At 42.6% G+C, this 288,358-nt stretch overlaps 1 protein-coding gene and 1 pseudogene across 1 annotated transcript; one reads left to right on the top strand and one right to left on the bottom strand.

Moving 5' to 3' along the window:
- Positions 1–103,086: 103,086 nt before the first annotated feature.
- Positions 103,087–235,442, top strand: FAT4 (FAT atypical cadherin 4). The gene is made up of 17 exons (XM_054633494.2): positions 103,087–108,744; positions 175,080–175,211; positions 177,888–178,149; positions 179,794–180,144; positions 184,206–185,128; positions 185,839–186,013; positions 199,797–199,977; positions 203,277–203,527; positions 205,872–210,221; positions 215,228–215,332; positions 216,902–217,209; positions 221,227–221,312; positions 222,319–222,498; positions 223,470–223,594; positions 224,685–224,890; positions 229,572–229,833; positions 231,878–235,442. The coding sequence occupies exons 1-17, from the start codon at positions 103,462–103,464 to the stop codon at positions 233,755–233,757; spliced, it is 15,060 nt and encodes a 5,019-aa protein (XP_054489469.2). The 5' UTR covers positions 103,087–103,461; the 3' UTR covers positions 233,758–235,442.
- A 1,259-nt stretch (positions 235,443–236,701) lies between these two features.
- Positions 236,702–238,769, bottom strand: LOC129120763 (cyclin-A1 pseudogene; annotated as a pseudogene).
- Positions 238,770–288,358: the final 49,589 nt, after the last annotated feature.

Below are 288,358 nucleotides of genomic sequence, written 5' to 3' on the forward strand. Positions count from 1 at the left end.
TGAGAGGCATCCACTACCAGCACTCAGGTGTGGTATTTTTGGGGTCCCTCATGGCAGGAAGGAAATGAATCTGACTCTATGTTCTTAGAAGGCAAATTTATCATTTTATGATATATATTATATTAAAGAATACCATATTAAACTGTACTAAAACTCTGCTAAAGACTAGTGAAAGGGTACGTACAGAAGACTTACCAAGATACTAATGAATTTTGTGACTCTCTCCAGAGTCCCAACACAGCTGGACCATGATTGGTCATTAAGTCAAAACAATTTACATGTTGGATAAACAATCTTTAAACTACATTCTAAAGCAGCAAAACACAGGAGAAGTAAATTAGACAATTATTGTTTTCATTTTTTCTCTGAGGCTTCTCAGCTTCCCAGGAGAGAAATCCTGGGCAAAGAGGATTTTTCAGAAAATATGACAGTGACACTCAGGTGAAAAGGTAATTATCTCCACCTAACACTATGGTAGAATCTAGCCCTTATATTCACATTTAAAAACTAGCAATGAACAAATCTCTCTGCTTAATGACTCACATGCAATTTGAAATGGAAATAGAATAATATGTTTGAAGTCTGTATTATGCATTTAAATAGATTAAAGAGAGACTAAACAGTTAGTGATAATATGTGTGTGCATTAATGCAGGAGAGAATCAAGTCTTTCAAGTCTTTTAGATTGCTGAGAGGCCTCCCTGATTTAAAACTGGGAGGAGAGCTGGCTCACTAAAGGATTAAAATGCATTATCCTACAGGGTAAATTCATATTTCTAATGCACCAGGATATTTTTGATCCTCAGATGAAAGTTTTGCAGGCCGAGATAAGTAGATTGTTTTGGATATCTGAAGAATTAAAAGAGATTTGTCCTCCAAAACAGAAAATGAAGCAGGAGGATGTGCTGATTAACACCAGAGGTAGTGTTTCACTCTCATACAGGCACTGGTGGTGGTATCAGGGATGGGGCAGGTGTCTCCAGAGCTGCAGTAACTCTGGAGCACACAACTGGGATGTGCGGGATGGCTTCTTCCCACCCTGAAGTGGTGGCAGGAACAAACTCTGCCTGGCTTGCATCAGAGAAGTCCTGACTGAAGCAATATGGTAATTATTTACTGTACAGAGCTCTTCAGCAAGGGTTCTGCTATAAATATTTAGTTGTAACACTGCTGATTCTTTCCCTGGCTACAGCGCTGCAAACTGTAGTTAAATCTTTTGTTATTATATTTCCCCTCTCCTGAGAGCTGCCCAGAATAACTCAAAGCAGGTCTTTGCAAAGAAATGCTTGTTCCACTACCTAAGAGGAATACCATAACATTTATGCTGAGTGGATGAGGAAGTCAGGTTCTGAAAATCAACCTGAGGGCTGCAGGAATGAGAAAACACACACTTTTCAGCTTTGGGAAATGAGTAAGTTGAACTTGCAAAGGCCTGATCTTTCTCAAACTGCAAAAAATACACAAAAACCACCTTCATTTTAAGAACTCTGCTTGAACTTCAGCTCAATATTTTTAAGATGTCTGCACCCATACCTCAGTGAAATGAGACTTCAGGGTGCCAGTGGCAGACCCCTGGGGTGCCCTAAGAGTTTAGCTGAGCAGATGTTGGTGCTGGAAGACTTGGAAGAGCTGGATTGCTTGGGAGGGTGGCTAAGCAACAGCTTGGTTTCTGCAGCTGTCATGTCACACAGCAAGTGGGTTTTCCTTCCAGAAGATTTTTAGGCAGTGGGATCAGGCCATTTCTGGCTAACTGGTAATGCACTCTGCTCAACAGTGTCAAAACCTGGAGAAATGTTTTCAAAAATAGGATGAGTTTCACAGGCTGAGGAAGCTGCTATAAAGAAGGGCAAACACCCAAGGAAGGAGCTTCTCCCATGTGCTAATTTAAAACCCTTCTGTAAATGGATGATAATTTCTACATTAAATATACATGTACCTACTGTTAATCTGTTTGATAAATAATTTAGTGCTATAATGCTGTTGAAAAAAAACCCAGGGCACTAAGCATGGATTTGGTAGTGCACTGTATATTGTGTACACCTTCACCCCTCTGTGTACACCAAACCATCTTTCTTTTCTATTTTGCACCTTTTAATTTTCCTTTTTTTAAAAGGAAGGAAGAGTGAAGGTAAGGTCAGGTTGGATGGGGCTTTGAGCATTCTGGTCTCATGGAAGGTGCCCCTGCCCATTGCAGGGAGGTTGCAATGAGATGATCTTACAAGGCCCCTTCCAACACAAACCGTTCTGGTGACAAGGGCAAAATGGAATTTCTCTGCCAGTGGTTTGGGGCAGGAGAAATCGTGATGCAAATCAGACTTTATTGTCCTGTATCAAACATCCTTTTTTATGGGAGAGCTCATTCTGCTGAGGAACTAAATCATCACATGATGAGGATGAGGGCAGTGTCAATGTTAGTCTATGTTTTTAAGCCAAATTGAGCTACAATCCTCATTCAGGAGAGAGGTCTGTTGGAAACCACCTTTCTGAGGATGGGGATCACTGTTTATTGAAGTGTCCTGCTCTGAAAGAGGGTTACATAAACCAGGGCAGGTTCCAGAAGACTTTTAAGTACATTTAATAGCTTGGCTTTCACCCTGGCACAAAGAGATTTACCTCTTGTCCTAGACATGGCAAATTTCAAGTGGTAGCAGCCAGAGATGCTGCGCTAGAATTTGGTCAGGCCTGTAAACACCCAGCCCTCAAAAAACTGCCTGAAATTGATAGAATTGGACCAGGCATGTTTTGACATCAGAGAGCTGACCCTGGGTGCTGTTTGCAGATGGAGGATGTTGACCTTTTGATGAACAGCTTTGATACTGAGTCCATGAAGAGCAACATCCCCTTTTAGATCTGTCCTAAACCCAGTGCTTGGCCTTACTTCTCACTGAACAAAATTGCACTTGAACAAGCAGAAAAAGGGCAAAGCCCTCCTATGAAGAGAACCTTGATTTATGATTATGTTCACAAATTAAAATTTTGAGTGATTCAGGCATGTTGCCATTTCTCTGTGAGGACTCTAATCACGAGGGGTTTGTGAAACCTGAATGTTTCACGGATTGCACGATGAGTTATTATCAGTCCAACGGTTCTGATCAGAAATTGTAATTTATAATCAGAGCTCTGTGCTCCTTCTTCAGATGCTTCAATCATCCAGGTGGGAGAGAAACCACCCATGAGGTCAATGGCTAATCACAGAGCCACCTATGAGGCAATCCTTTGTCACTGGAGCGTTATTCACCCCAACCATTGTGAGCATCTTTATTAAAGAATACATGCTATCATGATCAGCTCGGTAATGACTCCCTTCCAGTCTGAATAATTTTCAGAAGAAGGGGAAAGGACAGTGGAAGAATCATAATTGCAGCACGATGAGAATACCTCCCGCCTTCCCCTCCCTCGCCACTACAGGAGCTCAAAGGGGTAATTGGAAATTCAGAGAGGACTAGGCTGAGCAGCTCAATCACTGCACACAGCAGCAGAATGCTCTGCCTTTTGTTCACAGCAAACTTGAGGCGACTGTTGCAAAGGCAATCATTTCCAAAATGGCTTTTTTTTTTTTTTTTTTTTTTTTCCTGAAAAGGCACCACAGTTACTGAGATGCTTCAGAAATACTGAGAAAAGAAGGATGATCTGCACAGGATGTGCCAGTGCAAGGGATATTTGTCTATGCACAGCAATTGGGATGCTAAATTATGTAGCAGAAGCAGGTGACAAGAGACACATGGAACTAGAATTTACCTCTGGCATTATCATCAGTATGAACTATGGAGACATTTTGTTGCCACAGGACTTAGCAGACCCTCTCAAACACACAAGTTACTCAAAGGCTGAGCAATTACCCCAAAGATTACATGGCTTTTCTCTCAGCCCTTTATTTCTGAATGCATTTTTGACTCAAAAAGTTGACTGTTTCCTTTGTACAACGTCAAATGTTTAAGTGGATCCCATTGTATGCAGCATGTTGAGAGTACTGCAAATATTTATTTCAGTAGTAAATTATAATTTCCTGTTTTTTCACAGTGATTAAGGGAAAAGGCACATCAATTTTACAAAATTGTTGTCATGGTACCAGGATGATTTTTGTTGTCTGTGCCTGCATTTCTTTTTTTTTTTTTTTTTTTCTTTTTGTTTTGCAGGTTTTGTGTGGTCATTCCCAGAATTTTCTAATATGCCTATTTTTCTTCCTGGAAGATACCTCTACCTCAGTGCATTGAGTTGTATGAAAATATCCTGAATTGAGGATCTGCTCAGTAACAGAAACAAGTATTTTCTCTGACCAGTAATAGGTAGAAATAATTTGCACTAAAATGCACCACAGAAAATCAATCGAAGCAACAAAGCTGGAAAGAAGAAAAGGCTGAATTGAGCAAGATGCTTGTTTCTGTGTGCCCCTCTTTTCCTTTTTAAGTCTGACAACCCTGAAAAATTTGTTTCTGGCTCTAAGCACCAGCCAGGTACAATGAAATAGGCAGCACCTGGCAACAATTCTGAACCTGGAGCTGAAATGACAACTGCAAAAGGACCAGAAGGGAAGTGCGGTTTCTCCAGGAGATTCCTGTCATCCCTATTAATGAATGTCCCGTGGCACCAGGCAGAGCTGAAGCTCCCAGGTCATTTGGACAAGCTATGCCAGAGGTTATGGGTCTGTAATATGCAATTTGGGATGGTATCACCAGCCCTGGAAAACATACAAGGAGGGTGGACAAAAAAAACCAAAACCAAAACAACAAACCACTAAGGAAAAAAAAAAGATGTTGGAAGACAAGAGAAGAGAAAAGCCAAAGCACACAGCTGTAAGAGGTAACAAGAAACACGTGAAAATGAAAACCAGCTCCATGTATGTCAATATTTGCCATCCCCAGCAGTATGACCCGCAGAACAAAGGCGACGGGTCCCCCGCTGCCTAGTGACAGAAAGGAAAACAAACACTTCCTCCAGCCCGGCTGCAGGGCCCGCCGGTAATCTCGTATTTATGTATTCGGCTCCGAGGATAACCTTAGCTCCAGAAACGCCCGGCATTTGGGCAGAACAAGCCCCTCTTTGGGAGGCTCTCAATGGGCGGGCGGTGCTCCCCGCTGCGGGCTGCAGGAAGGGCTGGCGCTGCCCCGCTCGCCGTGCCGGCCTTGATGGGGGAATTGCTGCTCATTCATGGAAACAAAGGAAGGAACAGAGCCCATATGTTCCCACCTTTCTCCCCCCCCTGCCTCGGTGTATTTAGCGATTGCCGTGAGATCCCACGCTGAAGGCAGGGTGTGGGGGGGGATGACTTCTCGCCTTCGTTGTCCTATAAAAAATGCGTTCGCAGGATCATTCCCAGCCAATTAGTCAAATCAATGACGCAGCTGTCATTAGAGAGAACGGAACACAAAATCTCATTGCTTTTCACATTGCCTCACCCCCCAGAAAGAATTGATTGAAATGGTACAAGAGGATGAGGCCTGGTGGCGCTTCATGCCGACCTTTATCCGCCACCCCACAGTCCCTCCCTTCCCTACCTCAGGAGCCCTCATGCCGCAGGCAGCTCAGACGCCACAAATCACTTGTGTCTTTCCTTGGAAAAGATCAGGTTTTGGCTCGTCTGACTCCTAGTTTGGCTAGTTTGGCTTTAACCTATCTTAAACCAGCCATGGGAGCTGTGAGGGAGCAGGGCTGAGGGGCAGAGGAGAGCAGCAGTGTCCCTGCCGTGCTGCAGGCAGCATGGCCTCAGCGTGGTGGCAATGCGGAAACGCGAGATGCGGGAAGAAAACCAGCGTCTGCCAGCACTGTCCCAGCCGAACTTTTCATTTGGGATCAGCTCAGACATCCCACATCGGTTTTCTTGTCACCCCGTCATACCTTGCCAAGGGGCTGGTGCTGTCCCGGCAGGACCGTGCTGCCGGTCCTGTCTCCTTCTGCTCCCTTTGAAGTGGAAGGGGGGGAGTGTGGGAAGATGGATTCATTTGCAAATGTAAATAGTGGCTGTCAGAGAGGGCAAGGGATTAGCTTTACATAAGAAGGGAGAGGTGGCACTGCATGCTGTCAGGCTCATTAGGGAAGCAGGAACCGTGTAGCTGGGCTGTTTGGTAATGATCTACCCACTCCAGCCTTCCTTTGTTTCTTTAACAACCCCTCCAGCTCAGGCCAGGCTCCCCGGGCTCCCACAATTTCCCTTTAAAACACTATAGCCCTGAAACATTTTAAGGCAGGTCAAGAAATCGAATGCACGTGCAAAAAAGTGTCTGTACAATCTGTATTATTTTTACTGTAAACCTACATCGTGTTCAAGCTATTGAAACATGGAAAGAAAAGTAAAACTGGGAATGGTGCTTACCATGAACACGTCCCAGCCAGCATCCACCAAGAATCATCCAGTGGTGGATACACTGACACACGAATTAGATTTAGATTGGATATTAGGAAAAAATTATTTCCAGAGGTGGTTGTTGGCATTGGAACAGTCTGCCCAGAGAAGTGACGGAGTCACTGTCCCCAGAGGGATTTAAAGGGCACTTGGGGACTTGGTTTAGTGGTGGACTTGGCAGTGCCAGTATTGATCTTGGAGGTCTTTTCCAACCTAAATGGTTCTGTAATTCTCAAACCCCTCAGCTAGGTCCAAGCTCTGATGAAAAGTCATCCAGACAGCAGGTGAGGGAGCCCTAAAGGCAGCTTCAAAGCTCAAGCAATCAGAGATTGCTGCTGCTGGAGGAGGCCCCCCACTCTCCTCTCCGACCCTGGCTGTGTACCTGTCCATCAGCAGCCTTGTCTCAGTGCACGATGATGTGGAAAATGGGATCAGCTCACAAACCCAGCCGAAAGCCAGCCCTGTAGGAGAAGAGTGGATTTTAGCAGGGTCAACATACCGACTGTGCTCAGTGCACAGCCACCTGATGGAACACAAAATACCCAGTGTGGAGGTGCAGCTGAAGCTGGGAGAGTGCAGGTGGGGAAGAATGGAGAGTATGAGCTCAGCAAAAACTAAATTACCTTGACAGGAACTCAGATCGTGCTACCCATTTTGGGCCCAACAGGTGCTTCAGGCCAGAACAGATGTGCTGCAGAAATACACCTGGGAATTTCACCATCCAGCTCCTGAATCAAGCCCACAACTTTGGCTAAAACCCAATATTTTTTTAAAACATCTTATTCATTACCACTACAGCTGTGGATTGCTGGCTTTTGAAAGCATCCCCCTACCCGGCAGTTCTTTTCTCATTGAACCCTCTTACTTCTCTGCAGGCATTTATACCCATGTAAAAGCAAAATTCACTTTAAGACTTCTGTAAAAAACAGCTGAAAATTGATCCAAATTCAATACTTTTAAAGCTTTTAGGAGGGGTTTTTCTAGGCAGAGAAGTAGGTGCTGGATGGTTTTCTGTTCTTTCTTTCATACTTAATGGGAGGAAAGTACATTCTGAATTTATTTTTTTCACAGGGACTAAGCTCCTCGTAGTGTGAAGGTGGGGAGGGGAGTTAAAATAAATTTTCTAGTCCTCCAATAAATGCATGTGGAAGATTTTCTATTAAAAGTCCCTTTTCACATTCACACAAAGGAATTTGCATTTACATGCCTCCACGCTCAGGGAGCCTCTGGCTTCATCACCTTGTCTTCCCAACTGTGAGAGCTGAGGTCATGATGCCCAGGTTTAACTAACCAGAGATTCTCATCCTCTAGGAGATAGGATTTTGTTATTTTTTGCTAACAACTGCACATTTGCTTGCAAATGCCACATTCAGGTGCAAACAATAGCATGTAGAAGAATATAAATTTTCTATAACAAGTCATACAAACAAGGCATCATTCGCATCACATCTCAGGCAGGAATACATTAAAATATATGCAAAGCAGCCAAATGAACTGCAGATTGCTGTATTGATGGGTTTATTTTATTTATTATTCCTTCAGCTCTGGCTTTGAGCTAATAAAGCTTTATTATGCACCTCTCTGCACTGACAGAGACAATAATTATATTTACTTGGAGAGAAAAATACTATAATATATCCCAGACCACCTAAGACATTTTCTTATTTCTGGGGGGGGGGTCTATAAAGGCACTTTATATCACCTTGAAAATATATTAATGCAAACATGGATAAAAATTCTCATGCTTGTACCTGATGACTTGCCAAAAAAAAAAAAAAGGAAGCTCTACCTGTGTTCTCTGAAGACTGCACAGTTCAATTGTTTCTTGAGAGGAGACTAGCAGTAAAAAGGTCAGAACAGTATGAAAAGAAGAGAGTACAAAATAAACAGAAAGCATAGCAAGTCAAGGTTTAATGCAATTTTCATTTAGTTTCTCCTAGAAATGGTGAGAGTTTCAAAGTGCAATGGATTTTTGCCCAGGACTTGAATTCATGTAATTTTTTAAAGTGTATGATTATGTTGTCTTAATGCAATGACTTCTTGCTTTTACACCCTTCTGTTCTTCTGGTCCCTGGTGTTCTGCATGCTCCATTACCACTGAGGAAATGCAGAAACAGGACGTATGAGAAACATAATTAAATTGAAAATCTACTTAGAAATCTGTGCAATCTACTCTTGCAAGCTAAAACTTGTTTAAAACTGTGTTGATAATTTTTTGGATCCATATCTGAAATGGACAACACCATTTTCTTCTTCCCTTTTATGATCTGCTGAATTTTTTTCTCCCTTTTCCAATCTTTCTTTCCTGGAAGAGCATCTAGGCTCTTCATTACTGAAGAAGTTGATTTTTTTGGCCTGTAAAGTGCAGCCTAGGTTCGGTTTCATTTTGAATTTCCTGTAAAAGTGTTTCACTCAATTGAAGAGAAAATGAGAATTCATCCAGCATCCTTCCTCTTAAATTCTAAAGTGTATAACCTCAGCTAAGAGATAAGTTACTGTGGGTGAGCCCTATTTCCTGGAAAATGAGGCACAGTTTTGTTTTGTTTTGGTTGGGTGTGTCTTTGTAAGTGGTAACTTTGCTGGGTTTTGGCTGTCTCCCACATCCCATTCCCGCGCTCTCCCGAGCCGTAGCCGCTCTTTCGGCTCTCCCTACGGAGGTATGTAAAAGCAAGGCATAGTTTTCAAGCTTTGAACTTTAATTAAATAGGTGTGGGCTACACAGTGCAAATATTTCCTTTCACCCAGGAAAGTGCAAGATGACACCAGGTGTTATTTGTGTTCTACTTCCTGCACCCCTCGTCCCACTCTCTCTCTCTTTCTGCTATCCATATGCAATCCTTCAAGACTAAAGATGAAACCATTTGCTCTGGGAAGGTTGGCAGACTTGATAGATAAACAGACTGATTTAGTGAAATTAATGTTTGCTAAATATCAAACTGCTGTAGGGCTGTATGATCATGAAATCTTAATAAAAGCATGGATTGCCGTCCATAAGCACAGAATCATGGAATCGTTATGGCTGGAAAAGGCCTCCAAGACCCTCAAGTCCAACCCTTGCCAACTGAACCAGAGCATTAAATGCCATGTCCAGTTGTTTCTTGAAAACTTCCAGGCATCACTGGTGAATCCACCACCTCCCTGGGCTGTCCATTCCAATGCTTGGTGGCCCTGATGCAAAAATATCTCTGGGGAATCCTCTGAACCGATGTGTGTTGATAGGCATCCAAAGCCAAAAATGATCAGATTTAATGGCTAATTAGACTTACATTTCACATTCATTTCACTGAAAAAAAAATAAAGATGCTTCCATGGAGGGTACCTGGGCTAGCACACTATCACCTGGTGAGATCCACATTGTTAATACATGGCTCAGTCTGAGGCAAAGAGACACCTTGACACCTACCTGACCTTGCCCAGGTACTAACCCAGGCTAGTTTTACTCAGGTTTTATACCTCAGTAAAACCGACCTGCAGATCTCTGCTGCCACCAGGTCAAACTCAGTGCCAGACCCTCAAGAGGAATAAATATTTCAACAGAAATTAAGTTTCTACACCTCTTAATAAGGGCTTTATTTCTGTTCTTATACCTTCCTGCTCTTACAGTTTTAAAGGGTGCCAAGGGGCAGAAAGATTTTTTTTTTTATGTTAAACAGTGGCAAACTTTATAATTTTTTTGTAATCTGTGATAATGCTAGATAGGAAAAGAGAGAACTGTATGTGTCTGCTCATATATGATGATGATGTCACTCTGCAGCACTGAAAGGATGCAGGCTCCCTCATACAAATAGTCTTTGAAAGGAGCTGTAGAAGAGTCATGGCTTTGTGTTGTAAGGGACCTTAAAGACCATCTAGTTTCACCCTCCCTGCCTTAGGCAAGGAAGAACAAACTCTACTTGAATTAAAAATAAGATAGTTAGACAAGTCTGGGAATCCAAGACCATTCAGCTTTTCTCAAAAGCCCCAGTACTGATTTAAAAATCCCATTTAAAAATTTTGTTTGCCTTTTCAAGCAAAAAAGTTTCCTTATTCACCAGTTTTCAAAAGAAAGAACTTTAAACATATTTCCTGTTAACCAGAAGTTAATCCTAGACAAACAATAAAGACTTGGCTGTGAAAGTGGGTTTTGCCCTGCTTATGAGGCTCCTGGAGAAAAAAATGCAATATAAACGCATCAAAAACCCAGCTCAAGAGTCTAAGTTTGCAAATTCTTGCACCTGCACTTATATGTGGAAAGTAAGATCCCAGCTCAGTGAAAATCAGTGGGATTTCTGCCCTCGGCTCCAACAAGGTCACTGTTTCTCCCTGTGAACAGTCAGATTAAATGAGAAGGACTGTGCTTAATCAGCTACTCTGCAAGTAAAACTACTTGCAATGGATTGTGCCCCTGTTTTTAATTCCCTCCTAAATTAAAGAGTAATTATTTCCGAGTGTCAATTTTATTATCTTGGTAATTTGTCCGTGCATGAATCACTGTGCCAGCTGGGCAGGCAATAATGCGAGTTCCACTCGTCTTAAAGAAGGGGTTCAACCAAGCAAATTGCTGAACATCCTTTGCAGATATTCTGTTCTTTGGAAGGAGCAGAGCAGGCTCTGCATGGCTGTGGATCCCCAGCTGTTGCCAGCACAGAGCTGAAGAAGAAATCTGCTGGTGTGAAATTCTGAGCAAGCTTCTGGCTGGAAACATTAAGAGAAAGAGGAAGAGGATATACTGCAAAGGTTTTTCCAGTTTACACTGGAAGAGGAATTTTTAATAAGCAGGTAATAAATAGTTTTCAGAGCAAAGAGGGGAAATCACAAGCTGTCTGCTTTCTTTGCATGAAGTCCAAGTTACATTTCCACCCACATCTTTATCATTACACACCATGTCAGAAAATAAGAGTGGTTATTGACTTAAGCACATGAAGCATTAAAAGCCAGAACTGGAAACCAGTGCCATTCTGTCATGCTTTGTTGGAAGCTGCCAGAAATGTCATACCTTCAGCTTCAGATGAGCTCTGAAACGTGGACCTGAAGAAGCTTTATGGGAACTATCATCGTTCCTGTTTGTGGCAGAAGCATTGAGCAGCCTGGCAAAACGAACCTTAATTTAGACAGATTGGATCCAACCTGGCTTTAAGAAGGAGAAAAACTAGATTCATGACAGATTATTTATTTTAAGCCATTGCCAGGCCACATCTCAGGATTTTCCTTAAACCTTTCATATCAGATGATGTGTCATGTGCTGCACTTCACCAGCAGCTGCAGCTTCCCTGTAAATATTTTATATGGCTTTGATTAAACATCTGTTTTGCTGGCACATGACAGCCCGTGCTTGACCTTGACTCCTGTCAGGATAACTCTCACCTCAGGGCATGTCAGTGTCTGGAAGTGCATTTGAATCAATCCCCAGCTTCAATAAACTGGGACATCTCACCACTGTGTGTCCATGTGAGATGGATCTTCTCCAGGAAGAACAGTCTGGTGGAGCAAGGCTTCCCCTCACACGTACTGCTGTTCAGCTCCAAGCAAACATGTGCAGCACAGACGATGGCAATATGCAGGAACAGAAGGTGTCCATCTTCTGGAGGAAGCAAGGCCTGAGTGGGAACTGGCTGCTGCAGGTTTCTTCCAAAGAAAATCCAAACAAGGACTAGAATGTGAGAGCTTCAGAAATAGCATCGTGCTGCTGCTCAGCGGGGAGTGAAGTTATTCACTGCCCCAATGAAAATTACCTTGTGCTCTCACTGTAATGGTTTTGATATCTCTGTGTCCAGGTGAAGATAAAATTGATTTTTTCTTCCTTCCTGAGTTTGATTTAGTGCAAGGCAAAATATTTTATAGGGGCTGCGCTCATGCTGTTTGTATCAAAGTACAAGTAGAGAAAGAAGCTACAAGCTCTATTACAGGGCAAACAAAACTAATAGGAGAACTGGGAAAATAAAGAGAAATAAATAAGATGCAGACCTAGTTTGCTGCACTACACGAATCAAGCTGCCTGTTCAAGGCCAGTCTGGATGGGGCTTTGAGCAGTCTGCTTGTGTGGAAGGTGTTCCTGTCCATGGCAGGGGGTTGAAATAAGATAGTCTTAAGGTTCCTTCCAACCCAAACTGTTCTATGATTGTCTACAGCTTTAATTATTCACATTTATCAGACTTGAGTTTTTCCAAGAACTCAAAATAAGGCTCTGGATTCTTATTTCAGCTTTTCCTTATCTGAACAAAATACTCTGCTAGTTCAGCAGAGAAGATGGAGAGTGTCCGTCAAGGATCAGAGGTGGCCCTGCACGTGTCCCAGAAGTGCCTGGCACAGCAGACACACTTTAAGAGCTGGTTTCACACAGCAGCAGACAAGTTGCAAAGAATCAGGTGCCAAGAATTGAAAATCTGTAAACTGCAGAAGATAATCACATGCCTAACAGCAATCCTAAACATACTTATAAATAGCTCTTTCTGTGACCTGGAAGCTGCTGAGCACCAACAGTTTCTGTCACTCGGAACCTTCCAAATGGATTTCCAGTTAAAGCTGCTGTTAGCAGCAATGCAAGACAAGCTCTGGCTTTCCGTAGTGAACCAAAAACACCAGTGGACCAAACATACCAGCTTGTCAGCTTTCTCAACCTCTACCTCTGCTTTTTTTGTGGGGCAAGGAAAAGAGGTTGTGCATCTCATTCCCACTCTGTTAATGGATACAACCGTGGTCAAGTCTCCCCCAAATCCTCAGGCAATTACAGGGCACATTCTTCAGCTATCAAATAGCAGGTTTGAGATTTTTCAAATGCTGCCATTCCTACTTGCTATAATGTTGAAAGCTGTAAGGTCATGAGCAGACAAGTATTTCCACAGTGAGTCCTCAGCACTTGTTGCAGCTTCAAATTCACCACAACAGCAGGGGCTTTATAAGCAGAACAGCTATCCGTGCTTCAGGTGGTGAAAGGAGAGATGTGTGTGCTTGCCCCTCGTGTTATATGGCTGTGCACACTCTTGCTAAGAAAGCTGGACCCGTTAGCAGATTTATGGCTTGCTTTGCAGCTCTGTAGGTGACTCAGAGAACAGCACAGTAGCTTCCTGTGCTGGTAGTTTAAAGCAGGTTTTCTGTTACTGCCGATCACAGGAGCCGTCTGTAAGCTGAGATTTTTCCAGGGCTTAATTCTCGATATGAGGGCTCAGAGGGAACTCTGCCTTCAAGGGGGAGTGGGGGTAAAAATAAAGTCAGCATAAGCTGTTTGTCCTTGAGCAACTACAATGGTTTCAATTTCCTGACAGAAAATTTTGTCCATGACAGAAATGACAATTGCCTACAATTCAGTGAGGAAATGGTTCCTCCATGCTTCCAGTAAGATTTGAGTACCTGTGCCCTACATTCTTGCAGGGTTCAATATTCCACTTCAGGGATGCTCTTGCTAATCAGTGGGTGGCTGCAAGTACAAGTGCTTTCACCTGGCATCTTGGAAAACATAATTTAGATGTGAAACGCAGACCGAGTTTATATCCTAGAAATGCATTTGTGCCTTCAAACGTACCTCTTCAAAGAAAAAACAAGAGAGAGAGAGGTTGAGAATGAAACTTAATATAAAACTTTGATGAATATTTTCAGGTTCTGGTAAACTCTTTTACAAACACACAAAACAATGGCAGAAAGAACTATGAAGACAGGGTCCATGGGAATCTGTGCATCTAAGTGTTCATCCCCATGGGATTTTTTTGGTGGCAGAGCCTACATTTCCAAGGTAGGAAATTAAGTCTTTTCTCAAGGCTGCTTGAGTATAGGCCCACGTATTCCTCAGATCCAAAATCAGTTCCTCCTAATCACCTGCCTCTGTCCTTTGCTTAAGACAGGACAAACGGACATTCCCAGTTCCTACATATCCCATTTTATAGGGGATTATGATGAGAAAAGCTTATTAATCTTGTCAAGTTGTTCAGAACAGTGCTCAAAGGATTATTTAACAGCAGGTTCTCCTTTTTTTTTCACCCCTCTTATCCATTTTATGCCTTTTCTGTTTGCTCAGCAGTTTATAACCTTAGTCATGGTACACTGCCTCTCCCATAGAAATGACAGTGCTTTCAGTGACAGGCATTTGACATGCTACAAGGAGCAAACATAGGGAAAGGTAGGGCTAACAGGATACCAGGCAAAAACAGGGACAGCTTTGCCTTTCTTCGCATGCTAGAAAAGTGGAATTTTAATTATCTAAAGGGAATTTTAATTACCCAAAGTTTTTTTGCAAACAAGATTAGTTTGGGGCAGTTTATTAAGATAAGCATTTTTCTTTTTTTTTCTTTGTAGTCTGTGTATGTGTCTTTCGTCATGTTTCTGTTCTTTCCCTATTCTTTGGCTGTCCTATGTGCCTTAAGAGTAATTAATCTTTCCTCTTTCAAAAACACTCTCCATCTGGACCTTCTCTCAAACTACTTCTGGTCTGTCATGGGAATTGTGTCCAATAATTTCTCACCATTTTAATGTGCTGGTTTGGGAGAGTTCATTTATCATAAAGCTGGTTTCCACAAGAAAAGAAAAAGAGATGGCAGGTTCATATATCCAAAAGGAAACAACACTGACTGTGATGGACCTGAGATATATTAAAAACAACTGGAATCTGTAGCCACACTCAGTTATGATCGATGAGGATCCAGAACACTTTTTAGCAGCAATAAAACATATGTCCTGTAGATGAGCTGCATGAAAGTTAGAAGTAGTTGAATATCTGAGTGTTAATTTCACTGTTTTATTAATTAAAGACTAACTGCTGTCACCCTGTGTTCACTAAGTTTCTTTTATCTACCTGTATGTCTGGGATATGAAAGCAAAATGATAAATGGCATTTAACACAGCTGGTAGAAAGGTTTTACAGTAAAAGACTACAAAACTATTAAAGGAATAATTTGTGTTTCTTTTCTGGGCTGTTCTGAAATAATATTTTATCTTGGGAGATGTACCACAATGTAGAAAGAATAAGTACAACTGAGCCATAGAAGAGCCTAGGAAGGGACCTTAAAGATCACTTCATTGCAAGCCCCTGCCGTGGGCAGGGACACTTCCCACTTGACCAGGTTGCTCCAAGCCCCATCCAACCTGGCCTTGAACACTTGCAGGGCTGGAGCAGCCAACCTGTGCCAGGGGCTCACCACCCTCACAGGGAGGAATTCCTTCTTAATGACTGATCTCTGCCTGCCCTCTTTCAGTTTTTTTAGGTGGTTCACCCTGCTCTTGTCAGGCAGCTTCTTCTGAGATCACCCCACTGCCTCCAAGCCAAAACTGCCTGAAGCTCCCCAAAGTACTGAACTTAAATGTAGCGAGAAAATAAATCCCAGCTTCACAAGACACCGAGTTTCTGATCACTGAGAGCAGTTTTTCCTATATCTCCTCTATGGAAAGGAAAGAGCAAAAAAAAAAATAAATAAAATAGCTGCAGATTATTTTGGCCTCAAGAAATAAATCTGATGTTTTATAGATTTTCATGAGGTCTCTCATTGTTCTCTTTTTGCAAATCGCTTTCTGCTTTCTCCAGAGCTATACATACATTTTTCCCTTAAGATAGCCAGCTTTTTCTTTAGTGGAACTAAGGGGTCATAACTCTAGCTCTGTGGCAAAGAAGCAGACATGTATCTGAAGTTCCCTGATTAATACACATATATCCCTGAGTTTCAGGCCAGAGTGAGTGTTAGTTAAAATTACAAGCCTCCAGCTTAAAGAATTGCTAACAGAAATGCTGACAGAAACTAAAGCTGCTCTAGCAGCAAGCAACTGCAAACAACTGAACGTTTTTATGCCCTTGAACTATTAATTATTCTGCCTTGAAAGGATTAGAAAGGACTTCTGAGTGACCCAAGTTCTCCTTTGAAAACAGAGGGAGAAAAATACAGCATTCCCTGAGTCCCCGACTCAAGTTTAAGGGCTTATTTGTTAAATTTAAGGCCTGCCAAAACCAAGCTATTATTTTCTAGCTGCTTTGTATCCAGCAGCCTCTTATAAGAAGTGACTTATGGAACGTTTCAGGGCTTTTATACCAGCAACAATAACCAGCATAAAACTTGTGGGATAGGATACTAACCTGAAATATCCACAGTATATATTCACATACAACATTTTATGTAACAGCAGAAAACCTGTGAGGGGTTTCAACATAATTAACAATGCCATTAAAATTGTGGAATACCATTTAATTTAATTGACATGCTGTGAATAGAAATAACCTAATTTAGCTTTTTTTGTAAGGTCAAGTATTATTTAGAGAACTTGTGTGGACTTTCCTGGTAACACAAGGACTGGGTTTAACAACTTCAACATCAGTATTAGACTTCTCTTCATCTTCAAAACAGATAAAATACTTAATTTACTAGCTCATTTTGACTAGGACAATTCCAGTCAAATTCCAGGTTTTAATCTAAACCTAGTTTTCATTTGGCTCTGAACAGAAATGTAGCAATTTCCACTCAGGAAAAAATAGCAATAATAATTGATATGAATCGATTTATCAGTACCAGTGAAAAGAGGTCTAAATCTGAGCCTTCTGGTTTTTTGAATCCTGTCACTTTGATGCAAGATTTCTGAGATTTCAGAGGAGCCAGTCTGGAGCTTAATCCAGATAAAGAGACTTTGTTTTTATTTACTGTTACACAGGAGCTCCTTTTTAGAGAGGAGTACAGATTTTTACAAATATTTAGCCCAGGCAAACATTTCATGACAATTAGTAAGAAGGAAATATTTTCTGAGAAATAATTTTCCCTCTCCAGGGGAGGAAAGAAAAGAGAAATTATTTCTCAGAAATAAATTTCCCTTTATTTTTGTGGGAAATAGTTGAAACATGAGACAAAAGTGTTTTGTAAAGATCTCAGAAGCGTGGTGTTTTATAACTTTTGGTGGTGCTTTCCAGCTCCACCGCTCACGTTTCAGCACACCCAGCCTTACCCAACATGATGTTCATGCATCTTCAGCGCCTTATGCAATGTGAAATTCCCAAGGAAAAGGATGGGATGACTCAGCCTTGTGGGACGCAGCTGCATGGACGGCCAGGAGGAGAGAAGCTCTTCTGTTCCAAAGACAGTAGTGCACTGTCACCCTCCTCACGAGCACTGAGGGGTGAAGCCCAGGGGATGGACAGTGGCTTTGTCTCCCCATGAAACGCCTGCATTAACACCTCCCTGGAATTCCTGAGGAGAGTGGCACAGAGCTTAGAGCTTTCAATGCCAGCTGCTGAGCTGAGCCATCAGTCCTGACCCCTCATCTCTGCAGCAGCCAAGGCTCCAAGGAGAATTCCCACGTCCCATTATTTATGGGTCAGCCATGACCTTTCCCTTCGTGTCCCAACGTTGGTTGCTCCATGGTTATCTCCAGCTGGAGAGGACTTCTCCATATTTTGCCTCATCCTGCTGTGGTAGGAGTAGAAAATGCAAGCTGCAGCCACAGAGTAATGTCTGATGATGTGGTGGAAACGGGGCCTACTCTGTGATTTTCTTTTTTATTGGCATTCCAGTTCCAGCACAGAATCTGACTTGTTAAGGTTGATTTTCCTAAAACATTTGTTAATGATTGATGTTCCTTCTTCAGTATTAATTTTAAAGGGCTGAGAGAGGTTTGGACCATTACATTAAATTTATTAACATGTAGTTTTGAGAGTATTTCTGGGCATGCATGCTAAATTTGAAAACGCAATGTACTCGCAAAATTGCAAGGATAAATCAAATAACAACCAAAGTATTTCCTCAGACCAATGGGTTTAAGTGCTCTCAACAGCTGGAAAAAGTGCAGACTCTTTGCTGTGCAAAATTGGCACGTATGGATTTGGAGCACAGACAGAGCTTTGCTAAACTACAATGATCTGTCATGTTTAAATGTGTTTGTTGTTAGCAGGGCACAGGCAAAACTCCATTACCGTGGTGTGCTGAGAAAAAGAAAACTATGCTCATATTGGGAAAAGCAGGGAGAAAAAGCTTTTAGGAGCCAGGTTGAGGTAGAAGGGGGAGTTGTAGTTGTATCTCTATACCATTTTCTATTTTAACTTTTTAGAGGGGATTTTTTGGCAAGAAATGGAAAATAAATTACCAGAACACAAGAATTTATCACAGCACATGACCCTCAGAGTCTGTACCACATGAAATCACGTATTTTAGAATTATGTATATAGTCCATAAAGAATCTTAGCTATTAAAAATAGCTCCTTAAGTTTTCAATTTGAATTCTGCTGCTGCATGGTCTAATGGAACAATCAAACACCAAAGCATGAGCAATTCTCTTCTTTTCTTTATGTTAATGATGTTTCTAAAATTCCTTAACTTCTACATGCATTCATCAAACTTGGGGAAATAAAAGAAAAAGAAAAATGAGATAGCATGCAGAATCCAAGTAATATCTTCATTTTCTAATAAATTTTCTTTCCTCTGAACACTATCAGTCCTTTGTTTGCCTTTCCAAGATGCAGCTGTAAACCACTTTATCAGATACAAATAAAAGTTTCTTAAATTCACCAGCAGAGAATAATGATTTGGTTTTATGGGCCCATAAAACAACCCAAGTCTGTGGGCATTTTGATATAATGCTGTCAATTAGGATCTGTAATGTATTCTGGGAGATATCATAACAAAAGTGGCAGCAAACTCATTTTTCCCTTTCAAAATGATCACCTGCAATATGCAATAAAATGCAAGGATGTACTCATAAAAGAGCCATTGCTGTATCCTCCCTAATATATATGCAAATATTTCTTCACTTTTAAACTTTGAGGCATACGAGAAAGCTGCTGGAAATTAATATCAACTTCCAGTTGCTGTATAAATCAGAGCAACAGCTCTTCCCTGAATAAAGTACCTGCTTAAGGGAGTAGGCTGCTTTGATTAAATGGTGATGGGAATTGGCCCTGCTCAGCATCATTGCCCATCAGAGGCAGAGCCTGGCTCTCCTCCTTCCTTGCAAATCCCAGGATGGCTGCTGGTGTGCCTTGTGTTTTCCCCTTGTTACCATCACCTCTGCAAGGGGAGAACTTCTGCAGTTTAAAGCACATTTTAGTCTCATTTGGCCACTGTGTCAAACAGATTACATTGTTCTGAGGGAATCCCAGAAGTTGATAGGGCATGAAAATACCCTGGTTAAGGATGGCTGAAAACAACTTGGTTGAATGCCTGGAAATTATGCAGGCTTTCATCTGAAAGCCTCCTCTGAAATCATTGGTGTTCTCTGCTTTTTGTACCAAAAAAAGCACAACAGGAGGAGGCTTCACCCTTCGTAGCAGCAGGAGGCAGCAAGATGCTTAACCACACTGATCCATTCCTGGTAGAAAGCAGCCTGAAGGAGGTGATCAGCATTCTCCAAAGTTTGGAAAAAAAAGACATATTGCTCTCGGGGACTGAGTGGTCACAACAAAAAAAAAGATCATTTTATCTCTTAAGGAAGATGGTAGAGGAGAAATAATTTGTTCACGATCGATGTGGAGGTACAGGGAAACGCGACATTTATTTTAATGGGCAGCAAGGACCAACAAATAGAGATAGTGCATCAAAGTCACTCTCACTTGTTCTCCTGGGTATGCACACTTTGCTGTCCAAAATCAGCCTTTTTATCCATCCCTGCCAGAGGAACACTGAAAACAAAATCTGGTGCTCAGAACTCAAGCAGCTCAAGCCAGCTAATTAACAAAGTGGTTCATTAATGTTGTTCTATTTCTAGAGGTCCATACTACTGTTGTTGTCAGATTTCTAAAGTCCATACCTTCTTGGTGTATTCTCATGGCTGCAGATCTTCACAGCACAGACTCCTTCTTCTGCATGTTGCTCTCTCTCAGTTCAGGACACCTCCAAGGCTCTCCCTGACTGGCTAACCTGCTCCCTTTTATCCCAGTTATCTTCATTGGTCACAGCTGCAGCCCATCAAGGACAACCTCCTGGGGCAGAGCCTCTAGACAGATATTCAAGTAGAATACATTTCCTCTACTATATTTCCCCCTTTTCTTTTACTTACAGAACCAGGTTTTACATACAATGCTTCAAGTACAACACACACATATTTCCCCATGACTCACAGGCCATGTACAACACACATAGCACTCTGTTCAAAGGCCATACTCTTTCCCAGCTCCTTGACCCAAATGTTCTCTCACAGCTCTCAGCTGTCTTATCGTCTACCAGCTATCACATTGGGGTCACCAATTGTTCTTGTTCTATTTCTAGAGTCCCATACTACTGTTATCAGATTTCTAAACTCCCACATTGTTGTTCTATCAGATTTCTAAAGTCCATACCTCCTCAGTGTATTCTCATGGCTGCAGATCTTCACAGCACAGACTCCTTCTGCTGCATGCTGTTCTCTCTCAGGTCAGGGCTCCTTCAAGGCTCTCCCTGCCTGGCTAACCCATGCCCCCTTTTATCCCAGTTATCTCCATTGGTCACAGCTGCAGCCCAATTAAGGACATCACAGCTGCAGCTCATCAAGGACAACCGGGACCTCTGGGGCAAAGCCTCTATACAGATAATCAAATACAATATATTTCCTCTACTATACATTAGTACTTGCAACCAAGTGTATTCTCTTTGTAGACTAACCCTGAGTGTGTCAAGTAGTGATGCTCTGGTGGAAGTTTATTTCACAGGACAATTGATTTCTGTGTCAGAAACAGTCCTGAGAAAATAATTCATGGCAAATAATGCATTCCATGAATAAAGTTTCTTCCCTTTCCCATGCTCATCCTCCAGATAAGGAGTCCCTTGACTGCAGTCAGCCTTTGGAATGTTTGGAACACTGGCTTGCCAGCAGGCAGACAGCCACTTGTTGCAGGTGTGTTCTTCCAGGGCTGTTTTGGCTGCTAATTCACAACATTTCCTTGCTGGATGCAAAAATCATATTCAGAAATAGAAGTTTGATATCTTTTGTTTTTCTTCCCTTTTGTTAGACAGGTATCAACTATTCAGTGAAAGATTTTTGAGTAGACGTGTTCTTGTTTTGCACACCAGGGATTGTGCTAGCACAACACATTAAGTAAAAGAAAGAGAAAATGGATTCCTTCCATGGCATTTTCTCATTCTAACAGTTCCCAGAATTTCATGATACTTTTTAATGCTGTTGCTGGTAAAAGACACTACTTTGGATTGACAGAATCACTCCTTTCCCTTCACATAAAGGCCACCAAGTCCTTGACAGGACAAGATACTGAATCCCAGTACAACATTACTGCCCTGCATTGATGTCAGTGAGGTTTTACTACGGCTGGAGCTCAGTAGCAGTCCCAAAAGGATCTGTGAGTGTGGGGTTCTGTACCTGTGCCCTTTTGCAGCCTGCACAGGCAAAACTCCCCCTTTGAAGACCCAGTGTGTAAAACTCTCCGGTAGCTCTGGCAGTCAGTGGGAGCGCTGAGCTGTGCGCAGGAAGCCAGCTCCTCCCCTGGCTCTCAGGGGTAAGTATCTGCTCATCTCACCTAATGGGGGGCTGAACAGCGGAGTTTAGAGGGTATGTTTGGAGAAGCACATAGAGCTCAAGCCAGCTCCCGAGCCAGCAAGAGATTGCGCTTCCAGTCTTGCTGAAAAAAATTCTCAACCGCCTTTGGGCTGGTTGTATTTTCCTCAACAACGCATTTTTGTCCAAAAACTCTCTAAACAAATAAAGTTGCTAACGTTTGCAGCAAGTCTAAATCAAGCTCAACTTCTGAAAATCACTAGAGCTGTAGTTTGGCTTTTACCACCTCACTGGTAATCAGTAAAATCTGACTAAATACACAGAATTCTTCAGTGTTACCTGCTGTGCTTGCTGCTGCTGCCCTGCCTTGAATATGAAATACTTTTTCCATTGTGGTGGATCTAAACAGTTAAGGCAATGGGAAGAAGCAGTCTGTTAATGTGGTACCCATGGCACTGAAAATAAACAAGTGCCTGACAAAAAAATCAAAATATGGAAAACGTAATATTTGTTAATTTCAGGAAGCACACTGCTGAGGGAAATAACTCCAGGAGAGGCATAAAAGCATATCAGTTTTAGAGACATGAAATCTGCTACAAGGTTTTGTTTGAATGGCACTGAGCAACCCTTCTTTTTAGCTGATGCCTAGGAATACAAATTGTCTAGCAAATATCTGCAGCTGCAGTCTGCTCTGCTGTTTAAGTGTCTGTTGAATGTCACTGCTGCTTGCTTTGCACAGCAGAGCGAAGGGGGAAGGCTTCAGAGGGAGACAAAAGCCACAGGAGCAGTGCTCAGACCTTTGTATTGAGCCTGTGGTTTTTAATGTTTCCCCCTTTCAGTTCCTCCTGGTTCTCGTGGTTTGTTTGGTAAGAGGCAGCACGAGGATGACTGAGCAGCCTGGGCTTGGTCTTGGTGTTCTCTTTGAAATAATTATTTACTACTTGTAAAACAGTAGGATCTGCAAGCCCTGGCCATGGCCCAAGTTCTTTTTCAAGGGACAAATGCAGACTAAAGGGAATGTTGGCTTTTAAAGGGCTGAGGGTTTATTGATTTGGTTGGGAATGGCTGTTGTATGCAAAGCGTGTTGCACAGTGCAGCAGGTCCCGTTATAAATAACACACAAATGGCACTGGCAGCCAGGCCGAGTGCAGAGCACAGCTTCAGCAACTGCTGGAAAAGAGTCACAGCCTGCACAAAGAGCACTCTGAGCCTCGAGGTACAGAACTCAGGCAACCCTCTGGGACATGCATCCTTCACCTTCAAATGTCAGTGAGTAGCAACAGCAGGAAAAGAAGCCACAGGAAGGTAATATCCCATTCCCAAAGTCAGAGCTTTCTTTCAAGTCCTTCTTATCTCTAATTCATGACTGCTGGGAAACCAAAATCACTTCTCTTTTATTTCTATTTTTTTTTTCTTTTTCTTTTCTTTATAGACTGAATCTGTCATAATACAGTGCTAGACCACAAGACAGAGATCAAATGGTCACATTTTTAGGATTTCAATGTAGCAATTTAAAATAAAATCTCCATGTTGGGTCATGCAGAGGAATGCTCTGATTCTGTGATATGTGTATGTGGAAACCTCAAAGTACAGGATGATCCTCTTCATCTCTGAATTCCTTCATTTAATATCACATTAATATCACATTATCATATTAATATCACACTATCACTACTGTTCAGCCATGAAGTACTTCAAGAAATAGAGACAGACATGCAGTACTTTAAATAATTTCAGCTACTTGTATTTATCAGAAGAAAACCCCTTAAATAACAAACTTACTTAAGGTGTAGTTAACAAAAATCTCTCCAATTCAAGGTATTCCTTAGTCATGCTTTAAATTCCAGACATTATACTACTCAGACACACTTGGGATAATCTTGGTTGTGTTTTGAATAGCTAATCAACTAAATGATCATTCTTGAAGCTTATAAATTTAACTTAGATTCTCCAGCATATATACCCCACTTGCATCGTGCTTGTGTAACACTTCAAATTGGGGATTTTATGATTGATCACAGGTCTGAAAGAGGATTTCCTTTATTTCCCATAGTAAATATATTATTGAAATGTGGTTACTCAGAGCTGTGCAACATATGCTACATGTAGTAGCATGAGTACAGATTTTTGTGACAAAATATGACAGCTGAAGTGCTAATGAGCGACAGAAATGTGCTGTTCCATGAAAATATCTGAGTTTTTTCAGACTCTCACATTTCCCACCAGGAGAGAAATGGGAGTGATTGAACCATGTACAGCAACACATTGAAATGAAACCCCATTTTCTGCAGACTTTTCAGGCTTGGATGAGTATTTGTGGGTATATTAGAACCAGTCATATCTATGGATGGCCTACATTTTGAGAGCAGTTACTGGTGTGCAACTCAGGGTTCTGTGCCCACATATGTCTGAAAACCATCTTTAGCCACCCAAAATTTGGATGTGCAGCTATAGGCACCTCTGTGAGATTTATTTTTAATCAAGTGAAAGAGGCAGATGCCTCTAAAGGCCAATGGAGTGTATAAAATATGCCCATAAATGTAACATCAAAGGTACTTACCTCTGTCCATGACCCCAGAGAAAGCTGGGACACTGGTGACAGAGAGCCCAGATAGCTGACTTGGCTTAAATGTTTATTTTTTTTAGTGTTTTTAGCGCTAGAGATAGGTGAGGATTCACCATATGTTCATTTATTCTGAGGTGGTATAAAAGGTGATATGGCTGGAATGATAGTTCTGCTTTCCCGTTTCTGTAAGTGGAGATTTGCACTTAGACTTACCTATTCCATTACTTTTAGTGTTTTATTTTCTGTATAATCACACATGGCTTGTATCAGACAGGTACTAAGCATTTTATTAAACTGCAGATGGAAACAGCTCAAAGTTTTTAGAGGTGATGCACTGAAATTGATTTAATTTCCCACAGCTACAGGAAAGCAAAGCAATTGCCACTATAACTATTGAATGTTTGAACATTAGTGTGTTCTCAAAAACATATTGCTGGTTTATGGGGTCACTGCCTGTCTCAGAAAGATAATTCTCCTCACAGTTCGGTGATTAGGAGTTGCTGAAAAGAAATGAAAATCTGAGCTAAGAAATAACTCCACAGAAAATATTTGTAACGATAACACTGGGTCATTTCACTTAAATTAAAAATATTTAAGAATGTGTAATTCATTCTGACCCATATATTGTATCTACATTTTAAAAATATTTTATCAGTGAATGGAAAAACTCCAGTGAATGGAAAATCTCACAGCATAACTGAAAGACAAGGCAGATAATTAAACCTGGGAGAAATTGTTCAGTCTGAATGTATAAACACCATTGATATTACTGATAAATGCAGCAAAGGTGCTTTTCAACCAAAAATAATAGTTTTATTCAAGGAGTGAATGTTCTGATAAAGCTTCAAAATCCCTTTGTTCCATAGAATTTTTTGACATTCTGGTGCTGCCTCCCCCCAGGCCCCACTGCTGCTCTCCCCCTCACCTGCCCCTCCAGTGCTGAGGCATAAATCCATTGGCTCAATCTGCTTTTTCAAGCTGGGTTTCCTTCTCTTTGCCACTTTTCCTGCAGGTGCTTTTCCCTGGTATTGTGAGAGCTCCCATTTATTTCCCTTTTGGATTTTAAACCAGCGCTTTGGAGCAGTTCCCACACTGTTTGCTCCCCCAGTTGGCTACACAAAGCTGTTGGAGACTTTTTATTCAGTAGAGGCAGCTGGCTAGGCAAAGGCAACATTAACTACTATCATAGCTATAAAAATAAAACAGAGTTTAAGACCATAACTGTAGCAATAACCTTGCCCTAAGAGTATAAAACAAAATGGGACCCATTATGGATATTTTTTTTTTTATTGCCATCTGTCACGATTTCCATTTTGGACGATTCTGGAACAGTTTAATATTCTCTTCACACTAAAGAAGCTTGGAATAAAATGCAAGTTAGAAGGAAACAAGATAGCATTAAATCAGCTGGTATGTGCAAACATTGCCATCATCATCCTGATTTATTCCTTCCTGGCTTTTAGGATGATGGCATGTGGTCTCCATTCCAGTGAGAACATCCAAGTTGGGAAGCAGGGAGAAGCACAGAAGTTCAGAGCACTTCTGTTTGAGTAAATCTCCTAGAAATCACACAGAAAACAGAAGGGACGCAGAAAGTAAAGCCTCTTACCTCTGTCAATGGGCATTTCTATTGAGTTTTGGGTTATTCTTCTTGTTCCCAGCTTGTCTCATTTCCCCAGTGTTTACTGATCACCAAAGACCTTCCCTGAGTGGAAATCTCTGATCCCTTCTCCCCTCTATGCCACTGACCACCTTTTCCAGGCTTTCCATGGAGAGGAGGTCCATCAGGAAGGACAGGGCTCAGCAAGAAGGTGTCTAAAACTGACCAAAACTACTCTTTGTGCCACTGTGAAAGTCACAGCAGAGAATCTGAGATCCTCTATGGGCAGCTAGGGGAGGGGATCTGACAAGAGGGTAAGCAGTGGTATAAAAAAACTTCATGCCAGAAGAGAATCAAAGAATCACAGAATGGTTTGGGTTGGAAGGGACCTTAAAGATCATCTGTCATGGACATCTGTCAAGATCATCCTAAATATCCCTGTCATGGACAGGGGCTAGAGCTCTGCATGTTTTACAAGAGATAGTGAGAAGGGATAGGGTAAAAAGACCACAATATGAAAACCAATACTCCTTCCCTTTGAAAATGTCAAAACTGTTCTTAGGAATGAGGTGAAAACTGGTGAAAGGACCATTATAAACAGAAGTAATGCACTGAGGGATAAATATGACTTACTGGGAAGGAGCCAGCCTAACTTGTGCAAATGACAAGTGTGGGCCATATGTCCACCCAGGTTTTGGAGAAGGGGGGAGTGACAGTGTCACTGGGTATTTTGAGATTAATGATCTGGCTGGAGGAAAAGCAAGGGGACATCTTCCAGAGCAGGGGAAAACACACTGCTGTATCCTCATTGCAAACCCCAGCCCTGCATCATTCTGGCTGCACCCAAAACCCACTGCCTGCACCCAAAAAACAGCTCTCTGCACCCAAAATCTGCCATCTGCACCTGCTCTGTGCAGCAGTCCAGATCTCACCAGAGGGACAGACAGCACCTCTTCATTACCCACTGCTTTGTCAGCCTTTGGGCCACCTGGAAGCTAGCTTTGCCATGATTGTAAGGCTTGCTGGCCAGGGCACTGCTGAGCATCGCACAGCCAAAATTTCTGGCTGTGCCCTGGCTGCTCAGTGCAAAAAATATCCACAGGAAATGCTGCCAGCAGCAATGAGTCCCCATTTGTAATTAAAGAGCGGTGCTGGAGCTGTCAATACCGACCCCACTTAAGCCAGGGTTGCTGGATAAACCTCTGCCATCAAATCTGTGCCCATTCCAGGCATGCAAAGCTGGGGCCTGTGATTTACACCAGCTGAAGAGCCCAGCCTAGATGGAGTTACACTGTCACTGTACACAGATCTCATTTTAATTCAATCCCACTTCTACCTACAAGACACTACAGGCTGCTCTGGGAAGATGGAAGAACTTAACTGCAAATACAATCAGCAGTTTTTGATAGCATGGATGTGTAGACCCAACTATGCTAGAATTATTTTTATGGAGTCTAGGTACAGAAAGGGTCACACAGCAGGTGAAAACAGTCCTTATCAACACCCAAAATATGAAACTAAAGGATTTTAAGGGTAGAACTTGTCACCATATTAATATTTCCTCATCTGGATTGGTACATGCAGTATTTTTATATTTCAGGTGAAATGATTTTAACTTTACAAGGTTTGTTTATGAGAAAATGCTTTAAGTCCAAGGTTTTTTAGTCACCAGCAAACCGGTATATAGTTACAAATTCTTACATACACTTCTAATTTTTTGATTTCACTGACTCTTCTTTCCCAACAAGAGGAATTAATGTAATGTAGCTGCAGAGAATTTCCATTACTTTATCCCCTTCTTTTTTCAGGAAATCAATCTGAATTTGAGAATTTATTATTACCAGGACAAATTTTCAGTGCCACTAAATTTAGGAGTGAAACAAAGCACTTGGGCAGAGATCCCTGGAACAAAGTGAAGCAGCTGCTGACCTGTCAGTATAAAATATCCTACAAATGCATAAATGTGTGACATATGTTCACTGGAATATTTTGGACACAATTTTGGCTCAACATACTGTGTATATCTTTCCCTAAATGCTATATATAAACTCTTGTTTAATATTCACAGAATTGTGTACCATTTCCCAAAAGCATAAATTACAGAGATAATATTTCTCTGTCATTAAATGTTTATGTCCTGAAATAAAAATTCAAGGTTAAAATCATCTCCCAATGCCTCACTAAAAAGGAAACCTCACAGAAAATACACGTGCAAGTGTATTTTCAATTCACTTCTTCCTGCAGCAAAACTCGATCATTGAATAATTCATCCCCTCTTCTCCAAGCTCCAGTTTGCCCTCTCCAAACAGAAAAATGCTCCCAAAAACCAGAGGTTTCCCCCAGCAATCTTCTTCTTCCAAAGGTGTTGACCAGGTCACAGCCATCCCCAAAGAAACACAAAGATTTCCCAAAGTATGAGGCAGCCTGCAAATTCCCCAGCTCATATTGTCACCTCTGGCTTGGCTTTGACCACAGTTTAGTGCCACAAACATCTTTCCCCTGCTGGTGTTTCCAAAGAGGTTCCTCTGTGAGGAAAACATCATATCATGGAATGGTTTGGGAAGGCGCCTTAAGGATCATCTCATTCCAACCCCCTGCCTTGATGTGGGACACCTTCCACTGGACCAGGCTGCTCAAAGTCCCATCCAGCCGGGCCTTGAGCTCTTCCAGGCAGCCACAGCTTCTCTGGGCAGCCTGTGCCAGGGCCTCACCACTCCCAGAGTCAAGATTTTCTTCTTCATATCTAATCTAAACCAGATAGTCTCAGTTTGAAGCCATTCCCCCATGTCCTATCCCTTCATGTCACTCTAAGTCCTCTCTGTCTCTCTTGCCCTTTCTGATGGGGCATAAATAATGGAATATTACAAAGGGGGAAAATTGTTTGCATGTTGCATGCCAGACTTTATGTGTTCACCTTTCCAGGGTCAAACTGAGTTTTCAGCATCCAGTTCCCTTGGCACTAGGCAGACGTGTCAGAAAAGTAGCAGGATACAAAATGTGAGTTTTCAGAGGGAAGAAATGTAAATTTTCCTCATCATTTTTTATGTTCTAAAGATCTTAATGTTTTACTAAGTAATAAGTTCCATACTATTAATTTTATATGATCTACATACTGGTGAATGAGTCTATGCCCAAAAACTATTTCCCATTCTGCTGCTATTTATCTAATATAATGTTATTTCAGTCAGGAGCAAAGCTGCTACAGTCAACCATTGTCATCAGTGAGTTGAATCAATATGTTTCCAGGTCTTATTTCAGTCACTGTCATTCCCATTGCGATTTTTGTGGGTGTTCTGGTGCAAATCCCACGTGCAGAAGCAGCAGCACAAATTGTGAGAGCCCAGTGTCTGGATCCATGCTGTGGGTTTGGGTTTTTGTGCTTACAAAGGAATGAAACCCTTAATTCTAACAATAACTGTCTTTTTAAATCAGGCCACACAATTACTTTTGTAATTTAATATGATACCTTTGCAATGTTCTCCCGTCATTTGTTGGTTATGGAACATTGAAAAATGTCCAGAATGAGAAAGAGACAGAAAATTGCTTGCAACTAGTGGAAACACCATTTCAGTGTGTATTGGTATAGGATGTATGTGTCATTCAGTGCCCATGAAAAATTGTATGTCTTTTCTTTTTACGATCATTATTAAGGCAAGTCAGAGAAGAGACATTACTCACCAAGTCTCATCAGCTCAGGCTGCTGCTGCTGCTGCTGGTATGTGCTATATGCTGGAAGCAGTTGCAAATTCATTTCCCAGTTTCCATAATACCTAGAATTGTACATATTATGTTATACAGCTGACTACTAATAGTAAAAAAGTAACTAAAATCTCCTAGTGTGAGCAGAGGGCTAAAACTAATAAGACAACAGAAATACAGAGCTCAGGGTAAAAGAAAAAAGAGCAGATGAGGGTCAACGAATGGCTTAAAGTAGGTATGGTCTCTACCTTACTGCAAAAGGAACAAGAAAAATTCTGATTTTTGAAGATTGCCTAAATATCTATGAAGGTCTCTCCATTCCTAATGTTTACTTTTATAGATAAACCTGCTTTTCAGGAAAAGGGCTTGTTGCAGAAATTATGGGGCGGAAGCAGATGGCCCATGTTATGTAGTTGGGCACCTTTGGTGGTCATCATGGTCCTTTCTAACGCTAAAAGAAAGCATTTAAATGTTCTCAGACTTACTGAGTAGTTTGTGAAACTCTGTGACAGCCTTGTGTAGCAAAAGCTGTAATTAAGATTATTTGTTAATGTCTTAACAGGGAGGGACAGTGATGTGGCCAGATCCACACTGAGAGCTGAGATCAGCATTAATGACTGTCCTTGGGCTTCTTTTGCCTTTTGCCTTCTCAGTCCTCAGCATTTCTCCTTCTCATCCAGAAATCATCCCTGAAAAATTCAAGGCCAAGGGCAACCATGTCCTAATTGAAAACAAAGCCCTGTTGAGTAAGAGGATCAGTGCATTTTACTCAATTGGAGTCTGTGTCTGACACCATGAGCCATAATTTATCTGGGAAAATTCTGCCTGTAGTTATACAGCAGCCCTTCAGACTGACCTACATCCTTGGGGAATGAGGTTTGTTCTCACATTGCTTTGAACCTGTGTCTGCTGATGGCTCCAAGGAGAGGTTTGGGAATTGCATCTCCTTTCACTGGGCTCACTGTTGTCTGTTGTTTGCAGCTGCAAACCGAGCAGGGGAACAGAGCACAGCAGTAACTGGTAACAAGTTGACTTCTCAGCCTCTGTGGGCAATAAGGTCAATTCAACAGAGAAAAGGGGATCAGCAAAGCATTCCACAGTGCCTAAATTTACACTTGCTGTTTGGGTTCAGTTCTTTGTCAAAGCACCTCTTTGTTAAGCCACCACTTAATCCTTTTACTGATGGGGCCTTCAGGACTTCTTCTGAGTTGTTACTTTCTCTGGTCTCTCTCTTTAAAGCATTTAACACTTATAAATCTCTACAAAAGGACACTTATGATTATCTGCTATTTTCCTATCAGTATTCTGCCTCTTTGGGTGCTTGGAACTGGACACATTTGGGTATCTGGATTCGATAGTACTGGTTGTATCAGTCACCTGTGCCTGACACTGGCTTACAGTTCACACAGTGACACCTCTACAAGAAGAGCTGTAAAGCTCCTTGGTACCGGAGGGACATCACCTATGACACTGGTACAGGAGCCAAATATATCAGTCTTTCCTCTTAGCAGCAGAATTAAAGGCACTTCACCAGTAAAATGACAACAGAGTGTGGACAGAAGTTTCAGGATCAGTACTGAAGAAAAGATTGTCCTCAAGGTGCTGGTAAATGGCAGAATAAATGTAAATGGTTACTGGAAAGACATGGTAGGGAGAGAAACGTTTTTGCTTTGTAGAGAAATTTTAAAGGCTCTTTAGTGTCTCACATCCCTTGTTTCTGGTTTCTCCCCCCTCTAACTACCTTTTTTTAGATGAGGGTTGTGTTCTGCTCTTTAGCTGAGCCATTACTCCTGTTGATGTCAAACTTATCAGGAAGGAACAGTGTATTTAGGAGTTAGGCATCTGAGCTAACTGTTGCTCCCATATCCTTCCTGTGTGTTGGCCACCTCCACACCCATACATCATTTTCCCCTTCCCTGTACCTTTTCCGCTCCCTCTTCCTTTCTCCTCGGTTTTCCTGTTTGATTCCCTTTATTGCCACATTTGCCAGCTCTCTCTGCCTCACTCTTAGATCATTTTGTCTCAGTGAATAGGAAAAAAAACCCATTTGCTCCTTACACAATCACCTTCAGAGAATCCCTTGCCATTGGAGGAGAGAGTGAATTTGTGTAAGGAAACCAGGTAACCAAACCAGCTCTCAGCTCACACGGCCACTGCCTTGTACCAGGGCAGATTCCAACTTATTTTTGAATGAAATGTTTGCTTTGTGTGGATCACTGGACACCAAGAAAAAACTCTTCACTGGAAGGGTCATCAAGCATTTTATCAGACTGCCCAGGGCAGTGGTGGAGTCACCATTTGGAAACTTCCCATATATAATGAAACCTTTGCACAGGTTTATTCCCAGCCATGGGGATTGCTCTCCTGCTGTCCTTGCTGCACCTCCCAGAGCAAGTCGTGCAGAGCTACAGAGAACTTCACATTTTAACAATCCTCTTTTCCCATTGTACAGCTGGGAGGGACTTCCTACATTTCATGTAATCAGCATGCAAATTTGAGAGCTGCCCATAAAATCCTGCAGTAAACAGGATATGTTTGCTCTAAACAGATTTCATCCAGTAACAATTCACTATAAATTCAGTTACCATCAACAGGATCCTATTTTCCCTCCCGCTTCTCTAATGTCTTTTTTCTTGGTGTAGAACAACAGGGGAAAATTGCTGCTATTTGTCCCCAAATTGAGGTTTTTAAATAAAGGTGAAGACACTACCAGTGATGGTGATAGTCTGAGAGTCGACTGCATTCCTTTTCAGTGTACATGGAATTATGATTGGAATCAATTGGATTCAGTAAAAGTAGTTCATAGGTACTTCAGAAAACTGAAATGGGGATAGGTTATTAGACATTTAATACCTGAGATAAAAAGCAATTTTGCAGAAGCTCTGTTTACTGAAGTGCACTAACAAAACAGGCTTTTAGCATGTTATTTAATCAATTGTCCCTAAAATTGACTCTACCACTCTGTTAGAAAGAAAAAATAAGTCAAAGGGGAAATTCCAGTCCTACATACGCTGAAATTCCTACCTGATAGTTTTTGATGCTACAGATATGGATAACAACACATTAAGAAATCCTTAAAAAACAGTAAGGAAAAACTTCACTCTGTGGATTCAATGCTGTATGAGGCTGGGACGTGGCAATGAGTCTCACTAGCCACTTACAAAGTGTGGGTTAAAATGTACTCTCTTGATTCATAAGCGGATGTTTTGAGATAAAGGCTCTCAGAAATGTGGGGTTTTTTGGTTTTAAGTAGTCTTATTAAGGGCTAAATGCACAAAGAAAGTAGATGCTCCGAGACAAACCTCAACAGCAACTTGGGCACCAAGCTGGCGCTGCATTAAAATGATTCAAGGCTGCTGGCAGAGCAATGAGAGGGTGACAAAATGGGCTGATTTATTTTAAAGGGAACCTAAACATTGTGTTAATGGTGACAGTCGACAGTGAAAACACTGCTGAAATTGAGTGTGAGACAGAGGTTTTTCTCGATAGCCACAGGATGTCCTTGGAACAGAGTCTGCATCTCAATGAGCTGGGTGCCACTCACAGTACATTAGAAAGAAATTAGTTAGGGTTGAGCATAATTATAATGTCAGGGTAGTTTCCAGCCTGAGATCCATCGTTCTGCCTGGGAACCATGTCATATTGAGCAAAAATTAGCTTGCTTACAAATACACAGCAGATTATTTCCAGACCTAGCATGATGCTTCTCTCCACCTTTCTCCTTCCTCCCACTGTTTCCTTTTGTTTAAAGCGCGGCTATGAGACTCACATCCCATCTCAGCTGCTTTTGTCAGGACAGCTAATGAGCTGGGGTGGGATGGGAAAAAAAAACCACTGTGGAAATGGGGTCATGGAGAGGTTAAACTTCATGAATTTATTCATTGGGATTCAGCTCATGCCCTCCTGAAATGAGATGTCATCATTAAAATTGTGGATGACACTGTTGCATAACGATGCTAGAAGGACCTGGAGGAAATAGGATTTGTTTCGACTTTAATATATGACTGGGATGGGAAAACAAGCCCAAATTGTACCAACCATGTCAGAAACATACTGAAAACAATCTGTGTAAGGTGTTTGTAAGGGAGAAATGCTCCAATTTAATTTAAAAAAACCCCAACAGCAACAACAACAAAAAAAGCGAGCAGTGATATCAACATTCTTTTCTGCTTTTCTGGAATTACAGTTGTGAGACGTGAACAGCATGAGTATCTTGGGAATAAAATTATTGTTTATTCTATCACAGTACTTTTGATGTAGCAGAAATATTGACTGTGCTTTTAACAGAGGAAAATTGTTTGAAAAGGGAAGAAAGCAGAGTTACAATAGATTGTGATGGAGCCTGGGATGGCCAAACTAATTGGAGGTGTGACCTGGAGCTGAGCAAGGACTCACAGGGGTGGAAGGTGATCCAAAAGGTCAATTTTGGAAATTTGGTCAACTTTGGGAAATCCTTCCCCCTGACCCAAGGCAGAAATCAGCCATACCTGGGGCAGATCTGACAGGTGACATTCTGGCTTCTTCATAAAGGCTTGGAATCCTCTGCCAAAATATTTGGTTTAGAGCATTATCATCTCCTAGTCTTAGGTGCTTTTCAAGTGGCTAAAAGAAGTCTTCCTTGCTGCAACATTGATGAGTACAGTAGTTTGTGCTTCATCCACAATTAACCCTTTTCTCTTTGCCCTCTATGTATTAAAAAATGTCATCTTATCCCACCCTCAGTTTTCTGTCCCTTTATCTTGCAACACCCCTTCCCTCATGCACCTCATTCAGGGTGTTCCTGGCTCCCCTTTCCCTCTGAATCCCCCCTTGGCTCCCATCACTTAAAACATCTCCAGCCCTTCCTGGCTCATTGCAGGATGCAAATCTAATAAGCCAACTCTCAATTCGTACATCCAGCTCATTATATCTGCAAGTCTCTGTTATGAATGGTATTTTCCCAACCATCCTTGAGGCTGCCTTAATTTTTGAGAATTTATGGGGCTCTGAAGGTAAGTGAGTTGCCCACAGAAAGGTTGCTGGCTCATCAGTGAGATTTACAGCCCACTAATGACTCTGTAATAAAGTAAATACAGAATTGCTGGGCCATTGAGGAGCTGTCACAGGAGAAAACTGACAACAGGTTCTGTTCCTTTCCAAAGCCTCTCTTGCTCCTGATGTGAAAACAAAACAAAGCAAAAAACCCCAAACAAACCTAAAAAATCAACCCAACTTGGTCTGTGTTTCAAGAAGAGACTTGAGTTATAACAAAATAGAATCTTTCCAGTTCAAGATAAACCCCAAGCTTCTGGTGCTCTGCTTTAAACATCATTGATGAGAGGAAGCCAGGCCTGAATAAATACTGTGGAATGCTAAACAGGATTTCTACCAAACAATAACTAAATGCCCTGCAGAAAAAAGCCTGCTGGCTGATTATCCTCCAGTGCTGTGTAATTGCCACCCATTGTATCCTGACTCTCCCGTTTGGAGCAGCCTGGGTTTTACAACCGAGGAAGCAACATATAGGAGGCAACGTCCCAGGAGATGCCAATTGTATTGGCAGGGAAGGGAAATGTGCACACATCCAGTAGATAAACCAGGCTGTAAATTGATTTTAATGGAATTGAGATTTCCTAGGAAACAAAAGCCCTTATAATTTTCCAACGGTGCCTATGGTGCTTTCTCTGCTCTGCATTGGTGATGCCTGCTTGGATTTTGTATTGATCTGGGAGAGATTGACTTTCTGGAGTGCCCTTATCACCACACTTCATTGGTTTTGTACTCCTGAGCTTTCAAAGGCCTTGCTGTACCCCTACTGCTGGAGCCTTCCTCTTCTAATCAGCTACCCTAGGAAAGAGAGAGGCTGTAAATCGATTTTTCTTTTCTCTTCTTCAAGTCAAAACATTATAAGATGAAGAGAATACCATATTTCTAGGTGATATTAGCTAATAAGTGATAATGCATCTGCAGAGCTCCAATGCTGAGAAGTGCCAAGCACCTGAAAGGCAAACCCTGCCTTTGAGAAAAGCCCCTCACACACTGAAAAGAAGCTATTTTCCACTTGTCTCGGTGCATTTTAGGACTGCAACTGCATAACCTTAAGCAAGACAGCCGCAAAACACAGGTTCTTTTAGTGGCACTTTGGCTTGGGTGACTTTTTCAGAATACTGTATGAGCTGATGTTTTTTTTTGTTTTTTTTTTTTAAGCTCAAGTAAATAGATGAAAACATTTGGTGCAGAGAGGCAGAATAAAAAATCTGACCTGGAAAATATCACATAAATGGAACTGCAAACACCGATCTTAGTAAAAACCCGGAGGAAAATGCCAGCCAGAATTACACTTTACCCCGAAAAGAACAAAGCTCTTTTTCCTAGAGCTACTGAAGCTGCTATTCTACCTCTACAGGAACATGGTATGTTTTACATTCCAGGCATCCTCAGCTCACTCACTTCACTCCTTGAGACATTCAATCTGGAATTTGTTCCGTGCAAATTGTCCGTACATGGTGGACAAGCAGCAGAATTCTGCAGATTGTGACAAATTAGTCCATTTGCTTTCATTTGCTGTCAAGTATTACTTGGAGATGGAGGAGGTTGGAAAGTGGAACAGCAAAGATTTTCCAAGGAAATGGCAAAAATTTGCAGACATAAGCACATGAAAGCTGAACTGTAAGGTGGTGGTGGGGTACAAACTGCTGTCCAAACTACAGACTAGGGCAAGGAAAATCTGCGTCAAAGAAGGAAATTTGGGGAAAAATTAGGGCTGAGATACTCCTGTAAGACCTAATTCTGCCAAGGGGCTGTTTGAAGTGGGCAGCTGGTAAGTAGGGCTTGGAGCAAGGTACAGAAATATCATAAAAACTACTTCTTTATTTTGAATGATTGCCCTTTTCCCACAAAGAATTATGATGCTGTTTCAGGAACTCCTTACAAGCCAGAACAGAGCAAGCCAAAATCAGCAAGGCCCATACGCCACTTCCTTTGAGGAAGGTGAGATATGGCATTTCAAAGCCTCAATCTTCTGGGCTCTCTGAAGGCACTGCTTTTTCCTTCAGCCTTTGAAATCCTATTTGAAAGCCATATTAAATCATTTAAGCTGAAGGATGATAGATTTAGAGTAGATATTAGGAGGAAATTCTTCACTGTGAGGGTGGTGAGGCCCTGGCACAGATAACCCAGAGAAGCTGTGGATGCCCCATCCCTGGAAGTGTTGAAGGCCAGGTTGGATGGGGCTCTGAGCAACCTGGTCTGGTGGAAGGTGTCCCTGACCATGGCAAGGGAGGAGAACTGGATGATATTAAACATTCTTTCAAACCAATCTGTGATTCTGTGATGGTTCTATGATGATTCTATTCCCATTCCAGGCCCAGCCCGTAGGGACAGAAGGAAGGTGGCTGAGCCACGTGGCCATGGAATGGTGCCAAGGTGCTGCTTGATCATTCAGTCCCTCACTTGAGGGCACTGATACCAGGGACAGAACATGTGCATTGCCTGTGAAGTGTTTCACAATGATGCCTTTCATGCACAGGTAGAAATTACATCTGTGCTAAAGCTCCTGACCCCAATCCATTATCTCCATCTGAGCTTCCTCCAAGAAGGAAAAAAAAATAATGTTGGCATAATAAAGTTATGCATGACCTCAGATCTTAATACAGAGAGACAAGACTCAGAAGGCAGAGCTCTGGAATGACAAGAATACCTCATATTCTCATTTCTGGCAACGTTTCTGCTGGAGACCTGAGGGAGTCATTGTGTCCCTGTGTGCCCTGCTTTCTCCGTGTAAACAGAGGCAGCAGTGCTTACCCTCACAAAGGTATTTTGAGGTCTGTCACCAAAGATTGCTGTGGGCATTTAGAAATGCCTGGGAAAGTTTGTGGTTCTTGTTTCCTAGAGAATAACCAGGATGTGCAGCCTCTACACAGCTTTGAGATGTTTACACGTGTCTGTTCAGCTCAGCCCATTGCCAATACAAAGTTCATGAGGACTTTGGGAACCTCCACGTATTTATTGTCCCTTGACATGCACGATAACCAGGCTGCAAACACAGCAATTTTGGATCTCCTGGCACTGTTTCTCTCTTACAGGAAGTTTCTACCCCAGCTGCCCTGTTGCACTTGGTGGAGAAGGAAGATGAGGGAAAGAGATCTGAGCAAAGACACAATTCCTGACAACCCTGCTCCATCTCTCTGGGAACTGAGACATTTGGACAAACCCTTTTCTCCATGCCCAGCTGTCCTAAAGGGGGTCCAAGACCTTGGCTGGCTGAATGGTGCCTCTCCATGATGTCACCCTGGTACAGGCTTGCTGTCACCTGCTCTTCAGCCCAGCCTTGCTCTCTGCTGCATGAATTTGACCTTTTTAGCTCAAAGAAAATCCCACATGTCTGTATCCACAGGGATATTGTTCTCCTAGAGGAGAAGTTGGCTGAGTAATTTTGGGAGATCCGTTTCCTAGGCCTCCTTACTCAGTCTGCTCCTTAGGTCTCCCTTTTACAACAAGGCAGATCCCCTCTTCCTAAATTTGCAGTGCCTCTCATCACACAGGGCACAGACATTTCAAGTCCATTTGAGAGCTCCAGATCTTTGTTGCTGGGGAGAAAAAGAGAGGAAAATAAAATAGGAGAAAAAAACTCCTTGGGGAGATGTGACCAACCTGTTTTAGTGTCCCTGTGCATGACAGGGGCTTGGAAATAAATGATATTTAGGGCCCTTTCCAACTCAAACCATTCAATAAGTCTGTGAAATTCAAGGACCAGAAATGCTATGCAGAAGCTCCTGGTTGTTGCTCCAAAGAGCTGTTTCTAAAGGCTCAGAGATAAAAGATGAAAATACAAACACTTTATTCCCAATCTAACCCTCCTTTAACTCAATCATTTTTCTAGTTTCAAAAGTTCAGGCAATAGTCTCTTGTTTTATGTAGGTGATTAGGTGGTGTTTTTAGTGCACTGTAATTGTGTGATTTGATACAGATTTATATGTGAAAAAGCTGTACTTTGCCTTTGTGTGAAAGCTTGGCGCAGAATCATTTACCTCCAGAAGGCTGCACTGATCTGACAAGTGCACACTGACAAAAAATTCGTTGCACTTGATTTTCAGGACAGTCAGATTATTACACGTATTTTTCCTTCTTGGTTTGGCTTTACTCTGCTTCTTTTCCCCCTTAGTTTTGTTCATTAATCTTATCCTTTCCATCCTCTTTCCTTGTCCTACATGCCATCCTCTCAGATTTCCTGTCTGATGGTTGAAATAAAACAGGGAACAGCTACTTTTACTGCTACCTCTGACAGTACAAGTGGAAGCAAAATGCTGATGAGGCTTCAAATAACTGCCACAGGTGCCTGCAAGTTGATTTTTAGCTTTTCTTTCATTTTTCTTGATTTGGAATTAAAGGGAAATCAAACAACCCAACGCCTCTTAGGTGATCTTTAAGGTTCCTTTCAACACAAATCATTCAGCCATTCTGTGATACTGTGGGGAGACAGCTGGTGCTCACCAGCTCCACAAGTTTCTTCCTGTGAGGCATGTCTCTTAGCAATATCATTTCTTCTGCTGTGGAACCCAATTATTATCACTCCTGCTTCTCAGATTTGAATGGACTTGCACTGAAAGTTTTAAAGCAGCAAATGGCAGAGCTCATACGCTACCCAATAATTAAAAAAAAAAGGGGAAAGATAGAGCATTTAAAAGGGTTTCCCACTGTGACAAATCCCATGGATTATAACATTTTCATACTGCTCTAAAACACTGCCACATTGGCAGTAAATTCTCCAGCAAGGGTAGGGAGTTGAAGGAGAGTTTGCCTTTCATTTGTTTTGTGGTCCAATGCCCAATCCCCTCTGCAAATAAAAGCACGATGCTTTGTGATCAATTGATCCAAAATATATCTTGAAGGAGCAGCTCTGCTCCCCCTCCAGTGCCTAATTTCAGTTGCCTAATTAAAGCAATATCATTTGCATTTCTGAGGTATGTGGCTTTTGCTCTGCCACAAATAAACACCATGTCTGTGATTTAATTCCCCTCTCTTTTCCTCTAGCAGCTCAGTTTTCATATCTTTCTGTACATTGGCTTCAGTTTATTTATTTATATTATCTTTATTTTTAACTGAGTGTCACAAGCACTCCCATCCCTCCTTCCACAATAATTTTTTGTGGCAGGGACCAACTTTTTTCATTTTTCCTTATCTGCCAGCAGTCTCTTAGCACAAAACCCTAGGTAAAGCCCACTTCACAGTAGATAGCACTCAGATCTCCATGGGCTCAACATTTACATTCCATTTACATCTTTGTTAACCTCAGAATAAACCAAGTTCCCAAGCTTATTTTTTTTTTTTTGGTCTAAATTCTAATGAAAGGCACCACTCCTCCCATCCTCCCATTTCCTCCTGAGATTAATTGAAATGCAGCCATCTAAACCCCTACTAATTTGTTTTGAAGCCAGCTATTTCCTCAAACAGTTGCAGAAGATGAAAGTTGTTGATAGGAGCTGCAAAGGGCTTTTTTTTTTTCCATGTTCCATTGCTGCATGCCACTTAAATCCCTGGCTTTGCTCCCATATCTCCTGACACATGTATCTGAGCTCCCATGGATAAACCCCACAGGGCTCACACAGTCCTTGGCCTGACCTGCCTGGGCTTTGGGTTGCTTTCTGCTGAGCACTGTGGTAACAGGCTGTGAGTGTGGCAGCAGAGGAGGTGGGAGCAGGGTTTGTAGCGTTGAGGGTTATCATTTCACATGCCACTCCAGGGGTCACATTTTTCCACCCTTTCCCAGCCTGAGCAGCTGCTGAGCCAGCTCTGGAGGAGCCCTGTGTGCAAGGCAGGGAGGATGGAGGGCTTTCTGCTTCAGCTTGTAAAAATTACCAATGACAAGGCCCATTTACTGACTATGGGAATCCAAGGTATCACCAACTCAAGGGAATAATATTATTGTGGCAGGGAAAGGAAAGAAAATTATGTGGAAAGGAAGAAAATTATTGTGATGAGGGTGGTGAGACACTGACACAGGTTGCCCTGAGAGAGGCAGGGGATGCTGCATCCCCAGAAACATTCCAGGCCAGCTTGGATGGGGCTTTGAACAACCTGCTCTAGTGGAAGGTGTCCCAACAAGATGATCTGCAAAATCCCCTCCAACCCAACCCATTCTGCCATTCTGCGATTTTACAATTTTACCAAGTCATTCATTGAAAGGTTAAACCCTGCCTTTGATATTTGCATGGTTGTACTATTGCATCAATAGCTATTCTCTTCCTGAAGGCTGCATGTGACCAGATTTCTGGAGGAAAGCTCCTGTTACTTTTTGTTGTCCCTGCAGTTAGCTTGATTTCATCGGAGTCATTCCCATTCTTCGCATGCCATGCTCTGCATACGCTCCCTGCCAAATACACATCCTACGCTGGCTGTGTCAAAACCTTTGCACAATTATTTTCTTTCCCCCTTCTCAAATTTAGATGTTTTCTTTCTGGGACTGAATCCTAACTTCCTTCTGTTTGTTGCTGTCCTTAGTTTTCAGCATGTTTGGGGTGGTCAGTCCTGTTGGTGTTGGGAAGCTGCTATGTTTCTGTTCTGTCAGCTTTCCACACAACCAACCATAAAATTAATCCTGCATTCCTAAAACCTTTCAGAGCACTGTAAAAGCTACACACTATGTCCATTTACTTGCTGTACAGGCTTGTGGGGTTTTTTATTATTTTATTCCATTTTTTTTTTCTGTTTTGGTCTAGTACTTTGCATCTCAATGCCCCCATTGGAGAAAGATAAAAGGGGCATCTAAGGGCCACATAAGCAGGGAGACATGTAACCAGTGGGCTCTGAATCATGTGTTTTTTTCCCCTGCTTTTGTTTCCACTGGCATTGGCAGTGTTCATAACCCAATAGAATCTGTTAGAAAATGGTCTTCAAAGTGCAATTCTGTTGCTGCTTGACTGGATTTGTCTGTGGGTTTTTTGGCCGTCACTGAAGCGTCAGCTTGAAAATCACTGAAAACCAACAATTTCTAATGAGTAAGACTTTACCAAGAAGGTATTTAAACACAGAACAACAAAGTCCACTTTTCTCTCCACCCCAGCTGCTTTTGATCCCATTGAATACTGTCAAATGGGTTGGAGTCATGCGTGAAGTTTGTCACTTCTGAGGAGCTGCTGACAGTACCTACCTCAACGTGCAACGCGCCGTGAATTCTAAACGGTTTTATTGAAATTTATTGAAGTATTGCCATCTGCCATGTAGCACTATTCTTCCCAAAGGCAACTGGGAGAAACAGGGCAAAGTGGCTGCATCTTGTGATTAGAAATTTTCATTTCTGGGAAGTGTGAGTATTCCAGTTGCTCAATAAAAGTAGTCGCTGTGCCATATTCAGCTCATCTGTTCCATCACAAGTGTGGCACTGAAATGCCATTTCCCACTGAGGGCCTGCTGTGGTTCTACATACATAAATAGGCAAGAGGAATAAATTTCCTTCAGTTTCATAGTTTTATAAAGACTTCATAGCTGATAAAACCGGCCTTCTTGTCTTCCAGGCTTGTGAAGGACACCCTCACTGTTTCCCAGCATGTTTCCATCAATACTGAAGGACCATGCACAGTGACTGCTGCCCATCATGGACCCATCCATGATTTCACACATCAGGAGGTATAACATCTCATTTACAGATTCCTTCAGATTCCAAAATATTACTTACTCAAGTCTAGTGTTGCACCGAAGACTTTTCCCAAGATATCGAAGTAATAGTTTGGGTTGGATGAAACCTTAAAGAACATGAAGTTCCAACCCTCCTATTTTGGGCAGGGACACCTTCCACTAGACCAGGTTCCTCAAAGAACCATCCAGCTTTATCACAGAGGAGAATAATCAAGCAGAAGAATAGATGTCTCAGCAAAACATAAGTTTTTTATCAGAAATATGTTTACCATTTACCAAAGAACACCTATTAGAAAATAACCATGCCAAGCACCACAGTATCACTACTTCATTATGTGCTTTAGACCATTTTTCCCAAGGTAATGTAAGGATGTATACTCATTGGGAATGGCATCCTTGTGGTAAGATATTAAATGGAGGGTTTTCTTTTGTTTTGTTTTAACCTTCAAACCCACTACAAATTATGGTATCATTTTAAGTGGTGAAATGGAGAAGGTCCTTTTTAATTCAGTCTCTCTGCCTGTTCCACACTAGAAAGAAGAGTTATTTTCTTTGGAGACTAATGTTTTGATAAGATCTGTCTGTATCTAACTATCTGATAAGCTGGGAACTCGAGATCCAATGTCACCTTTCATTTTACTTACTCCTTTATCTGTCCGTGGTGCAGGGATCTGGGGATACAGTTACTCCAAAGTTTTCAGAATATTTTCTTAGCCATAATTTAAAAATCAAATCCCCAAAGAATTATCTTTTTTTTTTTTTAATCAAAAATGAAATAAGATTTCCTAAAAATAAAAAAAAAAAAAAAAGCTTTTAAAGGACTAAAAGCTGTAAATCATATCTCCTAGGGATGTCTCTTGACATTTAGAGTCAAAAAGGATGAAGTTTTGCCACTGTTACTCAGTGGCCACATATGTTGTAGTGGCCTGAGATTTTGACTAGAAAAGTAAGAAATTTGTTAGTTTGGTAAAACATTAACCAGGCCAACAAGCTGTTCTTGGCTCCACATAAGTCAATATCTACCTTTTCATTTTGTAGCAAATTTTTTTGCAAAATGCCTTGGACTAGGATTTTGATAGGCACCTGTTCCCAGTGTTGTATTTTGATCTGACCACCTGACTCTAATTTAATGTTTAATGCTCTGTTTTGAAATTCAGGCTTGCTGCTTCAAAAGAAAATGGCCTGGAAAGAGGATTTAAATAAATAATGATCAGTCAGTTATTATTATTCAAGAGAGGCTGCAACATGATGTATATTTTAACACCAGCGGGGTTTATCTAATGAAATTATTGGACTAGCAATGCAATTACTAAAAATTACAAAACAAAACCCAGTTTGGGGCTACTTATTTATTTATTTTTGTTACCGTGTCTGTATCTGAAGCAAGGCTTTTCACAGATCCTCTGTGCGGCATTTTTTATGTTCTGATTTGACCATATCTTGCCTTCCCTGATTAACTCGCATAGATTTGCAGCCCTGCCTCCTCTATTTAAGCTTTGAGATTAAAAAGGGTTTGCCTAGCATGTCCCTGGGCATGCCCACTCCATCTCCTTTTATCAGACAAAGTCATCAGGAAGGAGGAATCGCAGGAATCTCACTCTGGGCTCCTGCAGCCATTAAAGCTTGACCTGTGACTCTGGCATTCCTCAGTCTCCTGTGCAGTCATTCCTTTGGTGCCACAGAAATTCCCAGGTACTGCTGGCAGCCCGGCCAGCTGCTTTGATCAGCTGCCTTGCAGGGCGCGCTTCCTGTGGAAGAAAATTACGGACACTCTTCCACCTCTCCAGCTGCAAAAGCAAAACTCAGTGGTTTCCCCAGCTTCTTCCTGAGTCAATAGGTGGTAAAATAAAAATACAAAAAGTTTAGGCATTATTTTTGACTATTTATGTCTGCTCAGTGAGGAAGATGCTCACCTGATAGGATTGCTTTAGAGGCATGATAAAAAAAAAGACCATTCCACGTTGCTGGGGGTTCCCTGCACTAGGTGACCATGGGAAAGGTGGCTTTTATCTTTTTTTTCCTTAAACACTGAAAACAAAAAACTGTATTTCCATTCCTGACCTACCACCTTCTCATGGATATTTCAATTCAAAGGCCTATCCCTAAGCTTAGTCCCTGTCTTACACTAGATTTTCACATGCTGCTGCTTCATACTTCTCATATCCTTTATATAGCTGCATGGATATTTACATAACCATATGATGATTTATATTTTCAGATGTCTTTTGTTTTCATTAATTTTTTAGAAACGTTGTTCTGGTGCTTTGTTTCACGAACACAACCTCACAAATGCTACTGAGAAATAAATCAAAACAAATTACATAAGGAACACAGCCTGAGCAGTGCCAAGGTTTTCTTTTTTGCACTGCACATGCAAAGTTTGTCTAGTTAATTAAGAACAAACACAGCACAACTAGCTCCTACAACAGGAATTTAATTTCCTTGAAGCTAAATAAAGACCAAACAAAACCCTTCTTGTTACAATTCCCATCTTCAAAGGAGTTTATTTATTTCCTTTATAGTTCTGGACAGCCTTGAGCTCTCTGTGTTTAGATTAAATCAGCTCCAGAATCCTCCTGTCCCTCTTAGCTGTAAACAATGCTGAAGTGGGAATGATACCTCAGGATTGTAGCTGAAGTCAGTGGGATTAAGTGGAAAATGTTGCCAAGAAGCTGGAATAGCCCTGGCCTGGAATCCCACGGTCTTGAGCCCCAGCAGGTCTCCAGCCCTGGGGAGCAGCTGAGAGCAGCACCACAGTTCCCTGTTTATTTGCTGGAAGGGGAATCTGTTCCAAGCACAGCAAAGCAGCACAGTGGAAACAGCACTTTGAAGCACATGAATGTTGGTCAATCTGTGTGATGCTCTCAATGACCTTCTTCATTTTCTCTTTTTTTTCAGTGGTAAAACTGACAGCTGCACCTCCAAGTTACAAAATTTAAACTACTTTTGTCCACTACATTCTTATTTGCAAAGGGTTCACATCCTTCACAGATTACTAAAATAAATCCCAGCATCAAGTCTAAATTTTTGACTAGCCACAAATATTCCAAATTTTTTCTTCACAGTATTAAAAAATAAAAATATTCTAAGCTGCCTGTGAGGAAACCAAATTGTCCCTTTTTTCTCTGCAAGCTGTTGATGGTGTAGCTCGGTGGAGGAAATGAATCCAGCCCAGGAGTGATGAGTGCTGGAGGTCTGGTGAGGACCCCAGGGGCAGCACAGGGAGAGGAAAACACAGCCTAAGAGGTCACCTGGCCTGCACTTCTTGTTTGAGCACACCTTGGGATGCTTTGGCATGCAGACACTTTGCCTCTGATGGGACAGGGGAGGCCAGGGATTGATTTGTGTGAAATCTACAGTGGAGGAGGGTGGGAAAATTGATTTCAGAGGATGATATCTTCCTGTTGTCTGCTGGGCTTATGTGATCATTTTTGATTGTTTTAAAAATAGTGTGGTATGTGAAAAGTTCAGTTTTCATCACAAGGTATGGCCTGTACAGAATGTACTTCAGCTCAGAAAGAGGGTCCCTGAAAGTTAATAGCCTTGGATCTCCATCTTGTAGCTCCTGGAGCCTAAACTTTTCCAGCCCACTACTAACCTAGTTTAAATAATTCTGTGATAGAACACAGGTCGTGCTTGGCATCCTTTCATCAAACTGCTTTTTATGCCATTAAAGTAAATAAATAATAGACAAATTGGATTGCTAGTAATAAGCAGAGAGTAAAACAGTGTTTATCAAGAAAATGATGATGAATTATCCTCTGAACTCTGCTTAGGATGAAGAAACCCATGAAGAAGAAAAAGTAAAGACAAGATTGCCTGCATTAACTTCAAATGGATAACCTTTCAATTATTAGAATAGAAATTACAATTACAAGATGAAACAAGGTGAAAACATGCTAGACATAAACTGTGTGTAGAGCCCCACAAGATTATTCTCCTCCTTGAGCAGGGAACTCTTCCTGTCACTGCTCTGTGGCCAGAAGAAACAGAAAGCTCACACCAGGCCAGTGCCATGCTGAGAGTGCTGCACTTGGAAGAACCACTTTCAATTCCATTTTTTATCATTATTGTTACAAATATCTGATTATTTTTAGTTTTTAAAAGCCAGAAAAGGTGTCTATCTCTATCAAGCTTGTCACTAAATTCTATCACCATACTGGGCATGTTTTGCAGGTTGTCTGCTTCTTAATCTCTTCTTATAATTGCAGAAATAATTGCATGTACCCTCATTTGCACAGTACTTTCAGATCCAGGGGGGAATATACTATAAAAGCATTAAGTGTTATCTTACTGGTGACAAGTATATTAAAAATTACTTCAAATCTTGCATGGGGAAAATGTTGCCAGACCTGAAAGCAATTTTTATTGCATCCTTTTTGTATTACACAGGCAATAATATATCTGTCATAAAGCTTTAACACATGCCCCCTTTTTTTTTTTTAATTAGATGTAATTTTGCAATTAGTTCCACAGTACAGCTCAGGAGACAAATGAGACCGATAAAAGCATTTAGCTGTTTCATCTGGAGCATGCATGATGGTTCAAACATTACCAAACTGAATTTCCAACCCTCCTCTGGGATTGCAGGCTGGCCATGAGCTGCTGGGGAGCTGCACCTTGCCTGGAGAAGTCATTCCTGTGCTCTGAGCTGTCCCACCATCATCACCCTCATCACCCTCGTCACCATCATCTGTCCCACTCTGGGGTCTGGGAAAGCCACATAGCCCACCACTGAAATGGCCTGCTTGTTTTTCCAGTGAAGAAAAGCAGGAAAAGTCAGATTTGGATGGGAAACATTTCCAAAAGACAGAGTTAGTCACAAAGAAGGCTTTGGCACGATAATGCTGGAGAGGAAATCCTATCAGTGTGAGCAAGAGCTAGAATAAGTCACTACAAATACTTCTTTCCCCTTTAATAAATATTTGACTGAGGTCATCAGCCTTGCCTGAACTGGACCTGTGTTTGATAACACAGACCATTCCTCCCTCTTACAGCTGAAAAGCGGGTTTGCTTGTTTTAGAAATCACAGCTTGCAAATCTGTTTGCACCCAAAATCTGTTTTCTGCCCTGTACATCAGCAAACAACCAACAGCTGCTAGAACTCAGGTATACTGTAAAAATCCAATTACACGCTCTCTATTCTTGTTAATCAAAGGTACTTAGTGAATATTTATTCTCTATCCCAGCCCACAAATCCAATTTTTTTCCTGAAAAGTCATGATGCTCACAGAGCCATGTGCCTGTGAGGTGCAGACAACCCAAACTTTAGCAGTTCACAGCCACATCATTGTGCCATGCACATCACTGATGATGCAGAAGAGATCAGGGGACATGGATCTCCACTTTATTTGTCTCAATGACATTCTTTGGTTTATAGGGAAGAAATAATTCAAGTATTCCTCTGATCCAAATTGTTTTCCTTTTGTTTCAATACATTCAGTTTTAAAGGTACAGGGAGTGAAGGATGGGAGCAAACCCATGAAGGTCTGAAATTGGTTATGGCCAATTGCAGCATGTTTCACATCTCCTTTGCTTCATTCCCTTTCACCTCTGCTTTCTGAATTTTCTGCCTAATTTTTTACCCCAACCTGGGTTTCAGAAACTTTCTGGACAGCAGAAAGAGCTGGGGACTTTCCAACCAGCCTTTGGCTCTTTTGAATGTTTTCACAGCTATCTGTATGTGAAGATGTTTTGGCATCTGCTGCAAGACCATTTCCTTGCACCACATGTCTGTAAGTACGTGGTCTCTTGTTCAAATGCATGAGATATCAAATAATCAGAGTCCGAAAGGGACAGAAGCCATCCTGTATGAGTCTGGGGGAAGATCTGTGTGATCCCACAAGCAAGTGTGGCAATTTTTCCTCAGATCCTGCAAGGTTTGCACAGGACACAGGATGTGCTCTGCTCCACTCTCTAAAGCACAGCACAGATGATAACTCCCAAGGAAACTGCACGGATTCCTGGTAACCAGAAACCACAACAACCTCATTTTCCTTACACTGATGCTGCTGGAGCAGCAACTTGTAAAGATGTCATGCTTCTATGTGTAATGCAGTGTTTCACATAGCCAGAAATCCACAGGAAATACAGCAAAGCTGTTGAAGCTCTATGGGAGAGACTTGGCAAAATACATTATGTCCTAAAAACCAAAGTAAAACACAGCCCAAATTGCCAGGCTTTCTGAGAGCCAAGGTGTTTGGTAATTTTTTAATCTCAAACTGTGTCCTATAAGTTTGGTACAGAAAAGACTCAGAGATTTTCAGATTAAAATACCACCACCATTTATTTTAGCTGAGGAAAGGGCATTATGGGCTGGTGCTCCCTAAGGAACCCCACAGGGAGGGAAATCCTCAGACCCCAAAAATTTTGTGCTTGCCATCACATCTGCTGCCATACCACATCAAGTCCCCCTCCCACAGGCCATGGTATAGATATTGAAGAGGAGGAAAATTTCTCAAGCATTTTTCCACTGCTCTATTTCTCCTAATATTATTTTAATCAGTCTCTCAGTGTATTCTCAGCAGATCCAAAGAGTGAGCAAAGTCTCTCTGTGGCTAATCTACTGACCATAAATTCTCAGACAGTAGTGAAAGCTTGTGTGACCTCATGGATAAAGTGTTTGCTTCATATTTTGAAGGTCATAAATTCAAATCCTGTTAATAGTCTCCTTTTATTAAATGTCTCATAGCTGATTTTCAGCGGTATAATTACACACTAGGTCAGTTAATTATCACTGAATTCCTCCAGCAACAGCAAAAAGGGCAAACCGCCCGCTAAAAACAACTTAGAAAGTAATACTTACAAAATGATTAGCAATTTAAACAGTCCTATTAAATGAGACAATTAAGTTTAAGTAGTTTTCTCATTAGAGTGATTTTCTGTACTCATAAGTGTACAGAAGCCTTACAAGGCTTTGTGGGAACTGGGGAGCTGGATGCATTTCCATGACTGCAAGTGTTCCATGACTGGGGCTCATGTGTGTGTAGCTGATGAAAGGATTTGGGCTGGGGGAATTTATAAACAGGCACATGGGAGAAGTCAGTCAGAGAGAGAGAGAGATCTATTTTCTATAATAGACTCTCATTTACCTTGCTGAAAGAGCTACCACAGGCCTTTCCTGGGTTTTTTGGGAAGGGCAGCCTTACCCAATGCAGTAAGAGCAAATAATGCCTTGTTGTGAGCCCTTATTTCTTGGAGACATGAGGACATAACCCAAATTAAACCTCTTTTCTGTAGGCCTTCTTGGTCTTGTTGCTTCCTTAAGTAGCTATAACACTTTGGGTGGAAACACCTCGATTTTCCCAACTTACACCTTATTTTCCCAACTTGGAGGAACATATATTTGTTTCTCAGGGCTCAGTGCCAGTGCTTTGGCTTACACTAAATAATGCTTAAAAGAATAGATAATAAGCCATAAGACATGAGAACATAACCCAAATAAAACCTCTTTTCTGTAGGCCTTCTTGGTCCTGTTGCTTCCTTAACTAGCTATAACACTTTGGGTGGAAACACCTTGATTTTCCCAACTTGGGGGAACATATATTTGTTTCTCAGAGCTCAGTGCCAATGCTTTGGCTTACACTAAATAATGCTTAAAAAAAATAGATAAGAGGCCATGAAAAATGTATATGTATGAATAGATAAAGTATAGCTACATGCTAGAAAGCCAGCTTGTGTCCTTCAGTCATGTTTTAGGGTGTTTAAGAGATTTCTGATTGCCAATTGTGTTTCATTTCCCAACAGCCTCTTTCTTTACAAGTGTTGGGTGAATGCAGTGATGCCAGGCAGCATGGAAATGACAAATGATTTGAGTGGCCCCCTGGGCAAGCTCAGGCAAGCCCAGCCTGGCTGTGACTCCTGGGAGAGGCCATTAGGGCTCTGTGCTCACCATCAGGTGTTTGCCAAGAGAGGGGCATGGAGCTGGGGAGAAGAATTTGTCCTTGCCCTGGAGGACTGCGGCTCTGCCAGCAAGTTAGATGAAGAGAGCCTTCAAGAGCTGCCAAAGCCTAAAGCAAACCAGCCCTGAAGGGTTTTTATACCTGTGTAAAAGTGTACAGCTTTGTATTTATAGAGTAGGGCTTTTTTGTGACAATTTTATCTTAACGTGTCAGAATTTAAAAAGAAATGAGTGGCATGAATAGGGAAACAAATGCATTCTTTCCAGAGGTGACTTTCAAACTAAAGCCAGGACCATTTGTCTTGAAGCTCATTTCACATTAGGATGTGTTTCTCACAATATGTTAAGCCCTAAGGGGAATGCTAAGATGAAAAATGTGTTTTAATTATTTTGTATGGGTTAAACAAAGAGACTTGAAACTTTATCTCTTCTTTCTACAGCCATCCATGCATGAAATTAAGGGAATTCTATAATGCACACAGCAGAGAAAAAGAGTAGCAAGAATACAATGAGGTTGAAATCCAGCACAAACTCCACACTGCATAAAGAGGGGAGCAACTTCTCTGTGTGGAAGTGATCCCACAAAATTCCCTTGTAAGGTTTGTGCACGAGCCAGTTGTGTGTCCCTGCAGTTATTTTGCCTTGTATTAAAGGTTGAATTAATTGTCAGTGGCAGAGAGGAATCTATCAGAGCAAACTGGAGTTCTCACTAGTAAAACACAGTGATATTGATAATTTCACAGGTGAGGATCTACTTTTGCTTTCTATGATACAGTGTGGAAACAGCTATCCCAAAGATGTGGGACATAATGTCTGGGGCAGGAAAAGAGTTGCTATGAGGTAACCTCATCTCTGCTTTCCTTCTCTGGGGTAAAAATCACTGACTCACAGAATGGTGTGGGTTGGAAGGGACCTTGGAGATCATCTGGTTGCAATCCCCTACCATGGGCAGGGACACCTTCCCCTATTCCAGATGAATCACTCTTGTGGTCTCTGCTCACCCTCCAAGCCGCATGGCTGAAGCCAAAAAAGTCAATATTCCCTTCTCCCAGCCCTCAGGCTGGTTTGGCAGCCAGGGCTGAGCTTAGGCAGCAGCAGAGGATGAAATAACACTCAAAAAGTGCTCAGTGATCGTGCTGAGCTCTGCTACAGCGACTCTGAGGTCCTGACTCGAGGTGCAGGGACAATAGGAATGAAATACTGATGAGCTGAGGGTAGCAAATGACGTTTTGGAGTGCTCTCTGGGGAGAGATGAGCAATTTTCAGACACCTCTATACTGCCCTACACAAATGTGCAATCAGGAGAGGCAAACCTTAATGTTATGTTTTCACTGGGAATTTAAAACACCTGTTATATCCCAGAGGAATTGGGCACAGCCTGTGTGTTTGATGAAGATTGCTTTGGCTTGTGCACTAGCACACTTTTTGATCATTTCTCCCTAATTAAAATGTAGCTCCACCAATGACTAACTGTTTCAAAAAAATCTACTGTCACAAATTTTAATTTATAAGATGTTACTTGTCAAAGAAATTTTCTATGTTGCTTACATGATTGAGTGCCAAGTGATAGCTCTTTTGTTTCCAGAAGACTTTTTTTTTTAATGGAAAAAAAAATTAGAGAAGGTATTAGAATAGCTAAATAGGGTTCATGAGTAACAAGAAAGCAGAACTATGTATTAGAATACAAGCTGGGCAAATCATTCATTTGACATTCAATTAAGAAAACTATATGATAATTTAATTTTTTTCCTACATTTCATTTCTCATTTATTAACTTTTTTGTTCCCTAAATCATAACTCAAAAAGGCCTGAAAGAAAGAAAATGCAGTAGAACTGGTATACAGGAGTGTTATATACACAGAAACTCCTTAAAAATCAACTGGGTTTCTTTAGTCTTGGCTTGGATGATCTTTACTGGGCTTGTAGACTATCCAACCCACTGCCAAGAAAGAATGCTACAAAGTGTAAACTGAGAAAAGGCTATTCTTTCCCTCCCCCAAAAAACCCAAATAAAATCTAGAGCAGCCATATTCTGTTACAAAGCAAATGTCTGAATATCAGAGCTATCAAAATCCATGACTGGGCTCCTCTGTCAAATTGTGGCCACAATTATGACTTCCTGAGAATAAATTCATTTGCAGTTTTGCCCAATCTGTGTTTATATTTTTAGTTTTGTTTGAATTCCATTACTTATTTCATAGCAATGAAACAGTAAGGAAAAGTTAATTAGCCCAAGCAGTGGAGAGGAGCAATTAGCCCTCTGTGGCTCCTTGCAAAAAAGACAGAGCATCTTTGGAAAGCACAGGAAAAGAGCAGGAAATTGGGAAGGGGGTGGGGAATGTGTCACTATATTTACCAGATAAGGAAAGAAAACATTCTAAAAACAATGCTGCAGTGCAAAGAATCACTGCATTAGGCTTTCAAGTGGTACCTCTTCCTCACTGTGGATGTCTGTCCTTTATTCTGTACCCACTGCTGCTTTCCCAGCCATAATCAGATGCAGAGATCAAAGGTAGCAGGCTGATGTGGGATGCAGTGGATGGGAGCAAAGAAAAGAAACACACAAGGAGAGCAGGAGGCTTTGCTGTTTCTGCATTAATAGAGTCAGACACACACGTGTCTGCAGGCTCAGAATCAGATCCAAACAAAACGGGGAAGGGAAGGAACACAAGGAGTTAACAGAGCCAATCACTGTGCACTGAGTAGCTTTGCTGAGTGGGTTTGCTCAGGAGACACAGTTCATAGATTCTGGGTATTTGAAAACCCTCAGAAATGCCTGCCTGCCATCAGTTGTCTGTCTTTTTAGGTGCTGTGTGTATTTGAACTGTTTATTTGGATTGCCTTTTGTTTACTTCCTCTGGTTTGCTCCTGTGCCGCCCACAGAAATCTCTTGGCTTCTGTCCCCAAAAGACAAATAGTGCAGCAAAATAAATATGTAACATGAGAGAGGAAAAAATAAAAGTGGGAGAGGCCACAGATGTATTTGATATGACAAAAAAGGGGGATCATGAGCTCAGTTTCAGTTCAGCAAGAGAGCTGCTTGCCTGGTAATTGCCTCTGCTCTCCTACATTGGATTTCCAGTCTGAAAGCTGCCACCTTTCAGATGAACCAATCCCAAAACCTACTGCTGAGTAATCATGCAGTGCAAAAGTGAACCACACGAGCAAATGGAAAAATTTGGTCTCAAGGCACAGATGAAAATGTGGACAGAAGTGTGCAAACCAAATGGGAGGTGTGCAGAAATTATTGATGGTGATGATGTGTGCAGTGAGCCAGGGCTGTGTGCTGGACTCTGGAAACTGAAGGTGAAGGTTTCAGGAACAGCCTGAGAAATCCTTCTGGAAGGATTTGTACTGTGCTAGTGAAGGTTCCCCACACAGATGACTGCTCCTCAAACCCTGCCACTCTCAAAACTCCCAACAGTTTCTATAGAAAAAAAACCACAAAATCATTTAGTTGGGAAAGACCTTAAAGATCACTGAGCCCAACCATTAACCCAACAGTGCCAGGGCCACCACTAAGCCATGTCCCTAAATGCCACACCTACACATCTTAAATGCCTGCAGGGATGGTGACTGACCCACTTCCCTGGGCAGCCTGTTCCAGCACTCAGTGAGGCTTTTGGGGAAGAAATTTTTTCTAGCACTCAATCTGAATCTCCTCTGGCACAATTGAGGCTGTTTCCTCAACCTGTCACTGGTTGCATAGGAGAAGAGGCTGACTCCACTTGGCTATAGCCTTCTTTTAGGGGGTTGTGGAGAGTGATGAGGTTTCCCTTGAGCCTCCTTTTCTCCAGGCTCCCAGCTCCCTCAGCCACTCCTCTGGGGATTTCTGCTTCAGACCTTTCACCAGTTTTGTTGCCCAATGTTTCAACCTTAAGATGGCCCAACAGCAAGGATAAGCAGGATGAGCTCCTTGGGAGAAACCTTAATTCACAAGAAAAGGTTTCAGGAAAGCCAAAATGGATGGGTTTTTTGCTGAGCCTCAGAAGGAGAGTGAGGTGTGCATTTTTGTTGTTCTATTTCTAGAGACCCATACTGTTGTTATCAGATTTCTAAAGTCCATACCTCCTTGGTGTGTTCTTATGGCTGCAGATCCTCACAGCACAAACTCCTTCTTCTGCATGTTGTTCCCTCTCAGCTCAGGGCTCCTCCAAGGCTCTCCCTGACTGGCTAACCTGCCCCCTTTTATCCCAGTCATCTCCATTGGTCACAGCTGCAGCCCAATTAAGGAGATCACAGCTGCAGCCCATCAAGGACAACTGGGACCTCCCGGGGCAAAGCCTCTATACAGATATTCAAGTATAATACATTTCCTCTACTATATTTCCCCCTTTTCTTTTACTTACAGAACCAGGTTGTACATACAATACTTTAAGTACAACACACATATTTCACCATGACTCAGAGGCCATACTCTTTCACAGCTCCTTGACCCAAAGGCTATGTTCTGTCATAGCTCTTGGCTGTCTTATCTCCTACCAAATATCACCGCAGCTCTTGGCTGTCTCATCTTTTACAAAATATCACATCAGGGTCACCAATTGTTGTTGTTCTATTTCTAGAGTCCCATATTGTTGTTCTATCAGATTTCTAAAGTTCATACCTCCTCGGTGCATCCTTACAGCTGCAGATCTTCACAGCACAGATTTCTTCTTCTTCTGCATGCTGTTCTCACTCAGTTCAGGCGTCCTCCAAGGCTCTCCCTGCCTGGCTAACCCACCCCCTTTTATCCCAGTTATCTTCATTGATCACAGCTGCAGCCCATCAAAGGCAACCAAGACCTCCCAGGGCAAAGCCTCTATACAGATATTCAAGTACAATACATCTCCTCTACTATATTTCCCCCTTTTCTTTTACTTACAGAACCAGGTTTTACATCCAATACTTCAAGTCCAACACACATATTTCCCCATGACTCACAGGCCATGTACAACCCACATAGCTCCTTGCTCAAAGGCCGTACTCTTTCACGGCTCCTTGACCCAAAGGCTACATTCTCTCACAGATCTTGGCTGCCTCATCTTCTACCAAATATCACCACAGCTCTTGGCTGTCTCATCTTCTGCTAACTATCACATCAGGGTCACCAATTGTCATTGCTCTATTTCTAGACTCCCATATTGTTGTTGTCAGATTTCTAAAGTCCATACCTCCTTGGTGTATTCTCATGGCTGCAGATCTTCACAGCACAGACTCCTTCTGCTGCATGCTGTTCTCTCTCAGCTCAGGGCTCCTCCAAGGCTCTCCCTGACTGGCCATCCCGCCCCCTTTTATCCCAGTTATCTCCATTGGTCACAGCTGCAGCCCAATTAAGGACATCGCAGCTGCAGCCCATCAAGGGCAATCGGGACCTCTGGGGCAAAGCCTCTATACAGATATTCAAGTACAGATATTCAAGTACAATACATTTCCTCTACTATACATTTTGGTAGAAAAGAAACCAAGGAGGCAAAGCAGTCACATCAGTGAGCCCCCATAATAGGATTTATTACCTTCCTGCTGAAATCAGTGGGCACAGGGTCACCAACTGCCCTTTGGATACCACTCTGCTACTTCAGCAAGGGGCTTCAATCCACCTATGGAAATAAAGAATGGCTTTCAGTTATACTGGTTTTCCATGGACTATTTATAAAAATAAGTAATTTCAGATGGTTTTAGTTAATGCCATTCATAACCAGCATGTCCCAGAGCTCCCTGGAAACTCACAGTCCTGAGCTATTTAAATCAACAGGACCCTTTGATGGCAGCAGCGTTCTCCACTACTTCCAAGTAGGGAAGATGGAAGCTTGCAGCAGAAAACAGTATAGTGTAGTCCACATTAAAGCATTCAGTAATGGGCAAACAGGAGAAGTGAGGGTAAACAAAGCAGTGTGTTTTCATGGAGGTAGGCATGATGTGCCTCAGGGGTGCTGTGAGCACAGAAATGAAGTCCAAGTGACTCAGCATCCAAGACAAGCACATTTATCTTTGGGACATGTTCATTGTTCTGCCTGCATAATGGCACATTATATTCTATTAAGAACAGAGCATTATGGCAGAAGTATTTACACATCTCTAATGCATACAGCCCTTTTGTACAATAAATGTTCCATTGTTTTCCCATCGATGGCAAATTCAGTTGCTCTGCTCGTGTATTTATTTTTCTCTGCGCTGATCTGTAATTCTGCTCAGAGTTTCAGTGTGTGTCTCATACACCAGAGCAGCCAGAAGTATAACCAAGTCCTTTATGACTCCCAAATTAACTTTTCACCTTCAGTTTCCTATTTCCTATGAATAAATACCAGCTCCATGGCCACTGGTATGCAATAGTCCTGGAACCCTTTGGTGTGCACAGGAAAGAGGAAACAGGACTTCAACTCCTTGAGACCTGAGTCATCACCAGCCTTTGGAAGTGTGAGCAGTGGGAAGCATATTCAGAAAGCAGAAATGGACAAAACAAGTCTGTGGAGACAGAGGAGTCAATACTGCAAAGGAGTGAGCCCACTCCAGAGATGAGAGAGCTCCCCTGTCTGAAGGTGGTGTTAAAACAACAGCATTAATGAGGGCATAGGAAAGGCAAACCAAAACAAACCAATCAAACACAGTGTTTTATGTTTTGACCTCCCTTTAAGCCAGCAACATAACAATTATGGTAAAATTGTTTTTAAAAGATTGCTTTACTCAGGAAAACTTTAAAACCTGATGTGCTCTGATAAGAAATATTCTTTTAAAGTAAACCTGAACTAGGGGCTTAGAGGTAAATAATAGAGGCCTGAATTAAAATCCTGGAAAGCTTTTGGGTTAGGTCAATGAGCTTACTGGCACCTAGAAAATAAGTGCTGCTTTCTGATATCTGTTGCAAGAGAAGAAGCACAACCATAGCTTCTGACAGGATATTCCCTTATCAGTTTGAAAAATAGGCTCCCAGACCCTCTTCCACAAGATTCCAGATGTTTTATTTAGTGATGATTCCTTGCAGTGTGAGTGAAAAATCCTATGAAGAAACAGCTTATCTCCTCTGAGGGCTGGGACTTAGATACTAACACACAAAATCATTTTCCTGTTTGCTTCCTTTCCTGATGTCCTGGGAATAGAGCAAGAGAAGGGGTTGCTGTTGCTATTAGGGTGTTCTCTTTCTGAGACCTGCTTTGACAGGAGGACTAGCACTCTGAAGTGTTTCAAGCTTTCTCCCAGTGTCCTGCTTCTTTACATCAGCCTAGAAGTCTAGGGAAAGTTTGGAGAGGGACTGGAACCCATGTTTGTGGTGAGGGATACTCTAAATACGGCATCCAAACGAGTACCTGCAGGTACCAGGGGATGCTCCAGGTCCCCACTGCCCTGTTCCTGCAGGTTCACTCTGCCCCAGAGCTCAGCTGTAGCTGAAACCCAAAATGCTGATCTGCACCACAAACAGCCCTCTACAACAGCCCTGTTTTGATTTTGTCTGTTGTTGGTTTTTGTTCTTGTTTTCAAGTATCCAGAAAATTATTAAGCATAACTAAGAGAGATTAATTTTCTCAGAAACCAGACTGTCAAATGCTAAGAATCAGTATAACCCCACTATGTGAAAGATTCCTCCACTGTCACTAACAAGAAAAAAAATTAAAAAAACCAAAACCACAAACAAACCCACCCACACCACACTCCCCCAAAACCCCTCAAACCAACCAAAAAACCACAAGCCCAAACTAAAAGCCTTTTCTGCCTTGAATGCTCCTTTTATGGATTTTAACTTCTCTGGGCTGCACCCACCATGCCAGGTGAGGGACATGGGTTCTGCAGGCAAGGCATTGGAGCAGTGAGGGATAAATTTGTATCCATACAAACCTTGGACAAAGAGTTAAAAAGGCAGTTTTTATGTCTGGGGGTGAGCTCTTAGCAGAAAGAGCCAATATGCTTGTCAGACTGGTCAGAAGGAATAAGGTGAGCCTGTTTTCATTTAGTTAGAAAGCAAGTGAAAATAGGGAATATGTCAAGTTATTTCTTGTAAACTACTTTTTCTTGTAGGTGTGAGTTGTAGTCCTAGAAGAAGAGGGATTTTATCTTTCTTGATGCAATATAGCAATGAGTGTTTAGTGAATGACTGAAGGATAGACATTTCTATCCTTGAGAAATGTCTCCTGTGACTGCATAGGAGGGAAAAGAAAGAAGATAAAAGGCATAGTGATGGTAGAAGAAGGGTGAGAGATAATTCATGTAACTCCCCAATGTTTCATTCAGGGGTGTGGGACGTGCAGACCCCTTCAATGTCTCTATCCACCACAATGGTTCTCAGAGTGGGTGATAATTTTTAAGGTTGCAGTTAAAATGTGAAAAGGTTAAATCCAGGATTTCACTGACAAAGGAAAGGTGTACTGCTGCTTTGTTCTCTTGCTACTGACTACAAGGCCTCTTGACTAAATGATATTAAGCCATGAAACAGTTTTAGTAAACCAGCCTATAGAATTAAAAAATACAACAGAGCCTTATTGCAAATATAAATTTCCAAGGCCTATGTTCTGTACTTAATTTGTATTTTTTTAATGAAGCAAAAGATGTATAAAAATAAAAGATAATTATGGGAAGGGATTTGGCTGTTAAAGCCATATTTCTGCAATAAATTGCTTGCAGAAACATGATAGTAATTCTGTTGAGTTCAAATACAGTATGATCATGAAAAGTGTAATTAAATTACAATTTAAAATATGTGAACCATCTGCACTGCAGTGTGAATCGTAGTGCTACACAGGGAATATTGATGATGAGTTCTGTATTGTGTAGTCAAATAAAATCTACTGAAGCTCTGCCTATTTTCCAGTCCCTTCAACATTTGTTATTAGTAGAGCATTCCCCTTGGCCTTGTCTAACTTACTAGTGTTACACTTCCATGCCTCCATAATTGCTTCCAAGACTTTGCAAAAGCTGAACTTAATATGATTTTTCCTTGTATATGCTTCCTCCGAGATCTTAGTCAAAGTAAAAGGAATAGAGATGAACTTTCAGGAGAAGTTCTTGCTGGACTGTGCTAATGCTAGTGCCAAATATATGAAAGGGCAGCAGCTGAACTGTCACTGTCATATTTTCTGAAAAACCCCTTCGCCAGGATTTCTTCTCCTGAGAAGCCTCAGAGAAAAATGAAAATGATATTATCTAATTGCTTCTCCTGTGTTTTGCTGCTTTGGAGATTTTGGAGATTGTTTATCAACAGGTGGTTGTTTCATTGGTTTCTTGTGAATTGTTTTAACTTAATGACCAAACACTGTCAGGCCGTGTCAGACTCTGAGGACAGAGTCACAATTTTTTCATTATTCTTCTTTTAGCCTTCTGTCTGTATCTTTTCTCTATCCTTTAATATAATATGAGATCATAAAATAATAAATTAGCCTTCTAGGAACACGGAGTCAGATTCATAATTTTCCTCCCTTTGTCTGGGAGACCCTGACAATACCACACTGAGCTTGCTTTAGAGTTCTGCTGGAGACATGGGGTTATCTCTAATATTGCTGGTGGGTTTTTTTTGACCTTGAGAGAAAGCCACAAGAAACACACCAGGAAAAGAGCTGAGCTGCTAAGCCAGGAGGTATTTTTCAGCTATCAAAACATGCTTCCTTGGTTTGATGTAATTGTTGATTAAAAGCAACACCCTGGAAAGCTTTTGCTGCTCCCAGTTCCAAGACTGAAGAGCAGCTGGACTGTGAGTGGATGTCTGGAGGCTGTGGTGTGTGTGCTGCACACACTCCCTCCTCCTGCTGGGCTGGAGCAAAGTGGCACTGGCCCCCTGTGAATGAGCCCCAGGTTCCCCAGCCCTTCCACAGCTGTACTGAGCACTCCTGCAAGAGAGAGGTGGCACCCAGGACCTGCTGCCCTGCACTAATGGGCTGCACATCCTGCCCAGGAGGTGAAGGACCTTTCTGTGCTTTGCTGCCCAGGTGGCTATTAGTTAATAGCAGCTTTTCCTCCCCAGCTCTGCCTGGGAGCTGGGATGGAGAGCTAGGATAGGGTGGGATGGAGCTCCCACAGCATGTCACCAGGCAATGCTGTACAGGAGCCTCCAGCTCCCACTTAGTCCTGCTGCACTTCCTATAGCTGGTGGCTTCCAGCAGGATCTCAAGCTCATTCCAGGAGGATGGTGTAGAGGGCAGGCAAACAACAGGGCTTTTAAGGGCTCTGGTGGAGAGGGAGGAGATACACAGCTTGTAGTAATTTGTGGTAATGTGGTAAATGGGCCACAGCTGTGAGCAGCAGGTGAGCAGCATTGAAGGTAAGGAGTGCCCAGGGGCACTGACCAAAGGGAGCAGAGGGCACACAGGTGCAGGGCATCAGCAGGAGGGGATAAAAGGCTGGGCTGAAGGGCAAGAAGGTGTTTGCAGCTTTCTGAAGTGGTGCTACTCTGTTTGGGCAGATGTCTGAAACCTTCTGATGGGGTAAGGTGTGATGCTTTTTGGGAGAATGCTTAAAGCTTTCTGTAATTGTATGGTGATGCTCTGTGTGTCATGGTAGTCTTAATGCAGTATGTGCTGTGATAAGGAGGAATTAATGGGAGCACTCTCTGAAAGGAATGAATAAAAGCAGTGGGGAATGGCTTACATATTCCAAGAGGTCATCCAAGGAGACTGGGCTATGCAGTTGGGCATCCTGTTGGATCAGAAGTGCAAACTGAGCTGGTACTTTGTAGGATGGTTCCATGCAAGTTCTCTCTCATGCATTTTCTGTTTAAGAACAATGATGGGAATGTTTTGCTGCTTTGCTGACTGAGGTATAGGGAGTAAAGCTTTTTGTGCATTGTGGTGAGTTGGTGATGTCCCAGACTGTGACACGAACTACTTCTCTACTTTAGTGGTAATTCCTGAAAATCTGAGTACATTTAGGACTGAGTTTACCACCTCATGCTCTTGCTGACTTAAACAATGGGAAGAATTAAAAGTAGAGAGGAAGGGGGAAGGACAACTGGTTTTCAATATTGGTTTGTTTTGGGTTTTTTTCAAGTGGTTTTGAGAAAGATAAAAGATTTTCTAAGGAAAAAGAAAAGCAAGATTGAAGACGGCTTCAGACAACGTATTTCACTTATGACTATTATATAAAATGATAAACAAGAGGGATTAATTTAAAAGAGGAAACAACCAACCACCATTGGGAGCTGGTGCAGAATTGATGCTGCATCAGGTATCCCTATATGTTATGCATTAAGGTCACAGGGGAGTATGGATAAATTCAATGGATAATGGATTTTTCCATTTCTGGATAAATCCAGAGATGTAACCCCAAAGCTGTGTCCAGCAGTTTGGGGTGACTGAGTCTCCAAGCTACAGAGACTGCATCTTCTGCAGGATTTATTTTTGCATAGGTTTTGAATTGAAATTAATGAAGTATTAGGCAACTCCCAGTAAATTTTGGAGTACACTGGGTAAAATCAGTCATGAGTAGAATCCCACTACAGCAAAAAATAAATACTGTAGGTCTATAAAATCCATTGGTAGAGAGTCTTTTCTATTCTAGTTTGGGCAGGACACTACTTATAATTAGCAACTGTGAGGGGATTCCTGGTTTCTGTATTAGCTGAGGGCTGTGGAGCTCCTCATGCTAAGGGGAGACTGTTTCTGTAAAACAAAACCACCTTGTGCCCTATAGAAAGAGTCAGAAATGCAGTTGTATTGAAAATTCTAGCTAAATATCTTTTTTTTTTTGAGTAATCAAGATATGTTATGTAGAAAATTCTAAGTGGCTAAAAGGAATGTAAAAATTATTGATTCTGACTTACGACTTCCTGGTTACGACTTCCTGGTTACGACTTCCTGGTTACGACTTCCTGGTTACGACTTCCTGGTTACGACTTCCTGGTTACGACTTACTTCCTACTTCCTGTAGAGTAGTGTGAGGGTGTGTGCTCCTGGTTGGTGTTTTTATTAATTGTATGTGGTGTTGCTTATGCATTTAGAAATATTTCTAAGTGATGGTTTCCTTACACCTAAATGACCCTAATTTGATTGAATAAATATCATCTCCTAGGACTAGGAGTACAAGTAATGCCCATTGGATTTTTTTTTTTGTTTTTTTTGTTTGTTTTTGTTGTATCAAACCTAGATTTGCATTTTTATCTGTTCTTAAAGATAGGTCCCAGGCTATTTTATTATTCTTAAGATCACTTAAGAAGTCCCCCACTAAACCATTGAACTGACTGTTCTATACTGAATGTTTCCATTTTATATAAAGAATAAGAAAACTTAATGTTTTTCTTCAGGGTGAAATATGGCCATATTAGACCAGTTTTTAAGCAAATTTATTGTTTGTCCAGAACAATTATACTTAGCTCATTAAGATCATTATGCCTGATTTGCATGTCTAATAAATAATGCATATTCCAGCTAGTCCCTGGAACCCCCAGAACAAAGACAAGCTCCCAGGGGGCTTCTGGCAGATAGAAATTTAACATAAAATATATATAAATGTCCTTATAACTTAGCACTTAGAGATTTCATTGGGATCTCTGAACCAGGCCCCTGCCTGCTGTGCTGCTTCCTATTGTTCAGGACTTGGCCTTGCAGCAGCTCTCTGAGCTATAGAGGCTTTACTTGACTGTGCTAGTTTGGGAATATGGTAACTGTCTGGTTTTATGTGCAATATTTAACATTGTGTGATGAAAATTATTAATAATTGGATGAAGGCAAAACTGGATGTCAGGGGAAGGGAACTGGCAAGGGATGTTCTTATGAGCTGGTGTCTTTCAGCTGCCCCATGAACCCCCAAAGAGCAGCAAGGAGCAGACCACTGTCACTACCTGGCCTCCTGGGTAGGTCTATGAGTGTTTTCCATGCCCTGGGTGGGTTTTCATGTGCCCCTTGCTGCCCATGCCATCCTGCAGAGGCCAGTCAGAGCTGGGACATTCAGCTGCAATGCAGGGCTCTGGCACCAGGCCTTTGGCCAAGGCTGTTGTTGCACCTGCACGGGGAGGCTGCAACATCAAAGGCAACACATGAAAGGGAGAAAAACCCCAGTAAATTTAGGGATTTGATTATTTGTGTAAATCACCATAGATAGGCCATCTTTCTTTGATGTAGCCAGCGCAGCAGAAGGTTGGGAGGTCATACTTGAATGTAAACTGCTTTCCAGCCCCAGCATTCATCCTCCTCCAGAGCAAGGCTGTGCTGCAGTGCTTTCCCCCTCTCATTCCTCCCTGCCTTTCAGAGCTTCCTTTCTGCTCATTCCTTACTTTTTACAGAAAATACATTCATGTATTTCATGCCTCTGCTGGAGAGAGCAGTACCAAGAGATGCTGATGAATACCCCAGTCTCTCTTTTGGCATTCTCAGGCCTTCAAACTAACCCTCCAAGTATGATTTATAAGGATATTTCAATGAAGCTTCAATGTGCATGCTGAAATCTCTTGGGAGTTGAGCTAGAGGCACCACAATGAAGTGATGGTTTTTGCAAAATCAGGTTCCTGCTGGAGACAGGGGCCCTGAACCTGGGAGATGCAGACTGGGCTCCTCTCAGTGCTGACAGGCAGCCCAATGCTGCATGTCACTCTGATCTCAAATCTCACCCAGATCGGAGTGAGCATATTGGTTTTGAACCAGTAAATGGTAAATTAAAAAGCTTACTTAGTGTTCAGAGCCTTTTATAAGAAGTATCTGCTGTTTTAATCATACTTGATCAAGATAACTGTGGCTCATTTGCTTAAGCTAATTAGCTGGGGTGCTGTTGTCAGTGTCTGACAAATAATGTGGAGTTTCATCCAGGAGAAGTCTGCATTGAAGGAACTGGGTAAAATCCTGCATTGCTGGTCCCTGGCAAAATTTACCACCACAGGCTTGGTGCAACTGTTTAAATGAGCTGCAATTCTTCTCTTTGCTGCCCTGCATGGCTTGGAATCCACAGGGCAGGCTTGAAGCAGGAGCCCTGGTGAGCACAGAGTCTGAATTGCAGCTCAGGCTTACTCTGGCCTCACTCCTTCAAGCTCCTAATCATGAGAGAAATCATGGTGAAGGCTGGGTTGTCTTAATGGAACAAGATATTTTTAAGGTCTGATTTTGTTCTTGTATTTCTTATGCCACAAGACCTCTGTCTTCCTGTGCTTTTAACTGAGAAGCATCTTTCAAATACAGAATTCCAAGGCCATTTTTCTCCTCATTGTAATGGGGGAAATGTTTTAGGGCTGTGAACTTGAAGGAATAGAGATGTTCCTGAAGTGGAACTCTTTAGTCCCTTCTGTCGTTATCATTCTGTGGCTATGGGTGAATTATCAATAAGCACTTTGGAGAGGCAGGATCTCCAAGTCCAATTGTTTCTGTGGATTGGGCAGACAACTGGAGAAAAGCAGAGATGTACTGACAAATCACCCATGGGATATTATAGTGATCTGTCCCATGGGGCTGTTGAGTGGATTAATTAGTGATGCTTGGTAAAAGAGTCACAATTAATGTATTTTATTAGTCTGCTTTTTTTTTCGCCTCTTTTATTTCCCCTCTCCATGAAATTGCCTGTGAGAAGCCTATGGACTTTTAAAAATGCATGTAATTGGGATAAGAGTCTGGATTTCAAATGCTCAGGCAGCAAAGCAACCTTCCTGTCTGCAGGTCACAGTCCCAAAATGATGCTGCAAATGTTTTCCCTCGTTTCCCCACCTGCCCTCTGAAGTGCATAAGGAAGGAGCTGGCTCTCACCTCTCTGGCACTGTAACACTCCAGTTCTGCCCAGCTCTAGGACACACACACACACACACAGAGTGGCACTCACTGTGAGAAGGGCTGGCTGTTCACCCAACCTACAGTCTGTGCTCCACTCTGACATTTTTGCCATCAGGCAGCAGCAGCAGCATCCTTCAATAGCTTGTGCATCAGTGGGTGAGTTTTGCCTTTAATAGCAGTGATGAGCTGCTGCAGGCAGTGACCTACCCTCTTAAATCAATGAAGATGGTTTGGAGGAAAGAAAAAAAGCCAGTGGTGATGAGTTTAGAAAATGAAAAGCACATTGTTGGGGTAGTATTTGAGCCTGTACTATTGAGGGGAAACAGATGATCTTTCAGATCAGGCTAGCAGCGACTTAAAGATACTGTAGCATTTCAATCCTGAATTCCAGACAGCTCTGAGAGAGGAAACTGCCATTTCCTATCCCATAATAATGCATAATTACTTTAAAAATACTTCAAATGCATCCTGAGGCACAGAAAAATATCCTACATCTTGAATACAGATTATGCACAGAGTACACAGGATGAAGCAGGAAAAGTGTTCTTTGAAAAGCATGCCTCATATACATTTGTTTGGCTGAAAAAAAAATTTTGGCTCTTCTAAATTAATTTTAATTGTGCAGTCAATTCATGCTGGAGTGGAAGTCTCTAGTGAGGTAGAGAAAAATACATTATATTTTCTTTACATGCAAGTGGCATTTTAAAGCATCACACAAAGAAAGAAAATTACATCTGCATCATAGATTTTGTATTTCATAGCAAAAAAATTGCACTTTAAATCTCATGTTTTGAAGCAATGGATTAAATAATATGCATGAAAAGAGACCAGTCACTATCATTTTGGAGAAATTATCCCTTCCTGGTTTCAGAAGGAACCAGGCACTTTATGGTGTGCTGTGTCAGGGAGGGGAATTAAAATTCTCAGGAGTTAATTGCTTGGGATTAACTTTTAAATTCCCTGAAAGATACATCCAGGAAAAGTGTTTGTCTATTTTTATTTCTGGCAAAGCTGTTTCTTCTCATGTGAACATCTCACTGAAGGTAAAATCCAGGTGCAATTTCCAGAGGATTGAAATGAAACTCATTCTCTCCACAGATGCTCCTCCTCAGCCCTCATAAACAGTGATGGGGCAGTGAGTGCACACATTTGAAGTCCTTCTGGCTTTTATCCCATCTGATTAGATTAATCATGGGGTGAAGGAAACATCTTAGGAAAGGCTGCACTGTTGTGGTGTTGTGAGGGTCCCCAGGATGAGGTGAGAAATGAGAATTGACTCCAAGTTTTCAGAAGGTTGATTTATTATTTTATGATATTACATGATATTAAAAGAAATTATATAGGTAAAACATACTGAAGAAAGAGAAAGGAGACATCAGAAGGCTGGAAAGAAATGATTAATAAAAACCTGTGACTGACCAGAGAGCCCAACACAGCTGGACTGAGACTGGTCATTGAGTAAAAACAATTCAAATGGAACCAATCAAAGATGTGCCCTCCAAACCACATTCCAAGCAATCAGATAATTGTTTACATTTCTTTTCTCAGGCTTCTCAGGAGAAGAACCCTGGTGAAGGGATTTTTCCTAAAATACCATGGTGGCACTGCAGCCTTTTGGTGTCATGACAGGCTTTCTCTGAACATGTGTGTGCATAGCCAGGGTGCTGTTCCTCAGCAGCCTTCTCTAAGGAGAGGGGAGCAAACCACTCTGGGACTGCATCCCTGGCCTTGATTCCAGCACAGACTTTGCTCTGCTGCCCAGGGATCCTTTGTATCCCAGAATGACCAAAGCTAGCAGTGTAAATTGTGACAACATGGCCAAACCTTGGAGGGAGGATGTGGGGGGAGAGGGCAGGAGACAGAGACCACTCACCCCTGAGTTCATGTGGCTACAGAGAAACTTTATTTTATTATTATTAACTTATTTCCCACGCCCTCCCTTATATAGGGCATTTGAAAGGCCTGGTCTGGATACTCTCATTGGTTTGAACTCCAGACCCCTTCAGGTTCTGGCCAGTCACATGGCTGCAGCCTTGGGAGGGATTTGGTTGGCCAAGACTCTTCTCAATCAAGGTAACAGGAGGATGCTGCTCCAAGTGCTGCTGGACAAAGCTGTGGCCTTGAGCCTGCTGGTCTGCTGTGTCCTGCTGCACACTGCTGGCACTGATTGGTCCTGAATTGCTGTGGATGTGGTGTTAGACACCAGCGTGCCCAAAGTGAGCCTTGCACTCCCCCCCCACGGATGTCATTATCCCTGTCCTCTCTCTGGCAGTGTTTAGAGGGACAGGAGAAGGCAGAGCTGGAGGCTCAGCCCTCACCAGCCAGTGCACTTGGAGCTGCTGCTGTTCAAATCTGAGGGGGCTGGCAACATCAAAGTATTGGAAATTACATTAACAGTGCTCCAGGTAGCAGTTTGTGTAATAGCCAGTGACTGATGCATATGAATGACTAAACCCATTAGCTTTTCCTGCTAATATTTCCACTAATGATTTCCAATTGGTTTCTCTAACAAGGGGAGCAAAACCAAAACCATTTGGTCTGTGCTAAGTAAAGCTGCAGAAAATGGTAGAGTTTTAATAATTGGATCTTTTCTCCTTGCCTTTCTTTCCCTGAAAGCATACAGGAAAACTGATAATTGCCTTTGTGTCAGTGTTCTGTAGGAGGTACTGAAGGGACAAAGGCCTGGGGTGAGCTGCAGGGATATGCAGCCAGGCCACACTGTCTGTGCCTTCAGCCAACCAAACCTTCTACTTATGCCTTTTGTATTTTTATGTACAATGAAGATGCATCAAATTCCTTTCTCAAGCATGTAAAAAACTCAACTAGGATTTCATCTGCCCAGTGCAAGGGCCTGCTTTCTGAGATAGCTGGCATCAAGTTATTTTTAAGAGACTGCAGTTTTCTCTTGCAACTTGCATTTTGCCCCAGGAGAAGCCTGGGTTGTGCTGGGTCAGTGCTGCTGCTGCCACCTCAGACCCAGGTGCTGTCAGGTCACCCAGGTGCTTGCTCTGTGCTTGTGTCTCTCTTCCCAGCTTGCTTTGCCAGGGGACCCTCTACTCTCATCAAAAATGCAGAAAGTGGGATGCCTGACTGTGTTTCTGCTGTTCCTGAAGGTGCTGTGCAGTGCTCAGGTCAGCCATCACTGGGACAAAGGAGGTTGAGCACTGACCTTACCCAGGTTCTTTGCTGCTGGTGCTGCTCTTACTTCAGGGAAAATGGTGCTGGATAACTACAAAATTATTATTTACACATCTGTGTAATTGGTTTATTTACCAGAGTTTGCCACTGGACTGAGTTGAGGGAAGTTGTTTTAAAATTGCAGCCCCTGTACCCTGGAATGAGCCACCTCCCAGTGCTCAGGTTACCCTATTTATGGTTATGTCTCAGAGCCCTAATTAAAAAAAAAAAAACCCAAAAAGCCAACAAACCTCAAGTAGACATATCCAGTTAATCTGATAAAATGTCAGAATACTTCTATGTACAAGATAATCATCTGCAGACTTCCTATGAGTGCTCTCTGGGAATAATGGCAGCCTTGTTCAGGGAAAATACCTGGAGAAAACAGCACCTTTTGGGGCAGGTAATCATTGTGATAAAACAACCTGCATCAGAAATCAGCTGTAGCTTTTGCTGTAGAACTCCTCCCAAATAAATAGCTGCACCCCAATGTCACTAAAATGAAGTGAACTTCCATCTGCCGTATGTAAAAGTGGGAGTAGGCCCTGGTCCCCAGTGCAGTCCCCTCTAAACCAGTGAGGCTGTGAACTGATGTACTCAGAAGCTGTGTGGAGAGGCAGCTCCAGGCAGGGCAGAAAATGATGGCTGGTGCCTGGACTGACTCTTCTTCCACTTCCAAGTAGCCTCTGTGCTTGTGGTTTTCAATTCTACAAATACCAAACATAAATAACAAGCTGGAATTTTCCTTGTTAGAAGTCAGCTTTGAGGTGGGTTTATTTACTGCTTATTCCAGAAAGAGTTTTATTAATTCTGAACAGGAGAAAATAGAGTATTTTTCCTTATTAAATAATTCTGGTGGTCCTCCTAATATTATTAGCAGTTGGGTTTTCTTGGTTTTTTTGTTGTTTTTTTTTCCCTAACTGTTCTCATTTTGAGGCAGCACATTTATATGTGGGAAGGGAATGGTCTCAGTAAAAGAGTTCCTGACATGGTACACTTTTGTCTTACAAATGGTATTACTTCATTTCCATTCAGCTTCTCTTTTCTTGTTTCATCCTCTTCTGGACAAAGAGACACCAGGAAAGATGGCATGTAATAATCATAAGTTGGAAATAACTCCTTTCTGTAAGGCACAGCTTCCAGCATGACTGTCTCCATTTCAGATAAGGTTTTCAGCCCCCTTCTTTCCTATGCAGATTGTTAACAGTGGAACAATAAGAAGGATTAAAAAATTATATATATGTGAAAGCAAAGTTTCAATGCAATGAGTATTTTGCTTCAGGAAATCCCTCTAAATCAGAGGCTGCCTTGAAGGCATTTTGTAATTGCCTGGTTTAGATTTTCCTACACCTCTGTCTCCCATCAGAGCCAGGGTACAATTGATCAGAAGCAGGAGGATGACTGTATTAACTTCATTTTGAAGCTCATTTTGAGTTGAAATTGGAAAATCGAGACAATCTTTGCTCTTGAGAAACTAAGAGTTGCTTTATAAAACTGTGAATTGAATTTAAATTCTGGTCTTTTCTTTCTTAAGTTGTCATTTTTTTTTCCCAGTCCCTCCTCATTTTCATGAACAAAAGCTTGTGAGGTGATCACTTTTAGTACATTCTAATGGTTCTTGCAGGGAGATATTTCACTGTCAAATGTACCACTCAGAGGCATGAAGAACACTCCAGTGAAGAAGCTTATTTTCAAATTAAAACCAATTCTTTTCCTGCTTGGGGAGCAGTGTTTCAGTCCTTCACCCTGGAGAGCAGCATCCAACTGGTGTTTTAGGGGTATTTATTAACAATAGATTGCAAGTCTAAATCCTGTGTGATGAGCTCAGCAGGCTGGGGCATGGTGCTGACAGCACCAAGGTTTTGGGTTTGATCCCCCCTATGGGCCATTCCCTTAAGAGCTGGACTTGATCCTGGTGGGTCCCTTCCAGCTCAGAATATTCTGTGGTTTAAATGATTCTCACATTTGTGCCACTAAAGATGAAATGCCTCAGACCAGAGGCAGCAAATGAGGACAATTTTATAAAAATTTCATGTGCGCAGGAAGTTTCAGATAGTCTGGCTCAGATAGAATTTATTCCTTTTCTTTGGAAAAAAAGAGCTTTCAGCTAATGCCTAAGGGGGAAAAAAAGTGTTACATCTTTCTCATGTTGTTTTGGATTCTTTTTGTTTCCTTTTCATTACCACAGTCTCCTAATTACTCCCTGTCCATGTGTGTTTCCTCTTCACCCCCCCCATCATCTCTGCTGCATCCTTTCTGGGCTTCCCCTTCCATTTGTTTTCAGCTTCAGCCCCACTTCTGGGCTTACTGATCCCTATGTCCTTGTCCTAATTTCTTTTCCAGACTGAACTCATTTCCTTTCTTGGCCATATTTCTCCTGACCCAGTCCAAGCTTCCTTTACACCTGCCCAGAGCTGTTTTCCTGCCAGACCCCAAATAGAGGAGTTGTGCTATGCAAGTCCTTTAGAAAGGCCAAACATTGGAAGAGAAAATGATTTTGTTTGCTGTGTTGCTCTGAATTGAGACAACCTGTGGTGATCCAGGTGTGGGTGCCAGTGAGGATTGCATCAGATCTTGGGTAGCTTCTACCCTGAAAACATTCCTGAGCACAAAGAGACAGATGCAAAATTTCAGTAAATTAGTGTAGCTCAGTTGTGATAATCAAATTATATCTTCCACCAGATGTGGATTTGATCCCTGGAGGAGGAGGACAGCAGAGATTATGAAATAAAGCACATTGTGTTTGCTGGTTTGTTTGTTTTCAGTGCAATAAACTTCCAGAGCTTTGTTTTGCATTATGATGACATTGCTGGCACGTCTGTACTTTGTCCCACGGAAAAAATTCTGTTCTGCTCTGAGCACAAACTTCTCCATTTACACTGCCCTTTCTGCTTTCCTGTCTTGCACTTGGAACTTTGGTTTCTTTGCTCACTCTAATTTAAAAGTCCCTTAAAGGCTGGTCAAGCACAGAGCATTAGCCCTGCTGAGATCTTAGTTTAACCAGAATTTGTGAAGTTTAATTCCTTGCAGCCCCCCTTGCTTTAGGATTAGTTGGTGCAGTGTTTCCTACATTAGCCCTATGTAAAAAGCATCATAGGAAACAACCTGGAGGCTCATGGCATTCAGATTGGAGAAGGAATCTGCAGTCAAAAATCAGCTTTTGTTTTAAACCAAAAGGATTCAGAGGATAGCCCTCTGCACTCCTACTTTTATAGTTTGTGTGTGTGTGTGTCACCTAAGGAGGGTCACAGAGTTGCAGCTATGGTGTCTCAGGCTGTGATCTTGCCACATCTTAAAGGAATGAGGCTTTCAGGGCTGGTCTGCCTTTGGGAAGCTTCCAAAGAAAAGCTAAGTAAGTGCTAAAATGAGCGACTTTGGTGATTTAAGAGGTGGAGCTTCCGTTTCTGTACTAATCTCCAGCCAATGCCCAGCATGGTGCTAAGGAGAATTATGTTTATAGGGGTTATGTTTCTGAGGAAAGGAAAAATGGGGATCTGTTGGCTCATGCCTTTGTTTTCTGTCATTCTAGGACATACCATAAAGAAGTGGTCTTCCTTAAAAGCAGAGGAGAACAATTATTCTGGGGACAGTTAAATTTCTGCCATAATTTGTTTTAAAAGTTCTGAGGTCTTTGAAATGCATCAGTGCAGCATTATATTCTTATGATAGGTCAGGCATGGTAAATGTGTCCACATTGGCCACTGCTTCTTAATGGTCCTTAATGAAACAGGGAGCAGAATCCAGAGAATAATTTGCAGAAGGCAGCTTGGTCTGTAGCCAAGTGTTTTTGCTAACCCTTTCTACAACAAGCTGAAACTTCAAACCCTGGTTCTTGTATAATTGTTTTGAGGTGTTTTTGTATGCATATTCAAATACTCCTGAGCTCAGATAAGTGGTACTTTGTGCAAATTTTTATTTTGATTTGATGCACTTAAATGGCCTTGCAAGATGCATCTGATGGCTCTTTCTGGGAATGCATCCTAGCATGCTGTGGGTATGCAGGGACAGATTAAAAAAATAGCTGAGGGAAACTCACTGGCATAAGGAGCCTAATAACTTGTCTTGGTATCTGTAAGATATAAATGTGGAGAACAGCAAGAGGTCCTAGATGGTTTGGGTAGAGGGAAACTGGCAGCAGGAGAAATAGAGGTAGTTACAGGCCAAATATTGTTTTTCCCCATTTGAAAGAACAGCTGTACTACTGAAAAAAGCCAAATGTCAAAGTCAGGTAAACACTGATTTCACACTTATTTCCTGCTGGTTCACGAAGCCCAGACAGGGTCATGTCTGCAATGCTCTCCTTTAGCAGATGCAGGCTGAATTTGATAGAATATCTCCTGCTGGAATACACAGTGTCCAGTGCATTCCCTGTGCTCCATCAGCACCTCTGTGATGGAGATCAGCTGCACCACTTCCCAGATGGCTACAGAGCATCTCACAAAACTCATCCTTCTTCTTGCCTCTTGAGGCTCAGGGGATGTTTTTGGAGTTGGAGGGAGTTTCTCTACCTCTGAATACAAATGGCCATTTCAATTCCAGCCTTTGGAAGTCATTGTTTCCTCTGGGGTGCAAGTCCAGAATGCTCTAGTGACAAAAACCTTAAGGTATAAAACCACTGTGGAACCAGGGGATTTGTTTGCTTCCTTTTGCAGAGACTTCACCCAGCATCAGGGTTTTGCTGGCTGATGGGCTGCAGGCACAGAGCAAGGCAGGTCAGAACTTACAGAGGCAGCTGCAAGGCTTAAAAAAAATGAAAAAAAAAAGAAAGAAGCAGAGCTTTAGCAAAGCCTAATTCATCACCAGGCAGCAATCACACCAGTTATATATAAATGCAGTCTGTGCAAAATGGAGCCATGGTAATTAAGCTTGTGACTTCTTTTTTTGTTTGTCTTTTTTTTAGTGTGGCTGGAGAAGAGGTTTTAAATGGTGGTGTTTAAAAAAGCCCACCCTCCTTCTGTTTTTAACATCCATTCCGAATGGTTTACTGCTTCTTCCAAAATGAATTTGCCTCCATATGTCATAGCCATTCCAAGGAGAGGTGTCTGATAGTATTAAAGCCAAATACATAAAACACTTGGGCTGTGATACCCATTCTGAATATTGTGGGGCTTAATGCCCTCAGTGACTACACACAACTCTGATATTTGGAGATGTGTGTCTACAGTGCGAGATGGAAATGCAGGGTAAAAACTTCAGGCTGTCAGACTAATCTGATGGAAGCTGGACAGGCCACTTTTAGATGCTAAAAGAGATACAGAATGTGTTGTACTTAATAACTGGGAATTCTAGGGCTTCTTTTTGCCTTGCTGCTTTAGTCTCTTAGTTCACAAAAGGCTTTAAAAAATCAGCATGCTGAGTTCCAACCAGATCAAATAGCAACATTAATGGTTATTGTAAACCAAAATGTGATATAAAAAGCTTTATTGCTTCCAAGATAACATAATAGCTCTACTTATAATAGGAAAAACATTTAAAAAAGGGATGAGAATCCTACTTATAAATCCATGGCTAAACCTAAGAAAGTTCTTGTTTGCTGTTGAGGCAATTCCAGATATTCACATGCCAACCTACATTATCCTGTTTCTTAGGCTGTAGGAAATTCCACTTACATCATTGACTTCCTGCTGCTGTGGAAAATAGGTTTTGGTAATGGTTCAGAGTTAGAATTATCCCTCACCTGCCTTGTGCTTCACTTCTCCACCATGCCAGTTTAATTACCCAGAAATTATTAGTGTAGTCTTTTTCTTTCTCCTCCTTTCATTGCCCAGCATTTTCCTTCCTATTTAACGAAATCAAGGTTTTGCAAACCAGACCAAATGTGGGATTTAAAGCTGCTAAGAGAAAAAAAAAAAAGAAAAAAAAAATCTGTGTCTAGAAGCTATACTGGCCACAGAGAATTCCTAAACTGGGGAGGAAAATGTTGATTTCTACCACTGAGAAGGGCTGTGATGCCCCTTTGCAGAGCTTTAGAGGCCAGTTACAATGCCTGCACTGCCTGGGCAGAGCAGGGGGAGAAACATTTCTCATGATTTCATCCAAAATGCTGCCATGAGCTGCTAGATTAGCACGTCAGAGGTGCCTGATAGGAGCTGCCCTTTCTGCTGCTGACATTCTCCAGAGGTATCAGGCAGCTGATACAGCAGTCTCAGCCCTTGAGGGATGTGGCAATGACCTTCAGTGAACCAGCTGGGGTGAGATCTTTACTTTTTGGTTTGGTCCTGGCTGAAGAAGGGTGGATTAATATGGGTGGGTTTATGCCTTGTGCTTCATCTCCTCAGTCTCACTGTGGGCAAGGTGTGTTTGTTGGTTGTGTCTGGCAAGCAGAAGGAGCAGATGAGAGAGCAAATAAGAAGCAATATCCACAGAGGAAAAGAGAAGATCCTGATGGTGCTGGCAGCAATTTGTGCTTTTTGCTCTAGTTCATATATTTGGAGTATTATCAAGGATTTCTTAAGGCAACACAACAGTAAGGCCAGCTGATCCTCCTACCCCTTTGCCTGCTGAGAAGGGATGCAGAGCCTAAAATGGCACCATTATCTTTCCTTGAGAGTAAGTGGTTTTGCATTCACACACCCAACAATGTATTTCAGGAAGGTGATCCTTACCTTAGCTCTGGAATAAATATTTATGGGTGTTTATGGTGAGCATTTTGCAACTCCTGCATTCCCAAGCAAAGGCACTTGCACATGAGCAGGAGGTGCCATACTCATCCATTCCCACCCCCCTTTTTTTGGGTTTGCTTTACATCTGATGTGCTTGACAGAACCTCCTTCCAAGGGCAGAGATTTCCAGCCCAGGAAATATTCCTGTTTACTCAGATTATTTTGCTGAGAAAAAAATGCCCTGCTGTGATATCAAATGAGAAGAAAACAAAGCAGGAGATGTGATTAATGAGCTGCCTGTTGACGTGGGGATGAGTGGGCAAAATTAACCTGCTAAATCTGGGTGCAGAGAGGGTTTCTCAAAGTGATAAGGTGTTTGCATGTGCTTCATTCTCGAGCTGCTGTCATAGCTCAGGATCTTGGATGCTGCTTATTAATAGTGAAACTGGGAGGCTTTGCCATTTGCCAGCCTACATGGGTAGTAATTAGCCATTGGAGTCTGTTGTTTTTTTTTTTGTAATTAACTTTGTGTCAAAATTTCTTCATTATCTGTGGAGAACACTCACAAAACAATCAACATCCATTTTACTAGGTACTGTTCAATGACCTAATTTTCTTCAAGATATTCCCTTCTGGTATTACCCCAAATTCCCTTACTGCTTGCTATCTGCTTCCCTTGAATGTGCTTTGGAGGGACTGAATGAGGATGGCATGAGGGCTTTTTTAATATAATTTATTTATAGCATGTGTATGAACATGCTGGAATATTTGAGAAATCTCATGCAGAGTAAGTAGATAATACATAATTTTAGTGTTTGTGTTTATAGTCATATCCAGAGGCTTAATGCGGTCTGTTAGAAAGGATTAGCAGAGACAAATATTTATGGCAGGAATATTTCTCCTTCCAGTGAACCCCTTTAATCACCCCCATGGATCACATAGTTATTACACCATTTCAAGAACTCAAAAACCAGCAGAACCTCCCTGTTTCCCTAATCTTATTCTTTCCACTTCCCTCTCCCCAGCTGGAAATAGGTGGATTGCTAGCTTAGATGTCTGTGTGGTAGAAAAATTACCCACCTCTGCAAATGCAGGCAGGGTCACCCTGTCATAGCACCAGACAAGCCACTCCTCTGAGGGACCACTTTGCTGCTGGAAATGTCACCAGAAAAGGAACTTAGGGCATTTCTGCTTTGTTCATCACTAAGGGAATTAAGCCTAATTGACCTACAGGACATTCTTCTTCTGCCAAATCCAAATGGAAACCTCCATGAGGAGTTGTGTGCCTTTCTCATCCCTCTGTGCTTCCATGCACAGAGCTGAGATTTACAGTGTTTGTAAACCTTCCCCTGCTTATCCTTAGGCAGTGCTTGGAGAAAAAGCATTTGTAGGGGTAATGAGTATTTGTAAGAGCTCCACCCACAAGCTCAAGGTATCCTCCAAGGTTTCTCACTCTGAAGGCACCTACAAAGGAAGAGCATCGAGGTCCCTCCAGCACCTGGCCCTGGCTCCTGCTCTTTCTGTCCCCACCCTCCCAAGTCACCTGCTCAGCCCAGCACTGGTGTCCAAATGCTGGCATAGGAAGGCTCTCCATGGGGAAGCTCAGAGCTGCTGCTGTGCAGAGCACAGCTTAGCTGAGCCTTGTCCCAGATTCTCAGCTCTTTCCTTCATTTCCCTTTTAACCTTAAAGCAATTGAAAAAGGTGGAATATAGGGAATTCTTTTGTTTCAGGCAAATAAACCACCTCTTTAAGAAATCAAACCAGATTTCTAACAGAGCTCACCTGCCTCCATTTAAACAACAGGCAGCCACCAGGTAGAGCATTGCTGCTCTCTGTAATTGTAAAGGAGCTTGGATAGTATAACACAAATTGGCTCCCAGGAGTCAAACAGACTAAACATAACAGTCCATCAGCTCTAATTTTCTTTAAAAGTGGTTGCTAGGAACTGCATTATAGAAGGATGTTAAGAATTGTGCATTACAGAAGCTGCTTGCTTGAACTGCTCTCCCAAAGGACATTTTTTTTTCCTAGGTATGCACTCTTAATTGCAACAGCTCCCTTTTGTACCTATTTTCTTAGGTAGGGGAATGTTTTTTTCCCTACAGTTGTGATTTTTCTTTTGACTTAAAAAACCCCCTATTTTTTAAAGTCATGCTCAACTTTCCAAAATGTCTCAGGGCAAGTTCCACCATTCAGTAAGTGAACGTGTGTTTTCCTTAAAAGATGGCAAGCAGAAACCCCCTGTCCACTGAATGGCCCCTGCCTTTTCTGAAAGTGAGGAGGTTTAGATTAGAAACTGGGGAAAATTCTTTACTGGGAGGGTGGTGAGGCCCTGGCACAGATTGCCCAGAGGAGTTTTGGCTGCCCTTGCCCTATCCCTGGCAGTGTTCAAGGCCAGGCTGGATGGAGCTCTGAGAGGTCTGGTGAAGATGTCCCTAACCGGGGCAGAGGGGTTGGAAGTCAATGATCTTCAAGGATCTTTCCAACCCAAACCATTCTATGATTATTTTTGTGTTTGTAAGAATGGCAAGCCTAGCTCGCCTCCTTTATTTCCTCCTTTATTCTGCTTTGTTGCATGTTTACTTTCAGTCATCTCCTCCATAAAGGGAGGGGCTCAGTCACTCAGAGCAGTCATCCCTGCCCCTGTGTGCTCACAAAAGGGCTTTTTGTGGGCTGGCCTGAAGGCACTCATCCTGCTGCAAGGTGCATTCCCCTCTCCTTGTGCCCCAAAAATACAGCAATTATTCTGAAACGAGAGTATCACATTTGCTTGCTTCAAAGCAGCAGCCTCTTGGCTTTCTCCTTCCCAGCCAGCCTGACTTCTGAAAGGAGGAGAATCACTTCACTCTAATGGTGGATTTTTGAGGTGAGCAGTGTATAGGGTACTTTGTGACATAGCACAGAAGACCATAAAGCTTTAGAAAAAAGGTTTCCTATTTATTGCAGAACACCTTGTTTTCCTGTGAGACTAAAAGCCACAAAGACCTCCTTTCCCTCTAATCAGGTTACAGCATCACAATATGGCTCTCTTTATAAGGGGCCATTAGATCTTTTCTTTGGGGGAGAGAGGGTTCTTGCCATAGCTTTGATGAATTCACTCTTTTGTCTGCACCAGAAGGTGCTTCCCTCAAGCAAGCTTTTTCAGGCTCCACAAAACAATCTCAACTGCCTGAAAGTTGCATGTTTATTTTACTCCCTTTGTTTGCAGAGATAGTTACTTGCTTTCTGAAGGAAACACCACACCAATTTCACACTACGTCGAGTGGCTTTCTTTACCTGCTGCCTTTTTTTTTTTTTTTTTTTTTTATGCCACTAGATCTCTGGAGAAACCCAGAAAAACTATCACAATACTCTAACAGTGTAAAACTTTTCAGGAAGGCTGTTAGTGAAGACACTGCTCACTACCCAACCTGAATTCTGGACAGCAAAGGCAGCGTGTTGGAATTTTTATCCACCAATGGATCCATTTTAAGAAGGAATCCTTTTCAAACTAAATATTTGTCTTTGTTTAGTTGAGTAGTGTGTGTATGGCTTAGCATCCTATGAGTTTGTTCCTGATTTGCAGCTTCTCTTCTATTTAGACTTAAGCTCTAAATAAAGAGAAACAGATATGAAGAGGTTAGAACAGCCCGTTGCTACAGCTTTCCATTAAGGAAAGTCATAACAGAAAGTTATTGTTACCAGGTAGCTTTTTACATCTGAGCTTTTTACATCTTCTGCCAGAACCATTGAAAAATGCTAAATGTTCTTCTGAGCTGAGATTTGCCCATCTGCCTGAATTGATGGTCAGAAATAAAAACCCTCTGTGCTTTTTATCATGGGACTCTTCCATTACTGGAATGCCGTTTCCCTGTGAAGCCAAGGAGCCACAATGAAGCAACTCCTTTCTGAAAAGAGGGTAAAAAAATGGTGTAACTGAGTAGGCAGAGATGTTTTGAGGGAGCTGCAGTGACCTTGGCTGAAGCAGCATTTTCCAGGAGGGAAGCAACCCTGCCACCTTGCAAGCATGTGAATATACAACAAGTGACAGGTTTTGCTGTAGCCCCAGATGATATCTACAGAATGAATAATATCTCATTGTGTTGTACCCAAGGAGTTTAAAAACTAGCCCATGCCATTCATGGATGCTCACTGCAGCAAACAGGGAGAGCTCCAAGCTCCTGGGTTCTGTGCCTGTGCTCTGCTGCTGCAGGATTTGTGGGCACGGAGCATCCAGGCTGGATGGGCTCAGAGGGCTTTTCAGGCCTCAATCATTCACTGGCTGCAGATGCTGAGGAAAACACATGCTGGGTGGGATGAGGGTGAAGGAAATCAGCCTCTTGGCCACCCTGCTGACCCCTGGCTCCTGAGGACAGTGGCCCAGTTTATCCAGTGTTGGAAATAAAGGGATCATTGCTAGCGAGCATGATTCTCTTCATTTCCCTCCTGTTCTCTGCTCTGTCTGGCAGGAAACCTTTCTGCTGGCAGTGCCTGCACCTTACCTGCTGTCCTGTGCCTGTTCCAAAAGTACCAGCACTCTTCCTGCTGTGAAAGGCTGAATTAGATTGGAAAATGTCAGTCAAAAATCTGTTGACTCCTGTTGTGTACTCTAAACTAGTCAGTGGATGGTAAAATAAGGGGTTAAATATGTCCAAAATGAGATTGGAAGGAACATTTGAGGACACCGCCTAATTGTGTATTATTTTTAAGGAAAAAATTTTTAAAAAAAGGCATTAAATTTGTGCTTTAAATTTTTTTTTTTAAATTCAATTATTAAAAATTATTAAGAAGTAATTAAAATTATTGAAGTATTTTAAATTATCTATTATTTAAAATGAAAAGTTATTTAATTATTTTAACTTCAGTGCTTTCTGTAAAGCCAAAATAAGATGATGGCCTCTGGGCAAAGGCTGAAAAAATCTGTGTTTTCAGTCACGAAATCACATCATGAAATCACAGATGTCCATGGTGCACTGCCATGTGTGAGACTCCCTCTGACTACAGCCCACACAGGATCTGCAGAAGATCCTACCTACAGCTGCCAGCCTGGGCAGGTTAAGTTTTGCAACCCCCAGCACTCCTTTAGGTAATTTGAGGTTTATCTGGCTCTGCTGGTTTATTTTTGTTAGACTTTCTTTTTAAATGCAGCTTTGCAAGTTGTTCAACGTTCTGCATCTGTATCAAAATGATTTGGAATTTAGAAGAAGAATAATTAGTGTCTCAAGGATCCTCTATTTTGCTTGGCACAAGTTAAAATGTTACCTTTCTTTCCATCTCATTCTTTTGTTCATAGATATATATCTAACACATGACCATTTTTTTTTGCAAAATTTTAATAATACTTTGAAAAATTGAACAATAGCACAAATTATATGTTGCTCCCAAATTACTTCTGAGACAGAATAAGATTGCAAACATGTTTTACCCTCCTGAAAAGCATTGGCTGCTGCTCAGTGTTCTGCTCAGCTTTGTTATCACAAGCAGAAATGCATGGTTTCTCTTCCTTGAAGCCACTCTAATTCTCCTTGCGTGTTATAAGGTCTCCTTCCTTCAGGAAATGAATCTTTGTTCCACTTGTAAAGGAAATGTTCTCCTTCCTAGATCATACTGAAAGAATTTTAGTGGTTTTTAGAGAATTTAAGGCTCCCGTCACTGCACTTTAAGTCGAATTCCAGCAATTCTATGGGCTTTCCTCATTTTGTTCTAGGGCTATAATGGCTTTTCTTGTTTGTGGCTCTTTTTTTCTTTTTTCTTTTTTTTTTGTAGCTGGTTTAATTGAAATCTTGAAAACTTTCTTTAAGGATCACCAGAAGAGCCTTTTTGTTATTTTCTTTTACCTTCAAGAGCACATACCTTCAGTACAGGTCTGATTATTTCCTTTACTCTTCTAGATTGCTGAGCTCCTTCAGCCTTAATTATCTTGTTCCATTTGATTTATTTCCCCACATACCTAAATTTGCTAAATAGCCTGCATAGCCTTGTCTTAATGAACAGCTTCTGGGCCAAGCAGTCATATAATTTAATTTATTATTCTTTGCACTTCAGAACTTTTAGTCCTGCCTTTGTGTGACTTCTGAGCTGTGACTCTGCTGTCCTACTTGAAAATTGGGATAAGGATGCTCTCGGGGTTGCATTAAGGGTAAAGACATTCAGAAAACTCCAGCTGAAGCTGGGGCCCATTTCAGGCATTTCTCACTCTCTCTGAGGTGTCTTCTGTGAAAACTAAGCAGAAAAATCAGATGTGGGCACAGTGGTCAGTAGAGGGGATGTGATCAGGCTCTGCTATCATCTCTGCAAGGAAGATGATGCTGTTCTCCAGGGTTCTGATTTCTTATTATCTTTTTGATCCCACTTCCTCCTAATGATGTGTTTTGTTAGCAAGCAATAGTAATTATTATGGCATAGAGTTGAATGACCCAAACCAAGCAGATCAAGTGCAGCCTGGTGGCAGAAAATAAACAAGAAAGCCATGGCAGCACAACTGAAAAAGTCGTGGGCTGCTCTTCAAAAGTCTTTTCAAAACTGATATTGCCATGCTGCATTCATTCAGCAACCTAAAGGACAATCCTTTTTAGCCAAATATTATTCTGGCAGGAAAACCTAAGGAGTAAGTTAATAAATCTAGCAATGTCTAAGAGCCTTTTGAAGAATATTTGCTTCCACTCATGACTCATTGTTATTTCTCTTGATTTCCCCTCCTGGATTCTGTTTGTCCCACATAATGAGCAGTGGGGTTAAGCAGTAGGAGGCCAGTAGTCAGAGCCTGGTAGGGCACCAGGATGGTGTGAGATGCCAGTTCCCACATCTGCAGGGGGATGCCCCACTCAGCTGCTGGCAGCCCATCAGAGCTGTGTGTCCCCTCTTTGGTGTGGCTGTGGCAGCCCTGAAGCACACAAAACAGGGATGCTTTGATCCCTCCTGTGCCCTTCAGCACAGTCACCACTGGGGTTTTCCATCCGTGCAGACGGAGCTGTCTCATTGTCTCATTTACTCGTGTCACATTTGATACATCCAAATTTGTCAAACTCCAGCCACTGCCTTTGGAGTCATCCAAGGACTCTGACTCGAGCTTATGACTGAGCATGCAACAAATCAAGCAGCGGAGATGGTGAGGGCTCATTCTGGCTTCTCAATGAGGTCAGCCCAACCTGATTTATTAATATTTTCCATTCATAAAGCTGCTGGTCTTCACTACAGCTGCAGACACTGAGATGTGCTGCTAATCTTTGGGAAGTGAATAACAATAATTGAATAGATGCAACTGCCTCAACAAAATCCAGCTTTAAAGCTGGTTTTGGACTGGCAGATGTGTGACCTATGTTTGCCCTGATGTTAATGGGAATACCCACAAGTGAGGGCTGTCAGCAACAGGGACAAGGAGTGTGCCTATTGGGGAGATAGCAGTTGTAAAGGCAGGAATGCAGGTGGATGTTTCTGGATCTGATGGAGAGGGGAAGGTGAGGAGGAGGCCTCTGCCTGGCTCACCCACCCTGGGTGTCATTTTTGCACCAGTGCTATTGAAGAGCACCCAGCTGAGCAGACTTGCTCTCACCCCCATTCTGGGTGATGGCCGCTGTATTTTATGCTCAGCAATTTCATACTGTAGTTATTTGAAACAGAAATGATCTCAAGATTGACAGGTCTCCTTTTCACAGTTGTAATTATTCTAGAATCTTCATGAAGGCACAGAAAAACACTATCATATTCTACTTCTTAACAGGGAAAAAAAAAATTTAAACCAAAGAGAAATGAACGCTTTTTACCTTCACAGCTGCTGCTCTCTTTTTCAGTGAGACAGCTTTGCTGTTCCAGTCTGTTGGGTTTATTGTATTTACTTTTTCCCTCAGATTCATTCATTACCACAGAAAACTTCAGCTTTACCTCTTAATGATCTCAAAACAAGTTGGCAGAATACCTGGGGAAAAGGAATGCTCTGAAATTACAGTGCTGCTGGTGAAATTGTTGCTGGTGGTGTCTTTACTATTTTGACTATTACTGTAGTGATAGATTTTGACTTCTCTCCATCTGTCGCCTTTTAAACCAACTAATGCACGCCATAAAGCCAAAGAGTGGGGCAGAGCTCACTTTTTGTGCTGACTTAATATCTTCTGTCCTACCTTTGACCCCAGCTAAAACACTTAGGAAGGAAGAAATTCATCATCACCACCACATCAAAACTTCTGGCTCTGTAATATGCACTGGCAGTGTTTATTTTTCTATGCTACTCATCTTTATAAATCAGTCTTACTGTGATTTTTTTTTCCCCTTCCTTCTTTCCCAGGCCTACAAGCAGTTAATTTTCTATTACAGAAAGTGGTGAACCTAATTATGAGAGAATAGCTGTAGCTACAAAAATTATAATTTCCGATAATGACTTCTTCATTATCTTGTTTTCTGCAGCAGGAATACAAGACCCATAGCTTCTGTTGCAATTAGAGAGGTGTTTGTTGATAGGCAAAGAAAAGAATATCCTTAGCCTGGAAGTAATAAAATCTAGGGCAATTCAACTAAACATTACACTGACAACAGACAAATAATTGATGCTTTGTCTATGACTTGCAGAATAGAACAGTTGTATTAAAATAAGAAAAAGAAGAGCTGTATTTATTCAGATGCTTTTGTTTTTCACATGTTCCTTCAATATTTGAAGCCACATCCTTAAAGGAAAAAAAAAAAAGCAAATTGGAAAGCTGTAAGCTTGCCAGCAACTTTGCAGACCTCAACCTTCAAATCATCTCTCTGCAACTAGGTGACAAATAATTTATTGTCTTACTGGATTATGCAGATGTTGAAAATAACATGAGGTTTTCTTGGTTGCACTGTGTCCTGCTAGGCAGCTTGGGCTCGCCTCCACACTACTGGGATTTGGCTGGCCTGGCTCTCTTGGATTCTTTGATGTTCATATGCTCTGCTGGACTTCCTGGGATTTGCTCCTTCCTGATTAGAAAAAAAAAAAAAAATAAGCACTTTCCCAAGCCCATCAGTTCCTGGCACTTCTCTGAGCCATGAGTCACAGGAGGCTAATTGAATCAGTGGTGCTCAATTCCCTCCATCCCCAGACCTGTCTCTGGCAGCCCACACCAACCTCAGGGAATTGCAGCTGAGAGCTGCTGATATGCTGGATATATATAGGAGAAAGCAAGGAAGAAGGAGGGTTTTGTGTGAAAAGGAGTGCAATGGTGACAGTTAAGTGACACCTGAGTAAATGTGGGTTTGCCACCACGTTTGTGAGGTCTACTCTTTGGGATTTTTTTCAGCCTGAGACAGATTTCACACCTCCCTGATTATTTATTCTTTGCCTGAGCTTGCTGTGTTGCTGTGCCTTGCCCTGTCATCCCTTGTTTCAAACCAGAGAGACAGGTTCAGCCATGCTCCACCTCAGAGTCCAGCCAGAGCAGCCTCAGAGGGACCTTTGGGAAGCATGGCCAGAGGATTCTTCCAATTCCAGAGATGCTCAGGGCTGTGAAAGGCAGGCTAGCTAGGTAATGCTCCCAAAAAATGAGTCATCAGCATCTTTCCACAGCAGCCTCTTTCCCCAGCTCCTGTGGTAGCTGTTACACTTGTGAGAAAGGAAGGAGAAAAGGCTCAGTCTGGAGCCTGGGAGATGGAGGTGAGGCCACAAGTCTCCACCTGCCAGGCAGTGCTGCAGCCATGGAGCAGGCAGTCGTGTTCCTTCTTGCAGGCTTCCATTGAGGCAGATTTTGCAACACCTTTGATTGCAGTTCCTGAGGTTTTCAGAGCAGCCAAACCACACAAATTATACAAAAGAATGAAAGGAGTTGAATCTTCGTGTTTAGCTTGAATTTCCACTGGAGTCTGGAAAGAAAATGAGACCTGCAAGAGGGTTTTGCTGGGATGTGACCCTTTAGCACGTCCTCCTCCTGGTGGAAGGACAGAAGTGCAGGCACTTATTAGTTCTCAGGTAGTGACACGTTTTTTTTTTAATGCCAGAAAGAGCCTAGAGGAGAAAAACCTGCCAGCTGTGACGATCTTAAAGAAAAGCCCTATTGATTTACATTTAAATGCAGCTGTCACTGGCTGGTTATAGCCAGCAAAGCAGAGGCAACAGGGCACAGTAGTAAAACACTGCAGGAGTCTCGTGTGCTCACAAATCACCTCCCTCTGCTGCCATCCCAATAGCACAAGGTGCCAGGGAGAAAATGGGATGCAGTGAATGCCAATACATGGTGTTGGTGAGGGGCACAAGCAAAGCCCAGCCAGCTCTAGGGGTGGCTTGGGGACTCCATTTGTGTGCACAGGGCTGCAGAGCAGAGAGGGTGGGTGGAATTGGGCTGGACAGCAGGAGCTGCAGCTGCTCTCCTGCTGGCTGCCTCTCCCCGTGTCCTGTGTCAGCCCCTGCATGCATAAAGCACTATTGTTCCAGCCCAGGAATTGTCAGGGGAGTGCTGGACAGTATCCCACCTCAGAGCAGTGGGAAGCCCATGTGTTCCCTCTCACACCCACACAGGCACAGATGCAAGCAGTCAGTGCCAGGGTCCCACCAGGAGAGCTCCCAGAAACAGCCACTGGCTCCAGGCTGTCCCTCAGGGAACTCGTGGGGAGTGCTTGGAAGGGTGGGAATGGATGGACATCCCCACTGGAGGTGAGCTCAGGAGCTCCAGTCTGGCACAGTGATGGTGAGGAAAACCTGTGTAATGACTGAATGAATAGCTGGTAGCAACTTGAGTTAATTCATTGCTTTTTTGTTCCTCACTTGGGATGGAATATTTGGCTTTTACACGCGATTCTGGGGTTTCTTGAGCCCTCTGAAACACTTGTGAGTGTAGAGTGACATGTACCAGTGATAAAAGGGACCACTTCCCCAGCACTAGGTTTTAATTCTGCATATAACAAACACTTCTTTCTTCAGTATTTCTTTCAACTCCACTTTTGAAGTTGATTTATATCTGCCTCCTGTTTTGCTCCAGTTTCAATCTCCTGGCGGCGTTCCTTGCCAAGCCAGCCTAATGCCCACATGAGCCCCATTAAGCCACATGCTTCTGGATAGGCAGCAGTACATGTTTTTTCTGGGCTGCTCTCTTTTTCAGTGAGAGAGCTTTGTTTGCCAAATCTGGGCCTGTATTCACAGATAATGACTTCCTTTTTGTCTCCTTCTCCTTCTGTGTGCTTTTTTTTTCCCCCCACACGCAGCCTTTTCAAAATGTAATGTGACCCTCATACATCATTTTTATCTGCCTTATAAACCCAGTGTAATACAGCATATGATGTATGTAAATTCATGCACCTAAAGGCAGCGAGGAATAAATATTCTAGTCCTCTGTCAGGAACAGAGGATACCTAGATGTCATTCAGAATCAAGGTTTTTTCCTACCTGAAACTATTAGCTACAACAGTCCTATATTTAGAATAAAAAAGTAGAAATACCTTCTTTTCAAGATGTCACAAGTCATTTTTTTCAGATGGCTTCAGATGATTCTTTTCATTTTGAAGTGTACTTTTATGCTGTATTGAAAGGGATTTATACAATAAACCCCTTTAAGTCAAAATTTAAAAAAAAAAGGGACCGAACAAATAAAATTTTGCAACATTATTTCACAAAATGCCTGGGAGCTTTAACCTGTTTTTCTCACTGATGAGAAAATATTCTGGGGAGATGCACAAAGATACTTTGAGCCTGGTATTCAACACAGCCATATTTGCAGAGTTGCATCTGCATGCTGGATACAGGATGGTTACCAACGGGGCCTGGGCGGATGGGCCTTGGCCACAGCATCACGGGAAGTTTTGGGGTTGGAAGGGGCCTTACAGACTGCCAAGAACCTGATGGCTTCTGAAGGCTGACCTAGAACAGAGGCTAGGTAGAGTTAAAGAAAAAAGTAGGGATTTGGAGCCCTCAATGGATGCACCTTGGGCAGCACAAGAGCCCAGCCAGGGCTGCACCCCAGGTGAATCCACAATGGGCACAAAATGGACAACCGGTCATGGGGTCTCACACTTTTATGAGTTCTGGTCCATTTGCATGTTGGAGTTAATTGTCCAATTACAGCTTTAGCTTATGAGGTCCCACCCTTCTTGTTTTTCTCTCTTCAGCCCACATTGTTTATGCTCTTAGGCCTGAGATTTGGATCATTTGTCCTTGGTCCATATCTAGAGAAGGAATTGTTTTGTCCACCTACTCTGTGAGGAGAGATCACCATCCCCTCATATGAAGCTCAGAGCTACACACTAAAGCAGAATCTGAAAAATATAAAAGCTAAAACCTGAGGCATCTTAACCCATCTTTGCCACGGTAACCAAGCACAGTTTGGAGCTGGAAACTCGCCTTTCAAGGGCAGAGTTAATTTAGTTTGGGAATGCCGGGGAAGCTTTGCCACAGGGAAAGGCCTTGGTATGACCGCGGCTGGTGCTGCACAGAGGGGAGCTCGGCCTCACAGAGGCACAGGGGCTATGAGGTTTCACTTTGTCACACTATACCCCTGGCTGTGAGGCTCCCTGATAGCATCTGGGATTTCTGAGCACTGCAGGGACTTCTTGTAAATGGAGCCGCCTCATGATGTTTGTCCTGGACTGAATGCGCTGGGGCAGACAACTGATAAGGGACCTACAAGCTTGACATCAATACACAGTTGTGCTGTCATAACAATACAGCCTCAGCCTCTAGGTTACAGCTTCTCAGAAATCAGGAATGCTCATTAGGGGCACAGATAATTGGGAGTGGTTTCCTCGAAAGGAAAGCCACTCCAGGTACTGCAGTGTGGAGGGCAGGCCTTCACAATGGTGGCATTGTTTAGAAGTCATTGGCATCTGCAAACAAAAATCTATTTAACTCACTGTAACAGTCTAAGGGGGAAAAAAACCAAAACAAATCAGGAATCTGTTATCAACAGAGTCAGCAAATCTCCCTGCCTCTGCAGGTAGAACAGGGTGATGGTTCTGAAGGTGTTAATATGAGTGTCAGAGATTCCCTTTGAGGTATCTCATCTCCTCTGGTAGATGTGTGATCAGGCTCTCTTGGCAAATACCAGCACTCATGGGAGCAGAGCCGTAGGAATATTTTTTAGCAACTACTGTAATGCAGAATACTGTGGTGCACTTTCACTTCAAAATATTTATATTTAGGCTTAAATGCAAACGTTCCTTTGAAATCTTCTAGTCACCCGATATGTCTCAAGTTCTTTAAAATGTACAAGCACAAAATAAAGCCATTAAAAAAAAAATCAACCTACAACTGGATTAAAAGTGTCGTACAGACAAGTGCCTTCAATATACAGACACACAGATAGTCAGTCTCTACCCTAGAGCTTTTTATGTTGAATCTTATAAGCAGAGTTTGAAAGACCTGCTAGCCAAGCTAAAATATCTCGTATCCTTCAGTTTTATCAATAATTATCAAGTGCTACAGTTGAGACTACACCCACATTCTTTGGGCTATATCCTGCCCTTGCCTAATATCCAGTGTTATGTCCATATTTGTTCTAATTCCTTTTCCACCCTCTTTCTCTCCCTTGCCATCAAGAGCCCTCTCCCTGAATCCCTCCCCCTCCGTGATATGCACCCATGGGCACATGTTATGGCCAAAAATGAGAAGAAAATGAAATGAAAATGAAGGAATTCACAGGAAGCTTCTTCAAGTGTCAAATTGTGGGATGAGGACAGTTCATTGCCTCTGTGGAACCAAAATAATTTTCAGTTTTAAAATTATAAAATTTGCAGGCATGCATATGTTTCCTTGTCATAAATAAATAAATTAATGAAGACATGGCTGGGGAAAACATCCTTGCTAGCCACCAGTTGCACCTCAGTAGCTCCAGTTCGCTTGACACTTGACAAACAGAGAGATAGAAGTGAGTTATATGTTGCTATGGTTTTATGACCAAAAAAATAAGTCAAGGAGAACAGGTATTATAACATTTAGACATTTCTTTCCTCTCTGTCCCTGAGGGATTTTTTCAATGGCAGTTTCTGCACTGAGAAACAGCAAAAAGAGAAAAGAGAGAGAAAATCCTTTAATCGCATCCTTTACTTTTAATCCGATCCCTGGGACACAGAATGCATTATTTAGAGGAGAGGTTTGTAGCTGAGATGGAACCTTTCAGCTCCTGGCTGGTGAGTGGCACAGCCTGTGCTGACCAGGGTGGACATTTCCCTCTGCAGTGACAGAGCACACCCTGTGTCCCTGCCTCGCCAAGGCAGCCAGAGGGGCCAAACTGGATAGCTACAGCTATCTCTGGAAAAAAGCATAGTTTTTTTTCATCCTTGCAGCTTCTATTCTATTATTATGGAGCTTTATGAACTGCTGCAGATGAATTGAGCCCCTTTTTTGTTGAAAACTCAGCTTTTATCATCTTTTATTCCTTCTTAGGGAGTGTTAATGGGTCCGAAATGGAAGGCTTGCTGTGACAGTGATGCCACACTGGGAAGCCCTCGCAGCAGAGGTTCCTGAGCCAATTTGGATGTTAAAGCAGCCCCTCTCTGCTGCTCTTTCCATCCTGACAGAATTATGATGTGCTCCTCAGCCTACCATACATTATTGAAGAGTTCTCTGGGTAAACACATGCTACTGCAGTCTCTGGCTGTAGGAGAGACATTACCCAGCTGAAACCGCTGTGACAGCAGCCAGCTCCTTGCATTTCCACTACCAACTCTTCCTGAATCCAAAATGTGCCCCACCATTGCTGCTATGGACACAGAGAATGAACCCTGAAGACTCAGGAGAGGATTTTGTCAGGCCCAGAGTTTCCCAAATAGCCTCCAGCTGTGCCAGGGGAGGTTTAGATTAGATTATAGGAGCAATTTCTTCCCTGAAAGGGTGCTCAGGCATTGGAACAGGCTACCCAGGGAGGTGATGAAATCACCATCCCTGGAATTGTTCAAAAGGAGTCTGGATGAGGCCCTTGGGGACATGATTTAGTGGTGCACGTGGTGGTGATGGGCTAATGGTTGAACTCAAAGATCTTAGAGGTCTTTCCCAACCTTAATGGTTCTATGATTCTGTGCTCTTTAATGACAGGCTTTTGCCTGTCTTCACTGGCCATAAATAAATTTAATGCATCAGTCTCTGCAAGACTGATAAAACTGGCTTAATTTTATCCTTATCTCTCACTAACTCATCATGGACAGTGTGGAAATCATCACTGAAGGTTTTAGATGACATGGACAGCTCAAAGGATCAGGGCAACTCTGATTACAAGTGCTTGATCCCATCCAAAGATAGTTCTGTCCTTCAGTGCCCCTGCTGAGGAGGTGGAGCAAGACACACTCCAGGCTACATCCCATTTCTACCTATGGCATATGAACTAAAGTACTGCAAATTTTGTCCAGTGTTTGCATGAAATAGGGTAAAGCATCCTTCTTGCTGATTAATTAGCAAGGAAATTTAATACTAGCTGATTTATTGGCTTACAAATATGTTTTGGCCATTAGAAGGAGCTACTGGACACACTTGCAAGGTGAAATCCTGGGAATTTTTCCAATAATTCAAATCAAGCCAAGATTGACTTTGATCCAGTAGACGTGAGATGAACATTTTATCTCCTTAGGCATCTTTCAGTCTGTTGAAACTCTTGCATGTATATTTCACATATGAATGTATACAGCATTTTATGGTAAGCTTCTGGCTTGATAAATCCTATCTATATATTTTTATTCTCACTTACAATATTGGATACATGGGAAATGCTTGGAAACAGATGAATTTGCATAAAATCAGATTTTCTCCACCTAAAAAATGATAGGAAAATATGCCAGTGAAATTCATGCTCAAATAATCCCTGGTATTCCACTAAATTTTAAAAAAATGGAACACTCAGATTCTTCTTTGTTCACAGCACAGACATGGATTTTATTTTGCCCTTACCTCCTCTATTACCAAGTATAATTTGTGTTCCAAGTTCAGGTACCGGATGCTATTATCTTGAAAAGCACTTGATATTCCTAAGGGTGTAAGAGCCAATTCTATAAAATTTTTCACAGGTTCCCATGTTTCCATGCAGCACTGACAACATCTTGTTAATTAGGAAAATCAGGTTTGCCCAAGGAGGGAGAAAACACTGTCAGTATAAACAATGGTGAGATCTTTCTCTCACCATCTGAATCACACATTTTGTAATAGGAAGGTAAAATGTGATGTTCTTTGGAGGATAGAAAGAAATTTAGTTTTGCCAGGAATCCACTGAGCAAGGATAGAGAGATGCTCTCCAGGCTATGATGAGCAAAGTGTTGTCTGAAGTGGACATGCAGCAAGCTTTCAGACATCATTTTAGGCTCTAGGAGGAATGATGACAAAGCTCTGCTCTAAAACACTGGGTAACTCTGAGCCAGCAGTGAATAGAACAGGGCGTTTCATTTTTGTGGTGCAGAATTCCAAAGAGTAACAGGATCCAAGATGAAATTTGCCTCAATAGTGTTAACCTTGAATGGGAAAGCAATGCACTGATGTCCAGTTAGCAGAAACAGAGGGAAGAGAGCTCTGTAAAAGAATGAAAGTGTGGCTGCACTGCAGGCACTGAAGTGAAGCTGGGAAGGACAGGGCACGTGAGCAGGGTGCTGCTCTGCACATCCAACACACAGTCCACAGGACATGTAGTGGTCACTGATGTCTGGTTTTTGAAAGAGCAGCCTTATCAGGTGACATTAGCAAGGTTCTAAGAAAACACACCAGCCTGGCAAACTGAAAGAAATTGAGATGTATTGAGGGTGCTGAGCACAAACACCACAGGAAATGAGTGAACAGCGCAGGTGGAGGATAAACAGGAGGCACCTCGGTGAAAGCAATTTATAGAGCATTTGCTCAGTAGCATGAACTGATTTTGTAATCAATGCTGATAACAGAGCAAGGATCTGGGCTGCTTTTACCTTGAGGCTCCTTTGTTCAGGAACAAAGGGATGCAGGAGCAGCCAGGCAGCATGGGCTCCCAGCGGTACCTCCCGTGAGAGCAGGGCAGGATAAGCCTCGGCAGCATTCCTGAAAATATGGGCACCTGCTTCAGTGCAGGGGGTGGCTTGTCCACCTCATGCACCCAAACCCACCTGCAGCAACCATCCCAGAGCAAAATACCAGCTCCATTTGCAGCATTTCATGTTTATGCCATAGATTTATTTGGGGAGGAAGAAATGCACGTGGAATAAGGCAGCAATTCCTTGTGAAAAAAGAGTCAGTTTGCTCTACCTCAAACTGCTATAATCCAAAGATAATGGGATGATCCTAATCAAGGATTGTAACTATTGTTCTAGGAATCAGTTATGAATTATTATTTTTCTACATTTAGTCAGCATATCCTCCAGAATATCCCATCTGACAGTGGTCAGAAAGCCGGTGTGCCTGGAATTTGCTGCAGAATTTAATTGTGCCTTATGGGGATTCCCTTCTGCCAATGATTTGTTGGATATTGATCCAAATAACTGGAGGACCTTTTCCTTTTTTTTTTTAAATAATTGATCTCTAAACAGGCATTTGAAAGAAAACAGACTAGCCAAGGAGAGCTAACATTCCTTCTGCTGTTAAAAATCCTACTAATAATCGATCGCTATCTCGGATCATGTCCTTTGCTGATGGAAAAAATTGAATATTATTTTAGGGAGCCATCTTTTAGGGTTTTTTTTTATTATTTCATAAGACATCCTATTATTTTTGTGGTGCACAACAGGTGCAGGGAAGATTATTCAGCCAAGGGCAGAAAGACCTAAGCACACGGCTGCTGTTTAGACAGTGCCACCTTGATTATCCAAGCATCATGGGGACACTGAATATGTTTGCATAATTAAGGCCTTGGCTAATGGCAGTGCTTTTAAATGCAATTAATAGCTTTCTGGGGATGCAATTATTTTGAAAAACAAGGAGATTGTGGTAAATGAGCTTCAGATAACTGTGGTAGAACTAACAAGAGTGTTCATTTTTGACACGATCAAAACATAATAGCAGATGACTTCCAATCACAATATGTATTAAATTTAAGAGAAAGCATGAAAGCAAAATTATGTTTATAAAGTGTTGAAAATTAAATTTAAAAAAATGTGTTAAGTAGGATGAATTGAGAGAATAATTTCATTAGCAGTTTTCATTCTTACTCATTTGAGAGATGGTCATTCTCACTTTGTTCAAGGTACTCTCATGCATGCGTAACAGAAATAAGATACTTCCTCACAGTACAATTTGCACTTTTTAAAAATGATCAGTCATAGAGCAGTTTGGTTTGGAAGGGGCCTAAAAGACCTTCTAGCTCCAAACCCTTTGGGCAGGAACACTTCCCACTATCCCAGGCTGCTCAGAGCCCCATCCAGCCTGGCCTCGAACACTTCCAGGGGTGGGACATACATAACTTCTCTTAGAACAGACATGCAAATATCATGCAAATCCACCTAATGCAGCCCCCTCTTAGAGCAGGGAGACTACACCTGCACGAAGGCAAAGCATCCCAGAGCTGTTTCCAGCATCCCCAGGCACAGGGCTGGGGGTCAGGGGCAGCCCTGGGGCTGGGCTGGGCAGGGCAGGCAGGATGGGGGACATGGGGGACACAGAAGGCTGGCTTTGTGTCCAGAGCTGCTTGGAAATATAGTCCATCTTTTCATATGCTCAGAGACAGCCAAAAGGGATAGACATAGATGCTCCAAGAAAATACTTAGCGTATTAGTTTTCGCAAAATCTTTAACTTTTTTTTCTTCCCCCTTTTAAAAAATAACAGAGAGCTACTGTACCCTGCTGAGACCAACATCTGTGCAGACAATTAAACCCTTTGAGACTCTGAGCAGGGGGGAAACTCAGAGGAACTGGCCCTTTTCTACTACATCCTCTGAAGGATTACAGATAAAGAAAAGATTTTGCAAATAGCTAGGCACATACATAATTACAAAGAGATCCCGCTGATTTGTTTTTAAATAAATTTGGTTAACAATGAAGTTTTATTTTCTGAAAAATACTGATATTGGCACTTGGATCTGAAATACAGCACTAACATCTTTGTTGTAAACCTCTTTTGGTAGGAAGCCAGATCTAAGACAACAGAATAAGAAGCTGAATAAGTCCTTGGGTTTTATTCTTCAAATTTCACAGGAAATGATGTATAAAACTTGATTCACAATGATATGACCCCAAGAGCTCCTTATAAAAAATTCTGGTTTCTTCTTTTTTTCTGTTGTTTAGCTAGAGTTGGACAAGTGGGGCAGAATATTTTTTCAAGGTATTTTCACTATTTTTTTTTTTTTTACCCAGGATTTTACTTAAGAAAAGGACTTCCAGCATGGAGGGATGCCACTGTGGTATGGGTGGTTCAAATGTGGAGTGAGTTCAGTCCCTGCTCTTCATGGCTCAAGATCTCAATGAACAAGGTAAGCACTGAGAGAGGAAAGATAAAGGAAGATGAATTAAAAAGATTCAATTGCAGGCACCTTTTTGTGAGAACTTTCTGTTGAAAAAAAAAAAAATCTTTCTGTTGAAATTATTCTGACCCAGGGCTGTGTATTAATAGCTCTTAGTGCTAATTGCTGTATGTGCTTCCTTGTGCACACATCATTCCACAGAAACAGACATCCATACATCTATTAAATTACTTTTATTTCCCTGGGAAATGCCCACCAACAATTTGAGGTTTCCAGGCAAACAGAAAGATTAGCTCTGGTTCTCCTTCCCTGCATCCATGCTGTGCCTGCCTGTGCCCTCCCTTGTGCTGCAGGAGGGAGTGCCAAAGAGCTGGTGGGTGTTTTTCACACAGGGATATTGGCAGTGCTTTGGAAAGCTGTGATGAGTAGAGGTAACACTAAGGAAAAGTGTGCTGTGGGAAATATGTACCACCTTCAATTTGAGATGCTGGTGTGTGACGCTTCCTGCCACAGAGAAAAATCTGACCTGCCAAGATGTAACCCCTTGGCATGTACTTTAAGAAAGGAACAAAAAAAGCACAATATTAGGAAATGATTTGACAACATTTCTTAACTGTCAAACCCAGTACAACTCTCTACATACAAGTCCAGGTTTGCAACAGCCTGAGAAAGTCCGTGGGCACAGACTGCAGCCAAGACCAGTTCTCCTGTGAGCAGGGATGTGCCAAAGTCATTTACCCTAAACATAAACACAGCAGCTCCCTCTGACACCACCCCAGCACAATTACTGCTGCACACTCCTGATGGAGCATGGAAAAGGACAGACATTAGGAGAAGTCAAGTCAGTTTTAGTGAATTTTAAGGAAACATGACCTGCAGCAGGAAGAGTTCAATGCTGAGAAACTGCAGGGCAAGGAAGGGAATTATCTCATTACCATGGCTCTGCTGCTGGTTCTCTGCCCCAGCAGACTTCCATCTCTCTCCCCAACACCCACATTTCCATGTAGAGAAACCTGGTCAAGGCTTGGCTCATGCTGCAGCAAGGCCACCAGGTCTGCAGCATTCTGGTCTCCTCCTTGGCAAGGACCAGGAAACTGCTAAACCAAAAGCTTCTCTGCCTTCACAGGTCTTCTGCATCCCTTCCAGGTTTTGCCTCCTATTTTAAGGTCAGTGCTCTGTCAGGGGAATTATAAAGGACAATTTTAGGTAGAAGATAAGTCAGTTAATGTTTGGATGTGTTCCCCTTGCTGGGGTACCAACCTTGTCTGCAAACCTGAGCTGGGCTGGCAGGGGCACCCCCAGCAGAACAGAAATCCAGATAGGGAGAAAGGTTTGGTTATAAACACACAGATAAAGCTGCCTTTCTGAAAGCCTAATGATGCTTCTGATTTAAACATAAACCTTCAAACCAATCTGGTTCACAATAACACTGGGATATAAACATGATGGTTTCAAAAGACACCAAAACTGGAGCAATGCAAATGTTTATTTCAGTGTGAAAATACGAGGCTTCCTAATATTTAGTGTCTTTTTAAATATTTGCTTCAAAATGTGGCTTGGATTATAAAGACAAGAATTTTAAGAGCAAATAACTGTTTAGTTAAGGTTGCACACTGGATTAACTTCATAACAGAATTTATAGAACAGATTATTAGGAGAGTTTGGCTAATAAATGCTCTCAAGGTGAAAGAACACTCCTGTCAGAGCAGAAATAGAATAGAAATTGTCTGAAATAATCAGTTTTAGAAACCTGCAGTGCCTCCTCATGGCCAAGTAGATGCTCTCCTGCTCTGGGGTCTCTGCATTCAGTGCATTTTGTGTGAAGGAATTAGTTATGGTAGTTTGTAGAGTTATATTGGTTATTTTTATTACCATGAAGCAGCTGAAACCTGTTGTGCCCCTTTCCTGCCATGCCCTGGAATGGTGACTAGGGAGCAGCTTTCAGCTTTTCATTAGGGTCACAAAACCAGAAACATTGACAGAAACATTTCAAGTGGGGAGGCAGGGTGGTAAATCCTTGTTACCTCCAAATGAAATGGAAGCAGTCAGCTGTAAAACAGAGGAATGGGTCAAATGGAATGGACAGTGGCTTTTCCATAGGGATAGTGACTCCTCAAGAAAGTGAAGCAGCTTAGTCTCAAATGAGGCTTGTATAAAAATAAATAAATAAATATATATATAAATACCCCCTCATCCTTTGCTAATATAAGTGATTGTGTACTACAGCAAAAATTTCCAGACAGAATTTATTGACCCCAATGATCCTGCTGGACCCTTCCAACTCAGCATATTCAAGGACTCTATTCTGAAATAATGCAGAGCATACACTGCAGTCTGTAAATGAGGCATTCTCTAAGGAAAATCATGGCAGAAATTTTAGTGGTTCCCAGTCAAAGACCATTTCAAATATTGAAGAGGTGTAAAAGAACTTTCTCTTCAAATTTGTTTTGGTGGTGGTTAGAGGGCTGGAGCAACCTGGGTCAAATACAGCAACAGTATTGGGTTCATTCTCCCTTTTCTTTCTCTCTTCCTATTGCTATTTCATTCCCAGACAGACACACACACACAAATATCTATGTGAAATTATGCATACCAAAGAGGTTTATTATTAAAGTTTCTAGCAACCTGAAACCTGGGACATCAAAGAGTTTTGGAGGAACTTTGCTCTCTGTTCTGGGGAGGGTTCAACTCTTGCTGTATTTGACCCAGGTTGCTCCAGCCCTCTAACCACCACCAAAAAAAATTTCAAGAGAAAGTTCTTTTTTGGCCCATCTCTGGGTTAACCTTTAATTTTGGTATTTATATATAAATTTTTATATCTATATTTATAAATATTATTTATATTTATATTAAAAATATTGATGTGTAAATATTTTATATTTGGTTCTTTTGCTGAGGACTTAGCCTCCCCAGCACAGGGCATTCCAGCCATAAGTAATCATTCCTCATTTATTGTCACCTGATGTGAGCCCCAGCTCTCGCTGACAATTCTCATTCAGCACTTACTGTGCTATATTTCACCTCAGAGTAATGAAAGTACTTTTCAGGATGACATTAAGTAGTGATATAAAGTGACTGTGACTTACCCTTGGGGTCCCTTCATAATGTGTTGGAATTTTTACATTACTGGCAATTTTTGTAAAAATAAAGTTCTACCTTAGTTCCTTAATCAGTGAAAGACTAAAAGTTTAATTAACATAAAACATTATGTATTTCACCTTCTGCACAGCCTAAAGGCTCCAAGGTTTTTCCTTGGTATATCAAAAAGTCTTCCTAATAAATCACCATATGCTAGTAAAAGTAATGACATAATAAACTTGTTCTGTGGTATTCTGAGACTGATTTAAATGTGAGATCTCTTTTCTTAAATCAGTCATGAAATATAATAATTTTCTTTAAGGTTATGTAGTATAAGGCCTACTTACATCTCCACTGCTCAGTACAGTGTGTGCTGTTTGTCCTTGAATGCTTCATAATTTTTCTTCATATTTTTTAAAAGACTTGAGGGAGGTTGTTGAGCTTTTTTCCCCCTATAGAGAGTGCACATTTCTGAATATTATGCAGATACTGTCTCTTACTTAAATTCTTTCTAAGTAGACCTTACCTTAGCTTTTCTTCCTTTATCCTCTAATCTATCCATGCTGAAGTAAGCTGCCATTGTAACCATGTTCATACCAAAATTTTATTATTCTGAGAGCCAAGTAATTTGGACATTCATGGCCTTACTTATTCAAAAACTGCATTTGAGATGTTATAGGTACTTTGTCTCTTCCTTGAGCAACTGGCATCATGACAAGAGAGTCGGTAAAGCCCCACTTAGCATCAGGGTGACTACCAGTAAAGCTGTTGGGCTGCAATGAACAGATTTAACTTCCAGATTTGTAGATTTGCTGAGCTGTTTTACTGGATAATAGCTGGTATTTCTGATTTAGAGACTTTAAGAGGTTTAGGTTTTAGAGATTTTAGCTTGCTTGGTTTAATGAAGTTTGAGTAAGTGCCCAGCAGCTTCACAGTGACTGTGTGTAGTTGCATGATGATGTGTTTCAGATTTTCTGGATTCCAGACAAATAGTTTATTTTCCCAGTGTCTTGCTGTCAGTAATTGCATCCCATTACTAAACTCCATCAAGAGTATGGAATACAGATGCTTGAAGGAGTAATGAGGTGCATTCCTTCAAACAGAAAACAAAGACTAAGCCAGAAAAGAAAAGCTTTCCAAATGTTTAAACAGATTACGAAAAAAAAAAAGGTCAAAATCGTTTGAGTTTCTGGGACATAGCAAAATTGGCACTTTTAACTAGTTAGTAACTATGAGCTCATGGTCCAGGCAAAAGAGTCAGGCTAGTTTCTCTCCTCAGCTGAACTCTACCATCTTGTGGGCTCCGAGGAAATTACAGTCTCAGTCTTAAAAATTATCTTAATAAACCAGCTAAAATAGCTGACAGCACTGCTTTTGGTTTTTTTAATGACTAAGTAGCATATTATAGACAAAATACTATTAAAGCATTAAAGCTTTTTTTAAAAAATTTATTTACTCTTTCAATTTGTGGCTTTCCAAGCCATAACAATATGTGTGCATTCCACATATTTCAGTATTTCCCAGTTACTTTGCAAACGCTTGATTTGATCAGTGGAAGTTTTACTGTGACAATAGAAAAGAGAATTATACAAGCAAGCCCTTTGTTGCAATTTAGGATTTTGCATCTTGTGACAGGGAAATCAGAGCACTTAAAACAAAATGAACCAAAATCAAGCACTTGTTTTGAGATTCTCTTTCTTTCTCCTGGTCATTTAAGTTATCCTGAAGTGCCAGAGATCAGTACAGTTTTGGCTTTGAACTGCAGGATTTCCACTTTTTATGTGCTAGGGATTTTTACAGGAACTTTTAACTTTCTTTTTCTGTTCAGGAGTGATGGGTTTTGTTCATTCATTTGATGGGAATCTGACTTGGAGTCAAATAATGCTGAATTTAACACTTGAACTGTAGAGGATATTTTTCAAAACCTTTTAAAATGTAGTAGCTGCTGAGTTCAGCAGGGTTTTACCAGCAGCCAGGCCGTGAGCTATTAAAAAAACCCCAAACCTTAATTAAAAAAGAAAAAAGCCACAATATGCAGTTAAAAGCACTGTGGGGTGCTCTAGCTGTTAAAGGAAAAAGAAAACATGGTGTTGCAGAGCAGGTGTTGAAAAATTAAACTACTGAGTTCGGACCAGTACATTTCTAGGCTATAAAACATGGCTGGAAAAACACTTTAATGTTCTTTTTCCAAGCACAGTGAGTCTATTAAGTAATAAATATCAAAAGGCCAATTCAGCTCTCATTAGTGTGACTGGGATGGGAACTGAGACTTGAATCAGGCTCTAAAAGTCAGATGCTGCTGTCCCTGTCTGGGAGGATGTGATGCTCAGTGACACATTCTGACTACCCCGATCTGAATTGTTTAGTGTCAGAGCAAGTGAAACTTGACTGATATGCCATGTTCAGTCCTCAAAACAACAGCAGGACTCATGGTGTGTTGTCTATCTAATAATGAAAAGGTAGGGTTCAACACCTATTGATGTAAATCAACATTTTTCTGCCTCAAGTACTGCTAAACTGCATCCTGAGAAAAATGTTACAGTAATGCTTTTGCTCCTGGAGCAGCACAGGAGAAACTGTGGAACAAATGTGTTTTCTACTCTATCCGTCCCTGGCTGAAATACAAAGTGGTGTTAAAAATTCAAATGCAGTTAGTAAGAGGAACCAACAGAGAAAAAGTTCAGTAAGAGAACCAAAGAAAAACAAATTTACTCATTCAACAAACACACCCTGCACCCTTCTATGAAAGAAATGTCTCACATCAATGAAGACTTCAATGAAGTTGGGGTCTGTAGATGATCACGGAATCATTTGGGTTGGAAAAGACCTTTAAGATCATTGACTAAACTGCAATGATGCAAGTGTGGGCAGGACTCCAGCTGCCTCCAAGGAGTAATGAGAATGCCCAGTGCCCAGTCTTGCATCACTCAGGAGCATGGTGCATCAGACAGAGCCTTTGTGCTCTTACCTTCAGCTCATCAGATAGAAAACACAGAAACCTACCTGCCAGATCTGCTGAATTCATAACCAGTTCCTGTTCTGGCTGCAGAATAAAATTCTCTCCCTGTTGTGATATCCAATTGCAACCCTGAGACCTCAGAGGGCTGTGTGAGATAATAGCTATGCGTTCAATTTTCATTAGACTTACCCTAAACAAAAATTGCTTAGAAACTTTTTCTTCCCTACAATGCTTTTCACTTCATCCATCAGCCCTCTGCTTCTGTGCTGTCTGTGCCTTCCAGCACAACATTTCAGCAGCATCATGGCCCACTTTAGGCCAAAGCAGCGCTGGAAGCACATTAAATGTGACAGCCAGATGTGTTGATCTGTTGACAATGGACACTGAGGTCGTTATTAAGAGTTTGCAGTGGAGCATGAGCTGGACAGTGTTGGGATTAGATTGCTTCTCCCATATCTGGAGGTGAAAAGCTGATGAAGTGTTGGGAGGTGTTATCAGCAGAGCTGGAGGCAAGACAAAAAGCGCAAAAATGACCTATTCTTCACTTTATTTCCATTCCTGCAAGTTAAGAGTGGTGGAGTGCTTCTTAGCACAGTCTTAACTCTGTTGAAATGAATTTGTGTTAATCTAAAAGGGGTCAAAACTCAAGCCACACTTATGCTGATGAACCACCAGAGTAATTCCACTGACATCCACAGACTTTATAATAAAGGTATTGCTTAACACCTCCCAAAGCTGCTTCAGTTTTAATGGGGTTTTTCTTAGCCATTAAAATAACTTTTAAAAAAGCACAGTTGGTTTTAAAACGTCTTCTAAGTTTGACTACATTTGAGACAGCTCACAGTTAAAATACAGTTGTAATGAGAAAATAATTTTTAAAAAATTGCCTCCAATTATTTTTGTAACTGAAAATTGTCTGTAAAATTTTGTATAACTTTTCATAAACATTTGGACTTCAGAAAGTTACTTTTTTAATCCTAAGGAATGGAATTGATATATTGAAGCACTTCAGGAATTTAAAGGGTGTTCTTTTTTCTTTTGTGAATGACTCATCTAGAAAAACAGTTTTACATCTACAGGTACAAAAGGCTTAAGTGAATTATGCTTTTGAAGAAATTCTGAGATACTTAACATCTATCATAACAGATCATTGATATAAGTGCAAATATTAAATTACAGGGCCTGTAAACTGGCAAATAGATTTTGTTTGATTCGTTCTCATGTGTTGCAAAACTTTGCAATGTATAATTTTATTTTAATATAATGCAAGGGGAACAGATGATATTTCTGGGATCGAATATTGACAGACATTACTTATGAGTCTCTAGAATAGCAAAAAATGGTGCTTTAAAACCTGTTGTGTAGATATTCTCCTGTTTTCTGGATATTCTTTCTTGCCCAGAATTTTAGCCATTTTGCTTACCTCTGATGTACAATATTTAAAATGCTGATGTTTTGCTTTCATATATTTGAATTTCCACACTTTTGCAGCAGCATTTCTTATTTTGACATTTGAGAGAAGTACCCAGAGGGAAGCACAAAAACTTATGGGCACAGAAGAGCTTGAACAATGTCAGGACAAGATTATGCCTGTTCCACATGAAATATAGGTGGTTAGTAATTCTAATCAGAACTGGGGAAAGAACCAATGCCCCTTTCAGGGGCAGAATGTTTCTCCGTGCTGTGTTTTGGACTTGGAGGTCAAAAATTCCATGTAGTGAGGAAAAAACTCCAGTGATTGGGACGTGATGAATGCTTGAAGACTTGTTCTAGTGAAGATGCTATCCTATGTTCTCAATGCTATCTTATGTTGGTAATCATCCCCCTCCAACCCATAGAATCTTATTTCTTTGTGAATCACTGTTGGATTTTTCTGCCTCATAAGACGCGGGCATTTTTGTGACAGAGAAAAGCACCTTTCGAGAGCACCCAGCGAGCTGCTGGCTGCAGGCGAGGGTCGATGCAGGCCTGTAGGTGGAGTTAAATATCAAAGAACCGGAGCAGAGCGCGGCAGGCAGCGCTGCGGATCCCGGCAGCGGGATGAGCCCTGCTCAGCTGTCCCATGGATTTATCCCCCAGCTCCCCGCAGGTGAGGAGGAGGTGTTCACACCAAGAACAGGCCGCGGATGACTCACCTCCCCCTGAACTAGTGCAGCTAGGAAAGGCAGAGCGCTGCGAGGCACCAAAGCCCTTCTCCAGGCCGGTAGCAGACGCTGAGAAATGAAAAGCGAAATACAGGCAGAGCACAGCAGTGCCATGCAGGGAGAGGCGCTGTGTCCACGGGGTCGGGGCTGATCGCGGGTGTGAGGATCCATCCCTAGAGGGATTTGCAGGAATTACTGGCCCGAGGTAGCTCTTCGTGTTAGATGACAATACAGAACAAGAACCACCCGTTCTTTCTTACTGTTTCCAGTCAAGATTGCTGCTAATGGTCATCTGACCTCCCTTTCTTTAATCATATCCAGGGTACTAGCGGGGAACAAACTGCCTTTGGCACCACGTCCTTCTACACTCCCCTAGTTTTTTTTTCCCATTTCTTTTCTCACTTTTCCGACTTTTCCATGCTGGAAAATACACTACCAGGTTCTTTAACTCACAGGGATAAATAAACTCTGCAATTTGCTGATCCCTTATGCGGCTATGCTGGATTTACCCTGTCACTCTAATTGCTAAATTTACCTTTGAGACTTTAATTGCCATCTATAGATTTGCGTTTACGACAGCTGCTTGCATTTAAAGAACTCACACAAAATTAAAACTTTTGCTGCCTGCGCCGCCGCAGGAAAAAGGATGCTCCTCGGGTTTTTTGCAGACTTTTTGGGGTGGAGGAAGGATTTGGGCTTTTCGGTGGGCACCGAGGTTCCCGTGGGATGCTCCGGCATCCCGGTGATGCTGCCGGGAGCCGCGCCGGGCGGAGCGGCAGAGGGCGCTGCCGGCCCGCGGGAGGCGCTGCCAGCGCCGCATCTTCCCGGGATAACGGGACCCGCAAGTTCCCTCCAGAGCTGCCTCCCAAGTGCGCGGCGCCCGCCGCAGCCCGGTCCCCGGTTCGCGGGGCAGCCCGACCCGCTCCGCTCCGCCCGGCTCCCCGTTCGCTGCCCGCTCCGGGCGGGAGCGTCCCGGGGGGTCCGCGCCCCGCTCCCGGGAGCTCCCCCCGCTCCGCGCCCGTCCCGCTCCCGCCGGGGCGGCCCCTCAGGTGCGGGGGGCGGGCCGAGGCGGGGCGGCGCGGCCCGGCGGCCAATGGGCGGCCGTGGGGGGAGCCGGCCCGGCCGTCAAGAGGGCCGGGATCCATGAGCGCCGGGCAAAGTTGGGTCCGGGCGTTCGCGGATCACGGACCGGCTCGGCCGCCGTGCGCCCGGGCATGCCGGCGGGGCGGCGGGCACCGCGCGGGAGCGGCGGGCCGCGGGGGCCCCGGCGGTAGCGGCTGCGGCTGCTGAGCGGCGATGAGGCGCGGCGCCCCCGGCCGCCCCTCAGCCCCGGAGCGGCGGCGGGAGGAGCGGCGGCACAGGCAGAGCCGGAGCCCGAGCGTCCCGTGAGGGCGGCGCGCCGCCCGCTCCTCTGCCGTCCGCGTCCGGAGCGCAGCGTCCGCGGGTGCCGTGAGGGGCAGCGGGAGCGGGAACGGGGCAAGCGGCGGCGCCGGGCCGCCCCCTCAGGGCGCTGCGCCCCCGGGTCGCCATGGGCCGCCCCCCCGCCGCCCGCGGGCCGCCGCCGCCGCTGCTGCTGTCGCTGCTGCTGCCGCTGCTGCCGCCGCTGGGGAGCGCCGCCGCCGCGGAGCCGCGCCAGGTGTTCCGGGTGCTGGAGGAGCAGCCGCCCGGCACTTGGGTGGGCACCATCGCCACCCGGCCCGGCTTCACCTACCGCCTGAGCGAGCACCACGAGCTCTTCGCCATCAACGCCACCTCGGGCGCCCTGCACACCCGCGCCACCATCGACCGCGAGAGCCTGGCCAGCGACGTGGTGGACCTGGTGGTGCTCTCCAGCCAGCCCACCTACCCCAGCGAGGTGCGCGTCCTGGTGCTCGACCTCAACGACAACGCGCCCGTCTTCCCCGACCCCTCCATCGTGGTGACTTTCAAGGAGGACACGGGCAGCGGGCGCCAGCTCATCCTGGACACTGCCACCGACGCCGACAGTGGCACCAATGGCGTGGACCATGGCTCCTATCGGATCGTGGCCGGCAACGAGGAGGGTCGCTTCCGCCTGAACATCACCCTCAACCCCAGCGGTGAGGGCGCCTTCCTGCATCTGGTTTCCCGCGGAGGGCTGGACCGGGAGGCCACCCCCACCTACCAGCTGTTGGTGCAGGTGGAGGACAAGGGCGAGCCCCGTCGGCGAGGGTACCTTCAGGTCAATGTCACCGTCCAGGATATCAATGACAACCCCCCCATCTTCAGCCAGACTCTTTACCAGGCACGAGTGCCTGAGGACGCGCCCGTCGGGGCCAGCGTTCTCCAGGTGACTGCGGCCGATGCCGACGAGGGCACCAACGCTGACATCCGCTACCGCCTGGAAGGAGGCGATGGCAGCGGGGCTGGGGACGGGGCTGGCAGCCTCCCCTTCGAGGTGGATCCCGAGAGCGGGGTGATCCGCATCCGTGAGCGCTTGGACTACGAGGTGCGGCAGCAGTACTCGCTGACGGTGCAGGCCATGGACCGCGGGGTGCCGGCGCTGAGTGGCCGGGCCGAGGCCCTCATCCGCCTGCTCGACGTCAACGACAACGAGCCCCGGGTCAAGTTCCGCTACTTCCCGGCCACCTCCCGGTTCGCCTCCGTGGATGAGAACGCGGCCCCCGGCACGGTGGTGGCCCTGCTGACGGTGAGCGATGCCGACTCTCCGGCGGCCAACGGGAACATCTCCGTGTCCATCCTGGCGGGAAACGAGCAGCGGCATTTCGAGGTGCACAGCAGCAAGGTACCCAACCTCAGCCTCATCAAGGTAGCGGCTGCGCTGGACCGGGAGCGCATCCCGGCCTATAACCTTACCGTGGCGGTGGCGGATAACTACGGGGCCCCACCGCCACCTCCAGGCTCCCCCACGTCTGTCTTCTCCCCCGAGGGAGCGGTGGCAGCTCCCGTGAGCCGCTCCTCGGTGGCCAGCCTGGTGATCTTTGTGAACGACATCAACGACCACCCACCCGTGTTTGGGCAGTCGGTGTACAGCGTGAACATCAGCGAGGATGTGCCCCCGGGCAGCTACGTGCGGGGCCTCAGCGCCACGGACCGTGACTCGGGCCTCAACGCCAACCTCAAGTACAGCATCGTCTCAGGCAACGAGCTGGGCTGGTTCTGCATCAGTGAGCACAGCGGGCTGGTCACCACGGCTGCCCCCGAGGGTGGCGCTGTCACAGGCACATCCAGCTCCAGCAGGCTGGACCGGGAGACTGCTTCTCAGGTGGTGCTCAACATCAGCGCCCGTGACCAGGGTGTGCAGCCCAAATTCTCCTATGCACAGCTGGTGGTGACCGTCCTGGATGTCAATGACAACAAGCCTCGCTTCAGTCAGCCTGAGGGTTACCAGGTGTCCCTGGCTGAAAACTCCCCGTCAGGAACTGAGCTGCTTGTCCTGAGTGCCACTGATGGGGACCTGGGGGACAATGGGACTGTCCGCTTCTCCCTGCAGGAAGCTGAGCCAGCACTGGCAGCAGTTGGCCCCTCCTCCGTAACCCCTCGCCAGATGTTTCGCCTGGACCCGGTTTCAGGCAAGCTCAGCACCGTCTCACAGCTGGACCGGGAGGAGCAGTCTCACTTCTCCTTGCAGATCTTGGCCATTGATTTGGGCTCTCCTCCCCTTTCTTCTATAGCCCGAGTTAACGTGACCATCCTGGATGTGAATGACAATAGCCCCGTGTTTTACCCCATTCAGTATTTTGCCCACATCCAAGAGAATGAGCCAGCTGGAACCTATGTGACCACCGTGTCTGCCACGGACCCCGATCTGGGCCCCAATGGGACAGTCAAGTACAGCATCTCAGCTGGAGATACCTCCAGGTTTCAGGTCCATGGGCAGACGGGGGTCATCACAACAAAAATAGCCCTGGACAGGGAAGAGAAAACTGCTTACCAGTTGCAGATTGTGGCCACTGACGGTGGCCATCTTCAGTCTCAGAACCAAGCCATTGTCACCATCACTGTCTTGGACACCCAGGACAACCCCCCTGTTTTCAGCCAGGGCACGTACAGTTTTGTTGTCTTTGAAAACGTTGCCCTGGGTTACCATGTAGGTACTGTTTTTGCTTCCACCATGGACCTCAACACCAACATCAGTTACCTCATTACCACGGGTGACCAGAGGGGCGTGTTTGCCATCAACAGGGTGACTGGGCAGATCACCACAGCCAGTATCATTGACAGGGAGGAGCAAGCATTTTACCAGCTGAAGGTGGTTGCTAGGGGTGGAGCGATAACTGGCGATGCCGTGGTCAATATAACTGTCAAAGACTTAAACGACAATTCCCCACACTTCATTCAAGTGGTGGAAAGTGTAAATGTTGTTGAGAACTGGAAAGCTGGGCATACCATATTCCAGGCCAAAGCCCTTGATCCTGATGAAGGTGTTAATGGCATGGTCCTTTACAGCCTTAAGCAAAACCCAAAGGGCTTGTTCTCAATCAATGAACAAACTGGTGCTATAAGCTTAACGGGGCCGCTTGACATAAATGCTGGGTCTTACCAGGTCGAAATCCTGGCCTCGGATATGGGGGTGCCTCAGCTGTCTTCCACCTTTATCCTGACTGTCTCTGTCCATGATGTGAATGATAACCCGCCTGTGTTTGACCAGCTTTCCTATGAAATTACTATTTTGGAGTCAGAGCCTGTGAATTCCAGGTTCTTTAAGGTACAGGCTTCTGACAAAGACTCGGGAGTGAACGGTGAAATAGCTTACAGTATAATTGAAGGAAATGCTGGGGATGCCTTTGGCATATTCCCAGATGGCCAGCTGTATATAAAAAGTGAACTGGACCGTGAGCTTCAGGAAAGATATGTTTTACTGGTTGTTGCCTCTGATAGAGCAGTAGAACCACTCAATGCTACTGTGAATGTTACTGTGATTCTGGAGGATGTAAATGATAACAGGCCCCTGTTCAACAGTACCAACTATGTGTTTTATTTTGAAGAGGAACAGAGAGGTGGGTCGTACGTGGGTAAAATAAATGCTGTAGATAAAGACTTTGGGCCGAACGGTGAGGTCAGGTATTCATTTGAACATATGCAGCCAGATTTTGAGCTGAACACAGTAACTGGGGAAATCAGGAGCACTCATCAGTTTGACAGAGAAGCTCTCATGAGGCAGAGGGGAGCTGCAGTATTTAGCCTTACAGTAATAGCCACAGATCAGGGGTTGCCAAAGCCCCTGAAAGATCAGGCAACTGTACAGATCTACATGAAAGACATCAATGATAACGCCCCCAAGTTTTTGAAAGATCTTTACCAAGCTACTATATCAGAATTGGCAGCAAATCTGACACAAGTGCTGCGAGTTTCTGCCTCAGATGTTGATGAAGGGGTTAATGGATTGATTCAGTATTCTGTAATCAAGGGAAATGAAGAAAATCACTTTGTAATAGACAGCAGCACAGGCCAAGTGACCTTAGTAGGCAGACTAGATTACGAGGCTACTGCGTCGTATTCCCTTGTCATCCAAGCAGTAGACTCTGGAGCTGTTCCCCTAAGTTCAACTTGCATGTTGAGCATTGATGTGTTGGATGAAAATGACAACAGCCCTTCCTTCCCTAAATCAACCCTGTTAGTGGATGTCTTGGAAAATATGAGGGTTGGTGAGCTTGTGTCGTCTGTCACTGCCACTGATTCTGATTCAGGTGACAATGCTGACCTCCACTACAGCATTACAGGGACAAACAATCACGGGACCTTTAGCATCAGTCCCAACACCGGGAGTATTTTCCTTGCCAAGAAACTGGACTTTGAGACACAATCTCTGTATAAGCTAAACATAACAGCAAAAGACCAAGGGAGGCCCCCGCGATCCTCTACCATGTCAGTGGTCATACACGTCAGGGATTTCAATGATAACCCTCCTCATTTTCCTCCGGGAGACATATTTAAGTCAATTGTTGAGAATGTTCCCGTGGGCAGCTCTGTCCTTTCTGTGACTGCTCACGATCCAGACGCGGATATTAATGGGCAGCTAACGTATGCAATCATCCAGCAGATGCCGAGGGGCAATCACTTCCGTATCGATGAGGTGAGAGGGACGATATTTACCAACGCTGAAATCGATCGGGAGTTTGCCAATCTCTTTGAGCTGACGGTCAAAGCCACCGACCAGGCCGTTCCCGTGGAGTCCAGGCGCTTTGCCCTCAAGAACGTGACCATCCTGGTGACGGATCAGAACGACAACGTGCCCGTGTTTGTGTCGCAGAACGCCCTCGCAGCCGACCCCTCGGTGGTGATCGGCTCCATCCTGACCACCATTATCGCTGCAGATCCTGACGAGGGTGCCAATGGGGAGGTGGAGTATGAGATAGTCAATGGAGACACCGAAACCTTCATCGTGGACCGCTACAGCGGAGATTTGAGAGTGGCCTCAGCCTTGGTGCCTTCTCAGCTCATCTACAACCTCATCGTTTCTGCCACCGACCTGGGCCCCGAAAGGAGAAAATCCACCACTGAGATGACTATAATTCTGCAGGGGGTTGATGGGCCTGTTTTCACTCAGCCAAAATACATCACCATCCTGAAGGAGGGCGAGCCCATCGGGACGAACGTGATCTCCCTGGAGGCGGCGAGCCCGCGGGGCGCGGAGGCGCAGGTGGAATATTACATCGTGTCTGTTCGGTGCGAGGACAGGAGCCTCGGGCGCCTCTTCACCATCGGGCGCCACACCGGCGTCATCCAGACCGCCGCCATCCTGGACAGGGAGCAAGGAGCACGGCTCTACCTGGTGGATGTTTATGCCATTGAGAAGTCGTCAGTTTTGCCCCGCACGCAGCGAGCTGAGGTAAAGGTTTATTCAGTAATTATTTGTCTTGTTATTCCTGTCTAATTCCAGGATTATGGTTGGTTTTTCACTGAAGTTGTGGTGCCAGTGTGGGGCATGAGCATGGGCTCTGAGCAGCTCATGTCATGGATGTTCTTGCCATCCCTGCCTGGCTAAGTCCCTCAGATGACAGGTCTCCTCACACACCTCCAATTTTGGTTGCTTTTCTACCTAACTCACTGATGAGTACGAAAATGGTTTTGTTTCTCTTCCTGGATGTGACAGGTGGTAAAAATGTAACATTTTAGTTGGAAACTTCCCTATCACAAAGCCATTTGCCTTGACTGAAGAGTCTTTAAAGGTTTTCTGCCTGACTAGCTTGAAAAGCAATGGGTGGAAACCAGGTTTGGAACATCATCTGTGAAGTACAAGTGTTGTATTTGCTCTGTTTTCAGTCACAGAGCTGATCATTCACACTGCTCCTGCTGTGTTCTGTGGTAATACTGAGAAATCAGGTGTGAGAATGAGTCTTGTGTTTGCTTTAAGTTGCAGCATCTCCTAGAGCTGCCTTCTGCACTTCTCCATGGCCTTTGACTTGCCATTCCTGGGAATTTGGGGCTGGCACTGCTGAGTGGGTCAGCCAGGAGAGGATGGTGGTGTGTAGTGGTTTAACCATTTCCCTCTCTGGCTGAACATACCCCTCAGTGCTGCCCAGCCCTACAGATCCCCCAGCCACACTTCCTCCTGGGAATTAAGTGTTAGTTTTGATACTGTGGTGGTTTGCAGGTTTGGGGGGTTTTTTTTGTTTGATCTTAGCAAAAGTGGTATTTCCAATTCTTACTTGACAGCTGTGGATTTTTTTCTCCTCATAGCTGCTTTGGTTGTTTCTTCTGCAGGTTAAGTATATCTGTGTGTGATGTTGCTCCCCTATACTGGCAGTGACAGATCCTCTCTGAAGTGGTTGTCAGGGATTTTGAGCACTGTTCCATCTCAGAGGTGTGATCCCATCCTGCCGTGTGTGCAATGTGCTACTGATGGTCATGTTTTGACCAACAGTAGAGTACTGGAAAAAGACCTGTTTAGCAATGCTGCTGGTTTAAGTAATTCATGCTGTTTTTATGAGAATATTCCTCATGTGCAGGGCTTTGCACCCCTGCTAACAATTTGTAAAAGATACACCTTTATGATTTTTTCGTTACCATTGTGTCACATTTTGTCTCGATGGACAGTTGTTTTGAGGATCAGGCTGTTGTCAGTGGGCATTTGGATCATGACCCTTCAGCTCTGAGTTTGAGCAAAGAGTTGGCTGGGGAAGGACTCATAGGAGACCCAGTCCTTTGGCTGCAGTATTCTTACATGTTGTAAAAGCATTTAACATGAGTATTTGCTGAGCAGGGAAGAGAACAACCATTGAGACTTCAAACAAGTTTACATTGTTGAATGCAAACCACTTCTGAAATCACAAGCAAATGTTTTATTCTGTAAAGAACACTGAGAGGCATAATTGGGAGTTAGAATGTCCTATTACTGCTTGTATCTTTATAGCCTCTAAAATGTGCCTTCTCCCAAATGTATTTAGCTTACTGTGCTTCTTTATAAATGTATTATAAATTGTAATCAGCTTTCAGCTTTCAAAACCATAACCATATGCAGTCTTCCTCTTAACTGATGGAATTTCTCTGGAAGGCTTTTGCTGTCCAGCACAAGAACTGCTACACTGACATTCTGGGTGCAAGCTGACTGTCAGTGGGTGCTTAATAAGCAACACAACTTTTGTTTCATATATTTATATATTTTTTTCTATTTGATTTTGTTTGTTGGTTTTGGTTTGGATTTTTTTTTTTGGGGGGGGGAAAAAACATGAGTATATTGTGTATTTTCTTTCTTCTCTTATGAAGAGTGTTGGGTTTTGTGTCTCGGTATGGTTAAAGAAAAGGGAAAACCAGTAATAGGATAGTCTTAACAATGTCTATGTGATTATTCTTCATTGCCTGCCATGCTCTCTGCCCTGATGACAGAAATCATCTTAATTGCAGTGTGGCATGTGAGAGAACCACTGAGCACGGGGAGCTGCCCAGTGCTAAACGCGCTGAGTGAGATTGGCGAGGAGAGCAGCGGGAGTAAGGAAGTTAATGGATCTTTTGTCTAATACAGACTGCAGCAGTGGGTTTGGGTGACAGGCACCTGGTGTGAAATAGAGATATTTACAGTTTTGAGACAGTGACTCAGCTTTGTCTGGCCAGCAGGCAGTATAAAAGAAGAGCAGGCTTGCGTGAAACCACTTGCTTGAGAAGTGAATTAATCCTTGTCCTTGGGAAGTGGTTTGATTCCCCCCCCCCCCACATTCTGTCACTAATTTATTTACCTTCTAAAATAATATCAAATATATGGAAAAGATCCACCTAGTGCCCTAACTGAAGAAGGAAGTATCTTTTCAGTATTTCTCATCCATCCCCTGTAGGTGCTTTGTGAACAGAGTGTCCAAGGGCAGAACTTTGCAATGGCAGGGCTGTGGGGAATCCTTGCTGAAGCCAGCGCAGCTGACATGCCTTGAAACAGAAGGGTTCTGTTAATTTCAGTAAAGTAACAACAAAAGTTTAGGAAACAAAATGTTTGTTTACAATTTGTGGTTTATGTTTTCATCACTAGCTTTTTATCTTGTGTATGTTTCCGTGTTTGTTACTGTATGGAAAGAAAAGTGCTGGTGGGGTGTGTGTCAGGAAAATGCAAGTAGTGAGGTAAAGCTTTCTTCAAATACCAAATATTTGAGATTCTAAAGAAAACTCAAGTGCTCAAGTGCTTCTTCCAGTGTATTTTACAGCTAGGTGATGTAATTTTGGATGGCAGTTGTTGAATCTGAAAGGTTGTTTTACATTTTATTTTGGATTTTTATCCTCTTTGTAATCTACAGTGACAGACCAGATGATTTGACATTGTGTGAATGTGTTTGGTCACCAGTCTCAGCTTTTCCCCCTGTTAATCATTAGGTTAATATAATCATCACTGTTGATCTCAGGTGAAAAAGAATAATGTAGGTGTCTTGAAGGGGTCCCTTCAGTTTGCCATTCCATACCTATTTTAATGTTTCCACTGGGGAAAAAACCGTTCAGCAGCTGCTAAACTCCTTTCTCTTGGTTTTCCAACATAAATAAATCCTCTTTTAACCTTTTGGGCAGGGCTGAGGGTTTCACCACCATGATTTTGTATTTAATATAGAAGGGCTAATGCCTGCTGGCATCCCTTGCACACCTCATGACTCCCCTCAGCCCTGCCTCCCCAAACAAGCACTGCATGCTGTGGGATATTTTGGGTGGCCCTGTGTTGTACCCTGCTTTGTGTCTGGCAGCAATAATAGGAACCCAGGGACAATACCTCATCTTCTGTGCTGTGTAACCAGGGATTAAGAGGAATTAGACAGGATCTGCAGTTTGTGTGTTTAACCCTTCAGTGTGTGGCTTCCTTGAAGGGAGTTGTGACCCTATGTGTATAATTTATAGGGATTTATGGATCATCTGTGCCAGTTGAGAGGGGGTAACACTTTGGGAGCTGAACTCCTCACCATCTTTCATGTACTTTAAAAAGAAGGGCAGATCCTTGCAGCCTTCTGAAGTGATGTGGTGTTACTCTGTGTGGGCAGGCACCAGAAGCCTTCTGATGAGGAAAGGTGTTCCTGTGGATTGGAAAATGCTTAAAACCTTCTGCAATTGTGTGGTGGAACTCTGTGTGTTGTGGCTGTCTCACGTGTGCCATGTGCTGTGACAAGCAGCCATGTCCAGGTTCTGAGGCAGTGGAACATTCCAGGATTGGAGTGGGTGACCATGGCAGGATTTGAGAAGGTTGGTGCCCTTTAGGCACTGAGAGGGGCTATGATGGCTCCCTGGAGCCTTCTCTTCTCCAGGCTGAACAAGCCCAGGTCTCTCAGCCCATCTCCATAGCAGAAGATGCAGCCCTTGGATCATTGCTGTGACCCTTCTCTGGAGTCACTCCAGTGGCTCCATGTTCTTATGCTGGGGACCCCAGATAGGAGTGCAGAATTCCCTTTGGGTTCAAGTGGGTGTTTATTCATCACAGTTCCAGCCCCAGGCCAGCTCAGGTGGGAGCAGAGGTGCCTCCATCCTGTTCCCATCCCACCTTCAGCCCATTCCATGGTGTTTTTTTCTGCTGCTTCCCATGAGCTGTTGGCCCTTGCCTTGCCCTGGCCTGTGGACACCACCCAGAGATCTGTTGCCAGCTCTCTGGAATTTGAAGGAAAACCCAAACTAATCTCTGAATCAAAGTAAAGGTGTCTTGCAAACAACCTAATCCTTTGTAAAGCTGTATTAATGCCCAATAAAATTCAAATCTATCTGTTCATTTACCTCTTAGGCTTTATTCCTTGTTTGAGAGAGCTCTAGTGATGAGTCATTTAGGACTTGTGGTACCTTGGTTCCCTTTTTAGAATGGTGCAAATATTGGAGTGTTACAGCCAATTTTCTTTAAATACTGTGAGTTTTCATTCCCTTTTCATTTCAAATACTTCCACAATTTAATATTAAATGCTGGGTAACAAAACCCAGTAGCACTTCCAGTTGGAAAAAATATGTTGTGTGTAACTCAGAGGAGGAATTCTGCTTGCAAAGTGATGTCTTTCCACTGAGGTGCATCAAGCAGGTGCTCAGTTGGATGCTGGTGCTGAAGCACTTTTCTTGTGGCTTGAGTGTCTGATGGCAACAGCCTGAGATTTTAATAGCAGAAAGAAGGGATTTCCTACTAATTTTCCTCTGAGAACTTGTACAGTCTTTTCCAGCCTCACGCAGTCTGACCTGTATCTTCTCCAAAGCCTGTTTAATTTTTTTATACTTTTTAAACTTTTTGTCCCATTTGCAGAGGACAGGAGGGTGCTGCCTATTTTTTTTCAGATGCTGTGTATTTTTACTGAGGAGGGGCTGGGCTTAGTTTTGCCTTCTCAGCATGAGCTGTACTAGCCCAGTTACTCTCCAGGCTGGTACGTGCAACCTCAGTGGCAGCAATGGTAGATTGAAATGTGCCTGGGCTGGGTTGGGAGAAGAATAATCCTGATGCATCCATGATTTTCCCTCCTGGGCACCTGCAGCAGGTAGAGCTGTGCCCTCCCGCTTGAGGCCGCCTGAGCCAGGAATGCTTGCAAAATCTCCTTGGCCCTTTTGCAGCGTTCTGTTTTTCCCCTGGCAGCAGCAGGGCCGGTATCTCCAGGCCATGGGACATGGTGACACTGGGTGTTGCCGTGGGACGGCTTGGGTGTTTGAGGGCACACACGTGCTGCAGTGTCTCACTGAGCTGAGGCCCCTGTGTGGACATCAGCTGCAGATGACTGGAAAAAGGAATGTGGAATCTCCCAGTTGAAACAAAGAGAAAACTTTATTTTTAGGGGTGACGGGGGTGAGCACCAGGGGTTGGTGCTTGTCTGGTCCGGCTCTGGTTTTCGGGCCGACTGTAGGGCTTCTTGTCTCGCCGCTGCTGCTGCCAGATCTGCCTGGTACGAATCGGCCCCGCCTGGGAGCGGGGCAAGATCCAGGGTGGGATGTAGAGAAGTGCTTGGCTCCTGGGTGGCGGAGTGTCCTGGAGCAGCTGCACTGCCACCTGGCTGCTGGTGCCAGCGCTCTGGGCTGCCACATGGTCCATCCTGCGGCGCTTTGCCAGCGGGCTCTCGGGTGCCTGCGGCTCTCTGGCTCCCTGTGGGCGGCCGCGCTTCAGGGCCCGCTTTTGGCAGGGGAAGCTGCGGCCGCGGCTGCTGCTGCTGACCAGCGCCATGGCCCGGGACAGCCCCATGGCCCGGGCCAGCCTTGGCACCTCCTTAGTGGTGGTGCTGGGGCTGGGGCGGCTGATGGCAGCACGCAGCAGGGGCACACGGTTGAGCCGGATGGGTTTTCCCATCTGGCTGCCCGAGTCTTGGGCCCGCTGTGTCCATGAGCGGCGGCGGGTCTGCTCCGGCCTGGGCTGTACGGAGAGGCGGCCGCTTCTCTTTGCGTCTGCCTCTGCCCGGTGACACAGAGTGCGTTGGGGAGAGAGAGAGAGAGAGGGGAGGTGGTGTGAGCACCTCACAGGACTCGGGAAATGTCCCTGCAGCATTGTCCCCAAGGCCCTGCTGGGTTGCCTGAAGGGCCTGGAAGTGCCAGAGGCCACAGCCCAGCCTGGCCCGTCAGAGGAGGGCCTCCAGTCTGGGGTGATTCTGCAGAGCTCCTGCTTCCCCTTTCTGCTGCTCTTGGCTGCTGCCCCTCTGCCAGCCATGGGGAGCTGTGGGGAGGGAGACTTGGCTCTCACCTCGCTCCCTCCCAGGAGGACGCTTCTCAGCAGCTCTCTGCTGCACCATGGTGGCTATGGAGGAATGCCTGGTGGATGTGTGCCGCAGCACTGCAGGCCTTTATCCTCCTGACAAAATGTACCGATCCTGCCTTGAGTGAAGAGAGACGCCTGTGAACTGCCTCAGAGGCACCAAAACTGGCTCAGTAGCCTTGGGCAAGCTCCTTCTCAGCGATCCACTCCTCAAGTGCAAGGTGTGTTGATGCACAACACCCTATGTACCTCAGGCCTGGGTGGTGGTGTCACTCCAGTCCCTCTGGTGTCACAATCAGGAATCTCTGCGGGCTCCATTCCCCTCCCTTAGGGAAGGTGTCCTTGTGGGCGCTGGCAGGGACTCTGTCCATGTCAGGCAGGGCTGTAGTGGGAAGAGCAGAACTGGGAACAGGTCCATCAGCAGATGGATGGGTTGAGTAGGCTTAGGTCTTAGTACAGGTCATCAGTGATGATTGGTCCCCCCATAAAACCCAGTGGAACTTGTCAAGTCTGAGGCCTTTGCTTATTTGTAGGCCTCTCATGTGAAGGGAATTTGATGTTGGGCCTGTATTGCTGAATTTTCTCAAAAAATTGTCCAGTTAGACCAAGTTGAAAAGTAGCTCTTTTACTGTGGTATGTTTAGGAAGGGACACAGATGTTTCCTAAAAATCGGTCATTCCTAACTGTCATTATCAAAGACTTGTGGTTGTTGATTAGCTGAAATGTAGAAAAGAACATGAAACTGAAGTCAAAGCAGGTTTTTACTTCTACTCTAATTCAGAGCCCTTTGGTTAAAAAGAAGCTTTGAGTTCAGTGCTCTTTGCATCTGACATAATTCCAAAAATTGGAAACAATGTTTTGGTCAATCTTTTGTTATTTTTGTAACAATTTAATATGTGTCAAAAACTCCTGAGGATCACTGCATTTGCCTATGGGGTATTTTTAGTTTTCAATGTTTTCTTATTCCCAGGTCAGTTTGTTGCTGTTGCTGGGTTTTTTTTTGTGGGTTTTTTGGTTGTTTGTTTTTTTTTTTTGTTTGTTTGGTTTTGGTTTTGGTTTTTTTTTTTTTTCAATTATATCTTATTGCATATATCTATTCACTTGTTCCTTATTGGTAGAAAGGGATTGGTTGGAATCAAGGGGAGGTTACCCATTTCAGAGTTGCCACCTCTTTAAACTCTTTCAAACCAGGACAACTTGTTTGTAGCTCTGGGCAATGCTGAAGCTCAAAAGCTAATCTATGATTAATAACCACAAGTAATTGGGGTAACACTGGAGTTTAGGCCTTTCCCCATGTGTGTTCATGGTTACAATACTGGATTCCAGAAAGACAGTAGGTGGCAAATACGATGATGCATCTTGGTTTGGACAGTAGATGGGAGTTATAAGAAAACTTTGAATCCATAATGCTGTAGAACAGATCCTTTTGTGTGCAAATGTTCCAGGGCCAAATTTTTGCTTTGTTAAAAGTCACAAAACTTTTGAATTCTTTATGACGGAAGGGCTTCCTAAAGGCCAAAAGAAGTGTGGTAAAAGGGTATTGAAAAGAAAAATCCTGAGAGCACAAGGAGCAAAGTGCTATGGGAAGATGGCAGGATTTTGGCAGAGCAGTGGTAGGCACAGAGTTTGTGGTGATTGGGGTGGGGCTGTGGCCAAGCCTCACCCGTAATTGGCACCAGCTGTGCAGAACAGGTGAGCAGCATTGAAGGTAAGGAGTGCCCAGGGGCACTGAGCAAGCACCAAAGGGAGCAGAGGGCACACAGGTGCAGGGCATCAACAGGAGGGGATCAAAGGCTGGGCTGAAGGACAAGAAGGGCAGATGCCTGCGGCCTTCTGAAGTGATGTGGTGTTACTCTGTGTGGGCTGAAGCCTTCTGGAATTGTATGGTGATACTGTGTGTATCGTGGCTGTTTCAGCTGTGACAGATTGACATTGTTGGGAGTCTTGGACCTCCAAGCTGGGAAGTGTTTTTTCCTTGTTTAGGTAAGATGTGGGGATTTCAGACAATGCTTGGTTAAAATCTGGACCTTAATGAAGAAAGGCAGAGTGAATGGCCCTGGCCTGCTGGAAAGACAATCACAGGAGGGTTTGCCTTGACTCAGCAGGAACTGCAGCCGTTGCCATAAACCTAGGGTTGCATGGTGTGAGGAGCTGCTGTGGAGCTTTTTGTCCCAGCCCAGGCTGTGTCCTGTGGCTGAGCTAGCTCTGTGTCACTCCTGCATCCTCGGGCTGGGTTCTGCTCCAGGGCCGTGGTGTCCCTCACCATCCCACTGAGAGAGGAACTGGGGTGGCACTGAAGGTGCTGCTTCTCCAGCCAAGCTGGCTAATGCAAGGCTTTAAATTTAGTAAGGGAATTAGAAACCCACTTCAGAGAAGTCTTATCTGGCATGTCTCGTATTTACCAGCACAAATCAGAACAATGGGGTTCTCCTTGTATTCATGCTATTTATAAATTGGTTCGTTCTTTAATGATACATGGCACATCAATTGTTGCCTGAAAAAGGAAACTGCTTATGAAATGTTAGAGTAAACAATGAAAATCTGCTGCCTTGTCCCAGCTCCAAAGACACTTTTTTTTTCTCTTCCTAAAACTGATATTGCTGGTTCTAAGAAATGTGTAATTATTTAAGTTACTGCTGTCATTTGCATGATCTGAAAAAGGATCTCTAAGCTGTCCTTGAACTAGAGTGGGAGATGAATGTTCCTTATGTGGAAAACTATTCAAAACCAATTTGTGTGTTTTGGTTCAAAGTTGGCCCTTTTTTCATCCTCTCTAATTTCTTTAATGAATCTGTCTTGCTACATGTTCTTAATATCTAGAATTTCTCATTTCTTTGCTATTTTAGCCGCCTTTGGGCATTTTTGCATGTGAGGTCACCTAATAATTTTTATGTTAAAAATCACTAGACTTCTAAAAACAACATTCTTTATTATGGAAAATATTATTTTTCATGTGTCTCTAGTGCAAACACTAGAAATTATAGCCAAAAAAACAGGGCAAAATTTTCATGTGCTTATTTTTGCTAAGTGTTAAATTCTTTATACGAATCTCCAAATGGTTCTTGGGTCCTATAGATGTTAGTAAGTGAGTCCTTTTCCATGTAAAATGATATCCCCAGGGCTGAGGGAGTACAGTGTTCTTTCCATGTGTTAGGTGAAGCAGTGAGTGGCTGCCCATTTGCTCCAGAAGTTGGTCTCCAAAGCCTGCTTTGCCCTTTTGGTATCCCCAGTTCTCACCTGTATTTTTACTGGGGCAGGGCTGTGTTGGTGGTGGTGTCTGGGACCTTTGCTGTTGTTCTTGTGCAGTTTCTCTGAGGCTGCACCTCACCAAAGGATGCTCATTCCCTTTTGACCGGAAGTTTCCTCGTTCTGAGTCTCTCCAAGTTTAAGTTGACACTCCCAACCCCTCCAGGAGCAAGGTGTCCATTTAATTTATATCAAAGCAAGCCCCTGGCATGACATAGTTCTGCTGGTACAGTTTGTTTTAACTGTGTCTAGACTAGGGAGCAGCACTGCTGGTAACTCAGTTTGGTTTCTTACTCTGTGGAGACAAGCCCTAGCACACTCGTGTCCCAGTTAAAAAAAGGAATTTATGGGGACTGAAATTGAAGTGAAACAAAGAGTTTTCCTCACATGTCCCCCAAGTCTGGAAAAGCAGTGCTAGATCAGAGTGGTGCATCAGTGCCATACTGATTTGTTTCAGTGAATTTATAGCCTGACTGGGCTTTGCCAAGAATAATAGCAGATACGTTAGAGAAACTGTGTCTTTGTTTTACTGAGACGTTTCTCTCTATTCTAATAAATCTTATTTTTAATTAGACCCTCAGTCTAGACTGTCAGGCAGGTTTGTTTTTACAGTGCTCTATTTTTGTTTACTTCCTCGCAGGGAAAACATTCCAAAAGGACAGTAGAACAGATGGAAACTGATAGCCATGATCACACTGTAAAAATACATCGAGCTGCATTAGTTAATGCAAAAGAATTTCAAAGGGCCTGTTATGAAGTGGTAATTTATGTGCCAACAGCTATGCAGAAAGTAATGGAAACAAGAGTTTGCCTCAGCATTTCGTGTCTGTAGCCATCACACATGCATGCTGATGGTAGGTAGGCTGTGGCTTGTGTTGACACAGTCTCACTAAGTGATCTTGGCCTTAAATAAGGGTGCAAGGGCTCTGCTGCAATTAATGCAGCCATCCAGGGCTACAGACAGAAAGGCATTCAGCAGCTCTGAGGCTCAGCCAGGTGGAAGGAGCTTTGGGGGCTCCTTTTGGAGAAGAGCATCTTGTTGCAGTTCATCACCTTCCCGCCCTCTATGCTCTGTCCCAAAGGTGGCATCATCCCATGGGCAAGTTTGGGTTCCCTGCAGTGCCCCTGTGAGGATAATATGACTCCCAAGAGCCCTGTGAAGCTGGTTTGGATTCTCTAATAGAGCTCAAACACGAAGACAGGGTTTTTCTCATGAATGTTTAAGTGAAATGAATGGGAATAGGTTTGTGATGTGCCATACATTGAGCCTTGTAAGTAGTCTCTCTCCAGCTCTCTTGTAGACCCTTTAGGTGCTCTGAAGTCCCCCTGCACTCTTCTCCAGGCTGAACAATCCAGCTCTGTCAGCCTGACCTGACACAAGTGGTGCTCCAGCCCTCATGTCATCTCCTTCTTATTAAATTGTTTATGAATGGCACTGATAAAACTGATGAGCTGGAGCCTTTGTGTTTTACAAGTTACTTCTGACTCCCTTCCAGGCCCTTAGTTGGATCTCTCTTTTATGGGGCATCTTAAGAGTACAGAGCTTGGCTGTCTCTGTTGCTGATGGGGAACCAAGAGGGGATTTATGAGCTGAGTTAGGACAGCAGCTGCTTTTGGAGGCCTCCATCACCAGATGGGGCCTCACAACTCCTTCCTGTGCTCTCTCCTGGAGAGCAGAGCTGGAGCAGCAGCACCCATGTGTGTGTCCTGCCTTTGGGAGCAGGCTGTGCCATCCTGCCAGGGCCTTTCTGCCATGTGTCCCCTGTGGAGCTGCTCTGGGCTGGGCCATAACTCTGCCCTGATGCTGCTGCTGATGCAAGGTTTTCATCTACTGCTGAAGCAGAAATTAACAGAAGACAACTTTTAACCCAATGAGTTAGCCTCACGAGCGTTAGTTTTGGTTATAAAATCATTGTAAGCATTTTCCTCAAGGATTTCTTTGGAGATAGTTTGTTTGAATTTTAATGCTTCTGAAGCCTTTTGAAGATTTTTTTTTTTGGTCTAAATCAGAAATAAGAAGAACATTAATGTAAGGTTTTAAACAAGTGCTCCATACCTAGTCCTCTTTGGGTTTTAAGGCAAACATGTAATTTTATAATAACACACACTTTGCAGCACTGAAAGTTTTGTGGGTCTTTTGGCATCAGTTTGTTTTTTGGGCCAATCTAGGAGAAGACTATTAGTTCCAAGAACATGTATGTGATGTTTCACCTACCCAGATGTCTAGTCCTTCCTCTAGGCTATGAACAGAGTTTATATCCTACTTGTACCAAATTAATTTAAGTAGCATCCAACACTAGAGAGTGTGGCTCTGTGTAATTCAGTGCTAATTGGCTTTCAAAACAGGAATTTGATCTGCAGCATTCTGAAGCATTTGGGGAGGGAAAAAAATCCAAGTTCCCATCACGTATGGCATGTATGTATATTAGGACAGAAAACCACTACTTTAAGCTGGAGGGTTTTATGTTTGCCATGGGCACTGTGCATGGGGAAATAAGTGATTCTATTTCCCTCCGAGTGTACTAGGAGAGAAATTGTTCCTTGGAGAGAGCTGAGCTGAGTGCTTTTCATGTCAACTCCTTTCTGGATCATTTTTGATAAATTAAGAGAATTCTCCTGAAGTAGTTCAGAGGAATAAATAAGATGCCAGAGCTGTGCTGCACATTTGTAGTAGATGTGTTTAAAGCTTGAATTTTCCATAGGGGTTTTATTCTATAATATTACACTTCAGGGTTCCTGGTGCTTTCCCCATTTTCATTCTTTATTCTTTTCAATACAACATTTCTTTTTAATCTGTCAAAGTGTCATGCTTCCTGAAATATTGAAGACATGTTGCTATTACAAGGCTGTTTAGAAACAGAAGGCAAATTTAGTAGTTGATTGTACTCTTAATCTTTTGAGACCTGCATTTCTGAGTGTATTTAAATGACTTTTTTTTTTCCTGAGCATGATTCTAGTCCCTTTGAAAGTTGCCTGATAAATGTTTTTATGCCTACTTGCTTTGAGGAAAGAATTTGAGCCTTTATGATTTCAGTGAACACATTAATGAAAATCCAGATTTTTAACCCCAGTAGGGTCATGTCAGATTGTCTGGAAACTAATTTATGGTGGTGGTGATTTTCTTACTACCGTTTTCTTTCTTTAGCAGTGCCTTTAGCTCCTGCATTTTAAACTTTTGAGTAATTAGCCGATTTTATTTTATTTCTACCTGTACATTTCTAAACTCCAGGTAATTCCTATGGTCAGCACGGAAAGTTGTGTGGGTTTTTTGTTTTTTGGGCCAAGCTACCAAGTGGGGTTGCAGTTCCTCAAACGAGGTTAAGTGTTTGTGTTGAGATTGTAATTAATTAAACATATGCACCAATACCTTGTTATTTCAAGTTCTGGAATTAAAAACCTCAGAACATTGCCTGCCCTGCAGCAGCAGAGAGGGGAGGAAGAGGGAGGGGACTTTTTCTTGCAGGGCAGGATGATATGGGGTAGGAGCAAGCTGCACACATGCCTGCCAAAATGCTTGGATCAGACTAAAGGAACACAGATGGCTGAGGCTGATAAAGGTGTCTCTTATTGTGTTGGTTTGGTTTTTTTTTTTTTTATTCTTTCTCCTCGGCACTGTTTTGAGTTTGTGTGTGAGGGACGGGTAAGAGGGGAGGAAGACAACTGCATTGTATGATTTGTTTATTTTGATCCATTTTACAGCCTAGGAAAGGAGTTGAGTAAATTCAATACTCCTCAGTAGGACGCCAAAGGCTGGAGCTAAGCCCTCCTTTTAGGTTTCTGTAACAAATGAACAATAATGGATCTTCAGGGATTTATGTCATGCTGTCCAGCCTTCAGTTCTTATCTGCTAATAGAAAAATCCCCATCCACTGCCTAAAGTAGCTCCTAAAAATTGGACTGAGAGGCCTTGGAAGCGCGTGGCTGCCTCTGCTCACAACCAGCTCTCCTCTTACATGGCCCCTTTGTGTCTCCTGGACCCCCAGGTGATTTATCACTGTGGTTATTTATTTATTGCCATGCTTTATGATAGCTGTGTGTAAACATGAGGTGCATGTGTGTATTTACAGAAGACACCTATGTACAAATAAATGTCCTGACCTCCAAGAAGGAGGTGCCCAGCTCTGCCTGGTGGAAGCCAGGCCACCGCAGGACAGGAATGTGTTAAGGAATAACAAGTCCCACAGAGTCTAAATCTGGGCAAAGCCCAGTTCTTCTTAGCATTTGTTATTTATTGTTCTAGAAATGAACTGGTCACTGCTATCTGGAAGTGTCATGTCTGAACTTTAGAGCTGCTTGCAGAAATAAATCACTGCCACCAGACGTGGTGGCTGTTCCAAGTCTGTCAGAGCTGTTCCACCCATGACCAACACCATCCATCAGGGCAAGGCTGAGGAGAAGGGAGTAGAAGCAAGGCCTTTTTTCCCTATTTGAAGCAAAATCTTTAGAGAGGCAATTTCTTTAGAGGGCCCTAAGATCCTTGTCTTGTGAGTGATGGTGGTAGTGTAGCTGGAAATGTCCAAGGTGTTCGTCGCAGTGAGCATGGAAGAAAAATGGTACAGGAGACTTCACACTAGGGCAAATAAGTTTAATTTTGGATATCTTTTTTTTTCAATTTGCAGGCATTAAGTTGAAATATCACAGTTGTTTTTCATAGAAACTAAGGTATTAAAAATGTAATTGTGAAGTCATATTCCTAATGATGTAACTAAGCTTCATCCAAATCAGGGCTAATTTGGTCTGTTGTCTTCTAGATACTCTTTTTGTCCTTCCTTGATCACCCCATGTGTATCTGTTCTTAAAACACCCATGGAAATACAGTTTACAACAGTAAAACTGCTCAGAACTGATGGAGGGAGACAGTCTTACTTTCTGAGATTTAGTGCCATAAAAATGAGCGTGCTTTTCTGATGCCATGAGGTCCCACATGTGCAAACAGTCTCTTCTAAAAATGCACCCTAATATTATGATTATTAATTGTGGCTACCGCTGTACAAATAGAAAAATAAATGCAGTCCAGCTACATTCCCTTTTCTTAAAAAAAAAAAAGCCCCTTTGTGTGAGTGAGAAAATGCTACATTTTTTTTTCCTGTGAAAATATAACATTGTTATTACAGCTTTGGCTCTCTAATGGATGTATGAGCATGAGAATCTGGAGTATATGAAAGAAATTATTACTAAACAGTGGACTGGCTTTCCTTTCTGTTATGCTAATTTTCCTTTGCTGTAACACTGTTTTATTTGGTTAAATTGCTCTTAATTTACATTGGTATAACCAAGCAGAAAATAAGGCCCTGAGTAGATGAGAAGGACCTTCTATTTGTGGAAATTAAAATCTATATTGCAAGTGACACGGGGTAAACACTAAACATGTAACAAAAAGCTTGGCCCTTGCCAAGGAAATAAAGAAATCAAGACATTCTGCAGCCCATGGTTAGGCACTTTACATGGCTGGAGCTCTGTGAAAAGCAATAGAAAACAATGGTGGTAGCACAGTGCTCCAAGGACAAGAACTAACTGGGGCTAAGTTTTGCTGCAGGGCAGCTTGATGGGGAGCAGTTTTGTGGGGGCCTGGGCTGAGAAGTCAAACTCCAGAATACAAATGCATTGCTCCCTTCTCATAGAATTGCAAATAATTGAGTATTAATTTAGAGGCATTCTGTTGTGGCATTTGCCTGTGTTTAAAAAGACAAAAATTGGCTGTTTTGCCTGACTTATGTAGGGACTTGTTGTCCACACAGGGAGCTGTGTGCCGTGCTTAAAGTAAGCCACTATATTTGGGATTTGGCTAAATTTCAGTAGTAGATCCCATAGTAGATAGAGGTTTCTGTTTATACTGGGAATAGCAACCAGGAAATCCTTCTGGAATGCTAGAGAGCAGATTGGTGGTGACAGGTCCACCTTTCTGAGGCTCCAGCTTCACCTGCAGATGGAAGGGTGTGAAATTCAGTGGTTCAGAAATACTTAATCATGTTTAGGTGGCAATCTCCCCATAAGAAATTCAGTTTACTCATATTTTTTTTTTTAATTTTCATTTCAGAAACTTGTATTGGAATGAAAGAATTGCATTCAGTGGGCTGAAATATACCTTTCACCACCACTCCAAAATCAATTTTATTATGATTACAGCAAGTAGCTGTGTGTGTATTTCTTCGTTCCTTCAGCTGCATGTGTATTTCTTCATTTGAAAACCAGAAGGCTGGTGTTTAGAATAAAGGATTCTGAAGCAGAAACAGTGCATTAAATTTCCTTTGCAACTTCCAGAGACGTTGATTAATTGGGACAGTCAGCATGGCTTGCTTTTGGAAAGAAAAAGCTTAATGATTAACTAAATTCTTTTTCTGTCCCCCCACTGAGCATATAAAACGGTTATAAAAGAATGTAGAAGAGGCACAGTTGGAGTTGTTGTTGTTGTGCACAATAAAAACACAGGCAAATATTTCACAATATACTAAATGTAGCCTGAAACATTAATTTCCATGTGATAGCTATCAAGATCTTAATACAATCATGTGTGCTCCAGGTCATTTGATGGTTTTGGGAGAGAAAAGCTGTCACAATCTGTGGATTTTAGGTTAAGTAACACCAACCTTGAATGATTTAGCAACACTTCTTTTTGTGTTTTGCTCTGCTGGAATTGCAAACCAGGGATTTGATAAATTTTTACCAATTCTAAGCCAAATGATGTTGCTCTAGCTTGACATTTCTAAGTGCTTGGTGAAAAGTAACAAGGCTTGAGATGTGCCCTTTCCAATGTGAGATTTTTCTGTCATCTGGGGAGATGAGAACTTTGTCCTAGAAGTAAGGGAATTGTAACCTTGTTCAACACACAAGTGACAATGGCTATCATATTCCACTTGTAATTCCATGGTGTTGGTCGCCACCAGCAATGATTGCATCTTGCTGAAAAGTGTAATTATGTAGCTCCTGAATGAATCCTACACAATTTCCAGGGTTTTGGAGATACCAACATGTGTGGGACACTACAATTTTTGCTTCCCTTCTCCTCCTTCCCTTCCCTTCTCTCCCCCCAGTCATGTGAAGCAGAATAGTAGGATATAGCTGTGTGATTCACCACAGCTTTACAAGTACAAGAGTTTATGTAATGTAGTGGCAGTCTTGAATCCATTTAACAGATGTTATGTATAGATTTAGGTGAAAGTTACACCAGGCTTTAATTTATATGTTTTGAAAGATATATCCTCTGTTGAACTACTTTATAAATATGCCATTGGAGGCTTACACAGTCAATGCTCATCAGCAGCTTCCAGCTCAGTCTTCTCATCTAATAAGTGCCCTAAAAGTCATTTTCCCTCTAAGATATTAAGCTCAGCTAGTGGTAGTTTCCCACTTGCCAGCTTGTGCACTCCTAAGCATTGGAAATTCCATTTTATCACGACAGAGGATGGCATTAGGTCTCTTAGAATGTGTGAAAATCTCCTCAGAAAGATTTACAGCTTCAATCTGAGCCTAACATATACTTCTGAGGGGTTGTTTGTGTTACAGGCTGATAGGTTTTGTCTGGCTCCCCTGGATTTTGAAAACATTGGTGGGATGGTGACACGCTGATGGGATGGTCTGGTGGTCTCTTGTCTTGAGGATTTACTGTCTTTTGAGGAATGTAAATTCTGCTCCAGGCTGGTTTGCATTAGTTTTTAATGATGACAGTGGCTCTATTTTCTGAAAATGCTCTGCACTGGACATTGGTATGAAAGCATTCAACAGGTTTGGAGCATCTGGACAGTCTCCTGGGACTTGGTTCCTTTCTTGTGTGGCTGTTTGGGGGTGGGAAGGGATTCCTCTGCTAGGCTGGACCTTTCCTCAATGGGAAGGGCCACCATACTGTGTATATATCCTTGACATAACTGGAGCTGCAGAATAACCCATTTTCTTTAGAATATTCTTTATACTGAGCCTTCATCTATTCTTGTTTTGTCTGTAAAATTCTATTCTCTGTCTCTATATCTTTTTTCATAGTTGCACATTGCAGTGTTAACATTTCTCTTTAATCAAAGAGAAACTCATGGTTTAATTTTGAACCACATAACTTCTGTGTTTAGCAGCTATTCTTTTGAAGCCAGAAATGTTGAAGTGGTTGGGTTTTACCTGTGCCTTGCAACAAAGCTGGCAAAAAATAAGAAAGTTATCTAAAGATTTAGTTAGTGGTGCAACACGTCTCTCATCCTGGGAGGGTAATGGGTTCCAGGAATGAGTGGAATGAAGGAATGTGGCTGCATCCAGGACAAGTCAGGGTTTTCCACAGCCCCAGTGGTCATTGAGGATGAGCACTTGGCTGATTGCAAAGGGATTTTCCCCAGGCATGGAGGGCTCTGGCAGCAGAGCAGACAAACACCCTTGGTTGGTGTAAATGTCCTCTTGCAGAGTGTAGAGACCCTCCTGCAGGAGAGCTGGGGAGATGAGGTCAGGGCAAGGAAATGGAATGTGTCGCCTTCCCCAGGGAAAGAGATGGAGCCTCTGATCCATTTAAATACCTTTACTGTAAAATGCAGGTACTATACTTTTTTCTTGAAGTTGTAGTCTGGTTTTCTCTGTCATTGGTGGCACCCACGGGACTTACACTCCATTGTTAATTTCCAAATGTTGATTATCTATGTGTGTGTTTGAGTGAGTGATCATTTGTATTTATTGTTTTTGTTTAACACTTCTTCCTGCTCTGTTACTGGCAGCGGTATTTGATTTATTTCTGTGATTAATTCTTGCCCCTTTGAAATCCACAGAGCCTTTAAAAAAAGAAGAAAGAAATCCTAACAATAATAGTAGCATTCAAACTCCTTTATCTTCATTTTGTTCCAGTGCAGTGGTGGATATTCCAAATTCTCCATGGTAATAGAGAAGTATTTCAGAAGCAAATATCTTGCCAGATCTTTGCGTTTTCCCTACAATTATTGCTAAGGAGAAAGAGTACTTTATCAGCCATAGGCTTTGTAGCGCCAGAACACGGACGTTTCAAGCTGATGCAAATGAGAATTCTCTTTTCATTGTGAGCTTACTGCTGAAGCAGTGCAATTTTTTTAAGAACCAGGCTTCTTTTCTTAGAAAAACTTGCCTGGCATCTCTTTGGTAAGCGAGCGGCGCGGGGCATCCCTGCGGTTCCTTCCAGGCGGAGCAGAAAGGTCTCTCCTTCCCCGGGCCGCCTCTGTTCCGCAGGGATTATGTGCTTTAGCTGTTCTCCCTTTGTGTGCTGCATTCAGGGCTCTGCTGCTGGGCCTGCAGTGGCCACAGTGGGACTGTCCTGCTGACACGGAAAGAGCAAAGGCAAAAAAAAAGAGCTGAGCGTTTGGCTGCTGCAAAGACAAGTAATTAACCAAGGATTTTTATGGGTTTGAGTCATGGAATGGTTTGGGGACAAGGGATGCTAAAGACCATCTAGTTTAACTCCCACAGGGACACTTTCTGCTAGACCAGACCAGGGTGCTCAGAGCCCCCCCACATTCAGCCTAATCAGTTCAGCATTTATTTTTTTTCTTGGACATTTGCTGGTCTCAGGTAGACACCCATAGGATTCACCCCTTATGAAGGGAGAGAATGATGAGGAGGCATCTGACTCCATCTTATCAGAAGGATAATTGAGTACTTTTTTATACTATATTATTCTATATTATATTACACTCTATTACATTGCATCTGAACTGACTCTGCCAAGCACTCAACCCTGCACACCTGCCCAGAATCTCGTGACTCTCAGCCCACAGTCCTGACACACACAAAACCCCATCACTGCGGGTAAACAGTCTCCATGTTGCATTCTACTTTGGCATGAACACAGGCACAGCAAATAAGATAAGAATTGTTCTTCCTTTCTCTGAGGTTCAGAGAATATGAAACCCAGAAATATTCTTGGGAGGAATCGTGCCTTGCTTTCCTCTGTGAGGAGAAATGTGGGGCTACAGACATCTCCCACCTTTGGTGTCACATCTGGCCTCTACTGCAAGCAGGGAAATAATCTGTTGCTCCTGGAAGTTCTGCCTGATCTTCCAGTGGCACGAATAAGGATTTGTGCCTACACTGTAAATCTTACAAAATCAAGGGTTTGGAACTGCAGAGCTTCTCTACATTAATCAAAGGCACATTTGAGTTGCAATAACAAGTAGTGTTTTTCCTGTGATAATGTTGTGCTTTTATTGTTTCATTCCTGTCATTTAATCCCAGAACAGACATTCTACTTTGGTCTGAATTTAGAATTAGCACTTGTATCATTAAACTGGTGTAATATCTGTTTATTTTACTTGAGATTTTTATGAGATAAACGCTACCCTTTCAAAGCAAATATTTGTTTAGATATTTATTTACTTTAGTCTAGGCTTTTTATACTAAAAATAGCTCTTGTTGAGTAAGGGGTAGTAATGAATGCATCACTGTCCTTGACCGGGCTAATTACCAAATATTTCAAATTAAGGATATTCATCAAGTAAACCCATGAAAGAAGTGATCTAATAAAATAATTATGTTTAAAGAGCTTTCATCTCCAGTGAGATTACTTGCATGAGTCAGTTGAAAAGCATCTACCTTTGTTCACTGACATTTAAGTAAGTAGCTTGGAGCTACATGTTATGTTGTAGTTATTTAACACTTGTTTAACTACCAATTGTTTTGTCTGCAATACAGAGGATTAATTCTGGAGAAGTTATGTATGATAGCTAATTTGATATGTAAGGCTTCTTTAATTGCTAGGGTAAAGGATTACTGACAGTACAACTTTAAAAGAATTACTATGGCAATTATTAGTAGTAATAAAACCACCTCAGTTCCCTTTATTAATATGGAATAATAGCTTATTAAAAGTTTGTGCACCTACTGAGTTTTGCCTGCAAGGCAGTGGAGCTCTGTGTAGACACTGAATCCAACCACTCCAGTATAATGCAAGACAGAGTACACGGAATTGTCTGCATTTGGATTAATGTATCAAGAGTCTTTTCTTTTGTTTTTTTTTTTTTTTTTTTTAATTAAACTGCTCCCTTCTCCAGGGTTCAGTGGGCATTCCTGCCAGGATAAGAACATGCATGTTGGGTGGAAGAAACTAAAAAACTGTTTCATGCATTTGTGAGAGCTGAACCTCTATGAGAGCATTGCATTTGGGTCTGTGATGTTTGTGTGCTCCTGTGTCAGCTAAACAAATGTATGTGCAGAGGAGAAGGAATTTTACCTTTCCTCACAGGCTTCAACGTTGACAGGTTACTTTTTGAGATATCATTTCTTTGTGGATAAACATCTCAATCCAAATGGAGTTTGGATCCAGTGTTGAGGATCACAGGCATGGGTAGAAATGGGTATCATCATTATATCATCACATTTGAAATATTTTTATGGCTGGCACTGGAGTTTGTGTTGCTGTGCCTTGAAAAAGATGGTGTATCTTGCTAAGGGTAATGTGTGGATAACTCCTGAATGTTCCTTATGATTTTCCTTATGATGTGGATAACTCCTGAATGTTTCCTTATGATGTTCCTCACAGCTTTGTGCCATAGCTCAGGAAGATTACCAGGGAAGCAGGGAAAGGCCACTGTAGGGAAGGATGACCTTCTGGTGCAGGTCCACAATGCTGGGCTGGAGTCCCAGTGTGGGCTCTGTCACGCTAAGGGGATTACTCAGTCTGTGCTGTGTCAGAAATGTTAGTCACCTGTTGGTTCAGATTAATGAGCTTTGCATGTTTCTGTTTGGCAGGTTTGGAGTAGGTGCTGCCAGTTTTTTCCCTCTAGTTTGAGGGGTAAGTCACCTAGCAGCAGAGCCTGTAGGGAAGTGATCAGCACTTGAAACCCCTGTGTCTGCCCCATTTGCTGGGACCTGCTCCCTAAAATCACAGAGCCCCAGTGATTTCACAGAGCCCATGGTCATGTCTGGAGGAAGTTTTCTATCCATTTGACTTTGAAATATTCATTTTAGCTACAGGATTGCCAAAGACTGGGAGTCTATCAGTTAAGTATTGTGCTGATTTGCTGCTCAGTGTAGCTAAAGAGCCCGCATAACAAGAATATAACCTCGCTGCTGAAAAAGAACCATCTGTGTGGGTAGTGTTTCTACTGCACTGTTTTGAAGCACCATGAAGACACTAGAATAAGCAAAATAAATTTTGACTGCCTTCTAGATGATCTTACTCAGTTCTGAAAGCTCTCTGATTGGCTCTGAAGCATAATCTTAACTTCTGAAACTGTTCAGTCCATATTACAGGATACTTTCCTATTACTAGTGATTGTTTTTAGCAGGTGGTTCCTACACCCAAAGGACTTTTGAACTGGTATAAAAGACAAAGCAAATACTTGAATAAGCAAAAAAGGAATAAAGAGGCAGGGATTAAGATTCAAAAGGATGATGCCTATGAGAGGAATCCTTGCTGCATGAACCAGGGGAGCTGCCCAGAGCTGCAGGGGGTTGTATGGAGAGGAACAGCAAGTTTTAGGCACAGAACACCTGGTGTAACTCTGGAGACAGAACTAAACTGGAGGTGATGCTTGTTGGATAGAAGTGATGGTGCCTTGGGTGAATAAATACGTTAACTGAGCTGTGACTCAGGTAGCCTTCTGATTAGTGACAGATGTCATGTGCATGTAACTTGTTTTCAGTGTTTTCTTCAGTGTCTACTGGTGTTTTGGCACTGCTGATATGACACTGTTTCCTAATGAACCTTGTTCTCATCCCTGTTTCATTGCATGGGGATATTAACTTCAAAATAATATTTCATATTTTTCATTCAAAGTTTGTCTTAAACTGTCCCGAATGAAAGCAAACGCTTGGTTGTCCACATAGTATAAAGCTTTGGGGGTTTTTGTCTAATATGAGCCTGCTTCTAGAGACATAGTTCAGTGTTCTTGTGAGCTGCATGGGATTACTAATTTCTTAGAGGCAATCAAGTTTTTCTTACTTAACTTGCTGTTGACAAGTGGCTTTTTTTAAACGTAATGCTCTTAGAAGGTCATTTGACTTTTGAGGGTTATTCACGTTGTTAGCCCAAACACTAAAACCTTGTGTCCTTGGGTTCTGATTAGTGACACTTTAATAAAGTCATTTGAAGTTCAGTAGACTGAATTTTCCACCTTTTCTAATGTTTCTATGGTCACAGGGAAGCGACCTGTATTCAATCTTTTAAATGCAAATCTTTTGAAAGTTACTGTGCAATTTTGTGTACCAGGCTTCTTCATGGGTTATGGAAAGCACCCCTATTTTTAAAACAGCTACAGCAGTGTCTTTTCTCTTTCTTTTCTGTTTTCCTCCTCTCTCTTTCTAGTGATGTGACAGCAATTGACTAAACTTGGGTCTTTTGGGATAACAAAGGATAGAGAAAAATCTTAAAGGTTTTTATTGCCTCACTTGTTTTTTGGCAGGGCCAGGACAGACGAAGGCCTTTCCACTTGATTAGATAATAGGGCTAACGTAGTCTTTGAGTGAAAAATATCTTTGCATTCTGCTCTTCTTTTTTTCAGCCACCCCAAAAGAAGGGGGGGTGGCGAAGGAGAAAACTATGCCTAATCAGCAACAATTAAATCTTTCATGGGGAACTCACTTTGGAGGAATTAATGCATTTCGTATTGCCTAACAACTCGAGTGAACATTAACAACACGTGAGAACTGAGAGGAAGAAAAATTATGGCTTTTTTCTTCTTTCTTTTTTTTTTTTTTTTTTTTTTTTTTTTTTTTTTTTTTTTTTTTTTTTTTTTTTTTTTTGTTGGTTCTTAAGGAACAGGGAAGGGCAGGTCATTGACTTTTGATTTTCATGGGAAGATTGACTCCGGAGCGCTCGCATCTCCAGGAGCGGAGCGAGGGGGTATTGACAGCTGGGCTTTGGGGAGGGGGGCTGAGGGAGCAGGGATGGCTTGGTGGGGAAAAACAAGGGAAGATGGAAAACAAAGCCCAGAGAGAGGGAACAGTAGCTGCAGTGTCCCAGGCTGAGGGGCTGCTGCTCCTCGGTGCTGGGTGTGTGCTGTGCTTGGACTCACTGAGCTGTGGTGGAGAAATATCAGTATAATGAAAGGGGCTGCCCTTAAGTGGGGAACAGTCTGCTGTGAAAGGAGCTGGAGAGGTTGTGCCCGTCCCTCCCTGCGTGCTGTGGAAGGGTAGAGAGGGTGCTCAGCCAGCCCTTTCACACCTTCTCACTGCTGAGGAGCAGCTCATGCCAAAGAAATCTGGGAAGCCAGGTGTGCTTGCCAAGATTTCTTAGTAAGTCCTGCAAGCTAAGAACAATAACTAAAGGTGTTTTTTAATTATTATTTTCAATATTTCTTTCATTTGACACCTGCTTTGCTTGTACTCTGTGTTAGAAATAATCTGAATGCTGAGGTGAGCTCGTGTAAATACTCCAGTCCATCTATTCCCCTTCCCAGGTCCTGGATGTGGACACATGGATACTCATCCAGTCTTGTCACCCCCACCCCTCAGAGGCAAAAATGCACGCCCTGTCCTGTGCTCCTTGTGACCCTCCTGCCTCTGCCAGCACGTCCCAGACTTTTCCCTCCTCCTCCTCCCTTCACCCTGCGTGCTCATTCCCAAAACGGTCACAGCCCGCAGGACCTCGAGTCGTCATTTGTCTCCTTTTATCCCATTAATCCCGTGTCTTTCTCGTCCCTCCCTCTACCTCTGCCATTATTTCCCACCCTCACTGCCTGCCAGCAGCTCTATCCCCAGCCAAGTTTCCCCCTTGCAGTGGTTTTTCCAGCTTTTTCCTCTGGAAGGTTTTGGTCCCTTTTGAGCGTTACTTGTGGGATACAAGATTGTTATTCAAAATAAATATTTTTGTTTCCCTTAAGAAGTCCACACTTCAAGTGAAATTGCAATTCATTAAAGCCTAATCTCACAGGCTATTACAGTAACTTCAAGGCAAATTAAATTTGTGTGTGGTTTTGCAGGTAAAGGAAGCATGGAAAGAGCCAAAACAAACAAGTTTGGCCCTTAAATGTTTCCTAAGACAGAACTGTCTCCACTCTTTTAGGCTTTTAACCTTGGCACCCAGGCTTTATTTTGGGCTCCAAAATGTTGATACCCTTTGGAGCAGCTAAACAAACCCCTCTCCTTGCTCAGGGTCCCACACCTGGTTGTGTGACCCAGTTGTGAAGGTTTCACCACTGCATGCTGAAAAACCACCACCTAAAATCTCAGAACCATTTCCTTTTTTCTCTTTTTTTTGGTTTTCACCACTTAACCAAGTTTTGGCAGCAAAAGCCTTGTTGGCTGTGTCAGAAATTTCTTCATTCAGTTAATTCAGGTCATTTAGAGCTGGGAAACTGATTGGAAGCTGGAAAAAAACCCTGAGAAATAATAATTTCCTTACCCAAAAATAATGAAGAAACTGTGAGGAAATGAGATCTGCTAGTTGTGTGCTCCTGGAGAGCAGGGTGACAAGAGGTGATGGCTGGACTTTTCCTTCCAGTCTCTGAGGCCAAAGGAATGACAGGGAGGTAGGAGCTGTCTGGTAGGAGCTTTTTCCTGGCTCACAGACAAATTACTGGGTTTTGGGTTTTTTTAAAAATATTTCTCTGTACTTTTGAGACAATTTAGCACGGTTTCACTGAGTATGACTTCACAGATGACAATGCAGTTAAGTACATCTTCACAGCCTGATCTTACAGGCAAATTCTCATTAATTCTTTTGAATTGCCTGTAGTGGGCTCGTGAATATGTATCAAGGTATGCAAACATATGAAAGCTGTTTGTTTTGTTTAGGTGTGTGTGTGATGTTCCTCTGAGAAGTACTACCTCCTTTAATAAGCAATACTTCTTACTGTTTATTTTTGGCTTTTTAAAAAAAAAATGTTTTGACATTAATTAGCTGGTCTTGTGAAGGTATTCTTTAAGTTCTTTAAAGTCTTGTGAAGTCCATCAGCTGAATTTCCCTTTAGAGAGCTGGGGCTCCTTTCACACACGCAGCCCTTAATTTACAGAGTTGCTCTCAATTGGAGCTGTTCTCTGCAAAGGCACAGAACAGCAATCCAAGGCAAAGTCCATGGTTTTTGATGCTGGCTGAAAGCAAACCGACCCACACTGCCCAGCATCCAAAAAACCCTGGGGTTAGTGCTGCACAAAGATCACTATAGGAAGTGGCTGAGTTGTTTCTTTTTTCTTTCCTAGCGCTGCCTTTTATCTGAATCCCCGCTTTGCTTGAGCTTTAGAAGTCAAATGAGCAGAAGAAATGCAGTAGATGATTGGAGATGTGTGTGGGAAGAATGGGAGCTGAAAGATTGGCTTTCTGGGGACTTCGCTCAGTTCCTGCCATCCCAAAGAGACCACGGGGAGGTTTATTCTTCCTGACTGCATCTCTGCAGCAGAATAATTGCTTTGAGGATGGTGCTGTGGAAAAACATTTATTTGTCAGATATTGTCTTGGTTTTAATGGCGGTTAAAAAAAAAACAAACAAAAAACAACAACAAAAAAAGGGAAAGGCAAGCAGCAGAGGGTAGGGAATTGGTTTGGGTAAATTAAAGTGTTTCATGGATAATTTAATAGGTGTAAATGGCATTGTGGAAATCCAACAGGAATGTGGGCTCCTGAGCTTTAATGAATGTTCTGTGTTTGACAAAGTGGCAGCTGTGAGTGCTGGAACATTGCTGTGCCTTGTGAGCTCCTCAGTCCGGCTGGGAGCGGGGGGTCTCTCTCTTCCTTGGGATGTGGTGGGGGTGAAAGGATGCAAAGGAAGGAGAAGGGTCAGCTATCAGGAGGCCCTGGTGCACTGAAAGCTCAAGGCAGCTGTGTGGGCACCACAGGAACAGGACTCTGGCAGCGAGTGCCTTCTGCCTGCTGGAGGTATTTACCTTACTGGGTATTTTCCATCTGGAACGCTGTGAGCAAACCTGGATTCCATGGGATCTCCACAGCACCTGCTGATCAAATGCTGTCCTCAGCTTAGACCTGAGGTGCCTTAATCAATTAGCCCTGGGGAGCAGCTCCCAGCTGTAATTGGTCTGATCTGTAATCTTCATCACCTCGTCCAGCAGATTATCCATTTTTAGCTGATTTGTGGGCCAGCAGCCATGCCCATGCTCTCAGGTCACTCCCTCTGCTTGCAGCATTCCTACAGCTGCCTCCTTCCTTCCTGGCAGCTCAGTGCCTCTCTAAACTCATGAGAAGAATTGACTGGAAAAGGAACATCAGGTCAGGAGAAGATGATGTTTGAGTGTTCAGAGAAAGCTGTGCGTTATTGCTGTTCATTCAAGCAAAAAAAAGAAAGAAAATCTGCTTTCGTTGAATCCAAAGCTAATGTACTAAGATGACAAATTGTGGTGCTGCATGCTGTAGATAGACAAATGTGATGCAGTGATGCTGCATAAAACATAGTAATAGCTGAAAAGAACTGAAGGCACAAAAAGTGAAAAATTAATTTGTGGAGATTTTGTATTTCTGTAGGCAACTGCCATTTTCATAACAAGCTGTTTCATAACACTGTGTGGCTGTCACCCAGCATTTTTCTTAAGTTGTAGCCCTTTTGTCTGAAGTGGAATGAAAAATTTCTGATCCAACCCATTGTGTATGTTTAATGAAATTATTTCAACAGGACAGTTAGGGTGGGAAGTAATTCCTAGACATTCCTAGTTAACACGATTTCCAATTATTTGTCACACCTTCATTTCTGTCCCACTACAAAAAGTGAGAATGTTTTCATCGCCATCCCCAGGCTCCAGACCTCACTGCTGGCCTTTCTCTACCCTGTGCTTTCTGACTTTGTGCAAGTCCTGGGTATTTTGTATTTCTACCCTTTTCTAACCTCTTGCACACTGAAAGGGTGGAATCTCTGATTTATCACTCTCATTGTTTGTATTATGCTAGGCCTTAAGTAGATCTATTCTCTATCTTCAGCTTTTATTACTAATAGTTTTCCCAAGTTTCCTGGCACTTTGTTTTTAGTGGTTGTGTGGTTGGCTATTGCAGAACTGTAATTTTTCTGAAGTCAGTAAAAATCCCATCGCTGTTGGTTGCAATTAGGATTTCACGATCGTGATGAACAAGCTGATTCTCTCCGTGTAGTTTCTCAACTTTTTTCCTCTGTGCATTATTGGAATAAAGGCACACATTGCTCCTTGCTATTTGGGACAGGCAACTGAGCTGATGCAGTTCTTGTAAGTTAGACAGCTTTTATTTCCAATGCATGTAAGTGATTAAGTGGCTTGGCAGCTGGTCAGAGTGATTGCTTAAGGACTGCAGTATCTTTCAAATGGAAAACAAGACAGTAATTTAGTGATATCATTGAGAAACATAACATTCTTTCAAAGCAGGCAGAGATGTTATGCACAAGGAATAGACATCATCCCTGCTTTTGGCCTCTGCTGGCTCATGCATTCCTGTATGCTGCTTTGCTCCACGATAAGCAAAAATGAATGTTGAGTATTTTCTTTAATCTAGTGCAAACTTTCCTTTCTCTAAAGCCATAGGAGGCATCCACCCTGGAACTACAGACTCCTGCTTTGTGCTGTGTTAATTGGATTGAGTTGTTAGTGTTACCTCTTGAAGAAGAAGAGACAAACTCTCCCTGGCAGTGTTAGTTAGCATGGGACAGCCTGTTTGAGTGCCTGGGCTTTGTTGCCATCTTTGGGAAGCAAACTGGCAGTGGGGATAGATCTTTCCACCTATGAAAAACAATACAGGTTATGATCCAGAAATCCTTATCATTCACAAGGCAAGAGAGGCAGCAGCATGGGGGGACACAGGCACACCACAGTGAGTATTCTGAATCTCGCTCCAGTGCCATCCCCTAGGTTTGTATCATTTTAAATTCCTGCTGGCTTTTTTACTGACAGTGCTTGCACACCAGGGGAGTGGGGTCCAGTATGGACGGGGAATTTCTGTTCTAGCTGCAAAAGCCACCTCATAGGTGTACAGTGTTGCTCTAATTGCATCCTGTTCATTTTCAGGACTAAAATGAATCACTGTCAGGCTTGTACATAATTCCATGTTTGGTCCTAACGCGGTGGTTGCAGAGCTTGTCTTTAACCACACGCACATTGATTCCATGGGAAATACATTTTCTCAAAAGTGGACAAGGGAAAGCTGACAAACTGTGTCTTGCTCCAGTTTCCTTCCCAGAAAGGCTTGGATGTGTAAATTGCCCTTCAGAAGGCCCACAGCAGTGCAGGGCAGTCTGAAGCACTGTGTGTTTTGGGTGGATGCTGCAGGTCTGGCCGCGGCAGTGCCAAAGGCGCTGGGGATGGCTGAGCAATGGCCCACTGCAGCTTTCCTTACAAATCCAAGCAGCTTTTAGGTCCTGCCCAGCACAATTCTCATGTCTCATTATTCCTGTGAAGGTAAGCCATCTAAAATTGGCACTGGCTCCCAGGCAGGAGCGGGGCTGCTTTGTCCAAGGGCTGCCTGTGTCGCAGCTGCTTCCTGCGATTGACGCTGTGGCATCCGGAGAGGAGCAGCCTGGCTGCCTGCACTGTGCAGTGATTTGGGCTGGGCTGTGTCCCACACACTCTCCTGGACGGGTGCTGTGCTCCCCAAGAGGATAAAAAGCCTCCTGGTCAGTGTCTCTTTGAGTTATTTGGGAGATGAGGCGGGTGCTGTGGTGGTGCTCCTGCCAGCACGCACAGTAGTGCTGCTTCCATACCCTCTCCTCTGCATGGCTTGGATCTTCTCTGTCTGTTTTAGCCAGCAGTGAACTGAAAATACCAATTACTGGATAATTTGGCCTTGCTTGAGGGAATCAAAGACAAGAACTTGTATGTGTAATCTTTAGCAATGCCACGGCTTTGGGGGAGGGAAGGATGATAGCTAGAGGATCCATTTTAATGGGATTTCAGATCACGCTTGCATTCCTTGTGTGGCTTACAGCTCCTTCCTTGGGCAGGGCTGTCTGGGGGTGAGGGATGCTCTGTTCCCCCTGTCCATCAGCCTTGGAGGTGACCACCAGTGGTGTCCCTGCATCCCTCAGGATGGTACCCAGCCTGGGAGCACTGGGGGCAGAGAAGAGCAGCTGACCACAGGCCATTGGGCAAATCCCACTGAGGAATTCCTGTAAATTGAGCAGCTCCTTGTGGTCCTGAGAGCAGGAGTCAGCCTCAAGGCTCAAGCAGGCCTGATGTTTAACAAGTCACTGTAATCCTGCCCCTCAGGCTTTATCGAATGCCACTCGCTCTGGTGTTGGTCTGTGTGATGTGATGTGAGCTTCCTTAAATTACACGGAGTAAGGGCATTAAGATAACTTCTAGTGTTTTTTTTAACTCCCCCTAAAGGAAGGTGTTTCCTGAGAGAGTGCCAGAAAAATTCCCATTTGTTTGATAGGAAGTGTGTGTGATGTTAGGAGAAATTACAGCTTTAAGCAGTCAATGTTTGTGGAGAGCAGTTTGCTCTTGAGATTTCTTAACAGTACAAACTGTTAAGGCACACAAATCCTCTCAGTAATGACAAATTATAAAAGGAAAAAAACCCCAAGTCACGTAACTAGCCACCAGTTTAGGCAAAAATTTGTTTCTTAAGCCCAGTAATTTGCCTATAGTCTGGGATATCAGGGAACTGCTGCCAGGTTTTTTCCCCCTAGCATGGCAGATTGTATCTGCAGACTGTATTGCTAATGTATCAGTTTTGATACATGAATTGAGTCATGAGGTAACTTGTTCTGAAGGAAAACCTACCTTGTGACTGAGTCAGAAAGGGAGAAAAAGCTAGAATTTAACAAATGGCTTTCATTCTGTCCCACAGGTAGAAAGCAGTAACAGAAAAATTGACTAAGAATGAACCAAAAAAAAACTTTTTTACTTAATTATATTGCAGGGGAAAAAATACTAAAAAGTTTATTAGCTTGATTAAAAAAAAAAAACACCAAAAAACAAAAGAAAACAAAAAACTTGTTTTCAGTCCTATCATTCTTCTTTCCATTAACAAAATAAACTCTCTAGACCCTTCCCCCAGCTAATGTTATCCTGCACACAGCGACATTCAAAAGCCCATTGACAAGCTGCAAATGATGTGTGAAGCAAACTCCAGGATTAAGTTTATAACCTTTCCCCAGGGGGAAAGAATTTGGAGGCAGGAATGAATTTGGGATGGTGAAACAAAAGGGTACAACTGAGATGGAGCAGGAAAACTCATATTCATATTGAGCTAAATGAAAAATACCAGCCAATCCTAGTTTATGTGGTATCCCAGGGGTTTTCCACACAGGTATGTAGGACATTATTTTACAGCTCCTTCTTGTAGATTTTACTGCTTTTGCTAATGAGAAACCACATTTCTCTCTCTTCAGCTTTGCAGCTGGGATTTGGAAGCATGATAAATAAAATATAAACGGTAGAAGACAGAGGGTTTGTAGCCTGTGGATATTGTTTGCCTCTTGGGTTTTGAAAGGCATGTACCTTCCTCTTGGGGAGGTTGTCATTTCCCACTGAGTTTGTTGTGGGATGGGTGTGAATGGGCTCTGGAGGCCTTTAGACACTGTTAAATCTCAGCTGTTAATGAAGTGATGGAGCTAGGGACCTCCTTCCCTGCAGAAATCAAAGAAACAGCCAGTTCCTTCACCTATCCATAGGATTATTTCCTTTCATCTGCCACTATTAGTTTCTTTTGAAGTCATTTAGTCTTTGCTCCCCCCCATATCAATTGAGAAAAGTTATTTTAAGCAGCTCAGTGGGGAAAAGACAGCCTTGTGGCAGACTGTTCACAAAAAGGGGTCCCAGCACTGGGGTTACCCCTGTCACCCTCCTGGGTAGCTGGGCCCTGCTGACAGCTGTATGCTGGGTGAGCTGTGCCCAGCCAGAAATGTGCCTTTACTGGAAATAGATAATGAAATGAAATGAAAAACAGCTAAAGGCCTGCCAGAACTGCTGCTTCTTCAAAAAGGAAAAAAAAAAAAAACAACCCGATCAAACAACAAAGCTAGCGTTATAAAATCAATAAGAAGCATAAATGGGTTCCTGGGAGAGTTATAGGTACTCCTAAGTAAAGTAAGCTTGGTGGGGTTAAAGTGGAGTGAGTTCAGCCATTCCCACAAGATGAGCTCATGGAAAATCATGGAATGGGTTGAGTTTGAAAGGCTTTTTGAAGGTCATGTTGCCAGCCTGCCCTGCAGTGAACAGGGGCACCTTCCAGAGCACCAGGCTGCTCAAAGCCCCATACAGCCTGCCCTTGAATATTCCCAGGGATGGAATGTTTCCACCTCTCTGGGCAACCTGTACCAGTGCCTTACCTGCCCTCATCATGAGCAACTTCTTCCTTATGTCTAAATCTACCCATTGCTCCTTGTCCTGGCACAATGAGCCCTGCTAAAAGTCTGTCCCTGTTTCCTTGCAAGTTCCCTTTGAGTCCTGGAAGGCCAGAGTGAGATGTGGTCTGACCAGAGCTGGCTTCCCACATGTTGCTCCACAGAATCTGGCACTTGAGCTTTTGGCTTATTTTTGTTTCCTGACAGCACACTTACAAAAATGAAAAATCAGGATGACTTGCTGGAGGCTGCCAAAAATAGGAGTGGGGAGCTCCTATGTGAAGCTGAGCTCCATCAGCAGGACAATACAACAGGACACATATTCCTCTTGCCAAGCTCAGATGTATGCTTGGAATGAGAGGTCAGGCCCCTGTGTCGTTACTCCATCTGATGCTGTATTATCAAAAATATGATAAATTACTGTCCTCTTTATGCTTGTGCCAGTCCTCTCCCCCTCTAGATGTCAGAGCCTTGGATCACATGTCTTCAATTTTAAGGACAATAGCACCTTTCCTCTCTGTGGGTTACTATGTGTTATTTTTAAGGGGGGATTGTAGTTTGGAAAGCACAGAAGTGTGTTCTTTCAAGAATCCGAGACAGAAAATATTTGGCAAGGTTTTTTTGTGAGATATCCTTTGGAAATATGATAGTTCAAAAGTAAATATGAAGTAATAAATTCAGATTGACAGGAAAAAGTTTTTAGTAATAACCAGTCTTTTTCATATAGGACTGAAGCTGGTATCATCTATCTTTTTAATTGCAAAGCATGAGTTCATATTTGTGTTTCCAGCCCTTCTCTCCACTCCCAGCCCTCACCGCCTGGATTGCAGATGTTCCTGCTGTGTCCACATCAGGGATGATGGAATGAGGCAACAAACCACCTACAGAAACCAGCCAATTGAATTATGGAAAATATGCAAACACACATTGTCTTCTGCTCTTCTCCCAAGTACAAAAGAGTTCCCTGTAAGCTGTAATGCCTCCTGGGATTTAAGGACTGGGGTGCTGGGGCTGATCCCTGTCTCCATGTGTCAGAGGGGGTGGTTTCCAGTGATCTGATACCTGTTTGGTGTCTCCAGATGGTCACCTAAAGGTGAAAGGCTGTGGGCTCCTCCCCAGCTGTTGTTCTGTCTGGTCTTTCTGTCAGAGATGCTTCCGTGGGGGAGACTGGGGACAACAGGTGACATTTTAGTCAGTTACCCTGAAGTGGGAAAACAGGGGAACAGCTGAAGGCTGTGTTTGTGTTTGGCAGCCTGCAGCAGCCCATTCTTACACCCCAGCTATTTTTCCTGTGTTCACTGTCAAGCCCTGAGTGTGATATTTTGGCTGCATTTACCAAATATCATGGTCAAAGAGCCGGGTGGATTGTTGTGTGGGGAGGAGGCTGCATGTCATCCTGTGGCTTTGGGCTGTGATATCCATCAAGCACTCACTTCTGTGCTATCACTTAAGCCCCTGCACCAGAAAATATGTCCATTCCAAGGACTGTCCTGTTTGTGTGGTGGTGTTGTTGCACCTGTTGCTATTGTCCAAGCCAGAAGGTGGAGGTGATGGCAAAAGCAGACGGAAGCTGTGGCCATCCGCAGGGAGATGTGGCAGCAGCCAGCTGGGAGCGTCCCTCAGGCTTGGATGAGAAGCTCTGGCTGCATGTCTGGCTGCCTTGTTTTCAAACAGGCCTTTTTTCCTCTTGCTGTTCCTTTGTAGTCCTGTTTTATGAAGGAAATCAAAGAGCAGATTACAGTTCTCTGTTGGGAAAAAGGAAAGGGAGACCGTTGCCCAGATCTTCTTTAGAGGTTATCTCAGATGGTTTTCAGATGATGGTGGAAGGGGAGTGTGCCAAGAAGTTGAATCATAGAGTGTCATACCAGAGCCTTGAGTCTTCCAGAATACTTTTGTGTCGCACATAATGCCCACATCTTGGATGCTGAGCTCTGAAATGTTTCCTCAGTGTTCCTGTGGTGCTTTGATGAGAAAAAGTCTTTTTGAATTACAGGGATTGGTTAGCTGTCTTTTAGAAAAACAAATTCCGAGTGCTCTTTGTTAACCACTGAATGATAGGGTTTTTTGTGGCATTAAATAGAAGTTCACTTAGACTGCACATTTTTGTTCTGAAATCGGCAGGAGGAGGAAATGCTGATATGGGTGTATACTTGGGAGGAAGATTTATCAAAGAAGCATACATTCACACACCCTCTCTTTTTTAAAGTTATGGTCAGTAAATGATAGGCTTCCTTCCCTTGTTTTTGTCTGCCAAATAGATTTCTAACGAAATTATTTATATGCACTTCCATTTAAAAAATATAAAGCATCACTGGGTCAGTGCAAGGCCACAGCATCCAGTTTAAAAACTTCAGGCACAACCTCCAGCCTTTTCTGTCAGCACAATTTCTCTCCAGGAAAGGAAGATGGATAAAGTGAATTTCACATTTTATGGTGGATAGTTTGCATATCAGTTTCTTCCTGCTTATTTTAATGTGCATTGATTGCGGTGGATGCTCCTTGCTGTTGGCTGGCTTAGCTCTGTAACTTTGACCATTTTTATGGCTTTTTGGCTGCTTCTACTTGAATAAGGCTCATGGTGACAGTGGTAGTAGGATTGGTTGTCATTCTCCACTCCCTTGCAGCATGAACAGGTTCTCTCCTACTTCATCTAGCATGACAGCACCTTGTGAATTATGAGTTATTAGTCAGAATTTTTAGAGTTAATTAAAAAAAAATACAAGCAAACATGGAAAAAATGCATGTTATCTAACCTGCAATCTGAAAATCCTAGATACTGAGGGAAGTGTTTTCCCCACACCAAGCAAAAATACATGTGTAGAAATACTAGACCTATGCTATTTATATTGTTGAGCTTGCCAAGACAGTCAGGATGCAAGTTTTCAAGCCAATGAACCTGTGTGTGTGTGTGCTTGCACAGCCTTTCTGCATCCAGGGACATGCTTCCTGTTTCCTTCTCAGTGTTCCTCCTAAAATTAGTTTCTTTATGACAGTTGACACAACTGGGCACTTCTAGATAAAATACTGTGAGTGAAGGGGAAAAAATGTTCCTGATCTTAGTCTTCCTGTGAGTCTGAGTGATGCTGGTGGTGATTAGTTAGTGCCACTCGTTTTAATTGGTGGTGTTCAAGCTGTAAAACCAAGGATGTGCTTAACCATCAATGACCAAACTGTCTCCTCAAAGGCTTGGTTTGTACCTGGCTTGAGCAAGATGAGGTAATCCTGGACATGTGTTTCTCTTCTTACACTTTGTTGCCAGCCTTTGCATTTTAATGGACAGCCACAGTTAGTTTTATGGTCACCTTTGTCTACCAAAGTTTCGTGCTCCCTCTTCCCTCCCCGCTGTCCCAGAGATGCAGTGGCCCTGCAGGGATGATGACCTTGGCAAAGGCAGAAAGTTGGGCTGCCTGTCACTGCCACCTTAGCAATGTGCCACCCTGGCACATTTTAGAAAAACAAATCACATCATAGCAGCCTGGGGGATGAGGGGTTTGTGGGTGCTGCTCCTTCACACACCCTTCAAATGGCTCTGCATCCCCCTGACAGGAGATCCCCCAGTCCTGTGCAGCAGGGCCACTTTGAGATCCCAAGGGACTTGGGAGTCCCACCTGGATCTGTCATCTCAGAGATCACTTTGTTTAAAACCCTACATGTTTGTGCACTTCTGTTTTAAAATCTCCCCTGTTAAAAAAGTGCAGAAAAAATAGTGAAATGGACTGAATCAAAGAGCAGAAGCCCCAGGGATCTTTAGGTGGGATCCAGCTGTGCTTTGCTGTGCTGCTGCAGGAGCAGCAGAGGGAGCACAAGCTAACACATCATTCCTTTACCAAGAGCTGTGCTGTCATCACTGAGGGCATTTTGCTCGATGGATGAAGATCAAGAATGAAAAAAAACCCAGACTAGTGAGTTTGCCATAGGACAGGAGGATAATATCCCCTGTATTAAATGTGGAGGGATAGCAAATGGAAATGTATCCTATTACAGCTTCTGTTTTAGATTTTATGCTCTCTGTGAAGCTCCAGGTTGCATGATGTCACTGCAGCTTCATGCCAGGCTGCACCTGGGGGGAGATTGATGCTGTGTGGTTTTGGAGGGCTCTGGTGCCATCCTGCCTCGTGGTGGAGTTCTCCTGATAGACCTGAAGCAGCAGATGAATAATTTTAGGTATTGAAAAGGAAAATGATGATGGCAAACAACTGTCTGAGTTGTCTTTGGTGGGTGAGATCAGAGCCATGAGCTGGTCAGGTTCTTTCAGCACACTGGAGCCTGGCCTGGCCTCTAGGCAGGATTTAAAGCAGAAAGATTTTCATTGAGTTTACAGTTATGCACAAAAACTATATCTTTTCCTTCAAGTCCGTTGTGTCCTTTCAAACCTGGGCAGTGTGGGCTCTCTTTGTCCATGCAGTCCTTGCCATCCTGCCAGGGCTTTCAGAGTGGGTTGTCATCAGCCATGTCACCAACTCTTATTTGTCACTGTTGCCTTAACTCTTAGGCCTGCAATTTTGTCAGTTGTTTTCCCCATAATCAAAACTTTGGACAGCTTTGGGTTTCCTCCTGCCAGTTCCCAAAGCAAAGTCCCAAATAAGGTCAAAGAGGAGAGATATATTATCCTTTTTCTCCCTCTGGGAGTTTTAATAAACCAAATGCAAGCTTTAGTTTTTTCCTTTCGATTAGGAATTGCCAATAGCAAATCTTTGCTGTGTTGAGTTATTCAGCAGAAGTAAAGGTTACTGAAATGTGCTCAGATAGATGGCTGGAGACACAGAGCAGTACCTTCAAAAAGCCCTGGCAGTGCTGGGGGCAGGAGCCATTTTTGGTCTCAGAGAACAGAGTTGCCTTTGTGCAGATAAAATAAAAGCAGTGGTGTGCTTGGACAAACTCACCCTTTGCACCTTGCTGTTTTATTCAGCAGTCTGCTTTGTTTCTGAGGCCACTGCTGAGTGTACAGTGCAGATAGGCACGGGCTGCTAGGAGTGCACAGGTTATCTGAGCAGCTCAGGCAGCAAGGGCATTGTTTTCCAGGAGCACTTGTCCAGCATGGATTGCACAATGCTCAGAAGTTGGATGCAGACAGTGGCCTTTATCGTATTCATTCCCTGTGAAGTTAATTACCAGCTCCATACATTTTTAATGTGTGATTTCTTTGCTAGCTGCTTTTAAGTATCTTCTGGAAGCAGCTGTTTATTCTCCTAAGTGTTGAGTTTTGGATTTTGGAGAAGCTTCCCTGGTATATCTTATTCATAGCTCTCCCATGAATCTCCACAAGGACCAAGTGGGCTCTGAGCATGTCAGCTGCTCCTCCTGAATTTATCTGTGGTTTTCTGTGGTCTGCTGCTGCCCAGGAGCCCATCTCCCATGGCCATGAGGAGGGGATCAGGCAAGGAATAGCATCAGGCAGAAAGGCCAGAGAGACCACCTTGACATCCAGCCTGATCCCTGGCTTTCACAGGCTACAGGGCTCCTCTGCTTATTAAAATGTGTCCCTGGGATATCTACTCTTCTCTAACTAGCCATTTACCTCCAGCACAAGTAGGAAAACCCTGCCTAGTTTTATTCATGCCAATTGTTTTCCTTATGGGCAGTCTCATAATAGGTTAGAACAAGGTGAGATCCAGTTACAGACTCGTTTGTGTGAAGAATCTGCTTATAAAAACATGGAAAATCTAGTGCAAGACCTCTGGCATTGAATACCTGCTGCAAAACATGGTGACCTGTTATAGTCTGTGTTTTTACATGACTCCCTTTCATTTAGCAGAAGCAGGAAACTAAAGACCTGATGCCACAAACTGACATCACCGTGGCCTTTGCTGTTGCCAACCACTGGCAGAAAGGTGACTTTATTCAGTGTTGGTACTTTACCCATAGTACTCTTAAACACAGTAGTTTGAAGGAAAACCTCCAGATGCTGATATTGGAGAGGTAGATTTTATTTTTCTCCTTTAAAAATGATGTTGGTTGTATGAATATGATTTGTCATGACTTGGTTTAGCTTTGGCCAGCTGTTTTTTATTGAAAAGCTGATCTTGTTTCACCAGCAGGAGAGCTCAGAAGTGAGAGAAGTAGGACCCAAAGAGCAGAATTCTAGCATCATCTATAAGCTTCCAGCACTGGCTGGTTTTGCTTTTAACCTTTCCTGTTTGTTTAATGTAGAAGCTGGAGATTAATCTGTGGCATTTTTGTGTGAGTGAGCTGTGAAGGTGGTTCTCTTCATAAGTGCTTCTGTCTTACCAATATCCTGTGTGGGGAGAGAAAAATGGATATTTGCAACAGAAAACCACTGTAATTTGTGACTTAAGTTACTTTTTGAGGTAGCACAAAAAGCATTATATGAGCATACCCACCTGTGCAGATGTTAAAGAAAACTCTGAGCTTTGGGACTGGATTTCCACAGCCGTTTTTGCAATTGAAAGCCCACTCTGTAAATAATGAGGCAACCACAATTGGCTTTGTCACTTCTCATTTCTTTTCCTTTTTCTGCCCTGAGGAGCAGGGTTTGGCTTTGGGGTTCTGCTCATGGGCAGTGTTTGGCAGTGTCCCTCCTGGTGCTGCTCACTGCTGGTAGCTCGGCCTCTCTGCCCAAGTTGGATGCAGGGCCCCTATTGCCAGAAACAGCAAGGAACTGAACAGCTGTACACCTGGAAGATCCATTTGTTCAATTCCTTAGATCCAGGGAGAGTTTACTTTACCCTAATCCAGTGTTCAGTTAGTAAATTCTGCTGAGGCATTGATCCTGTTTCCAAAATCCTTTTGCTGAGTCTTGAGGGAAATCAAGATGAGAGTAGGACTACTTGATCGATCAGAGCAGCACTTGAAACAGCACATGCTGTGTCATTTTAAAGAAAAAAAAAAAGTGATCTAAGAAGCTAGAAACCCCTTTAGTCTCCAGAAGAGCTGGAAGGAGGTGGTTCTCTGCACAATTGATGGAGCTGCACAGTAGAGCTCCCTGCCAAAAAGCATTGTGTGTGCTGCAAGTCAAGATGGGTTCAAGGGAACCTTGGACAATGTATAGAAACCACATCCTGCTCAAGAAATCCTTGACCTGAAAATGGTTGGGAGCTGGGAAGTGTGGGGGGATTTTTTCTTATATATGTCCCAGTGGGTTTTTTTATTTCCATGGTTTTACACTTGCCTTTTCACTCAGAATTACAGAATCACAAAATCATTTCAGTTGAAAGAGACCTCTGAGATCACAGAGTCCAACCATTAACCCAGCCCTGCCATGTCCAAACAAACACAAACCCCAGCAGTATGATACATTTTTCTTAAAAAAAACTTTTCTATGTGTGCTTTTCATAAATTCTTTCACAAAAGACATGGAATGCAAAAAAATCATTATTTATATAAAAAGTAGAATGAATGTATGGAATTGAAGGTGGGCTCTTCTTACTGCACTGGTGAAGGCCTGAGCAGGGGAGCTTTTGGTCTGACTAAGTATGAGCATTCTCATGCTGCTGCATAGCAGTAAAAGCAATGAGGGAATGGCTCCTGCAGCTCCATCTCTTTATTGGACAGCAAAATAAATGTTATTTTGGGCTTGGAGCATCAAGGGAGGGATTGCTTAGTCAGTTGGACAACTTTTTAATGGCAAAGCTACTGATGCTTTGTAAAGACATGTCCAGGGAGTTTATAAAACAGTTCTTAGTATATATATTTCTCAGAGTGCTTACAGAAGTGCCTGTCTGGGATACCACAGGTACAGTTGATCCTCTCTTTGGGCATGGGGATGAACCAGGCAGCTGATTTCCAGATTTTTCCAGTCTTACTTCTTTTGTGTTTGTAATGCAGGACAGAAGGCCTTGGCATTGCTTTGAGGACTGCTAATCCTAGCAGGGTTGAATAACTCAGATGTACTCAAAGTTTAGGCCAAGCCATGGTATCGTACAATTAATAAATTGCAATTCAAGCTGCAGTGCCCTAAAATAGGAACAAATGTATTCTAAGCTGGAAAATCAATTAAGGTGTTTACAAATGAATTGCAGTCAATTGCAGGAGGTTTTTTTTTGTAGAGGGTTACCTTTCTCCCTGTTAATAACTGTGAGTCCCATGAACTTTCTAGGTGGGTTTAAAACAAATAAAGACAAGATGTTTTTTTTCCCCTCTTTTCCAGTAGATTGAAAAAGAAGGAATGGCTTGTTTCCAACCACTTGTGCTTCTCTAGCAAATGCTTACCTGGGTTACTCTGTTAAGGCCCATGCAGCCCAGGGCACTGCATTGTTCTGGCAAGAACAGGGCCTGCCAAAAACAATACTGAGCTGAGGTTTCAGGTTCATTCCTTATCCACTGCTGCTTTCTTGATGTGCATCCCTTTTTCAGTCAGGAGGATGTGTTTCACAGGCTCAGGAAGGGCAGTGTTTTTCTGACCCCTGGGTTCATTTCTGAATCTTTTCTTTTTGGCCATAATGAAAGCTTCGCAAAAATATTTCTTTTGATTTGAGTTCACGGTTCTTCAGCTGCTGCATCTGTGCATGGGTACAAGAGGTTGGCTTTTACAGCATTGTGGGAGGCACAACAGAAACTCATCATTTCAAAAACCTGGGCAGAACCTGGTTAGCTGACTGCCTTTCTCAAAGCATCTTCTTTAGTGTAAAAGACACCAAGGGTTGTTAAAATATAAAATATTCATGTACCACTGTAACACTAGGGGAGGAGAATATATCACCCAAAGAAGTCAAAGTGGGGTTAAATAAATAAATAATGCACATTCAGAAGCTGTTGTTGTTAAGTAAAGGCTGAGCAAGCCATAGGTTTTATTTAGGTAGCATGAAGTTTCTTATCAAATCTGTGATGTCTAAGGTGGGAGAGCTTTCATCTTTTGCTGTCTTTTTGGTATAAGAATATTAGTGTGTAGATCATAGTGTCAATATTGCTTTTAAAACACATATTTTGAAAATACCTTCGGGTATGTATGCATATATTCAGGAAAGATGGCAAATAGATTTAAACTCCACGAAGGAAAAAACCCCAACCAAACCTGAGATATTACTATTGTTAATATCAGGTTATTGTTCTTAACATTTAAAAAGTTATTATTTTAAATTTTATTTTGGTGTGTTTCTTTGATTAGAAGTTCAAGAAGCTGTCTTCCATCACATTCTGTCACCTAAATAGGGTTAAGAATTTCAGTCTTGGGTAATGGTTTGTATTTTTGTGAATGTTTTGTCACATGATGTAACTGAAGCTTGAAATCCTAATGTCCTTTACAGGTGGCATGCCAAAATAGATGATTAATGTTCTCTGAATTTTACAGATGATAATATGTCTACCAGAGACAGATTTCATCAAGAGAGTGAAAGGGGTAATTAGAGTGAAGGACAGCCTTGCAGAAAGGGGAGACATTTGTTATTAAGAGTGCTATAAAAATATTTCCTTCTGTAAACACAGCTGCTGTATGAAATGTTATTTTAAAATATATTGTGAGTGTCACATAAATGTCTAATTGACAGCTGAGATGTTGCAGATTGTAATCTGTGCATGTGGGTCAGGAGAAGAAAGCGATAATTCACTGATGGGCCTCTTTTGACACAGTAGTCACAAATCCAAACTTTCTGTGTGCTTCATGCCTGCAGATTTACATAATATTTAGCTTTTCTGATGGGATTTAAGTTGTCCAGGATGTGCCTCCTGCCTGCAGTGCTGGTTTGAGCTCGATCAAGAGCCTGGTTAAACCCTTATGCAGGGCAGCAGAGCAGTGTTTCCCTGCATTTTCCCTTCCAAGCCTGGCACAGCTGCCTTCAGTTGGCCATGTGTAGATGGCAGCATTTACCTACCTTGCTTTTCTCTTCAGAGCCTTCAGGTGATGGGCACGAGCAGCTCTCAGGGCTGTGAAAAGCAGGCTTGCAGAGAAGAAAAGTTGGCTGTTTGGGCTGGAAAAAGGCAGTGCTGGGTGTTGGTGGGTCCTGGTGACAAGCACTGCTCTGGGGCTCTGGGCCATCAGACTGGAAATGGGGACTTTTCCCTTCCCAGAAACAGCATTCCTATTTGTTGGGGTCCCATCTGAATCTCACGGTTTTTCACAGTGCAAAATCTGTGTGAGAGCCCTCCAAACTGTTTTTGCCTATTTGAGATTTGCCCTTTTTTATTAAATGGCTGCTTCCTCATTATTCGAGTTTAACTTGAATAAAAAACATGAGGAATACATAAATTCTTACAGGTGTCTCTTAGATGTAGATTTTTGTCTTATTTATTTAAAATCTTTTAAGTAGCTTTGTGCATAAGGATTAGATCCCCCCTCCCCAAAAAAATCTTTCTTGCTATGAAGTCCAGCTTTTCAACAATTTTGATACAGTTTTTGGAAAGTAAACACTGCATGGCACAGAATTTGAATGCAGCATAAAGGCAGCCTTTTTCATTTTGCAGCACTAATGCAAAATAAAGGAGAATTTTCAATTTTTATTGCTCTTTTCTTTTGACCTCGTCTACCCTCCCACCCTGAAGGTGCATCTAATCTGTTGAACTGTTATTATGATTCCTCCTATCACATTGCACTCAGCAATCCATTGCAGGCAGCTCACAGGCTGCAGCTCTTGTGCTTCAGAGCAGGTGAGTTCCTGGGACGTGTCTAATGCTGTGAGAAACACTTCAAACTTGTGATTTCATGGGAAACTTACTGAAAATTACCAGATCTTTCCTTCTGCCAGCATCCCATAATCATAAGCCATCAGAAATAGCATCCCAGTGCTGCACAGATCCACTTGATCCCTGTAAACCTAGTGGCCAGTTAGTTTGTGGAGCTACCTTGATGATTTCCACCTTGTGGAACAGCAGATGATTTAATTTTACACAAGTTCAAACTTTTGCTGTATTGCTAATGCACACACCTGAGACCATGTATTCCCTGTCTTGCTGATTCTGTGTTGCTTCTTTGAGTTAAAGAAAGATTGCAGGAACAGGAATTAATGCAAACTCTGCTGCTTCTTGATAAATACAGTAATTTTCTTTTCAGACTGTGGTTGTAGGAACACATTTTACTGCAGTGGGCTCAGCCTGCTGGACAACACTTTGGTCAAATGATGAGGGAAAGGTTCAGTACTTGCTAGCAGGGATCACAATTCATCATTCTACCTTCTGTAAACTCAGATTTAGAATGTACTGCACAGACTGCCTCTGCCCCAAGGAGTTTGCAGTACAAATAAAATCAGAGCAGAGTGCACTGAGGAAAGCAGAAAGGAAATACCTAAGATTGGGGAAAAAAAAAGAAAAATCTTCAACTTACTATTGTTGACTCATATTTCTGGCTATTATATTAAATATAAAATGATATGAGAGCAAAAACAATACCTGGAAACTCCACGGTGTCCAAGAGTAGGAGAAACCTCTCTGTACAGGGTTTTAGTATTATAAGATTTTTATAAGAGTCCATGACTTTGCAAGTTCTGTTGCCATAAGGATTGGCAGTGAAGCATAGTAAAGCAATAAAAGGGCAAGGCAGGGAGCCAAATACTTCTGTTTGTAATTGTGGTGGTGATGTGCAGAGCAGCAGGAAGAGCAAATCAAATGCAGATGGTTTCTGTATGAAGGTCTGGCTTTTGTTGGTGATAGTGCTCAAGGTGGTGGTGATACTCCCCTATACCTGAAAAAAGGCTTGCACTGGGCATCATTTAAAAGGGATTTCAGGGAAGTGTCCTGCACACCATGGACGGTGCTGAGCTGCAGTCTGAAGCTGCACTTGGGTTATCCTGCTCTCTCACTGAGGTCTCTGCCAGCTCTTACCCACCACTGGCAGTCACTGTTCACCTAAACTGCTTCCTAAACTGCTGTGGTATCAACAGAGAGAAGGTTGGGAGGAATCCACTCATTTTCCAGCACAGAGGCAGGACCTCACTTGCCTTCAGTGTTCCTCACAGTGACTTCTGCTTCTTCCTAGACTCTCCTTCCTCCCAGTGCTGCAGCATTTCCTCCTAGGTGCTAAAACCTAAGTTGGTTTTTTACTGTGTAAGTCCTTTGGTTTTTAGACAGCTTATTACCTTTCTTTTTGGTGCTTTAGAGCTGTTTTAGTACAATTTCTCCCCATCTTCATTTTTGAGACGGAATCTCCTCTCTTTCAATATCAGTTTGTGGGTCATGTTCAATGACTGTAGTCATCATTGCTCCTCTTTTCTGGGTGTTTTCCCTTGATTCCAGGTAGGCAGACAGTTTGTGGTAATTGGGGTGGGGCTGTGGCCAAGCCTCATCCCCAATGGGCTACAGGGGTTTAGAGGAATTAGACAGGATCTGCAGTTTGTGTGTTTAACCCTTCAGTGCGTGGCTTCCTTGAAGGGAGTTGGGACCCTATGTGTATAATTTATAGGGATTTATGGATCATCTGTGCCAGTTGAGAGGGGGTAACACTTTGGGAGCTGAACTCCTCACCATCTTTCATGTACTTTAAAAAGGTTCAGAGCTCCTAAGGAAGGGAGCAGAAGGGTGTACCTGAGGAAGGTGTATAAACTTGAACTGAAAGATTTAGTGGTGAATTGATTTGAAAATGGCAATACATGGAGAGGCAGATCAGTGGTCCTGTTAGTGCTTTTCACCTGGGAATGTTCATGTCCTCTCAGAAGAGGGGGATTGTCTTCATTTGCAGACAGGGTGAAATGGGACTCTGGGTTTTCTTTTTGTAGCTTCATCTTGTGAGTGCCTCATGGTTGCTGTAGGCACAGAGTTTGTGGTAATTGGGGTGGGACTGTGGACAAACCTCAACCCCAATGGGCTGCAGGTGTGAGCAGCAGGTGAGCAGCATTGAAGGTCAGGAGTGCCCAGGGGCACTGACCAAGCACCAGAGGGAGCAGAGGGCACACAGGTGCAGGGCATCAATAGGAGGGGATCAAAGGCTGGGCTGAGGGACAAGAAGGGCAGATCCTTGCAGCCTTCTGAAATGGTGTGGTGTTACTCTCTGTGGGCAGACACCAGAAGCCTTCTGATGAGGAAAGGTGTTACTGTGGATTGGAAAATGCTTCAAACCTTCTGCAATTGTGTGGTGGAACTCTGTGTGTTGTGGCTGTCTCAGCTGTGCCATGTGCTGTGACAAGCAGCCATGTCCAGGTTCTGAGGCAGTGGAACATTCCAGGATTGGAGTGGGTGACCATGGCAGGATTTGAGAATGTTGGTGCCCTTTGGGCACTGAGAGGGGCTCTGATGTCTCCCTGGAGCCTTCTCTTCTCCAGGCTGAACAAGCCCAGGTCTCTCAGCCCATCTCCATAGCAGAGGATCCAGCCCTTGGATCATTGCTGTGACCCTTCTCTGGAGTCACTCCAGTGGCTCCATGTTCTTATGCTGGGGACCCCAGATAGGAGTGCAGAATTCCCTTTGGGTTCAAGTGGGTGTTTATTCATCACAGTTCCACCCCCAGGCCAGCTCAGGTGGGAGCAGAGGTGCCTCCATCCTGTTCCCATCCCACCTTCAGCCCATTCCATGGTGCTTTTTTCTGCTGCTTCCCATGAGCTGTTGGCCCTTGCCTTGCCCTGACTGCCCTGGCCTGTGGACACCACCCAGAGATCTGTTGCCAGCTCTCTGGAATTTGAAGGAAAACCCAAACTAATCTCTGAATCAAAGTAAAGGTGTCTTGCAAACAAGCTAATCCTTTGTAAAGCTGTATTAATGCCCAATAAAATTCAATTCTATCTGTTCATTTACCTCTGTAAATGAATGTGCTGTGTATTTTTACTGAGGAGGGGCTGGGCTTAGTTATGCCTTCTCAGCATGAGCTGTACTAGCCCAGTTACTCTCCAGGCTGGTATGTGCAACCTCAGTGGCAGCAATGGTAGATTGAAATGTGCCTGGGCTGTGTTGGGAGAAGAATAATCCTGATGCATCCATGATTTTCCCTCCTGGGCACCTGCAGCAGGTAGAGCTGTGCCCTCCCGCTTGAGGCCGCCTGAGCCAGGAATGCTTGCAAAATCTCCTTGGCCCTTTTGCAGCGTTTTGTTTTTCCCCTGGCAGCAGCAGGGCTGGTATCTCCAGGCCATGGGACATGGTGACACTGGGTGTTGCCGTGGGCCGGGTTGGGTGTTTGAGGGCACACACGTGCTGCAGTGTCTCACTGAGCTGAGGCCCCTGTGTGGACATCAGCTGCAGATGACTGGGAAAAGGAATGTGGAATCTCCCAGTTGAAACAAAGAGAAAACTTTATTTTTAGGGGTGACGGGGGTGAGCACCAGGGGTTGGTGCTTGTCTGGTCCTGCTGTGGTTTTCGGGCCGACTGTAGGGCTTCTTGTCTCGCCGCTGCTGCTGCCAGATCTGCCTGGTACGAATCGGCCCCGCCTGGGAGCGGGGCAAGATCCAGGGTGGGATGTAGAGAAGTGCTTGGCTCCTGGGTGGCGGAGTGTCCTGGAGCAGCTGCACTGCCACCTGGCTGCTGGTCCTAGCGCCCTGGGCTGCCACATGGTCCATCCTGCGGCGCTTTGCCAGCGGGCTCTCGGGTGCCTGCGGCTCTCTGGCTCCCTGTGGGCGGCCGCGCTTCAGGGCCCGCTTTTGGCAGGGGAAGCTGCGGCCGCGGCTGCTGCTGCTGACCAGCGCCATGGCCCGGGACAGCCCCATGGCCCGGGCCAGCCTTGGCACCTCCTTAGTGGTGGTGCTGGGGCTGGGGCGGCTGATCGCAGCACGCAGCAGGGGCACACGGTTGAGCCGGATGGGTTTTCCCATCTGGCTGCCCGAGTCTTGGGCCCACTGTGTCCATGAGCGGCGGCGGGTCTGCTCCGGCCTGGGCTGTACGGAGAGGCGGCCGCTTCTCTTTGCGTCTGCCTCTGCCCGGTGACACAGAGTGCATTGGGGAGAGAGAGAGAGAGGGGAGGTGGTGTGAGCACCTCACAGGACTCGGGAAATGTCCCTGCAGCATTGTCCCCAAGGCCCTGCTGGGTTGCCTGAAGGGCCTGGAAGTGCCAGAGGCCACAGCCCAGCCTGGCCCGTCAGAGGAGGGCCTCCACTCTGGGGTGATTCTGCAGAGCTCCTGCTTCCCCTTTCTGCTGCTCTTGGCTGCTGCCCCTCTGCCAGCCATGGGGAGCTGTGGGGAGGGAGACTTGGCTCTCACCTCGCTCCTTGCCAGGAGGACGCTTCTCAGCAGCTCTCTGCTGCACCATGGTGGGCACGGAGGAATGCCTGGTGGATGTGTGCCGCAGCACTGCAGGCCTTTATCCTCCTGACAAAATGTACCGATGCTTCCTTGAGTGAAGAGAGATGCCTGTGAACTGCCTCAGAGGCACCAAAACTGGCTCAGTAGCCTTGGGCAAGCTCCTTCTCAGCCATCCACTCCTCAACTGCAAGGTGTGTTGATGCACAACACCCTATGTACCTCAGGCCTGGGTGGTGGTGTCACTCCAGTCCCTCTGGTGTCACAATCAGGAATCTCTGCAGGCTCCATTCCCCTCACTTAGGGAAGGTGTCCTTGTGGGCGCTGGCAGGGACTCTGTCCATGTCAGGCACGGCTGTAGTGGCAAGAGCAGAACTGGGAACAGGTCCATCAGCAGATGGATGGGTTGAGTAGGCCTAGGTCTTAGTACAGGTCATCAGTGATGATTGGTCCCCCCATAAAACCCAGGGGAACTTGTCAAGTCTGAGGCCTTTGCTTATTTGTAGGCCTCTCATGTGAAGGGAATTGGATGTTGGGCCTGTATGGCTGAATTTTCTCAAACAATTGTCCAGTTAGACCAAGTTGAAAAGTAGCTCTTTTACTGTGGTATGTTTAGGAAGGGACACAGATGTTTCCTAAAAATCAGTCATTCCTAACTGTGATTATCAAAGACTTGTGGTTGTTGATTAGCTTAAATGTAGAAAAGAACATGAAACTGAAGTCAAAGCAGGTTTTTACTTCTACTCTAATTCAGAGCCCTTTGGTTAAAAAGAAGCTTTGAGTTCAGTGCTCTTTGCATCTGACATAATTCCAAAAATTGGAAACAATGTTTTGGTCAATCTTTTGTTATTTTTTTAACAATTTAATATGTGTCCAAAACTCCTGAGGATCACTGCATTTGCCTATGGGGTATTTTTAGTTTTCAATGTTTTCTTATTCCCAGGTCAGTTTGTTGCTGTTGCTGGGGTTTTTTTTGTGGGTTTTTTGGTTGTTTGTTTTTTTTGTTTGTTTTTGGTTTGTTTTTTTTTTTTTCAATGATATCTTATCGCATCTATCTATTCACTTGTTCCTTATTGGTAGAAAGGGATTGGTTGGAATCAAGGGGAGGTTACCCATTTCAGAGTTGCCACCTCTTTAAAGTCTTTCAAACCAGGACAACTTGTTTGTAGCTCTGGGCAATGCTGAAGCTCAAAAGCTAATCTATGATTAATAACCAGAAGTAATTGGGGTAACACTGTAGTTTAGGCCTTTCCCCATGTGTGTTCATGGTTACAAGACTGGATTCCAGAAAGATAGTAGGTGGCAAATAAGATGATGCATCTTGGTTTGGACAGTAGATGGGAGTTGTAAGAAAACTTTGAATCCATAAGGCTGTAGAACAGATCCTTTTGTGTGCCAATGTTCCAGAGCTGAATTTTTGCTTTGTTAAAAGTCACAAAACTTTTGAATTCTTTATGACGGAAGGGCTTCCTAAAGGCCAAAAGAAGTGTGGTAAAAGGGTATTGAAAAGAAAAATCCTGAGAGCACAAGGAGCAAAGTGCTATGGGAAGATGGCAGGATTTTGGCAGAGCAGTGGTAGGCACAGAGTTTGTGGTGATTGGGGTGGGGCTGTGGCCAAGCCTCACCCCTCATTGGCTACAGCTGTGCAGAACAGGTGAGCAGCATTGAAGGTAAGGAGTGCCCAGGGGCACTGAGCAAGCACCAAAGGGAGCAGAGGGCACACAGGTGCAGGGCATCAACAGGAGGGGATCAAAGGCTGGGCTGAAGGGCAGGAAGGGCAGATGCCTGTAGCTTTCTTCTGTGTCAGTTGTACTTCCACCATCACTTCCCCACAGCTGCTGGATTCCTGCACTGGCACCTGATCCAGGGTTTGTAGCCAAGGTGAGCCTGTGAGCAGAAGCACAGAAGGCTTTTTTCCCCATGCCATACGTGTGGCTGGCCTAGCCTACATCTGGGGCACATCACTGGCCTGTGTTCAGAGGGGAAGACTCCTTGTCATTGAGGGATGTGACATCTGTGGCTCTTCCCCTGTGGCAAGTGTTTGTTGCTCCCTGGCTGCAGGAAATTAGGTCTGCTTACACAGTTGGCTGGGTTTTATCTCCTGCTGGTCTCCTAGGTGCCTGTGAACCCTTTCCTTGGCTATCTGGGGGGTGTTTCTCTCCTTTTGTGTTCCTCTAGGAAGAAAAGCATGCACAAACCCTTTTGCTGGGATGAGCAGGTAATCCTTCCTCCTTACCTCCCTCACTTCTCCTTGAGGAGCAATCCTGATGTGGAGCACAACTCTGGGAGGTACCTGCTCTCCAGAAGGGGCCTGTTAAACAGCTCCTATCTCCCCTGTCAGGAGACGGGGTTGGAAGGTTGCTTGTGAAACATCAGAATATATTCACTGTGCCTCACCCACTGTGGTATTTTTGGGGTCCCCCGACGAAGGGAGGAAATGATGAATCTGACTCCATGTTCTTAGAAGGCTCATTTATTATTTTATTATATTATATTCAAGAATGCTATACTAAAACTATACTAAAGAATACAGAAAGGATACTTAGAGAAGGTTTAACAAGATGGTGATGAAAAACTCGTGACTGATGCCTCAGAGTCCTGACACAGCCTGACTGTGATTGGCCATTAAATCAAAACAATTCACATGTTGGATAAACAATCCCCAACCACATTCCAGAGCAGCAAAACACAGGAAATGCAAATGAGATAATTATTGGGTTTTTTTTTTTTTTTTTGTTTTTTTGTTTTTTTTTTTTTTTTTTTTTTTTTTTTTTTTTTTCCTGGGGCTTCTCAGCTTCCCAGGAGAAGAATCTTGGGCCAAGAGGGTTTTTCAGAAAATATGGCAGTGACAACCCACAGTGCTGCCTGCTGCTCAGGAAGGATATGGAAGCATGCACACAAGAGCAATAAAAGCTCTGAGCAGACTGCAGGTGGAGAATAGGGCTGGTGAGGGAAGCCTGGGGGAGTTAATTTTTCAGTGGTTAGAAGACAGACTTCCCTAGTTTGTCTACTTAGATACAGAGAGAGAGATATTAACAGCAGGGGAATCAAAGTAGCAAGGTTAAGGAAAGGAAATAAGGTTTTGGAAATCTGCTTTGTGGCACCACCCCTGCCCCAGTAATGAGTACAGGAGGGGATGAACTGTGGGTGATGTTGAGAATGATAGCTCAGGTGACCTGTTCTTCTCCTCTCCCTAAGGAAGTGTCAGACCTTTCCAATCCCACAGCACTGCTAGGTGAATCCTCTGCCAAGGAAACTAATCTTAGGCTCTTCATAAATTATTCATATTCAGTTCATACTTTTATGTGAATGCACCCATAATCATGGTAACTCAACTCATTTACAGCTGTTCGTGCAGCTACAGACAATGGAGGAGACCCAACAAGGGGTCTTGTTGGAAATTGCACCCAAATGTGTGTGTCACTGCTGCTTCAGCAGGACAGTAAAGCACAGATAGACCAAATTGCTCATCTACAAAAATATTTGGATCTCTTCCACTTGGTTCTCATGCATTTGGCAGGACTGAGAATGAAAGTGAGATAAAAACCTTGTTTGCCAGGACTGCAATAATCCCAGTGGACACTTGGAGAGGGAGCAGCCATTTCAAGAGGGTGCAGCTCTGCACAGTGCTAGAAACAGAAAATGAAGAGGTGGTCTCTATTAAATATTGAATTTTCTTTTGCCTTGTATTTGAAGTCATCTTTCTGAGACTTCTTGTAGGCTTTGAGGATATTCAGTGGCTTTGATGTATGTCCCATTTTGAATTCCCTCTGAACTAAGTATTAGTGTGACACCTTCAGAAACCTTCTTCCTAAAATATTAGGGAGGGTTGATGCTGACAGCACTCTTTTAAAATGTAGTGCTTTGCTTGTCCTGATAATTTTCTTTTGAGGAGATTTCTACTAAAATGCATTTAACAGAACATTTTTATTAAAGTCTTTGTTTGTGAAACACAATTGCCAGACAATGAATTCTTATGATGAAGCCTCTCCCATGGAGATTATTCCTTTTGCTAATTCCTGGAAGGCAGCTCTTCAGTTACACACAAACCTTTTTGTATTTGAAACCATAAAACCCTACACACTGAGTTTTAAAACTGAGCTTTTGTCCATGAGTGGATCATTAGCTTAGTCACATCAGTGTGTTCATATGCACTATGGAAATCTAATTTTTTGGGTTTTGTTGGGTTTTTTTTGGTTTGGTTGGTTTTTTTTTTTGTTTTGTTTGTTTGGTTTGGTTTTGTTTTGGTTTTTTTTGCTTGGCTTGAAGTTGTGAGATGCTATCTGGTCATGGGTTTAAGGTTATTGTTGACAGTGCTGAGCAGCTGTACACAAGCAGATGCAAAGGCTTAAGAGCAGATGCCGTAATTACAGAATTACAGATGTACTCATTAATTCTTGTTTCTAAATTTACCTCTTTTTTTTTTTCCTCCCTCTCTTTAAACTGCACTCTCTAAGTGCCAAGTGTATTTTCCAAAAGTGTCTAGGGAGGATGGCTCACTCTAAAGCACAGCCCTGCATACAGTGAAATTTAAAGCTGTATCTGGTAGGAAATGCAGTAATAACCTGATTTTTTTTCTCCTGTGCGTCATCTCTGTGTAAATTATCTAGGTTACTGGAGCATTTGGCACTCAGCAAGCATTACCTGGCCCTGTGCCAAATGAGACACACACAACTTTCGTTGCTGTGGTGCCTGAGTTGTACAAATAAGCTGCTTTTTAGGCCCACAGGAAGAAAAACACATCAATTGAAATGGTTAGGCACCTTTCCTTGATCACATTTGAGAGAAAGAAGATGGTATCTTAGCCTTTGTGCAGTTACACAACTCGAAGGGGCGTGTGGTCAGAGTAACATAAATCTTTTCATTTGGCATTATTCTGTTGCATGGTTGCTGTTTTCTGTTTTGTAGCAGATGACTCACATAATGGACCCCTTTCTGGCATAGTTACTGAAGTCAGTAGGATTTACAGCAGCAGGATTTTTGATGTAAGTTAATTATGATTTCAATACCAGGAAATAAGCTCAAGTTCAGAAGAATTAAAAAAAAAATAAAATTAAAGTGCTGCTCTGTTTCTATGCAGTCTGGTGCTATTATTTGTCAAACTGATTATCAAATGTGTGGTGTTAATTGAGTTAGTCTTAATAAGATGCATACATGAATGTACCCAAAAACCAGAGGAGTTGAGCTGTCCTTGTACATAAATTAGAAAATTTGATGAGCTGCAATGATATAAATGTGGTACAGGAAGCTTGATTAGAAAGTCCTGGTGAGCTGAATGCTATGTAGTATAAAAATTAGTGCAGAATTTGATGTTCTTTGTTGTTTTGTGATGATTTTATTAGTTCAGCAATGTATTTATAATGTTGTAGCTGTATATTAAATTAAAGAGCCACAAATACTAATGATCATGATTTGCAGCACACTTTCTAAACCTGCAAACTACAAAGTTAATAAAAAAACCAACATATGCTAAGCCCAAAAACTAAAAGTTTAATGTTCATTGTGGGTGTGCTGAAAAGCAGTGAATAAATATGATTTTGAAGCTACTTGCATATTTTTAATGACCTTCTGTGCAAAGAAATTAGAGATAGTGTGCTTTATAAGTTGCTTTTTAATGCTGTTCTGATGTTTGTGGCACTTTACAAGTGGCTGCTAGAAAATAATTTTGTCTAACATAAATGGAAGAAGGATGTCTTCATAACTGTCAAAGTATTTTAGGTCAGTAGAAAATTGTCTTGGAGGTCCTGTTTGCATTTCTGCTGCTTATTAGGCACACGTTCATCAGCCTGAAAAAGAAGAAATGGCTTGAGGCAGCAGGCAGGGATTTACCATAGGTGCCAACAGGTGCTTGTGTCTCCTGGGAATGGGAATGTCCAGGAGACCTCAAGATCCCAAAACACTGAAGGAATGTCAGAGCATTTGGGCCCCTCTGGCACATTCAGAGTCTCCTCTGCTTGGTTTTTGTCCTCCAAGCTGTGCTGTTGGTCTGGGCTTACAAAGTCCTATTGGGAGGCTTATTCTGCTTTGTGAGGTTTTTCTTTGTGAGAGTGTTTTGGTTTTTTTTTTTTTTTTTTTTTTTTGCTTTTGCTTGTTTTTCTCTAAGGGCTAAGATGGGAGAAGCTGTAGGGCTGACACAGGCTATAATTATCAAAGGCCTCAATTGTGTTGCTCTCTGAAGTTGATCGATTGTGGGGGAAGTGAAAGGGGGTTTTGCTCAGCCTGGTGTGGGTCAGGGCCAGTCTGCAGGGAGAGTTTTGTGGGCAGGATGGGTCTGGGGAGGAGAGGTGGCTCTGAAGCTCAGACATTGTCACAACAAGGCCATTTGGAGCTGCTCTGCCATCCAAGCTTAACTTGGATATCAAACCCACAGAAATAAAAGGTTTCCCTGTGCTTTGGTACACCAGGATGGCAGAGCTGGGCATAAAGTGAATCACAGAATGGTTTGGGTTGGATGGGACCATAATGATCATGGGCAGGGACACCTTCCACTGTCCCAGGCTGCCCCAAGCCAGTCCAGCCTGGCCTTGGGCACTTCCAGGGATGGAGCATCCACAGCTTCTCTGGGCAGCCTGTGCCAGGGCCCCACCACCCTCACAGCAGAGTTTCTTTTCTATAGCATTTATTAATGCAAGGCAGACTGTAGGTTCTGGCAGTCTAGACAGAACCATAATGTTTCTTCTGGCTTTTCTCATTAATTTTGACAGATTTGAGGGGTTTGCATTGCTGCTCAAAGAGAGATTTCAATTAACCCTTCTAACTTGCTTGTATTGTAGGCTAGTTTTAATTCACTCAGCAGTGTTTGCCAAGTACCTCAGTCCATGCAAAGAAAGACATTAACCTTGTTGGAGTCTCTTTGGGATTTGTTTTAGGCTAACTGAGAACAAAATGTGATTCCAGCCATCAGTTAGCATTGTTACAAATATTTCCCCTTCATTTCTTTCTACTGTTGTTGATTTAACCTGAATTACTGTACTCATAGCCTGTAACTTTCTTCCTGAGGCATATTGCAAATATTGCATTTTGCATATCATCTCATGCCAGGGAATTGCCTGCTTGTAGGGCATCTGCGACTGACTGGGCTTCAAGAAGTTGTTTGGTGATGCCTGTGTAAGAAATATGTTTGGGAAAATGCACAATTAATAGTTATCAGAAGATGTGTTAAATACACCAGTAATTCATTCTTTTGAACAAAATTCATCATTTTGAGACAAAATATGACATGTCAGCAAATGGCACACAACTGGGAGTGTGTCAGTGATTCATAGAGCATGAAGGAAAGGTAAATAACAGCTCCTGCTTTTCTGTACTATAGTTTGGTCATTGGAAAGACTGAAGGAGTGACTTCAGTTTACACTTCAGTTTTGGGGGGCTGAGATTTCCTGCAAGAGGTTTGGTACCCCCCCTTTGTTCTTGGTGATACCACAGTATTTTATTATTACAAAGATGCCTTTCATTATGTTGGAGAGAGTCTGCTGGAAGTTTGTAGAAGGCAGCTGTTGATAAATGCAGAAATTGCCATTATTCATTTCTCACAAATGCTGACATTTCAAGCAGCGTGTTTCTAGATAGGTGTGGGTATTTTCAGCTTCAGAATGCTTTTAAACAGAACATCTGCATCTCTGCTTCCTGTGCCATTACTTGTAAGAGAAACAAATCCCATGTAAAGCACACCATGATGTCTTTGGGGCATGATGCTGTCCCTGTTTCCCTATCACCAGCTGTTCATGATGAAATAATGTTGGTAATTACGTTGTTGTCTCTGTTAACATGACGAGCTAGCGGAGGCATTTGAGTTGTTGCCATTTTTTAAATTATTCAGAAGTCTTTGCCTGCCTTATTTTCCTTCCTTCAATTGCTTGATGACTTTCTCAAAAACCTTTGATTTATTACACTTGTACCTAAAAAATACTTTTTTTACAGAAAAATTTTGCTCCATCATTTTTCTGTATTACGCTTAGGAAAATAAAATAAGGTATCACACCTCATGGAAGGATCAAACCAGGCTGAGATTGAGGAATCTTGACAGGGAGAAGGCTGTGAATGGTACAAAAAACCAGGAAATAAAACCCTTCAGCATTGTTTTTTTAGACCTCTCCATGATGCCCAGGTTTGTTGCTGTAATTTTCTTGCTAAGAGTTAATGTGTGACTTTTGTTGGTTTTTTTTGGTATTAAATTTTGCCTACTCTGTTTTCCTGCCCTGTAATATATTATAATCATTTAACTGTAAGCCATTCAAATTTTGTCCTCAAAATACTTTTTCTTTTTTCTCAATTGTCTATAAAACTATTGAAATGCTTCAATTGTGAGCATACAATGAATGATCATTGCCTAATCTGTTCCACATGGGTAGTGGGCCAGTTTGTACATTCAGTACACAGCACTCCTTAATTCAGTTAAAACCAGAAACACCGAGACTGTTGCGACCTACAAGATCTTTAGGAAAAAATGTGCTCAAAAAAAAAAAATAATCCCATGCCACATCATAGACACCCTACTGAAGACACAAATCAAAGGACGTGAAACAAGGGGAAAACACAAGGAAATTGAACCTTAACTCAATCTTCAAAAGACAGAATTATATCTTCTAGTTGTGTATTTAGGGATTCTTGAAGTCTGTTAAGAATTTCTGAATCTTTTATGGTTACACTTGAACATTTATTCTGATTTGGTTTGTTTTGTTGGTTTTTTTCTTTTTTTTTCCTGTGTTCCTCAGAAGGGAACTGGTGATTCTCAGCTCTTCTCAAATTCCTCCCATACATTTTAAATATCCAGAGACTTGTAGTAATGACCAGTGGTGGTGAACTTCCAAAAGGATCAAAGGTCTGGCACAATTAGGATAATAACTGCAAAACCCAAGTGCTATAGCACAAGGAATAGCTGAGTCACTTCAGTCAGGACATCAGACAGGGACCCGAGCATGAAAAGGTTCTTTGGTTTCTCCTAGGCTGGAAATACCATGGGAACCATTCTCTTGTGGTATATCTGCATCCTGCCACACTGAAATTAAGATATGCACAAGTGCCAGTGTATTTCTTTCTTCTTTCTTTTTTCCCTCTAAAAGAGGTTTACTACGATTATCAGAACTCAAAAGTTTTTGCTTGATTGAAAGGAGGCTTTGGTTTGTTACAATTGTCAGCTGCTGGTGATGTTTCTGACCCAGTCATCAGGGCTTGCTCAGGGCTATCCATAATAAAGCAAATACATAAATTCAGAAAGTCAGTGAGAGATTGGCTGTGGTGCAAAATCAGGGTGCTGGGGGAGAGAGATGCAATATAGGAATATGTCAGGATCTGGGCTATTAAAAGTTCTCATTATTGGTTGTAGCAGCCAGAGAGCTTAACTGCATAGTTTGATGTAGGTGCTGCATCTAGGGAAGATGTAGGGGATGTTTAGGAACCAATGAAAGTAAAATCTCTGAATTTATGCTCAAATAAAACACTTCATATTTTTTATTAAGGAAGATGACTATAAGAATCCCACATAAAGCCCACTGTTCCAGCTAATTCTATGAAACTCTGGGGTTTTTTACTCGATTTTTCTTCAGTGCACAAGGCCATGTGTGTATTTACAGATATGCTGAAATGACATGTTTCAAAAGGTCTTTTTAAAGACCATTTAATTAGTCCTTAATGTTTGATTTTCTAAATTTGCTGTGTCAAATCCAAGGTACAACAGCTGAGTAAGAAAACTCAAAAGGTAAGTGAGGGAAACAAAAATTCTTAGCTGACATGAAGAACTCTGTAAGTGGAGTTTGATCCACCTTTCACATTCCTGGGCCAGAAGAAATGTGTTATTCAGCTATTTAGAATTTATTTATTTAGAATTTAGAACTTTTGGAGATGAAAGCTTTTAGTTATATGCGAACTTGAATCTTCATGGTTTGGTAAAAGACTAATATAGAGGTTTTTATTCAGCTTCAACAAGGGCTTTATTGCAAAACCTCATCACCAGAAACAGCAATTATTTCAAGAAGAGATAATGTAGACATATTAAATTTAGTTGGGGGGAAAAACTAGATTTTGGAGGCTTGTAGGACTTTGTTTTTTGGTCCAGGTATAAGAGTTGGTCCAACAGACATAACCCTAGGCTGCTGCACTCATGTGGGATATTCTTAATAATTGTACTAAAGGTTCCATGGCCATGGTGGACCAAAAAGATAAATGGGGAAAGAAAGATATGCCTGAAGGTCCAGCTACCTAAATAAAAATTCTGAATAAGGGAGGGCTGGTGTGCCCAGTGGGTTGAAGTTCTTGACCCTGCCACTGTAGCCTCAGTTTTGCCAGCTGGCTCTGCTGAGGGCAGCCACATGAAAAGGTCCAGCTGTGGCCACAGAAATAAAGCTGTTCTGACCTCAAGTGGCCTGTGGCCACAGGGAAGGGAAGGGGCCCTCCCTGACACCAGATGTGAAGCTGCTGCACAAGCCTGTAGTCTGCAAAAGAGCAATATGGTGAGGGAGGCATTTGCCTGAAATTTGTAGGAGGATGCAGAAATATTTGGAATTTCTAGCCCTGACAGTTCCCTGCTAGCAGTGCTGTGGGTGGGGGGGAAACCTTTAGTCATTTCTATAAAATGGCTTTGTACTTCTAAATGTGAAACAGGAAAGTAACACGTTGGACTTGTGTGTTTTATTGGCTAAAGGCTATTTAGGTTCTTCGAGGGATTCTTCTCAGGAAGGTGCACATATGAAACCCTCAAAACTGAAGAACATCAGTCAGCATTCAGTCCTGTACCTTAAATAAATCTTAACTATATCTCAAATATCAGATTGTTTCCTGTGAGTGCAAGGGAATATAGTGTCTTAGTGTCTGTAGCAGTGCTTTTTCTGCCATGGCTCTGAGTGAAGAGGTTTTCATTTGCTGTTTGGGCAGCCTTCAGTGATGGGATGGATTTGTCACATCGTCCTGATGACTGCATGTGTCTTAAATGTCACACCTGTAAGTTTAATTAGGTGATTTATTTAATTTAGAAGTGTGACATTCCAATTCTTGAACTTCTAATGCTTGCATTTTCTGACTTTATCCTTTTTTTTTTTTATTATTTTCTGGCACAGACTGAAATGTTCTTACCGATTCAATCCATTTCTTATTACATGGCAGTAGAACTCATTTAATTAAATGCAAAGTTATAAGCCAAATGGGTCCCAAATGTATACTGCTTTAAGAAAAAAAAAATCCAAAAAAACCCCCAAAAAACCCTCACTAGCAAGGTTTTGCCAAGTGTTTGTGTTGGTTTGGCAGGTATTTGGAGGTGAGTTTGTGACCAGAGGTGGTACTAGGTGCAGAAGAAGCAATGTCTTTATGAGAAAGTCACCCCTTTTACCTGGGAAAATGCTGTAGGGCCGTGTGTGTGCATATCCAGCATCCATGGAAAGGATGGGTGGGTGGAGGAGTTTTTCAAGGTCCTCAGTGCCAGCCCAGCTCTGCCTTGGTGCCACTGGGTTGCAGTTCCTGGGCAGGCCTGGGGGAGGTCCTGGTGTGCTAATTAGTGCTGCCGAAATAGAGTTCAAGGGAACTCATCCCTACAATCAATCTGGTTTTAAATCTGTGTGAATATTGACTGAGCTATACCTGTTACTCATTAACCAGTCCTGACAAAATAATCTGCATTTCATTATGGTTCTGGTGGTGAGGGAAGGGGGAAAATAACTACTCTGCTGGTGGCATTTCTTATCAGTTCTGTCCCTTGTATCAATTTGATGTTTATCTCTCATTTGCTGTGAAGCTGGATCATACTGTCTTTCCATGTTTATGATTCTGTATGTTTTCATGTGTGCTTTAAAGTCAGCATGCTGTTACTTTGTTAAATTTGCCAAGGTTTGAGTAGTGCTTTCCCTAATCCAGTTTTAATTCCCTCTGCTGCATGTGAGACCATGTCTCTTTTAAGGCAGCAGAAAATGATGTAGTGCTTAAATTACCCTAAAATACTGATTTCAGAAAGAATTAGAATTTTAGCATTGCTTGCTTTGCCTTTAGGAAAACTTTATTTTTAATCTTTTGTGTTGGAAATGTGTTAGTGTCCTGTCCTGGCTGGTGGCCTTCTTCTGGGACAAGATTGTTTCTTTTCAGTGTCTTTCATCTGGACTTTGGCAAAAAAAGTTAGCTGTAACCACAGTAGGTAACACATTTCCAGACAATGCCTTATTGTCTGCACAGGCTGGATGCAGAGACCTTGCATACTACTTAGAATCAAAATTGAATTACCAACCTTTTGGGCATTTTTATGTAAAATGCTCTTTATTATGGTTTTCTCATAGCTCAAGTATGAGTCACTTGCAAGCCATAATAGATTTTGGCTATGCTGCATGATGAAGTGTTCTGGATGCAGTGAAACATTTAATCAAGACTCCAGGCAGTGCAAGTCCCAGTGGTCACCTTAACAGATAGGGGGGAAAAAAAAAGGGAGAGAAAATGAAACAACTATATCACCTTTTTTTTACAGCACTAGGATCAATATTTCCTAGGGACAACAGAAGGAAGTAGCTTCTTTTTGAATTTTTATTTTAAATGACGATGATGAAAGCAGATTTACACTTGATTTAGGTATGAGGAAGAAATTTTCCACAGTGAGGGTGGTGAAACAGTGGCACAGACAGGTGGTGGATGTCCCATCCCTGGGAACATTCAGGGCCAGGTTGGATGGGGCTCTGAGCAACCTGGTCTAGGTGAAGATGTCCCTGCTCATTGCAGAGAGCCTGCTCTTGAGGGGTCCTTTCTAACCCAATTATTCTGTCATTCTAGGATTTTCCTGATAATGTCAATTAAATTCCAGTGGCTTTGATCACTCTGATCTCCCAGAATTTTATAATGATGCTTTATAAAAGTGTCTTGGTTGAAAAACATCAAGTCACCCTACTAAACTTTACATAACAGGATATTAAATCCAGCAGGGTTCTGCAGTGTTAAAATGCTGGAATTGGACCCCACAGATTAAAATTACTTGGAAAATTCCAGCACTGCATGTTAATCATAATAATATTTATAAGGATCCATGCATGTTTGTTTAATGGACAAAGCAAAACATCTTTCCAAAGTGCATTGAGCCCTAAGTTTCCAAACAATTTCAAGGCTGATAATCAATAGTAATTCCTGATTCTGTGAGGTAAAAGGAGATATTTCTATAATCTCTATTCTAAAATACTGCTGTCTTGTATACAGGGTTGATGTTTTATTTGCTTTGGGGCAACCGAAGTGGGCAGTGGTGGGGCCTAGGACAGCTTTCACATCCTGTGTTTCATCAAGCTTGACCTCAGACATCAGAATTAAGTCTTTTAAACCTGGCTTTTTAAATTCCTTTTTTTTTCCAACCAGTGCCTTTTTAGCACTTTTCCCCCACATTTACTCCCCAGCTGCAATCTTCCCCCTGTTAATAGTGGGGTTCTTAACAACATTACATTTCTATTTAACAGGTTTGCTGGCCTGCAGCACAATGGACTAATGTGATTTTTATTGTGCTAGCATGCACTGGGATTGTTTGCCTCCTGGAAAATGGGATATTCAGATGCCTCATTCAGCCTCAGCTATTGCCTTGTCCCAAGATATTTCCTTTATAAATGGGCTTTCCATCTTGTTGTGAAATTGTAAATGTGCATGATCAGTAGTTCAGGTTTTTCACCTTCCTGAGCTCTGCTATCACTGGGTATTCAAGTAATTTCAAAGCATGAGTGTTTCTTTTACCCTCAAACTTACTGTTTCCCAGTGATTTAGAGCAAGGTGGGAAACTGGTTCAAGATGAGCTATGGGGTTTTATATTTATTTATATATATTTATATATTTATATATTTATTTAAAGAGGATTTTTCTTCTTTTTTTCCTCAATATGTATTTCCAGACATGCTTGTACTCTGATCCTTTATGTCCCCATTCCCTTGCCTCTGCAGTTTGGAGGAAGCACCCATGCACTGCTCCTCCAGCACTGAGTGTAACCACACCTTCATGGTGTGAGTGGCCAGTCTGCTTCCTCACGTCAATTTAAAAAACGGAATCTACCCATGCATGTGTGTTTTCAAGGATTAGAGAATCATTGTTTGCTGGATGAAGAAGAATGACCTGATGAAGACAAGGAAAAAAAAAGAGTCGTGTTGGCCAGGTTCTTCAGTTACATGGATGGGGTGAATTAATAGTTGTATTCTTTCCTTTTATCATCATGAATGATATTACTTAGAATATTTACCAAGGGAGGGGGAAATAAAATCCTTTCACTTTTATTCAGTTCAAATGGATAATGTGCTGCTGTGTTCTCCAGCAAAGAAGAAAAAGCTCCTTAATTTTGTTTTAAGATGAAGGATCATCTGATGGCTTAGGCATAAACAAAAGTCTCCAGGGTGATTTGTGGGGATGCTGCTCATGGATTACTAGAGGCTATCTCCTGAGAGAGGCAGCCAGCAAAGGGAAGAAGAATGACTCAACACCATATAAATGGAAAGAAAAGCTGTTGCCTCTGCACTCTGTTTGATCTTTAATCAAATAGTTGTAGCTTTTGAAGAGGCATGGAAGGCAGGAGGCATCTGGGAGTTGCTCCCTCCTCCCTCAGCTCGTGTTCTATCTATAGATCTCTGAGATCTCTGATCCACTCTGTGCCATGGATAGCGTGGCTCCAAGCAAGAATTACTCTTTGGGGACTCCCAGGGAAACTTGCTGCTGCCACGTGAGCTCATTCATGTTTCCTGTGTCATCTTTTTTCCTCTTCTCATCGTCATTTGATAGGTGGAAGAACTTCAGAGAGCTGTTCTGTCTGTAAACCCTCCTGAGTTTGGAATAAATGTTAATAACTGTAGTAAAACAGAAGGATAGGGTCTGGCCAAGTGAACCCATTGGTTTATGGAAGGTGTTATGATTGGTTAGAATTTGGCACATTGCCTTGCAGGGTATGTTTTATTTTACATACCTTTGTAGCTCATAAACCCAGCCACTAACATAATTTCTTTTTCCAGAATAGAACTCTCATTTTAAGCTTTTTATGTTGAGCGTGGAACTTGTCTAGCCTGTTCAGTAATAGTTACCTGGTATTTTTGAAGTGGAATTGGTTTTTCTGCTCTGAGAATTGAAACTTCATCTTTTAGCAGCTTAGTTCAACAAATTATTTTAAATAAGCTGAAGAACAGTTTATGTCTTAAATTCTTTAATAGATCAGTGTGCTTTAAAATTTGAGGTTTTGATATGATTCCTATATCTGTTAACAGCTGAGGTTTATCTGAATGGAGAAAGCACTATTTTTCTAACATCTACATTCAGAGTAAATTGTGGCAGGACTGTTGGAGGTGAGTGCTGCCCTGCCTCAATCTGTTCTGAATTTGTTTAGGGAGAAAAAAAACCCCAAAAACACAAGAGGCTAATTTGAACAGCAAATAAGAATCCTAACAAGATCAAGGCAATTAATACTTCCTCTGCTTTTAAAATGTCTGTGACAACAGGCTGCAGCAATCAAATTGTCACAGATGAGGATGGGCTGGCCATCTGTAACTGTGGCAGGGGCAGGGAGTTATTGTGAGAATGTTATTATGCCTGTGAAGGAGAAATTTGATTCATGCACAGGGAAATTTGTGGTATTGTTTGGCTTTCTATATTGCAGATCTCTGTGGTTTGCTGTACGCCTCTGTTTTTGCATCTTAGCTTGAGTCAAACATAAAACAAGCACACAAATTAAAACTAATAAAAAAAACCCACACAAAGATGGTTTGCATAGAAATTGATATGTAAAATTACTGTGTTTATTTTACAAGGGTTGGTAAATAAACAATGTGTATTTGTCTGAAGAATAAGCTGTGAGGGAAAGCTTTGATTTTCAATCTTTTTTCTACACGTATTAAATGTGTGAAGGAAAAGCACTGTACTAGAATTTGTACAAAAGTAGAGTGATTTTGTGGATGTGTATGTGGATTGACCAAAGTTTTCTGATTTTTTTTTTTTCATTTTCCCTTGAACAACAAAAGCAAGACAATATTATGAATCTATTGATCAGTTTTCCATCACAGTCTTAACAGATTTAGGAGAGTCTGTAACTATTTGTGCTCTCGTGGCTTCTGCAGACATTCAAGGCTGCTCAGAGGAGCTAAGCCCCTATCCCTCAGTGCCTGCACCACAGGAGAGGGCAAGTTAGAGAATAAAAAAGGTGCAAAGATGCTTAACTATCTTTGCTGTTTCCATGTTTTATAATATTTGAGTCCTCTGAGGGGCAGGAAGATCTTTTGGGTCCCGTATTAAAGTTGCTGTTGGTACAAATATGAATTGAGGATTTGTCAGATGGAAAGCAGCAGAAATTTTTGTTGCATAATGCAGTACTTGGAGTGCTGTGAGGTGCTTGGTTTGTGTCTGCCTTTGCATCCTGGATTTGTGATGAGTGATGAGTTTGAGGTCAGGCAGGAATATTCCTCATTTTGGATAGATTTGGACAGGGAGGTGGCAATTATCACTTTCCCTGTAGCCTGGGCACGTTGCTTCCTGCAGTCCTACTGGCATGTAATGGTTCCTTCCTTCCAAGGTTTGGAGAAATCCCTTCACACCCTTGTGTTCCATCCTGTGGTGTATTTGAGGTTACAAGGCCTTTGCTTTCCTGGATATTTGTTCTTGTACTTGCTGCTGTTGCTGGTGGGTGGTTTGCCACCAGTGTGAGCTGGGAGAATCCTGTGTGCTGAGATCAGGACATCATCTGTGGGACTCTTTGGAATGTGACTCCTGTGGTGCAAACAGCTGGTGACACCACCATGGCCACCTTGTCTTGCCTTTGTTGAGTCCAGGGCAGAATTACACTTAATTTTTAATTAGTGCCTCAGGATAAATAATCAAACCATGTATTTCCTAAAGCGACACACGTCAATTTCTTCATGCAAATGTGAAGTGGGATTAGAAAGAAGTTGGTTGGGAAAAGGTTTAGTTTAGATCTTTGATTAAAGCTTTGTGGAATTTTCTCTTTTCTTTTTCTTCTCCAGTAAAGGCGTGATAAGATACTTTGCCATCTTCCAGTGCCCTGTGGCAATGGGAGACTTTGTGGTTGTGGTTCTCCTGTGGACTTCTGCTTCATGTTGGAATTTATGGAATAATTTCAAAGTGAAATTAATTTGTGAGCTCCTGGATATTCAGTTTACATCCGATCTCATTCAGGATCCTCTCTTAAATGAAATGCAACCGACTCTTTTTTTAGGGAAAATGTGAAGTTTTTTCTCAAATCTTTTTTCATAGATGCCTTAGACCAGGCTGGATGAGCCCTGAGGAACCTGGTCTGGTGAGTGGCGTCCTCATCCCTGGCAGGGTGGGTGGAGCTGCATCATCTTTTGGGTCCCTTGCAGCCCACACCATTCTGTGATTCTGTGCTTACTTCAGTGAAATTTCTGCAAACAGTTGCGTCCAAGGATCTGACTCCCCAGGTCTGCAGTTCTGTTTGGAAGCTGAAGTAGTAAATTCTAGCAGAAGTAAAAAGATAGCTTTAGACACAGATGCTAATTGGACTTAGCCAATGGTGAATTAGGAAGCAATACACATTATCTAAGCCTTGTGGATAAGTAATAAATCATGGTATAAATGCTCTTTTAAAATGCTGCATTCTTTTCTAAAAAATTCTGATCCTTATTTGAGAATTCCTTATTTTTCCACTATCTAAAGCACATCTTCAGTATAAAATGCAGCTTCTTTGTTTGATTTTGAACTGATTTTTCAGAATAAAATTACCTCTTTTATTCTTCTTTTTTTCACTTCTCTGGAATCTGATTTTATAATTAACTTATTTGTCCCCCCAACCCTTAGCCATCTGTGTTCTTGGATCCTCACTATTTCACATTATTCAAGCTGTAGGCAATGCACAGCTCCTACCCCAAACCCCCCAGAAGCTGTCACATATTTTTCATATCATTTGTACAAAGGGCAATTTCTCATCATGAAAATGGGTTCTGGTGGTGAAATGTCACTTGCAGCTGAAACATTAGCTGTGAATGACATGTATGGTAGGAGTAGATGAATTGCAGAGCTGTGCAGCTGCTTTACCTTGAAGCCCTGTCTGGGGAAATGCTGCACTTTGGGGAGGAAAGCAGGAGTGTGCTGTGCCAGTTCCATGGGCAAGGAGGGCTGGCAAAATCCTTCATCTGTCATTTCTACCACATCCCTCCCGTTTCTGTGATTAATTGTCACCTAGTCTCCTTGAAAACCAACCTAGGCTGGCTTCTTCGAAAGTTTGTGTCAATCACAGCTCACGATGCTCTGCTCAGAACTCCTTCTGCTTCTGCTGTCAGGGATATAAATTTAACAATAAAACCTTCTGGGTTGATCTGTCTCAGGCTGTGAATTGCTTTGTGTACCATTTTTGAGTCTCCAAAGGGACTAAATAGGGGATAAGTAAGTAACAGCCTTCTGTAAAAGACCCTTGTTCTGTCCCCACTTCCAGCACATATACTATTATATTAATATTACACTAATATTAATATAATATTTCCTCTGTGTTTGGGATCATCCTGGTGATCGAGTCAGAACAGTTTGGCAATTGGTGGTCCCTATGAAAACAGAACAGAGAAGAAAATGTTATGACAGGGGACTAGAAACAGCAGGAATCATAGACTTTGCATCACCAGAAGTGCCTGTGTTGGTTATATCCAGAGCAGCCCAATCCATACGTTTTCAACTGAGTGCCTGGAGAGTCTTTGTGGATAAGGACGTAGCAGATACTGTAGCATAAATAAGATTTTGTCTGTCAGTCCAGGTACCTTCTTTAAGTCACCCATACCTTTGCCTTTTACCTGTCTCTGTTCCTCAGTTCTTTCAGCTACTAATTTTCTCCTTAGTGGGCCTTCAGAGTTTGGTGACTGTTTATTATTTTGGGTCCAAAACCATACTTTTTTTTCCATGATAAATATAAAACAGCTGTGTCTTCTTTTTCTATTTTGGTATATTATATTCCAGACCTAGCAACAAGAGTAAATGTAGCTCTGCATCTTTTTGAATTAGCATCAGCAGGGCAGCAATCTTGCTTATGAAAAACTAGGGATAAAGATCACAAAACAACCTTTCAGGAACTATCATTCTTACTTGGAAAGGCATACAAATATGGCATGTGAAAAGAACATTTGTTGAGTTTTGGATAGTCGAGGAGAGTAGATGCTAGTGGGTGCTCCTAAAGCAACGTTTATGTTTGCAATTAGAGGAGAGTTTGGAGAGAGAGAGAAAAGCAGATTATTTGTTATAAAATATATTAAGTGCAAGGGTGTTTTTTCCCCCCTCTCGGAACGGAGAGTTGCCAATATATAAACATTTCAGAGAGAATTTTACACCACCTCATCTTTATGTCAGGCAGCATTTAATGGTTGAACGATCTCCTGCCCCGGCACTTGGCAGTTCCTCTCCAGGGGCTGACTTTGAGGATTACAATGACAGTCTATCAGTGGATCTCTTCCAGTATAAACTAGGCTAGGACCATTTAAAATCAGTTGCTATCAACAAGTCAAATTAACTTTATTTGTGTTAGAGGTTTTCCTAGGAGTATTTTATAACAATGTGGAATTTTAATATCCGGACGAGCTTTTCCTATTGTTGGTGTGATTTGGGAATGTGCTAATTCATGTGATTAAGAGCAATTTACCTGATTTCTTTCAGAATTATTTTATTAGTAATGTTCAGGTTCAATCCATGTCCAGTGCTCATTCCAGTTTTTTTCCTGTTCCTTTTTACAGGTAGAAATAACACTTCAGGATATCAATGACAACCCACCAGTATTCCCCACAGACATGCTTGACCTGACTGTAGAGGAGAACATAGGGGATGGATCTAAAATACTGCAGCTGACAGCCATGGATGCTGATGAGGTAGGAGCACGATTTCAGTTCTGAATGTTGGTGCTAAAAGTGCAATTCTGGACATGGTTTTGCCTGTTTTCGTCATCCCTTTGTGTGAGCTTGGCCTTAGGAATCATGGCAGTCATTCACAAAGTTCTCTCCAGCATTGTGGAGCTCTAAGCTAACTTTGGAACCAAGGTGTTGTAGTTGAGCCCAGTTCCAAGGTGTGCAATAAAATTAATCTGAGACAAGCCTTGGAGAACAAGTGAAACTCTGATAATGCTTGCTTTCCCTTTGACTAGACTTAACAAAGATCAATATTATCCCTTCCAAAAGAAGGTTTTATTTTACCAAAAACCAGAGAAAAGAAATAATGATAAAATGTGTGCTCTGTACATGAATTGGTTTGCAAAAGAGTTTTGCCCTCTGAGATTCATTATTATGAGAATGCTGCAACTAAGGTACTATGAAGAAACTACCATGCTATTGATACATTCATTTATTTTAGAAACTTAAGTTATAAAAATGTTAATCACGTTAATTTTGTTTGCTTGCACTGTTTCTTTCCATGAGGAAAACAACTAAAAAGTCAAAATAATCATGCAAAAAGTTTGTGTTGTCATTAAAATACAGAGTTACACTTGACAACAGCAAGCAGTTCTTGTTTTCCAATAGTAGGGTGATTCAACCTCCTTAGGAGAATTTTATTGCTGGCCTTTTTTGTGTTTGCTTGGTTAATCTTCCTGTGATTGTTAATTGGTGTACTTAATCTTACTACTACAGAGGGAACCACGGGAACACCCCCGGGAATGGTGCAAATGTGTTGTAAATATTTTGGTTTTCCCTTTATTTTCCAGTAGTAGCCTGATACACAGACAAAACCCAGGATTTTGGAAAGGTGCACTAGTATAACAACAATTCTAGCTGCTTGTCTTTCTTTTAGGAAGTGGTAAATACTGAGCTACCACTCTGTGGTGTGGTATGGCAAATATATCTAAGATTATAGTAATAGTGCTCCAGCCTCTTTTTAACCATTCCTGAACTGCCCTGTATCTCTTACCCCTTCTGAATAATGACATTCCCACATCCAGTGGGAAGTGATTTGTTACCTTAGAGAGAAAGCAGTCAGTGTTTTTATCAAAAGGAATGATTTCCATTTCCCTGCCAGAACATTTGTAACTCAAACTCTATACAAGGAGTCCAAGTTTTCCTAGTGATGTGCAGCTTTGGGCTGAGATACCTTTTTATTCCCCCTTGCTTTTTGAAGGGGGAGGGTTTGTATTGAGGGCAGAGAATAAACCAGTATCACACATGGCCGTGGTTTTAGCTGCACTCTGTTAGAAGGACTCTGGCTGGTCAAACGTGGGGTGAAGAATGTGATCACTCTGAAAATTCCCGTGAGATGTGATGGCTAAGCCACACAATTGGAGGAAAGCCTGTGACATCCCCATGGCACACCTGAGCACACAGATGGAGCACTGCACCTGCAGAAGCCTGTTTTCTTTCTAAATTTGCTTTTATCAGTTAGCTCAGTCTGACTCTTTGAAAGAGCACCCCAGGGAGAAAGTTTGGCACGGGGCACTCTGGTAAGGTCAGGTAACTAACGCTTGTCTCTCCTCTCACAAATACAAGCAGGTGTTTATCCCTGTTAATTTGCTTTTTTAGGCAGGAGTATTTGAAACAGCCCTAGAATTCCTTTCCACCTTATCTCTCTGATCTGCTGTTCATTGCAGAATGCTACTGGCACATCAGCAGCAGGTTTCAGCTGTCAAACCTGAGCTCTGGCCTGGCACCAGAGGAGGGCACAGTAAATATCTGCTTGCATTTCCAGGCACCATCAGCACACAGGGTTTAGAGTACTGTATCAGATGTTAGAGGCTACCAAACCTTCGGTGTCCTTAAGCCTGTCTTGCAAAAAGAAGTACATGACATTTTTCTGTGTAACATTACTTTTCCTTAATTTTCCTTTCAACCAAAATGCTCAAAGTCCACATGAATGCTTCTTTTTTCCCCCTCAAGAATAAATGAAATTTTGTGACCCAAAAGCAAATGCTTTTGACTTGCAGCACAACCCAAAAGATCAGAGCTGTGATGTTAATGATGTGTGATTTGTCACTCTGGGGTTTTTTTATTTACATGGGTAAATAGATTTCCATGCAGAAACTGACCTTTGAGGGGCTGCTGCAAGCACAGTCTCCATGAGTTTCTCCTGACCACGAGCTGTGGCTGGAAGTGCTGCCACATGGCTGCCCCAGGTCCTCCCTGCTTCCATGCCTCCCTCCCTTCTTCTCCTGCTCCCTCCATCCCATCTCCAGAGAGCAAGAAAAGCAGAGCTGATCCCACTGGCAGGGATTTAATTTAACCTCCCAAGATAATAAGGATCAATGTTTATTCTTGTTTTAAGAAGTCACACTGCTCAGTGATGCTGGTTTGAAACTAAAACAGGTAACAGAGTTTTTGGTATTGATTGGATGAAGAGTGGAGCACAAAGTATCTGGGTAACCTCATCATTTCACATCTCATAAATAAAAACTGTGTGCTTGTGGGGCTGAAGCAGGGACTGGGCAGGAAGGCTGTTTATTAAAGGAAACCGTTCTGAAAAATAATCCCCGAGCGCCGTTCCTGGAACGATCCTTGTCTCACTGCGAGTTATGATGTGGTTTTCCTGGCGAGCGAGGCGATCTGACCACTTCTGTTCTGGCTTAGGGAGCCAATGCCCTGGTGACATACACCATCATCAGTGGTGCAGACGATAGCTTCCACATTGACCCCGAGTCAGGGGAGCTGATCGCCACCCGGCGCCTGGACCGCGAGCGCCGCTCCAAGTACTCCCTGCTGGTGCGCGCTGACGACGGCCTGCAGTCCTCAGATGTGAGGATCAACATCACCGTCAGCGACGTCAACGACCACATCCCCAAGTTCTCCAAGCCAGTGTACTCCTTTGACATCCCAGAAGATGCCACTCCAGGTAAACAGGACGTGGAAATACTCGTGTGGTTGTTTTCTTCGTTTAAAGCTGGTTTTGGATGCAGGAGCGCCTTTTGATGCTTCAAAGGGGAGTTGTAACCTAAGAAGTATTTAGATCAAAAGTTTTCAAATACTGGGCTCTTTTACACACCTCCAGGTGAGAAATGAGTATTGCTTCCAAGATTTTATACAGATTGCTAGTACAAAAGCAGTATCTGCCAGTAGCATCGTAGAAGATTATTCTGAAACATGAATAAACCAAGGAGATGCAAATTGTGCAGTACTAGCTTTTAAGCTTTTATTAGGCTTTTCATAAGCATGGGAGTCTTCAACTAAGGTTACCCCCAAGCCTCCAACTTTTGCACTCTGCCCCACAGTCCGTGTCCCAAAATTTGGTGGTGTTTCGCATTAAAGAATTACAGTGCAATCAGCTGTGCCTCAGGAATCTGATCTGGAAGTAATTGAGATGTCTGTATAGCACAGAGTGCTTTGATTGCTGATCCCCAGCTATGTTCTTTTCTCTCAGAGCCCTGAGTCTTAGTCTGTTTCAGCAGGAATAACCCTGGAAAAGACAAGTCTAATACCCTCCACATTAAAATAAGACTTCTCTCATTAATTGTTTACAGGGTGTACATTAGTGCTTTATACCCAGCTCAGCAGTGATGGATGCTGAAGGAAGAAATAGGCTGATTTTGTCTTAAAGTACTGCATCTTCTCCTGCTCTGCTCTCCAGAAGTCTGGGAGCAGCTGGCAGGCTCACCCAGTGAGGAAGGACCATGAGGTTTCCCTTTTGAGGTTCCACTTTGTATTCCAGAGAATAATCTCTGTTCCCCTTGCAGTTAAAGAAACATTAAGGCTTGAGATCATCAAGTGGGTGTGAAAGATACCAGCATATCCAGCTGGATTAAAGGGGTTTACAGCACTCTTCTTTTTTCTGATGATTTAAGCAGTTTTCATTATCATGTTGCTTGAAAGTAGTTAACTGTGCTGCACGTAGTTCATCTGGTTCCGGGGAAAGGAAACCTAATGATTTCTTTTCTTGGAAATGAGCTGATCTTAATTATAATTAGTGTTCGAAGTACTAAAAAGTGACACTTGATTTCCAAACTCTAGTCAGATAGGTCAGCTATGCAGAAATGAAAACACTGGCACAAACTCACAGGGCGTTGAATTTCAGAAAACAGCGGAGAACAGACTCCTATAGGGTTTCTAGTTTTCTAACCACAGTTACCCTACAAAGGCACTGTTTCAAAAAACAGAGCTGGGTTGTGCGGTTTGTACTCACATATTGGGTTCTGTGTTTGGAAAGAAATGTCTAGAAGGTTCCAGAACTTGTGATTGTCTGCGGAAAAGGGAGGGTCCTTTGAGTCATAGGAAGGCAATGCCTAGCAGGACAAAAGGTACTTTTGCCCCTGTTGATATCTAGTCTGCATAAAGATAAAAACCATTCCTGGCCATTTCTTTGAGTAAAAGCAAGAATATGATGTCTCTTCCAGCTTGAAAAACTTTTTTCAATAGTTAGTCAGACAGTGTTGAGGCTTCAGTTTCTCTGGGAGGGGATCTCTCATCTGTTGATCTGCTTGATGCTGAGCTGGCCCTTGCCTGTTGCAAGTGCCTGATGGTGCTCTGCTGTTGTGCCACTCAGGTTCCTTGGTGGCAGCCATTCTTGCCACCGACGACGACTCGGGCGTCAACGGGGAGATCACGTACACCATAAGCGAGGATGATGAGGAGGGAATCTTCTTCCTGAATCCCGTCACCGGGGTCTTCAACCTCACGCGGGCCCTGGACTACGAAGCCCAGCAGTATTACATCCTCACCGTCCGTGCTGAGGATGGGGGAGGCCAGTCCACGGCCATCAGGGTGTACTTCAACATCCTGGACGTCAACGACAACCCACCCATGTTTGGCATGGCCTCCTACAGCACTTCCCTGATGGAGAACCTGCCCCCAGGGTCCGCCATCCTCAACTTCAGCGTCACCGACGCCGATGACGGTAGGAGTTCCCTGACATTCTGTGCCTGTGCTCCTAAATCTGTGCTTCACCTCACCTTCACCTCAGTGTTACAAGACTTACTCGAAAAAGGGCTACCCATAAGTTGCTGCTCTCATGTGCTTAAATTCACATTTGAATTAGACCTCAGTCTGCCAAGCTTTTTTTCTGAAAGTTTGTTGTGAATTCTGAAGAGGGTTGTGGTAATATCAGATGTTATCTGCAGTGATCTTAAATGCACTATAACTTTTAAGTCTGTCGGGAAGTCTATCATACACATTGTTGATATTGGAGGTTAAAAAACACATTGGAAGAGATCTTGGGAAAATTTCCCATTGAAATAAGCTTTAATATTGAGATTATTTATGGGATCTAGTGGGTGTTAATGTGTTGAGTGTAAAAGGTACAATTTTTATAGCTTGCTTAACCATTTTGCCATACAGTTTGTGCCCAAACAAGAAGAATTATAGAATGTGACCTTAAAATGCATAAACAACATTCCATCATGTACCGCATTTTCTGAAGTGTCCACAGACATTACCCTGTGTAACTTAATGCAAAACTCCTCACAACTCACAGTGACTTTACAGGTGAAGGTTATTTTTGTGACATGTTGAGCAACCCTGTCTCCTCTCGACTTGACAGGGGCTCAGTGGAGCCCATGGAAGTGTCTCTCACTGAAATGTGCTTCGAGGACAAAGCACCTATGTGCTTCAGGGAATCCCTCTTTGTGTACCTAAATTGACTGAACCTATCAAGGTTGCTCAGCAAAGCAGTTTTTCCTCAGGAAATGCTGAGTTGTTGGACTCCAAGATTTTTGTGGGGAGATAAATTTTACGCTGATGGATGGAACTTTCCATGGTAAAAATTTTGTAACTGGTTTTGAGATCGAGCTGAGGAAGGGAGAAGAGATTCCATACGATAAGCCAACAAATGAGAAGTCATAACTTTCTGGTACTGATTGTTTTTGCATGAATTTCTCTTTCACCACACTTGTTAAGGCTTTTATTTTACATAAACTAAGCAAGTTGGAGGAGGAGCTTGCTTTTGTATCATGCATACCTGGGGAAGGGATTGTTCCTCCAGACTTGTAGATAAATGGGTTTGTGTCTATCTCCTCTTTCATGTCTTATTTTCCTTTCAGGACTACAGCACTTGGTTTCAAACCTTTTTGGAAGTGAATTTCACTTTGCCATTACAAGTCTGTTTTCCTTTTCTCTTGCACCTCATACATTAATTTCCATCTGTGCACAGTGGATGGGAGCGATACCATAGCACTGACATATCAGCTCACATTCATCACACACTCAGCTATCAAGCAGGCAAATGAGTACTTGAGGAGCAATGCAACGAGAAGTCAGATATCTTGCCTTTTATATTTTCTGGCACGCTTGCTTTTCTAGCAGGCTGGATTTAAAATTAATAGGGCAGAAATATCATTCCAAGAGCATGCCAGGTTGAGTTCTCCCATAGGACTGTAACTTAAGCAAATGTTATGATCGATTGTTGTTTCTGTTTCAAGCCCAAACTTGTTATCTTGTGTTGTCTTATATTCATCTAGAGCACAGAAATAGCTAGTGCTAGTATTATACTCTTCTCCATGTGCTCACAGATAATGCACTCAATACAAATATAATTTTGTTGATTATTTATGTTACATGATCCTATAGTTTGAAAGAGCTCTGAAAAGACCTTGTTTTATAATGAGGTGTGGCTGTTGTTTTAGGATAAACACTGGTAAAAGACAGAAACATGGCGATAGTGAAAATGCTTCCATTTTCATTTTCTTGTTCAGCATGCTCCTTGGGAAACAGCAGCTGTTTATCTCAGCTTGGACTATTTCATATACAGGTCCATAGCAAATATCAGCTACAGCTCTTGGATATTTAATTATATATACTCAAAACTCAGTTACCGTAAACTGATTAATTTTGAAACTCAGATTTTATTTTTTTAACAAAGAATTAACAGGAAAAATCTCAGATGCATGTTTGTCAGTTTGTTAAAATTTTGGTTAGGTATTCCTCCAGGCAAAGCTGGTGTAATTTCCCAGCTGAATTCTACAGGTATTTATAGAATGGCAGGGGGGAAGCAGTTTTGTTGGGTTTTTTTTTTTTTTTTAGTCATATTAGTAAATAAATAAAAACAGAAACAAAACCCTTTAGAAGAACGTTATCATGAAATTGGTGACTCCATGTCTGTCCTTTTAGAGTTTTATCAGATGAACCCTCAGATTAAATAAACCTAAGGTTCAGCAAAGAGGATGTCCCTACATTCTCCCTAAGAAAAGCCCAGCTCCAAGCCTTGGAAGGGGGGATGGACGAGGTGCACAATGCCAGCTTGGCATGCTGTGTTTAAAATAGAGAATAGTTCATTAAGTGCCCTTCCTGGCTCCACTGATATTTAGGCAATTCTTCTGTTTCATAGTTGAATTTATATAAGCATTAGCAGCATGGAGACCTGTGAGAATACAGGACAAAGAATGAAATGTTCATGGAGGTGAGATAAGGAATAACAAACCAAGTTTTTCTTAGGAATAAGCACCACAGAAAACACTGGAGGGGAGAGGGGGAAATAGAGTATTTTTTAAAGTTATTTTCTTTTGCAGGGCCCAAGCCCTTCCCATCTCCAAAAAAGTACTTTACTGAAGTCAAGGCTTTCATACATATAATTGGTCATTTGAAAATACAACTGAACAAACAGCAGAGTAGCATTAAACTCTCACCATCCTTCACTTGATCAAAGTAATGAAGAAACACTAATATCTGGCAGATAAATGTAATAATTTCTTTAATTGCATTCAAATATTTTGTCTTTCATGTTTGATTCTATTCATTTTATAATTTGACTCCTACAGGAAAAAAGAGAGAGAGAAAGATGCCAATTTATGAGTAGCCACTGGGGGAAAGACTCAAAAAACTACATTTCTCAAGTCTGACCATAATAAACAGCAGAGATTAATCTAATGTAGGGATAATTTTATTATCAAAGCAATTCACTCAGAGAGAAAAGAGCTTTGGAGTAAAAATGACAAAATGCACAGCAATCAGTGAAGTGGGCAGCTTTCTTTGCATGAACAAGCTAGTTTGAGAGGTAAATTAGTAGCTAATGATTGGTTAATTTACTAATCCTAAACACAGTCTTGAATACGCAAAGCAACAGCAGTTTTTGAAATTAATTAAAATAGGGGTAAGATAGATGGAGGAGAGAACTTTCTCCATTTGGATGTTCCCAATAATTAGTTGTTTAGAGTGAACTGTAGAATTGACACAGTAGTCCACATTTTTTTCCCACAAAGAATATTTAAGGATATTTCACAGCCCTGTCCCAGGTTCAGGATGCATTTCCCTTACTGGAATGATAAATCTCTCCCCTGACCATAATTGCTGGTTATGTTTTGATCATGAGATGAGTGAGGGCTGTTCATTTGATATTTTGGAATACCATGCCATATATGGGAAGCATACCTTTCCCCAGTATTCACTCTTGGCTTGCTCCAGTTAGGCTTGGGAGTTTCTGCTTGTGGCTTTTTTTAATTGAGTGGAAAAATTCATGAAATAATTACATTAATAATAACGTTGCTTAGTTGAACTGGGAAGAACGGAGGAAACCAGATGTTCAGTGAGCAGAGAACAACTGAGTCTTGGTTTCTGAAGGAAAACCCTTCAAATCCTTTATCCCTAACCTTTGTAGATGGGGAAAAATTATTTGTGGTGCCACCGTGGAGCTCCTGCTGAATGAAAAGCAGAGATGAACCCCTGCCAATTGTTCCCTCTGTGGCCTCTTCAATGAACATCCTCCCTCTCTCTTTCATGTATGTTATCTTGTCAGAAAATAATAATTTCAAGGCTTCTGCTGCACTGTGAAACTTTGGCTGAAATTAGCAGATGGATTCAAAAAATGGTGGTGAGGAGGTTGAACACTCAACATGGTTGTACAGTCCTTATTTCTGCGGGAAAATGAAGGAAAATTTCCTGTGGAAATGAGGCCAGAAATATTGATACTTAGAGGGTACCCGTGGGATGAAATCATTTTATCTACCTTTCTTCTCCCTCCCCAACCAGGTCCCAACTCTCAGCTGTCCTTCAGCATCGCCTCTGGGGACAGCGCGGGGCAGTTCGGCATCGACAGCCGCGGGGTGCTGAGCATCCGGCAGCCCCTGGATCGGGAGAGCCAGTCCTTCTACAGCCTCGTGGTGCAAGTCCACGACATGGCCCCCCTGCCAGCCTCCAGGTACACCAGCACAGCCCAAGTGTCCATCATCCTGCTGGACGTGAACGACAGCCCTCCGAGCTTCATCTCGCCCAGGCTGACCTACGTGCCGGAGAACACGCCCATAGACACGGTGGTGTTCAGAGCGCAGGCCACGGACCCCGACAGCGGCCCCAACAGCTACATCGAGTACAGCCTGCTCCCGCCTCCAGGAAACAAGTTCAGCATTGGCACCATTGATGGGGAGGTGAGGCTCACCGGGGAGCTCGACAGAGAAGCCGTGGCCAACTACACCTTGACCGTGGTAGCCACAGACAAGGGCCAGCCGTCGCTTTCTTCGTCTGCGGATGTGGTGGTCGTCGTCCTGGACATTAATGACAACAGCCCAGTCTTTGCCCAGAAGCTTTACAAAGTGGAGGTGGCGGAAAATACCTTGACAGGGACGGATTTAATCCAGGTGTTGGCTACTGATGGAGATGAGGGGACAAACGGGCAGGTCCGCTACGCCATCGTGGGCGGGGATGCCAGCAATGAGTTTCGGATCGATTCTGTGACGGGGGTGATCACTGTGGCCAAGCCTTTGGACAGAGAGAAGAAGCCCTCCTACACACTGACTGTTCAGTCATCTGACCGTGGGAGCAGCCCCAGGACTGATACCACGACAGTCAGTATTGTCCTGAAGGATGTCAATGATTTCATCCCCACGTTTGAGCTTTCCCCCTACTCTGTGAATGTCCCTGAGAATTTGGAGACTCTCCCAAAAGTTATCCTTCAGGTGGGTACATACATTTATTCAGCAATAAATATGTGTCTCTGACCATTACTGGCATGCCTACATGGTATTAATACACCGTGTCCTTCCTTCAAAACTAAAAAGGGGCAAAACAGTGCAGAAGTTGCCTCTTGGCTTTAATTGGATTTGCAGTCTTTGTTGTCTTGTTTTCCTTTTTGTGTGTATGGGTGGGTTTTTTGTTACCAAAAGTTAATATTATTCTTTGGAGTTCTGTTTGTGTTTTCCCTGCCTATCCTCACACCTCCCCTGGGACTTTAAGAGTCTGCTCTATCCTCTCATCTCATTCTCAACTTCCATGCAACAAATCTCTCAATCTCGTTGTTGCCTATATGGGATGATGCTGTGTGCCAAATATTGAGAGAGCGATAAATGGAATCTGACAGCAGGACATGCAGTGCTTGCTCTCATACACAGCTTAGCTTACACCAGGTTTTCACTGAGCCCCAACACAGTCTTACTGTATTTACACTTGAGAAAAATAAATAATCAACTATTTAGTATTTTCACACTATGCTTTTAAATCCACCACCACGGTGTTAAGTATTTTTGTTTCCAATTACAGCTGATTTATACTTGTAGCATTTGCATTAATGCAACCCGTTAATTTGGATTATTATCACAGAGAACGCTTCCTCTATCCCAATATAATGTTACAGTCTTTGATTCCTGTTCTGCATGCATTGCTTGTGTAGGTCGTGGCAAGGGATGACGACCAGGGGCTGAACAGCAAGCTGACCTACGTGCTGGTGGCTGGCAACGAGGAGGGGGCCTTCACCCTGTCGGGCAGCGGAGAGCTGCGCCTGGAGCGCAGCCTGGACCGGGAGGCCAAGGAGCAGTACCTGCTGCTGGTCACAGCTGCTGACGCAGGTGAGGCACGCAGAGCTCCTCTGCTGCTGAGCTCCCGTGGGAAACATCGCGTTCTGGGCAGAAAATAAATGGTTTTGTGGTGGTCTGAAACTTGGTGGGTGGAGGTCGGGTAGCTGTGTTGAATGGGGATCTCCGTGGGGAGAGCTGGGCTTGCCTGATGTCAAAGGGAATTTGGTTTCTGGGAATCAGAATTTTATTCCTAGGTCCAGTTGTTTGCTGTTGGTAATGCTCACTACAAATTTAGGTAGGTGGATTTTTGCCCTGCAGTAATAAGTGGTCCTACCTAGGTAATGAGAACTTCATGCATTCAGACTGCAAATAACCTATTTAAACAGCAATAGGACACTGTATAATGTTGGCATCACAAATGTGCAGAGGTCACATCAGTGGGCAGAAAACAGCTATGGACTACTCAGTTAACCTTACTGAAATCTTAGCCCTGAAAAGAAATAAGAATTTGCATTTCAATATTCTGCTTTGCTCAGCATCCAGTCATATCTTTGCACCACAATACCAAATGTATTCCAAGCTCTTTCATTTAAAACAGGATGTGAAGTCTTGTTATGAAGATTAATTGCACTTTCATTTGAGGTGTCCAAGCCCAAAATTTTGGTTTCAGATTTTGGTATGAGTATTATTAACAAAGACATCCTGCATCATACTTTGGACTGATCTCTGGTCTCCCATGGTTTGATGGATTTAATTTACTGCAGAACTTGTTCCTGATTTCTAGCAGTAAAAATAGAAGCAGAGCTGACTTGTTGACAAGTGAATACAGTTTTGTTTTCTGCCATGCTGTGTGCAGTATCCTGTGCCAGTGACAACAGCTATGGCTTGTATTTTCCTATTGCAGCAGTGCTCAGGTATTCCACTCTCTGAGCACAGCTGAAGCTGAAAAACACAATTTTAAGGCTTGAGGTATCATTTGTCTTGTACTTTGGCTAGAGGTAACTGTGAGCTTTATGGTTTTTACACTGGCATTCTATTACTCTGTAGCCTCAAACTGCTCACTTGTGACTTGGACTTGCTTGGGCTTGGATGTCCTTATGTTCCTTCAGAAGCCGAGGCTGGATTTGTCTTGATGTCTCTTTGGTGTCTCAGTCCAAGCTGACAGAAGTCAGTGAGGGCTGGACAGAGCAAAACATCCAAAGACTGAACTGATAAAAGTGGTGTTGTGCAGCCAACAATTATTGATTGTCCTTCTTGGAAGAGGGAGAGGAGCAGAACTCAGCTGTACCCCACGCCTAGCATGGTGTGTAACCAAGAGTTTGACTAGAGCACAGGCTTTACCTGGCCTCTGGTTCCTAAAAACCCCGCACAATCCAGGAGATTTTACCCACAGTTGAATCCAGCAATCCCAAATGAAAATACTTACCTGTGTTGGGAGATCTCTGAGTTTCAGGTAATCCAGGGAGACGTTATACGTGAACTGTGCATGGTACCTTTTCCATAAGTGGCTGACAAGAACAGCAGCATGTTTTATGAGTTCCTGCATTTAAACATGTAAATATCGCACTGATTAAACACTTTGAAACTTCCTTTTTAAATTTGCTATGTTCTTGTAAAGCTAACTCACAAGTTCCCATGCCCTCCTGCCAGTGTTAAAATGTTCTAGCAAGTGTGTTCAGCAGCAGCTGTTCAGTAGTAACTTCAAGCTAAATGTAACTGTTCTGCTGTGCTTCAGTTTGCAACCTGACTAATCCACAGCTGGTGTCATTTGGGATAATTTTCAGCCAGGCTGGTGAATAACATTAGCTGTCATCTTCTGGTTGCACTGAGGACTTGTTCTGAATTCATACCAGCAAAGAATACATTGCAAACTATGCTAGTCATGATGTATCTAAATCACAGGAAAGTGGAAGTCTTCAGTAGAAATCAGTGGCAAAACTTAGCTTGATTTCATGCAAGTGGGATGGGAACCATAGGCACAGTAGATATCCAGGTGTTACCACACTGGCTGCTGCTAGTCAGTGCTTGTTTCATTAAATGATGTATTTCCTGCCACACTAGCAAAAAGGTGGGAATGACACAATCTTGAAATGGATAATACAAGCATTTGGAGTATTTATGTTCTTGAGCAGCTGCTAAATGTTTATAAAAGAAACTCTCACAGGCATGTCCAGCTCTTTGCCTAACATAACCATTTCTACTGAGTCTCTTAGTTTGTGTTTGTTTGACAATTCCTAGTAAAAAGGACTTTGCATACAGACCATTCATGCAGAAATACTCATGCAAAACAGGTAGGGAAGCAGTGCCTCACAAAGTGTTGTAAAAAGCAGACTTGTCTGAAATTGTCCACATCCATATTATATTTTAAAATGAGTCAAGGAAAAGGTATTATCCTTTGCACTTTGAGGTTGGCTTTCATTAGCTGTAACAAACAGTCTTTTGAGTAGTCTTTAGCAGCCCACAGAAGAGTCTTGCCATATATGGTGCATCTAATTTAAGGTTTGGGGTTTTTTTTAAAGATAAAAATCATGGTACACATCCAGATACAGTTAACTCAGGAAAAGTCCATCAAGAGCAAAATACTGTCTGTCCAGCCCTCTTCCCATTTTTCTTTGCATCTGCATCTCAATTTTTATAGGTTGCACTGACTGGTTTAAAACATTCAGAGATTATATCCTGCTCCTAAAGAAGTCTATGCCAACTCTTCCTGTTCTTTCCAGGAAGCAGACACAATACATACTTAGAAGCACCCTTAGACATAAGAACTAATGGAATCCCAATTTAGTTTTGGCTGTCTTCCTGGTCTCCTTATCCATAATCAAGGATTTCTTGATTTTCTTGTGTTTATTTTCACTTCATCAAGTTGTGACTGTGGATTCTTGCTGTGTTACCTTAGCCTGTGTAAGGGAAGCTGCTGGAAGAAGGATGACTTGTAATTTTTCATTATTTTTATCTCGAGGTGTCCATCCTATGCACCTTTATAGATTTACAGCATGTTTTGGCAGCAGGTACGCTGAGTATAACAGCAAGGGAAGGATTAGGACATGGTAAAGTGTGGAGCCAGCGGGGCTGCATAGGATACAGTGCCTGAGCCCTCAGGGATCTCTGTGCTCTTCCACTGCACACAGGAGTGCTCTCCCAGAGCAGATCTTAGCCCTGGACATGTAAGACTTGTGAGTTATGAAGAGCTGAGCTGCTCATAAGCACTGGGGACAGGTCAGGTGGGGGACCACCAGTGGGACCATGCCCCAGCAGTGGAATTCTGGGCAGTTGTTGAAGAAGTGCTTTCCCAAGCAAGGGCTTCCCTCAGGCCCAGAGAAGTCAGTCATGATCTATGCACTGTCCTGGCTCTGGCCCAGCTATTCTTTGGCCTTGGCTGCTAATCCTCCACCCGCTCCTCAGGGTGCATCATGGGTTGGTGGTGAGTCTTCCCTGCGTGCTCGGGGAGGGAAAGGATGGACAGAAGGACTTCTGGCGCTCGGCTCAGTGATTTGTGTCTGTGCAGCCTGCCTTGTGCCCAGTTTCCACAAGGCAGGCTGCACAAAGGGCTTTGATTCCTACCTTGGTTTATCATCACTCTTCCCTCACTTCTGCACTTGCACCGGCTGGGCGCTGGATACTCTGCCACCGCTCTAGGCAGGGGGGATTTGTGAGGACACGCAGAGCATCCATCACTGGGAACATTCAGCATCTTCCAGAGCGGTACACCTGTGGCTTTGGTCGAGAAAGAGAACATAATTCAACCCCAAAGCTCAGCCATCCCAACTGAGAGACCCTCTTGCAGCTCAAGCTGTAAGACCAGAGTGCATGAATTATAAATACAGCGACAGGCCAAGTGATGGACTATGGAAGAACAGGATAGTGTTTAGATTGCAGATGCTGCCCCAGAATGTCTGCTAACATAAACGCCAAGAAACCTACACACAACTATTTGAACGTGTCTTCACGGCTCTGCTTCTACCACATAAATCTGATCTGCTTTGCTGTACCTTTCTTCATGGCAAAATGGTTGGGAAAAGAGACTTTCTGCCTTTTTTTTTTCCACCCCATCTGGTGGGGATGCGGCACTAGGTAAACATTCAACTCTGGCAGCATGACAAGAACTGGTGCAGCTGCTTTTATCATCCATGTCTTTAACTTTTTGAGCAATTTTCTGGACAAATGTTAGCATTCCAACAGTCCTCCTCCCTTTATTTATTGATTGCAGGGATGTGGAGTAGCACATCTGGAAACCTGCTCACTGCCAAGGACTACTGTTTAAATAAACTGCAGCCACCATCTCTTGATTAGGTCGGTCAGAATGGCACATTGCCATAATAAAACCAAAATCAAATCATGATGTTTCTAATTAGAAGCTGTGTTCCTGTGATTTGGGTTGTTTTTAATTTCATTTGCTTAAATAACCTATTTACTGATTTCGATAAATAGTCCTGAAAGAAATGAATGGGTGAACTGGTTATTATATTTAGTTAGCTGTTCTTTCTGTACATCCCTGGCCTGGATGAAAAACAACCATATGTTTTTTCTTTAGGAAATGTTGGTCCCCAACTTATGCATTCTTTCCTTCAAGAATGCAGGAGGGAGACCAAGCAGAGAGGTTATATCCTTCTCAGGAATTCTCTTCTGAGCTTGGCTTTTGGTTCCCTTCAATCCTAAAATCAAATGAAAGATGACAGTGCAGTTGTGTCGGTTTTTTAACACATTTCAAGATATTTTCCAACAACAAAAAGGACAGCTGTATTTTCTAGTAATGTTTAGAAAGTCTTAAGACTCAGCATTGTGTGAGATTTAACTGGCTAGACTTAAAGACATTTGTACTCATCCTGTTTCCTTAGCAGACACTGTATTTCTACCTAACACAGGACCTGCAGTGTGAAAAGACATTGCCTGAAAAAATGAATATTACTTTTGCAACAAATTTAGCTATTTTAAAGTTTTGGTGCTGTCAAAACAAACAAGCACTTATTTCAGCTGGAGATGGTCTGTTTGCCAGGTTTTATGTGCAATGTCTGAAAACACCCATTGCTGAGGCTTTGGTGAGCTAAATGAAGCTGATGTCTGCTCACCTTGGTGCTCAGCAGTTGACAGAAGGATTGCTCTCTGCTGTGGCCTTGTTTTATGGCACAGCTGTTTCAAAATGAATTTTGGGTTCTGTCCCAGCTCCATTTATTTCCTTGTATTCATGGAAGCTCTTCCTTGTGTCAATGCTGTCTGCTCTAGCCTAGTTTTAGTGGTTTTCTCTTTCACTTTGGCTTTATTATTTTTGCTCTTTTAATACTGATACTAAAACTGTTGATGCAGTAGTTCTGCCTGATTTTTAAATTTATTTCTAAATGGCACCTTGGGAGAACTGAGATGGTGACACTCATCAGTGAGTTCATGTTGTCTTACCATCCTCTAAAATCAGGAGACAAGAGAATTGAGAGTGGCATTTTGTGGTTGTGGCACTCTAATAGCGGGGTCTTGCCCTATCACAGAGCCTAGAAACTGTTAGCACTCTTTGACATTTTCCCTGCAAGACAAAAGCTCCAAAAGCTATTTAGGAAGAGTGCTTGTGGCAGAGTCAGACCAACATCCCCTGAGGAGTTATTGTCAGGGAAGAGAACATGTCAGTGGCTGTGGGATGTGACATGTTTCCTCCCCAAAGGAGGTGAGGGCTTTAGCCCATCCCCTCAGAGAATCACCCCCAAGGTGCACAATACAGCCCCTGAATGGCATTTGAGGCATTTAGTCCTCTTTTTGGGCTTAAGACTCCATTATTGGATCACTGTTTTCTAAATAGTCCAGCAAGAGTCTCTGGGCTAAATCCAAGTATATAAGTTCCTCTGGGGTGGGGTGCAGGAGAAACTTATATTCAGGCTGGCAATGGGCTCAGGCTGGCCAGCTCAAGCTGAAATATCTGTGAAAACAATGAAAGATTTTCAGTCTGATTAAAATAATGCATAGCACTTCATTTTCAAACCAACTCAAACTAGTTTTGGGGAGAAAAAAAACAGGTATAGCTCTTAAAAAATCCAGGTTAGTTTATTTAAACTGGAAAACAAGCTAGAATATAATGTTGACTATTTTAAAATTTTCAAGTTAGAATTGTCTGGTCTTCAGTTTGCAAGCTGTTGCACTTCCTCCCTTACCTCTTCATTCATCCACCTTGCTCTGATTAGTTTGGAACTTCTACATCAAACATAATTTTCAATTGTTCTACTGCTTACATCACTTGCCTGTGAAATTCTATTTCATATCTGCTAATGAGATCTCTGAATGTAATCTGTTTTGCAGAAGAGTACTTGGAGTAGTTGTTAAGCAGTTTATCAGCCTTTGAGAAATACTAAGATTTTTCCAGCCTTGGTGATCTTAAACAGTTTTTTAAATTAAACATTACACCTTTTAAATTGTAAGTCTGCTAGTTCAATCTTCAAATACAAAGCTACAATTTCAGGAAGCCTTAATTGCAAGGATAAAACAAGTAAAACATGCGCATATGGCCTGAACACTTAGCCTGCTGGTTAATCTTCTCTATTTATACAGTGTGTTTTTAAAGAGTAATTCAAAATTGTGCATTGCAGGAATTTCGCTGTGGGATATTCAGGAGTCACAAGCTGTCAAAAATTACCTTAGTCAGCAGCTCCTGCAGGAGCCAGCTTTTCTGTTTTTTCTGTTTACAGCAATAACTTATAACAAGGAGGAGTAATTTGGTGGTTTTAAGCAAGTTTGTTTTTTTAATGGCTCTGCCTTTCTCACTGAGTTGCAGTTCCACTTTCTTTCAATCTCACTTCTGCCACGGAGGCCTTGGGTGGGACACATGGCCATGCCCACTCTTCCAGCACCTCTTGCTTTTTGCAGGCACAGGGAGATCATAAAACGATTTGGGCTGGAAGGGACCTTAAATCTCATTGAATGCAACCTGCTGCCATAGTCAGGGGCGCCTTCCATTAAACCAGCTCACTCCAAGCCCCATCCAAACTGGCCTGGGACACTTCCAGGGATGGGGCAGCCACAGCTTCCCTGTGCCAGGGCCCTGCCACCCTCACAGGGAACTATTTCTTCCTTGCACCCTTACAACCTGTCATGTGCCACGATTTTTATGACCATTAAGTTCAGAATTTTCCTTAGTTGTTCTTATTTTGAAACATTTGGTAAAGGCAACTTCTTGCTCTGGAAAAAAATGCATTTCTGGCTAAGAAACGTGCAGTATGTACGTGTGAGATTGTTGAACATCTTGAAGCTGTGCTAAATATATATTATACTTTATTGCATGAGTGTTTTTTCTCAGTCTGTGTCTGTGTTCCTGTCGGCCTGTAACAGTGCTCCAGCTTTTTTTTTTTTTTTTTAACCTCTCTGGGTTAACAGCTGCAGGAAACTGCTCCTGATCAGAGGAAGAAAACAGGGATAGGGAAATGTGTATATACACCAGAGGCTTTAAAATTGCCTCTCTGTGTGCCTGCAATTCCTGTTCTTTCAACAGCATATTACATTTTTTGCAATGTGAAGTTGCCCCTGTCCTGAAGCTCCAAAGCTTAATGAATTCATAGGGCGCAGTCAGTCAGGAATTTTGGAACCCATATTTAAAACTCATGTGGATAGGACCAGATGAGAGATCCCATTGTGTATCACTGTTTTGGGACAGAGTTTTCTTTTGCACTCTCAGAACAGGTGTGAGTTTCTGTGTTCATGCACATGCACCAGCCTAAGTGTGGCTGGATGTGTTGTTGCTTGAACAAGGTTGGGCTCTGGTCTAGTCAATAATTTATTATTTTGTTTTCACTTTTTATGTTCTCAGATTTAGTTCTGTTTTCTCCCAGCTTATTTAGGCTGCTAGATGGGGGTTGATATTCTCTTTTCTAATACCTGATGTAGTACAGAAGTTCCCTGGGTTTTTTCCTTGTTAGATAATCCTTGCAAAAGTACAGATCTGTCCAACTATCAGTCAACTCCCTTGGTTTTTGAAGTTCAAGTTCTGCTAAATTAGCTTCGGGATCAACTGCTGCTTTGTACCTAACTATGAGATAAACTCAAATTTGACACACTCAGAAATTTTGAAAATCTTGAGTTTCCTGCATGTCTCATTCAGTCACTCACTGAACTGATTGAGAGTACGGATTGCTTCTAACTGTTTAATATCTTTTATTAGCCACTTATTTCAGCTTTTGTCTCAAAATAATCTAGGTTCATCAGTTTTTTTAAGACTTAGCATGACAGCCTGTGGTGAAAAATTGAGTAAGAAGAAAACAAAGCACAGTCAACATACCCAGCCAGGACAAATATTTGTGGTACAATCATGTAGAAAGGACTACTTTTTCTCATTTCACAGATGCGGTTTCTTCTGTGTTCTTGCAAAATTAGTTAAATTCATCCATGTTCCAAATCAAGCCTCGTGTGCACTAGCAATGCAAAGTGTAATGCAGGCTAGTTGCATTTTCACTTAATGTAGCTCTGTGTTTATTTTAAAACTCACCAGCTGAGTGAGGCTCAGCACACTCCGTCTGCATTTAAATGCATTTAGAAAGATTGGCCACTTTATTGTGAGAAAGGCCTTGTTTACTTGAGTGAAAAAGTTAATTCTCTGTGATAACACATACAACTCCTAGTCCTGGGACTCATTCACTGAGTGTTTGACTGGAGAAGTGAAATCCGCTTTGTTGCAAAGCAACACGTTTCACTGAGGCAAAAATTCCATTTCTGTGAAATCGCTTTCCAATTTTCAGGATAATGATGTGTTTAATTTACCACAAAACATGGTAAACTGCTTGCAGGATGAGTCTTGATTAGTCATTTAGATTCATTGTATTTAATTTTAATACTTTTTTTTTTTTCATTTTAGTGAAAAGTATCTGTGGGGTTTTTGCTTAAGTTTATTGTTAGTTTTCTAGCACATGATTTTGATGTTTTAATGCTGGCAAAAACTTCTGAGGTCCTGGTTTCTGAAAGGAATGATGGTTTTACTATCTGCTGTGCTAAGCATGGTGCAGACAGGACCTAGAAACCATTAAGGCTTCAAACAATATGTGGATGGTGTGCTGGACACATTCTCCTATTTCTAATTTTTGCTGTGAGCCAAACAGCACCATGCAGCCGAGATAATTTCCAATAGCATCATCTTTTCCTGAGCTTTCTTGAAGAACCTAAATGGCTTTGCAAGTTTCCTTTCATGGCTTTTTCTTGCTGCTCCAGTGCACTAAGTGCTCTGATCGTTCCCCAGTCACCCAGATGTGGTGTGGAGAGCTGAACATGTACCAGAGCAGACACTGTCACATATTTTGGGGGATTCCAGGGAGCCCAAAGAGCTCACCTTCCCCATTCCCCAGAACAAGAGACAAGCTCATGGGGGCATGGGTGCTCTCTTCTTCCAAGGCTGCACGGACAGACCAAGGCAGAAGTGAAAACAGTCCTTAGGTGCCTCCCTTGTGGGTGACCTTCTGTCCTTGAAGCATCAGCACAAATGAGGGCAATGAGTGGCTTGTGATGAGTTCATCCAGAAAGGTGTATTGACCTCTTTGTGCTGGTTATCCAGCATTTGAAAAGCAGAGGTTGTCAGGTTAAATGGTATTTCTCTCCACCATCACCTTCCTGTATTCTGTTTCCTTTCTTTTGTTTGAATTACTGCACAGAGCCAATATTTTTCATCCCATCTCTCCTAAACAGGGAGAGGAAAAAATTGAGAGTGCTTCTTACAACTTTTAAAGTAAAAAATTACAGTTATCATATTTTTTGTGGTGATCAGCCTCAAGCAAGCATGGGAGAATGGAGCAGAAAACCTGCTCGTAGCTCTTTGCCAGTCCCAGTTCCATCTTGCTGGGACAAGAGGCATCCTGTCCCGTGCTGCTGCCTGCCTGACCCACATTCCCCAGGGCTGTTTTTTATGTCACTTCCCCAGTGTCCCATGCAGAGAGGGGAGCCACAGCCCAGTGCTGGCCCTGCCCAAGGTGGCCTCTCATAACCTCTCTCTGTAACTCATCCTCCACCACAGGCTCCCAAGCTCTGCTCCTTCTCTTCATCCCCAGACACATGTTTACTTGCAGATGTAAGCAAAAAAGCTGAAATTTTTGGAAGAGCATCCGTGGGAAGCAATTTTCCCCCTGAACTCAGCGTTGCTGTTTTGACACTATCCCAGGTTAATCTCTATTTCAACAATGACGTGTGTGGACGTTTGTGGGACGGTCTGCTTAGTGTATATGTACAGCTGCCACCTAGGAAGTAAACTGTGCAGTTCACAGAAACAGACCTCAGCCCACAGAGATGGGAAATTCACAATTATAATGACAATAATATATGAATGGCACCATCGTATAAATTTTAAAGATGTGATGCTCACTGAATGGGAACAGACAATTCAATCTCTCCCATTTAGTTCACATAGTCAATTTTATGTTCTTTCGTTATTCATCATTTGGTTCCTTCACTCCTTCATCCTTCTAGAAAACTCTTTTTCCAACTTGGATATTCTAAGACTGTGAGATGTAGTATTTTGGGATTTGGGAAAAAAAAAAACCACTAGAGAAATGCTGTAAATGAGGACTGTCTGACAAAGAAATACTTGCTGCTTCTGCTGAAAAATAGTTCAGGCTATCATGAAAAATCATAGAAATTTTTAATGCAAGTTCACTAAGGGAAAAGTGTATGTTTCTTTGTGGCTTTAGCCCTCAGGGCTGTTTTTAAAAGTACTCAGAGGCTTGTGTGGCTGTGTACAGCAATTTTAGATAGGCTGTAACATGGCTGGTTTATTAAGAATGGTTTGGGGTCATCTTGTGTGTTTGGCTAATATTGCAGAACTTACACTAAATTTACTGCAGTTATTTATGCAAAATATTAAAATAGGGGTGATGCTCTACCATAATAAGAATTAAGTGACTTGGGGAAGATTTGCTATTGAAGCAAAACTAAGAAATCTGGGAACTCAGCCTGACTGTGGAAACTACTTCTCTCACCACAAATATGATATGTACATTTTATGAAACCTGCTTATTACCAAGGGCCAAATTCTGTGGTCCTTATGCAAGCACAGCTTTCACTGGAAGTTCACTGAGGACGGTAGAATTTGGCCCCAAGCTATTTCTTTTCCATATGAAATTACTTCATTTGTAATTTCCTCTTCTTATATTTCTCAGTAACTGCAGAAATGTGAGCTAGTCATTTAATTTTGAATGAGTAAAAGCTTTGAGGACTCGCTGTGAAATTGCAACTTTGTCTTTCAGTGTAATAGAATAAAGGATTAAATTTGTGGACGTGATATTTTACTTAGAGGGGGAAAAAAACCCCATATCTGGATAACTACACAGACAGGAAACCAATGTAAATACGTGAGTTTTTCCATCCAAGTAAGATGAGAAAGGTTTGGGGTTTACAGCCGAGGAGCAATAACTTGGGATGTTACAAACAGCTGAATTAAAATGGGACTTCTGGGATGTCTCTGTGAGCACTCTGCAGCCACAAGCCAACGTTGATGAGGTCTGGGTTCCTTATGTTACCCCAGCTAATTGTGTTGGTGTGGTGCTCAGCCTTGGCTGGTGAAGTCCCTTCCCTGAGGCTGACACAAATGAGCCCGCACTGCGCTGCATGGTGCCTTGCAGACACTTCCAGGGAGGAAGGGGAACTGGAGAATGAGGGATTGGGGCATGAGGCAAAGGTTGGGATCTAAAGGCACTGCCACCTCTGTTCATTTTTGTGACTAAACCCACAGTGTGCATTTTCTGGCCTTGGCTTTGTCGTAGCAAATACATTTGAAACAGCGAGTTTCAGGTTTTAGCTGTGAGTTAGCTTTCTTTTCCAGGCTGAATTGCATTACTGATGCTCTTTGAACGTGACTTACCCAAGATTAATTTCTGAATTATATATAAATTGTTTAATCAGCTGCGAAACTTTACAACTTTCAACCTTTCATTTCATTAGCTGTGAGATGAATGTCAATAAAATGCGTTTGGAAGGCCAGAGCTTGATGACACACGCAGCAAACGCCGCTAAGGACTCTCCTTCCTTTAATGCAGCAATAATAAACACTTCACAGGCAATATTTCAGCAATCAAGAACACTTTTGCAGGCTTTTCTATCTATATGTGTTTGGCTAAATGACAAAATCGTGAGTTAAAAAAAAAAAGGCTAAAAAATGAGTCAGACTTATTGCCTTAATGTAACCTTCCTGGCTGAAAGCGTATTAATTGGCAGAGTGAATTACCTCAGAGCAGAGCAGAGAAAGGCCTCTATTGTGTGATGTGAAATCTATACTCCTTGGCTTGCCACGTTCTTTCCTCGGCGTTGTGATCCTTCCCCTCTGATCAGCAGCCTCCAAGCCCAGCCTTGTGAGATTTATAACACCTTTCAATTGGAAGCTCTGTCATTCAGCCCATTTGGGCATTAACCACGTTACTGCAAAGCATTTTGTGGTGAAAAATCCTCCTGCCCATGCTGAGGCTGCTCCTGGCTTCTTCCCGCCTTGCTTCTTCAGCCTTCAAGGGTTAACACGTGGGAAAATGGGTTGCTATATCTCCTTTTATGTAAGAACTTTGTGTTTGGAGCCCTTGCCAGGAGCAGATGAGCCCCAAGAGCAGAGCCTGCCTCCTTCCCAGCCCCGAGGTTGAGCTGCAGCAATAACCTTGGATAGCAGTGCCCCAATCCTCGGCCGGGCTGGAAGGACTGGGGCGGTCACGCGGGGCGGCCTGCGTTCCATCAAGTGACAGCTCCATGTAATATGCCTGCCTTGCAGCAAGGACTCCACCAATCTCCAGCCCAAAGCATTTCATTATCCTTGCTTTATCCCAGTCCAGCAATTGCTGAATTGGAGAATCTGAGATGGAAGGGGAAAGCAATGCAATCTTGGGTAAAACAGGCATGGTTGTCATCTGTCTTTTGAGTAAAAGCTGCCCTAACTTAAGTGTTTCATGCTCTGCTATCGCTTTTTCCTTCTCCTTCCTATGTACTCAAAGAAAGAAATGATCCCTTTCCTCCAGGGGAAGAATTTAGTTAGCAGGAGATGTCTTGCTGATTCTTGGCTGAAAAGAAGTGTAATGAATGGACTGACAAAACTAACATGAACTTGTAAAAGTCTTCATTGTCTTTTTTTGGATTTGACAAAGGAAAAGCCAAAGAGGACAAACACTGAGAGATTGGACATGAATAAACATGCTATTTCATGCTCCTTGCTGCTCATCAGAGTTAAGTTTAGAATAACAAGGAGGATGGAATCCCTGGGTTAAATCAGTTCAGTCTGATTTCCCGTAAGCCAGTATCCCAATTGGAGCGAGCATTATTTGCTGCTGTAGATGGTTGCTTCTATGGAGAGAGTGAGTCTCAGTAGGGCTGGAGACTCACTGCAACCGTCTCACCCACTCCCAGAAGGTCTCCCCAGGTCAGGGTGCGACCGGCAGTGGAAAAGCCACGCGGAAAGCTGGGTTTTGCCACTGTTCCCACTCTATTTGTTCTGCGGGTGAATAAATTGAGGGCTGGAATCTTCACGTCTGTCAGCATGCCACCTTTGAAGGTCTTCTTGCAGAGGAATAGGAAAGTCAACCACATCTTCAAATTGGTCCTAATTGTTACAGGAAGGCTTTCTGAGCAGTTCCAAGACCATCTTTTTCCACTGAGCTTGTATTACAAAATATTTCTGGAATTAGATGGAGCAAGAAAAATAATAATGTTTTTTTTTGTGTGTCTTTCACAACTTGTACTTTATGTCAAGATGACTTTGAAACAAACCTGACCCTGTCCTCTGTGTTGAGCTGTCTTCCTTGCTCTGTGAACTGTGACACGCTCAAGCGCTCGGCTCCAAATCGGGGCTGGCAGAGCTCCGATTAGCATGCTGGTGTTTGTAACCTCTAGCACTTTGTACCCCCCCCTTTTCCCACAGGATCTCCTGCCCTCACTGGCACTGGAACCATTGCTGTCACAGTGGATGATGTCAATGACAATGTCCCCACGTTTGCCTTTAACATGTACTTTGCCACTGTTCCGGAGGATGCTCCCACGGGGACGGATATTTTGCTCGTAAACTCCTCGGACGCTGATGCTTCTACAAATGCTGTTATTAGGTAGGTCGATTACTGTTGCTCCATGTAACACTGCCTCATATCCTGCCTGAAGATTTCTTTTTCCCTAGTGTCCATCACCAGCATGCCCTAAAGCTGTAAGACAAAAAATAGAATGGCATTGTGTGTGCAACTAAATTACTTGGGCAAATCTGTCTTTTTGTTGCTTTTAGAGTTATACTGAGGACAAATAGAGTTGTGGAATTATTTTTTTCCTGAGTGAAAAGGAAGCTAGTTTAATTTGCAGCTGCACCCACTACCTGCCTTGCTGCTGCATTCACACCTTTTCGTGTAGTGAGCAATTTTCACTGAAAGCAAATGTGCTCCTTGAGTAAAGCTTTGGTCAATGAATGTCTTCAGTTTAGCATGAAAATTACCCAAGGTAAATCATAAAGCTTATGCCATTCAGAAAACCAGTAAAAAGCTGGAATTTGGCAGTTCTGCGCAGGGCTCAGTTGATGAAACTTAACTGGGCACTGGGCTGCACACTGGCCGTTCCCAGTTTCACAGACAAGAGTAATGAAGATGCTGAGTGGCAGTGACAAGCTCAAGATTATCCACTGAGGACAGATACATTGCCAACTGAATGCAAAGCAAATTTATATTAGTTCTTGATCTTACCACGTTTTACTGTTGTGGCTGCAAACGTCACTCTTTCCAAATTCACAAAGCAGGATATAGAAGTAGCTTCCTTGTTTACCTTTGTTAGTTCACCTCAGTTCCTTCTTCAAAGAGCATAAGAATACCACTGTGTCACTTTTTTTAAAAGGAAGTAATATAAAGCAGAACTACGTTGTGGCAAAACACTGTCTACAAAATACTGAAATATTTTCTTTCCAACTAGCTACAAGCCAGAAATAGAAGCTTGACATCTAGACATCTTTAGATATTTGAAAGTCATCCAAAGTTACCATTTATTAAATTGTGGAACAATCAAGCTTTTAATTCTGTTCACTCATGGTCTAAGAAACTATTTCTGGCAAGTTCCTTTATAAAAAAAAAGAATTCCATGCAGAGCATGAATGACTGTAATGATTGTGTCCTGTAATCAGAAATTATCAGAGTGCTCTTTAGTGTGGTTAAATTGCTTTAATATCTTTGCCATTAGTCTTTGTCATTCACTCAGTACTGCATCATAGAATTAGTTGATAAAAATATTTTTCCCCTTCATAAGTAGCTATTAAAACATTGTTTTCAGGTTTTGTTTTACACTCTTCAGGCTCAGGAAGAGACTTTGTTTTTCTTGGAAAGAATTTGTCCAGATTCAGCATTTAAAGTAGATCCCAAAGTATGGCTGGTATTACAAAACTGGTGAAAGCCAGAAAGAGCAGAACATGCATGGTCGTCTTGTCAGAGGTCCTGAGGACTCAGAACTCCTTTTCTGTCTTGTTAGAATCGGTTCAAAATTAAACCTTTGGTTTCCAATAGGGATATTTAAGATCCTTGGCTAACATTTTTATGCAAAGTCGAAAAATGTACTGTGTTTTGAAAGAAGTGTTTAAGTTTCTGCAAAGCCATCACCTGCCCATACGTGGGAACTCTTGTTCTCCTGTTTCTGGTGATAACCTGTGAAGTCATTAAAGGAGGGTGATGGGTTGTAAATGGCAATGCACACTTGAGCAGTCCTGTTGTTAAAGACAGTAGACATAGGAGTCAAAAGGTCACATAATAAGTGTTTGGATCAAATTCCTTTTATGCCACTTGCCACCATTAGAGTTTCAAGGGGTTTTTGGTTTTGCTCAGTTTTATTGGGGTTGAGTTTGGATTTTTTTGCAGTTATGTTGAGACACATGTACACTGTCCAGTTGGTTTGCATGCAGGTACAATTCAGAATATCTTATGACAAATGTAATATGTCTTTATTATTTCCTTTTAAAAAGAAGAAAAAAAAAATCATAGTATCTTTTCAGTGCTAACAAGTGGAAACATAGAAAAGAAAGTTTCTGTCTCTGCAATACCCCACTCAGGGTTAAATCACTGCAAATCACAGATGAAATGTGCCTGGTGCTGCTGTTTAGGGAGATCTAAGTGGTGCTTTAGGCTTTGTGCACATTCTTTCTATTCTAGGTGCACATTGCTATGGCTGGAGAATAATTGCATATGGCCATCACATTATATCATAATTAAGCAATTAAAGCATGCTCGTGGCGTTGTGCAGAGATTAATGACTGAGCAGGAGAAGTTGCCACAGCTTATTACACAGGCTGGCTCTCAACCCTCTCAGTGCAGCTTCTGGGCTGTGTTATTACTGCTGTCATAACCTGTTCTGGTCTTAAAGAGGTGAAGATAGGAATATTAATCTCTTTCTTTTAAACCACTTTATTCTGAGTGTTTCATAGAATCATACCTCAGAAAAGTGCTGCTGTGCTGTAGCAGAGGAGCAGTGCTAACCACAGCTGTGTTGGGTCATGATATTGAATATGAGAATTGTTCATTTGAGCCATTTTTTGTTTCCATTGTTTTCTCAAAAACCTATTATCTGAATTCTGAAAAAATCTAATACTAACCAAGTACATTTAAAAATACATCTTTGAGATTCCTGCTGTATGAATACAAGCTGGATAAGCATTCCAAGAGAGGGGAAAAACTGTGGTAGGAAGTCAGAGGTAGCCCCTAACACACACCTGTAGTGAGCACACAGTCAGTTCTTATCAGATCATGTGGGGATGTGTGCACACACAAACACACCCACCAGTTTGAGGGTTAAACTCTGGTCACAATTAGTCTCTGTTAACAGAGCTCTGTGGTTACTAATTTGCTATGAATTGCTATAAATTCCCATTGAAATCTTGAACAGCAAAACTAAGTATCAGGAAACAATATGGATGTTAAATGTTCTTTTTATTTTGTAAAGCTGTGATCATTTTATTTCAAAAAGTACTTTTGTATTTTCTAACTATATTCTGCAGGTTCAGTTAAGAGGTACATCAGCCTTTTGGAGTAAGAGTTAATGCATTAGCCCAGGGAAATCAGCACTAGAGGATGCCTCCAGTAGCAGTTTTGAGAGTATGTCCAGTGGTATCTTTTAAATAGTCAAAGGCTCAGTCAGCTTATGTATTGGAAATCTGTGTTAAACAGCTATGCTTGGAAATCCCCAGAAATGTGATTATGACAGGCCTTGAAATTTGAAAAAGTCAAACAGTGAAGACAGATGGAGAGTCAGATGAAAATGTGACAGTCTGTGTTGATACCCATCAGCATGGTGGTCTGAAGAGTGTATAAAATGGTTATTATCTAAATGCAGCAGGCTGCCTTTTGAAATACTAATCCAATTTTTCTCCCTTGCTTTTCCTCTCCCGCAGCTACAGGCTTAGGGGCGGCAATTCCCAATTCACCATCAACCCTTCTACGGGCCAGATCATCACCAGCGCCCTCCTGGACCGGGAGGCAAGGGAGAACTACACCCTGGTGGTGGTGGCCAGCGATGGGGGCTTCCCCAGGGCCCTGTCCAGCTCCACCAGCGTGCTGGTGGCCGTGGCTGATGTGAACGACAACCCACCCAAGTTCCAGCACCACCCCTACGTCACCCACGTGCCATCGCCCACCTCTGCAGGTAACCCTGGCACTGCCGCAGACAGGGAATCATGGGATGGTTTGGGTTGTTGGAAGGGACATTAAGGATCATGTAGTAGCAACCCACCTGCCATGGGCAGGGACATCTACCTCTAAATCAGGTTGCTCAAAGTCCCATCTCAGCCTGGCCTTGAATGCTTCTGGGGATTCTGAACACATTCACAGCTTCTCTGGGCAACATCTTAATGAAATGCTCAGCTGTGCCACAGAAATGTTTCTGAGATGTTTCTCTGCAGCTGTTTTCCTGGGATTATCTTTGTGCTGCATGGGAATGATGAATAACAAACCTCAAGTCACCATCCACAGTTTAGCAGGTTTTTTTCTATTGGGTTCCTCCCATCCAAATTCAGTTATGTTCGTGTAGTTACATAAAGTACATGTACTGTAAATGATCACCCACTCAAAAAAGTTATTTTGCTAGGGTTAGGAAGACAATGGCCTGTTTTTATTTCTGAAAGTCTCCTCTGAGCAATTCCTAAACAGGATTTTGACAGCCTCTTCCAAAAACGCTGTGTCTATGTCAGATGTTAATTATGTTGCCTTTCCTTGATCCAAGTGGTGAAGTAAAATAAAATAAAAGTAATCAAGCAGCAATCTTCCTTTGAGCCTACACCCAAATTAAAGTTACTTCACTCAACACAGGAGTTAATGTCTGGTTCAGCTCATGTTCCATGTTTTCACATACACACACATACATGGATATGTGATGCCTACAGAGAGGATTCCATGACAAATGGTTTGCAAAACAAATTTTCTTTTAACAGAAAAAAAAGATTATTTCCATGTCTTGGATTTTGTCTCTTAATTTTAAACAATTGCAAATACTTCTCCTTTTTATGGAAGAATGAATTTGTTTACAATTCTTCTCTGTTTCCAGAACAACATTATGAAATTGTTTTATTATTGCATTGGCGAAACACGTGTAATCAGACTAGTGCCTTTGCCTGGTTGTTTTTGGGATGTTTCTTCAAATTCTTTTCACAAGGGGTACACATAGGTTGACCTGATGTTTTCTGGTAACATCTTTTTTGGGTGCTTTTTGTATGAATCTCTTATAACTAGAAACCTAAGCTATGTTTATTCTGTTTTAAACTTAGCAAAAACCTAGGGATGTATCCACTTTTCTTATTTACAACTTCCTTTTCTTTTTGTTATTTTTTAATCGAGTTTAAAAAAAAGGAACTAGTAATAGTATTAATATTTTTTGAATAACTGAAGCACAAAAAAATCTTCATTTCTTCCTGTCCCATTTCTCACAAGGGTTTGAATACTGTTCTTGTCTAAATATTCCTGCCTCTGGAGTACAAATCACTGCACATGACAAATAGTGACATGAAGTATAGTTTTAAGGGATGCTGTCAAAGTCATTCCTGCCTCTAAATGATTTTCCCTTTAGAGGTTGAAAACAGCATGACTTTTATATAAAACTGGGTGTTTTCTAAATTTTAGTAACAGTAAAACATCAACAGTGTTCTGCAAATTCGTTGGACAGTGTCAAATTTGAAAGACATATCATGCTTTAGATCTGTAATATCTGGTGAGGAAGAACACCCTGGGTTCTTCTTGCAAGTGTGCAAATGTAGAGGATAATGCAAATGGTGCACATACAGTTAAGCTTATTGGGAACCATAAATTCAAAAGACCTGAAAAGTCTGAGTGTAATCATGTTATTGTACTAGTGTGCAATCATTTTGTATTCCTGTTTTACCAATGTGCTTTTAAAAATGCAGTCCTCTTAGTTCCTGTCCTTGAAATACTCTTAGAAAGTTAGAAGTAAGGGACTAGTGGGGAGAAAGAAGGAGCACCTGGGGAGCAGGAAGAGAAGGGATTGCAAGGGACAATGTGTAGGTGTAGGGTAAATATCCGTGGATGTTGCCTGTTCACTAATGTAACCTTAATAGTCCTTGAATTCCAGGGTGAAGTTTTTTTCGTGGATAAGCAGGCTAAGAGTAATTTTAAAAATCAAAATAGCGTCCAGTCTTAGTGGGTTTATGGTTTTTGTTGTGTGAATGTTCTAGAGGCAGGATGCTAGGCCTCTGAAAGGCTGCCGGTCTGTTTCCCAGTTCTGTATGTCCATCTCTCTAAATTCAGTGTCCTATTTTTCAACTCAACATTTTTTGGCTCCATGCATGTCTTGTGGACTCACAGACTCACCAACCCCTTGTTGAACTCACTTTTTTTGTGACAAAAGCAGTTCATTTTTAGGGCAGTGTGAGGAAGAGCATGCTGCTCCAGGATGTGCTTCAGACTGAAAGGCTGGCATGATGTTTCTCACAGTCAGTGCATTCATTAAAGGACTGACCTAGCTTTGTTCTGCATTTCAGGCTCATTTGTGTTTGCGGTGACTGTCACCGACGCAGATGCCGGCTCCAACGCCGAGCTCCATTATTCCCTCGTGGGGAAGAACTCTGAGAAGTTCCACATTGATCCAGCAAGGGGGGCAATCCTGGCTGCAAAACCACTGGCAGGAGAGTCCGAAGTCACCATTTCTGTTCACGTGAGGGATGGTGGCCGGTACCCCAAGACAGACTCCACCACTGTCACCGTGAGGTTTGTGGACAAAGCCCAATTTCCTCGCGTTCAGGCAGAGCAGGAGACCTTCACTTTCCCTGAAAACCAGGCAGTCGGGACACTTGTCACCACCATCTCTGGGTCTTCAGCCAGAGGAGGCTCCTTGTCCTACTACATTGCCAGTGGTAATCTGGGCAGCACCTTCCTGGTGGACCAGGTGACAGGACAGCTTTCTGTCGGGCGGGCTTTAGATTTCGAGGCCGTGCAGAAGTACGTGGTGTGGATTGAGGCCAGAGACACAGGCTTTCCCCCCTTTTCCTCCTACAAGAAATTGGAAGTATCGGTGATTGATGTCAACGATAACATGCCGGAGTTTGAGCAAGATCCCTTCATTGCAGAAATAGCAGAGAACCTGTCCCCACGGAAGATACTGACGGTGGCTGCTGTTGACAGGGACAGTGGTCTGAATGGACAGCTCAATTATGAAATAATTGAGGGCAATACCGAAAACAGTTTCAGTATCAATCGAGCCACTGGTGAGATCAGAAGCGTCCGGCCCTTGGACAGGGAAAAACTGTCTCAGTACACGCTAACCATAAAAGCTTCAGATAAAGGCACTCCGCTCCAGAGCACAACTGTCAAAGTCATCATTAATATTTTAGATGAAAATGACAATGCTCCGAGGTTTTCACAGATATTCAGTGCTTCTGTGCCTGAAAATGCTCCTCTGGGTTTTACAGTAACGCGAGTCACAACATCAGATGAGGACATTGGGGTGAATGCAGTCAGCAGGTACTCCATAAGGGATACGAGTCTCCCGTTTGCCATAAATCCCAGCACTGGGGACATCACCATCAGCAGACCCCTGAACAGGGAGGACACTGACCGCTACAGGATCAGGGTCTCTGCACATGACTCGGGGTGGACGGTGAGCACAGACGTCACCATATTTGTCACAGATGTCAATGACAATGCCCCACGATTTACAAAACCATCCTATTACCTGGAGTGTCCCGAGCTTCCTGGGATTGGGCTAAAGGTCACCCAGGTTTCAGCCACCGATCCAGATGAAGGGTCCAATGGTCAAGTCTTCTACTTCATAAAATCCCAGTCCGAGTTCTTCCGCATTAACGCAACCACGGGAGAGATTTTCAACAAGCAGTACTTAAGGTACCAAAACTCCAGTGGTTCCAGCAATGTCAACATCAACAGGCACAGCTTCATCGTGACATCATCAGACCGGGGCAGTCCCCCGTTGGTGAGTGAGACCACCGTCACCATAAACGTGGTAGACAGCAATGACAACGCACCGCTCTTCCTCACCCCTAAATATTTCACTCCTGTCACTAAGAATGTGAGGGTTGGCACAAATTTGATTAAAGTTACTGCGGTGGATGACAAGGACTTTGGCTTGAATTCTGAAGTGGAATACTTTGTCTCTGATGAGAGCAAAACTAATAAATTCAGACTGGACAGGAGTACAGGCTGGATTTCTGTGTCATCTTCACTAATGGCTGATTTGAACAAAAACTTCCTGTTTAAAGTGAAAGCCAAGGACAAGGGTAATCCCCCACTCTCATCCGAGGTAGCTGTTGAAATAGTAGTGACAGAAGAGAATTACCATACACCCGAGTTTTCCCAGAGCCGCATGAGTGTTACTATCCCAGAGAGCTACTCTGTTGGAGCGGTGGTCAGGACGGTTTCAGCACGAGACAGAGATGCTGCCATGAATGGATTAATCAGCTACAATATTTCCTCTGGAAATGAAGCTGGAGTCTTTGCTATTAATACCACCACTGGTACACTGACACTAGCCAAACCACTTGATTTTGAGTTACACCAAAAGCACGACCTGGTTGTTACTGCCACGGATGGAGGATGGGTGTCCCGAACAGGCTACTGCAGTGTCACTGTTAATGTCATTGATGTCAATGACAACTCCCCAGCATTCAGCCCTGAGGAGTACTTTCCCACTGTGCTAGAAAATGCCCCCAGTGGGACAACTGTTATTTGTTTAAACGCCACCGATGCTGACTCTGGATCTAACGCTGTGATTGCGTATGCCATCCAGTCCTCAGACAGCGACCTCTTTGTCATCGACCCCAACACGGGAACCATCACCACCCAGGGATTTTTAGACTATGAAACAAAGCAGAGTTACCATCTAACAGTAAAGGCTTTTAATGTTCCAGATGAAGAGAGGTGCAGCTTTGCTACTGTCAACATCCAGTTGGAAGGGACAAATGAATATGTGCCCCGTTTTGTCTCCAAGCTTTATTATTTTGAGGTTTCAGAGGCAGCTCCCAAAGGTACTGTTGTAGGTGAAGTTTTTGCAAGTGATCGTGATATGGGCATCGATGGAGAAGTCCACTACCTCATCTTTGGCAACAGCAGAAAGAAGGGCTTCCAGGTAGATGAGAAAAGCGGCCAGATCTATGTTTCAGGACCTCTTGACAGAGAAAAAGAAGAGCGAATCTCTTTGAAAGTCCTTGCAAAAAATTTGGGGAGCATTCGTGGCGCAGATATAGATGAAGTAACTGTTAATATCACAATCCTGGATGCCAACGATCCTCCCGTTTTTACCTTGGGAGCCTACAATATACGGATCAGCGAGGGTGTTCCTCCAGGCACCCACGTCACATTCGTCAGCGCCTTTGATTCAGATTCTGTCCCCAGCTGGAGCAGGTTCTCCTATTTCATCGGGTCTGGCAACGAGAACAGCGCCTTTTCCATCAACCCACAGACGGGACAGGTGACTGTCACTGCAGAGCTAGATCGAGAAACGCTGCCTGTCTACAACCTCTCTGTGCTGGCCATCGATTCGGGAACGCCCTCTGCCACAGGAAGCGCCTCTCTGGTGGTAACTTTGGAAGACATCAACGACAACGGCCCTACCTTGTCCACCAGCCAAGGAGAAGTCCTGGAGAACAACCGCGCAGGAACTCTGGTGATGACGCTGCAGTCGTCGGATCCCGATCTCCCTCCCAACCAAGGTCCTTTCACGTATTACTTGCTCAGCACTGGCCCTGCCACCAGCTACTTCAGCCTCAGCACCGCTGGAGTCCTGACAACGACGAGGGAGATTGACAGGGAGCAAATCAGCGATTTCTACCTCTCGGTGATTACCAGAGACTCTGGCATTCCTCAGATGTCTTCCACAGGAACTGTGCAGATCAAGGTAATAGACCAAAACGACAACCCGTCTCAGCCCAGAACGGTAGAAATCTTTGTTCATTATTATGGCAACCTCTTCCCAGGTGGAATTTTGGGCAACGTAAAGCCGCAGGATCCGGACGTGCTAGACAGCTTCCAGTGCTCCCTCATCTCAGGAGTCACCAGCCTTTTCAGCATTCCCGGGAGCACCTGTGAGCTGCACTCGCAGGCCAGGTCCACGGACGGCACGTTTGACCTGGGGGTCCTCAGCAACGATGGGCTGCACGGAGCCGTCACTAGCAGCGTCCGCGTCTTCTTTGCGGGCTTCAGCAACGCCACCATCGACAACAGCGTCCTCCTCCGCCTGAGCGCCCACAGCGTGCGCGACTTCCTCACCAACCACTACCTGCACTTCCTGCGCATCGCCAGCTCCCAGCTGACGGGGCTGGGCACGGCCATCCAGCTCTACGGCCTCTCTGAGGACAGCAACCACACCTTCCTGATGGCGGCCGTCAAGCGCGGCAACAACCAGTACGTGAACCCCAGCGGCGTGGCCACCTTCTTCGAGAGCATCAGGGACGTCCTCTTCCGCCAGAGCGGCGTGCGGGTCGAGGCCGTGGACCACGACTGGTGCCTGCAGAGCCCCTGCCAGAATGGGGGGAGCTGCTTGAGGAGGCTGGCGGTGAGTCCCACCCTGAGGACCCACGAGAGCGTCCCCGTCATCGTGGTGGCCAACGAGCCACTGCGGCCCTTCGTGTGCCGGTGCCTGCCGGGCTACGAGGGGAGCCTGTGCGAGACCGACATCGACGAGTGCCTCCCGTCGCCCTGCCACAACGACGGCACCTGCCACAACCTGGTGGGGGGCTTCTCCTGCAGCTGCCCTGAGGGCTTCACCGGCATGGCCTGCGAGAGGGACGTCAACGAGTGCCTTTCCAACCCCTGCAAAAACGGTGCTGCCTGCCAGAACTTCCCAGGAAGCTTCAACTGCGTTTGTAAAACCGGGTACACAGGTATGCATTGCTCCTCTATATACCTTACAGTCCAGAAATGATGGCAAGAGTGCCTTCTTAGCCCAAAACTGTCTGATTAGAAGCATCCCCATGGATGAAGAGGTCATGCAAACTAAGGTTTTAATAGTGTGAAAGCTCAGAATACCCAGGTGCCTGAAATATTATTTTATTTTAGCTCTCTCCCAAGGTAAATCTCACTTACCTGATTTGCATTAGAACAGAAAGATTTTTGCAAGGGCTATTCAGATCTTTTAAGCGTGTGAGAACCATTTCCAATGCTTCAGTATGATTTTTCCGTACATGTTATTGTTATGCATATTGTGGGAGCATTTCAAGTCTGCTAGAAGTGTGCCAAGCAAGAAAATCCGCCTCTGCCCCAAATTACTTGCAGGACAGAAAACAGATGAAGAATATGGGAAAAAAACCAGAATTCAGGCAAAATGGTCAACCCCTCTGTTCTGTATTTTGTTCCTTTGTAATTTATTTTTTTCATTAAGCGCAGAAATGTCTGCAGCATTCCTACCCCTTCTGAGTATTTTTTCTCTGATATTTATTACACATTCAAACACAGCAGCATTGTAACCCAGAAAAGCAAACTAATCTGTGCTTCTGCTGTGAGTAGGATATTTAAGGAAGGTCTGAGCAATTTTATCCAGTCCTTATAGCCACTTTTCTTAGAAATCAGAAAAAAAAGATCTAACCAGAAGAGATTAGTTAAGGCTTTCAGTGCCATTTCTAAGGAGTGTTTCTGCATTGAAGAAGCCCCAGGGCAGCCCTGCTCAGCACAGCAGTGTCCATTCTGCTGTGGGACTTGCCACCACCACAACTCACCTGTAACCCACAGGTTAAGGGATCCTCTGGGTTTTTTACTTGAAGTGGGTCTGTGCAGGAGAGAATGGAGGAGAAAGTTAATTTCAAAGTAAAGGTTTAATTAGTTAATTTAAATCACAGCTGCAGCAGTGGATACATATTCAGTGCAGTATCAAGGACACTGATGAGATCTTCTGCATGAACCTCACAAAAATGTGCTCCTGAGCCTCAGGTCAGGAGCAAGTGCTGTTAATTGACAAGCAGTTCTAATTAAGTTACTAATCCAGGTTTTTATTTCATGTTGTATTAGCATATCAAATTATTTTGCCAGGAGCATGGCAAAATAATTCTAGAGCACCTATGCCCTGTAACTCTTGAGGTCATTAGCACCAGAGAGTACGTGGGCATGTGTTTGCTGCTGCAGTGAAGCAAAACACTTGATTAACTCTAACAGCAAACTACAGTGTATGCCTCTAGACTGTAATTTGAAACATTTATGAAGCATCCAGCTGATTTCTTCTGGTATTAAATTCCTACATTAATGCTCAACCCTTATGTCAGCTAAAAATCAAGCACTGCATGTGACAAGTTAAAAAAAAAAAAATATGAGTATTTTTGCTAAGAGAATGTGACGAGAGACTCTTAGAGTTTGAAGTGTCCGATTTCTTTCATGCCATGAATTAAATGTGGCATCTGATAGGAGCTTTCTTAAACTCCTTGTCAACACAAATAACCTTAAAATAGACTGCCACTGAGGCAGACATTTCTATTTGGGAGTCAGATGTTGTTTAATCAGTTGGCCATTGCAGAATCAAGAGATATTAAAGTGTCCTGAGATTAATTGATCAAGACAGAAAACAAACGGCACCAGTGTAATTAAAAGACAAAATATCTTTGGAGTTTAATATCAACAGAGCTTATTAGATAAGATCACAGTTATCACACAGTATATTTAGACATTTTGTGTCTGCAAAAGCATATTTGAAATTCTTCAAATTAAATATTCAATAGGTTCTGCAAACAAATGTCAGTGTACTGATTGTTTGAGAATGCTTGACATAGAGGCTATTATGTCATTATTATACTGCCAACAGAAAGAGAGCACAGCTGCTTGGGCTCTTAATTTGCATTCATATGTGATTAAAGATAGCCACAGTAGATGTAAAAATAAAGCCTCAAACTGTTTCATGAATATAAACCTTGAGTGCCTCAACAGCAACAAAAAAGAGGCATCCAAAATAGTGGATTTCTAATTCAGTTCCCCATTTACATAGTTTTGCTTCTATATGCTGGAATGAAAATACAGTCTCATAATTGAATTTACATGTGTGGTAAAAAAATAACATTTACATGGTAGTGCATGCAAGTAGAAATTAGAATTTTCTGGGACAGACTCTCTGTTCACTGTAAATTAGAGTACATGAGCTGTGGACCTTTATAATGGTGTACCTGAAAACTGAGAGTCTTACTTTTCCTTGATTTATTGTGTTTTGTCAGCTGCATTTCACTTCATCATACTGCAAAAGGTAATGTCATTTTTTTCACTGGATAGGATTATAAAGACTGATTACCTCAGAGCAACATCATTAGGGTTTGAACAATCTGTTATAATTATATCTCTTAATGATGAACAGGTTTTGTTTTTAAAATAATCGCTTTCTGGAGGGAATATGCTTGGTGATTTACAGTAGTTGTCTGCCCTTCCTTTGAACCCTTCATTTCCTGTTTTCCAGGATTCATTAAGATGAAGGAATGTATGGTTGTGAAGTTGTTTCAAATGCAAGATTAGAATGCTTGAACAACCACTTTATAACATGGACGCAGAGAACCACAAAAACTAAAACTCCCAAATCAGCTGAAATCTTAACTGAAAAACATTCAGCTGGTATCTGTTTCTGTTACATTTTTCAATTAACAAAAAAAAAAAGTCTCAGGAACTTAGATTTTTGCATAAGCCCCTGCCTGTGATAGCATCAGCTGGAGGTGATGAATGATAAATGTTGAATGCTGTCTGTTACCAATTATCCAGCATTCTCCTCATTTTCACGGTCTTCAGAAAAAGATCTTTCTGATGAAGAAATGAATACCTTGCATCTTTCAGAATTTCAGCCTAGAATTGATCTATAAACTCAGCTAACTTCAGTTTTCATCTAGGCCTAATTTGGATGGGACTTTGAGCAACTTGGTCTCATGTCCCTTCCCATGGTAGGGGGTTGGAACAAGATGGTTTTTAAGTCCCTTTCCAACCCAAACTTTTCTGTGATTCCATAATTCTGTTATTCTAAACACACCTCTATTAGTTTCAAAAGCTCTTCAAACAACAGTTAAGCATAAAGAAGATGCTTTTATTCATTGGTTACAGTAAGTGCAGCTGAAATAAATATCCATATTCTCTTGCTGAGTCAGCAAACGTGCCAGCTTTAATGTTAGCTGGGAAAAAGAAGAGTATTTAGTTAGATTGAACTGCAAAAATCTGAGTAAGCCTTTTTAGCTGCACTTGATTTTTGTGAAAACTGAGCAGCATCACTGAGCTATTTTAAGCATATCTGTCTCACTCCTCCTATGTGCTCTCCTTCATGAGTCAAAGACCTCTACTACAGACCATAAATTGAAAACAAAGAAAACAGCAAAATCTCACATAAAAAGTTAGCTCATCCTGCAGTCATGCCCATTAGAGAATAAAACATAAATAAATACCCCCAAAGCATAATTAGATTCAGACACTGGAAAAGTTTCCTGGATTTATGGTGCATCTACAAGTGACGTATTAACCGCAGGAATCCTCCAGCGCTCCATTTCCACCCTACTTGCAGTCACACATGGAGAGCTGCTGCTCACATGCAAGAGCTGCTTACAAACTGTAGGTTAAACAAAAAAAAAAAGTAGAAGAGGAGTGAAAAACAAGAGGTTTTCTTGAGTCTTAGGCGACTCAAGTTGTTAAACTCCAAAGTTTGTAAAGCAAAGTCCTGGTTTGCTACAGTTTTTAGTTGCACCAGCAGCCTCTAAGGATTGGTGCATTCCTGTCCTGGGAGATGTAAAATTACAAGATATATGTGACATACAAGAATGGACACCCTCTGTGCAGGCTCATGTTGTACTTTTAACTTAAACGTACACATATGGTGTAAGAAGTAAAACAATTAATTATCGATGCAGAAAGAAGCATTAAGACAATCCCAGCCCTTGCTTTGTTCATACAGCCTGGCTGAGATGAAGTTTAGGAGAAGTCTGGAAGACTGTGGCTGCTTTTGTGAGTTTTTGCAGCGAAACAGGGAGGACAAGCATAACAACAACACTTTGAAGTTTTTGCTGAGCACAGTCAGTGAAGGCTGGCACTGCTGCCAACAGGAAGACAGGTTCCAAGAGTGGGATGTAGTGGAAGTGTTGCTAAACTCATCAAAGCCAAGCATTGAAAACATTAGAAATGAAGACCAATATTTTTGTAGTTAATGTTTCCATGCCAAGAAAATTTTAGTTTCGTACATAGAATACGCGTGTCTGTATTTGGTGTCTGTTAAAATCTTCACTTTTTCTCTTGGTTCCTTTCCTTGCTGAAATGAATTATGTGATTTCAGTTTGTTCTCTGGGGAATAATATTTACCACATGTGACAATGTCTGCTTAGAGAAGGACTGTATCCAGGGCAGCTTGTTTTAGCTCCAGAGGACTGTGGTCTCTCCAAGTCAGGAAGGAGGTTGTAATTGATGAGGAAAAATAAGAAAAATCATATAATGTACAATAGCAGCCTCTGTTCAGCATGACCTGCTTGTGCGGGGTCCAGCAAGGGCTGTCTGTATCTCCTTTGCACTCCTGAGTATATTGCACTCAACAGGGAGAAAAAAAGATACATTTTTACAGTTCTTTATTTCAGCATTGCCTTTAATTGCATGACCTCTCTTTTAAAGACACCAATTAATAAAAAATTTCAATTAAAACAACAGTCCACCAGCACCTCTAATCACAGTGAGAGACTTGAAAAGTAGAGTTGTTTTCTCTAGGCCACAGATTATGCCTATGGCAGGGCTTGGAGCAGCTCAGAATCCTGTCTGTGAGTCCTCTCTCCATCCCAGAGCTGGTCCCTGGCACCCTCTCTCCTGGCTATGTGTTTAGCATTGGTTCATGACCTCATTACCTACAACACCAGCCTGACTTTCCTATTTCCCTGACCTGGAAATTGCTTTTGTTCCCTCATCACAGGGAAAACGTGTGACTCCACTGTTAACTACTGTGAGTGCAACCCCTGTTTCAATGGTGGGTCCTGCCAAAGTGGGCTGGAGGGGTATTTCTGCCACTGTCCCTTTGGTGAGTACCCTTCTCTCCTCTTCATCTCCCCTTGCCCTACTTATATTTCTATTTATTTTTACCTGCATAAATAATTTCTGGCTTGAAAATGATTCCAGGTCTGGAAAAAATGCATGTATTTAGAGGCTCAAGGAACTCATTTTTCTTCAGAAGAAAATTAAAAAGTGATGTGGTCACTACAAGTACATATTTGTCATTCCTAGTAGCAGGTCCTTTATCTCTCATAGAAAAACATAAGACCCAGCCAAACAACTCAGTGCCTAAAAATTAGAAAGAATATTTCTGAACAGATAGATAGATAGATAGAGATAACTGTCCAAAAGTAAGAATGGATGCTTGAAATACTTAAATCAAGACTATTGGCTTCCTAAAGATGAAACTTAAACACAGCTGGATCAGGGCTGAAGTACCTTCACCACCCAGAATATCCAAAGTTCAGTCTGAAGGAGGAAGTGTGGTGATAACAAAGCTCTCCTGATGAATAACAGGCCCTTTTAGTGGAGCTGAAGAGTAAGACCACTGTAAATAACATCAGTATTTTACATCAGAGAAGCATATAGTAGTGCCAAAATAGTTTCATAATTTTTAGAATTTAATTATCCCAGATTTGGTTTGTGGAATGGACCCAATAAAAACATGGAACAATACGGATATTTTAAGGCATCATGACACGATTGCTGCAAGCTTGATTCTGAATGCAGATTAATCCAGAATTGCCATTGTTCATATGGAAAAGTATGAAAGTAAATGTAACAAATTAATAAAAAAACCCAGAAATGTCCAGAAATCATCTACAGTGTTTCAAGGTTGCTGAAAACTCTCTCACAAAAGTGTAGTTCTCAATATGCATTTGTAACTAGTGCTGAATATGTATTTCTATTAGCATGTGGAATAATTTGTCTATTCCCTTTTATTTCCTTTGTTGTACATTTCCTCAGGGTTAATTAATTTCCCATTGTAAATGTAACTAATATTCATAAATTAAATCAGGATTTTTTCCCACTGTTGATGCAGTAAAAGAAAAACCAAAGGAAATTATGTGACAGAGCTCTGAAAAGAAGTATGTAGAATGCACCAAAATACGAATATCAGTTTTTACTGACATGAGGAGACATAATATTTTAATCACACATATGCTTATTTAATAAGTATAAAAAATGAACCACCCAGTGAGAAACAGTTCAGATAACAGTCGCAGAACGAAAAATAAACTCAACTTGCACATTTATTTCCATAGCTGGATTAATAAATGCCTGATGATAATTAACAGCCATGTCCTGACAGAGCTGTCAAGCTGGCTTGGTTTGGTGTTTTCCGAAGAAGCCACAGAGCTCGACAAAGTGCTTTTCAATAGATGCATCTGTCCTTTGTAATTCAATTTTAAACTTTAAATATAATGTACCTCAGCCCCCAGCTGTGGGTAATAGCATTCTTCTGTTGGTTGTGTGATTTTAATTGAACATTAGTGGTTCCACAGCCATGTGGAGAGCACATCCATGCTTCACTCCTGGGAGGAGGCACAGTGAGGACAAAACTCCCCGATTCCAGACTTTGCTTTTCGTTTTTCAGGTGTTTTTGGGAATCACTGCGAGCTCAACAGTTACGGGTTTGAAGAGCTGTCCTACATGGAGTTCCCCAGCCTGGATCCCAACAACAATTACATCTACATAAAGTTTGCCACCATCAAGAGTAACGCCTTGCTGCTGTACAACCACGACAACCAGACCGGGGAGCGGGCGGAATTCCTGGCGCTGGAGATCGCGGAGGGCCGGCTGAGGTTCTCCTACAACCTGGGCAGTGGCACCTACAAGCTCACCACGGCTAAGAAGGTGTCTGATGGACAGTTCCACACGGCCATCGCACGCAGGGCTGGCATGGTAAGAAGGGCTAAAAACGGGGATTTTAAGGCCAGTTCAGCCAAATCACTCTGGCTTCCAGGGGAGCTCAGAGGAACGTGGAATTAGCGACGCCGCGTTTGCTAGCAGAAACTCCAACTTTGGGAAAAACCTCCTTCGTTTCTGCCTCACTCCAAGTGACTCAGAGCCCTGTGGTGGTTTGTTTAGTATGACGATGATAAAGTGTAATGAAAAAAACGTGTGCAAAGTGCCCCCAAACTCTCAGTGTGAAAAATGAGAGCCAGGAATAATTAATGACATAGATGACTACGCACGGGGCTAATTAACTGCTGTAGATTACAGGGTGATTATCAGGGAATGCTAATTAACCACAGTAATTGCAAAAAGCCTCAAAATAATTTTTCTCAACATTTAGAAAATCCAAGTGGACAGACTTAAAATTCTAGGCATCCATGACCTCCTTGGGCTAATTCAGAGATTTTTCCAATCTCGTCAGACTGGGAGCCTGGTTTTCCTCTGTAGCATACATGTAAAGAGTTAAAAGGTTACATTCTACATCAAGAGAGTTTTTTGAGGGGAAGGAGGGCAGTTACTTCTCTCTCTGTCCCCCAGAATGCATCTGAGGTGAGGAATTCTGCCAAAACTGGGACAACGGATTACCATATGCCTGGCACTCTGACCCTTCTCCTGCCTTCATTTCTTTCTCCAGTAAATGTTTTCTATTCCTCTTCTCTCATTTTTTAATAATATTTCCAAAGCAGAACATAAACCAAGTGCTCTTTGAATCCAAGCCAAGTTTTTTGACTCCACAGTGTTTGAGTTAGAAATGAAACCAAATCTATTTGCCATCCATAATCAGTAACTATTGCCCAACAGTTCCCTTTTCAGGCAGGCATGGCCAGCATACGTGGAATTCATGTTTGGAATTAAAGTCATAGAGCAGTAATATACAGTGGGGTTCCCCATTTTGGTTTGTGTATGTCAAGCTAGAAGTGATGGAGGGAATAAAAGCAATAAACTGTTCTGTGCTCCCTTCTAGTCCTTGCTCTTGAGCCCTTAACTCCATTTCCATTTGTAGTGCAATACCCGATATCTCCATTAATTCTGGGTCTTGCTCTCTTCTCCCAAGTTACAAGCAACAGGAGAAGAGGAAATGGCCTCAAGTTGCAGCAGGGGAGGTTTAGATTGAATATTAGTAAAGAGTTCTTCCCCAAAAGGGTTGTCAGTGCCTGGAAAAGGCTGCCCAGGGAAGTGGTGGAGTCACCATCCCTGGAGGTATTAAAAAGATGTGTAGATGTGGCACCTGGGGACATGGTTTAATGGTGGCCTTGACAGTGCTGGCTTAGTGGTTAGACTCTTGAGGATCTTTTCCAACATTAAGGATTCTATGGTTCTGTGAAATCCAGTCTTCAGCTGGTTTTGCAAATACAATTTGTGTGTGTTTTTATGACTTATATATCCAAATAAGATGAAGGATAATTGTGATATTGAGCAATGACTTTGGTTTAATGTGCTTTGATACCAGATATTCAATTTGCATCTTGCAAATTTAATAATTTACATCACAGCTTCCTAATGGTAAAGCCTGAAGGTGCACTTTAATCTTGGCATGCACCATGTTCCCATTTTAGTAACTAAAGTAGAATGTTACTTCCATAAATAAGATGTAAATGGTAAAGTATAAGGACACAGAGTAAAAGTTGCAACAAATAAATGAAGTACACTGAAGAAAGAAAAAACAGAGAAAGAAAATGTTTTACTTGTCAGTGTGCCAGAAGACTATAGAAGAAGAGAGAACATAAAAAGGGCTATTTATAGAAATTTCAGCCATGAATGCTTCAGGCTAAAAGCAAATATTTAAGACAACCTATACCTTTGTATGATTTTTTTGTTTGTTTGTTTTTAATGTTTAAACCTATTCAGTAATGTCAGCTGTTTACAAACAGCATGTGAAGAGAATCGCCTTTGTCTTAGATATTTCTGCTGCAGGAAAAATGTCTCCCAGGTGTCCAAAACTGTATAAAATAGGCCCCCTTTAGGATTCCAAATCTGTCATTTCCTACAGCACAGTGGGATTTTATCGGAAACTGGTAAAATCATTAAGTTGTCAGTCCTGAGCTATTGCAAAGTGACAGGATAGAAAGGCTCATAATGTGGCAAGGTAACTGTAGAGTAATGCTTAAGTAACAAGCAGGAACATTTGACTAACATTAGAAAATAAATTGTATGAACTCTGTTCCAAGTAAAATATATTCTCAAATATCCAGCCCTTCAGCTGGGGCTGGAGCTTGGCTTGCAGAGCACATAGCAATGTAAGTTAGGGAGATTATGCTGATTGAGCTAAGAACAAAAAAACTCATTTCAGTTTTTGTTGTTGATGTTCTGAAGGAAAAATATATATGCATGTGGTGGCATACAGAGCAGCCAGCTTATTATTCTTTCTCTGAATTGTTTCATTTACACAAGGCTATAATCTGCTTTGGAACTCCAGACTGACATTTCTTGGGAGAAGCACTTTGCTCATTTGTATGGAAAGAAATTCAAGATAAGCTTCCATTAAAAATAGCAGATTGAACAATTTAATCGTACTGTAGGGCATGATTTAGGGCTAAGAGCTCTGATTTTATTTGGTCAATACAGTGTGTCAGCTTGCAGCATGTATTTGGAGCTAGCATGGCCAATCTGTGGGGATTTCAACAGGCTGTTGTTACCAAACTTATTTGCAGGCAGTAGAAAAAATCTCTGCAGAGTAATGCTGTACTGATAGCCAGTGCTGCTTGCTCAGCTCCCATAGAGCAATCCAAACCAAAATATAAAGCCAGGCATTTTTAAAGGTGGCATTTGATTTAAATTTGCTGTAAAACTCTACCACACATCTTGCTGAAACATGAGGAGATGTACAACGTGGAGATTGTTTATTTTTCTGAAAATTTGTTTTAAGGAATAACTAACCTTCAGGGTTGGTTGGGATTTCTTTTTTTCAGCGCATCTGTTATTAATAAATCACTGTGGGGACAATTCTTTGCTAAATAAGGAATAAAATAAAAACTCCTTTTCAAATCAGCAGGAGTTGTTTCATGATTTTAGTGACAGCTTTGGTTAGACTTTTATAGATTACAAATAGAAGTGCCATGAGTAACTTTAGTGTAAATAAGTTAGATGGGTAGTCTCAGAATCACAGAATGGTTTGGGTTGGAAAGAGCCTTAAAGATCATCTGGTTCCAACCCCCCTGTCGTGGGCACAGACACCTTCCACTAGACCAGGCTTGAGGCAACATTGTTGTCTAGGACGTGATGGTTTGGGGGTAAAAATAGTAATAGTAAAACAATAATTAAAGAACAAGACTGCTGTGAGTAGTGGTAATGCCATCAGCTTTGCCCCACTCTAGGTGTCCAGATGCTCCTCCATTATCAAAGTTGAGATCCCTCATGGCCTCTTAGTCAAGGGGTTACCTTAAGCAGGTCCATTTGGTTACTTTTTGAGTTCTATTGAGTGGTTGGTTATTATTTTTAACTAATCATCTCAGTGTTTCTAATCCCAGGGTCATTTTTTTAAACTGGTAATCTCAATGTATGTACTCCCAGCTTTTGTAACACGCTTTTTATCAATTTCAATATGTTTAATATCATAGTAAAGCCCCTGAAGGAACTCCCTTTGTGATTGGAAGGGGCAGCTTTCTGCTCAGATTATCTGAACCATGTCAGGAGTAGGATATGGTATGAGCCAAAGTAACTTCAGTGTCCAGGAGTAAAGCAAACAAATATGAAAGAAACTCTGCCCAAATGTGAAAAATTGGTGTTTAAGTCCATCTCTGTATGAAGCAGACAATTGGCTCCCTCTCTGTTTGTATCCACACCTTGGTGGTGACATAAAAGTCATGATGTCACTTGGGATTATATTTTATATATATATATAGTATTATATCAAGGGCTTTCTGGCCAAGTCCTTGATATAATACACCTAAACATAAATAGTTCATGTGGTTGGGGACTAAAGCGTTGTAATACTCAGCATGTTTGTGTGTGTGCCTTTTGCAGGCAGCATCCCTGACGGTGGATTCCTGCTCTGAGGACCAGGAGCCAGGCTACTGCACTGTTAGCAACGTTGCAGTTTCGACTGACTGGTAAATATTTTTCTTCATTTTGTGGGGTTAGCTTGGGGTTTGGGTAGGATTTTTTTTTTAATAAGTTAAGAAGAAATCTCCCTGTAAAGTCAGAGAAAATTGGAATAATGATAAGGCTTCATCTTTGCAGAAGCAAATTAAATTTTCTGTGTATGTTCCTGCTTGCTAGGTCAGGCTATATTTCTGCATGGAACTGGATCATAACAAGGAGTTTGCTCAGAAATCCCCAGTTCTGTACACCATCTCTGTCCCCAGGCTCTGGTGGCAGTCAGGAAATGCATGGCCACGAGTAGTTTGCACTGTGGTACAAATGAGGATAACATCTATTGCCTAATGATTTGGGGTCATGTATTTATTTAAACTGCACCTCTCATTGCTCATAAAGACATAGGAAATAAAATCACCTGATTAGTGCTGTCATTACAAAAATATTAACAGTAATTACTTTGACATTGTTTTCAGGTGTTTTCTGTTACAGTTTTGAGTTCATAAACAGTGTCCAGTAAAGAAATCAAACTTTATTTCTGGTGTTTACTGTCACTAGCTCAGTAGTCTTGGGCTCAAATTTTTGGAGATAACAGTAACTTTAATCCCAATCATTTTGGCTAATTTCTTAAAATAATCACAATGTTTCCTGCCACACAGGGTTTCCCTGCTAGCAGATGTGTTACATCTTTGAAAAACAATGAGTCCATCTTCCTGCTGTTTAAGTATCACCTACAATCTCAATTATAGTTGGGTAAAAAACCTTATTTGTTGTGCTCTCAAGCACACTGCTCAGTCAAGTGAATAGAAATTTTGACATGCAAACTGAGTGTGAATTTAGAGTCATGCCCACTACAACTGTTAGTTCAAGTGACGTTAATTTCTGTGTCCCCTTCTAAATGGGAAATACCAATTTGGGAAGAGGAATTTTAGCCACAGGCTGAAACTGATGGTTGCAGTTCCTGTGCTGTCATCACCATCCTGATGTCTGGTACTGATTAGTCATTTTTCTCTTTCACAGGACTCTCGATGTACAACCCAATCGAGTTACTGTTGGTGGCATCAGGTCCATAGAGCCCATCCTTCAGAGGAGAGGGCAGGTGGAAAGCCATGATTTTGTGGGCTGCATAATGGAGTTTGCAGTCAATGGACGTCCCCTGGAGCCCAGCCAGGCTTTGGCCGCCCAAGGAATCCTAGATCAGTACGTCTGCTATATATGGGATCACATGGACCCCGTTTGCAATAAAGGAAATTTCTTGTTAGGAAAAAAAGACTGTAGAACCTACTGTAAAAAGTAGGAAGAAAGTGAATTTGGATTAAAGGTTCACTAAAGATTACAGAGTCTTAAAAACAAAAGCAGTATCATTACATTTCTTTTGTTAGTGATTATTCAAGTAGCTTTGTGGGCTGAAATTGAGTCGCCCATGTTCTTGGATCTCTTTATAAATTCCACCTGGTTTTGGCTGTACTCATACTGTTTGCTAGCCCTCTACTCCCTTTTATATCCTCTTAATCCACCACGTCTGTTCTCTCACTTTGCCTCTCAAGTATCACCGAAGTTCCCTCATATCCTCTGAGTGCTCTTTCAGAAATGATGAACTATCTGATTCTATTGTTTTTTCCATCTCAGTATTTGAAGTTGCAGTTGTAGCAATAATGTCAGTCTTCCATCCAGATTTCCTCATTCACACTTCCTCTCTCAGCCCCCATGTTTGCACTGATCATTGTAATACAAAGACCCTGGCAGTCTGCAGCATAAAAAAATGCCTGAAAAGGTTTCTTCTCTCTTGCATCACAGATAGTAGGAGTTTGGCTGTCTCTGAATTCCTTCCTCTTTTGTAAGACTGCTATAAATTGATGCTGAAAATTGCGATCTGCTTAGAAACTTGAGCTGTCTACAGAGATCCTTAGAACTACAGAATGGTTTGGATTGGAAGGGACCTTAAAGGTCATCCAGTTCCAACGACCCTGCCATGGGGCTTCTGCTCGACCAGGTTGCTCCGAGCCATCCAACCTGGCCTTGGACACTTCCAGGGATGGGGAGAAGAGCCGTTTTAGCATCTCTGAGGGGAAGAAAGGGAGTACCATTTAAACAGATGACAATTCCCAGCACATTTGGTCTGCTTATTTGTGTGCACCTTTTTCAGCATCTGCTTTTCTGATTTTTTTCAGGTGTCCCAGACTGGAAGGCGCTTGCACGACCAGCCCCTGCCAGCATGGTGGCACTTGTGTCGATCAGTGGTCGTGGCAGCAGTGTCACTGCAAGGATGGACTCACAGGAAGGCACTGTGAAAAATGTGAGAAGGAGCTTTCACTGTCTTTAACATACACCTGACTGTGGCTCAACCAAAGGCTGTTAAGGGGTTTCAGGGCCACGTGATAATGAATTTTATAAAATAACGAAAACAAGCAGCATGTTGCCTCTTAAGTAGTTTAAAAGTCCACAATGACTGTTGCTCTTTGGTGAGCTAAAAATGGCAACAACCTGAATACATAATGTTTTCTGGTCTGTATATCACATTTCAGGTAACTTGCACTCATTTAAAGTCCTGCTTCCCAATAACATATAATCCGTAACTAAAATAAAGGGATCCCATAGGAGGGATTTGCCTGCTATGGGGAGGTAAGAGGGTAAGCGAAAACCCCTTCACGTAAACATTGAGTTCATGTGCTTATGGCTTCTCCAAACTAAAGTCCTTTTCATCAAATTGACTGTGGATTATATGCAAGAAAATATTGTAAATGTAAATGAAAACAAGACATTTACGCTCGGGGGTGATTAACTCTCATAGGAGTAGCCCTGTAAATCAATATGGGATTGTTCAGGAGAGCAAAGTGATTTATTTCCGTGTAGTTGTAGTATAATGACTGGGCTTTGTTTTTTTACATGTCCCATTATTGTTTAGCTGATTTATATGCTTTTATTGCACCAGTTTACAAAAGAATTTAGCCATAATTTTAACAGCATTTGGTAGTCAATGCTCTGCCTTTTTATTCACTTTTTTTTTTATGCCATAACAAATAGAAAGTCATTATCTCTGCCCTGAAGAGCTTAGAGTTCAATATATCATGAAACCCCGATGCAGTAATGGAAACAGTAACATCCCTGGGAAGGAATTACAGTTCTGAGAGCCAAATTTTTTTTTCCCTACTCCCTCACTTGTTCCCTAGCGAGTTTTAATTTACTCTTGACTGATAGCAGCAGTAAATTACTCGCACACTCCCACTCTCAAACACACATTCTGGGGGAAGCCAAAGAATAGAGGGGCTGCAATTGCCATTCACTCCTGCTCCCCCCTGCCCTTAACCCGCTCTGAACTTGATCCCTGCTCCGAGGCAGATGATGGCCGGGGCTGTGTGCTCACCGCTTGCCTGTGCTTGTCCCAGATATCACGGCTGACACGGCCTTGTCCCTGGAAGGCAAGGGGCGGCTCGACTACCACATGAGCCCCAACAAGAAGCGGGACTACCTGCTGAGGCTCGGGGCCCGGGGCCGGCCGGGCGTGGAGCGCCTGGAGGTGAAGTTCATGACGAGGAGTGAGAGCGGCGTTCTGCTCCACGTCCAGGAGAGCAGCAACTTCACCACCGTGAAGGTGAGATTGCAGCTAAGGCCCGGGTTGGTTTGGTTGGACTGCCTCGTGTAGAGTGATCAAAATCAAGTTTTTCCATTACTCTTTCTGTTTCCTTTATGAAATATTAGGTCTTTAGCTGAGACTAGGCACTGCTCCAGTATCATTCATCTTCTCAACAATTCCCTTCCTATTTGCCAAGGTATCAGAAGATCTTGATGGTTTTATATCTAATCAGTTTTGTCTAGACTCCAAATAGTGACTGTTTTAAGGTGACGAGAATGGTGCTCATTGCCATGGTTATTATCATCATTACGCTTTACAGAACAAATCATTTTGTTATTGGCCTTTTATCTTCTGATTTTTTTGAGTCTTGAACCCAGACCCTCCTTAAGCTAGCAAAGGATTGCCAAAAAGTTTTCATTAATTCCTACCAACATGGCTCAAGCTTATCAAACTAGGAAGTGAGGGATAACTCAAATTCATGAGGTTACTCACAGACCAATGTCAATATCAAATTATTTTGGCATACATAGCTGAATTAGTGCTTCAAATGCCACACTGTTTTGGGGCTTTTTTGCTGTTTTTTCTTTCCTCAAAGAGCTTATTGCTGCAGAAGTTACCTTTCTCAAGAGAAAGCGATGGTTTGGTTCCTGGCGATGACTCAGTCCATTTACTCATAACTCTAAATGAGTACAGCAGTGATGTTGGCAAGCCCCTTTATTGGGTTGGTGTAAGCTCCAAGTTTCCTTGACTGCTGCAAGGCTTTCCAACTTTTTCTTCCCTGACTTTTAGAGAAATTCATACAGAAATTCACACTTTCTAAGCTTCAGCCCCGTGGATATCCTCCACCTGCCTGGTCAGAGTTACAAAGCTTTCCTGACACACCGGCTGCATTTAAGAAGCAAGTCTGCACTGCTTCCCTGGCATATGCTTTTACCACATCATTTCATAGGAAGTTTCTGCCTAGCTTGTATTAGCAGATAAGATCTCATTATTTTTGACTTCTGGAGAGAAAAAAACCTTTTTTCCCCCCCTAGCAGAATCTGCTAGGTGAGTTCTCCAAGCTTTATTAAAAAAAAAAGAGAGAGAGTTGCCTTTCCTGGCTAAAGCACTGGTGCTGTGTTTATGCAAACACTCTTGTTATTGTTAATATTGGTGAAGTTATACAAGCAAGCAGAGGGTGTCAAGTCCCAGCCCCAGCTGTGCAGGGGAAGAGAGCAGAGGTTTGCCTCGTACCAGATGCAGGAGTTTGAGGAAGGAGAGCCGTGCTGGTTGCCAAGCAGTTCTCAGGCGATGCTAGTTAGTAAAACTGCCATAATTTAACTGTGGCTAGTGCAGTATGGCCTCTGCACTGCTCCTCACTCCCAGAGTAGGTGTCACCATGAGTATTCCCCTCAGAGGTAGCCTGAGGTGCCAAGGAAGCCAGCCTAGGAAAGGTCTCCATGTCATCTCCATCCACTCCTGGTGCACAAGTTGGGCTTTAGGGACCTGTCTTGAAAATTCTTGTCAGTTTTCATGACAGACAATTTTATAACTTGATTTTTGTGTCTTTTAATATGCCTGTTATTCAAAGTATTAGCATTCAGAGAAAACCTGCCACGTGTTTTTAATATTAAACCATGCTAGGGAAAAGCTAAGAGTCCTGTGGCTACGTCCATGCCTTCACATTTTTCCTCTTGTAGCTAATTGGTTTTGGTGTGGCTGGGATTGGGGTAAAACTAGAGAAGTGGTAATAAATCAGATTGTGAGCAGTTGGTTCACTAAATGATGGATGTAAACTCCCTGCTTAAGAACCTGCGAGGGGACTTTATCATTTAAAGGGATCCTCAATCCAGGAAAGAAGCAAATGTTTCCAGATTACATTAATTAATTGTCAAATTCAGATGGAAAATGCTTCCTCCAAAATCCACTACAACAAAGAGGGTGGGGCATTCCTTATTACTAGAACTCTTTGTCACAGTTTATTTTCCTACAAGTGCACATTGCAAGTAATTCAGTTGGAGATAATGGGATAAATAGAGCGGGTTAAAGGTGAAATTGCCTGTCTTGTCCTGCTTTATCTAGAAATCTCATCTGCAGTCAGATTAAATTAGCCTAAATGGAGCTCTACAATTTCTGAATTGTACAGGTAGAGGGTGTGGATTATACTTTACAGGTTTAGCTATACTAGCTAAAATAGTCCTGTGTGAGGTGTGGTTGGGCACTGGCACGGGTTGCCCAAAGAATTTGTGGCTAACCCATCCCTAGAAGTGCTCAAGACCAGGTTGGATGGGTCTCTGAGCAACCTGGGATAGAGAAAAGTGTCCCTGCCCATGGCAGAGGGATTGGTACTGGATGATCTTCAGGATCACTTCCAATGCAAACCATTCCATGGTTCTGTGCATGTATCATGTTGCAGGAACTAATCAGAACATAACCCTTTTAAATGACCTCCCATTCAATAGCTAGTTTTAAGACAAAACCCAGTTTGTTCAGCAAATGAGACTTGGAATACTAGTAAAGTTGAATCAGCCCTGTAGTTAGGAATATGCTTGCTTTAGTGGTTCATTCTTTTCATTATATTCTGCTTGTCAGTTGCTCAGCCATTTAAATAAAACCCAGAAATTTGTGTTACTCAATGCTGTCAACTTCAGCCTTTGTTTCAAATTTACAAATGTGTTCTGCTTCAAGGCACCATTCCATATCTTTTCCTGGGTGAAGCAGTTATGGACCAGTCTTGTCTCTGGAAATTTTCTTTTCCAAATGCCCCTAGTATGTTATTTATGAGTCTTTTAGCATTAGTCGCATGCAATTTTAAAGAAACAGAAATACGAATAAAGAATCATGAATTATAATGGAAAATATCAGTTGCTGACAGGTAAAAAATTCTACAGGTCTTTTCTAAGGTGAAATTAAAAATTTTACTTCTGTGCTCAGTCTCCCCTTAAGTTTGGAGAGTGTTGTCTAGCATGGTGTATTCCTTTCTGTTTGCATAAAGACTAAAATACAAGGCAGTATTTTAGTCTTTATGCCCAGTATTTTATGGGGCATAAAAGACAGAATAAGACGTAACAAACCAATAGAGGTTGCAGACATAAATATATGTATACATTCAGCTCAGTCAAGCTTTTTATAAGTTATTGTGAGAAATGCTGTTTAATATGTTTCAGCAGTCTGTGGGCTGCATTTGTAACAGTGGGATTTTCCTTGGGCTGTGCAATAGTTTAGACACATGCCACTTGTGTTTTATCAGTAACAAAAGCATCCTGTCTGCGAGATGAGCTTTATCAAACAATACATTTTCAAAAAGTCTAAATTACTGCCTTTGGAAATGAAGTGGATGCACATATTAACCATTGTTGTGTCCTCCATCCAAATGGAAAACGTGCTAGATGCATTCATTCAGGCAGCTGCCAAGACATGAGCGTGGTCTTAGTGCCTTATTAAAGCTGGAGTGTCTGAACAAAGTCCTCAGCTTGCATCACCGGAGAAGCAAATCCAGAACATTTAACAGTTTCTGGAAAGGAGAGCAGCATTCTTGTAGCCAGTGTGTCACCTCACAGTTCTTCCCAGGTGAACCTTATTTTTCCTGGAACAAAGGATGCAAGGCTTTGAGAGTTTCCAGCAAACCTGGGGCTGTGACCTTTCCTGGACTCTGCCTGCGCACGTCCCGCACGCTCGGGGTACGGATCTCGGGCTGACCAAGCTGCAGTGAGGGGGAACGTGGGACAGAGAGCAGTTGTTCCATTTAATATGTGTGACCAAGCATGCAGGAATATGTGACCAAAAATGAAGAGCACCAAAGGAAACTTGCAGCAAGTCCCAGAGCCATGCTCTGTGAGTTTGCGCAGTTCTGTATGCCCTTAGGAGGTCAGCCAGCATACCCAAATTTATGCAATATTTGAGAAACTGGCAGGGTTGGATGTTGGGATCCTTTTTAAGCTCCTACATCTTAAGTGCAGAATTTGCACTGATCTCATTTTGGGATCATAGTAAGAGGTTTGAAATCCCGCATCTCATGATTCGGTAGAATTGTGAGGCATCATTATTAAGAGAAAAAGCCATAATATTCTTCCTTTTTCCCCTGGCTGTTCACAATTTTTAAAGCAGTTTGCTCAAGAAAGTACTACTTGAAAATTCTCACAAAATCACGCGCTTTGCAACTCTTCAGAAAGTTTTCTGAAATACCACAAAAGTTTCCTGCAAAATACCAATTAGCAGAAAAAGCAGATATGAAATGGGGCTCTTGCTCAAGCCCTGCCATGCTTTATGCATTCCTACTGTGTCGTAATAAAAACTGGATGCAATTTTCTTGGGCGAGGACAACATCTGTTCGCTCTGCTAAGCATTTTCCACACTTGCCTTGAAGAAGGAGAAAAAAATATTCTTTCTCTGGTTAAAATGTGTGTCATGTGCATGACCTATAGCTGGCTGCTCAGTAGGATTAGCCAGGAGTTGAATGGGTGGCAGCTCAAAGATGCACGTTTTCTGCCAAAGTTTCTACAATGTGATGTGTTTAGCTCTGGCCAAATTTTTCATGCTAAATAATTGATGCCTTTTTAGTGCAAAGCAATTATTTGGGGAAAAACATACCCACCCCAGCTTTCTATTACACCAAAGCCACGTGTTGCTGTAGCTGTGAGTGTACATCAGAGTGGTTATGTGTGCCTAGGAGTTATGCAGCACCATTTTAAAATTACACGTCATGTGTTCTTCTGAGCAGATAAAAGGTGGGAAGGTGCACTACATATCTGATGCTGGAGTTGCTGGGAAAGTGGAAAGGAACATCCCTGAGGTGTATGCTGCAGATGGCCAGTGGCACTCGGTCCTCCTGGAGAAGAACGGCTCTGCCACCATCCTGTCGGTGGACAGGACCCACAGCAGGGACATTCTCCATGCCACCCAAGACTTCGGTGGCCTCAACGTCCTCACCATTTCTCTGGGAGGAATTCCATCCAGCCAGCCTTTCAAGAGCACAGCTGCAGGTAATTTTTTTTTTCTCCCCAAGTACTGTAATTCTTTATTAGTTATTAGTGTACGTCCATCCTTTGCTAGAAAAAATGCAAATTGAATGAGTAAGGATTACAGATTTTGTTCCTTTAGTACACACTGCACGCTTCTTGTTTCCACAAGCAGACACTCCATCTGCAGGGCTTTTTTGAGACAAGGGAGTTGCTTGTCTGTACATCAGCTGCTGTATTTTTGTTACCCCTATGGAGAAGAAAGGATGTATTCTTCACCTGAATCATAACCTGGAAAATCAAGGCAAATCTTTCATTTGGGCAAAAATGCAAAACAAAAACTTTGTAGGGATTTGGTAAGTACCGCAGGATTTACCCTGTTATTTATATGATAAAAATATTTTCTGCAACTCCAAGGTCCTGCTGCTTTATCCTGCTGTCAGATTAAGAATGGGATTTATTTCTGAGCAAGGACAATAAGGAAACACCCTCTGACTGATGTCTAGCTGTTAAGGAGCAAATCAGTCTCCCTTAAGAGTTAAAGTAACTGTCTCAAACCCTGGCAAAAGAAGTAGATAACACATATTTGATATCATTTCCCAACTGCTAGGTAAAGATGGAAGTGATTTTTAGCTGCAAAACATGAGATTCTCCAGACAATACAGATGTATTTTTCATGTATTTCTATATTGAAAAATCTTCCTGGCTTCATGAATTGTGACCAGATAAAGTATTTTTGAGTGGAATAAATTCACACTTTACACTTGTGAATATGTATGAAATGTGGTACAAAAGCTTGTGGATGCTGTGCCGACCTTTACCCTTTTTACATGTATGTTTTATAAGCAGCATGTGGATGGAAAAAGCAGAGGCTTTAGGAAAGCTGGAACAAGGAAAATTGAGGACACTAACCTCTCACCACTGCCCAATGCTGTGGCAGACAAATTAGGAATGTCTGGCTTCCATTAAGCAGACACACAGTCCAAAATCCCTTATTCATATGATTTTATTTTAATATTGGATTACATTGGGTACAACATACCAAGGATTTACAAGGCTCTGGTATAAAACTCTGCATGAACTCAGAGTCAAAAATATCTGGAGTGCTGTTAAAGGCAGACAACACACGAGGTGACAGGGCTGTGAAGTTGCTGTGTCCAGTAACATTGCCAAATCCAGGCAGATGTGACAAGTTGTTTATCACATCAGTACTACAAGGAACCACCATGCATGAAGCAAGGTGATCATCACTTTTGCTTGTGCTCCCAACTGAACCTGAATCTTCAACCCTGAGGATTCTAAACCTTTAATAGCATCTCATACCACTCAAGTATATTTGCTGTTTCATGAGAGTGGTATCCATCTCTATGTTGGAAGCTCCAAGCAGAGATCACCGTAAGGTTGCACTACCTCAAAACCCTTCCAGAAAGGATTTATTCAGGGGAACACAGAGGATTATTAGGCTGGCAAAAGACTGGATTTTCCTGTGACCTCACTCAACCGCTGCACAGCCTTGGGATAATTCCATCTCCTGGGCTCTCATAGCACTAAAATTTGTTGTAGGGTAGCACTGCAACCAAAGTATGGGAAGTTTGGGAAAAGGCCCCTCAAGACTCAGAGAAACAAAAGTATTGCCATGAATTTAGGGGACAGGAGGCTTAGTTGAAGCACGTTGGGCAAACTCAAATAATGCTTGGTGCTAGCACAGCCAAGCCAGCTGCCCACGGGATTCTGTGTGGGAAATTATAAGAAGTTTTAGAGATATGGGAAAATCAGGAGAGAAAAGCATTTCAGTATATTGAATATACTGAAATACATTGAATATACTGAATATATTGAATATCCTATATTTCAGTCATCAGACATTGTATTTATTCAAACTCAATTTAAAGACATTAAGTGCTGTTAGAATGGATGTTTCCCAATGGTAACCGTGTGAATTCTTGGCTTATTTAGTGAACAGTGGAGTATGTACTGAGTATGTACAGTGAGTATGTACTGCGCTGTTGACAGTGAACGCTCAACATTCAGCTCCCAACAACTCTGTCCCTCTTTGTCCCTCTCTCAGGCTTCAACGGCTGCATTTCCTACATCAAGTACGGCGGGGAGACCCTTCCCTTCTCCGGCAAGCACAGCCTGGCCACGCTCTCCAGAACAGACCCCTCGGTGAAGACGGGCTGCCGCGGCCCCGACGTGTGCGCCAGCAATCCCTGCTGGGGCGAGCTGATGTGCATCAACCGCTGGTTCGCCTACCAGTGCGTGCCCCCGGGGGCCTGTGCCTCCAGCCCCTGCCTCAACGGGGGCAGCTGTGAGCCGGGGCCCCACGCCGGCTTCACCTGCAGCTGCCCCGAGGCCTACGCGGGACGGACGTGCGAGACCGTGGTGGCCTGCCTGGGCGTGCTGTGTGCCCCCGGCCACGAGTGCAGGGCGGGTGTCAATGGTGGCCACGTGTGCCTGCCGTCCCCGCACCCTGCAGAGCTGTCCCTGCCGCTCTGGGCCGTGCCGGCCATCGTGGGCAGCTGCGCCACGGTCCTGGCGCTGCTGGTGCTCAGCCTCATCCTCTGCAACCAGTGCCGGGGGAAGAAGTCAAAAGGGCCGAAAGAGGAGAAGAAAACGAAGCAGAAGAAGAAGAAAGGGAGCGAGAACGTGGCGTTCGATGACCCTGACAACATCCCGCCCTACGGTGATGACATGACTGTCAGGAAGCAGCCCGAGGGGAACCCAAAACCTGACATCATCGAAAGGGAAAACCCTTACCTCATCTACGATGAGACAGACATCCCGCACGCCACGGAGACCATCCCCAGCGCCCCGCTGGCCTCCCCCGAGCCCGAGATCGAGCACTACGACATCGACAACGCCAGCAGCATCGCCCCCTCCGACGCCGACATCATCCAGCACTACAAGCAGTTCCGCAGCCACACTCCCAAGTTCTCCATCCAGAGGCACAGCCCGCTGGGCTTCGCCCGGCAGTCCCCCATGCCCCTGGGAGCCAGCAGCCTGACCTACCAGCCTGCCTACGGGCAGGGCTTGAGGACAACATCCCTGAGCCACTCGGCGTGCCCCACTCCCAACCCCCTGTCTCGGCACAGCCCCGCACCCTTCTCCAAATCCTCGACGTTCTACAGGCACAGCCCAGCCAGGGAGCTGCACCTCGCCATCAGGGAAGGGAGCCCGCTGGAGATGCATGGTGACGTTTGCCAGCCCGGCATCTTCAACTACGCCACTCGGCTGGGCAGGAGAAGCAAGAGCCCACAGACCATGGCGGGCCACAGCTCCCGCCCGGGAAGCCGCCTGAAGCAGCCCATCGGGCAGATCCCGCTGGAGACGTCTCCCCCGGTGGGGCTGTCCATCGAAGAGGTGGAGAGACTGAACACCCCCCGCCCCAGGAACCCCAGCATCTGCAGCGCGGACCACGGCCGCTCCTCTTCCGAGGAGGACTGCAGGAGGCCTCTGTCCCGGACCAGGAACCCGGCCGATGGCATTCCCGCGCCCGAGTCCTCCTCCGACAGCGACTCGCACGAGTCCTTCACCTGCTCCGAGATGGAGTACGACCGCGACAAGCCCGTGGCCTACACCTCCAGGATGCCCAAGTTGTCCCAGGTGAACGAGTCGGACGCGGATGACGAGGACAACTACGGCTCGAGGCTGAAGCCGCGGCGGTACCCGGGGCGGCGCGGCGAGGGCGGGCCCGTGGGGGCACAGGCAGCGGGCACCGCGCCCGGGGAGAGCTCCCTGCCCGGGAAGCTGGGCCAGCAGGCAGGAAGCTTCAACTGGGACAACCTCTTGAACTGGGGCCCGGGCTTTGGGCATTATGTGGATGTTTTCAAAGATTTGGCATCGCTTCCTGAAAAAACAGCAGCAGCAGCAGCAGCAGCGAGTGAAGACAGCAAAGGTGGTACGGCCAAGGCTGTTTCCAAGGAGGGGGAAGCAGAACAGTATGTATAGGCTCTGTCTCCTGGTACTGCCACAGTGCAAAGCCACGGGGACTGCTCAAACCATTATATGGTTGTAGAAAAGCCAAGGTCAGCATCTGATCCCCAGGCCAGTCTGGTTGGAGGAGACTTTAAAAATAATAACCATTATGCTGCTGAGAGAGACTTGAGACATTCTTAATTTAATTATGCTTGGATGAATTTATTTCTCCTGCATGCATTGTATTTGCAAACCAGATATTCGGCATGCAGCCTTTGGAAAGGGTTTTCCTATTTACCATTGTTTGGTTCGTGGTTCTTAAATTAATAATGCTTTGTTCTGAAAATGAACTAATTTTTTGTTTCAATTGTGAAGGATGTGCATATTGTCTCCAGCTACTAACATGTTCCACGATGCAAGAGTACTGAGGATTCCATTTTCCTTAAGAAGTGCTTGGAAGTAAGATGGTGAATGAAGGAACTACAGTGGTGAGGTGTCTCAGAAAATGTAGTTACCATTACCTGCAGTTGCTCACATGTGACTTTATGGAATAAATCAGCTTGAATAATTACTGGCAACAGTGCTTGCTGTAAGTCTTATTCCATACAAGAGGTGCTAGAAGCAGCTCAAGCCAGTCAGCACTTTAGGAGTTTGTTTTTTTTTTTTCTCCTTTTCAGTTTCTTTATTTTTTCATTTCAGGTTTCTTTCTTTTTTTCTTTTTTGTTTGTTTTGTTTTGTTTGTTTGCGCTTGTTTGTTTTTTATTTTTTTTTGGACAAAGTTGTGTGAGAGCTTCTGAATCTCTATGAAATATTTTTGGGGATGCTTACTTAATCCTGGTCCCTTCCTGCCCCCCCCTCAGTGATTCCTGATGGTCATTTGTCAGCCCAGCCCAGCCCCCTGGCTCACAGCATCGAGGGACAGACCTGCCCATTCCCACATCTCTTGGCTGTGCTGCTGCTGCAGCCTGTGCTTGTCCCCTGATTCCATTTTCCCACCTGTACCATGGAAAGGTAGGAAGAACCCGTGGTTCCCTGCCTCACAGGGGTGTTGTGAGGGCTAAATAGTTAACTCTTCTGAAGTGCTTCGACATTATAAAGCACTATAATAAGTATTATCATAATTATTATTAAAGCACTGCCTAGCCTCTGTGACCTTGGAGTGGCATTTTCTGCATTCTATGATTTTCTACAGTGGAAACTTTGAAGAATTATTTATTGTATAGAAAATTACTGCACTCTAGCATTTTGGAGCAGATATGAGGGAAAACTACTTGTAGATTCATTAATGTAGCTTACCAGTTGCCCCCAGTTCCCTAAAGTTGTAGGTGAAATAGAGTCTCACAAAGTCCTTACATCTTCATGCAGATCTGATGAACCTGTTGTACTGTGTAAAAACTTCAATTTTTTTTTTTTTTACCTAAGCTGTGTTTTTTATATCAATATTTTCCTATGCTGAATAGTTTTCTTACTTTCAGGGAAGGTAAGAAAAATACTTTTTTTACATTGTTACTTATGTAACATCCATATTTTTCACATTTTGATAAAATTGTAACATACTGTATGCTTTCTACCTGTAAATGCCAATAATAGAATTAAAATATTTATTTAAAATCTTTAGTGTGTGTTATTGGAAACCTTTTAAGTTATAAGGTTTTTAAGCTATATAAACTTTCTAATCAGAAAACAGGCTTTAAGAAGCAAGTACATATCTCAGAAAGATGGAGAAGGATATTATGAGGTTGTTGAGCATAAGATAATGTCAAAAAGTACAAAATCTGCTTTCATATTTCTAATAAAACAATAAAACCTGTATTTTAGTCCATAAGGTTTTATTAACAGCAATGGTTTCACATTTGTTAACCACGATTTCCACCTCTGCTCCAAGCTGGAGCTTTCCAGTGCACAGTGAGGAGTGTGAGAACAAGGTCTTTCTGTCATAAAGCAGCAGCTGAACAATAAATAACTGCATTCTTTTATACTTACAAAGGGATAAATCAGACTTGGACAACTTCTTGGAGAATGCAGAGAGTGAAAAAGTTGAGGCTGCAGGCAAGAGGTGAGTTCTGAGGTTACACTTTGAATTTCTGTTAAGTGTAAAGAACTTAGAAAAAGGACACCAATTCAAGGGGGGGTTATGTATATCATGTTTGGTTTAGAGATTATTTTGTCTCACAACTGGCAATTAGGATCCAGCTAAAAGTGCTCCCAACTTCATCATGCCCCACAAAAGTGAGAAGATAATGGGCCAAAGTAGCCCTTATTGACATGTAAGTAGTTTCATCTGAAATAACATGAGTTCCACAAGTGATTTCAGAGTTTGAGGAGCTGCTGTAATTAAACATCTGTTAAAAAGCTGTATGTTTAGTTTGAATATTATCCTTTAATACAAATTGTACCACATCCAAGCAGTGATTTTAATAACACATGAAAACTTTAGCAAATGAAAGCTTTTAAATGTAACACCAAACATATTGAGGGCTGTATTATGCCTGTTAAGCATTCTGAATTTATCAAAAAGTTTTGCTAAAGGGGAATAATACGCAGTGTGGACTTACACAAAGTACATGTCATAACTTGAGCACAGTTTACAATTTACCCAGGGGTGTTGCCACCGCTTGGGGCGCGGCGTCCTGGGTCGAGGACGGTTCAGTGGCGGCGCCTCTGCCACACGGGCCAAGCACATGCACACACCATGTGGTGGACAGTAACTGGTATTTATTAATGGATAGGGAGGGTCTTTTATAACAGGGGGTAACGGTCAGTAACAATAAAAGGGAGGGGTTCTGCGTAACATCGCGATATCTCCCCACATTTCCATCCCCTTTTATGACCTGCAAAAAACATAAAACAAAACTGACAGGTAGGAAACGTGTGTAACTGGCAAAATGCAATTACCTTGACCAATATAACTGCAATAAACTTGTAACTGCAAATGTTTAACAACGAAAAGCTAACTATCTCTAACTGTTTTTTTCTAAAAAAAACAACACAAACTTGTTTAAAATGTAAGGCGATCAGTCATGGGGGCTGACTGAACCATGACTTTGAATATCTTTGTAGGACCTCCTCAGTTTTTTAGTTGACCTCCTAGGACCAAATTATTCTCCCAGAGTCTGCGACCTGTTTGATCTTAAAACTAGAGAGGATTTGGAGAGTTCATGTCCGGACTTATGTTCCCTTCAAATCGCCCTTTGATCCTTTGACACAGGGAAAAACTCTGGGTTACTTGGCATTCCATCCAAGTAGAACCAGAACCTGGCCAGAGCTTGAACTCTACTTGATGGATACCTCTTAACATTTTTGCTGAGCTGTTTCTCCCCCCCGTCCTTCTCTGTGCCAGCCACTCCTTTAGTTTGGTCACTGAGTTCTTTCACGACCCTGGTATGGTCTGCCATCGGGCTGCTTGATGATTCGTCACAGCCTTTAGGAAGTGGGGTATATGGGCCATGGGGGTGTCTGAGGATTCAGTCCTGCAAAACAAACTTTACAAATTTCATTAGTTTTTGCCCTGAAGGTCTGGTTTTATCGACTTAAGTGGGCACCTTTTGATTTTACTATTTTTCTTGATGGCTGCGTACCCTTGCCCTGTGAGTACCAGCCTCCAACCCTGTTCCCATTCCCCTAGTTAATTTTTAATTATGTCCTGTGGGCCTTCCTCAAGTGCTCGGGTGGCCCAGTGTCACGATGTTAAGGTGTTCTTCTGGCCAGAAAGATCTGTTCACTGTATAGTTTGCCAAACAGTAGGCTGCTGCAGCAATTTGTGAAGGAAGGTACTCCAGAAGAGGATCAACTTGAAGGAGACTCAGCTCTGCAAGATACTTTGCAAGGTTCTCTGTCCTCATACAGATTCCACATCTCTGAATATACTGAAGGAGGAACTGGTTGATGGTTGGGGCTGTTAGGTCAAAACCCAGCACTTTGAGAAGCAAGTGTTCCATTCTTAGCAGCTGCTTCTTTGTGTAGGTATCATCTGTTATATAGACAAATTCATCCACATCTGGTGGGTAGATCTCTTCATACTTCGCAGCCAGAAGAATTGCTGCTGTTGCCACAAGCTGTAACTCCCCTCTGAGAGCAGACATGCAGGAAAGAAACCTCTCTAGGAAGTTCACTGCCAAATACAAAGTCTCTGTCCGAAGTTTATATTCTTCCCCTACTTCCTCCCCCTACAGCCAGTCTACCAGGATAGCACGCTTTCCTGTTGTGATATCTGGCTGCTTCTTCATGTAGTAGGGCTTGGGCCTAAATCTTACTTCTGCCTCTCGGAGGTACTGATAAATGTCTTCTGCATACTCTCCCACAGCCAGAGTTACAACATCTTCCACTACCATAGGAGAGCCTGAACTCAGATCCAGCAGCCAGTGAATACTGGATGTCATTGCACTGGTATCCAGTTCACAGTGGCTTAATTCCAGCTCTTCAGACACTTGGCAGCTGTAGTCTTCTTTATCTTCTGAATCATCTATGTAGATAGCAAAACCTTGCTTTGATGCAATTGGGCACTTCATCTTTTCTACGTGAAGTGACGGTGTTTTCAAAGCCAGAGCATCGCTTGATAACAGCAGCACCCTGGCCGCTGGGCCACTGCTGCTGCTGCCCGTTGTCTGTCAGCACCGCCAGCACGGCCCAGCCGCCGCTGCTGCGGAGGGCGGCAGGGCAGGACTCCCGCCGCCCCGCACGGCTCTTCTCTCCGGTGCGATGCATCGCCCCGACGTCGGTACCGCGCTGCTCGGCTCTGCTCGCCACCAGCCCACAGAAGGGTCCGGCCGCCCTGCGCCGCCCAGGCTGCTCGCCGGCCCTGTGTAGGCGCGGCCGCTGGAGGCGGCGGTTGTTGGCCGCGGCCGGTTGGAAGCCCGGCGGCTCAACCCGCGGCGCGCCGCCCCGCCCCGCCAGCCCCAATGCATGCACCAATGTGGTGGACAGTACCTGGCCTTTATTAACGGTTAGGCAGGGTCATCTATAACGGGGGTAACGGTCAGTAACGGTAAAAGGAGAGGGGTTCCGCCTGAGCGTAACCTCGCGATATCTTTGGACCTCGCGATATCTCGAGACCTCGAGCTATCTCCCCTCACGGGTAGTGCGCTCCTCTAAATTTTGACGCTTTATGGCAGACAAATGTGTATTTTACTGGTTTCCTTGTTTCCCTGTTTCTGAGAGGCGTGGAGATGTTTTTGACACTTAAACATACGATCCATTCCTGCCCTTTTTTTATAATTCTTTCATGATGAGGATCAGCAAAGGGTTCCAAGTGAATCGTGTGGAGCAATCATCCAAAGTTAGCAGTTGTGAGGGAGTGAGCTGCACAATTCCCCTGGTTCATCATCACAGCTACACGGTCCTGTTTCAAGAGCTGGGACCTATTATAAGTCATAAATATGTGGAAAGAAAAACAGTCTGCACTGCTCGCTGTGGTGCACAGGAGCCTCCAAACACATCTCTTGTCAGCAATTTGTCTCTGACCTGTCTTTCTGCTGGTAAAATGCTAGAAGGGTCTTTGCCAGCTCAGGTGGAGATGTTTTCTCCTGATGATGCTACTAATTAGATGAAAATGGACAGAGAAATGGTAGATTTACTTGGCATTCTCTTGTTTAGAGAATGAAAAGGAACACATGAAAAGGAAAATACAAAAATGCCGTGATTTGTGGTAGATGAATAAAGGAATAAAAGGACTGAAATCTAGATTTATCCAATCCAAGACTTCTCAGCGTTTTTCATCAACGTTTTGTAACTTCAAAACCACAAAATTAAAAGTAAAGCACGTTACACTGAAAAGTAATGAAAAGTCCCACGTTTTGGTGAAAACATCCCCCATCAGGATCAGACTGTGAGTCTGTGCTGCCGACCACAACCTGTGTCAGGGAGTATCGGTTAGCAGTGCAAAATCCAGCTGCAGCCACATGACTCCAGTCTGGGAACGAGAAGGCTTGGGGCTGGAAGGAGGTGCAGGATCTCACTGATGTCTTCAAAAGCAGGAGATGGAGCCAGCCAAAGGACTCGAGCTGCCAGTGTTCATAAGGTAAATTGCATGTGGTGGAAGCTCTTTGAGAGTACTCTGTTTTTATTGTAGACTGTGATTTAAAGCCCAAAATTCAAGTAATAGTATTATTCTCCTTCAGTGTTAGGATGTGTAAATGGTATTTTCTTAACTGGATTCTAGAAGAGACTTGTAATTATGGATCCTTTGAAATTGGGAAGGACAATTAGGAGAAGATGATGAAGGGAATAAGTTGCTATTTTATTAAGTAGGATTGAGGGAAGAAAGTGAAAATGTTGGTCTCTCTGCTCTATCATCCTAGCATTTTACTGTTCGCCATTTTAGCCTTTTCTATGACCATCTATGTATTAATTCCACCATCCTTTCCTCTGCTCTGTGAAATTAGTGCTTTGTTCATCCCAATCTACTCACTTTGGTTTTCTATAAAGAGCACTTAATGAGGATGACTGACAGCTTGTGTTTAGGTTGTCAACACCACAACTTGTCTTTTTTTAAATTTAGATATTTACACTCATCTGACCTTTTCTACATTTTGCATGAACCTCACATTCAGCCATCTTACAAGAGCTTTTTCCATCAATAAAATATGGTTGGATTCTTAGTAATTTTTACAGCCTTTTTCCAGTGGCTTTGAGGTTTCCTCATCCTGTATTGAAAGGATGAGCAGTGAGTAGAGTCTTTCTAAGTTGCACTTTGAGTTTAAAAGGACCTTTATCTCTGGGCTTCACAAAGTAAATCCTCAAGAGACTCGCTCTTCAATTTTAGGGCCGCATGTATTTAGTTTGTGAGCATGTACAAAAAAAAAAAAAGTAATTCCCCACATGAATGATCAATATCTATTCTTCTGAGTTGTCATTTACTGGTGGGGAAGAAGAAGACACTCCACCTGTCAGGAAGTATTTTCAGAAATGTTAAACAGCTTTTTTTCAGTTTTCAGAAGTGGCTTGCACCAAGCCCATTTTCTGATGAGAACCCCCTAAGAGAAGACCCTGCATGGTGCCCTGAGGCACTCAAATGTCAGCATTCCATTGGCATCCGTAGGGATCACACTGTGCCTGCTTGGAGCTTGGCTTCATCCTGATCTTCCACAATCTTCCCATGCCTCTGCTTCCAGTGTGGGGCAAAGTGAGGGTCCAGCAAGGCATTGCTTTCCTTCCTCTTTTACACCTGGCAAGACATGGAGAATGAGTGGAAATGGCTCCTCCTAACCTCTGGGAAACAGCAATGCTAAACTACATTATTTAACTTTAATTTATGTCCTCTCAGAGGGAGCATTTTCAGGGAGTCACCAAACAGTGTCAGCTGGAAGAAAATACAGATGAAAGCCCCACATCAGAAAGTTTGTGTCAGTCGGGACAAATCAACAGCAAAGGGGTTAAAAACATTTCAGTCTTTGTAGGGTGAGCCCCAGGGATGATGTGTGGTATCTTGGGTAACTCACAGGTGGTGTCATCGGTCGGGAGAACAAAGCGGAGCAGACATTGGAACAGGCTTTTGAGGGAAGTGGTGGAATCATCATCCCTGGGAATGCTCAGACAAGGATGTGTCACCTGGGGAGGTGGTTTAGTGGTGGCCTTGGCAGTGCTGGGTCAATGGTTGGACTCTGTGACATTGGAAGTCTTTTCCAGGCTGAGTGATTCTGCGACACGTATGTGTGGCAAGGCACACCTGTGGATGTTCATTCCACATGGCCATTGATGCCCTGCAAATTCCCTGCCAGGACTCCAGGTTTGGAAAACAGATCAGCAACCTGCCTGCCCCCAGCCATAAAAACCCAAGCCACTGTTCCCTGTGATTCCGTGTGTTCCCCTAAAGCCCTGTGACTCTTTGTGCAGCCCGTCAGACAGGGAACAGGGAAAATAAACAGGTCCCTGTCTTCCCATTTGTTGGTTTATTTCCCCTGAGCCTTTTAAAAGCCAGAGTCTGATTTAGTAATTAGTGTTTCTCCTTGCATATCTTGTGCAATTAGCTAGAACAGCAAATTAGGGAATAAGAGATAAACATTAATATAGAAAACAAACATTAATATAGAAGAACATAGAGGATGAGGAATGGATATTGATGAATCATTCAAAAAGCACATTTTGGTGCAATAATCTAGAATCCTTACAAATAAGCATTGTAATTTCCTTTAAAATACAGCTCTTTTTCAATAATGCAAGCCTTTATTAAAACAATTTGTTAAACCTTGGCAGAGAAACTATGTGACAGCATCGTTTTACAAGAATTCCTTGTAGTTCGTAGAAAGCTAAGGGAGAGCTGGAATGGTTTGTCTCTCTTAAAACAACTGATGTGAAGCATGTCAAAAAGGAAAATGAATAATTTTTTATATATATATATATTTTTTTTTTTTTTTACACCTGTAGAATGTATCACAATCATTAGAACCGTCTGGGCTTTGTGGAGCTGCGTAACCCCGTGTGGCAGGGAATGCCTTTGCTGTGATGGTGACACCTCCCTGCTTTGCAGGAGGGGCTGTAATCAACATGACATGTTATTCTGAGCTCCTGCCAGGGACAGCCTGCTAGTTTGGAGAAAGAGCAGCGAGTTCTGATAAAGAAAACCCACCCTCAGCCTTGGAATGCTTGGAGCACGCTGGTGTCCCAAGGCAGCCATGGCTTTTGATACTGCCAGGACAACATTCCTAACTGCCTGTGAATTTCTGCCTAAATGCTCTTTTACAAGGGAGAAAATGCTTTTGTGAGGGGAAATTGGTATTTCAGTCTGAGCCTGTTACTGCCAGCAGGAAAAAGGACAGCAAAAGCTTTAGTTTAGGAGGGGCCTTAAAAATCACCCAGTTCCAACCCCCCTGCCATGGGCAGGGACACTTTACAGTAGACCAGGCTGCTTCTAGCCCCATCCAACCTGGCTTCCAGGGTTGGGACATCCACAGCATCACCCCTGTATGGTTTCATCATGTTCTGGTTTTGAATCTGTATAGTTTCATACATATCTGGTTTTGAGTCTATATAGGCAAAATAGGCTGGAAACTAAGGGGACTTTTTTGAGATTTAATCAAAGCTGAAAGCACCCAAAGGTAGCAGGGTGTAAGAATGCAATCCTTTGAAAGCCAAAAATTTGTGTATCTAATCTACTGGAGCACCCCAACATTTCAACAATTGTTTTATGGAATTGCATTAAACTCTGGCTTCCCAGAAATGCCACAGAAAATCCAAGTAACCAGATTATTTTATCCATGTCAAATACACTTTTATTAAAATTACCCACAGAGTCTCCAGTGCCCTGGCTGCATTTACAGCACCATCCAATCACTCAAAGCACAAGTAGGAGAGAGATCCTGATGGAACAAATAGGTCCCTGAGGATGACAATTGCTCTCTACTGCTCCTGAGGGAGGTCATTCCTAGTAAGTGCCAGTGATGCTTGAAACTTGTAGCCTGAGGTTTATTAGGAAATTCTTTCCAGCTGGGGCAAATCATGCCCTAGCTATGGGTGTCACTTGGAGCTTTTCTAATCCTGTTATGTTTAGGGATTTTATCTATTTTTTTCTCCAAACTAGATTGCAGCTTGAGTTGCATGAAAGAGGTAAGAAATATTGTTGTTACTTCTACAGAACTGATTTTTGATTGAAGTTTTTAATTCCAGTGAGGTGGGAGTTTATTATGAGGGATATTATATTGTGTTCATTTTGATCCTTTTTTTTGCTGCTACCAGAAATTCTGTTGTTGTTTGTTGTTCTGTATTCCATTTGGTTTTCTCAGGGTTGGTTTTATTCACCTGTTCTTAGCATTAAAACCAAGGGCAGCTTTTTATGAAGCTAATGCTGCAAATACCATCACCTTGAAACTTTTCAATGCCTTCTCTGGCAAAGGGGGCCTTTCTATTTCATTGTTTTGAGTGCACTCACTGAATAATTGCATCTGACGAGGTTCTGAAGCTTTGTCAAAGTTTCCTCTGCCTTCTCATTTTGGTTGCTTCTGTTTTGACTTTAAGATGTCCCTGGATGTTTGTCATGGGAAATGAGCTTGGCTGTTTGCTTTGGTTTAAGTGACATTCAATACTCTGAAGAGAGAAGTGGAGTATGACAGGTCTGTAATTGGGTCAATTTTTCTTTTTCCATCCATGAAATAGCCAGGCATGTACATATCTAACAGTTCTGCTCATGCAGTACACCATGTCCTGGATTTTTAATAGGGTTCCTCTGTAGCAAATGTTTTGAAATGGGTTTTTTTTTGGTGGTTTTTTTACACTTACAAATGAATCTTGTAGAGCACTGAGAGTTTTTAATCTGGAAAATGTCAGTGACAAGAGAAAAGCTGTGGTATGACAACTAAGAGAACCTTTTCCAACTTGTCTGATCAGCACTTCCCTGCCCTTTGGCAGGAGACATTCACTTGGTGGAAAACAAATCTGCAGACTTTACAGTGCCTGGAAAACAAAGGCAAGGGGCAGAACTGTGGGGTTCCTCAGCAACAAGCAACAGGTTGTGAAGCTAAAATCTGCCTTTGAGAAATGGTTTAAATAGGATTAAATAGTGCAGATTCCTGGGTCTAGCTGCTACCTCATGGTGGTTTTTTTGCTCTGAAGGGTTTTTAAGTCCTGGTGCAAATCTGGCCTGTTTTTGCTGAAAGCAGGGACACTTGGCTGGTCTGTAGCAGCTGAGGAGCTGGTTCTCTGTGGTTACTTAAGGACAGCAGCACAGCTCCACAGACATCTGTGAGTAGTTGCAGCAGGGGAAATATGCATTAGTTGAAAAAATTCTCCCCTGTGAGGGTGGTGAGGCCCTGGCACAGGGTGCCCAGAGCAGCTGTGGCTGCCCCAGCCCTGGAAGTGTCCAAGGCCAGCCTGGATGGGGCTTTGAGCAGACTGGGATAGGGAAAGGTGGAGGTTGGAATGAGTTGAGCTTCAAGGCCCCTTCCAACCCTGTGACTCTATTCCACCTACTCTCTTCTACCTAAAAATAGAAATGGCTTCTCTAAAATGATACCACTTCTACATCTTTGAATTAAAAAGATTATATGTGGGGCATCAAGGGATGAGACAAACTGAGTTTTAGTCAGCTGTGGCCTGATATCCAGCTCGTGTGATATTGGCTGATAACACTTCCATGGCACCACTGGATTGCCTCCAGAGCTGCCTGAGTACAGGGAAGAGACCAATCCACCCCCAGCCCTGCTTTGTATTTTATACACCTACAGCTGTAGGACATCTGCTGAGACAGAAGATCCTACATAAATAAGATGTTAATGTAAAAAATGTTATTTACATTACCTAAAATGAGAACTGTTAGGGAAGTGTCCAAGAGCCTGTGTATCTTTCCTGTGACGGCTGGATGGCGATTCCTAAACAAAAAGCAGCAGGCAACCCAATGTTTTCAAGGGGTCCTTTATGTTTTCCTAAACTCTTAAGGGTGCTGTGGAACAAGACTTTTAAGGTTCCCTCCTAGTGGCCCTTTAGGATCTTAACTGCTCTATTGTGCTTTACTTTTCTTTTGGTTCTAGTGGGCTCTTTCCTCTGCTTTTTGAGGACTAAGAAGTGATTGGGAGGGTGACTCATGACTTGCAGATGACCTTCCATACTGACAGAACACACATGGAGGAGAGAAATCCCTGTCCACCTTTGAGAAAGCACCAGGGTGTTTGCAGCTTCCAGCATGAGCCTTTCCTTGTGCTTCCCTCTCTTCCAGGCCGGATTTGGTGCTAAGATGGTCAACCATCACACGGATCTCCTCTGTTTCATTTTCTTACTTCATCCTGGGTTTTTTCCTTGGCTGTGCTGCCTTTTCCTTGGTTGTGCTGATCTCACGTGCAGACACGAGGGACACACAAGGATTTGCTTATGGATTATGTTCATTTTTGTTCTGGAGCAAGCAGCCCCAGGTTTGCCAGGCCTCAGTCTGATAGGGCAAGCAGAGTCAGTGGGGGAAAACATGCCATGTCAGCAGGAGAATGGGAACCAGTGAAACCAACAAATTATTTGTGGTTGGATGTTTGTTTCATGACTCTTTTGTCACTCAGCCACCCTTCTCTTCATCATGATTTTTTTTTTTTTGGTTCCTGCTGAACTGCTCTGACATATTTTCCACTCCATACATCACTGAGGATTGCTGCCCTGGGAGTGGCTGCGGTGGGACAAATTCCTTCCTCTTTATTCCTCATTTCTAGTAGTTCTAGTGAGGAAATGGCCCTTCAGAGGGTGACTGGGTGCTCCTGGGGCTCAGGGATCACCTTGCAGCTCTTCAGCTGGCCATGTTGCACTAGCACTCCAAACCTACTTGCTCACCACAGAAATAAAGGTAATAATATTAAAGGTAATACTAATAATATTGCTATTATATATTAATAGTATACTAATAGTAATAATATTACTATTATAAATAAAGGTAATAACATTAAAAGTAACACCCAGACTCCATGGGGATCTCCTTCAGTACAAGACACCACACTGTGTCCCTGAAGTCATGAGTTCTCTGAGTCCCAAAAATGGTGTCTGTGGAAGGACTTGCAGCATTGGGAGTGACAGCAAACATGCTGCTTGTCCTGGGATGCTGTAAGGAACACGTGTTCATGGCAGTGGCTGATCCTGGTTTGAGTGTTTCCACCAGGCCTGTGCTGAAAGACACACCACACTTAGCAAATGTCTCCTTTGGACTCTCAGCCCTGCAGAGCAGGCTGATGGGTGGCTTTGAGTGCTGCTTTTCATTTGGTGCTATTCCTCCATGAGCAGCTGCAATAAAAAGAGCTCAGTGAAAGGCTGTGCTCCAGGTTTGTGTGTGTGAGGGCAACATGCACGTGCAAAGCAGGCAGAGGAGAACTTGTGTTTTGTTTTCTTAAAAAACCCAGATACCAGTGCCTTTTACCTTAATGGAAATTCTGATTATTCCACTAAGCAGCCCCTGCTTTACCAAGGTCTGCCTGTGATTATTCCACAAACCAGTGGAATAATCACAGGCAGACCTTGGTAAAGCAGGGGCTGGTTAGTGGAATAATCAGTGAATAATCAGGTAAAGCAGTGGAAACCTTGCTCTACCAAGGTCTGCCTCTCTGGGGTGTGCTGCAGGGGCTGGGGGGCTTTGCAGTGAGCGGCAGCTCTAACCCCCATCATAAAGCCAGGCTCCTGGGCACAGAAAACAGAAATGCATTCCCCTGACAGTGTTTACAGGTGAATAAAGGTGCTGAGACATCCTCCCTGGGATAAGAGAACCTACAGAATTTCATAGCACATGAGAGTGGTAATGGGTTAAGCAGTAGGATGCAGCTTATAGCACTGAAGCTTTCCCCTCCTCAAGTTCTGCACAAAACTACTGCAGTAACCTTCATCAATATTTCTAATTAGCTTTCCCCAGGGCCCGTGGGGATTTGGGGTCAAGAATAAAGAACAAAGAGAAACATATATATAAGCTATGTTTTATACCATAATGACCTGGTCACCCACTAACCAAAAATGCTGAAATAGCTCAGTAAATGAGTTTGTCTGATGCAGAACCACATGAAAGACCCTTTTAAGGAGTTCCCCATTGCAGACTTGCCACTCTCTGGTTTGTTTTTTTTTTCTCTGAGGACACCAGCTGTGGTTTTTCCTCTCCTCCTCTCCTCTCCCTATTTAAAAAGTGCCACATTCTTGCTGAAAACTCCTTTCCCAAAGCAAAGGGAATGACTAGTTCCTGACACTTAAAAAAAGCTTTCTCACTTGAGTCTCATCTTAGTAATGCATCAGGAGGATGTAGCAGCATTTGCCAGAGCAAGTCTTGTCCAGAAGAACTCAGGCTATGGGGCCCTTTTGGGATATCCTTCTGGTTTCTCCTCAAATTAAAGAATTATCCTCCAAATCATGGATATAAGCAGTGATATGTGAGTAGCATTTAGGCCCATTTCCTAGTTCCACAGTCTGCAAAGAGCGGGGGTAATTGATCTACATTTTGTTGTTCAGTCTTTCCTGGCCTGGGATGGCTTTTCCCCCTGTGTTAATATCACACTTCTTTGAGCAGTTTATGTGCTCTATATATGGATGATCAAATATAGCCAGAAGCTGTAAACCTAGGAAAAACTTCAGGGAACATGTAGCACTTACCAAAGTGCTGATGCAGGGACAGCCAAACTAAAATGTGACCCTCTCAGTGCAGCCCCACGTGAACCCCGTGCTCTGTCCACGTGGGCCCTGCAAAGAATCACAGGAGGGTTTGGGTTGGAAGGGACCCTAAAGATCATCTCATTCCAGCTCCCTGCCATGAGAAGGGATGGCATTCACCAGACCAGGCTGCTCAGAGCTCCATCCAAGCTGGCCTTGGACACTTCCAGGGGTGGGGCATCCACAGCTTTGTGCATCAAGCAGGGACCTTCCATGGCTTGCCCATTATATTGTTCCTGGCTAAGCTTTTTCTTCTATAAAATCAAAAAACCTAACTCAGCATCCAGTGATTCCAGAGTTATCAAGACCTAATTGCTTTAAGTTTGCTCTCATACTAACAGGAAGTGTAGCAGAGCACTGTCAAAGTGGCTTATTTCCATAAATACTGTTGGAAGAGTCTGCTGGCATTTACATGGTGAATGAGTTCATTGAAATAAAGGCAGGCTTATTATGGATTAAGTGGGAGCAAACACTCAGCCTTAAAGCAGGAAAAAATAGCAATATTATTCTTGCTATCTGCACATTGTCTTTACAAGAACACTCCTCTTTGTGCTGCTGGGTGGTTCTTTTATTTGGAGGGGAAGGGTTGTTTTTAATATTTCATGATAAGAAGACCCTGAAAAAATAAATAAGCTTGCTGGGACTGGGGGGAAGGGGGACTACCCTCAGTACACCATTGTGTTTCCAAAGCTTTCCTCTATCAACAGCCTGGCTCTGGAGTCATGACTCTGGATGTTTATTATTGTATTAGCATTGTATATATTGACAGTCTGACCAGTAAAACTCTGCCAGAGTCATTCCACAAAATGCTGGTGAGAGAAAACAGCACTGAACCATCCAAAATAGCATTTGCTGAAGCTGTTTTTGTCTCTTGAGGAACTAGCAAACTGCAGTTTGTTTTCAAATGGTCCCTTTCCCATTTTCCCTTGTTTTTTGTGACTTTCTCCTCTCCTATGTCCTTTTCTTATTTTTTTTAAGCCCATGTTGCATCTGTTGGCATCATTTCAGGTCACAGAATGCTTGGTTGCATTTTTCGGGCGGGAGGGAGATGATCAAGCTAAAATCACCCCAAAGTTCCTTGCATTTCTATAGTCTTGAAACGCAAACAGAAGTGAAAAAAAATCCTTCTCAGAGAGACAAAAACTGACATTGGCACTGAGTGAAGGCAACAACCTCCTGCCTGCCCAGACCTCAGTGCTTTGGAAGATGTGTCTGCAGGTTTTCTTCTGAGGCTGAGTTATCTGGATGGTGTGAGGTGGTATCGATTTCCAGGTGTCCCCTGGCTGAGAGCACCTTGGTGCAGAGGGCAGGAGTGGTGGGGCCATGGCTGCAGAGCCCCACACTGGTGCTCTCAGGGACAGAGACAGAACCCAGCAGTGCTGGTGTATGAAATCCACCTCAGGCTTGTAGCCTCATAAGGAAAAATATGCCCCAACAGAAGGCAGTAATTGGCAGAAAATAAGGCAGAGGGAGAACTCAGCTCGAGTCTCTGTTCTCATTAGTTTTAAATTGGCTTCATGGGAGTTATTTCTGATTGAGGCTCAGATAGCTGAGCTCAGAATCAGATGCAAGAGGTATTGAAACCTTTTTTTGGGTACAGTTGTGTGGCATCCTGTGAAAACAGCCTGGAAAATGCTGTGCTCTGCTGGGCTGCCTGGCAGCACCATCCAGCACCACCACAGTACCCTGCCCACTCACACATTTTGCATCATCCCAAACCCCCCTGGCTTGCTGGGCATCACCATCAAGCACACAATGCCTTTTTCCACAGAGGTGAGGAAGGTCCATCAGCAGAATTCATCTGTCCTTGGAGAGGTCTTTTACCCAGCAGAAAAGCTGCTCATTCAGTGAAATGCAGTTTGCTGCTGAATAGTTTGTGATGAAGGTGCTGAAGGCCAGCACTGCCGTGGTTGTTTGTACTTGTTTCAGGCGATCTGCCGTGCACAAACTGCTCTGCTGCTTCTGCAAGCCCTTCCTGCCATTCCTCCAAATGGCTCCTTCACTCAGCAGCCAAGCTTGGGCTCATCATTAATTACATTTAAAGTGACAGAAGCTCAGTTTCTCCCTACAATGTTTCTTTCTCCCTACAGCATTTACACTGCAGTGATGCATTGGCTCCTCTCAGTCAGTTCCAGCTAAACATGACCAAACATTACTGAGGTTTTGCCATTCCTTATTTTTTTCTTGTTTTTTTCTGATACCTCAGTTACACTGATTGCATTTTAATCAGAGAGAAAATCAGCAGAATCTGAGGAGGCAGAAGAACTGTAACCTGATAGAGTCAGTGTGTCACAGCAAGCCTGGCAACTCCAAAATCTCTCAGCTGGCAGCCAAATTTTCACAGTGTGGGCTTTGCTGGGTTTAAATCTGTCCCTCTGTAGTTCTGTCTCAGGCTGTGCTGTCTCAGACATGCTCAGGAGCAGAATCTGATCTAAAAATTATGAGTGAAATAAAAATAGAGTTACAGCAGTGGAGCTATGGCTGTAATTCAAAAACCTTTCGTTATGCTACAGGTAAAATTTCTGCTGTTTTGCTCATTCAATTTGTGCTCATTCAATGTCATCAGAAGAAAACAGGTAATTTGAAGGAAATAAGAAGTGATAGATGTTTGAAAATCAGAATACCAAAAGTTATTATTTTATTTTGAAAATCTGCTTTTGCTAAATAGGCAGACATGTTATAAAACCAAATAACTGTACATTTTCCTATGAATGAACTGTACATTTACACTGAACAAGCATGGGTTTACTTCTTGACCATTTGCAGTTATTTAAGGTTCTGGCATGGCAGCATTACTTGAAATTACTTGAACTTACTGAAAATAGTTCTAAGTACAATGAGAAAAGCTATGTTTCAGTAAAGCCTGAAGGCTGTTGGACCTTTCCAAGCAGAATAAGATCTTCAAAGTCCCAGGAATCCATCATGAAAGTGTAGTCCCAAACTTACCTTTTAAGGAAGTTCATGATGTTTCAGATAAGACTGGAAAGAATTTCCCAACTTCCCAGCATTTACCCATTTCTATAAACAAATGTAAACCCTAAACCTTTGACAAATCACTGGAAGGTTTTACCCACTGCATGTGCAATAGATCTGGATGCGGTGCTGAGCTGCCTTGCCCCAGAGGGGGAATGCAGAGGTGCTGCGGTGATTTCAGGACCAAGCTCACCCATTTTGGTGCTTTCCCTTGTATTCCTGTATTTCTACCGCCGTTCTCCACGCACACAGCTGTGCTTCAGCTGGGCCTGGAGGGGAGGGTTTGTTTGCAGTGGCATTTTGGGCAGCCTCAGAGCTGCCTTTCCCCGGGCTCAGCTGCACGAGCTCACTCTCAGCCTGCCCTTAGCGTGTGCGATCCAGCTGCTCCCCGTACGCCCATGACCTCGTGCCGCCACGTTTCTCCTCACAGAGGAAAGCAAGGCACAGATCTTCCCGAGAATATTGCTGGGGTTTCACATTCTCTGAACATCAGAGAAGGGAAAAACAATTCTTATCTTATTTGTTGTGCCAAAGTAGAATGCAAGGTGGAGATTGTTTACCTGCAGTGATGGGGTTTTGTGCGAGTGTCGGGACTGTGGGCTGAGAGTCACGAGATTCTGGGCAGGTGTGAGCAGAGCTGAGTGCTTGGCAGAGTCAGTTTAGATGCAATATAATATAGTGTAATATAGTATAGAATAATATGGTGTAGTAAGTAATTAATTAGCCTTCTGGTAAGATGGAGCCACATGCATCATTCTCTCCCCTTCGTCGGGGCTGCCCTGCAAATTCTACAACCCTGAGCACTCTCCCTGCTCTGTTTCTCTTTCCAGAAGAGGAAAGAAGAGCCTTTTTTCTTGGCTTTGTCCATCAAAATTAGGCATGAGAAACATCACCTGATGACTTACAGCCTAAAAAGGAATGAAGAAACAAAGACAGGAAATCAGAGCTAGGGTTTGGTCTGGCTGTCCCTGGCAGAGGGGCTCTGGTGCTGGAGGGTTACAGATGGATTTGGATACCAACTCCTTATGTCTCCAATATTACTTTAATCCTGTGGAGAGTCCCTGCTCTTGAGTACCTACTTTGCAATGGGATCAAGGATATTGTGTAATGAGGTGTTTGGGGGCCATTTCACAAATAATAAAGTGGATTTGCTAGGAAGGCAGATGGAATTTCTGCTAATAGTGTCGAATACATTTTCAGCTGAGCACTCTTCTGAGAAGAAAAACCAACTAAACAAACAAAGTGAAGTTTTCAGGGTTTTTTTTAAATTGTGACCCAACCCGTTAACATCAGTTAATGAACTTCTGCAGAAGGAGCTTTAAAGCAAGTGGAAGAGGAGTGAGAAAGGAGGAGAGAAGAGACAAAAGCTGTCAACAGCCCAAATCCTCCTCATGCTGATGCATTTCCTTCCCAGTCGGCTCATCTTCCATTAAGGCTTTCCACAGATTGGTGTAAACGACTATCTGTGGATCTCGAGCCCAACAAAAATAATCCTTTATTGTTTAGCACTTAATTGCAGGTCATCACTTCAATTTTAAACAGAATAAAAGTGACTGTGACCTGTAGGGAAAAAGGAAAGCACTTCCTACACATCCTACATCCAGTCTAGGAGGAATCACTGAAGTACACAGGAAGATCTGGGAACATATTTTTCTGGAAATTGAAAATCAGAATTTTGCAATTATTGCGTGAGATAAATTTGGCAATCGTTGGATGCAAGTCTCTGTGCTTGTCAACTTCAGAATAGGCGGAGATTCCACTGAAAATTGCTTACTGTCAAGTAAATTCATCCTAGCTGTGTCCTCCTGGTTTGGAAGACAAGGCACTGGAGCAGTACAAACAAAAAGAAAGGTGCTTCCCTCATGGAAGACACTGAAAAAGTAATTAATTCACAACATAAAAATATCTTAATAAATTTCAATAATCACTGCCTGATTCCAGAAACAAAGTTGCTGCTGGATGGTTTGAACACCTGGCAATTAGAAAAAGGGTGTGGCAAATTTTTCCCCTGCTGTGCCTTTAGTAAGCCCATTGATTTTGGCAAAGCCAGGCCATGGGACCTCCTCAAACTGTGAGATGGGCTGTCATAAGGTTGGGTTATCAATAGATCTTTATGGAGAATGTCCAGCTCCATTTTAGTAGTTTGGTTTGCTGGGTTTTTTTTTTGTTGTTGTTGTTGTTTTTTTTCTTTTTTTAAGCTGTTGCTTCCTTGTAGCAAGTAAATTTAATGTAAAAATTACTGGCAAATATGAAGGGTGCACCTTTACAGTGTGACAGGCAGTTTAGCCACAGCACAGCCCCACTCTGATATTGCTCAAATGCTACCTGTTCTTTTTTTGTCCTCTGATCTCATTCTGCTTCCCCCCTGATGGTCAAATAACATCGGTCTAATTAAAATCAGGCGAATATTTTGTGTCGTGTGTAATAGGTAATATAAAGTACATATGTAATGATTTAACTGAACATCTGAGTTTTGGATAAGGAGAAGTTTTCATCTGGCATTAACTTCCCAGTGGGAGGAGAGCAGTGACTGTTGCCAGTCCCATCAGAGCTCTCTGATAGATGCTCATTCTATAGGAATTATTCAAGCACAGCAAATTCAAGTGGGCTCTTTTGGGTTTTCTTTTTCTTCTTTTTTTTTTTTTTTGGTAGCTCTCATTTGTATGGGAAAAGTGATCCTCAAAGTTAACAGAGGAAAATAGAACACCAGAAAATTTTTGTGATATTTCTGTGAGAGTGTCCTAATCTAATCTCTGTTTGATTATGGGAGTTGGATCAGTATAAAACATTAGCAAATTGGGTCTCTGGCCTCACAAAGCCAAACACAAATATTTAACCTGGCAAGGGATTTTTCAGTCACAATCCCCCAAAAGCCTTAGAGAAAGTAGGCCTTGAAATACTTTAAAAGTGATAATATGCTGATGTGCCACTGCTCAGGAATAGCAGGCAAGAATTCTCTCCAGCCAGGGATATCTATTCAGAAATCGAGATCTGGGTGTTGAGAAAGAACCCAGCTAAATTCCTAGTCTTCTTCTTCAGAATTTGAGAGGTGAAAAGTAAATGCAGGTAATTTTCTGTAGCTCTGGCTGTGTCCAAAACTGTACCCAAGTTTTAAAAGAGCGCAGGGAGAAGAGGTGGCTGATCAGTCACCAGAGGAATGGTAAAGGGAGAGATACTTTACTGCTGAAAGAACGGTATTAATATTTATATTTATATTCCCTCCAAGGTGTATGGCTCTGTAAATGGCAGCATAAAACTAGAAATCCTTTCCCCCCTTTTCCCAGATTTATATATCAATGGTGTATTTTCTTATTCTGTCCTTAAATAGTTGGTTGCTGCTTTTTCTGTTTCTCTTGGCTTATTTGACAGAATCTACAGAACACAATGACAGCACTTTAAAAACTTAGAAAATATGCACACACAAGCACACTCTTATGTGTATTGGCAGGTTGTAAGAAATGTGTGAATGTCATTCTCAGAAGTCATTACCCAACATAAAGGATCTAACAGGAACTGAGACATTTATTTAAATTCCTATCTGTAATGTGCAGGATTAAACTGTGCTGTGGGAATGAAAGGAGAAAAAGAGCAAGAGATCTTCATGCTTTGTGAGACAAACCAGCTATTCACAGTGTTTTCCATGGGGACCTTTTTTCCACTTTTATTCTCCTTTTGAGATCTCTCTTCTGAGAGAAAGGATAAAGTGGATCACTACTCTGAATCAATATGGAAATTTCTCTGCTTATATTTCAGATGTTTCTCCCACTCTCTAGATTTGGACAAGAGTGGGAGGAACCTACATGAAGAATCAGCTCTAGCCAAAGTTCCCAGAGTTTGGTGTCATTCCCTAAAATTTCAAAGGCATTGGGGTTTTTATTAGGAATGAGTGCCACAGCCTGAGCAGACCCCTCAAAGAAACACTGATTTTCATGAATCCTCCTTCTGCATTTGCCCTGGAGCACTTGTACAGCACAGCAAAGGTGCAAACAAGTGGCAGGGACTTTGCTGTGGGCTGCATGATCCCCAAAATTACTTCAGACTAAGCACATGCCAAACCTGCAGAGAAATACCATTGCCAAGAGCCCACTTCTGTAAAAGCAAACACTTCTTTTATTTAAAGAAAAAAATCACTGTGGACTTTTAACCTGTAGGGGGATACAGTATGGGTAAATGAAGGTGGTATAGAATGTAATCTTATCCCCCAACGAGTTGCAGCTGAGCCAATTACTAAAGATCAGGAGCAGGTGTGATGTTAACAGGCCACACCTGTAGCCAATAAGAGCAGTGGTATAAAAGAGTGGATTGGTGGGCTCTGGAGCCACACCTGTAGCCAATAAGAGCAGTGGTGTAAAAGAGTGGATTGGTGGGCTCTGGAGCCACACCTGTAGCCAATAAGAGCAGTGGCATAAAAGAGTGGATTGGTGGGCTCTGGAGCCACACCTGTAGCCAATAAGAGCAGTGGTATAAAAGAGTGGATTGGTGGGCTCTGGAGCCACACCTGTAGCCAATAAGAGCAGTGGTATAAAAGAGTGGATTGGTGGGCTCTGGAGCCATACCTGTAGCCAATAAGAGCAGTGGCATAAAAGAGTGGATTGGTGGGAGCTGGAGTCAGTTGGCTGCTGCAAGGACCAGGAATAGTCAGTGCTCAGAGGAGCTGCCTGTGAGAAACATGGAGGAGGTATGAAACTCTGAGGATATGTATTCTTTGAACTATAATGATAAGAGAACTCTTGATGTGTGAGGCAATATTAACCCACTCTGAGTAGAGTTTTGAAAATTTCATTTGATTTTCAGAGACTGTAAATTGCATTGGTTTGTACTTAGCCAAGACTCCGGGACTAAATTCCAAATATATTTGAAATGATGCTCACAAGCATAACCAGTCAGCTCCAGTCCTAAAGAACACACCTGGTTTTCTCTTATGTCCAGTCAGGAACTGCTGTTTCAGCATAGCTCTCCCTATGAATTTTGAATAATATGAAAAAAAAAAAATTTAAAAATCACTGGATTACAGGATTGAATTGCCTTGATCTATCCTCCTGCCCTCATGGAGCTGCACTCCATCCTCTGGTGGTATAATTAATTTCATGTAAAGCAGAAGGGCCTTGTTCTATTCTGGTTTCCAGTGGCTCAGTGTGATAGCACTGCTGTCAGATAAGCTTTTGCTGCTGAATTTATGGGAAGAATGTTGGGGTGCATGACCTGAGATGCCTGGTGATGTACATGTTCAGCTGACTCTTGATTACTTGTCATCAATTGTACCATTGCTGCTGATTGTGAGGAACCACATTTGAAGTGCTGGGTGTTACCAAAAAGGCTGTTTCCAGAATCAGGAAAGGAGAAGAATAAATTTGTCTAGGTGTTTCATAAGCTGGATGGGAGCTCCTCAGTTAATTGAGGAAAGGGAAAGTGGGCACAGCTGCCTTATTTCTCTAAATTAAAAATACCTTGGCTTTATTCACCCCTGTAGGAGCCAGCCCAAGCCTAGGAATTGTAACAGGATGGAAACAGCTTTGCACCTTAAGGAATAAAGGGTTCTGAGTCCTGCTCAGATATGCCCAAGTGATGGTGGTACATGGCATGGCTCAATTTCTAACCAGTCCGTAAGGTTAGGGGTGGGCAGAAATAACTCCTGCTGACACCTCCAGCAGCTGGACCCTGCCATCCCTGAGTGTCCCAAGGGAGCAGACCAGCTTGCTCCAACCCTGTCCAACCTTGGCCTTGAATGCTTCCAGGGGTGAGGCATCCCCAGCTTCTCTGGACAAACTGTTCCAGCACCTCACAATAAACAATTTCTTCCTAATATCTAATTTAAACCCACCCCCTTTCAGCTAAAAGCCAATTTTTTTTGGTAATTTTAGCATTTTGTGGTCTAGCTGCCGAGGAGAGCAGCACAAACACAGAAAAGTGCTTGACTGCAGTTTCTGCCTCCTCTTTAAGCGCTGTACGTGGCTTCTAAGGGAAGTGGTGGGTAAAAATTCCTTTGCAGAAGGATCTGGCAATGGGAAGGTTAAAACATGAGTGCTTCCCAGGAAGATTCCCCTTGTACAAGAGCCTGTTGCAGGGAGAAGAGCCACCTGCAGCCCATCAGCATGGGAGGGGGAGGGGGGATGAAGGACAGTGGCTCTTCTGAGAAGTGTCAAAAAGCTGCACCTCCGTGGAAATGCTGAAGCTGAGCCAGGAGGACCTAGAAAGGTCCTCATGCTTAAGGTTTTACAGAGGATGAGGCCTTATAATGTTATTATTATTATTATTATTATCACTGCTAAATTATTATTATTATTTCTTCTTTATGTATATTTGTCTCCTGCTTATTTCTACTTTAGGGATTTTCTTGAACTCCAGCACTTTTGCTCCTCATTTCTCTCTTCTTTTCCAGAATTCCTTTTGGCTTTTTTTGGGGGGGATGGGTTTTTGTGGGGCTTTTTGTGGGGGTTTTTTTGTTGGGTTTTTTTTTTAATTTTTTTTTTAATAGCAGCCTAAGATAAAAGCATTTTTACTTCTGTAACTTGGACAAGGGGGGTATTTGAAGGGGAGCATAAACGTCATCTTTCATGGTGTCTGACTTAAGTAAGCTAAGGTTGTTTTTAATCAAGGTTGGTGTGTCTTTATCAACTCAAACAGAGGTGCTGATGAGGCTCTGCACTGGAATCTCTGGGGTAGGGGTTTAGGAGCCCATCAGACACTGTCCCCAAAGCCATCACCTTGAGGAATCAGGCCAGGGAGGCAGCAAAGTGCTGCTGTAGCAGGAGCACTGGCTGTGTCTAATCTGCTGCTGAGGGCTGTGCTGCTTGCCAGAGCTGCTGCTCCTGAGCTGGGAGAGAGCAAACCATCCAGATACCCTTTGGGCAGCCAAAATAGCACAAAAAACTAAACCCAAGAAAATGTTTGGCTGCCTTTCCTCTTGCAAATAGCATAGTCTGAGATAGAGGGCTTTTCTAGAGGAAGGAAATTAAGTGTTTGCTGATGCTGATTAATTTCTGGGAAGATGGAAGAAATGTGTTTATCCATGGGCTGGAGGTGATATCATTTTGTCTGATGTCTGGGAAGAATGAAGCCTTCTTCAGTTTGCTTATTCAGACGTGAGGCTCTGAGAGGTGAACAGAGAAGGCACCCCATTGCCTCATCACATCAGTCAGAAAACTCACCAAGAACATAAGGCCATACAGTCTGGATTCAGTGAGAACAGCTGACTTGGAAAGAGAGAAAAACCAGTTTGTGGCTCTCTTTTCAGGCTGGAGCCTTTGAGCAGCTGTCTGTAACAAGGGAGCAGAAAGCTGTGCTGTGCCATGCCTGCCTTCCTCCCCTGCCTCATCCTCAGCCTGCTGGGGAGGGGTTTGTAAAGCCAGTCCTTCTTCCAAGTGCACAACTGAAAGAATGCCCAGAGAAGCTGTGCATGCCCCAGCCCTGGCAGTATCCAAGGCCAGGCTGGATGGGGCCCTGTGGACCCTGGCCTGGTGGAAAGTATCCCTGCCCAGGGCAGGGGTGTGCAAGGAGATGACCTTTAAGGTCCCTTCCAACCCAAACCATTCTAAATATAAAGATATTTATAAAGATATTCATTTCTTGATAATTATAAAGAGTATTGTAGGGCTGAAGAATGTGTTTTACTCGGGAAGGTGAAGGCAGAAACAAGAAAGTCAGGCCACAGTAGGTCAGGCTTAGCTCAAGGTGAGGATTATCTCAGAGCAGGAGATAATTTCTTCCCAAAGCTGAGAGCCAATTGCTCTTTGCTACAGGAACAGGGCCACACTGAAAGTGCTGGGAGGTGATGGTCACAGTGTAGGAGAAAATCTAGGAGATCCAGGGATGAATGGGAATTTATGGATATGGTATACTGCAAAAAGGGATCTGATGGTGGTACTTTAAATTGACTTCCTAGAATAATTTAGTGCTGGGGACACTGATGGCTCTGGTTTGCTCAGGAGGTAGAGTTACTGTTTCCCCACTCAAAATATCAGATGGATGCCAAATCCCAGCCAGTAATGATGCAATAAATGGTCGATCAATAGAAACTGGAGAAGTTTGAGAAAATGTTTAAGAGCACCAAGTACCATCCATTTCGAATGCAGCAGGCTAGGCTGGGATCAAAACTGAAAGTTCTTCCCTAAACTCTAGGCCTAATCCCAAAGAAATGCTGATTTGGGGTACAAGAAGAAACATTTTTCTCTCACTATTGGGATCAGAAGCAGGCTGTTATTCTCTCAAGGGGAGTCAACTTGATTTTCCAGGTCTTCCTTGTTTACATGTAATCTGTTGGTGTTTTTAAGGTTTTCTTTCTCAACTGTAGTGTGAAACCTGGTAGGAAACACAAATTGCTATTCAGGGGTAATGATCTAAACCCCACTCTCCCTGCTATGCCTGTCTGTAATAATGCATTAATTCATTACATGATCATGGAATTCTCTTTTGTGAGAATTCCTGCTGGCAGCTCTCCCTCACCAACCCCAGGTAAGCAATTGTGTGAAGAGCCCACAGCAGGCCATGGGATGTGGAAAATGCAGTGTCAGGACTTGGGAAGTTCAAGACATAAGGCTTAGATTTGGAGGGGGAAAAGGTGATTGAGGGAAGCCTGGGGCCTGGATGCCTTTGTAATGCCAGCCCCATGGCTGCTGCACTCCTGATTGAATCCTGCTCCCTCCCAGCCTCGTGCAGATGGTGGTGGAGGGTCACTGGAGCCAAAGGGGTTTAGGAATCCTCTTGAGGCAGCACTCAGATTCTGCCTGGGTTGTTTAAGTTCCGTGGCATTAGTGAGGATCTGGAAAATGGTTTCATTGTTTGATAGGGTTCTCTGGTGTTGTGGTGAAGTTTATATTCTCTGGGGGAAAACACCTTATCCAAATTGTCATCTTCCATCTCCAGTGGAGTGCAGAGATGGGAGGGAACGAGCAAAGAATGAGAAAGCCTCTCTGCCTATTTTGCTGTTGTTGCTGTATGATCAAGACTATACTGAGCTCTTAAAGCAGAAGTCAAAAGCAAGATAATAAACAGCCAACAAATGGAAATTATAGATACTACATCATTGATTTTTTTAAACTTTGTATTCATAATCATGAGATTGATATGACTTTGACAAATTATTTTTACATAGCCATGACCCTTATAATTACTGTAAAATTATTTTAGCCTTTGTTGTACTGTTCTCCCTCATTTACTTCTTTTTCATCCATTATTTAGCTTGTTTTTGGAGTTGATTTGTGTGCTTTTAAGTCTGATACATGTGTTTTTAATATACTGGGAAGATAAAACATTACCTCTTGTCAGTCCAGTTGGAGTCTGTGGCCAAATCTCAACCTTACAGAACAAAAAGGAGTCCCTGTTATTCTGTGTATATGGAATTATTTCATTCTTACCACTTTCTGTCCAGGTTTGAGTTAGTATAAGCGCTTCTCTTTTTTTTCCCCTTTCAACCTTCTCCTCCTGAGGGAAGGTGTGGCTGTCTGCTGGTATTTTCCATCTCTCTGGGGCCTGGGATGCACTTGAGGGAACACAAAGAAAGAATGATTGAGGGATTAAACAACAAACAAAAAAATTGTCATTATGTCAAATGAAGAAGCTTTTTGCTTCTCACAGAGAGCACCCTGAGGATGCTTCCTCCAATACCACCCATTTTTTCTGCCTTGGACTCTGTTTATTCAGGCCATGTCTATTCTTGCTGTCAGTATGAGCTGGTCAGCACTTCCAAGGTCTCTGTGGTATAAGTGATATCCATTCCTGTCCCAAAGCCACGTGAACAATTGCAGAGGTCATTATTCTAATAATGAGCTACTCTGTCCTTACCTCATGAAAGTACATATTCACCCTGATCTTTAAATTTAAAATATTTTACCAGACAAGCCTTTCAAGGCTGATTTTTATTATTTCTTTTTTCTTGAAATGGTGTATTGGGAAAACAATGTTTTATAACCCTAGTGCCTAATTTCCAAAACAGTATATTCATAGGACAAATGCCAATAAGCTAGAATGCTACACAAACAAGAATGCTATAAATTGTGTGTGGACTATTTACATAAAAACTTCAGCTTGAGAATTTACACAGTAATTCATTTTTAAGCATTTTACAACACATTCAGTAGGACAGAGGAAGGTAACAGAGTTAAACCATTTCTTTTGTAACTCACAAGTTTAGAAGGGAAGATTTATTGGATGGTCAGTCATATTTTGCATAGTCATGAACAATAAAACCTGAAGTTGCTACAGCTGTAGCTGTTTGACAGAAAAGACTGCTAAAAAAGTTCTGCTAATATGTGGCTCCACAGAAACTACATTAATGTCTATTACAGCTGAAACATAAACCCACCTGTGTCTACAAAAAGGAGATTTTTTTTGTTTATCCTCTCTTGTTTTCCCTCCCCTGACATAGGGGGAGGCTATAATAAAACAAGAAAATTTGTGATTTACTTAAGCTTTTTAAGACAAGGGAGAGAAAAGAACAAAATTTCTTATTGTGACGTGCTCCTTTTTGAGAAGAATTTCAAAACTTGTGATGATCTGACAAAACACAAAACTCATTTTTCTTCCACGGAGTGGCCACTGCAACACACAAAATAAATGTGAATCTAAATTCTTCAATCATATTTGCTGCTTGAATATTCTTGGTCAGAGGGAAATGTTTTATTTTCATCTCTAACAATATTTTTTTCTATTCTCTCTGTTCAGCTCAAAAAAAACCCACAAAAAACCCACAAACAAAACCAAAACTATAAAAAGAATCAGAAACTTAATATTCTACCATTTCTCAGCACTCATGGTGTAAAATAGTCTGAAAAGATGCCTTGGTCTTAATACTTTTTAGCACCTGGTATTCCTAAAGGTATGGTAAATTCCTTAGCACTGCTCTTATTCAACACAGTCTTCACAGATTCAACAAGAAGTGTAGGAATATGTTTTTAAAAGAATTCTTTACACTGAGGCCAAATCCAGCCTATATTCTAGTAAAAGCCTTTCTGAAGCCACCCTTCTTGTATGGAAATGGGTGGTTGGTGAATTCCCAGCTGAATTCCCCATTTCTAGCCTGGTTTTAGGTTTCCATTGTCTTCCTGGTGACCAGTTACACATTCAATTGCATTCAATAACTTCTGGTTTTATAAACTGAAAAACAATTGTGCTTCAGGGCAGCATCCCAATTCCCTTTGTTTCTTTGGGGACAACGTGATGCTTGGGAAGAGCATTTCAAACAATTAGGGTTAAATTAATCCTGGAATTCAGAGGCATTTCTTACATTTGGCTCTTGGAAAGGAGAATGCTCTTTTATCTTCTTCTGTTTCTTCTGTCATCTTTGCAAGAATTAAAGGCAGGGATATAGAAGCACCAGTGGATCTGTGCCTGTGTCATTTTGTTGAGTGGGGCAGGGGTTTTGAGTCTATGTATACATGTAGAGACAGTGAAATGAAGAGTTTTTTGAATATGTGACTGACTGAAAATGGGGGTTTTTATGTTTACACTCATCTGATTTGATCCTGTAAGTGGTTAGGTTTACATATGTGAAACTGACTGGAAAACTCCTGGGAGCTGGAAGCTGAGTCCTGCTGGAGTCATGCATAGGATGGAAAGGCCAACTGAGCTCAAAGATAGACTCTTTGTACTGTTAGACAGAATTGATGGACTAGGGATCCCTCATCACATTTTTCTTCCACGGTGAATCCTGATTTTGGCCACTGTTTTGCAGCATGCCAACTTGATTTAATGTACAAACTGCTTGAGCTGTTGGAATATGCCCATAACTGTTTTTTATCTCAGTTTCAGGTTTTAAATTTTATGTCAGTAATAAGTACCTACATTTCATTACAAGTTTACAGGACTGTCTGATTGTAAATCATTGCAAATCTTTTTCCTTCCTTAGTAGGGGTGTAAACTTCATTTTTTTTTCCATGTGGCTCAAGTGCAGTAATAGGATGAGAGAGAAAACAGTTTACTTGAGCCTTGGATATAAATACAAATTCATCCTCTTCAGGATAAACTTCAGTCAGGGTTAATCCAAATTTAAATTTAAGCCTTGCTTTGGCCAGCACTTCAGTGTGCTTTTAAGTGCAGCAGTCATAAATAAAATTCCAGGAGAACAAATCATGTTGAGTGGCATCTCTTAGCCTGTTCCCTGGAGCTCATTGTCCTGCCTCTGGTGATGTATAACCTCCTCTAACAGACATGCCAATATGTTTCTTTCCAGCTGATAAGCATGCCCAGGTACAGCTGTATTTAGCTGCTGTCCCATGTTCTGTGCAGTGTCTGAACCCAGCAGGGCTGAAACCTTATGGTGTTGGAAGCCCCAGTGGAGCTCTGTCTGAAGGTGTGGCATGGGGACATCCATGTTTGATTTACTGCATTTCTGGGGTTTCCTTTTCTTCTCAGCTTTGCCCATTATTCTCCAGTGTTTTCAAGCTGTGTCAGTCAGTCTCATAAAAAATATTGCATCTTCTTACTAGTGATTCCTGTGCCTTTAGACTCTTACAGCTGCAACAATACTGCTGCTGTTGAACTATTTACATCAATATCTTTTGTTGTTCTTACTAGTTTTTCTCAAAAGGAATTAGGAAATTCCTTTTCTTTAGGAAAGCCTAATTCTGTGGGTAGGTAGTAACTTAAATTGTTATTTCATGCAATTTAACTCTGATTTTTTTTCACCATTTTAAGAAAGGCTAATGAATTTCATACTAATTTATGTGAGCAAATCTAGGTGGCCTTTAAGAAATGTTAAAGAAACACCCTATAAATATCAAGTTATAAATGTTAAGCTCTATAAAGTTAAAGCTTTAATCCAAAAAACCCAAATGCTACAAAATTAAACAAGGGCAGCAGATACTCTCTCTGCTGCACATATCCTAAAGCTCAGTCTAAGATGATCCAAGTCAGCAGCTTCACCATTGAAAGGCAGGTTTTCAAAATATGAAAGAGCTCAGGTTTTCAAAATACGTCAAAATATGTTTAGCACAGGCAGGGCTCCAGAGGCTGGTGTGATTTGGGGTAAGATGGGGCTGTTTCGTCTCTTCCCCATCAGCAGATTTGCTGCATCCCTCCCTCATCTGGGTGGCCAAACCCTTTTTTTTTTTTTTTTGCCCTGACCTCATGGAGGGATGGCTCAGCATGCTGGAATGATTTTCTGGCACTGCAATGACATGATAAAATTCAGTGGAACCCAAGCACAAGGGCTGACACCACTATGACAGACAAGCCTTGGGTGACACAAGGTTTCAGGGTACTTGCAAATACATTTGAGCTTTGCCTGAATTCTCTTACTAACACAGAAAATACCATAGACAGACTTTCTGTTTGGCTGGGGGTTCAAAGCAGTCAGATTTACACATTGATTGTTCATTGTTAAAAAAGACAGCTCTCTTCCTAGGAAGATGTCTGTCCCACTCTTGGGTTGCCAACAGAGAGCAGGTTAGGTGGCAGGATTTGTTTCTGGGACAAAAAGAGAAACAGCAAGATGTTCCTTTCTTATCACAGTTTGGAGCAAGGAAAGAAGAGATCAGTGTCTCAGGCTGTTACTCAGCTGTGGTGTGACATGGTCAAGGGCAATAGCTCTTTGTGAGGCTGTATGATGGCTTTCATGTCTGCACAAATAACACAGCAAAAACAAACAAGCTGGTTGGCTGGGGTGATGGGTATTAAAAAGAATCTGAATAGTTAGCTTGTTTAACAGAAAAAATAGTTAAAGGCAATTATTTTTCCTTTATGTTTTCAAGATGTGTTAATGTCTTACAAACAGTAGTCAAGGAGTAATTGTGTGCAGAAGGTGTCTTTAGTCAGTCAGGCTGAACTGTAATTCAGCTGAGAGGCAAACTTTGAGCTCTTGGTATTCCATATGAACTTCTCATAATGTTTTTCAGTGGCTTGCACCAATTTTATTTCAAACTTTCTCATTTCAGTTTCCTCCCTCTTCCTTCCTGGTTTCCTCATCAAAACTCATCATTTAGATACTGTGTTTTTACCTGAATTTTACCAAAACTGTCCCAATGGTGTAATTAGCTTCTTAAAAAGAAGATGCATCATGAAGACCCTGAGCAAGTTTCCAAACACAGCATCACTGCAAATGCCTGTGTCTTGCAGCACTGAAAGTATTCAGCTTTATGAATCTGTTTCATGAGCCTCATTGAGAAAAAAAAAACCCTATAAAATCACTTTGGAGATGTTCATCTCTGCATATGTTATCACAAGGATTTCCCTTTTAATGGGGAAAATATTATTAAGCTCAGACTGTTATGAACAATCTAATTTGTCTGGGCATGTGATATCCATGAGGAACAGATAAAAGAAAAGATTTAATAGTTTCAGTCCTTGGCAGTATATTTTGTTCCAGTAACCACACAGAATTTAAGCTGTTTGTGTTAAACTTGAACAAAGCTAAACAGAAGAGAGATCATGCTGATTTTCACAGCCAGTCAGAAGAATCCTTTTGGAAACTTACAAAAGGTTGAAATATTCCCTTCCCCAGAAAAATTCTTTAGTATGAGTAAGCTCCCATTTGTGGGGTTCCTCTGAGGTTGCTCAGGACAAGAGAGTATCTTCCTTCTTGATCACTGGAGTGGCTGCCAGGTACTGAATGTCACTAAAGCAAAAATGTGGCTCCTCCTGCAATCTGAGTTTCCTACAAATTACTTTATAAACATCTTTTTACCACCTTTTTGTGTGAGCATTAGATGAGTTCCCAAGGTGAATCTTTCTGGTGCGTCAGTCATTTTCCATCTTTTGCCAAGTTTTTAATGGGACTGAGCACAAGCTAGTGAAGCTAACTTGCTAGGGAAGCAGAGAGAATAATAATTTATGAAGGTTTTGGCACCACTGAAGTGCAGCTTAGGGGGTGTGTTAGAGCTTCTGGGCATACCTGAGCGTAGGGGAAGAAAATGTGGACAGTCAGAAGAGGATTAATGGTTGAGCAGTAAGTCCACGCTGCCTTGAAGCACCTTTGCCTTGGTGGAAAAGCCACTCAGGAAGGAATAGTCAGAGCAACTCTGTTTCCCACTTTCCCTGTCTGACCTCCTGGCTCTGCTCTGCATGCAACAAAATTCGCATTTTCTGCAGAAAGGAACAGAGAGGAGGTTTTACAGAAACTCTATGATCAACCTACCATGTAAATGGGGGATAGAGAGATGATTTGCTCCCCATCTTTCCTGTGCTTCCTACTGGCAACCCACCTTTGTCAGAGCTGAATAAAACCATGAGCCATGGCAGAGATCCAGGTGAAGAAATTAGAGGGCAAATAGAATATTCAGTTAAATGTTGGTAAAGAAATATTTGGGGAGTTTGCTAAACTTCTCCTCAGCTCCCATGCATTATTAAAGTCACTTGGAATTAATAACTTTCCAGTACTGGCTGGCAGCTGAAGAACTTCCATAAAGACAAATTAACTAAGAAACGAGGGAAAAGCTCACATCAGAGCATAATGGCATTATAATTTGCACAAGAACATTTGTCAGAGAGGAAATTATTACTAAATGCTACAAAAGAGTCCTATAACAAAGGAATCTTATGGGAGGAAATGTTCAGAGTTTTTTTATGGTCTGTTCTCTATTTCAGTGCCTGATGTAACAGCTAGCTCTAATGTGCACAGTCAAGGTCATTGAGTGGAACTGGAGCCAGCAGCCATTTGTTCCAGCAGTCCCTCTATTTCTTCTCAGGTCTTACTGAATTCCTGGAAGATTTGCTCCCCATTGTTTAACAGAGGCTGTGTGAGGTCTAGGAGTCGTCTCCTATTCTTCTCTTTTTATTGCCTTCTTTATAATTTCTCATTCGCTGTTTTTGCTACCCCTCCACAGTTCATTTTCTCCCAGAGAGGCTATATGCAAATTCTGTCCCAGGAGGACAAAATCTGCAGATATAGGTGCAAAAATCTTGTCTTTGCTTTCACAGTTTTATGCATCTTTGAGATGTATGGTTCCTACTTGAATTTCTCTAGCGTGGTCCAGAATCAGAGCAACTTTCTGTTGCTGGGAAATTTTCCCAAGCCAAGAAATCTGGCTAGAAGTCATGATGTATTTTGCCTCCTGCTTGTGTGTCTCCACACTTGTGAGGTCCTGCAGTGTTTTGCAAGTTGTAATGCTTGGAGCATAGCTTGGGACTGTTTGGCATTACTCAATTATAAAGGCTGACTCTTCAGACAGCGCTGCCTCGTGTAAAACATGAATCCCTGAGCTTTACATCCATGTGTTTTATAAAAATTCCTCTCAGACATGTCACTGCTGTTCATTGGAGGCATCTGAGCACCCCACTATGTCATCTTGGAAACCTGCCACAGATCCTAAAACCAGACTAGCAGCTGTAAATTTAGTATGGAGCTGGGCTTGTCCTTTGGCAGGAGCAAGAACCCAGTCCTGTCCTGAGGCAGATGGGGATGCAGCTCTTGACTACACATCCAGGGAGCACTTCCTGTCCATGGCCATCAGGATCTGCAAGTGTCTGCCTGTCCAACTTTACATTAATTTAAAGAAGCCACATTTTTAAGTGGTTAAAAATATTTGGATCCAATCAATTAATCCAAGCTCTTTCCCAGACTGGGTTGTGCTAGAGTAACTCTGCTCAGCAAAATACCTAGTTGTTTTTTCTAGTTCCTATGATTTTATATTGACAGCGTTTCCCTGGTTATTTCTGGATTACAATATAGCTCTGTTTGAGCTCAATGAAGCAGTGATATTTTCAACGTGGAGTTTGGAGTGGTAGCTAGAAAAATGACTAAAACTTTTCTGATTTTCTAGACCAGCCTGATCCTCAATCCAGAATTTAAAAACAGATTCTCCTCTGTTTCATTTTCATTTTCCCTCAGAAATGGCAGTGTAACTAAGGGATCTTTCAAGACCTTGTTGTTACAAGCAACTACACAAAGAAAACAGGTAGTTTGTAAAAAGTCTCTCTTCCTTCACCAAAAAATTAGCTAAACCAGTTCTTATTCAGGAAAGTAAGTGCCATTAAATCATGAAATTGCTTATGATATAACCAAAGAAAGTGTGAGTGAAAATGTAAACACAATGACGACTCGATGGTGCCAAAATTAAAGCTTATATTACACCAGCTGATAGCTAGCTGCAAGTCAGAAATATGATACATTAAAATAAACAGTTTGAGATTAATCTTCAGCTATCTGGCAGAGCATGAATTAAAGCACATTTCAAATAATGTCAACATCAGTTTAATTCTCCTTCCCTTACACTCTCTTCCATTACCCAGCCTTATACACATGTTTTTAGTTGAAGCCCAAGGTCGGGAATGGACTTTTAGCTGGTGGACCCACTTCACATGCCCAGACGTCTGGGAGCACAGCAATTTAGCAGGAAATCCCCCAGGTCATCTGGGAAAAGACTGTGACTCGTCATCACTTGCTTTTGGAATAGATCACAGTGAGACCTTGGAGTAGTTTTGGGTTTATTATTTATCTCAGTTTCTAGAAGGAATCCATCTGATGTTTGAAATTCAAGTTTGTCTTAGGGCTCTCATTACTGGATATCACCTACAAGAAAACTTTAGGGTCTCACTGCAAAAAAGCTGCATGCCAAGCAAAATTGAGTAGTGTTTGAATTTAATATTGGAGCAAGGGCAGATCATAAGGAAAATAAAAACCACTCCCCTGTAATGCAAGATATACTTATATGGCTCTGTTCACTCGGAAATCTGTTCTCGTTGATCTTTGTCTGACTCTCTGCAGGGTTTCCTTGGTCAAGGAGGCTAAAATTGATTCAAGGCCCAAAGCTCTTCAGCTCAGTGTTGACAAAACCTAGAATCCAATGTCCTTGTGTCAACACGCTCTGACTTTCTTGGATCTTCAAACCACATTCTGCTGTATGACCAAAAATGGAAGGTGGATCACAATGAGAAACATATGGCTGGGAATGGAATTTCAGACTGGAGGAGAAGAAAGGAGGAGGAGTAGGATGGAGATTGTGAGGAAAAGAGCAGAGTAAAGTAGAAAATGAGAAGAGAAATTAAATTTAGGCTTCTCTATTAGGGAGAAGAAAAACAAACCCCTCACCTCTTCTGGTGACCTTAAATGGGAACCTCCTTGAGCTTTGTTTTAGGTCTTCTCTCTCTCTCTTGCATTTATTTCCCTTCACTGTTATTTCTATAAGGTGCTAGACAAATTTTGAGTTATTTACCTGCTTTCCAGGGCATTCCAAAGGGGTGTGCAATATGTCTGAGTTTAGAGGCAGGAGCAGCTTTTTAAATGAAGATGTTTGGCTGCGACTCTGTAGTTCAAGGCTGTTCGCAGAAATGTCTGAGGCAAAAACTCATTCAATTAATTCAAAATTAGAGCTGACTGAAGGGCAACAACAGCTCTGCTGTGTGGCAACTTGTGAGGTCCAGCAATTTGGGTTTGCTCAAACACGGCCTTATCTACTGGGAATTTAAAAATGTCCACTTTTCATTCTGACACGGTGCAAAGTTTGGGGCTTTTTGTTTGCTTTCGCAAAACGCCGATATATTTTTACAGGGTGCTGGAAACAGCCTTTCAGCGTGGAAATGTGCTTTCAATGTGCTTCATTCCTTACAGGAAAGGACAGGGCATCATGGCCTTGCCTGGACATGGACCATGCTGTCCTTGGTGACACTGGTGGCCCTCTCTTGTGGCTGAAGAGGGACTTGTGTCCGGGCAGGAGGAGCTGGTACAGGTTTCAGCTGTGACTGACTTTGCTTGTATCATATAGAGCTGCTCTTATCATGTGTTAAGCAGTCTTCTCAATTTGAAAAGGACCAGAGAAAATGGGACTTTCCCAGCTGGATGGAGATGTTCCTTGCTGTAGCTTTCCAAACTGTGTCATACAAAGAAATAGGGGGGGAAAAAATACCAGAAAAGAAATGCTTGATTTCTTGATGATTCATACCAAATTCTCAGTTTCTGATGATGATACAATGCCGATGATACAATTACACTGCTAATAACACTTGATAAGCAAAATCTCATCCCTTATTTTGACAGAATTCCCTGTGGACATCATGGGAGCAATGGCTCAGAAGTAACATTTTAAATGTAGTGTCTTCAACTGGGTCCTGCTTCTAAATTCACTAGATATCAATAATCTAAATATCAACCCTCCTCTCATCTAAATCCTTAACAGGGCTCCTACTGATTGCACCAGGAACAATAAATACATAATTATATTTTATATATATTATAAATAGTAAAGTGCAGCTGATTCTAAGTGATTCTTGATGCATCAGCTGAGATTTGAGGGGTGGAACACAAAATCAGGTTCCTACTGACAAGTGATTCTTTGCATGTTCTTGAGAGTGTAAAGAGGTTTTCATATGGGTAAGGAGCCTGGTTAAACACTGATGTGTCAATCTGTGCTGAGATTTCCAATAGGGAATCAGATTATATCTTTAATGAGTAGCCCTACAAGATGTAATAAACACACTTCAGGTTTTGGTTTATAAAATTAATGATATGATATTGGTCAAGCTTTTGTGACTGCTAACTGCATTTACAAATGGATATCTTGGAGCATTCTATGTTTGCTTTTCAAACAACAGCAAAAAAATCTGATTTTGGGCAGCCTATTAAACACTACACAGTGCAGACTGCTTCAAAAATAGCATAAGCTAAACATTGATGGTTTTTAATAAACCAGACTTAAACACTGAGTAAGTTTAATAAAGCGGATACTTAAGACAAGCATAATGAAAGGTGAAGGTCTGTTTTCTTTTTATTTCATTTCTTAACCTCTACTCTTCGATCCTGTGTTTGGTTTGGGGTTTAAAATAAATCATTCTCTTAAATGAAGTAATAAGAGAAGCAGAGTGAAGAGCCAACCTGTGCAGAGAAATTTATTGCAGAGAAACTAGCAGGCAGGTAGAAAAAAGTTCCTATATTAACTGCAAAACAGTAAGTGCTAAGACTTTAATAACTTCATTGCAATGAAAATGTTTTTCATAGAGTCAAAACAGATTAGTTGCAAAAAAATATTTAGCTCTTCTACTTGAAGCCAAATGGTGAAAAATTCAGTTAATCTAAATAGATTTATGGCTCTCATCATAGTCTTTTCCCTGTGATGATTTGGCACGTTTTTTGCTGTAACCAAACACCTTGGGACTGTGCTCAGACTAGAGAGAAAAGTGATCGTGCTTCCCTTTTATAACCTCCTGAATCCCATCTCCCTTGTGTTTGTGTGACTGTGATGCCCTCACACCTTTCTCAGAGCTGGTCCGGAGGAAGCGAGGGTAAATTCCTGCCTCTTCTCAACTTCAACAAGTTGAGGGGGTATTGGACTTATATTTTAGGATGTTTGCCTGTTTTTGCATTAGTAGTTTTTGCAGCTGCTCCTAATTTCTTTTGCCAGCCCTACCAGGCTTCAGCAAAGGCAGAGACTTCCCCCCAAAGCCTCTGTCAATCTATTGAAAACAGCCTTGTGCTTTGAATGTTTCAAGCAGAGTTGTTTCTAGACACAATAAAAAAAAAATTTAAAAAAGCCAGTTTCAACATAAAGTGGAGAGGAATAAATTTCAGTTTTCATTTCAAAGAGAGACAGACATGTGTGAAATCTAGTTTAGATTTATTTACATGTGAACATTGGCAGAAAGGGTTCATTAGTCACACAGCAATATGAAGATACTGTGTGTGGAGGCTTTCCTTTGGAGACAAGGTATGGAAAAGGCATTGGCAAGTGGAGGGAAAGGAGAATGTTGTCTGGCTTGTGTACTTCAGTACAGATGGGCATTCAGTTATGATTATTAATAATCTCTAACAAATTTATCAGGAGGTGCCTCTGTATATCACAGTTGTGCAAGATACAATTTGAAATTTTTAGATTATAGTGCTGTAGTAGCATATTTAACAGTATATTTTTTGTAATTATTTAGTTTCTAAAATTTCCTCCCAAGGACGAAAATCGGAGTTTTCCTAATAATGACATTTAAACTAGGACCACTGGGTTAATGGAAATATTTGGTTACAGTGGATTCAGACAACTGTGAGCTGGTGACTAGAAAAGATGCCTAAGACATATGTGGGTTTTGCTTTATTGAAGAGAAATTTTAGAATTGGGGTTCCTTTTCCAAGTTTAAGACCGGTGCTAAAGCAGAGGGATTTCCGTGTAGGTAAGAAAGAGAGAACTCTTCTGACAAAAGTGTCAGTGAGCTTAATTAGCAAAGTTATCCAACAAGTGTATCCAACTAACACATTATTTAGAGGTTCTACTGAGCTTCTATTTAGTCTGTTTTCCAGACAGGCATTCCAGATGAAAGCAAATCAGAAAATTATGCAAGCTTCAGATGACTTCCCTAAAGAGGATCTCTTTTAAGTGAGTTTAAAATTTACAGATAGACAATGAAAAAGACATGATTTGTACATCTTTGTTGGTAAGGCAGCCCACATGTCATGAGATTTCCACTTGTTTTTGTTTTCCTGCAAGTGGGCATGAAATTCCCTTCTTAGATAACATACACAGGCTTAGGATTCAGTGGATGATGATCTGAGAATAAAGCTTAATCAAGATTTTGAAGAAATACAGTTGACAATTAGCAAAGCTTTAGCTTTTAGTTATTGTGGTGTCAGTATTGTATTTGACTGGCAGCTTCATTTATTTTCTCCTGAGTGGAAAACTATTTTCCTGTACTCCTACTGTCACTAAAGTGCTCCAACTCTCCAATATTCTGAAAAGGAAAATATGTTCTCAGATAGGCTGCATTGTCTTTCCTGAGACATTTTGCCTCTCCTGTCTGTTAGTCTGAATTCATAAAAATAATTCACAGGAACAGAACCTCATTTTAAGAAGGATAAACAGGCTTGTCAGGCTGATGCAGATGGGAGGTGAGATGGCTGTATGCTCAGCAGGTGAGGTGGGACCATTCCCAGCTTTCTTTAGCACCATATGGAGAAGAAAAAAAAAACTTCCATGTTTTTCCATCCCCAATGTTGATAGGCAATGCTGGGAAATTCTGGTTACAAGGCAGCAGCAGTTTGGGGAGTTTGGTTTAGGTTTCTTACTGGTTTACTGTGACAACAATCTCAGTTCCTTTGGGAGTTGTCCTTGTGGGAAAAGGGGGATTTTTGGAACTGTGAAAATGTGCAAGTCCTGTGTAACATCACTGTAGTGGTTCAGACACTGCTTCTGACAGGACTAACAGTGATAACATGCAGAGAGGAATCCCAAGTGAGTGTTTACACAAGATAATCTCATTGCAGGACACCAGAACACTTGTTACCCCCTCTGCAGCCCTGCACACCTTCCCAGCCTCATCCTGGTGATTAATTTCATGTGAGCCTCACTTTCTGCTGGGTGGATCAGTTACTTTTGCCACTTCAGCTGAAAATCCTGAATTTGTCATGTGGCACCCTAAAGTAACACCACTCCTGACCCCAAAATCATTAACTGTGCAGAAGACTCAGTGCAGAGCTCTGGTAGCTCTGAGAAATCAAATATGGTCCTTTTAATTGGGCCCCAGACTTCTCTGAGAGGGGAGGACCAGGCTCTTCCTCCAAGTAACAAGTGACAAGAGGAAACAGCCTCTGACTGCACCAGGAAGGTTGAGATTGGATATTAGGGAAAACCTCTTCACTGAAAGGTTGCCATGCATTGGAACAGGCTGCCCAGGGAAGGAGCTGGTGTCAGCAGCCCTGGAGGTGATTAATGGATCTCTGGATGTGCCACAAAAACTGTACATCTGCTGCGTGATCCTGCACTAGCTGGAGAGGATGCAGTTGGGTTGATCTAATTTAGGAATTCTGAGTCTTTCTCTTGAGGTGTTTTTACACGGTCCAGACTTAGAAGCTGAGTTCTTTTCCTCCTGGTAGCAGGGGGATAAAAAGGTACTGTTCATACCAGTTACCAAATGTCTTACACCTTTTGAAGGACTGCTCTGAGAGCTCCTGGGGAAGGAGCACAGTGTCTGTTCAGTGCAGGAACACACACATTTCCTGATGCTGGTGGTGCTGGGACATTTCACTCCCCAGCTGGGCTGTGGGGAGGGGAGCACACACAGCTGTGCTGACTCCACACCAGCACCAGAGCCCAGCTGTGACAGTCACACTTTGCTTGTCCTTTCCTCACTGCTCCCAGGGGAGATGCTGTCACCTGGCAGAGAGCTGGGGGTGCCTCTGCCTCCCCACAGCACCTGGGAAATCTCCAGGAAGTCCCAGGATTTCCCACCCATTCACGTAGGAGTCTGGCAGTATCCTGCAATGGCATGTGCAGTGTCCTGATGGGGATTTATCCACCCCACATTACCCTGCTTGGACAGGTTGGAGGCAGCTCTGGAGAAGCTTTTGTGCAGATGCTGACTTGGGGCTCTAAATCAGTAATGTCACATTGGGCTCAGACTGGGAAACTTGCAGAGTTTATCATTCCCAGCTCACCTTTGGCTTCACAGAAGCACCTGGCACAGAGGATGCCCAATTTTGGTGGTGGTTCCATCTGTTTTATACACCAGCATTGACACTCTTAGCCAAGAGTCATTCAGTTCCCTGGTCATTCAGTTTTCTTCCCTGTCCACCTCCTTTCTTTGATCCCATGGGTTTTTTCTCTCTCTTTTTTTTCCTAGGCAAGGTTTGTGGTGGGCATAATGGAACGAGTTAAAAGGTGCCAAATTAAATTAGTTCACAAATTTGGAAGGAAGCCAGTCAGGAAATAGCAACTGCTTTTATAGGGAAGCATGAGAGAGAGAGAGACGGGGAGGATCTGTCTGCCTGTGTGCAAGTGCAAATGTGAATCATGTGCCCCAAACCCAAAGTCAAATGATTATAAATGTTTTGGATCAATGCAGCACATTTGTGAGTGATTTCCAATACTTCTTCCTGGAAAAAAAATCCCCCTGTTTGCTCACAGAAACAGCCAGATGTGCAGGAACTCGTTGGGAACTCATGCATTGGCATTTTGGACATTTCAGGCTGACCTTTGCTGTGCTGGTGAGTGAAGGAGCCCCATGTACACCTCATTGACTTTGATGTAAGGGTAGAAAACAAGGAGGATGTGCTCACTGACTCCACAGCAATGGTCTACATGGCTTTAGCTCTCCTCTGAGCTTACAAACACAGCAGCCATGAGGAAATCTTTCCAGCCACAGCTTGCCTCTGCTTTACAAGTTGATCTCATTTCATCTGCTCATGTGACTTCCAGCAAAGTCAAATCTGTGGAGGCTTCCTCTCACTTCATTCTGCCCTGAACTTAAAATAGTCAGAAAGCTTTTATATGGCTCACAGCAGAAAACAGCCCTGGTGGCTTTCAACCAATTACATCATGATTATGCTGTAATCTGTGTTTTCTGTGTGTTCAGAAATGTATTTTTTGCCACAAGTGCCTATTATAGTAGATTTATGGAAGAGCGCAGGGCACACTTTCTGCTTTGTAAACCAAATATTTTATTATATCAGATGCCTGCCAAAGTTCTCCTAATATATTTTGTGTCAGACTGTTGTGGGAAACAGTACAAAATGGAATACATTTCTTAGTTTCTCATGAATATTAATCTCTGAAGAGAAGCACAGACTATATTCCACCAGCTTATTCTTGGTGCAACACTAAACCAAACCTGAGATCTCTAGGTGAGATTACAGCTCTTGAGAAATGTTACTGTACTCCTTTAATTCTCTGTTCTCCATGGCACAAAATGCATTTAAATACAGGGATGAGCTATTGAAATTATGGCTGTTAAATATGTCATTTATGCACCTCTACTGAAGGTCTTCAGCATTTTTTAGTGTCTACCTTGCGTGTTTGTTTATGCTATTAAAGTGTATAATACATGCTTCATAATATATATTAGATCTATCATACATCTGACATCAATGTAATGTTAGAAATCAGGAGAAGCTAATTAAATGACTTGCCAGAGCCAGAGAACAACTGTGCGGAATCATTAGCAATAAAAATCAGAAACTGTGACTCTTGGACCTTTATTCTAACCATTAAGCACTAGTTTTCAATTCTACAAGGACACTGGTTTGGGGAGGAAATACATAATAAAACTGCATTGAGGAAGTCTTTTTCAGCTTCCCAAGTCTGAGGTATTTTGATTGGAGGAATCATATAATCACTATATCCATATATAACTAGTTGATAAAGGCAAGCAATAGGTGGGAAATCTTTTATGTCTTTGGCATTTGACTGGGCAGAGGAGAATTTGTTGCACTCAGAGGAGAGGTCAGAGCATCTTTCACAAGAGAAATATTTCTGGAGCTCAGTATGGGACCTTTCACCATTGGATCTTGGCTTTCTGCTCCTGTTTCCTTCCTCCTCCTCTTCCTTCTCAGGCACGTTTATTTCCATATATGAAGGTTATTAATAGAACTAAACACTTTATAATTTTTTAATCTCTAATTAAGCCTTGCTCTGGCACTTTTTTTTACAATGATCGCTGCTAAAGTCCTTTCAGGTATGATTCCAGAGCTCATAGCTCCTTGTGCTGAAACAAGAAAAGTCCATAGAACACTGTGTAAGGACATCAAATGAGACACCTTTCATGTGCTTTCAAACTGAGACTCTTTTTTATCTACTTGGCTTTGAAAACATCATTCACCTGTTTCACACAGCTGAATGACAAAATTCTGAGCACTCTGAGATGCTTTTCTGGTAACAGCACCTTCCCTCCCTGAGACCAAAATGAGAAAATAATTAATCTGCCTTTCATGGCATTGATAAGGGGTTTGTTTAGTCACAGCAAAGGAAGGTTTTGTGAGCAGCATGTAGTATTTCAGGTTTCCTTTTAGTCACAGTGCTGTTCTGACTGTTCTGCTGCACTCATCCTGAGCTCTTGCATGTTTTCAATCTGTGTCGCCACTCTCAAAAGTCTTCCTAATGCAACCAAGAGATGTATCAGAGCATTTTCTTCCAGTAGATTCCTTGAAGGCATCCTAGTGATGATAAAAATATGATACATCATCAATGGTGCATTAAAATGGGCCCCAGAGTTTTTGAGACTGGTACATAGTTTGCATTTCATTTAAATGAATGCTTTGCCTCATTACTTAACTAAGTAGACAATCCTCATGAGCTTTATTTCAAGCTTAGGTTAATTATTCATATGATTATTTTCCTTTCCTAGGTGCCACCTTTCTCCTTTTCATAGTCTGGCAATAAATAATGTACCTAACATGCCTGTATTTTTGGACCAAAACACCCTCAACAGTGAACTTATTTTGTGTATGGCAACCAAAGTTCAATAAATATAAAAAATTAATCTGTTTTTCATTTGTGTAAGCACAAAAATGTATTTAAGAAAATTCAGTCCCCTTCATATTTTACACTCTTTAAACTCCAACTTGGCTTTAGTGACATTTTTTCCAACTTAAAACCTTGTTTGCCAAGATTCAAACTGAGTGAATTTTTATTGCATAGTTATAAACCATTGGCAGGGGGGGTGGGGGGAGAATTATATAATGGAAAAAAGTTGAAATAGCCTTTGCTCTAAAAGTGCAAATAGCATACAGCACCCATTAGAGAGGGAGAGAAAGAAAGGTCATTGTTAATATTTTCATTGAAATACTCCTGTAATGCTTTAAAGTGCACCCAGGGTGCTTTTCACAGATGGAACCACTGCACATCATTAAGGAGTAATGACCAATGGAGAGGGCAGCTAATGACAAAAAGGGGCAAAAGCTGCGGTGAAACCGCCAGCCCTGAGCTTCACTGGTCTTTAGCAGCCAGGAAATGCCAAACTTTTGGAGAAAAGAGGAATATTCTGGTCCTGATGGTGTTCAGGTGTGGTGCTTTGGTGGCCAGGTGAGCATCCTGCTGCTCCTGGCTGTACCAGAGGAGAAAGAGGGGGTAGAAATACCCAGGGACGTGTCAGTTCTATAATAATCACTCAGGAGAACATTCAGTTTTATAATAATTGCTCAGGAAAAGCTGGAAAATATTCAGATTCTGTTAACAATAGTTTGGATAGGCTTCCAATTTTTTTTTTTTTCTTTTCAGGGCTGGCAGCTGCCAAGGCCTTTGCTGGTTGTTGCTTTGCATTCTGGGGTGCAGCTCTCAGTGATTATTTATCCCAGTGAACCAAAGCCTCCAGTATTTTTCAGCATGACCTGGATGGTCAAATCTTTGGCTAGTTCAGTGATTTAAACTGAAATACCATCTGGCAGCAATATAAAACCCAGTCTGGTAGGGGGTGAAATGGAAAAGTAGGGAAGGATTGGTACAAAACATTTGACTGGAGAACAAATAGGTGTATCAGGATCAGTGTCAGAAATTCCATGGTATGTCTTGGTGCCATCTTATGGTTAAGTTTTATGAGGCTTGTCTTCATGAAGGAAAACAAACAGATTTGAGGGGAAGAACCAGGGTTCTCCTGTGGTAGGGAACTATTTTCCTGTGGTGGAACATGACTATTGGAGTTTACAAATGCATAATAATGAAGGGGAACAAATAACATTCATTATAATGCTCTTGAAGCAACAATCAGAGCCTGTTTTAAAGTCAAGTGTCTCACATTTCATGAATTAACTTGACAGAATTAGGAAAATACTATGGAAACTGGAAAATGTACTGCATAAAGCTGACTCTGTTTTGCCAATTCGTACTCCAGTGCATTTGTATAATTTTTATACATAAATGAAGCAGTGTGTAATCTGTGTAAATCATTTGTAAGTACTGGGAGCTGCAGTATCTAGAGCATGAAGTGTATGGAGCCAGAGAAAAAGCTCTGAAGGAACAGAGATGTTAATGTGATGACTGAGAAGTAACTGCATGTTTAATTGTCTGTGAAACACAAAAAGGTTAACTGCTACATGAGAAACAGAATTATTATAGTGCAGCTTCCCCATAGCTTTTAAGGACACTATATATAGATGTATATAGATGTATATACATAGATAGTCATGCTTTCATATAAATGTGTGCATCAATCTATGCACAAATTTTGGAGCAAACAAAACATCTGACTTTTTTTTATTTTAACCTTTATTTTTCTATTATTATTGAAAATTTCTTTCTGTTATCCCATCTATGAATGGGAGAACAAAATGTTCTCAATTCATGTAGTTTCATGTGACTTTTATTAACGTTTGGCCTTTAATTTGGTGAAATTCCTTTTGCAATACGTCTTTCCCATGAATATGATTTAAATCAATGTCTTCAGGTTTCACTGACATAAAACTTTAAAGAGAAGTTTGCTAATGCTTGCTCTGTTCTGAAAGACAGTGGTCAGGACAGCAGGAGCTTTAGGTTTCAGTCTTTAAAAGAGAAATTTTTAGAGGCAGTGTATGTTCAAAAAGCAAATACCCAAAGGCTCCACGCTCAACACCTGGGGAAAAAAATCATGGCAAACTCTCTCGAGGTGCAGTGCACATTGCTTATTCAAGGGAAATCTCCTGATTTAAAACAGTGGAACCTTTACCCTTCATTGTTCAGGAATTCTGAATAACTCCTTTTTCTTACAAATGTGATTTTTTTGCCTTCAAATCCTGTGAAAGTAAAAATCATAAATAAAGGTGCAACAATCTCGCACAGCAACAGGGTGGATCTTCAGTAAGCTTCAGCATGAGATTATCCAGAAGCATAAAAATAAGTGGATATTCGTGTTCAGTAAATCAAACCAGGCTTGTATGTTGCAGAAAGAATGGGCTCTAAAGCAGCTGGAAAAATTTAAAAAAAATAAAAAGGATGAAATGGTTTTATAAGGAACTGAAAGGGGGTCAATAGAAAAAATAAGTAGAGATGATTAAAGGAGAACAGGTAAAATTTCTGCGGAAGGCCAACCAGAATAGAGAAGGAATAATCAGTTCATAAATTCAATTTAAGTTTTTAGTTAAAAGTTCAATTATGCTGTTTAAGGGCTTTCAGATGGTCCCACAGGATAGCAATTTCTTTCTTTTCCCTTGGATAACTGCAGTCTACTCTTCCTAGACTGCAATCCCTTGGGTCTGACATGAGCAGTGGCCCAGATCTCCAGCACAAACCAACCCATTCTTAACGTGAGTGAGTCAGTAGACACACCTGACATGAATTTCCTTGGAATGAGCTGGCATGTGAGCTTTGTTCAGGCAACATTTTGGTGTTTTAGTCCCTAGTACAGATCACCAAAGGGTTTCCTGTTGAGTTTCAAGCACAAACCTTTTCAACAGCCTTGTCTTCCTGGATGTCTTCACAGTACATGCAAAGACCAACTGCTTTCCCCCAGCTTTTGACAAAGTATGAAGCACCACTACTCATTTCTAGGCCACAAATATTTGAAACTTAGTTGTTAACATAAAACATTTTTCTTGAAAAATATAAAAAATAAATTTCGAAATTTTAATCCGTATTTGTGCACTGAGCATGATCCCAAGATCATCATTTCAATGCTCTGTCGTGACTGCAGAAAGATGCCTCCCTGTGATGGAAGTCTTGCTAGATTTTTCTAGGGTGTAGCTCTAAACCTGGCTCTCTCTCCTTTTTCAGATCAGAAGGAGCAAAGGAATTCATGTCAGTGACTGATTTAGAACTGTTTTCCACAGCTGCTGGAAGAGCTGCAACCCACCCATTCCCCGACACAGGTATCAGATTAATCAAAAACTTGTTGGGGACTATTTTTCCTTGACATATCCCTACAAAATCTCTGCCTCCAAGAATTAGATGGGTCAAAGAACCTTTTCATGGTTAAGCTTTTTGGTTGGAAATGGGATTACCACGGGACAGAGTGGTCCTTGGGCAAGTAGGCAAAGACTTCAAAGGCAAACTTGGCATTGGAGGTTTGGCAAGTAAAACACTTGAATCCTCTGCCAAGCACCCCATGTCCAACAGTGCCCAGCATCCTACACAGAAGGAAGCTGAGGGAGACTTTTGATACCTTAATGAGCTAAAGAGACTATAAAAAAGTAGTGTTTATAACATGTGTGTTGTGCCAGAGACCAAAAAGAATCCTTTTTCTCTCTCTCTGTGCAAAGGATAAAGAGGTAATTCATGGCTGAGAAATGAGTAAAAATTACCTCAGGCTTGCAAGACTTTTGTTTTTTGTTTTGTTTTAAACTTTTTTTAATCTGCCTTATCAATTAATTACCATAAAATAATGTTTATCTTTGTTGCATTTCAGAGGCAGCTCTGGCTCTTTATGATTTCTGTCCAAAGTAAATGTTTGAGCTTTCTCGGCTGAAATGACAGAATATACAATTTCCATCAAAAACCAAAGTCATGAAAGCCATGAAAACAGCTTTAACTGGCCCTGTAATCACCTATCTATGTTTCTACAAATGGGCCAGGGGGAAAATAATTAGCTGGTGATTTGGACAGCCTCTGGCACTGCAGCCAGGTGTGTGTGGGCAGGCAGGGAGGTGATGACTGGTGTCACTCTGCTCCAAGAGCCCATGGAGGCTCCCCTGGCTGCAGCCATGCCCTCCTGGAGTGCTGCTCATCCAACAAGCCTGGGTCAGCTTCCACCCTAAGCCAAAACTGGTGGGAATGGTTTTTGTGAATTCGGCAGTGCGGTAAGACGCTTGATGTGAAAATTTGCATTAACGGGCTGAAAGGCCCATTGAGAAAACATGTTATGGAATCATGGAATGATTCTACAATGAATTAATAAAACAGGTGATTATTAGAAAGCCCATACATTGTTATTAGAGTATATGATAATATAGATGATTATTAGAAAGCCTGTGTAATACAGATTATGTTAGAAGGCCCATTGAGAAAACATAAGATCATATAGAATCACTCACTATGTCATGAATGAATATAGAATACTTTCACTTTGCCATGAGATAGCCTGTTATCTGTGGAATTTCCATTCCTTTTCTTTCTGACAATATTTTAAATATATAGTTCGTTTTATTTTGTTTTATTTTATTTTACACTTATGTATTTGTATATTTGATTTGTCTTGATGGTACTGTGTCTTGAAACTTGCTGCATAAGCCATTCTCCAGGGAGAAATGCAAATATATACCTTCTTAAAATGCACTGGTGGCATTTTGAAGTAAAGTTGCAAATGGACACATCATCTTTGCCTCACCTCTCCTTCCCTCTCTCTTCCCATTAATGCAATGTTTAAGGTCTGATATGCTGAGCTTGTCATCTCCTGCAGGGGGATTAATTGTCCCCCTGCAAAGGAAGTTGAGAAAACAAATAATAGTGTAAATCATCACATTTTGTTGCTCTTTTGTGCATTTTGTGTTCCTTAAATTGCAAACTGGTTTCGTGTTGCTTGGATGGAAGCTCTTTCCCCACTGCAATAATGTCTATTCTGACTTCAGCAGCTCAGTTTAGCTGATTGCTACAGGCCTTACCCTAATTTTCCTCCTCCATTCATCCCTAATACCCAAAAAATAGCTGTAGGAAAAAATGCTCCATTGCTTTTTTTGTTGTTGTTTCAGTTGCAAACATTTGCTGGCATGGGTGCTGCTGCTGAGAAATGAATTGTGGGCATTGTCTGTGTAACTGCTGCACCTACTGAGCATCACTGCCCTTTGGAGGCCAAAATTTTGCTCATTGCGGACATGAGGCACATGATTGCCAGGTGGAATGTCATCCTCCTGGCTAGAGATTCCTGACCCAAGGGGCTCTGCCTGGGATTTGCCTTTGGAGTCCCAAGTGCCATGCAGGGAACTCTTTGCATGGGGCACGTGAGCCCCAAGAGGACAAAACCCCGGTGGTCTGAGGCTGTTTCAAGCCTTAGGTCAGAGTTTCCATCTGTAAACATTCTCTTGCCTGTTTATGCTTTCATACAGCTTGATTTATTGGAGGTGAAACCCACTGTATACTAACTAACTGTATACTAACTCTCTTAATGAAACTGATTAATTACTGTTGATTGCAGAATATGCTCATCAGCAATAATAACTCAGATGATCAGCTCATAGCCCCATACTATTAAGTTCAGCTGCATGGTGAGCTCATTGGTTAAATGTCAGAGAGGTGACTGTGGGTTATCCCACCTTTTGAAAAAAAATAAAAAAATTAATAATTATTATGTGGCTCTTTTACAACATGCCTCCAGAACAGATGAAAAGTGTCCATTCCATTTCTGCCTGGGTGACATCACAGACCTCTGGTACACTCAATGCATGTTTGTTAACACAGTTACCAATTTCAGAGTTAATTTTCAGAGTGAAAAGAACTTTATATCAGGAGCTGAGGGTCATTCCTGATATTTAGACACACACACCTCACTTAATGTGTATCTTAATGTATATATTTTTATTTTATATTTCTTGGTTTTGTGGTACTGACATGCATCTTCTCAAAAAAGGTTGGATTTTCCAGTAGCAGCACTTTAGGAAAGGCTAGAAGCATGATTTACTTTTTCCTTTGTAAAACAAATTTTAACAATTTTTGTGCATGTTCTTGCCTTAAAGCAGCACAAGCAAGACTTTTCAACTTTCTGAGGGATTTTTCTTTCCATGTCTGTGGCATGAACTGCTCATCTTCTGCAAATTTGTCAATGTGCAGCAGAATAACTATTTTTTTGGCCCAACTTTCCTTTTTTTTTTCTCAAAGACCAGATTCACTCCCTTCAAATCCAGAATGTCCCAACTTTATAGCTAAGTTGAGATGTTGAGCAGAGAGTACCATTATTGCTGTTCAATCCTGCCCATCAAGCTAAGCTCCAAGTACATAAATGTAATGAAGTGATAATACAGGGATGAAAAATATTTCGTTGAGAATATCCAGCAACCCTCTGTGTTTGCTAGCAAAAATAAAATCACCACAAAACATTGTGGTGAAATGAAACCTAAAATCAGTAAATATTTTTTAAGTTTTCTCCTATTTTGATAAGAAATTAACCATGTTGTTGCATTTTTTTTTCCTTTTTCTGATGCATTTGTGGATAGAAGTGTGTGTTGGCTATTTTACAATGTGTGATGTGATCACAGGTACAAACAGTTTATGGCACTGCAGTCATAGCTAGAAACATCCAACATCAAAAAGAGAACTGGCTTTTACTGTTACACTGTTCAGAAGAAATTTAGTTCCTGGACCTGAAGTAGCAAGCAGGCATGAAATGTGATATTGTTTAATGGTGAATTTGAAACCTTTCACAGGGGGAATCCAAGAGAAAAATGACCTCTGAGCAGCCAGAAATCACTGGCTGCCAACTGCTGACATCTGTACTCCTGGTGATGCTCTGAGATTCCTGACATATGAGGTTGAGTAAAGCAGAGTAAATTGATAAACCAAACATCACAGCTCTGGATTTCAGCTCAGTTTCTTCATATTAAAATAGCAAACAGAAAGCTTCTGCAGGGCAACTGGTTTTGAAGGGGACACATTTGGCTTTGATGTTACTGCAGCCCCACTTCAGCTCTGTGTTTGAACTGGTTAATGCCTCCAGATTCAACCTTTTGTGCCATGTGAGGAAATGTTCCCCCACTGCCCTGATCTCACATTCTTTCAGTGTGAGATTTTCTCAGTCTCAAAACATCCTTTATTAACAACCCAGAATTTCAGGGCCCAAATCAAAACTTTCAGTGCAGCCGATCCAGATCCAAATGTTACAGCTCAATTTCTTTCTGTTCATGTCTTTCCTACTGATACTCAAACAGCTACAGGAAAATCCAGTATATTACCCTCATTTTCCACCTTCAGCTACAAAGTTTTTATCTTTCTGCATTTGTTTTTATGGTAGGACAGTTTCTGGTTTGAATTTTATCTAGCATAAAAGCTGCCTAAAGGCGCAGACCTCGAGACTAGCCTGTTATTCCTTTCAGGTTTTGGCTGAAACTGAACCATGGAGGAAAACCAATTGTCCTCCTTTTCCTGCTCTGAAAGATAAGTGTGACATGAAGCACATGCCTCTCTTAAACGCTCTCGCATGTGCCTAGAATTTGAGGTCAATAAACCCAGCTCTGGAGCGGGGCTGAGGCAAGCATTATGGATTAAAGATTTGTCAGAAGGGCCAGATTCCAGGCAGAGGTTTCTTTGTTCCTCCAGAAGGGTTTGTTCATGCACGTTACTCCCTCTTTTATGGCTCTGCTTTTCAGTGCTTGGCCACCAGATCCTCACAGGATGCAGATGTGCTTCCCCACTGCCCTTGTGCCTTCCCCACACTCTTCATCCTCACTGTCCAAATGTCCAGAGGATGTAGATATGGGTGTCCATGGCAAGACTCCCTTGGCAGACTGGAGGATGTCATCGCTTCTCACATCATTTCCAGGACTCCCAGCAACCCAGAATTTGCAGATTCTTTGTTGTCTTCAGCACACAGGTGAACCTCAACAGGCACCTGAGCTTTTGGACAGGAGTTGTAGCACTTGGAAGACCCACACAAACGAGCCCATGGATTCACCCAGCGAAGCAAATTAACTTAATTTCAGGCAGAAAAACTTGTAACATGGCTGCTAAATTACATCCACTTTCTGCTGCTTTGTTTCCAAGCACTTTTCCATTCTCTTTTCCTTCATATTGGTGTGGTTTTTGTCCCTGGAAGTGAAGTGGCAATGGCTGTGCAAGTCCTGTTTAGAGAGGGTCAGGAATGTTCATGTGAAAAAAGTCTTAGTTTTGCCTTCCAGTGCCTCCACTCCTGGGGATTTCCTGTTACTAAATAATGCTCTTAATAATATTTAAATCTCCCATAAAAATAATTAAATTAACTCTGTCAAAACACTGTTTTCCTTCCTGACACTAAGATGGGAGATTAATGATCAATTGGTTGCCTATTCCTTGCTCTCACCCTTTACAAAAACATTGTAAATATAGATTTAAAAAGATATGAGAGAGGTGAGAAATGAAAATTAAGGACAAACTGAGGCCTGTTCTTGCTCTGAAGAGCCTCAAGCACCACGTGGGGCTCACCATAGGAAAAGCAGAGGGGCCAGGCTGATTGCCTTGCATTGCTCACCACCCTGAAGTTTGAATCAGCTCCTCTTCCCACAGTATTTTTGCCTTTCCTCCTCCTTGACATCTACATTGTTTTTCACTTGTTCTCTGGTGACATCCAGGCAAAAAGTTTCTCCTTGATTTCAGCCTCCTGAACTGCAGGGAAGTGAAGTGGGGTGTGCCAGAGACAGGGACTTGGACAACCTTCTCCAGGCAGAGATATTGGACGGCAATAATAAATAAACTCTGGGTGAGCCAGCCCTAGAGGGATTGAAATGCAGAAATATCCTCACACAAGGACAAGGAAAATTAAGTAAAGGACTCAAATACAATGTCTCTCTGAAGGTTTGAGTGCCAGCTTAACACCTAGGTGCTGAAGTAACATTTCCAGGTAGAGAGATGTGTGCATCCAGATAAAACCATGCCTTAGTAGCCAATCCTGAAATCCCAGCCTTCCAAAAGCAGACTTGACTGCTCAACAGTCATTTAAACCTCTGCAATCCAGATGTACTTTGGTTTTAGAAGCTGCTGTTCTGATTTCACCTTGCAAGTATTTGCAACCTCTTTTCCTTAAATTATCATGCCTGATTGGGTGTGCAAATATGTGCCAACATATCTTCCACATTTAGTGGGTAAAAGGGACAAACTGAACTTAAAATAGGGATTGAGGCTGAGCAGGAATTTCTCTATCCCGGGTACTGTCCTAATATCCAAGTAAAACTTCTTTTCTTTCTTGCTGACTCAGCCCTTTAATGAAAGGGAGGTTTTAATTTAACCTCAGAGCTGAAGAATGTCTTTGAATATGTCTTCTAGAAGAAGCAGAAGTAAATATAGTTCTGCAACTTCTACCCCCTCTGCTTAGCTGGAACCTCTTCCTCCACAAGGAGAACATGATGAATTGCATGGTCTTAAATGTAAAAAAAGCCCATTAAAGTATAGGGTCCTTTTTTGCTTTTGTATTCTTTTGAAATATGAAATATTATTCGGCCCCAAGGTTTCCGATATATTTACTTTGGCCCTCGTGTAAAGAAGGCAAATTAAGTTAATTTCTGAGAGGAAATAATGTTATTTCTCCTTAGAAGAAAGGAAGTTACATACACTCCAAGAAGTTTTCTAGGAGCTAATTATCTCAGCACTAATAACTGCAATCTTAATGGCCAGGTCTTGCTTCTGGTCATTTAGGAGAAACCTTTCATAACGCTGTTCTTTGAAGAATCTTCTGTACAATTTTTAAATTGGGATTGCTCACTTGCTATTTTTAGCCGTCCTTTGAAGAGCTCCCATCTCTCCTATGCCATTTCCTAGGAATTGCCTCATGAGTTCTGACATTTTTTTAATAAATGACTATAGATGCGTAGTTTTGCCAATAAGGGTAAATTCTGTTATGTTCAATAAAGGTATATTCTGAAAAAAAAAAATAAAAATTAAGGGTTGATTCTGATGTTTCCTGTACCAACCATAAGTCCATCAGAATCAATCAATTAATTTCACTGAGTCCAGAATAAAAATAATAATTTATTTCTTGCTTTTAATATTTCTGATATGGAAGGTATGCTTTTGAATGAAATATAAAATGACTGATCATTGGAGTTGCTGACCAAAATGCCTGTGTATGCACATTTTTATAACTAGCATGCAAATTTAATTTTCAAAACCTAAAAATAAATGTCATTTCTCCATATTCCACTAGAATTTCTCGTTGAGTAAAAGCAGCAGCAAGGGAGAAAGTGTGGTGTATTTAACAGTCCCTCTGTTACTGCTGGCATTTTCAAATTGAAAATTCCTAGAAAGTTCATGTCTTATTCCTGTTAATGTCTGCTTTGCCCCAAGGTGTTGGCTCTTTTATTATTAACACCTAAGGTCTGATTTCTAACAGTGGGTAGGCAAGAAGGCAGTGTTTTATACCTAGAATATCAAATATAAACTTATAACTCCCTGAAGTGGCAGTCATGGAAAAGGCACAGAAATAACTGTTGTGCACCTCTGAAAGCCATACCAGCACTGAAGAAGGAAAAATTGTATTTATTCCAGGTTTTTCTGTACCAGCCTGGAGCTGACTGGGCAGAAGGACTGAGAGGCATCACAACTGCCATGTAAGTCAGCCTTGGGTATAAAACCTGGGAATAAGGCATGTCAGTTTGCTCTTTAGCAGCCTGCTGAGCTTCAAATAAACACAGAGGGATAAACTGCATATCAATAATTCGGAAATATCTAAATATTACTATTTCAGCTCCTTCAGCTCTTGTACTGTTTTATTTATTCTCCTCCTATGTTTTGAGCTGCATGCTTAAGCCATAGACCCTTCCAGTGGAAGTGGTGGCACCCTCCTGGCTGGCATGCCAGCCCTGTCACACAGCTCAGTGTCCTGGCAGTGTCCCCAGGTCCCCAGTGCTGATCCTGCACCTCCTCCTGGCCCTGCAGCTGCTCAGGATGAGCTCATGGCAGCTACAGCACTCACTTTGTTTTAGAAGGACTTCCAAGATCAGTCTCCTTCTCAAGTGAATATTTCCATAGCTGATGTAGCTCTGTCATGGTATTTTGTGTTTATCTGCAGCTGAGAAGAGGGTGTATTAAATTACTTGGTAGCAGCTAGGGTAGACAGTTCCATTTTGTCTTTATTAAATCACACGTCGCTGAAAGTTTAAACTACTTGAGCAAAACAGTGAATCAAAGTTCAGGGCTGCTCCTCTGATTTCAGCTGACTTAGATCACTTTCACTGGACTTGAATTATTTGTGAAAGCAAACCCTTCAAGGGTATTATTGTGGTAAAAGGAATGGAATCCTACATTATTTTATATATGATATCTGGTTTTTTCCACTTCATGTCCTGTTCTTTACAAAAGTCTTTAGTTTAATTGGCTTCAAAGAAGAATTTGCCTGCATTTAAGTTATCAAAACTTTAGGCAGAGCAGATAGGAGTAAAGCCAGT

This window comes from Agelaius phoeniceus, chromosome 4 (genome assembly GCF_051311805.1).
Source record: "Agelaius phoeniceus isolate bAgePho1 chromosome 4, bAgePho1.hap1, whole genome shotgun sequence".
NCBI lineage: Eukaryota > Metazoa > Chordata > Aves > Passeriformes > Icteridae > Agelaius > Agelaius phoeniceus.

Coding starts and splice junctions, on each gene's coding strand:
- FAT4 (XM_054633494.2), top strand. CDS start 103,462: ATGGGCCGCCCCCCCGCCGCCCGCGGGCCGCCGCCGCCGCTGCTGCTG. Junction 178,150..179,793: donor CCCAGAAGATGCCACTCCAG/GTAAACAGGACG, acceptor TGTGCCACTCAG/GTTCCTTGGTGGCAGCCATT. Junction 222,499..223,469: donor GCCCAAGGAATCCTAGATCA/GTACGTCTGCTA, acceptor GATTTTTTTCAG/GTGTCCCAGACTGGAAGGCG.